We start from the raw sequence: 288,358 nt of genomic DNA on the forward strand, positions 1-288,358 counted from the left end.
GACATAGAGTGGGACTAATGCCCTTTAGATCATCAAGAGTATATCCAATAGCAACACGGCGCTTTCTCAGAGTTTTAGTAACCTCTTTTCTTCATGCTCTGAGAGGCTAGCACTAATAATAACATGATATATCTCCTTTTCATCAATATAAGCATACTTAAGAGTATCATGCAACTGTTTAAGCTCGAACACAGGATCACCCTTTAGTGGGGGTGGATCCCCAAGCAGTTCAATAGGCAGATTATTGCTAAGGATAGGATATTGTTCTAAGACAACTCTATCTATTTCATCCCTTTCATCCATATGCATATCATTTTCATGCTCAAGCAAGTATTGCTCTAAGGGATCAGTAGGAGGCACGGAAATAGAAGCTAAGGCAATATTTTCATCCCTACTAGGCAACTCTTTTTCATGAGGTTGTCTACCAAACTTGGAGAAATTGAACTCATGTGACACACCTTCAAAGCCAACAGTGACAGTTTGCTTCTCACAATCAATATGAGCATTGATGGTACTGAGGAAGGGTCTGCCAAATATGATGGGACAAAAGCTACATTGAGCGGTAGCAAGAACGAGGAAATCAGCAGGATACTTCGTTTTACCACACAAGACTTCAACATCCCTAACAATTCCCAGAGGGAAGATAGTATCTCTATTGGCAAGCTGAATAGTGACATCAATAGGCTCTATCTCGACAGGTGCAATCTCATCTTTAATTTCATTATATAAGGATTGAGGTATTGCACTAACACTAGCACCCACGTCACATAAACCATGATAACAATGATCTCATATCTTAACAGAAACCACAGGCGTGCCAACAACAGGCCTATGTTTGTCTCTAACGTGAGGTTTAGCAATTCTAGCAGCATCTTCAGAGAAGTGAATATTATGTCCCTCAACATCGTCGGACAGAAGATCTTTGATGATAGCAATGCTAGGTTCAACTCTAATTTGCTCAGGGGGTATAGGTGTTCAACATAGCCTCTACGTATGACAGATGAAGCTTTAGAATGATCCTTTATCCTAACAGGGAAAGGTGGTTTCTCAATGTAAGCACTGGGAACCACAGGATCATTATAGGCAATGACTTTCTCTTCAACTGGAGTGGGTTTAACTACATTGACTTCCAAAGGAGGATGATATTTGAACCACTTCTCTTTGGGGAGATCAATATGAGCAGCAAAAGATTCACACAATGAAGCTACTATCTCAGAGTCAAGTCCATACTTAGCACTAAAGTCACAAAAAGTATTTGTCTCAACAAAGGATTTAACGCAATCAAACATGAAACTCATACCTGACTCCTTACCTTCTTCAAGCTACCAATCTTTAGAGTTGCGTTTAATTCTCTCCAATAAATTCCATTTGAAGTCAATATATCTCTTCATAAAAGAACCGGTACAAGAAGTGTCAAGCATGGTGCGATCATCATGAGAAAGCCGAGCATAGAAGTTCTGAATGATAATTTCTCTCGAGAGCTCATGATTGGGGCATGAATATAGCATTCATTTAAGCCTCCCCCAAGCTTGAGCGATACTTTATCTGTCACGAGGCCAAAATTATAAATATAATTCCGATCACGATATACTAAATGCATAGGATAAAACTTTTGATGAAATTCCAATTTCAACCGATTGTAGTCCCATGATCCAGTATCATCACATAGCCTATACCATGTCAATGCCTTATCCTTCAAAGATAAAGGAAAGACCTTCATCTTGACCACATCCTCGGGCAAACCTGCAAGCTTAAATAAACCACAAACTTCATCTACATAGATTAGATGCAAGTCTGGATGTGATGTTCCATCTCCTGTAAAAGGATTAGCTAGCAGTTTCTCAAGCATACCCGAAGGAAATTCAAAGCAAATATTTTCAGTAGGTGCAGCAGGTTGAGGAGCAACTCTTTGTGCTTCCGTTCGAGGTGAAGATACCCCGTACAAGCCCCTTAAAGGATTAGTATCCATAGTGACAAGTGACAATAAATTTCAGCACACTATATGAATGTTCCTTTACCAAGTTCCACTTACCAAAGGCGCTTCACTCCCCGGCAACGGCGCCAGAAAAGAGTCTTGATGACCCACAAGTATAGGGGATCAATCATAGTCCTTTCGATAACTAAGAGTGTCGAACCCAACGAGGAGCAGAAGGATCTCACAAGTGGTTTTCAGCAAGGTAAAATCTGCAGGCACTGAAATTGTCGGTAACAAGTGATTGTGTGGTGACATGATTCGTAGCAAGCAACAAGTAACAAAAGTAGCAACGGTGCAGCAAAGTGTCCCAATCCCTTTTGTAGCAAGGGACAAGCCTGGAAAAAGTCTTATAGGAGGAAAAACGCTCCGGAGTACACACGGGAATTTCTGTCATGCTAGTTTTCATCATGTTCATATGATTCGCGTTTGTTACTTTGATAGTTTGATATGTGGGTCGACCGGCGCTTGGGTACTACCCTTACTTGGAAAAGCATCCCACTTATGATTAACCCCTCTCGCAAGCATCCGCAACTACGAAAGAAGAGTTAAGACAAAGTCTAACCATAGCATTAAACTAGTGGATCCGAATTAGCCCCTTCCGGAGCAACGCATAAACTAGGGTTTAAGCTTCTGTCACTCTAGCAACCCATCATCTACTTACTACTTCCCAATGCCTTCCTCTAGGCCAAAATAATGGTGAAGTGTTACGTAGTCGACGTTCACATAAAATCACTAGAGTAAAAACAACATACAACACATCAAATTACCGAATGAATACCAAATTCACATGACTACTGTTAGCATGACTTATCCCATGTCCTCAGGAACAAAAGTAACTTCTCACAAAGCATAATCATATCCATGACCAGAGAGGTAATGAGTAGCATCAAGGATCTGAACATAAACTCTTCCACCAAGTAATCCAACTAGCATCAACTACAAAGAGTAATTAACACTCCTAGCAACCTTACAAGTACCAATCGGGGTCGCGAGATGGAGATTGGTTACAAGTCATGAACTAGGGTTTGGAGATAAGATGGTGCTAATGAATATGTTGATGGTGACGAGTCCGCTCCGATGAGAGGAGTGTTGGTGATGACGACGACGATGATTTCCCCCTCCGGGAGGGAAGTTTCCCCGGCAGGATCGTCCTGCCGGAGCTCTAGATTGGTTCTACTCAAGTTCCGCCTCGTGGCGGCGGCGAATCCACTAAAAAGCTCCTCCTTGATTTTTTTTCGGGATGAAACCCTTCATATAGCAGAGGGGGGCCAGTGGGCCAGCAGGCTTCCCACAAGCCCCCTTAGCACGGCTAGGGGGTGGCCACGCCAAGCAGGCTTGTGGCCACCTATTGGCGCCCCTCTGGCGCTTCTTCGGCCCAGTATTTTTTATAAATCCGGAAAAAAATCCTCGTTGATTTTTACGACGTTTGGAGTTGCGCGGAATAGGTATCTCAACTTTGCTCCACTTTCAGGCGAGAATTCCAGCTGTCGGCATTCTCCCTCTTCATGTAAACCTTGCAAAATAAGAGAGAAAAGGCATAATAATTGTACCGTGAAGTGAAATAACAGCCCAAGAAGCGATAAATATCAACATGAAAACATGATGCAATATGGACGTATCAGTTACCCTAGCACCAAGACCACCCTAAGTTCAACCGGTAGTGAGCCCAATAGATTTGACCCGTCTCTGGGATCCGACATGGCCACTATTGATCAATAGGCGACGCGATCGGAATGGACGTGTCCCTACATAGTTGTCCGCCCACCCAGCAACTCTTGATTGGACCATGACCCTACCTAGTTGTCGGTCGTGCCGGCGTATCTTCTACCCGGCACGAGAAGGATCCACACCATGTTGGTGTGTTCCAGCCCGACTACCTATTTAAACCCCTCCCACTTGTGAGCTGTAGCTCTCTCCATGTAGTAAGCCACATCCCTACAAGAGAACCCAGGCTATTATCCCCAAACCAGCAGCCATGGCTAGTTCTTCCAAAACACCCACTTTCCATAGCCGAACTTTGGTTGATGGTTATCCTGGCTTTCCACCCATCCTTTCAAGTATGCTTACTCGAGCCTTGGCTGTAGTAATCCTCCAGTGTATCTGGTGTTCCAATCGGAACCCGTTCCCCATCTTTGTCGATTCTATGCAAAGGTGCATATCAACCCCGATCCAGCAGTGGATGGGAAGCCCATCAATTTTCGGGGCAAACCAAAGCCCACCCCCGCGTTGGCTGTCCAGATAGCTGCTGTGGAAGCCATCACCCGTCTTCGTTTCCAGTTTCCGCAAGTGGCAGAGATGCAGAAGTTTCGCTATTTTCCCTCTGCATCGCACGCAGGTTGCGATTTCTTCGGCACAGTCGAAGACGCAGAGCCAGGAATAGCTCGACTGGTCCAGTTTGTTCCTTCCCAGGCCACCCGCATCGACTGTTGCTCTCCCGCATTCCTAGAGAGTTCAAAGCCGTTGACCATGACACCGCACAGGTTGTTATGGGGACATACCGTGCAGCATGTCAAGTTGCATCCCAGGCCACCCGTTCCCTGTTGCCAAACCCAGTACCACCTTCGCAGCTAGTACCACTCTCGCAATCTGTGCACCCATATCGACCCGGGAACATCCACCCAAATTCCATTCTAGGAGCTATCCAATGACTTCGTCCTCGGGATGTGTTCCGTCAAGTTCTCACTGCAGCTCCAGCAGTTGAGCCCCAACCCAAAGAGGTGTCCAACGATGGAGACGGAAGTTGGCTCAGCCTTCGTCCCCCAGGAGAGCCCCAACAAGAGTAGGTCCAGTTGTGGCTTCGACAGTGAGCGAAGCCAGGAGATGCTGCAAGTATGTGTGTTGTGAAGACTGTTTCTTCGCCCGCGTCTAGGATTAGGACGCTGTAGTTTGGAGTGACTTGTTGTTATTAGCCGCCAAGTAGGGCTGCGTGTTGTTGTACTACTTGCATTGCTTGTGTATGTGTGCTGTTGTAATGTCATGTATGCTTGTTTGCTCTGTGTGCTTGGTTCATCTGTCACCCTGATAAGCAGAAATTTTTAACAGAGCTGGCACTGGATTCTTCACAAGATTCTAGTCAGTAGAGCACTTACACCTAATAACCATGGACATGCCCAGAGTACCTAATGAAACGTGAGCTGGTGTAGGTGTATATATACACCAGGAGTACATACACCCACTAGCATTAAAATACCTTAGTGTAATCTGCTTGATATGATTCTTTCTTCTGCCTGCATTTTGCCACCATGTGCATTCTGCATCTGCTTGCATATTAGTCTGAATAGGTTGTATGTGAATCGTGTCAGCAATGTATGCATGCTGCTTTCAATCTCGGAGAAATTCTGAGAAATTTTATTGCAAGACAGGCCTTTACAAGCTTTCCAAACCAAGACCTAAACCTTGATTCTACCTCAGCACCCACTCGTTGTGGATGTCGTTCAGCGAGGAGCAACCAACATCGTGATCTCCACACTGGTAGAGCTTCGCTGACCACACCACACTAACCACAGACCCGGGGGCACCTCTGTCACCGTCTTGTGTGATGTTGACAGACCGCCACCGCACACGCCTATTCCGCTGGCCTGAGACGGCGTAGTTGACCCCCAGCCACCCCTCGAGCAGCGCCATCACGACGATCATCAAGGATCATCGCGCACAGTAGCAGTGAGCCACCAACCAATGCCGCCAGTAGACCAGCCAGGAGGACCGTGATCAGCTCCGAGACCACGTCCGCCATTAGTGCCTTGCCTCACACTCCTGCAACCAGAAGGAGAAGGAGAAGAGAAGGGAGAAGTGAAATAGGGTGCCAGGTGGAAGAGAGAGGAAACTGCGGTCGTTTTATAGCCCCAGCCCGGTGTACGGTGAGCGAGGTCTAGGAGACCGCACGCTGCTCGATCACCGGCGTCCAGGACTCGAATCCGCGAGCAGTGCTAATAGGCGTTGGCCCGCGATGGGAATGCTCTCCGCGTTGGCCTCGTGCACGCTGCGCACTACCGTTGTAGGATGCTTACACCCTAGGATCTAGGCTTGCACAGTGCCTAGCCGCACTACGGACAGCGCAAGAGCAAGTGAGAGTCGTTGGCCGGAGAAAGAAGAAGAAGGTTGCCAGCGAGCCCTGGTCCCACCTGATAGCAAGAGAAGCCACTGTTTATTGTGGTGCCCCAAGCATTTTCAGAAAAAGTTAATTCTGCTTTTTCTAAAATGACAAGGCTACCGAGTGACTCCTACCTGTGGAGTAGATCCCGCGATATTCGTATCTCGATTTGGGTGTACCAGTTTTCGGTACCCTTAACTCGGTTGTTTTCAACCACACGGTTAATACCAAGCCCAGAGGTTTTCATAGGAGGCGTAGTAATATTTGTTCTACGCTAACCGAGGGAATCTCGAGGACGAGATTCTTCTAAGGGGGGAAGGTTTTAATACCCCAAAAATCGGGTTATCAATTTTTGTGTTGTTATTCCTTCCTACCTTTTCTCTCCCAAATTTTTCCTCTAGAATTTGGCAAATGACCAGGTGAATCAAGTCTATCCTCAACCTCTTAGTGCTTTTCCCATGTCCTTATGCCAGCCTACCCTTGTTGAGTAAACCCCGAAAATCATTCAAACCCTAGTTCCGAAATATTTGAACTGGGAATCCTGCCTTTGTGTTTACAAAGGAGCTACCATTTCCTTGCTCTCTTAATCATCCCAAAATTTCCAGAGCTCCTCCTTCCCTCATAAACTCTAGATGTGCAAAAATACTGCCAAGACATATGCAATATTTCTCATCTAGATTTAATTCCTTTTTCTACCTTTCTGAGGAATTAAATCGAGGAAAATACCTATCCATCTTCCAAGGTCATGAAAACTTGTGGAGATATTCTTTGTGATCATCTTGAGCTCCCATAAAATATTAGCCATTATTAAATGAGGGAAATTTTCCTTTTTCCTATTTAAAGCCAATATTGCATTTTGGGCAGTTTCTAGAGGAACTACAGTTTTGGTAGCTAGGAAAGAAACCCCAAATAATTTGTGCAGCTTCTCATATCCATATATTCACCATTTCCAACCAAATATCAAGTTCCACAATTCAAAAGTTGAGCACAACATCCCTTTGCAAATTCTGCCCAAATTTCCTATTTGCAAAGGAAGTGCTTGATTCCTTGATCCCCTTGGGCTGAAATTTTGCATAGTTGATTATGATAAACTACCCTTGTCCATCAAAATTTATCCCATCCCATCCAGCCATTCTCCCTCAGCAAATTACCCAAGTTTCTATCCAGATTGGACCACTATGAAGGGAGTACTATTTCCACTTATGAATTTTTTATGAAATTTTTATAGTGGCTCCATATGCCTAAATCATTGGTATCCACCAAATTTGAGCCATTTTCATCCATCCATTTCAGCCCAGCATCTCCATTTCCAATTCTGGTTAGACTTCCAAGTTACAAAGGAAGTAGCCTCTAGACTTATTTGTTGGTGCTGCATTCTGGCCAAGACACTCACTCTAGTGACTGGTCAACCTCACCCAAAGATCAGGCCAAGACGTGCACTATGATGGCTATTGAACAGCACAAACACCTTGCTGTTGGAAAGTGTTTGCCCTGGTTCGATCACACCAGAGCTAAACTTTCTGGCTTGAGGGGTCAAGTCACCTCAGTGAAGCTTGGAGGACACCCCAGACATGGTTTGGCATCGACCAGGGCATGGCAACGCCATGGTCACGCCGTGACCACGTGTAGAGCACGCCAAAACCGCGCCATGTACCTTGGAGTCGTTGGGAGCGCGCCTCCATCGAGTTCTAGCTTGTCTCGGAGCGCCGACAAGCTCCCCACCGCACTCACGCACCCTCTAGAGCCCTCTCCCCCTTGTTCCCTAGCCGTGGAAGCCTTTGCCGGCATCCCGAAGCTCCGGCCATCGTCATGGAGCATCGGCCATCGCCGTGAAGCTTCCTCACCGGGCTATTTAAGCGTGCCCTAAGCCCCTCCCGACAACCAGCAAGCCCTCCAACCCCTTCCCCATCGAGCGCGGAGCCCCTCTCCTCGCCCACGACTAAGGCCCTGCTGCCGATTCCCCTCCCCTTGAGCCAGCCAGCGCCCTGGCTCCAGCCCATCCTCTCCAACCCCGCCCTAGGACTTCCCTAGGTGCCCGCACACTACTCCCGTATTCTGCTCGACCAAGGGGCCCTGCCCGCATGGCCTTACTAGAGTTCTTCAGTCGTCGGACCCGAGCCACAGCCGCGGCACTGCAGGCCGCTTCGGGCGACCCCGAGGCCACCCGCGGACGTGGCCTGGGGCGGCGGAGCTTGTGCACCCTCCGGCCGGCCCTCCCTCACGGCGAAGCAACGGCAGCGGTGACGGTCGAAGCCTCCCTGCTTCCATCGGGCGCGAGGAAGGAGATGAGCGAGGGGAAGAGAGAGAGGATGGGGCGAGCCCCGCTCGTGAGCTGGAGAGAGGATAGTCAACCCGGGCCATGGCGTTTTTAAGTGGAAACGTATTTTTATAATACGCTTTCCAGTTGGAAAGCGTACTCTAGCCGGAGGCGCTTTCTGTTTTAGCCCGAGGGACCTTTTTGTAGCAATTCTTTTTACATATTGGTCCCTGGTGCTCTAACACTCATAACTTCGCGACCATAACCCCGATTGAGGTAAAACCAACGCCCACACCTTCGTATCTAAGAGCTGGTCATGTTGGTACCATTTCCATACTGTTTTCACAGAGTGGAAATTGACCATTTTGCCCTTGCCATCCGATTGAGCCCTCTGAGAAGGAAACTTCTCCGGCAAATCTTTTCGGCGTTTCATCGCGCTTCCTCCCGGCGTATTCATCGAGCTCCAGGCAAGCCTACCTTTTATCATTAGCTTCAGACTTGCATGATGACTTTGCTTGCACCATGTGTGTTTATCCGTATCACCTCCTAGTGTGCACTTGCATACACTTGTTATGACCTCCGTATTAGATGCTAGCATTCCTTTTCATCTAATGCCATGTCTTGTTTACATATTACCATACTAATAATATTGTTGTTAATAATATTGACATGTTAGTACTATGGTTTGATCTCATGCCATGATTATCAGCACTATGATTTTGCTATGCTGTTGTTTAGCACTTATACTTGTCGAGTTAATGGATGGATAGGTTGAGTTGAGTTAACAAATGCAACCTAGTTGGTTGATCTTAAGTCACCTGTCCGAGCTTACCCGTGCAACCACATTGGCCGGTATGGGACAGCCTTGACTTGGTCTGATTGCGTTCTCTTCCACCGGTACCTCCAAAGAGGGAGGGTTATGCACGCGCGCCACCCTGATCAGGTAGGCGGTGATAACTCTGTGAGCCAGTAGAGTATTGTGTCGGCGTCCCCGTTTAGGACAGTTTAGTTTGGCCATGACGGTGGCAGGTGTCATGAGGACACATGGGCCACCCAGGGCAAGACTCCGGGGGAGGATGAACACCGGTGGTACGATGGGAGAGTCACGGGTCAGGCAGGTTTCGTTGGAGAAACACTTGTCCACCCGAATGGGATCACGAGTTCAGTGCTCCATGGTGTGGGTCAATAGCGCTCTGCAAAGTGTAAAAATCTATTCGAATAGCCGTGTCCACGGTATTGGAAAGCCCATCCAGACCTCACTAGGTGGTCAGCCATAACAATGATAATAATGATGGAAGAACTCATCTTGTGTGGACATCAGAGGATGTCGGGAACATGATATGTTAGCCAGGAGATGGTTATATGATGAGTTGTTGGATGACCATATGATTTATATGGGATTTGGATCCGTTCAGGTTGGATTACGAATATGTCGAGGGTTGTGGGATAACCCAAAATAGAGTAAGTTCACATTCGGTAACCGTAAATAATTTAAGCACTGTTTGTGTTCTTTGTCATGTTATGCAGATTATATGCTTGATCCATGTTATGCTATGCTTTATCCCTATTTTCCTGTTAATTCCATGCCATGCTTAGAATAAATAGTTATAAGCATAGGGCTAGCTTTGTCATCTGCTTGTTTGGATTCTATGTATTTGGTTGTCTTGCGAGTACATTCAAAGTACTAACTTGGCCTTTCACGTGGCCAGTTGCAGGAGAAGATTCATCGTGCTAGATTGTAACCCAGCCAGTCCTGCGAGTTATGGAGCCTAGCCAGAGATGTCGTTGCCGCTGAACCAAGACCTTTGCTGCCATTTAGTTAGCTTTGGAGTTATGTAATATTGTTGTAAGCAACAGTATTGTAATACCCTCTATCGGGGTGCCATAACCTTAAGTGCGTAATCCAGATGCACTTTCCGCAAGAGACATCAACCAACAACACAGCTGAGTATGTAGGATTGCTTGACGGACTATGGATAGAAGTCGACCTTGGTATCAAGAAGTTGATAGTCCGAGAGGTTTACCAGCTGGTTGCGCGCCATGTTAACAAAGATTACCAGATTCCTCTGATGGAAGCGTACGTCAATCAAGTGGGGAAGTTGGAGGAGCATTCTGATGGTCTACAAATGGAGCACGTCCCTCGTGTAGATAATGGCATTGCCGATGACCTATGAAAACAAGTAGCTCAGAAGTCGCGTGTGGAACTAGGCACTTTTGTACTCCGACTTACTCAACCATCCATCGCAACATCAGATCGACGAGCCAAGAAAAGGAAGGTCAACTCTGGCGACTATTTCTCGGAAGAGCCACCAGTGGTCGCCAAGAAAGTTGTCGGGACGATGGTACACCTGCTAGTGAGCAACTGGCTCCGTCGGGCTCAACAACCCTTGTCTTATAAGATTGTGCTCCCGGGACAAAAGAAACGCTTTTAGTCCTTGTCATCGAGCCCCTAGCTACGGCATGGGCGCAACAGATCATCCGATTCCTCCAAAGCGGGGACCTCCCGATGATCAAGATCAAGCCAAAATAGTAGCCTCACACTCGAGTATGTACCAGTTCGTGGACAACGTTTTGTACAGAAGAAGACCAGACGGCGTGAAATTGATGTGCATCTACTCGGAGGAACAACAATAGCTGTTGGCTGACATACATGGAGGGGTATGTGGCTCCCACATCGGGTCACGGGCCCTTGTTAGAAAGGCGTTCTGATAAGGTTTGTATTGGCCGACTGCCCTCCAAGACACCTTGGCGGTGGTAACAACATGTGAAGCATGCTAATACCATGTTAAGCAAACACATCATCCCGCACAAGCCCTGCAAACCATACCGCTCTCCTAGCCATTCTCAGTCCAGGGGATCGATATAGCTGGGCCCTTCCCCCATGCTACCGAGGGCTTCGAGTTCTTGTTCATGCAGTCGACAAGTTCACGGAGTGGACTAAGGTGGAGTCAGTGAGAAAGGTAATGCCACTAGCAGCAGTCGAGTTTCTCAGAGGAATAGTCTGTCGTTTCAGTGTGCCCAACAGGGTCATCATCGACAATGACACACAATTCACCAGCAACACCTTCATGCAATATTGTAGGGATGTCACCGCCAAGCTCTGTTTTGCGTCAGTTGCTCACCAAAGGAGCAACGGCCAAGCAGAGAGGGCAAACATTGATGTGTTGTGGGGCCTCAAGATGAAAACTTTTGACAAGATGCACAAGCGTGGAAGGCACTGGGTTGACGAGCTCCCGACAGTTCTTTGCTCAATCAAAAGGACACAAAATCGAGCTACCGGCAGGAAACCCTTCTCCCTCGTCTAGGGTGCAAAAGCTATGCTCCTCATGGAACTCATATACGGGTGACCTCGAGTGTAGGAATTTTACAAGGACCAGAAGAGCTATATAGCAAGACGATGCCACACTCCTCGAGGAAGATCGTCTCCAGGCTGCACTATGTGCCACTTGATACTAGCAGGCCCTACGCCGATATCATAGCTGAAATGTGTGTGCCAGGAGTGTTAAGGAAGTCGACCTTGTTCTTCGACGGATTCAGTCGACGAAGGGATCCAAAAAGTTGATACCAAAGTGGGAAGGCCCTTACCGGGTAGTACAAGTCACCAGGCCCGATGTTGTCCACCTCGAGACCGAATATAGCACCCTGATGCTGAACTCATGGAATATCGAGCATCTTCGCAAGTTCTACCCGTGAGGCGCAGTTGTTGGTCCTTCCAGCAACCAATTTTTGTACTTGTCTCGTGTCAAAGTGTATAATCCTTTGTACAAAGCCAGGTGATGACCTTATGTGTTGTAAATGAAGCTAAGTATTCCCCCAACTATATATTCAAAGTACATATTTATATTATGAATTCCTGCATAAATAGTTGTTCTTACTCGTCACCTATCCAAGGTGGACACAAGACCGTCAAGGTTCCTAGCCTCCTCTATCTTATCTCCTTCCTTTTTCTCAAAGGTTGCGGGTCCAGGAACCTACTCAATATAATCAGTTGCACGACCTTTCCCGCAACTATCAACACATATCCGAGAAGTTCCGCAAACTCATCTACCTCACACCTTAGAAAAAACAACCATACCAGACCTGCTAGATCATCTGAGCTATCTCCACCAGTACCCGGGAAAAGTCACGGCACTATTTTCCACCAAGCAAAGTATTGAAGCGTTTCGATGTCCGCGTCTTGAGATACTAAGGAAGTTGAACAATAGCGATGTGTCGAAAACCCCTTGGAGCTCTACTCCTCGAAAACAGGAGGCACATGTTGGGACCCCGATCCTAAGCCATAAGATTCTAGCATGTAACACATCACATCACTTTGCAGTTTCATGCACGGTTATTCCCACAGCTGCCACCTTACCTTGGTCGGGACCATTTCCGTCTTTTGCATCATGTATGTGAATATGCTGCTAGCATTCAAATGTCAAAGAACCTGGGTTGACATAACTAGTTATAAGCCCAAGTGGCACATCCAAACAAGGACATGCATACATAACCGAGCAATGCAAGTGTCGATCAGCAAGTGCGTGTAGACGATTCGTAGCAAGCTACATGAACTCCATTACACCGTGTGACATTTCCTCGAGGGGACACACATAGTAGAAAAGAAGGATATATGCCAGTCAATCAATGTGTCCAGAGCAGTAGCAATCTACCAAGGCTCAGTGGAAGCACAAAGAGGAATTTCCCTTTAAAGAGTACTACTAAAGGCACACAACTAGGTGTCGAATACTATACATATCGTTGCACGTCACACGTATGCATGACATGCCCGATATGCATAGATACTACAATGGCATCACAACTTAACCATACAACATCAAAAAAAAAAAATTTAGAAGGCTCAGAAGAGCCTTGCATAATATGTTCATACATGTATGGGTCTCATGACTCACCACACAAGTCATACATGAAAGTTTTATAAACCAAGCGGAAGCACAAGGCTATCTGAGTACAGATAGTGAAAGCATAAAATACACGCACAACCTGACTATATATAACCCTTCCCAAGGGTTCATGATCGTAGCTAGGATACCAGCTACTCTGCTTCGTTAATGTGTAGATAAAACCCACCTAAAGGATTGTGGGTGTTGTATGCAACAATGACTAAGCAAACATGAGTAGGGAAGTACTCATCAACACTTCAAATCAGATCTAACTACTCATGCACATGTATCAACAAGGGTAGTTGTGGGGTTTCATCCAGCAAGCCAGCTTGGACTCTTGGCTAACATGTATTACGACTACGAGTACTTTTTAACAAGTTTGAGAAAGCGTACACGAGTCCACTATCACCACAACAATACACTACCATGGATTCTTTGTCGTATTCCTACAAGAATTCCATCCACAGTACTCACACTAGTCTTGTTACTTTTATGAGTAACCATTAAAGTTATCTATGAACAACATATGTTTCCAAGTAGTCCATATCTGAGGATGCGGCTATTCGAATAGATTAAATCACCCTGTAGGGGTGTACTGCTTCACACACGCTCTCACCACTTATCGCCATGTGAAAATCATGCACCTCAGCAACCTTCAAGCGGAAGCCCGACGAGCGAGTCAACCATGACCGTTAAGCACACAAGCACCTAGTCCAGGTTTATCGCTTACCTGAGACTGAGCCCGCACGGAAGTCCAGTCAAAGTTTCCGCTACGGCCTCAAATGATGTGTGCCGAGTTCCCAAGCCCACCATTCGGGTGCCACATGGTACACTATGCCACATCCCTACCGCGTCATAGACCACCCCTAAGTTGAGTGATATGCACGACTCCCAATAGATGCTACAAACACTAGAAACTACTTGCAACTCCTGGACAAAGTACGAAGCGATTAATAAGCCAAGAGGGCTTGGAGCTCCCGGAGCCCAATGTGTGGTAGTAGTTAGTCTTGGAGCACATACGCGGAACTCAGTTCCTAAGAGCGGTTCCAATGAGAGAACCTGTCGTGTACTCCTACACAGCCTCTCATCGATAACTTTGCCAAATCAGGTTCAACATTTAACCTTTGTCACTAGAACACATTCATTTCACTCCGCTTCATCACCCAGATGAATCTGACGTGACACAACTCTAAGCATAGAAGCATAGCAATTAAGGTCACATCATGGTCATGCAGAGGATGCAACGTTGCTTGGTTTATATATTTACTGTGACAATGACAGGTCATGAAGAGGAATGGGTTCAACTACCAAGACAAGTAACACTTGAAATGTTGTGTCCTCATGGAATAAATGAGAGCAGGAGCGGGAGCATGGGATTGTATTGGAAAGTTCAAAAGTGGTGCTTGCCTTGTTAATCAATAGTGGGAAACTCTTCTTCGTTCGGATACTCGTAAGTATTGTGCGGAGCAGAGCCTACCGCAATATAAATAAGGTAAAAATCAATACACAACAAGTACAACAATATGATGCATGATCATGGCATGAAAACATGAATTGAATGATGTAATGCAACTAGCAATAGATTTAAATTAAGTTGGTTTGAACCTAGAGTTCAAATTCAAACTCCACATATGGTATTTTAAATACCTTTTAATTGATTTGACCTCATCAACAGCTATAACTTGTTCTAACATGTGTGATAAGAGCACCAATGAATTCCTTGGATTTTGTGATAATTTTTCATGTATAGTTTATTTCAATCCGAGTTACATATTATTTTCTATGAATTTTGAAAGTTTCAAACATTGTCCGGAATTTCCAGGATTGTTTCTAAAGAGGAAATATATTAAATGCGTCAGCATTGCATGATCAAGACCTCAATAGGTCAACTCGCCATTGCGAGGTCAAACCTGACAAGTGGGGACCACTGGTTAGTGACCCACGCACTAAACAGAGTTAATTTAACTCCTGAGTTTAATTAACAAGGATGGGGCCACTAGTCAGTGACCCATTAGGCTAATTAAATTGGTTAGTTTAGTTAGTGACTAAACCAAAGTTAACCCACGCTTGGCCTGGCCTGTAAATGACCCAGGGGAGTCAAACCCGTGATCAAACAGGGGAGGGCTCGTGGCATTGAGCCGCCGGCGACCACAAACATGGTGAAGGGCTCGGGTTTCTCCTATAAGCGGCCAAATCAGCCACGGAGGGCATCTACGGAACAAGCGCTCGTGCGCGCATCGAATGGAACAAACCCCAGGGGCTGAGGTGGCCAGAAACATCGCCGGCGATGACCTTGGCAAATTCTTGAGCTCAGGCGTCGTCGGTATCGACCACACGTGGCACAAAAAACTGAAACTAAGCACCTACGACATCTACACGGCCTCATGAGCTCACTGGTGGCCTCAGGTGGACCGGAGGAGCACCGGAGGATCGCCAGCAATGATCTCCCACAACGGAGCTGTTAGGGGATCGATGAAATCGACTGCTACACCTAGTAATCGACGGCAAGAGGAGGGGGAACAGACCCAGGGTCTTAGAGGGTCTTGTAGCCATTCAGATCTTGCTTGGTGACAGCCTAAATACGGCGAATGACGGTGGTGATCTGCGGCGGCCGGAGTTGGAGAAGAGCTCCGGGTCGATGTTATGGAGCTCGTCTGGTCACGTGGCTTGGTGGAGAGGACGAGGAAGACGAGGCAGAGCTCGTGGTCTGGTCAGTGAGGCGAAGTAGCGGCTGAGGCTACGCAGGCGACGACGGCAAGGTTGTGGGTGCGGCAGACATGGCGAGCAGGGGAAAAGGATAGAGTAGGGGGCAAATGGCGAGCGGAACGGATCAGGACGGCAATGGGGTCTTATCCACGTTGTCGTGCTGGCTTGGGGAGGTAGACAAGCAACCTGGTGCCGGCGTGTCGCATGGCGGTGGCGCGGCGGCCTCGCTATCCTATACCTACTGGCAGAGGAAGAAGACGATAGGAGGAGAGCCGGTGGTGGGCTAGGACACCAATTAGCACGTAAATGCCGAGGTAATATCTTCCATTTTCTATTCCTTTTAATTAATATTCTTTTCTATTTAATTGCCCTCTCACGGGTGGATTAAATTTTCATGACAATTTCGTTGTTTTAAATAAAACACAGAAATTGCTGCAAAACACAAAATAATTTTTGAAAATTATTTTAGTTGTTTCAAAAATGCTGAAAATTTTTGTGGAACATGGAAATATTCCAATTATACTCCATAATTAATTCCGTGATTTTTGTGCTTACGATTTTTGTCCTCCGTGTCCGAGGTTTCTTCTTTTTCAGAATGATTTGACCACTGAACTTTAAGAAACTTGATGTTTCGATGTCAAGTGGTACACTCGGCTTGATTAAGAATATGAATAGGGTATTCTCGATATGAAAGGTTATCCTCGAGACCAAACATTTCATGGTCCACTTCACGGATACAATCCGAGAAGCAACGCCTAAGTTACGAGACATAAAAGACATCATGAATGTTGGAAAGATGCAAAGGAAGTTCCAATAGGTAGGCAACCTCTCCTCGTTTGGCAAGAATGTGAAAGGGACAAATGTAAAGAGGGCCCAATTTTCCCTTGATATCGAATCGATGGGTACCCTTCAGAGGTGTAATCCGAAGGTAAGCCTTCTCGTCAACTTCAAAGGTCACGTCCATATCATGGCGATCATATTGGCTCTTTTGATGACATCGGGCTGTTTTGAACTTTTCACAAACAATGCTAACTTGCTCTTCTGTCTCCTTAATCATATCCGGACAAAACAGTTGCCTCTCTCCAGTTTTTGTTGAGTTAAGAGGTATTCAACACCTTCTTCCATAGAGAAATTCAAAAGGAGCATTGCCCAGGCTTGATTCACAACTATTGTTATAAGCAAATGCAGCAAACGGAAGGCATTTCTCCCAATTCATGCCGAAAGATAAAACACAAGCTCTAAGCATATCTTCCAAGATTTAATTGACTCGTTCTACTTGACCACTTGACTTGGGATGGAAAGCAGTGCTAGTGGAGAGATGACTCCCCATAGCATTTTGGAAGCTATCCTAGGAATGAGAAATAAAGATACGTCCATGGTCTAAGTTAATCTCCAAAGGAATACCACAAAGAGACTCTATTCAGGAAATATATAACTCCGCTAGCTGGCTAGTAGTTATACTCCCTCGACCAAGAAGAAAATGAGACACTTTGGAAAGAAGGTCAATGACCACAAAGGTAGCATTATTCCCTTTCTTGGTCCATGGAAATCTGGCAATGAAAACCATACCGTCTTCATCCCATTTCCATTCAGGAATAGCTAAAGGTTGAAGGTTGCCAACATGCCATTGATGTTCTCCTTTAATGTGATGACAAACATCGCAGATTGCAACGAACTCAACAATTTCTCTCTTCATCCTAGTCCACCAGAACCTCTAGCGTAGGTCCTGATACATCTTGGTACTACCAGGATGAATCATGAGAGGAAAATCATGAGCCTCCTTAAGGATCAACCGCCATAAATGTTGATTCTCGAAGAAAACAACGCCTTGATCATTCATTGAAAAACAACCAGCAAATATGTGCTTGATGTTTTTCTTAATTCGGAAAATTCTCGTATCTTGCTTCTGTGCGGCTATAGTTTGATCTGATTGGGTAGATTTCAACACCAAGGTGGAAAGAAATCCTTGAGGAACAATGTGAAGGTTTAGTTTCCGAAATTCCTCATGGCGAAGTGGTTGGATTTGTTGTAACATCAGGTTGTTACAATAAGACTTACGACTTAGTGTATCACTCATGACATCGGCTTTCCCCGGTGTGTATGTTATCCCTAAGTCATAATCTGTAATCAACTCAACCCATCGTCTTTGCCTGATACTCAAATCTGGTTGGGTGAAGATATACTTAAGACTTTGGTGTTCAGTGTAAACTTCACAACGACTACTCAAAAGGTAATGTCGCGAGGTTTTCAGTGCATGGACTACAGCTGCAAGCTCTAGATCATGTGTTCGATAATTATCCTCATGTGGACGCAACTGTCGAGATGTGTATGTAATCACCTGATGTTAATGCATGAGAATGCAACCTAATCCTTGTCGCGAGGTGTCACAATAGATAACAAATTCCTTAGAAAAATCTGGTGGTACAAATACGGGTGCAGAAGTGTCACACCCTGTTTTTACCTTACTTCAAATGTAGCCTTTTCAAAAATATGTGTTTATTAAAAATAATTAAGCAAGTGCTATGAGTGACATGATTGCCATTGTTTGAATGTATGCTTGAGTGAGTGCATCCAAAAACAACATTTTTATAACATGATATTTCCAAAAAGATCCTTTTCTCATTTTTGACTATTTCAAAACCTTGCTTTGGGTTTGCACTACAAGTCCCTGATTTCAAGGGAGTGCCTTCACCCAAAGATTATATTTTGGTTTTAGCACTATTATAACTCTCCAATATCATAAAATAATTATTTTATAAAATATTTTTCTGTTTTATTTGCATGTCCTTTTGTCAAGGCAGAAATGATATTTCCGAATGGAAAATTATTTTTCCGCCTTAGAAAAATCTGAGAAACTTTGGGGATACTTAGAGGACATATATTTTCCATACATAAGATTTTCAACCCCTATTTATGTTCAATTTACTTGAGCAAATACTTGAAAACCTATTCTGTCTGTTTTGACCTTTTGAAATATTTCCAATAAATTCCAAGAAAATTCTAGCATGCTTTCGAAGCTATATTTGGTGGCCATGCCAAATTGCACCTCATTCCAACGTGGTTTGGTTCACCAAATAATCCTAAAACCTTCTCTGTCCAGAATCAAGTTGAGGCAACTCGACATAGAAAAGTTTGTCCAAATGGCTTGAAACTTTGTAGGAGCGCTCAACACGCCATATGAGGAGACCCTGCCAAAAATTGGTTTTGTGGGGATTAATTTGCCCACATTCCCTTTTGAAAGGACATAAATGCCCATTTGGGGGTGAATTCAAGTTTGTGCTGCCAAACTTGTCCAATGGAGCTCAAATTTGGTGGAGGATCCTATTTTTACATCAGGCGCAATCATGTTAACTTTCGACAGCAGTGGTGAAGGTTAGCTACCCCAAACACTTGTCGAACACCTTCTGCGAGCATGGTCAAACAACACTTATCACCCTCTACACCCACTCCCTTTCCATTAAACTCTTAGAGTAAGGTGCCAACACCACTCATCAACTGCAGACGAGTGGCCCCTCCTAAGTTCCAAGCAGGTAAGCCAAAATCTTCATTTTAGTCTCTGGTTCAAGGCTGACAGCTCCTTTTTAATTACCTCCTTTGACCAGCAGTGAAATCCTCGGCTCTCAAACGGCTAAGGAGCATCTAACCCAACCCTCGGACACGCCAGACATAGCCAAAGCACCCAGAGCGCGCCAGCATGCCGTGGCCTGCCAAAACTGCGCTCTGGCATGCTACAGGGCGCACCCGAGGCAAAGGAGGCCAGCCCCGGCCGATTCTCACCTCCCCTAGATGACTCTCTGTGTCTCCGACAACCCTCCTGAATATGGGCAGCCTCAGGGCCCCTTCTCCCCCTCTCTGCTAACCAGGGCGACGCGTGTCCGCGCATGCCAGATTCGGTCAGAAGAGTGCGGCCCCGCAGCACGCGTGCACTGAGTCTCCTCCATATCTCATTGAGTCACTGGGGTCCTAAACCACGTCCGCGAAACTGTGGTATCGGCCCCGAGCTCTCTCTCCCTCTCCTACAAGCCACGCTAAAACCACCGGCTCTCCCCACTCAGTGCATCATTGCTGGCCTATAAATAGGCCTTCCCCTTTGCTCCAGCTCCTCACACTACTCCTCCAAACCCTCAATCAAGTACCTAGCCACCCCATTCGAGCACAAAGAGCTCCGGTGCTCGAGATCAACCGAGGCCCCGTCGCTTCAGAGCTTCATCGATCTCGGGCTATAGGCCAGCTCTCGTGCTCCTCTGACCTCCTCCATGACTGTAGTGAGCTCAGGGAGCTTCTTCACCTCTTCCCCGAGCATTTCCCTCTCTATAGCACCCTTCTCCTCCATCTCTCGAATCGGCTCCGCCGTGGCCTCGTCGTCGCCGGTGACCCACGGCATCCCCGTCGTTCCTTCGACCAACAGCACGTGGGCGGCGATGTGCCGGTTCCATTCCTACCATCGTTGGGACATGAGGGCATCGTTATCGCCGCTGACGTGCCTCCCCTCCCCTCCGTCCCCAGGAAGAAGACGACCCCGACACACATGCCCCACCTGTCTGTGGCCAGTCTCTCCCCTCTCTCCTCTGTCTGTCGCTGACCGCAGGAGACCGCACGTCAGGTTTGAACCCAACGGCGCGTGCGCCTGGCTGCTCGCCGGCTAACTGGTCGGTTGGCGAGTTGGTCCGGCCCAGCCACTGGCCGAGCCACGCCAGGCTGAGCCCCCCTTTTCTTTTTGTTTTTAATCTGTTTTTAAAAGCTTTTTGTAGAGTTTATTATTTAATCAAATTTAATTATTGTTTCCACCACAATTCTTCTAAAAATGTGTAGAATTTAATAGAGCTATTATACTAATTTTTATGAAAACTTTTCTGCATAGTTATAATTAAAAGGCTCATTTTTATTATTTTAGCTCGTGTTAATTGGCTTAAAAATTAAAGTGAGTTTGTGCTCTGTTTGTGCTGTGTTTTTTGAGTGAGCTACTTATTTTATTACTATTATTATGAGAATAGATTCCACGTTCGATGAAGGAGTTGGACCCGAAGACCCTGAAGACACCGGATACCTAGCTGATCAAGGCAAGTAGTCTTTTAACCATGTTTGAGCAAAATATTTATTGCATGACAAGTAGATAAATTATTTTCGTTGCGTATGATCATGAGTATTCGGTAAACCATCGATATGGTGTTACGATGGCTCCTCTGGAGCACTTGCATTTGAGCATGATCCTACCACCTATGAGGGTCACAGTTTTATTATGTTGACAAGTAGGTAGTAGTGCTACACATAGTAGAAGCATATGCATGATGATGGTAAAGTTGATATATAAGGTTTACGAAAACCCCCTCGGTTACCACTAATGCCCGAGGGTGATGATGAGTTAGGTGGACACTTATGAAGAAGTGGTGCACCGGCTATATTTGGTGTGAGTGGTTTCGGAAAGAGGATTAGATTTATGATGTGTCGACCATTCCCAACCTTACATGTGCGACCACGTTACCCCTTTATGGGACGGGGCTTTGTTGATTACTTTGGTTGGTGCTAGCAAAGAGCCACATTACTAGTGGTGGGGGTGATATGTGGTCACTATCGTGACGGGGTCGTACCAGGTAGGTTGACTATGTCGTTTTTACGTGTTCCGGGCACACTGTTGGTCCCCGCGTGTATGATACAGTCCAGTGTTGGTGCTCGTAAGATGTACATCATGTGGGCTGGGTACCAATGGAGTGGAACTCTTTGTCTAGTATCGACAGGGGAAAGGCAATGATCGGGTACTTACCTCGGGTATGTTATATACCGCGAGTCGTGGATGACACAGAATTTTCCATCATACAACCTCTGCAGAGTGTAAAACTATTCGAATAGTCGTGTCCACGTTCAAGGACATTTGAGTAATCCTGCTTAAACTACGTCTAGTCGTTTCCGCATAAACCAAGTGTGTGTGTGTGTGTGTGTGTGTGTGTGTGTGTGTGTGTGTGTGTGTGTGTGTGTTCATAGTGTGATATGAAAGAGTTGATATGAACAAGTTTGGTGACTTGGCATATCGGGTGAACCTGAAGTGTTCAGCCCTCAGCAGATATCTTGATATCTGTAACCTGTTCTTCTAAATACCATCTAGCTTATGATGTATATCCATACCCGTCTATGATCATGTTTATTTACATTCAAAGCTTGCTTTCTGCTAACACTGCATATCACTTATTATCATACCAACTGCATTATCCATATCATGGGCTGTTTGCGAGTACATTCAAAGTACTCACTGGCTTGCCAATGGTTATGTTATTGACCAGACATGGAAGAACTAGAGTTCGGAGAAGAATTCTTCATCGGAGATGGACACGCGAACAAGGACGCTTCCCAGTTAGAATGCCTCTTGGTGAAGGGTGAAGGCATGGGCTCCCGTTTATTTCCAAGATTTCCGCTAGTTGTTGTATCGGTGTGATTGCCTTATGGTCCCTACCTATGTGAGACTTGACCATGATGGTCATTTGTTCTATCAAACAATATGTTGGATGTAAGACTCTTATTATTCAGTATATGTGTGTTCGGTGAGTATTGATCTCTGGTATCACTGAGCACGTTCATTCGGTGATCTCGACTCGTAAGTCGGGGTCCCCACAAGAAGTCAGGCGTCTTTTCAGTTCCTGAAAATCATGCTCGAATTGTGGGGTCCACTAGAACTTTTTATCTTTCTTATGGAGTTCATTTAGAGGCTTTGCAACCATGGAGAAGTTCTTGACAAAGCAGCGACAATACCTCGCTAGACCAAGAAAACTCCTTACTTGCTTAACCGATTTAGGTTGAGTCCAATCAAGGACAACTTGAACTCTCTCGGGATTTATAGCAATAGCCTTACCAAGGATTATGTGGCCTAGATAGGTAACTTCTGGTAACTAGAATTCACATTTGGAGAACTTTGCATAAAGGCGGTGCTCTCAAAGTTTCATCGATACCAGCCTTAGATGCACAACATGTTCCTGTTTGTTCTTCTAGTAAATGAGTATATCATCGAGGTAAACCACGACGAATTTACCCAAGTACTCCATGAAGATTGAATTTGTCAAGCGAGAGAAGGTGGTTGGGGCATTTGTTAAACCGAAGGACATGACGGTGTACTCGTATTGGCCATAACGAGTGACAAAGGCCGTTTTTAGAATGTCCCCGTTCTTGATTTTGATTTGATGGTAGCCCAACCTCAAATCCATTTTCGAAAATATTGAGGATCCAGCGAGTTGATCATACAGATTGTTGATCCTGGGGAGTGGATACTTGCTCTTTATGGTGACTAGGTTCACTGGTCGATAATCTACAACCATCTGATATGTTCCACCCTTCTTCTTGACGAAGAGGAGAGGACAAGCCCAAGGAGAAGAGCTAGGACAAATGAAACCCTTATTCAAGGCATCATCTAGTTGTTTCTTAAGTTCTGCTAGCTCTATGGGTGCCATCTTGAAGGGTCTTATGGCTATTGGGTCAGTTCCTCGGACAAGATATATCACAAACTCTACATGTCTATCGGGTGGAATACCTGGCAGTTCTTCTGGAAAGACAACCAACAAATCACGGACTACCTAAATATCTTCATGCTCTCGGAGAGGCCTGGCATTGAGAGAATAGAGTTGGCGATTGGCAACTCGAGTTGAGACATTAACTATCTCACCCGATGGATGTGTAAGCTAAACATTCCTAGTGTGCATATCAATCTTGGCATAATGAGGTGACATCTACTCCATACTCATGATGATATTGATATCTGAATATTTAAGGGATATCAAAGAAGCTAGGAAGGATAGCCTATCCACAAGAATTCCATTGTCATGGCTCACTCTAGAAGTTTGTCATTTGGATCTAGAACTCTGAACTACTAATGGAGTGGGCATATCATGAAATAACATGTTATGCCACTATGCATACCTTTCAGAAATGAATGAATAAGATGCCCCGGTATCAAAAAGAACAGATGTTGGATGACAATTGACAACAAGCGTATCCAGAATGACGTTAGGACCATCAGAAGCTTCTTCAACTGAGATGTGATTCACACGTCCACGTGCTGCGGTCGGCTTCACATGAAATGCCTTGTCTGGTTTGCCATGGAGAGTAGTCTTACTAGGTTGGTTGGAAGCATTGTTCTTCGGGTAGTCAAGAGTGTAGTGACCTAGCTCTCCACATTTATAGCAAATCACTAGGTTGGTCATGGTGCAGAAGTGGCAGCTGGACCACCATATGTCTTGGCTATAGGGTTGGTCTGATTTGCACGAGGCGCGTTATAGGATAACCTCGTTGTATACCTTGATGGCAGCGAACTGTTTGGGGCCCACAACTGGCACTTTTGATATCCAGAGCCGTATGAGGAAGCGAAGTCACGAGAGTGCTTCTTGGTTCCTTCATAATATGTCTATCCAGTTTTAGCATTGATATCTTTGTTGACCAGAGCTTGGAAACTAGCATATTCATGTAAGGTCAAGTCACTACAAAGCTCAGGGATTAGTCCCTTGCGGAAACTTGCCTGCTTCTTGGTGTCAGTTGATACCTCTTCTGGCACAGAGAGGGCGAGGTCTCCAAACTCACGGTAGTAAGCGTCCATAGTTAACTTTTCCTGGGACGACACGTGCTAACTGTGCCAAAGATGTGCACAGACGGGTGCGAGTAGCATAAAGCTCCAAGCAAAGAGCACGGGCATCACGGTCCCTGTTCTCTAACATTTGTGTGGTAACCTCCAGCAACGGATTCTCCAGAGAAGAATCATAGTTGGCTCCACTAAGATATCCCTCTTCTCGTGGCTAAGAGGCTCGAATATAGCAAAACTCCGTGTTTTGTATCAATGCATGATTGACTCTCATAATGGTAATCATCGAATAAGAGGCATCCTAGACGACAACATCGATGGTAACCGCCAATCCATAAGACAAACGAATCAGCTGAGCACTTCTAGGGTATGATGGATATACCCTAACAATACAGAAGTACTGACTCTCATTAAAATCCTGGTACTGCTCCTCCAGTGTGTACTCGGGGTACAAGCGGTAACCGGTCACTAACATCACTCTAACCAACATGGCCGTGTGACACGATACATCAATGCACCTTGTCAAACGGACCATCTAGAGGGAGGGATGAGGAAGCATATGAAACAGAGAATAATGCAAATGCGTTAGAGCTCCTAGCAAAAGTCGAGCAGCATTACGGCTGATAATGCTCAAAAACAATTTTGAGACATCCTATAAAAGATTGGATAGCATAACCATTCAACTTTCAAGGTCAAGGTTCCATAGTCAACTATTTTTTACACACACAGATACTTGAAAACAATTTTCCCTACAAGTCTACGAAGTAGTAACACATGATCCTAAGAGCTAGATAAGAAGCCTAGTTCTTAATCCACATAGAAAATATGAGGGTGTCTCAGAATTGGATGACTTGAGAAGAGAAGTAAAAAGAGCCTTATGTTCCCATGCACAATCAATTCCCTTGCATAAGTAAAGCATTTCTAGACTCGACTTCGACCAGTTTGGGTTGGTAATCCTAGAGTCAGTCAAGTTGTAATACCAATGTTGTCGGGCCCCCGATCCAAAGTCATAAGAATCTAACATGTAACCCATCACATCACTTTGCGGTCTCAGGCATGGTTATCCCCACGACTGCCACCTTACCTTGGTCAGGACCATTTGCGTCTTTTGACTCACGTTTGTGAATATGTTGCTAGCATTCAAATATCAAAGAACCTGGGTCGACATAAATAGTTACAAAATCCAAGTGGCACATCTGTACAGGGACAAACATACATAACCCAGCAATGCAGGTCTCGGTGAGCAACTGCGTGTAGATGAGTCGTAGCAAGCTACACGGACTCTGTTACACATGTGATATTTTCTCAAGGGGGTAGACACAACAACAAAGAAGGATACATGTCAGTCAATCAATGTGTCCGGAGCAGTAGCAAGCTACCAAGGCTTAGTGGAAGCACAAAGAGGCATTTACCTGTAAAGAGTACTACTCAAAGCACAGAACTAGGATTTGAATCCCATAGATACCGTTGCACGTCACACGTACGCATGACATGCCCGATATGCATAGATACAACAATGGCATCAAGACATACCTATACAACATCACAACATTTATTTAAAAGGCTCAGAAGAGCCTTGCATAATATGTTCATACAGGTAGGGGTCTCATGACCCAGCACACAAGTCATACAAGCAAGTTTTACAAACCAAGCGGAAGCATAAGGCTGTCTGAGTAAACACAGTGAAAGCATAAAAGAGGCGCACAACCTGACCACATATAACCCTTCCCAAGGGTTCAGGATCATAGCTCGGATACCAGCTGCTCTGCTTCGTCAACGTCTTGATAAAACCCACCTGAATGATCATGGGTGTCATCTGCAACAGTAATTAAGCAAACACGAGTACAAAACTACATAGGAAGACTTTAAATCAGATCTAACTAGTCATCCATATGTATCAACAAGGGGAGTTGTGGAGTTTCCTGTAGCAAGCCATCTTTGACTCTCGGCTAACCTGTACAATGACTACGAGTACTTTTGAACAAGTTTGAGAAGGCATACACGAGTCCACTATCACCACAACAATACACTACCATGGATTCTTTCCCGTCTTCCTACGAGAATATCATCCATGGTGCTCACACTTGGCTTGATACTTTTATGAGTAATCATTAAATTAATCTATGAATAACTTATGTTTTGAAGTAGTCCATATCCGAGAACGCGACTATTCAAACTGATTAAATCATCCTGTTGGGGTGTACTTCTTCGCAAATGCTCTCGCCACTAATCACCAAGTCCACATTATGCACCTCGGCAACCTTCAAGCAGAACCACAGTGAGGGAGTAGGCCACAACCGTTAACCACACAAGCACCTAGGTTTATCGCCTATTTGAGACTGAACCCGCACGAAAATCTGGACGAAGTTTCCGGTACAGCCTCAAACGATGTGCGCATGGTTCCCAAGCCCACCATTCGGGTGCCACTTGGTACATCGTGCCACGTGCCTACCGCGTCATAGGCCACCCCTAAGGCCAGCGCTATTCATGGCCCCCGGCATAAGCTACAAACACCAGAAACTACTTGCAACTCCTAGACAGAGTACGAGGAGATTAATAAGCCGAGCGAGCTTGGACCGCCCGGAGCCCAATGTGTGGTAGTAGCTAGTCTTGGATCACATACACGAAACTTAGTTCCTAAGAGAGGTTCCAGTGAGACAACCCGCCATGTACTCCTACACAACCTCTCATCGATACCTTTACAAAATCAGGTTTGACACTTAACCTTTGTCACTAGAACACATTCATTTCACTCCGGCTCATCACCTAGATGAATCCGACCTGACACAACTCTAAGCATAGCAAGTAAAGGCATATCATTGCTCAAGCATCTACCAGGTATGCTAGGTTGCATGGTTTAGCTATTTACTGTGACAATGACAGGTCATGTAGAGGAATGGGTTCAACGATCGATACAAATAACAGTTGCCATGTTGTTTCCTAATGCAATAAATGAGAGTAGGAGCAGGAGCATGGGATTGTATCAGAATGTTCCAAAGGAGTGCTTGCCTTGTTGATCAACATTAAGAAACTCTTCTTTGTTCGGATACTCATAAGTATCGTGCGGAGCAGAGCCTACCGCAATACAAATAAGGTAACAATCAATACAAAACAAGTGCAACAATATAATGCATGATCATGGCATGATAAAATGAATTGAATGATGTAATGCAACTAGCACTAGATTTAAAGGAAGTTGGTTTGAACCTAGAGTTCAAATTCAAACTCCACATATGGTATTTCAAATACCTTTTAATTGATTTGACCTGACCAACAGGTATAACTTGGTCTAGAATGGATGATAATAGTAGCCATGGATTCCATGGATTGTTTTGATAATTTTTCATATATAATTAATTCCGAGGTGAGTGACAAATTATTTTCTATGAATTTTCAAAGTTTTAAGGATTTCCTAGAATTTCCAGGATTATTTCTAAATAGGAAATAGATTAAATGCGTGAGCATTGCATCAGCATGACCTCAGCAGGTCAGCTGGTCGTTGCGAGGTCAAACCTGATGAGTGGGGTCCACTCGCTAGTGACCCAATTACTAAAACTAGTTAATTTAACTCCTAATTTCCATTAGAAGGGTTGGGGCCACTAGTCAGTGACCCATTATGCTAATTAATTAGGTTAGATTAGTTAGTGACTAAACTAAAGTTAGACCAAGCTTGGCCCCACCTGTAAGTCACCCACGGGGGTAAAGCCCATCATCAAACAGGGGATAGCTCATCGGCGTTAAGCCGCCGACGACCACAAACATGATGGAGGACTTAGGTTTCTAATACAGGCGACCAAATCGGAGGAGGTGGGCATCTAAAAAATGGGCTCTCGTGCACACATCCATTGGGACAAACCCCAAGGGGTGAGGTTGCCGGAAACGTCGCTGGTGACAACCTTGGCAGATGCTGGAGATCGAGCATCATCTGGGTCGATGACACAAGGCGCAAACAAGCAAAAACTAAGCACCTACGGCATCCACGAGGCCTCACGATCTCATAGGTGGCCGCAGGTGGACCTGAGGAGCACCGGAGCATCGTCGGTGATGAGATCCCGCGGCGGAGCTCCTTGGGCATCGACGAAATCGACGTCTATAACTAGTCATCGACACCGATAGGAGGGTGAATGGACCCAGGGGCTCATGAGGATCTCGTAGCCATTGAGATATTGCTCGGTATATCGAGAAGGGTAAAAAAATTCAGGAAGACCACCGAATGTGTTAACGAACCCAATAAGAGCCACGTATCTCGTTCTGAGAACACGGGAGGTTTGTTCAAACTTCCGGCAGGATAATCGCAAAGTTACACTCGCGGCCACGAGCGGTTGACAGTTGGACCAACACTTATGAGGAGCACTCGCCTAGAGATTGATTAATTATCCAAGGGGTAGGTATGCCCTATGCATTTTTATTAAGTTGTTTAGCAAATGGAATACCAATGTTTGGTCTTGCAAGACGAGTTTACACCAAAATTATTTATCAAGGGGGTCCCCATAACAACCTGAAGCGTGTTAGGAGCGCTAAATATGGAACATAACACCGGTGACCGAAACAAGGGCGGCAAAAGCAGAAGAAAACACCGAGCAAAAGCCCAAGCCTTCCGTCTTTTACCGAGTATATATGTGCATTAAATTATATACTAATAACAAGATGATATCCCATATATCCATGTCAGCACATGGATCACCCTACACCTGCAACTAGCAACGCTATAAGAAGGGTTGAGCAAGCGTTAACTTCTCCAAAGAACGTTTGCTAGGAAGTGGAGGGGTCAAATTCTAATCAGCGCATTTTGGGAGGCTTAACATTTAGTTCGTAGGGAGAGATAATTAACAATAGAAACGAGTCAGCTAAGCATAACCAAATTAGAAACGATATCCAGGTTAACGATCATCTTGTTTGACACTTCTTCTGGGGAATATAACTCTCCCTCTCCAGGAACATTCTCAACGGGATCATCGTACTCGTACTCGGCACCCGTCGCCACCCAAAAGAAAATACAACATCCTATGAACACACATCCAAGGCATAATGTTGAAACATCACGATGCTTAAGTCTGGTGTGGATGAAACATGGCAATGCTACACTAGTCATCTTTCTCATGGAATTATTTAGTTTTTATCATTCTTGACAGAAACTCAAGATTAATTATTTGGACATGCATGAACATGGAAAAATGCATCACGAGAAAATGATACAAATGCTTATAAAGAACGTCACAAACCGAGTTCCGGATTTCTCGGGACTCTCACGAGAAAGTACAGAAGGCAACGATGATAAAACATAATTTAAGAGAGGCCATGGGAAATTCCTTGGCATCCCAAGTATGCCACTAGATTTGTCACAAAATTCTAGGTGAAATGGACCTCAAGATCATGCAAAACAAAGGGGTACAACTCTCACAAAGTGCAAAACAATTCTACAAGGAATCTGTCCAAAAATAGCAACATGCCACATTGCACACATAAAAACTAACAGCTACAGCAAGCTAACAACTCAAGCAAGACATGGAGATGAAGTAAACATTATGCACAACAACTCATTCAAGCATCAACATAGATAGTAGCATGGATCAATGGCGATCAAGCTCACAAGATGGCATAAAACATAATAGTTTATGACTTAGTGAAAATATCAGGGTTTCACATGCAGAGTTATCATGATGGCATATTGACCGCCATGAAACACTATGCTGCAGGGACTTTCATGGCATGAAATTTAACAAGGTGATATAGTGCAACAAGTACTACAATTAACACCAACTAACAATGAACACATATTGCACAGATTCATTGATAGCATCCTCTCAACATGGCATGGGCAACTAAGCACAATCACACGTAGCAAAATTTCACAAGATGAAATGCACAACAATTTACATCAGTATGGCATATTTGATAGGGTGAATAACTATGATGCAAAACCTATTTTGCAAATTATTGTCACAATTAAATAGAGGGCAACATGCTATATCATTCACTCCTTTGCACCAGCACAAAGAACCTATAGATACTTTGCAATCCATATGGAAACACAACTACTTAATAACAGATTTCAGACTTAGTCATATTTCACACTACCAAATTAGCAACAATGACATAGCATGTCAACAGCAAGAATACCACATGTAGACAATGTTTTTCATGGCAAGCAAAATACCAGGGCCTAGTACACCAAACATACCACAATTTCATGTAGACAAGTTTACAAAAGGTTGCAAGGATTGCTTCATACAAAATTAACAAAAGGCCATCATGGTGAAAATATCATACTTGCAACAAGAAAATATCATAGTGAAAGGCCATCATGGTGTCTTAAATGGCATACTTGCAACAACGAGAAAATAAAATAAAATATTCAGTGGTCCACTCATAGTCACACAAGTCCGCTCAGAACTTGAGAAGTGGGACTAGGGCCAACTCTCCGCACACAGGATTCAATCACACACATCACACAAGTCCGCTCAGAACTTGAGAAGTGGGACTAGGGCCAACTCTCCGCACACACGATTCAATCACACACATCACACAAGTCCGCTCAGAACTTGAGAAGTGGGACTAGGGCCAACTCTCCGCACACACGAATACACGATTCAATCACACACAAGGCAAAAGGGGGCTCGGGGGGATCGAACCGGAGATCTCTCGGTCAGGCAATGGCGGCGCTACCACTATGCTATGAGTGGGGATCTGATAGAGAGGGGCTTCTGCTCCTCTTAAACAAACAAGATCGTGGGTTCTACCTCTTTGAACTAGAGAACGCGACGAGGATATCGGCAAGCCCTGAGGCGACCATCGGGGCTACGAGACTATAGTGGGGTCATGGAATCCAAGGGGGGTTGCGCTCCCGCACCGAGGGGAGACTACGGGGCGAGTAGGGCTTATTTTTTAGATCGAGCAGAAGCTTGGCTTGAGCTATGGAGCAGCGAGGCAAAGCATGTTGGGCTAGCATGCTCGTGCATTGTGAGGGAGCGGGGCAACTACACGCGACTAAGAGCACAGCTAGGCACGCGCTAGAAGGCACCCTACACGAAGTAGGGGGCACACGCGCTTCTCTAAAGGAAAATTCGGAGATGCCCACAGAGCATAGGGAGAATGGTGAAGACACGATAACGGTGAGGCCTACGATGCGCTTCCAAGGGGGAAAGTCAGGGACGGAGGTGCTGCTCACCGAGGGCCCTCCTGGACACGAAGATTGGTCCACAACGGGAAAAGTCGACTACAACGACGCGAGGATCTCCGGCGCACTCCTGATCTAGCTGCAGTTTACGAAGGGGAAGAAGAGTACGTCGGGGATCAAGACCTAGAGCTTACCCTTGATGCCAAAACATGACCGGGGCGAGGACATGGAGCACGAGGGTGAGGTTGGTGATGCCTGCATGGCTCCTCGCACCAACGACGAGCTGAACACTGAACCAACTATGGATCTGGTCGAAGCTAGCAGGGGCAGGGCGAGACGGTGAGAGGTGTCGGTGACACGAAGGAGGAATAGAGGGAGAGGGGGAACCCTAGGGCGTGATTGGCTGCTTCGTTATAGGCCGGGACATGCACGAGGCTCGCCATCGTGGCCATGTGCAGCAACGGTGGTGCTTTTTATTGTGAGAGAGAGTGTCTAAGAGGGAGAAAGCAGGGGGGTCTTCCGCTGCTAGTGGGGCCAGGACCGGAGCCCACGTGGAAAGGCAGCGGCGAGGAGGCTGTGGGCTGGCTGTTCACACTCGGCTGGGCCGCTCACCGCTGGCTGGGCCACTCGTTGGTGGCTCACTAGGTGGTGGGTGGTTTGCTGGTTGGTTGGTCAGTTTTTTAAAATGAAAGCTAGAGATAATAAAATGGCCAGGAAAAAGAGGTTTCGAAAATAAGAAATAGCCTATATTAAACTCAAAATAATAAGCCATGTTTTATAAAACAAATTGAACATTTTTGAGAAGCAAAATCTTAAATGGCACTTAATTAAACCTAGCAAGACATTGGGTTTTAACACAATGGACAAAGAGGTGAACAAGGCCAAGATTTTTATTTTTAAGCCCATCTATAATATTTGCAAGCAGAGCAACATTTTGAAAGAAGGTGTTCGGCAAACAAAAAATCACCACAATGCATAATTTTGCATAAAAGAGAGAGGAAGTTATTTTTCAAGGAGTTTGAAGGGGAGAGTTCACACAAGAACATACCACTTGTTGCAAGCACAACATCAAAACATCAACTCCATTACATCACAACGTGAGCAACAATGAGAATAAAATAAAATTAATACCATGATGACATGATGCAAGTGAAAGCCATGAAGCACCAAAACTTATTAAGTGAAAGCAAAGTCGTCATTGCATACAGGGTTAATCATGCAAATGTTATATGGATGCACTTGGTTTGTTACAACTATCCCACACTACAAGAGGATCTCGCCCTGAGATCTAGGATTGAAAGAACTCACGATATTCGGAACGGACAAGGTCCTCACATTCCCAAGTGGCTTCTTTATTGGAATGGTGTGACCAATTGACTTTAAGGATTTTGATAGACTTGTTGCGAGTCTTGCGCTTAGTCTCTCCAAGAATAGCAACTAGATGCTCATGATAATAAAGGTGTGCTTGAAAATCAATATCTTCGAAATCAACGGTACGCTCGGGAAGCTTGAAACGCCTCTACAGCAGAGAGACATGAAATACATCATGCACATTGGAGATATTTGAAGGGAGCTCGGGTTGACAGGCAAGGTCGCCTCTTTTGCCAACAATCTTAAAACGACCCACAAAACGTGGTGCAAGCTTCACTTTGATGCTAAAACGCCGAGTACCCTTCATGGTAGATACCTGAAGATAGACAAAGTCATCGATTTGGAATGTCGAGTGATGATGTTTGCTACCTTGGTAACTCTTCTGACGATATTGAGCAACTTTGAGATTATCCCGAATGACACGGTACATTTCTTCTTCTTCACTGATCATGGCATTCCCAAGAATTTGGCGCTCACCGGTTACAGACCAATTGAGCAGGGTACGACACTTCCTTCCATAGAGAATCTCGAATGGGGCCTTGCCTGAACTTGCTTGAAAACTATTGTTGTTGGAGAATTCAGCAAAGGGAGGCAGTCTTCCCAATTTAGACCAAAAGGGATAACCCATGCTCTAAGAATTTGATTGACTCACTCCACTTGACCACTAATACGTCTCCAACGTATCTATAATTTGTGATTTTTCCATGCTATTATATTATATGTTTTGGATGTTCCATATGCATTTATATGATGTTTTATATTATTTTTGGGACTAACCTAGTAATCCATAGCCTAGTGCCAATTTCTGTTTTTTCCACGTTTTTGAGTATGGAGATAAGTAATATTAAACGGTGTCCAAATGGAAAAAATATCTCTGGAAAGATTTTTCTTGGACCAGAAGACACCTAAGAGACTTGGAGCAGGGGCAGGGCACCTGCCACAAGGCGCAAGCCTGCAGGGCAAGCCCTAGGGGGGTGGTCGCGCCCCCTGGCTTGTGGGTCCCCTGCAGGCCTCCTAACCTTATTCTTTGGCCTATAAATTCCCAAATATCCCTGTATCACCAAAAAGAGCCATGAAAATACTTTTAAGCCGTCGGGAGCCTCTGTTCCTTTGAGATCCAATCTAGGAGCTTTTCGGTAACTTGCCGGAGAGGGAATTGATCACGGAGGGCATCTACGCCAACTCCATTACCCCTCCGATGATGTGTGAGTAGTTCACCATAGACCTACATGTCCATAGCTAGTAGCTAGATGGCTTCTTCTCTCTCTTTGATCTTCAATACCATGTTCTTCATGATCTTCATGGAGATCTATCCGATGTAATACTCTTTTGCGGTGTGTTTGTCGAGATTCTATGAATTGTGAGTTTATGTTCAGATTATCTATGAATATTATTTGAGTCTCTTCCGAATTCTTATATGCAAGATTTCATATCTTTGCAAGTCTCTTCGAGTTTGATTTGGTTCGGCTAACTAGATAGGTAATTCTTGCAATGGGAGAAGTGCTTAGATTTGGGTTCAATTTTGCGGTGTCCTCACCCAATGACAAAGTAGGGGTAGCGAGGCACACATTGTATTGTTGCCATCAAAGATAAAAAGATGGGCTTTCATCATATTGCTTGAGTTTATCCCTCTACATCATGTCATCTTGCTTAATGTGTTACTCTGTTCTTCATGAACTTAATACTCTAGATATAGGCAGGGGTCGGTCTATGTGTGGAGTAATAGTAGTAGATTTAGAATCGTTTCGGTCTACTTGACACGAACGTGATACCTATATGCATAATCATTGCCTTAGATATCTTCATAATTATTCGCTTTTCTATCAATTGCTCGACAGTAATTTGTTCACCCACCGTATTATTACCTTTATGAGAAAAGCCTCTAGTGAAACCTATGGCCCTCGGGTCTATTTTCCATATTATATTTTCAGATCTATAAACCAAAATACGAAAAATACTTTGTTGCAATTTATTTACTTTTGTTTCTGCAATCTTTTATATCTATCACTATTAGATCTCATCCTTGCAAATAACTGTGAAGGGACTGACAACCCCTTTATAGCATTGGGTGCAAGTGTTTGATTGTTTGCGTAGGTACTACTATTGGGGCCTTGCTTGTTCCTCCTACTCGATTGATACCTTGGTTCTGAACAAACTAAAGGAAATACTTATCAAGAAGGATTTTTGGCGCCATTGCCCCGGAAGGCATCCCCTCTTTCGTCTTCAATCCATTGGTACATGTACTTGAGGCTATATTTTTATTCACCACATGATATGTGTTTTGCTTGGAGCGTCTTGTATGATATGAGTCTTTACTTTTTAGCTCGCCACAATCATCCTTGCTGCACACATATTTTGAGAGACACACGCTGAATCGTGAATTTATTAGAATACCCTTTGTGCTTCACTTATATCTTTTGAGCTAGGCAATGTTGCTCTAGTGCTTCACTTATATATTTTAGAGCACGACGGTGTTGTGTTTTATAGAAGTTGTGAAACTCTCGTACCTCACTTATATTATTTTGAGAGTTATTTAAACAACATGGTAATTGGTTTAGGTTATCAATTTAGTCCTAATATAATAGGCATCCAAGAGGGATATAATAAAAACTTTCATATTAAGTGCATTGAATATGATGAGAAGTTTGATTCCTTGCATATAGTTTTGAGATATGAAGATGGTAATATGAGAGTCATGCTAGTAAGTAATTATGAATTAGAAAAAATACTTGTCCTAAAGATTGTGATTCCCGTAGCATGCACGTATGGTGAACTGTTATGTGATGAAGTCGGAGCATGATTTGTTTAATGATTGTCATCCTTTGTGTGGAGGTCGGGATCGCGTGATAGTTAACTCCTACCAACCCTTCCCCTAGGAGCATGCGTCTAATACTTTGCTTCGATAACTAATAGGCATTTGCAATAAGTATGTGAGTTCTTTATGACTAATGTTGAGTTCATGGATTATACGCACTCTCACCCTTCCACCTTTGCTAATCTCTCTAGTACCGCGCAACTCTCGCCGGTACATTGAACCCACCTTCCTCACAACAGCCACATATATTTTCCTCAAAACAGCCACCATATCTACCTATTATGGCATTTTCATAGACATTCCGAGATATATTTCCATGCAACACCAATGTCTCATTTTTATAACACGCACCATCACTTCCATATTACTTATAGAAGTATATTTTGTTCTAGATTTCGAGTTGTAATCTTTGAGTTGTAAGTAAATAAAAGTGTGATGGTTTTGCATTATTAGATCATTATCATGTGTGATAAAAGGATGATGGAAGCTATGATTCCCTCACAAGTTGGGACGAGTCTCCGGACTTTACAAAAAATAAAAGAGGCAAGCGAAGCCCATAAAAAATAAAAGAGGCCAAAGAAGCCCACCAAAAAAATGAGAGAAAGAGAGAAGGGACAATGCTACTATCTCTTTCCATACTTGTGCTTCAAAGTAGCACCATGTTCTTCATAGAGACTCTCCTATTTTTTCACTTTCATATAACTAGTGGGATTACATCTTTTGCCCAACCGCTTAGTTTCTTTTTGAGCTTTCATACACTTATAGCTCTAGTGCATTTGTTGCATGGCAATCCCTACTCACTCACATTAATATCTATTGATGGGCATATCCATAGCTCGTTGATATGCCTAGTTGATGTGATACTATCTTCTCCTTTTTTTGCAACCTCCACCATACTCTATTCCACCTATAGTGCTATATCCATGGCTCAAGCTCATGTATTGCATGAGAGTTTAAAAGGTTTGAGAACATAACAAGTGTGAAACAATTTCTTGATTTTCATCGGGGTTGTGCATGATTTAGATACTTTGTGTGATGAAGATGGAGCATAGCAAGACCATATGATTTTGTAGGGATAACTTTCTAAGACCATGTTATTTCGAAAGGAAGCAATTACCTTATTAGTATGCTTGAATTATTATTGTTTTTGTGTCAATATTTGACTTTTGTTCTGAATGTTGTGGATCTAAATATTCATGCCACAATAGAGAATATTGCATGGATAAATATATTAGGTAGCATTCCACATCAAAAATTATGTTTTTATCATTTACCTACTCGAGGACGAGCAGGAATTAAGCTTTGGGATGCTTGATACGTCTCCAACGTATCTATAATTTTTGGTTGTTCCATGTTATTATATTATCTGTTTTGGATGTTTTATATGCATTTATATGTTTTTTATATTATTTTTGGGACTAAACCATTAATTTAGATCCTAGTGTGAGTTTCTGTTTTTTCCACGTTTTTGAGTATTGCAGATAAGGAATATTAAACGGAGTCCAAACGGAACAAAATCTTTGAAAAGATTTTTCTTGGACCAGAAGACACCTAAGAGACTTGGAGTAGGGGGCGGGCACCTGCTGGGAGGCCACAAGCCTACAGGGCGTGCCATAGGGGGATGACAGCGCCCCTTGTCTTGTGGGTCCCGTGCAGGCCACCTAACCCTATTATTTGGCCTATAAATTCCCAAATATTCCCGTATCGCCAAAAAGAGCCAAGAAAAATACTTTTACGCCGTCGGGAGCCTCTGTTCCCATGAGATCCAATCTGGGAGCCTTTTCGAGTAATCTGTCCGAGAGGGAATTGATCACGGAGGGCATGTACATCAACTCCATTGCCCCACCGGTGATGTGTGAGTAGTTCACCACAAACCTACGGGTCCATAGCTAGTGGCTAGATGGCTTCTTCTCTCTCTTTGATCTTCAATACCATGTTCTTCATGATCTTCATGGAGATCTATCTGATGTAATACTCTTTTGCGGTGTGTTTGTCAAGATCCGATCAATTGTGAGTTTAAGTTGAGATTATCTATGAATATTATTTGAGTCTCTTCTGAATTCTTATATGCATGATTTCATATCGTTGCCAGTCTCTTCGAGTTATTTGTTTGGTTTGGCCAACTATATTGGTAATTCTTGCAACGGGAGAAGTGCTTAGTTTTGGGTTCAATCTTGCGGTGTCCTCACCTAGTGACAATGTAGGGGTAGCGAGGCACGTATTGTATTGTTGCCATCAAGGATAAATAGATGGGGTATTCATCATATTTCTTGAGTTTATCCCTCCACATCATGTCATCACTACTCAAATTCAGTTTTTTGTTGTCTGCCAAATCTTTGTTGTCCGCTGGCTGATGGCAAAGAGTGTCTTTGCTGTCAGCTTCCACAAAGGGGATGGCAAAGAACTGGGTGACGGCATAGAATGTCTTTGCCATCAGTCTCTTCTTTGCCGTCAGCCGCAGACGGCAAAGATTAGGACAGCAGACGGCAAAGCTTTGTACTGGGCCCACCTGGCCGAGGGAATGTTAGGTCAAACTACGGTCACTTCTTTGTCGTCTGCTAGCGGACGGCAAAGAGTCCGGAGGCAGACGACAAAGAGTCTAGACACTTTGCTGTCCGCCAGTAGATGGCAAAGCTTAGGAATTATGTAACGGCCGTCCCTATCCACCCGGCGCTTTCTCTCTCTCTCAAACGGCCACTCTCTTCCACTCCTCTCCCACGACGCCCACCGCCGCCGCCACCGTCGCGCCGCCGCCCCCGGCGCCGCCCCGATGCCCCACAGCACCGCCACCGCCGCCCCACCGCCCCCGGTGCCGCCCGTGTGCCCCACAACCCCCTGGCGCTGCCACCCCATCGCCCCGCAACCCCATCACTGTCGACGCTGCCCCGCCACCCCAACACCCCCGGCCCCACCGCCCACAACGCCCCTTCCGGTGAGCCCCCACACCCCACCCGCCTCTGCCACTAGTTAGTTAGCTTAATAGAAAGAAGAGGAAGAAGAAGAAGAAGAAGAAAAAGAAGAAGAAGAAGAGGAGGAGGAGGAGGAGAAGAGGTGAAGAAGAGGAGGAGGAGGAAGAGGAGGAGGAGGAGGAGAAGGAGAAGGATAAGAAGAATAATAAGAAGAAGAGGAGGAGAAGAAAAATAAGAAGAAGAAGAAGAAGAAGAAGAAGAAGAAGAAGAAGAAGAAGAAGAAGAAGAAGAAGAAGAAGAAGAAGAAGAAGAAGAAGAGGAGGAGGAGGAGGAGAAAAAATAAGAAGGAGAAGAAGAAAATAAAAAGAGAAGAAGAAGAGAAGAAGAGAAGAAGAAAAAAATAAGAAGGATAAGAAGAGAAAAAAGAAGAAAAGAAGAATAAGTAGAAGAAGAGGAAAAAGAAAATTAGAAATAGAAATAAGAGGAAGAAGAAGAAGAAGAGAAGGAAGAAGAGGACAAGAGGAGGAGGAGGAGGAGAAGAAGAAGAAGACGAGGAGAAGAGGAGAAGAAAGAGGAAAAATGAAAAGGAGAAGAGAAGAAGAAGAGAAGAAGAAGGAGAAGGAGCCCTCCTTCTTCTTCTCCTTCTTCTTGTCCTTCTTCTTCTCCTTCTTCTTCTCCTTCTTCTTCTCCTTCTTCTCTCCTCCTTATCTCCTTCTTCTTCTCCTTCTTCTCACCTCCTTCTTCTCCTTCTTCTTGTCCTTCTTCTCTCCTCCTTCTTCTCCTTCCTCTAAAATGACATAATTAGCCCATTTAACTCCAAAAAGAAATAATTAGCATATTTCTGTTGATCGGGTGGATTTACATGTGACAATTGTCTCGTCACCGTGAGATCAGGTGTGCAAAGACCTCCCCGTGCGTTGTACGAGCTCCGCCCCTGCATTCGTTGGTCAGTACAACTATCATCTCCTCCTTGCCCCTTCATTTACTGTGGGTCGGTTTTCGGATGAAACTTGCTAGATTTAGATAATTAAATTAATTTATCAGTATGCGTGACCAGTATGCGTCTCCCGTTCGAAAGGGTTATAGTTATAAATATGCATGCATTTGCTTATATTTATAACCGTGATTCTTTCGAATTGTTGAATGTTATGCGTGGACAGCCCGAGTATGTGTAGATTGGGTTCGTTTTCCCATATGCTTTGTTCCGGATCCGACGCATAATTTCATCAGTGCCTCCCTGTTGTTCTCCGGATACACATCCTCTCTGTTTATTGCGGAGATGTGTATGAGGAGAACAACGGGGAGGTGCTGCCGAAATTTTGCGTTGGATCCAGAGCAGAGCATGGGAAAACGAACCCAATCTACACATACTCGGGTGGGATTAGGACCTATCTTTACCTATTAGCGTGTAGGTTGCATGGACATAATAAAAATGGCAAACTTGATTAACAGATGAATATATATGCTAAATTATATATAAATATATTTCTTGTGTCTTTAGTAGCTAGTCAAGATGAGTGATCGTGCGTGGATGTATACCGGTCACCCTAGTCAGAAAGAGATGACGAAAGAATGGTTTCTAAAAACCAAGGAATTTGTGAAAGCCGCATTTGCAAATGGCCAGGAAAGAAACTATTGCCCCTGTCCTGGATGCGACAACTATAAAAAGACGACAGAGGATGTAATGATTAAACACCTACAGAGGAGGGGTTTTAAGCCTAATTATAAGGTGTGGACATTTCATGGTGAGTCTATACAATGCACCAGAGCTGAGGTGGTCCATCGTCGTACCGACGAGCATGGTAGCGGGATCGAAGACATGGTGCAAGACTTTGATGATGCTCAGGATTCGGAAGATGAGATGAAGGAATCTGCAAATGCCTTCTATGAAATGTTGGAGTCTTCAAAACGTCCTCTCCATGAGCACACTGAGCTTTGTCGGCTGGATGCAATTGCACAAGTAATGGCTCTGAAGGCTTAGTTCAACTTGGGAAGAGAATGCTACGACGCGATGATGACACTATTTGGACGCTTCCTACCCAAAGGCCATGTCATGCTTGCAAAGCTGTACCAGTCGGACAAAATACTTCATGTACTTAAGATGCCCTATGAGAAGATAGATGCATGTGAGAAAGGATGTGTCTTATTTAGGAAGGATTATGCACACTTGGACTATTGTCCCAATTGCGAGTCTTGCAGGTATCTTGTGGTAGAAAACGGTTTGGGTGAGAAGAGGCAGACCAAAATTGCAGTTAGTGTCCTTTGGTATATGCCAATCGTACCAAGGCTTCAACGTGTTTTCACGGTCGAAGAGACAGCGAGACAGATGACATGGCACAAACTGGGCAAAATAACCGAACTAGATGTGGATGGGAATAAGATGGCGGTACACACTTCGGATGGGGAAGCGTGGAAACATTTCGATGGATTTCATCAAGATAAAGCGGCACATCCAAGGAATCCTCGAGTCTGCATCGCCACGGATGGTTTTAATCCATTCGGCATGACAACAACCCAATATAGTTGTTGGCCTGTATTTGTCATTCCACTCAATCTCCCCTTGGGCAGATTATGCAAGGAAGAACATATTTCTGACGTTGATAATTCCAGGGCCCAATTATCCGGAGAAGAATATGAATCTGTACTTGCGGCTGCTTAAGGATGATTGGTTGCAGGAGGGTCAGAAGTATTCTTTCTTTTCCTTGCATAGACAGTTCCTAGATCCTGACCATCAGTTCAAAAAAGACAAGATGAACTTTAACAAAGGTAAAGTTGTCAAAAACTTGGCACCACCAGCGTTGACAGGCCAACAGATCCTGGATCAGTTAAACACCCTCGAGCCTGATCGAGAGCATCCAGGGTATTTCAAGGGGTATAATTCAAAACACGCCTCGACTCACAAGCCATGCTTCTGGGATCTGCCTTACTTCAAAGACCTCCTTCTTCCACACGATATCGACATGATGCACACTGAGATGAATATCGTACATGCTATTTTTGGTACATTGTTTGACATAGATGGGAAGAAAAAGGATAATACTAAGGCTAGAGTCAATCAAGAGACACTATGTCATAGACCGTTGCAAAACATGCGAGAAGGAAAATGAAAGCAGAAGTGGTCGAAGCCAAAGGCCTGGTTCAATCTTGGAAGGCCAGCTATGAGGGAAATTATCTTGTGGGTCAAAATGCACTTGATGTTCCCCGATGAGTATGCAGCGAATCTAAAGAGGGGAGCGAGTCTTGAAAAATTAAAAATCTTTGGTCTCAAGAGTCATGATTGGCACATATGGCTAGAGCCGGTAATGTCGGTGATGTTATGTGGCTTTATTCCTGAGAATGAATGGCTAGTACTGGCGGAGATGAGTTATTTCTTCCATGTTCTTTGTGCGAAAGAATTGTCGCCTGGCGTGGTAGATGACATGGAGGAGTTTGCACCGGAGTTGTTGTGCAAGTTAGAGAAGATCTTTCGGCCGGGCTTGTTTAATCCAATGTAGCATTTGATTTTATATCTACCGACCAAGGCAAGATTGGGTGGGCCCGTGCAAAATCATTGGTGCTATGCAACTGAGAGGATGCAGAAGACGCTTCGAACTAAATGTAAAAATAACCGTAGAATTGAAGCATCGATGGCTGAGGCATTCATTACAGAGGAGGTGGCAAACTTTGTGACAGCACACTACGAAGCCAAAAATCATCATTTGCATAATCCGAAGCCTTGGCACAATGACGCAGACCCTAAAAAAGGTGGGTCCAACCTCAGCATATTGAAAGGTAAGCTCGCACTAGTCGGTGCTTCAAAACCAATAACGTTGGATGTCGAAGAATGGCGGAACATTTTGTTGTATATCTTCAACAACCTAACAGAATTGTGGTCGTACATCGAGTAAGTTCTCGGCACATTTTCTCGTAACTTCTAATTCCTTTGAACTCCTCTTGTTCCGGGATATTTCATACAGCCGATACGTCGCCAAATTCTCGGATGGAGCAGTGATCGAAAATGATTCCGTCGAAGAGTATGAGCTTCTGGCAAAGACAGGAGGCGGCTATCCCGGTTTCATCTCTTGCTTCAAACAAACGGTAATTATCAATAATGGACCATTTCATTTCTTTGTCTAACTTGTGGCTAATGCAACAATCATTTCGTATTAAACTTGTAGGCTAATTCAGAGTCTATGAACACCGAATTGAGACAAGCTGCTAATGGTTTTGACTATAATGTCCGTTCATTTGAGAAATACAACATCAACGGGTATCTCTTTTGTACCTTTGGCAAAGAGCTATCTATGGCCGACCGGAAATCTACAAATTGTGGTGTCTCTGCTATCGGCGAAGGTGTTATCGAGTATTATGGAAAAGTTGAAGCAATTTATGAACTTCAATTCTATGGTGAAAACCCATCGAATGTCGTAGTCTTCAAATGTTATTGGTTTTAGTCGAAGGAGACTAGAAGGACTCATGAACATATAGGACTAGTAGAAATCAATCCAAACAACCATTTAGATGTTCCCGTTGTCTATATTACGTCTCAACAGGCGACCCAAGTCTTCTATCTACCATGGGCATGCCAAACTGATAAGAATCTGGAACGTTCGTATGTTGTTTATGAAGTGCCGCCACATGTTAGACCGCCTCTCCCAAATGAACATGATTATGAATCTCACATTAACCCACACACATATGATGGTGAATTCTTCCAAGAAACACGTCTTTCCAAGAAACGTTTCAAGAACAGTCGTGCTTCACCCCAGAACATGGAAGTAGACAGCGACAATGAATCCGACTTCACCCCCGAGCCGGAACCAGCACACCTGGAACTAGAAGAGGTTACTGATGCGGATGACATGTCAATGCTTGATCGATTACAGAAAGGCCTTCCACAACTTCATGCCGTTGAACCCGATGAGCACGTCATTCATGAATACATGCTTGATAGTGATGATGATGATGCATTTATTGATGGTGATTATTAGTTTGTAAGATTCACAACTTAAAATATATATGTACATATTATTATTCATGATAGTGATTATGTTGTACTAATTTCTTTTAATCTTTATCATGGCAGGTCAAGTCCCTCCGCCGATGCTCGTCTTCTCTGCGATTGGCACGGTGAGTTTCATTTCAATGGTCATTATAAACTAGTATTAACAAGAGGAGAAGAAATAGGAAAAAACCTTGGTTAGCTCATGAATATTATATTCTTAGCTTGTTTTCCTCAAAAATGACATAATTAGCCCATTTAGCTCCAAAAATACATAATTAGATAATTTAAATCCATCAAGAGGAGAAGAGGAGAAGAAATAGGAAAAATGAAAAGAAGGAAGAAGAAGAAGAAGAAGAAGAAGAAGAAGAGAAGAAGAAGGAGAAGGAGGAGTAGGAGAAGAAGGAGGAGGAGGAGCCTTCTCCTTCTCCTCCTTCTCCTCCTTCTCCTTCTTCTTCTTCTTCTCCTTCTTCTTGATTTCTTCTTCTTCTTCTCCTTCTCCTCTTTCTTATCCTCTTTCTTATTCTCCTTACATTACTTTCCCCAACAATGACATAATTAGCCCATTTAGCTCCAAAATGACATAATAAGCTCAAAATGGCATAAAAACCTTGGTTAGCTCATGAATATTATATTCTTAGCTTGTTTTCCTCTAAAATGACATAATTAGCCCATATAGATCCAAAAAGACATAATTAGATAATTTAGCTGCAAGCAGAGGAGAAGAGGAGAAAAAATAGGAAAAATGAGAAGAAGGAAGAAGAAGAAGAAGAGAAGAAGAAGGAGAAGGAGGAGGAGAAGAAGAAGGAGAAGGAGGAGAAGAAAGAAATAGATCACCTTCTCCTCCTTCTCCTCCTTCTCCTCCTTCTTCTTATCCTTCTTCTTGATTTCTTCTTCTTCTTCTCCTCCTCCTCTAGAATGACATATTTAACCCAAGTTAGCTCCAAAACGACATATAGTTAGCTTGGCTTCCACCTAAATGACATTATTAGCTTAGTTAGTTCCAAAATGACCTACTTAATAAAAAATGACCTATACTTAGCTAAGTTCTCTCCTAAAGGACATAATAAGGCTTACGTAGATCCAAGATGACCTATTCCCCTAACTTAGGTATTAAATGGCCTATAATTAGCTTAGCTAGCTCCAAAATGGCTTAATAAGCATAGTTTGCTCCGAAATGACCTATTTTACCCAAGTTAGCTCCGAAAGGACCTATAGTTAGCTAGGCTTCCACCTAAATGATATAATTAGCTTAGTTAGCTCCAAAATGGCTGATTTAATAAAAATGACCTATAATTAGCTAAGTTCTCTCCTAAATGACATAATAAGGCTTACGTAGCTCCAAGATGACCTATTCCCCCTAACTTAGGTATTTAATGGCCTATAATTAGCTTAGCTAGCTCCAAAATGGCTTAATAAGCATAGTTTGTTCTGAAATGACCTATTTAACCCAAGTTAGCTCCGAAAGGACCTATAGTTACTAGGCTTCCACCTAAATGACATAATTAGCTTAGTTACATCCAAAATGGCCTATTTAATAAAAATAACCTATACTTAGCTAAGTTCTCTCCTAAATGACATAATAAGGCTTACGTAGCTCCAAGCTGACCTATTCCCCCTAACTTAGGTATTGAATGGCCTATAATTAGCTTAACTAGCTCCACAATGGCTTAATAAGCATAGTTTGCTCCGAAATGACCTATTTTATCCAAGTTAGCTCCAAAAGGACCTATAGTTAGCTAGGCTTCCACCAAAATGACATAATTAGGTTAGTTAGCTCCAAAATGGTTTGTTTCATAAAAAATGACCAATACTTAGCTAAGTTCTCTCCTATTTTACCCAAGTTTGCTCCGAAAGGACCTATACTTAGATAATTTATCTCCAAGAAGAGGAGAAGAGGAGAAGAAATAGGAAAACTGAAAAGAAGGAATAAGAAGAAGAAGAAGAAGAAGAGAAGAAGAAGGTGAAGGAGGAGTAGGAGAAGAAGGAGGAGAAGAAGGAGAAGGAGGAGAAGACCTTCTCCTCCTTCTTCTCCTGCTCCTTCTTCTTCTCCTTCTTCTTGATTTATTCTTCTTCTCCTCCTCATCCTCTTTCTTCTCCTCTTTCTTATTCTCCTTACCTTATTTTCCACGACAATGACATATTTAGCCCATTTAGCTCCAAAAAGACATTATAAGCTCAGAATGGCATAAGAACCTTGGTTAGCTCATTAATATTATATACTTAGCTTGTTTTCCTCTATAATGGCATAATTAGCCCATTTAGCTCCAAAAAGACATAGTTAGCTAATTTAGCTCCAAGAAGAGGAGAAGAGGAGAAATGAAAAGGAATAAGAAAAAGAAGAAGGGAAAAAGAAGAGAAGGAGAAGGAGAAGATGGAGGAGGAGGAGAAGAAGAGAAGAAGGAGGAGGAGAAGAAGGAGAAGGAGCCCTCCTTCTTCTCCTTCTTCTTCTCTCCTCCTTCTTCTCCTCCTTTTTCTTCTTCTTCTTCTCTTCTTCTCCTCTTCTCGTCCTCCTTCTCCTTCTCCTTCTCCTCCTCCTCCTCCTCGTCCTTAGTCTTGTTTTTCTTCTCCTTCTTCTCTTCTTGCTTCTTCTCTTTCTTCTTAAATTTAGCTTTTTTGTCATATATATGTTGTTGTTCTTCTTCTTCTGACTTTCTTATTCCCATTTTGCAAATTGGATGTACTACATGCATGGAAGCTGGCATTGGAGTGCTTTAGTTCTAGTTTTCATTTGAGTTGATGAACAATGTGGGACTATATGTTTATGTATATATGGATGAACAATATATGTGGAACTATATGTATATGTATATATGTATGAAACTTTGTATGTGTTGGTTTTTTCTATATATGGGATGTACATTGATGAACAAATGGCATTGATGAACTTTATATGTATATCATATATGTGTTGTGACCTATAGATCATATATGTGCTATGAATTATATATATGTGTGATGTGAAATAGAAAAAATAAACAAAAATGTGACAATATTGGCTCTTTGCCGTCTGCCAGCTGATGGCAAAGGCCTTTCCCATCAGGGATCAGACGGCAAAGAGGCCATGTGGCACTGAGCTGTGCAACCTGGGCAGCAGCAGCTGGCCATATGGGCTCTTTGCCTCCGCTGCATCGGGAGGCTAACGACACAGCGGTAGTGAGGCAGACGGCAAAGAGGTTGATTCCTGCGCTGGCCCAACTCTGTGCTGGCCCACATAAGCAGACGGCAAAGAGGGGAGGGAATCACACGGCAAAGCCTCTGTTAGCCCTAACGGAGGCGTCGCCTGTTGGCTGCCGTCTCAAATTCTTTGCCGACTGCTCGGTGCTAGATACTGACGGCAAAGCTCTTTGTCGTCCGCTTAGGGAAGGCTGATGGCAGAGAAGCTACAATGTTATCGTAAGCTGACGCAGAATCTTTGCCGACATGAGTTTTCTTTGTCGTCTGTGTATTACTCAATGCCGTCGGTGGAGTCCTCTTTGTTGTATGTTATGGCAGACGGCAAAGAAGTCGATTCCTGTAGTGCATCTTGCTTAATGCGTTACTCTGTTCTTCATGAACTTAATACTCTAGATGCACCCAGAAGTCGGTTGATGTGTGGAGTAATAGTAGTAGATGCAGAATCGTTTCAGTCTACTTGACACGGATGTGATGCCTATATGCATAATCATTGCCTTAGATATTTTTCATAATTATTCGCTTTTCTATCAAAGTCTCGACAGTAAGTTGTTGATCCACCATATTATTTTCCTTTTTGAGAGAAGCCTCTAGTGAAACCTATGGCCCTCGGGTCTATTTTCCATATTATATTTTCAGATCTATAAACCAAAAATACCAAATATACTTTGTGCAATTTATTTACTTTTGTTTCCGCAATCTTTTATATCTATCTCTATCAGATCTCATCCTTGCAAATAACTCTGAAGGGATTGACAACCCTTTTATAGTATTAGGTGCAAGTGTTTGATTGTTTGTGTAGGTACTACTATTGGGGCCTTGCTTGTTCCTCCTACTGGATTGATACCTTGGTTCTCAACAAACTAAGGGAAATACTTATCTACTTCGCTACATCACCCTTTCCTCTTCTAGGGAAAACCAACGCAAGCTCAAGAGGTAGCAACCACTTGTCCAAGGATGGAAGGTTGTACTGAAATAGATGTTGGTTCCCATTGCAATTTGGAAGGAATCCCAGAACTTGGAAATGAAGATGCTTCCACGGTCTGAAGATATATGCTTAAGAACACCATATAAAGAAACTATCCTTTAAGTGTACACCTCTGCCAGCTGAGCTACCGAAATAGATTCTTTGACCGGACGTAAGTGGGAAACTTTAGTGAGCTTGTCGATGACCACAAATATGGCAGCGATATCTCTCTTGGACTTTGGAAACCCAGTGAAAAAATCCATCTCAACAGGATTGAATTTCCACTCGGGTATAGGCAAAGGATGAAGAAGACCTGTTTGACATTGATGGTTCTCCTTCACTCTGCGTCACACATCACACTTGTTAAGAAACTGAGCAATCTCACGTTTCATGCGAGTCCACTAGAAGGTATGTTTGAGATATTGATACATCTTAGAACTGCGTGGATGTATCGATAGGAGAGAATTGTGGGCTTCATCCATGATAACCTTTCTGAGCTCTCCTTTTGGAACCACAAGACGGTCCTCGAAGAACAAAGTCTTTTTGTCATCAACACGGAAGCACTTATACTTTGGAATGCTCTTTGCCAAGACTATCCTCACTTTATTCACCATAGCATCAAGAAGTTGACTTGGCAGACATGGCCTTCTAAGGTTGGATAAATTTGAAGGTTGGCAAGAAATCCATGAGGAACTACTTGATGTTTGAGATTCCTAAATGACTCACAAAGATCAGGCTGGAATGGGTTGAGAATGAGAATATTGCAGAAATCCTTTCTGCGCAATGCATCTGCAATCACATTTTGTTTGCCTGGAGTATAGTCAATTCTTGGATTGTAATCTTGGATCATCTCCACCCAACGTGTTTGACGAAGATTGAGATTTGGTTGAGTGAAGATATATTTCAAACTCTTGTGGTTGGTGTAGTATTCAACTTGCCTTCTTAACAAGAGGTGTCTGCATGTAACCAAAGCATGGACAAGTGCCTCCAACTCAAAATCGTGAGTGGGGTAGTTCTTCCCACTCGGCTTCAAGTGACGAGAGGTATAAGCTACCAGTTTCTTGTCTTGCCTAAGAACACCACCAAGACCTAGCATAGATGCATCATAGAAAACATGGAATGGCTTGGAATCATGAGGAGGAGTTAGAACCGGAGCTGAGGTGAGCTTCGCCTTGAGTGTATTAAAAGCCAAATCACACTCGGGAGTCCTGGCATATTTTATGCTCTTCCGAAGAAAGTTGGACAAAGGCTTAGTAATCTTGGAGCGATTCTCTACGAATCTTCAGCAATAGCATGCAAGCCTGAGAAAGCTTCGAAGCTGCTTGACATTCAAAGGAGGCTCCCACTTGACAATGGCTTGAACCTTCTCACTATCAACCTTGATGCCCTCAGCAGAGATGATATGCCCAAGGTACACCACTTCATTGAGCCGAAATTCACATTTGGAGAACTTTGCATAGAACTGATGCTCTCTTAGCTTGTCAAGCACAAGTCAGAGATGTTCTGCATGTTCTTCCTTAGTCTCAGAGAAGACTAGAATGTAATCAAGATACACCAAGATGAACTCATTCTTGAATGGAGAGAAGACATAGTTCATCATGCGAGAGAAAATTGGAGGAGCATTTACAAGATCAAAAGACATCACTTTGTACTCATAAGAGCCAAAGTTTGTTCTGAAAGCAGCCTTGGGGATATCTTCTTCACGAATACATATTTGATGATAGCCCATTCCAATATCAAGCATAGAGAAAACCATGGCCCCTTTCAATTGCTCAAACCACTCATTCATGTTGGGAAGTGGATACTTGTTCCTGATTGTCTTCTTGTTCAATGGATGGTAATCGACACAAAGTCAGTCTGCCCATCTTTCTTCTTGAAAAAAATAACACCACAACCCCAAGGTCACGAACTTGGTGTGATCAAACCAAGACGTTCCTGTTCATCTAGCTACTTCTGAACTCTTTCAACTCTTTAGGGCCAAGTTTATAAGGACTTTTGCAAACCAGTTCAGTTCCAGGCTCGAGTTCAATCACAAACTCAACTGGCCGGTGAGGAGGCATTCCAGGCAATTCTTCTGGAAAGACATCTTCATACTCACAGATGACAGGAACATGAGATATGGTTGATATCCCTTCTCATTGAGAGAAAATAGACGAATCGTGTCATCGCGAGAAGCGAATATGATCACGTCTTCACAAGGATAAGTCAATTTGACTTCTTGGCTGCACAATCGAGATAAGCCTTGTTCATCCCAAGAAAATACATGCCAACAATTAGATCAATATCAGAATTGTCGAGAACAATTGGAGAGGATAGAAAAGAATAGTTGCCCAACTTGAAAAAGACATCTAGAACCTCAAAGTGAGAACTCATTTGTAATCCCGGTGAAACCACATTAACGATCTAGGCAATTCTTGACAACACAATTCATGCTTTGAAACAAATGGCCTAGAAATGAATGAACGCGATGCACCTGTATCGAACAAGACTTCTGTAGGAATTGAGTTAACTAAGAGGTTAGCCATGATTAGTTTTCAGGACCATTCTGCTTGAGCTGCATTCACATTTTTCACCCTTACATACTTGGGATTATGCTTCACCATAGCATTTCTTGGGGGCTTGACTGGATGAGGAGGCGGAAGACGCCGCTTGTTGGTAAAAAATGTTGGAGCAGTGATCCTTCTGATCACACTTGTGACAAGTCACCTCTGAGAGCGGGCGGAAGTGAGATGGAGGGCTCCTGACTTAGGCGCTTGAGGCTTCTGCTAGAATCCTATGTTGGGTGGGTGGGAAGATCCACGACCACCGTTGTGCTTTCGCTACTGAGGAGGACGAGGTGGAGCACGAGGAGAAACCAAATACTTATGCTATTTAGTAACAATTTGAGATGAGGATGAAGACAGATGAGAGTCTCTGAACCGTTTCCTTGAATTCTCGACCCTAAGGCGACCTGATTCAGCCTTAGGAAACAAGTTCTAGGACTGATCAAACTCAGGGGGATCGTGTAGGGCAAGAGGAAGGGGAAGATATTCCTTGAGACCACCTTTGAACTGTTAAATCTTCCACTTCTCATCAGGAACATCCAGCTTAGCATAGCGGACAAGGTTCTGGAAGTCGATGTTATACTAATAGATAGACGAGCTTCCTTGCTTGAGGTTTCCGAACTTCTCACGCATGCCCTCAACAAAGCTTGAAGGAATATGATGATCTCTGAAGTAATGACAAAAGTCATGCCAACTGATTAAACGGACACCTCTGGAATCCTTGAGCTGCTTTCATCACTCTACTGACTGGCCTTTCAGCTAGAAAGTAGCAAACTTGACATTGTCCTAAAGCCTGGAATTGCTGCACTCAGAATGCTTGTTCATGCCCCGGAGCCAATCATCCGCATCAAATGGCTTATCCCAACAGGTGAATGACTTGAGTTGATTTGCTAGAACTGATTGAGAGAAGCAAACTGCGACTGGTTGTTGAAATTCCCTTGCTGACCTAGATTCCTTTCTTGCATCATGCGAAGGAGCATCTGAGTATTCACATTGGTCGCAGCGATCAAAGCTTGCTACGCCTCCTGAGGAGGAGGAGGGGCTAGTGGAGGGTCTGAATGCTCCCCGTCACGACCCGTATTTTGGCGAGTTGCTGGAGCTATCCTGGAGATGGACATGAATATTAGATCACAGATGAAAAGATGAAGCTGATAAGCTGAATCAAAGGCTTGAAATATTGCAACATGTAGTATTAGCAGTTTCCATTCTAACTAGAATTAGTAAGAACGCTTCCACAAATTAGTGAAGACATCATTAAATTCGAAAGCCACTTGCAATTGACAAGTTTTGAGCTAAGAATTGCTCAAAACAATTGTATATCCCTACATACATCCGATAATAGAATTTCCCTAGGTGATTACTTGCATTCCCACTTGAGAATTTCCGAAATCTTTCTTGCTTATGCTATCAGATTGCGGGTCGAGGAACCTACTCAATGTTATCAGTTGCATGACCTTTCCCACAACTGTCAGCACATATCCAAAAAGTTATGCAAAATCATCTACCTCAGACCTTCAAAAAAACATTGATACCAGACCTCTTAGATCATCCCAGCTATCTCCACTAGTAGTGAGGAAAATTCACAACACTATTTGCCACCAAGCAAAGTATTGAAGCGTTTTGATGTTCGCGTCCTCATATACTAAGGAAGTTGAATGATAGATATGTGTCTAAAACCCCTTGGAGTTCTACTCCTGAAAAACAGGAGTCACCAAGTAGAAAACTCTGTCACATCAGCATAATATAGATTCCAAAATAACCACGTGATCTTAAAAAAAATGAGCGAGCTGATGGGTAGAATTATAATTCCTAAGTCCTAATTCCTTACCGGGGCAGGGAACAGGAGTAAAAACAATCATATTCTCTGATATAACTAAACTCAGAATAGTTTTTCACTAGACTCAACTTGGCCAAGTTCGATCAAGCAAAGGCTCCTATGATTGTATGGCTTTGGTTACCAACTTGTAACAACCAAGATGCGGCTCTATCCGTATTTGGGGGGTGAGGCCTTAATAAGGATAGAGATGCATCTCGGTGTTTCACAAGTATAGAAATCATTCGAGATACATTTAAAGAGGAGATGAGTATATGAGTTGGCTTACATGCACCACATGCTAAATCACAAGTCATAGAACATTTATTAAAACATCCAGAAGACAGGGTCCGACTACGAATGAAATCAAACATTAAAAGCAATGAAGTCTTTCTCCCTATCCCAGGAGACGACCAAGGCCCTTCTACTCGTCCAGGTAAGTAACGTACATGCGTCAGCTCTCCTCGTCATACTCCCGCTCGAGTTGTGGAGCATCATCTGCATCAAGATATGTGGTACCTGAACCTATGGTGTTGTAGTAATTTGTGAGCCACGGGGACTCAACAATCTCGTGACCAGGATATCAGGACTAATTAAGTTATTTGGGTAAGGCATAGTTAAGTGGTGAGGTTGCAGAAACGGTAAGCATTATTTCGTGGCTAACTTACGATTCAAGATCGAGATGAGAATGTAGGATTGAAAGTATGTCTAGAGGGGGGTGCTTGGACTACTTGACAAGATAAAAACTTAGCATTTTCCCAATTTTAGTTGTCGGTCATTTTTAGCAATTATGATTAGTCAAGTTCACCGTACATATGCACATCTAAAGGTATGGTAGCGGAAAGTAAGACATGCAAATGTGATGTAGATGGTAAAGTAGGAAGATCAAACGCAAATGTTTACATGGTGATTTTTGGCATATTCCGATAGGTGGTGCTATCGTATGTCCATGATAGTGGAGACTTCAACCGAGGGAGGGTAATGGATGCAAGAGTCCATGGAGGGATCCATCCACAAGGGGTCCATGAAGAAGCATCCTTGTCTATTCCACCACGGCTTCCGTCCACACACGACTAGCCTCACTCATGGTAGATCTTCACGAAGTAGGTGATCTCCTTGCCCTTACAAACTTCTTGGTTCAACTCCACAACATGAAGTAGGAGGCTCCCAAGCAACACCTAACAAATCTAGTAGGCACCACCCTCAAAGAGGTAATATATGTGGTTGAACGATGAACTCCTTGCACTATAAGAAATATGCTAACTTGCGACCTTCAATATGGGTCACCGAATGATTGTTGATTTCCATTTGCGACCATTTTATGACCAAAAACAGACGATCAAAAGCTGAGGGTCTCTAATGAACTATAACGACCTTTTTTCTGGAATGGTCGAAGACATTTACGACCAAACGAAAGCATTGAAATTATTTTGGTCCTTAGTTGTCTGCCCAAGCCACATCGGATCCAATGTGGCAAGTTGACGTGGCAAAATGCCCGGTCCAATTCAGCGTTTAAGATGGGCCGAGCCCATTAATTCAGCGTTTTTAATATATATTTTTTCTATTGATTTTGGTTAGCTACATGGGCCTAGCCCAAATTTTCAGCCTTTTTTGTTTTTGGGGTGGTGGGCTTTTAACATTGTTTGGGCCATCATATCTAGTCCCACCAACAAGATAGGTCCCACTTGTCATAATCTCACATATTGGACCCACATGATAGAAATTTTAAAACTGCTCAAATTAGTTTCATAAATGTGTCCCATCAGCCAAGTTCCAATTCACACGTTTCCAAATCACATAATCAATATTTTAAACAGAACAAGAATGGTAAAAAAGTCTACTACAAGCTGTACATGTTTAATCCAACCCAGATATGCCTACCATTACAATATTACAATCTTTACATTCTATTTAGTACGCCTCGAGCTACTGTAAAGGAGTGTGCACAATGTATATTCTCGCAGTGGCGAAGGGCTGGTGACACTTCCGCTCGAATGATTCCTGATGTTGGTGTCAAGATTGATCAAGTTGACCTGTAGGTGGTTAAAATATTAGATTGGCAAGAATGTCCAGAAGTTCAAACGCATGCATGAAGAAATTTCTGTATGAAATGAAATGTTAATCTTATTTCTAAGAGTCTGATTTGATATCAGTGGCACATGGGCCTACAGGGGAAAATAATGGACTTGTGTTTTGAAAAACATGAACTGAAATAATTATAAATTTAACAAAAATATGTTTCTTGTATAAGATTTTTCACTCAGGTTAGATGCAATTCATATCAATTACTTGTTGGACAATGAAGCAAATCCATTTCTTAATGTAAGTTAAAGAAAATTATATATCACTGCCTCGAAAAACTACAGTGCTACTATCACTGTAACTAAATAGACAGAACTCATATGGTGCAACATTTAGTGAAATACACTAATAAATAGCAACGAGATCTCACCGGTCCAACAATGTCAAAGATATGAGACATAGTTGTTCCGGGGGCGGCTCCAAGATACAACATACAATGTTAAAAGCATCTTTTATTTAGGATGAAATTAAGCTCCACAGTGATGTATAAATACAATATATACAGGACTATAAACCATGGCTGAGACTGAGACCAGATTTAGAAACTAGCAGTAACACAGAAGACGGAAAGTGTGCAAGATACCAAAGCCATAACATAGGGACAAACAAATCCACATGACAAATAGAAATGTACACCAAACAGTGCACGATACATTATCCAGTTGACCTTTGATACATACGATTCAAGAACAAAAGTTTGTTTCCTTAGATAATTCCAGTATCTGCACGAAAAACATGGCATGCCAATAAAATGCGATGTAAACTGAATGTAGATGAGGTGAATATGTTTCTAATGCAAGCTAGAAGTTGAGATACACTTGCAAGAGGGTGTGGAAACACAACAACAGGTGGTGAAGTTTCAGCCGCTTATGTTGCGCTATATAAAGGATGCATTCAAGTTACTTGCAAAAAATGTTATATTATAATACATCCGCAATTTAATAGAGGCAAAAGCCAAAATCTCAAAGAGAAAAAGGATAAATGGCTGTTATATAGCGACTTTGAGCATGTAATGTAAGGTTAACATTGCATACATTATCAAAATTAGTTTCCATTACTAATGCAGACTTTATAGCTACGCATCAGAAAAGATGTGATTCCATGCTCAAAATATTACCAGCGATTGCAGCAAGGGTCATATCATCTGAGTAACCACCATTTTTTAGTGCTGTGACTAAACCATACAGGTCTTGCCGGAAATCATCAGCGTGCATCTAAAATAAACTTGTCTTAGCACCAGTACATAATCAAATCGAAGTTTATACAGAGCAAGAACTGAGAGTATATATTTTATTGGATCGAACTAACTGCCCTTGTTACTCATATTTTGTTGCAAATCCTACATATATTCACCTTAGACAAGCCATGACCACGCACAATGTAAGCCAAGAAAAAAAAAACAGAGGGCAACTTCGAGAACGGTGATAGAGCACACGAGCTCGCATGCTCCCGCTCGTGTACGAATGGGACAGCGGCGCGTGGAGACGTGCATTGAATGCAATCGTATATGGTAGGGACGCATACACCACGTCCAAACAGTGGTGTACGGTTACACTGCCGTGACGACATGATGAGAGTACCTCGTGTCATGTTCCCTTGGTACATGAAGACGTACAGATCAAAAAAACTCATTACAAAATCCAAAGTATTTATTTTCAGATTCTGTTTTTCTTTTGAGGTAAATTTAATTTCAGATTCTGTTTTCAAAAGGTGTTTACTATATGAAAACATAGATGTGCATTTATAAGCTTTTTTAAAAAGACTCTTTTATGGTTTGTTTAAAATTCCACCTCACTAGTGTGGCCATGCCGAAAATTTCAAATCTCATTTCTAGGTACAAGTATATCATATTATTCCGCATATCAAGATGTGATTAGCCCCAACAATCATACCAGACAAACTATCTAGAACTACAAACGATTCACACACTACACAAGTAAACTTAAGCGGGACCATCATTCTTCAGGCTCCTCAAGAGCAGCCCGTAACACATCATCAGCCACACTACTCCCATGCTCGTCCACACACCAAAAGAAAAAGAAAAAACTCCCATGCTCGTCATGCAAAGGAAAGATCTCGTTGCGCAAACGAAAGATCTTGAAAGCCCTTGCTGTCAGCGATGAACAAGGACACCGTTTTCACCATGTGAGCTCTGAATTTCATGTTCAGCATGTGAGCTCTGAAGTTGATGCAGGTAGCGGCAGTGATCCAAGGGATGTCGGCTGGGTGTGCGAGCGTTCGCTCCCGGATGTACGTACGTGCGGCCGTCTGTAACTCTAGTACATTACATGTTGCTATAGGATGAAGACACCGTCGCTACTACTTGGACGGCCGTCAACGGCCCCGTATGCTTCCCGTCCGCGTCTCACATTAAATAAGCCGGCGTCTATGCTCTGGGATACCATGTGTGTTCCACATCCCCATGCAAGCGGACGACTAAGGATACCGTGAGCAGGCGAGCTCGACCACACCAACGAATTTCCGGGACAACTTCATGTTACATTTGTGTCAACACGGCTGAAGGTAGATTGATGTTCCAAATACAAAAACTAGCACTAGCACACATGCATAACATTGCTCACTCTCTGGGACAACTTCCACTACAGAAACTGCAAACATCAGAAATTTAGCAGCCATGTGACAACCCCATCCAGCACAATTGATAGAAATAGTAGCAATCAGGAAAACTCCGCTCCTATTATATCAGGACCAAGAAAGGCGCTTGTACTCATCCAAGTCCAATCATTCACGACCCCCAATCGTAACGAAATTCCACCACGGTATAGCTACGCACGCTCGCAAAAACCATATCCCCCAACGGAGCATCCGCGATTACCAACCAAGCACGGAGCGATCTACGCCAGAGCAGCCTAAACACCACCAAGGCTAGAATTACAGGGGCAGATCGCTGATCCGGGCGACGAATCGAGAGCGCGAGCAAAGGTAGAAGGACGACAGCATACCTCGTTGTAGTCCTTCTCGGCGACCTTGGCCTGCTTGAGCGGCTTCGCCTTCCCTCCTGCAAAACAGCCCCGAAACCGGAAGACAACATTAGGACGACCCCAGGGGACAAAATCGGTCGGCAAAAAACAACGACGGCATCGATCTCGTGTCGATCGGCGGGAGCGCGCGGACAAACCGTGGTGGAGATGGAGGTGATGAGCACGAGGGTTTCGCCTCGAACTGCTGGTGGTTTGGATCTGGGGCGCGAGGGCGATGGAGAGCTACTGGAGAGGGCGGAGCGGAGGAGAGGAGGGGATCCAATGGTGGCCTTGTTGCGGAGGACCCCCAACGGAGCATCCGCGATTACCAACCAAGCACGGAGCGATCTACGCCAGAGCAGCCTAAACACCACCAAGGCTAGAATTACAGGGGCAGATCGCTGATCCGGGCGACGAATCGAGAGCGCGAGCAAAGGTAGAAGGACGACAGCATACCTCGTTGTAGTCCTTCTCGGCGACCTTGGCCTGCTTGAGCGGCTTCGCCTTCCCTCCTGCAAAACAGCCCCGAAACCGGAAGACAACATTAGGACGACCCCAGGGGACAAAATCGGTCGGCAAAAAACAACGACGGCATCGATCTCGTGTCGATCGGCGGGAGCGCGCGGACAAACCGTGGTGGAGATGGAGGTGATGAGCACGAGGGTTTCGCCTCGAACTGCTGGTGGTTTGGATCTGGGGCGCGAGGGCGATGGAGAGCTACTGGAGAGGGCGGAGCGGAGGAGAGGAGGGGATCCAATGGTGGCCTTGTTGCGGAGGACCCGATCCAGCTGTGGCCTTGTCGGAGAGGAGCGGATTCATCAGATCCAGCGATCTGGCAACAAGGTCCACCACGGGTGAGGGTTGCGGGCACGAGAGATGGATCCGGAGGTGTGCTGCGCAAGACGGCGACACAGGATTCGCGGGAGGGGGACAGAGAGAGGGATTTTGTGGGGGGGGGGGGGGGGGGGGTTTCTTTAGATTAAGTCAAACGAGAGACGTTGGATCCTTAGGGTGTGGATGGCCTAGATCGGCTACAATGGGGTGATCCGTAGGAGGGTGCTTTCTACCTCCTCATTGGTTCAAAATATGTGTCATTGAAAATAATTTTTAGTGTTATAAACAAAGAAATTTCATGAAGCAGTGACCAAAAATAATTTACAAAATGACAACATTAAAATTTTCACTAAAGTAAGACCATGTTTTATGGATGATCACCAATCGTGTATGCACTTGTGATATTTCTAGCTATTTTCACTCATCCAAAGGGTTTTCTATCAAACCACATGGAACCGGGGCAAATTTGAAATACAGCTGCCTCATAGTTTACTCATTATTTTCTCCAAAACATATTTTCACGAATATAGGTATCTATTTCATCAGAGATACATCAAGAGTTTTGCAAGGTTCCACCCTTATCTACGAACGGTCGTGCCCGCCATTTTAACCCCCTTTTTGAAAGCGGCATAAAGAATTTAAAAAAAAATCAAAAAAATAGAAACTTTGCATTGTGTCATTATATGTGACCAAGTTAGCAGGAAAATTAATAAACTTGAACTACGGTAATTATTTTTTAAAAGTGTTCTCATAAATGAGCTATCTTGTGTGAAGATTCATGGCTTTCAAGCCAAATAATCAATCTTATGGCCACATTCATGGCATATTTGTTCAAATGATCTTATACAGTGCACAAGGGTGCGTATTGGAATGGAAAATAATGTTGCCTAAGGAAGTTTTATTTTCTTTGGACGGAAAATTCATTTTCCATTTTTCAAATACCCAAAATGAGTTTTTTGTGAAGGACCTACCATAAATTTGTTGCCACATTGAACCAAATCATTTTTATAAAAATACTAATACATATTTAATTCACAAATGACCAAATGTATGGATGTTAAAAGCTTTTATCCACCTCTCATGAAAAGACAAAATTCTACCAATTTAGTTGGAAGCAGGTCAAATTTGAACTGCACCTCCCTCATAGTTTGCTCCTCATTTTTTCCAAAAATAATTTCTAGGTAGATAGGTATATATTTAATCACAGAAACACCAAAAAAATTCCATGATTCAACAACTAGCTAGGAACGGTCATGTCCACCGTTTTCACCGCATTTTGAAACGGGCATGACAAATTAAAAAAAAATTGGAAAACCTTCGCATTGTGTCATTATATGTGACCAAGTTACCAGGAAAAATAATAAACTTGTAATACGATAATTATATTTAAAAAGTGTTCTTATAAATGAGCTATCATGTGTGAAGATTCGTTGCTTTCAAGCCAAATGATCAATCTTATGACCACATTCATGGCATAGTTTTTTCAAATGATCTAATATTGTGCACAAGGGTGCATACTGGAATGGCAAACAATGTTGCTTAATGAAGTTTTCTATTTCCTTGTATGAAAAATTCATTTTCCATTTTTCGAGTGTCCAAAATGAGTTTTTTTGTGAAGAACCTACCATATATTTGTTGCCACATTGAACCAAATCATTTTTATAAAATACTATGAAAGGATCGATATGGTTGACTAGAGGGGGGGTGAATAGGCAACGACCACTTTTTAATTAATCTTAGCAAGTTAGGGTAATCAACATACGGGTTCACAAATATTACAGCAATGGGGTGAACCTTAATGAAGCTAACAACGAGAGTTACTAAGACAAGTAAGAGATAGACAACAACATAAGCATACACAAAGTAAAGGTTAGAGATAACCACAAGTAGAACCAATGGAAATGAGGATGTGTTACCGAACTTCCTTCCCTTTGACAGGAAGTACGTCTCCGTTGGAGCGGTGTGGAGGCACAATGCTCCCCAATAAGCCACTAAGGCCACCGTATTATCCTCACGCTCTCGCACGATGCAAGGTGCCGTGATTCCACTATAGGTGCCCTTGAAGGCGGCGACCGAACCTTTACAAACGAGGTTGGGGCAAACTCCACGCAAAGCTTGGAGGCTCCCAACAAGACCACGAAGCTTCACCACAATGGAATGTGGCTTCGAGGTGACCTCAACCGTCTAGGATGCTCAAACACCCAAAAGTAACAAGATCCGCAAGGGATTGGTGGGGGAATCAACTTTTCTCTTGGTGGAAGTGTGGATCTAGGCCTTCTCAACCAATCCCTAAAGAATCAACAAGTTTGATTGGCCAGGGAGAGAGATCGGACACTTTTGAGCTTAGGGAGCAACAATGGAGCTTGGGAGGGTAAGAGATAAGGTTCTACAGCTAGAAGAACCCTTTATATAGTGGGGGGAAATCCAACCGTTTTCCCACTCATAGCCCGTGCCTAGCGGTACTACCGCTACGCCCCTGGTAGTGCATAAGCACTACCACCGCAAGAAAGTCTTCGCAAAAAGGTTCGTCCATGTACAACCGCTAGGCAGGCGGTATTAAGCTCCTGGAGCGGTACTACCGCTGACCAGGGGCGGTACTACCGCCAGCTAGCGGTACTACCGCTGGCTGCAGCGGTACTACCGCTCGCACTCCACCGGTACTACCGCTAGGCCCAGCGGTACTACCGCTGGGCGACCATTTGCAAAGAAGAAAGAAACACCAAGGCGGGAGCCACTCCAAATTTGCCGGCAAGGGGGAAAATAGGTGAAGTGAGCGCGTGCAAGATTGATTCCACCCAAACCTTTCCACTACGGTTCCCCTCTTAATAGTACGGCTTTCCTATGACTCAAATAAAGAGAATCGTAGAGAGCACCGTGCTTCTGTTCCACATAAGAGGGGGCGAGTCGTCTTGTGCCGTTGACGTGTGTTATCTGAAATCTTAACACACACGGTTAGTCCTTTGCGGTACTGTCATCAATCACCAAAATTGCTTAGGCATAAACTATGCCCCAACAATCTCCCCCTTTTTGGTGGATTGATGACAATACCAGATTTGCACAGAGAATAATATGAGAACAAAAAGATAGAGATATATGAAAATAAGGAGCATATGACTCACAGCATATGATGGAAATAAATCTCACAAAAGTTCATGTCTCACGAAAGATAGCAAAATAGAAACAAACCAAGTTCGAAGCAAAACACGAAAGATAAGCAAAGCTAAGCAAAGTTCAACTCTCAAAGCAAATCCAGCTCCTAGATTCTCTCCCCCTTTGGCACAAGACACCAAAAAGGGGCTCACCTAACGCCACAGGTGGTTACTCCTCATCCTCAGCATCGCCAGACTCGTCCGTAGCCTCCGGATCGTCCTGCTCCTCTTCATTGTCCTCTTTCTCCTCAGCGCCAGACCACTGGTAACCTTGAGTCCGCATCCAAGCAGCCTCTAGAGTGATGTCGTCCTCTGATCCGCTGGAGATGTCAACATCAAGTGTCCCCGGGACATGCTTGTGCCTCTGACGGTCCTCCTTCTGAGCCACGTGCGTATGATACTGGCCCTTAGCCTGCATACAGAAGAGAGTCTTCATCTTATCCTGCAGTTTCATGGCCCAAGATGGCATGGCAGAAGAGCGGGACTGAGAGGCGGTTCCTCTGTCAGCAGCAGTCTCTGTGTCAGTGTCCATGTGCTGAGATGAAGTTTATGGGTTGGCCCATTTTTCCTTGACGCGAAGCTTGACAGGATCGTGCACAATGTAGTCAGCCTGAATGTATAACTCCTCCTGCGGATAGGTGTCTTGCCACTTCTGACGGATATAAGCAAACAAGTAGGGCCCGTAGATGGGAACCTTGCGCATCATGATGCAGTTCCAGAGCTCAGTGAACATCACATCAGAAATATCAAGAGGGGCAGACTCCTTAGTCATAGCCTCCTCACAGAGCAGTAGCATCTCAGCCAGAGAGCCATGTACCTCGTCGAAGTTGCCAATGCGAGGAAAGAGGGTGTTGCGGAAGATCCGATGCATGATGTCCAGATGCCTGGGGAGCACACCTTTCTTCACATAGAGTTGCTGCAATCTGTCCTTGGTGGAGGCCCTCTGGAGCCTCTGGATTGCGATAATGCTTGGATTGTGTGTCTCGTGGGGGGTTCGAGCGGCGAGCACCACCTGTGACACACAACACACACCGAAAAAGAGCGACAAAAAGGAGTCAAGGCAATGAACAAGAAAAGGCAAAAAAGTAAACACTCATTGCCAAGCACATGAAAAGAGTACACAAAGAATCCTCTTGGCGGTAGTACCACTACCCCTGGCGGTAGTAACGCCGGGGTCCTGGGGGTAGTACCGCTACCCCTGGCGGTAGTACCGCCGGGGTCCTGGAGGTTGTACCGTTACCCCTGGCGGTAGTACCGCTGGGGTCCTAGCGGTAGTACCGCTACCCCTGGTGGTAGTACCGCTGTTGTTTGATTTTTCAGATCTGAAATATGAATAGAACCCACAGAGATGACTACATGGATTTACGAGGGCCATGGGCTGTGTACTATCACTAAGAACTCCACCATAGCCCTAACCACATGAGGATCACAAGTACCATCTAAATAAGCACATGCCTAGTCAAGAGAGTGCAAGTTTTAGATCTAATCCAAACATAGTTCAAGTGCTTGATCTAAAAAATGTAAATCCTAGGGCATGGAAAAAATAAAAGCAAAGATTCATAGGACCTACACTCCCCTCGAATATCTCCTTCATGCCATCCAAGAACAAGGCACAATATCAAAGACATGGATCCAAACCACCAATGCTCCTAACCCTAGAACAAGAACATCAACCAAGAGAAGAAGGGGAGGAGATTTACCGGGGTCCATGGCACTTGGAGGAGGAAGGAGAAGTGGAGCAAATCCTCCAACTCAACGGAGAGAAGAGGCTCCATGAATAGAGATCGAAATAGGGGGAGTTCGGGTTGGGGAGGGAGGAGCCGCGAGGAAGAAGAAAGAGGCAGAAAAAAAACGGTCTCCCCCTCCTTTATATAGCCCAAGGGGTATGGGCCAGCGGTAGTACCGCTGTGGTCCTGGCGGTAGTACCGCTGGCTGCAGCGGTAGTATCGTTGGGGTCATGGCGGTAGTACCGCTCCCCCTGGCGGTAGAACCGCTCCCCCTGAGACAACCCTCAAAATGTCCTAGTTAGGTCGTGATAGATTGGGATCCTGGCGATAGTACCGCTATCACTAGCGGTAGTACCGCTGGGGTCCTGGCGGTAGTACCGCTACCCCTAGCAGTAGTACCGCTGGGGTCCTGGCGGTAGTACCGCTACCCCTAGCGGTAGTACCGCTGGGGGTCCTGGCGGTAGTACCGCTGCAAATGTCACAACGGGACCTAGGAGAAGAGAAGAACGTGGGAAAATGACAAGTTAGTGAAAAAATAAGATAGCATCAGCAAGATATACTGACTTGTCATTTTATATCCTTTCTTCTATATGAGAGAAAGGTGGGGGGGCGGTGGCCGAGGCCACCTATGTTTGAGATAAAGGTATGACACCACGAAGAATTATCCTTGGGTTCATGACCAATGCTCGTCTTTGAAGCACAAGTGCCATTTTGAGAATGGCTAAAGTGAAAGACTAGATCGATTTATGCATAATGGGGGGATGAAAAGTTCATTGAGAGAACAACACTCCCCCTATGTCCATGCCTACATCTAGAACAAGATAGAATGCATAGTGAGGTGCAACGTGCCTAGCTTCAATCCACATTACTTGAATCAATGATATTTAGCTCATGCCTTAACTCCCGGAACCTTGCTTCATCTAGGGGCTTAGTGAAAATATCTGCAAGTTGCTCTTCGGTGTGGATGAAGTGAACCTCAATATCACGTAGCTTGATATGTTCACGAATGAAGTGATGGCGAATATCAATATGCTTGGTTTTGCTATGTTGCACTGGGACGAGGGAAATCTTGATAGCACTTTGATTGTCACATAGAAGAGGCATTTTGTCACAAGTGACACCGTAATCCTTTAAAGTTTGCCTCATCCATAGCAATTGTGCACAACAACTTGCAGCTGCCACATACTCAGCTTCGGTGGATGATAGAGAGACGCAATTCTGCTTCTTTGAAGACCAACTTACCAGTGAGCGACCAAGGAATTGGCATCCTCCAGAAGTTGACTTCCTCTCCACACAATCTCCTGCCCAATCTGAGTCAGAATAGCCAACTAGACTGAAGTTTGCTCCTTGGGGATACCAAAGGCCAAAGTTTGGGGTATGAGCCAAATATTGAAAGATTCGCTTAACAGCCATATAATGATTTTCTTTTGGTGCGGATTGAAACCGTGCACATATCCCTACACTCAACATAATATCCGGTCTAGATGCAAAAAGGTAAAGGAGGGATCCAATCATGGAGCGATATACCTTTTGATCCACTGCTTTACCGTTGGATCACTGTCAAGCTTGCATCTTGTTGGCATGGGGAACTTGACCGGTTTGACATATTCAAGCTCGAACCATTTGAGCATGTCTTGAGTGTACTTGGCTTGTTTGATGAAGGTCCCTTCTAGGCCTTGTTTAATCTCGAACCCGAGGAAGAACTTCAACTCTCCCATCATGGACATCTCAGATTTCTCAGTCATTAGTGCAGCAAATTCTTCATTGAAGGAAATGTTGGAGAGCCAAAGATAATATCATCAACATATAGTTGGCATATGAACAAATCCCCTTTAACCCTCTTAGTAAAAAGAGTGGGATCTATCTTCCCAATTTCAAACCCACGATCTTGTAACAACTCAGTAAGATACTCATACCACGCACGTGGGGCTTGTTTAAGGCCATAGAGTGCCTTATTAAGTTTGTACACATGATTGGGGAGCTTGGGATGTTCGAATCCCGGGGGTTGTTTGACATAGACCAACTCATTTAAAGGACCATTAAGAAAGGCACTTTTCACATCCATTTGTTGTAATTTGAAGTTATGATGAGAAGCAAATGCAAGCAACATGCGAATAGATTCTAGACGAGCAACAGGGGCAAAGGTTTCACCGTAGTCGATACCCTCGACTTGGGAGTAGCCTTGAGCCACCAATCTTGCCTTGTTTCGAATCACAATCCCATTTGCATCTTGCTTGTTCTTGAATATCCATTTGGTCCCGATGACATTATGTTCCTCTGTTGGCCTTGGCACTAAATCCCACACTTGGTTGCGCTCGAAGTTGTTAAGTTCTTCATGCATGGCCATAAGCCAATCCTCATCATCGAGCGCTTCCTGTACCTGTTGAGGTTCACAATACGAAACAAACGCGTGATGCTCACAATAATTCCAAATCTGTTGACGGGTGGATACTCCCCTTTTTAAACTGCCAAGTACATTCTTCATAAGATGTGACTTGACTCTCAGCTTGTTCGCAATCTTGGCTGCTCGACGCTCCAAGAGTTCTTCATTGGATAGCGGGGGAGCATCGACTTGTTTACTTTGCTTGCCCTTGCGTCTTGAGCCTCCCTTGGCACCGGCTGTTGGTGCCGCAGAAGGGAATTGTGAGACAGTATCCTGATCATCTTGACTTTCGACTTGAGCAGGATCACTAGTTTGTTCTTGTATTTGTGGTTGCTCTTGATCTTGATCTTGTGCTTCTACTTGGTCTGGATCTCGTGGTTGCACTTGATCTTGATCATGAGCAGATTCGGAGTCTTGGGTGAGTGCTTGAATATCATGAGACACATCATCATTGGTGGGCAATTTATCTTGACCTTGAGCTTGTTCATTTTGTTGAGAGTCTTCTCTTTGTTCATCGGAAGCGTGTGGGGCTTGTGGAGGTGATGGCTCCATTTGAGTAGAGCATTGTCCATCTCCTTCGGCCACAAGGGGTTCCTCAATGGGGAGTATTTGACCAATCCCCATTCTTCTTATGGCTTGGGGAGGAATTTCATCACCTACATCACAAAGACCACTTTGCTCCACTTGGGAGCCATTATTTTCATCAGACTCCACGTTACACGTCTCCTCAATGAGTCCGGTGGACTTGTTGAGGACACGGTAAGCATGAGAGTTTGTAGCATAACCAACAAACATGCCCTCATGTGCTCTAGAATCAAATTTAGCTAAACGTGCACCTTTCTTGAGAATGAAACACTTACAACCGAATACCCGGAAGTACTTGAGATTGGGTTTGTTTCCAGTTAGAATCTCATACAAAGTCTTGTTCAAGCCTTTGCGGATATAGAGCCGATTGGACGCATACCATGTTGTGTTGATGGCCTCTGCCCAGAAGTTATATGGAGATTTGAATTCTGCCATCATTGTCCTTGCAACGTCTATCAAGGTCCGGTTCTTCCTTTCTGCCACGCCGTTTTGTTGAGGGGTATATGGTGCTCAATATTGGTATTTTATCCCCTCATCACCTAGAAACTCATCCAAGGTGTAGTTCTTGAACTCGGTGCCGTTGTCACTTCTAATCATCAAGATCTTTGCTTCATGTTGACGTTGAGCTTCATTAGCAAAGTTGATGACAGTTTGTTGAGTTTCACTCTTCTTTTTGAAGAAATATACCCAGGTGTATCTTGAGTAGTCGTCAACGATCACCAAGCAATACTTTCTGCCTCCAAGACTATCAAATGATGAAGGGACAAACAGATCCATATGGAGAAGCTCCAATGGCCTCTTAGTGTAGATGAGAGTCGTTGGACGATGAGCAGTTTCATGAATCTTTCCTTCAATGCAGGCACTGTAAACACGATCTTTAGCAAAACTCACATTTGTTAGTCCACAAATATGGTCCCCTGTCAGAAGACTTTGCAAAGATCTCATATTGACATGAGCTAAACGGCGATGCCAAAGCCAGCCCACATCAACTTTAGCCATTAAACACGTCGCGGTCTTAGTGGGTCGCTTTGAGAAGTTCACCACATAAAGACCATTTTCGACATATCCAACATAGGCTACTTTAAGAGTCTTGCTCCTTAAGAGGACCATAGTATCAAGATTAAAGAATGTGGAAAAACCCATAATTGCAAGTTGACGAACCGAAAGTAAATTGTAGGCAAGTGACTCAACAAGCATGACCTTCTCAATAGATAACTCTTGAGAGACGACCACCTTACCAAATCCCAATACCTTTGACGAGGATGCATCGGCGTATTGGACATGGGTGGGCATAGATGGAGAAGGATGCACATCCACCACTAAGTCCTTGCTTCCGGTCATATGATTTGTTGCTCCACTATCGAGCAACCATGACACCCCACCGGAAGCAAACTCCTGCAATAGATCAAGGCTTGGTTTTAGGTACCCATTTTTAATGGGTCCTTTCATGTTAGAGACAAGGGTCTTAGGAACCCAGATAGCCCATTCAATATACTCATCGTAGGAACCAACAAATCTGGCATAAACATGCCCATCACTAGCACGACATAAAACATAAGAAGAATTGAGTTTGTCGGTTGTGTTAGTAGGAATGGTTTTGCCCTTCTTGAGGTTTCCATAGTCCACCTTGTTCGTGTTCACCTTATTAGTCCTCTCACCCTCTTTGACAAAGATGTCCATGAGGGTAGGAGATCGTTTGTTCCTGTTCCTACTTTTACCTTTTGACTTGGAGGTAAGTCCAAGTCCCTCCTTTCCTACAACACCTTTTTGAGTGCTCAAGAGGTCGTTCAGGCTCTTCTCACCTTGTATGCATGCCACAAGGCCCTTCTCAAGTTTCTCCTTTAACTTGGCATTTTCCTCCACAAGATGTACATGCTCACAACAGGGATTAGTTGCACTAGCATTATCAATTAACACAAAGGGAGGACAAGTAGAGATCTCCTTGGTAAGCTTTGCTTGGAGTTGATCATGAGACTCTTTCATAGAGAAATGAACACCTTTCAAGACCTTGTGGGCCTTGTCAAGTGTGTCAAACTCCTCTTTGAGTCTGTCATGGCCAACCCCAAGAGCATACTTTTCAGACTTAAGCATACGAGTAAGAACAACATCATGATCTAGTTTCTTTTGCATTTTAGCGCAGTCATCGTTATATGACTCCTCAAGAACCAAACAAAGAGTGTGCTCCTTTTCTAGAGCAATAGATAATTCAGCAATTTCATCGGCATAGTCACGACTGTGTCCCTGAAGCTCGGAGATGGTCTCCTCATGAGACTCAATGAGGTCAGTGGCCTCACCCAGTTGTTCCAAGAGAGCAACAAAGTGCTTCTTGGATTCTCCCTTAATAGTGCATAGAAACTTGTCAAGACCATGCTCATTAAGTTCCCCAACATCACTATCATCAACATCAATTTAACAATGAAGGAGCAGTAGCGATGTTGGTCTTAATGATGGGGGTTACCTGATTGATACCTTTTGCCATGAGGCACTTGGTGATGTGGTTCTCGTTGGGGGCATTGAAGAGGGACACCTTCTGGGGAGAGGTAGTGGCAATAGCAACAGTTGCCGTTGCCACTGTATCATCATCATCATCATCATCATCGGAAGGGTACTCTTCAAGGGCCACCATCCCTTTTGGGTGGGGTTTCTTCACAAAGTTGTTCTTGATTGGAAATGATTTGGTTTTGTCTTTGCGAATGAGTTTGCCCCCGTTGTCTTCCCTTTTCTCATAGGGACATTCGGCCACGAAGTGGCTCACGTTACCACAGTTATAACATGTCCTCACTCGTTGTTTGGGTTTGAATCCACTCGAGTTGTTCTTGGTGAAGGTGGGTCTTGAGTTCCTCTTGTTGTCCCAGAATTGCCTTGATGCAAGAGCCATGTGCTCATGATGGGCATACTTTGTGTCTTCAGGGCAGCTCTCCTCTTCCTCATCCTCTTCTTCTTCTTCAAACATTGCTTTTGCTTTTAACGCAAGGTTGGGTGAAGTTGTCTTTGAGCGAACACGATCAAGTGCTTTGTCGGCTGTTTCGTTCATGATCGACATTGCAATGAATTCATCCAACACCTCACTGGAAGACAAGGAGTGGAAGTCTGGCCGCTGACGAATGACAGATGACATGGCTTTGTTGAAAGGCATGATGGCTTTGAGAAACTTGCGCTTGACCCATGTATCATCCACATCCTTGCTCCCATGATCCTTGAGTGCCACAACAATAGGAGTCACCCTCCGATAGAGATCACGAGGGTCCTCGTCTTCCTTCATCACAAACTCATCGGCCTTATCAAGTATCACTTCATAGTTGGATCGTTGAATGCTTGAGCTTCCCTTGTACAACACCATAATATGCTCCCAACAATCCTTGGCCAAAGTGAAGGGACGCAAGTGAGGAAGATCTTCAGGTGGCACTGCGGACTGGAGAATAAACAAGGCGGGGTGATTGTATTGATTGTCTGCATCTTCTCTTGGAGTGAGGTTGCTTGGATCATGGGGATAATATCCTTGCTCGATGATTCTCCACAAGTTTGTTGAGATGTGATTCAAATGAAACTTAATAGAAAATACCCAGTTAGCAAAGTCACCTTTCACAAGCTTAGGAGGAGGACCAACAGGATTAAGACGCGGTGCGGGAATGGATCCTCCATAGACCATGGGGGGGGGGGTGGAACTGAGGCATATGTTCCAGTCCCATCCTTTTCGTGAGATGAGGAAGGTCGCATACCTTTAGCCGCTTCCTTAGAGGAATTGGCCTCCGAATCACTGATGGTGGGTTTAACCACTAACGCCGGTTCGGGTGGACTTTTAAATCCCTCAATTAACTCTTTAAGCATGGTCTTGACTTCGTTCGTCAAGGACGTCTTGAGGGCGGCCATAGCCGTATTCAAGTCGTCCCTTGTGACCGAAGTCAAGTCCATGGCCTCGGGTTGCCCATGGTTAATTCCCTCTTCGCCTTCCATACTCTTCGGGTGGTGAAACCCTTAATAAAGAGACGTGGCTCTGATACCAATTGAAAGGATCGATATGGTTGACTAGAGGGGGGGGGGGTGAATAGGCAATGACCACTTTTTAATTAATCTTAGCAAGTTAGGGTAATCAACATACGGGTTCACAAATATTACAACAATGGGGTGAACCTTAATGAAGCTAACAACGAGAGTTACTAAGACAAGTAAGAGATAGACAACAACATAAGCATACACAAAGTAAAGGTTAGAGATAACCACAAGTGGAACCAATGGAGACGAGGATGTGTTACCGAAGTTCCTTCCCTTTGACAGGAAGTACGTCTCCGTTGGAGCGGTGTGGAGGCACAATGCTCCCCAATAAGCCACTAAGGCCACCGTATTCTCCTCACGTCCTTGCACGATGCAAGGTACCGTGATTCCACTATAGGTGCCCTTGAAGGCGGCGACCGAACCTTTACAAACGAGGTTGGGGCAAACTCCACACAAAGCTTGGAGGCTCCCAACAAGACCACGAAGCTTCACCACAATGGAATGTGGCTTCGAGGTGACCTCAACCGTCTAGGATGCTCAAACACCCAAGAGTAACAAGATCTGCAAGGGATTGGTGGGGGAATCAACTTTTCTCTTGGTGGAAGTGTGGATCTAGGCCTTCTCAACCAATCCCTAAAGAATCAACAAGTTTGATTGGCTAGGGAGAGAGATCGGGCACTTTTGAGCTTAGGGAGCAACAATGGAGCTTGGGAGGGTAAGAATAGGGTTCCACAACTAGAAGAACCCTTTATATAGTGGGGGGGGGGGAATCCAACCATTTTCCCACTCACAGCCCGTGCCTAGCGGTACTACCGCTGGATGCAGCGGTACTACCGCTGGCACTCCAGCGGTACTACCGCCGGGCCCGTGGTAGTGCATAAGCACTACCACCGCCAAGAAAGTCTTCGCAAAAAGGTCCGTCCACGTACAACCGCTAGGCAGGCGGTACTAAGCTCCTGGAGCGGTACTACCGCTGACCAGGGGCGGTACTACCGCTAGCACTCCAGCGGTACTACCGCTAGGGCCAGCGGTACTACCGCTGGGGGACCATTTGCAAAGAAGAAAGAAACACCAAGGTGGGAGCCACTTCAAAGTTGCCGGCAAGGGGGAAAATAGGTGAAGTGTGCGCGTGCAAGATTGATTCCACCCAAACCTTTCCACTACGGTTCCCCTCTTAATAGTACGACTTTCCTATGACTCAAATAAAGAGAATCGTAGAGAGCACCGTGCTTCTGTTCCACAAAAGAGGGGGGCGAGTCGTCTTGTGCCGTTGACGTGTGTTATCTGAAATCTTAACACACACGGTTAGTCCTTTGCGGTACTGTCATCAATCACCAAAATTACTTAGGCATAAACTATGCCCCAACATAATATGTCATATTTAATTCACAATCGACCAAATGGTTGGGTATTAAGAGCTTTTATCCATCTCTCATGGAAAAGACAAATTTCTACCGATTCAGCTTGAAGCGAGTCAAATTTGAAGTGCAGCTCCCTCATAGTTTGCTCCTGATTTTTTCCAAAAATAATTTCTAGGTAGATAGGTATCTATTTAGTCACATAAATAGAAAAAAAGTCCAAGATTCAACCACTAGCTAGGAATGGTCACGCCCATCGTTTTGACCGCATTTTGAAAGAGGCATGAAAAATTGAACAAAAAACAAAAGATTGGAAAACCTTCGCATTGTGTCATTATATGTGACCAAGTTACGAGGAAAAATAATAAACTTGCAATACGGTAATTATATTTAAAAAGTGTTTTGAGATATGAGTTATAATGTGTGAAGATTCATGACTTTCAAGCCAAATGATCAATCTTATGGCCACATTCATGGCATAGTTTGTTCATGATCTAATTATGTGCACAAGGTGCATATTGGAATGGCAAACAATGTTTCTTACTGTAGTTTTCTTTTTCCTTGTTTGAAATATTCATTTTCCATTTTTCAAGTGCCCAAAATGAGTTTCTTGTGAAGGACCTACCATATATTTGTTGCCAAATTGAACCAAATCATTTTTATAAAATACTAGGCCATATTTAATGTACAATTGACAAAATGGTTGGGTGTTAAAAGTCTTTATCCACCTCTCGTGAAAAAGACAAATTTATGTCGATTCATGTGGAAGCGGGTTAAATTTGAACTGCAGCTGCATTATAGTTTGCTCTTTATTTTCGAAAAAATCATTTATAGGTACATAAGTATCTATTTAATCATAAATACATGGTTTGGTGGCCTGACGTCAAGGTTTGCATGGTCGTCGAGGGCCCCAATTCCAGAGCGCGTAAACTTGCATGCCAGCCGCATGGTCACCGCCTGACCGTGGCATTGCCACGTGTTCGGGGTGGAATAGGCATGTCTGGTGGGATAGACAATCCGTCGGTAGTTGTTAGGAAGAAGAATACAATAGAACAATCTCACGAGGATACCGAACTAAGCTCAAACATGAATTAGCAGCCAAATGTTTGATTAGTGGTGCGGGTAATGCACATAGACAATGGGCCTCAATTTTGGGTGAGGATGATCATCTACTAAGGAGACTCTCTTGGCAACTTTTTAGCTCAAATGGATGAACCTAGGTGGCACTTGCTTTGTAAAGTACCACACTGTGCAGACATATGGATGTTGAAGCTGGGATCAAATTAATGAATGGATTGAGCTGAAATTTGTTGTATGATGTTAATTTGGGCATATGAAGGCAGTGTAAAATAATTATACCATTTGGACATGCCAAAGTTACACTTCCTTCATAATGTGCCAATCTGGACAGAAAATGGTAATTGAAACTGGGCTCACATAGATGATTTGATTGAGCTGAAATTTGGAGGAGCATTATAATTTGGGCACATTAAGGCACTATAAAAATTTCATAAAATTTGGATAAACAAAAATTGTACTTCCTTCACAATGCTCTCTAGTGAACAGAATATTGGGAAAAATATTGAGGGAAACTCGCTGAATTAAATGAGCTAAAATTTGGTGGAGTGAGGTTATATGGTCAATTCCATTCCGTGGTAAATTTTCATCAACTATAAAGCAATATAAAATGTAGTGTCTCCACAAATTGAAAATATTACCAGAAACAAAGATTGGATGATGAGCTCACATGGATTGTTAGATGGGGCTGAAATTTTGTGGAGAGCTATGGTTTGGGCATATAGAAGATGTGGAAAACATTCAACTCATGAGGATATTCCTAGCTAGTACTTCCTTCACAAAACTGTTAGCTGAACACAAACTTTGGAAATTTGCTGAGAAAGATTTACAAGGCAAATGGATACGAATGTTTTTATGAGGCAATGATTTGGATAGTCAAGAGTGCACAAAATTTTTGAGGGCAATGAAAAAAAATAGAAATAACACTTCCTTCACAATGTGCTATTCTGAATAGAATAGGAAAATGAATATTTATGAATTATTTTTGAACTAATGGAAGGAAGGGTTTTCACATATTTGAGGAATATATGATCCAAACTATTTATGAGAATTTTTCGAGAATTTTGGGAATGACAGAATAGTAGGTTGCTTCACAAACTAGGGTAAAAATTGATACATGGACATGGCACGAAAACAAAACTGATGATGTGGCACATAGTCATAGTGATGACCATCTATATTGGTTGTAATCAGCTACAAATTAGGCAGCGGAACAGGGCTACCCGCTTTATGACCATTTCCAGTATGGAAGTTACGACCTTTCTGATGAAAATGGTCCTTAGTTTTTAGGGATAGGACCCCTCCGGGCATCTTACGACCAATTGGTCTGAAATGGTCGTAGATTTACGACTATTTGTGAGAGTGTCACTGCCATAAGGTCGTTAGTTGACATATTTCTTGTAGTGTTGCTCTTGTGTTTCAAAAAAACGTTTCCTCAACACTGAGTCACTCTCTCACAGATTTGGCATGGGTAGGAGAGATTGATCTGGTGGAAAGAAACTTGGGGAGGCTAGAAATCAAGGTTCAAATGGTTGGATAGGAATCTCTTGATCTCAACACATGAGTAGGTGGCTTTCTCTCAGAAAAATGGATCTGGCAAGTATAAGTGTGTTCTGAGTGCTTCCTCAACAAATGAGAGGACGTGGATGGGGTATATATAGGCATCTCCCAAAGTCCAACCGTTACAACATTATTTCCCAACTCGGTCAAAATGAAATGAATCTCGGTGGTACCGAGTTGCACTAAATGTGGAACTTTTGAATTCTTGGTGAGACCGATATATGAATCTCTGTGGTACCAATACGATGACCTAGACCAGTTACCAAACCTTGGTGAGACCGATTTCAAAGTCGGAAATTCCGTTTCTTGAAATCTTGTCAACAGAAACTTGGTCACTGAATCTCACTTGCACCAACATGAAAGTTGGTGGTACCGAGATAGTAGGGTTTGGCATAGGATTTTTCAAGTGGAAAATCGGTAGGGCCGAGTGGAAATAGTTGGTGGCACCGATTTTGCTGATGTGGCTTTGGACAGAGATATTTTGTGGGGTAATGGGTGAGTCTTTTTGGTGGCGACCTCTTAGCACTTGAGCAACTAATTCATCATAATACCTCACCCCCTTTTAATAGTATTGACTTTCCTATGGACTCAAAGTGATTTATCACAAATGTAAAATGTAGAGTTTTCTTTCTTGAAGCTTGAGCCAATCCTATTCCTTTCCTTGCATCAAGGGGATTCTCCTCACAATCCTATAGCCAAGTCATTTTGAACTTTTCGGAAATATACTTGAATAATATCATTAGTCCAATGATGCATATGTTGTGATCAATTATCAAAACAACCTTAGGGGCTATTGTGCTTTCAATCTCCCCATTTTTGTTAATTGATGACAACATATAGATCAACACTTCAACAAAAGATATAATCAATGAATAGCATCGATGCTTTGAGAAGTATGTGAAAAGCAAGATCTCTCCATAAATGTGTGCATTATTTTAAATTTGCGTTTGAATGTAGATGCACAATCGATTAGGATCATGGGTGACTCTTCCATGTCACATACAACTTGGTGGTGCACATAGATGATATGAATGAGTAGTAAAACACATAACACCAAACAAGCAAGTGAATGATCATCATGTGGATAGCTGAAAGGTAATAACGTGGTTGCATCAAAGAGTCAAAGCGTATGATCAAACACTCCTCCTAAACGGACAAGGCATCCAAAATACCAAAACTTTGGAAAACCAAATGGGAGCAAATAAAGTGCAAAGCTGTCCCTCTTGAAGCCCTGTTTGATCTATATACGTCTCCCACTTTGGCAACAAGTTACCAAAAAGTTCAAAGGTCTAGAACTAATCATCTATGTTAGCTGGAAATCCTCCGGTAGCTGATGATGGAGTGGACAAAAGAGCAACGACGAAGGCTTCTACACATGTCCTTGGAGCTGGAGGGGTAGACACTGGAGGTGCAGGAGTAGGAGCTGAAGCTTGAGCTGATGAAGATGGTCTTTCTTCCGGAACTGGCACAGCCGCTGACCTAGTCTGGGTCATGAACCGAGTAGTAGTAGGAAGAGGCGAATCTTCATAATCACTTCTGGAGCGGGGAATCTTCACACAGTCAACTTCATGCTAGAGCTTCTCGATAGTGGTAGTCAACTCCGTTACCTTAATATCCAGGTCATGGAATTTTATCTCCATGATCCTCTGGAGCCACTTCTAGTTCAACAAGATCTCATAAATTTTATTCTCCATCCCTTGGATGGTGCTGACCAAGAATGACATTTCCTCATCTCTGGTTCTGAGCTGTGGGGTTGGAGGTGGAGCATTCTTAGCAGCCTGTGCATGTGCTGCCTCTCGAGCATGCCAATTTTGGCATTGATGAGCATCTGAATATATGAAGCATATCCATAGGATCTCTTCTAATGTGTAGCAGTCGTCCTGACAGTCTCAACTATCAAGTCCATCACTCTTAACTGGGTATGGGTTTCTAAATGATGCATCATATTCATGGAATAACCTCTAATCATCTTATCACCTCCTGATTTGGGCATGCAGGTGTATCTCATAATGGTGATCATAGTAGGTATCCCTCCTTACAAGAAATAGACACAACCAAACTTGTGCGTCTGCACATACTTTTGGGGCACTGGCTTGTACGTGTTGGCCATGGAGTTATGATTCATCTTGGGTTCTTGTCACACCCTATGTTTTGACTCTCCTGACTAAACTAACTTATCTGAAAAATTAGGACCAATGAAAATCTTTATGAGTGCTTTTGATGCTTGAAGTGATTGTTGATTGCTTGCTTGCTTGTATGCCTGTGTTTGACTCTCAATGTTCGTGCTGCTCTCCAAACTCACCTCCTTGACCTAAAACATTGCCTAATGATAATGCCATGTGTATAGGACCAGAAACTATTTTACTATATATTATTTTCACCAAAGAGCATTTCCTTGTTTTAGGCTTTCAAAAAACCCCGAGTTGGGATTTGTACTACAAGTCCTCAAATTAGGGAGGTTATTTTGCACCAAATATTTTATTTAAATCCCATTATCAAAATGTATTTCCAGAACCACAATATAATTATTTTATAAGTTATTTTACTATTCTATTTAAATACCTTTCTCTGAGGCCAGACATGGTCCCCTATGAAAAAAAGTTATTTTATTGCTTTTAGAATATTTGAGAAAATTTAGGGAAAATCAGTGGACATACATATTCCATATATAAGAGTTTCAACACATGGTCATGTTCAAAATAATAGGCAGAACCCTTCAAAACCCTTCCTGCCTATTTCAGGATTTTCGAATATTTCTATAAGAAATATTCTCAACAAAACCGAGTAAAATTCTAGCATGTCACCCATGATATAAGTGATGATCTTGACTACTTTCATCTCAATCCAAGTTGGTTTGGTTCAGCTAAATATTCCAAACCCTATCGGTCCACATCCAAGTTTGAGAAACTCTACATTGCCAAGTGTCTCCAATTGTGCTCAAATTTGGTGGACATGTTCTGATACTCTAATAATGCATACACACCAAGTGGTGCATCAAGGAGAATAGAATAACTCATCCCAAACCCCTCAAAACCTTCTTTGTTGATTTCTAGCTTTGGGAAACTTTACATTATAAAGTTTCTCCAATTGATCCCAAACTTTTTGGGCATGCCTTAATGCTCAAATAATGCCACTAAACCAAGTTGTTGATTTGTGAGAATTATTTGCATGGTTTTATATATAGAAAGCCATTTCTGCCCATTTCATGGGGTTTTCAAGTCTACATTGGAAACTTTCTCCACCAAATCCCAAATGGTGTCCAAGCCTATTTTCACATCCTATTAAGTTTCATAGCAAATGGAGTCCATTTGCCAGCCCTGACATCCATCAAGCACCTTCTGTCTATTTACAAAAGTTGCTGCTTTGGCCCCTTCCACTATTTTCCTTGTGCTTAAATCTTTACCACAACTCTCTCTAGTCCCCTTTTACCTCGAGTAACCTTGCCATGGCTACTGGTCAATTATTGGAGGGTGACCCCATGTATCTATCTCTCATTTTCACCTTGGCAACACTATTTTACCCCTCTTGCTATGATTCTGCTTAAGAAAATGCACCCACCTCTTTCCAGAGAGCCTCTAGCATGCCAATGCATCATTTCAAACCAATATATGGCATGCTCATGTGGGAAATATGTGGGGACCCCGACTTATGAGTCGAGACCGCCGAATGAACGTGCTTAGTGATCCCAGAGATCAATGCTCACCGAACACATAGATACTGAATAATAAGAGTCTTACATCCAAGTACTGAAGTATTACATCACGTGACCGAATGGTCAAGTTCACAAGGTAGCCTAAAAGGCCAAATCACAGTGATACAACAAGTATCAGAATTCATAGGCTAAGCGGGTGCCCATGCCATCAGCCTACACCAACAGGCATTCTGACTGGGAAGCGTCCTAGTTCGCAGGGGCGTCTCCGAAGACGTACTCATCTCCAAACTCCGGTCCTTCCATGTCTGGTCAATAATATAACCAGTGGCTAGCCAATGAGTACTTTTGAATGTACTCGCAAACAGCCCATGATATGAACAATGCAAGTGAAGGATAACAATAACATGCTTCTTTGGAGGATATCTCTTGGTGGTAATAAACATGATCACAGGTATGCATTGGAAGTTAAGAACTACTTTTGAACAACAGGTTATAGATATCAGTATATCTGCCCAAGGCTGAACCATCTGGGTTCACCCTATATGCCAAGTCACCAAACTTGACCATATCCTTACTTTCATAATAACTCCTTTTTATCACAATTCACACACACTAGGTTTATGCGGAAACAACTGTACGTAGTTTAAGCAGGATTACCCAATTGTCCTTGACCGTGGACACGGCTATTCGAATAGTTTTACACTCTGCAGAGGTGGTACGCTGGACCCACGAGATCCAGGAAACTTTCGTGTCATCCACGACTCCCGGTATATAACATACCCGAGGTAAGTACCCGACCAATGCCTTTCCCCTAACAATACTAGACAAGAGGTCCACTCGATTGGTACCCATCCCACATGTTGTACGTCTTATGAGCACAAACTCTGGACAGTATCAACCATGCGGGGACCAGCGGTGTGCTTGGAACACGTAAAAACGGCATAGTCGCCCTACCTGGCACGACCCCATCACGAGAGTGACCACACATCACTCCCGCCACTAGTAATGTGGATCTTTGCTAGCACCGACAAGAGTAATCGACACAGCCCTGTCCCATAAGGGGTAATGTGGTCGTACATGTAAGGGTGGGTTGGTCGACACATCATAAATCTAATCCCATTTCCGAAACCATACTCACTCAAAATACCCGGTGCAACACTTCTCCGAAAGTGGCCACCTAACTCATCATCACCCTCGGGCATTAGTGGCACCCGACGGGGTTTTCATAAACCTTTGATTTATACCATCAACAAGATCATGCTAATATTCTTCTAACTTTACTTGACAACATGATATTAGCATGACCCTCATAGGTGGTAGGATCAAGCTCAATGCATGTGCTCTAAAGGAGCCATCGGTAACATCACTTCAATTACCGGGACTTATGATCATATGCAACGGAAATACTTGCGATACTAACATGCAATATATCATATGTTCAGTCCTGGTCAAAGGGATGCTTGCCTTGGTCAGTTAGGTATCCGGGGTCTTCGAGGTTTTCCGCTCTGATTCCCTCGTCACACGGATTTTCTATCGTCATCAAAAGATAAAATAAGAAATAGCTCACTCCAAAACAGATCACAAAGTCACTTTAAAAATATTGGTTATTTCTGACAAATTTTGTTGTTATTTTAAATATATTTGCCTCTGATTCCAATGAAGGAATATTTTTAAAATCAACTAAACAGAAGCAAAACTCTTCCAATTTAATCCTTTTTATTATTATAAAATAGAATAATTCTGCAAAAATTCAACCAATGGTTTTATTAAATAATACATATTTTTAGAAGAATAACAGTGGAAAAAATATATTTTTACAATGGTTAAATCTTTTCATAAAAATCTTTCAAATCCAGTTTTTAAAATAAAGAAAAAGGGCTACAACCCCTGGTCTGGCTCGGCCTGGGACTGGGCCGGCCCAAAGGCCAGCCAGCTAGCTTGCCCAGACGCGCGCCGTCAGGTTTGAACCTGACACGTGGGCCCCTGCGGTCAGCGGCTGCGGGCAGCGAGGGAGAGAGAGATGGGCCATCGAGAGGTGGGGCACACCTGTCGGGGTCGTCTCCTACCTCTGGTCAGAGAGGAGGAGGAGCACGCCGGCGTGGCTACCGACATCCTCGGGCCCTAACGATGAGGGAAATGATTCCGGCTCGTCGTCGCCTACCTGCTCGTGGTCGGAACAACGACGGAGAGGCTCAGATTCACCGGCGACGAGGAGGCCGCGACGGAGGAATTTCGGGCGAAGGTCGAGGGGGTAACTAGGGGCACGGATTAGCTTGGGAAAGTTGGGGGAAAGCTCCCTGAGGTCAAGGGGAGTGGTTTCGTGGGCAGAGGGACGCAGGAGCCATCGTGTAGCGAGAGATCGACCGGAGCTCCGAGGCGGAGGGGCCTCGGTCGATCTCGAGCACCGGGGCTCCGCTGGCTTGCTGAGGTGGCTAGGGAGGTGCTAGAGGTCACTGCGATGCTGTCTCAAGGGTGCTGGAGCAAGGGGAAAGGCTATTCATAGGCCTGCGATGGTGAGCCGACTCGGGAGCGCTGGTGACTAACCGTGGCACGCATGGGTGTGCAGAGATGAGCTGGGGTCGAAACCACGATCTTAGGACGTGGTTTTGGACTGCCAGGGCTCACAGCAAGGAAGGGAGAGAGAGGAGAGGCGAGCATTCGTGGCCGCGCAACCCTGGCGGTTCTGGTGCGCATGGGCACACATCGCACCAGCTCTTAGCACGGGAGAGGAGGGGCCCTAATGGTCTCCTGATGTAGAGGGGTTGTCGGGGAAGAAGTTGGACACCTCGGGGGAGACTGGAACTGGCCGAGGGCGTCGCCTCCACCTTGGAGCTCTCTTTAGCACACCTAGAGCGCGGTTTTGGCATGACACATCATGCGGGTGTGCTCTGAGGTGCTTTGGACGTGTCTAGCATGTCATGGGCACTGGCTGGGAGATGCCTAGCCGTTAGAGACCCGTGGGAGCTTCGGCTGGTCAAGGGAGACAAGAGAAACAGGTGATGTCAGCTTTGAGCTGAAGCTTAGAATGGAGATTTTGGCATTTCTACTTTGAACCAGAGAGGGGCCAGTTGACTGGGGCAGGGCATTGGTAATGGCCACCTAATCTGAGAGTTTGGGGCAAAGGGATTGGGTTTAGCTATGGTTAGAGAGGCTTTTACCCATCTGTCAGAAGGTGCTCGATAGTGCTTTGGGGTGGTTGCACCCTACCACTGGTTCTGCAAATTAACAGGATTGGGTTTGGTGCTAAAACATGGGGTTTTCCCAAGTTTGAGCTCCATTGGACAAGTTTAGCTTTGTAAACTTTAAAACTTCACCATTTGACAATATCCGTTCCTTCCAAAGAGAGTGTGGGCAAACTAAGTCCCACAAATCCCATTTTTGGTGTGGAACCCTCATTTGAGGTATTAGGCACTCCTACAAAGTTTCAACATGATTGGACAAACTTTGCTATGTAGAGTTGATGTAACTTCAATCTGGACAAAAGGGGTTTTGCAGTTATTTGGGGTCCTTAATCACCTTGTATCAAGGAGAAACTTTATGTGGACACCAAATATGGCTTAGGGATACCACTGGATTTTCGAGGAATTTATTAAGAATATTTCCTTCGGAAATATTTCAAAAGGTCAAAACAGACATAAATGGTTTTCATGGTTTTACTCAAATAATAATAATATAAATAGGGGTTAAAATCTTATGTATGGAAAATGAGTCCTTCTGATTATCTCCAAATTTAATCAGATTTTTATAAGGCAGAAAAGTATTTTCCTATATAGGAATACCATTTCTGGCCTCAGAAAGGGACATGCAAATAAATTAGGAAAATAATTCATAAAACAATTATTTTGTGGTTTTGGAGTACCAAAATAGTACTAGAATCAAATTACCAACTTTGGGTAAGAACACTCCTTGCCATCAAGGGCATGTAGTGCAACTCAAAGTAGGGTTTTACTTTAACCAGAAATAAGAAAAGGGTTTTGAAAATAATTTGATCTTGAGAAATTTGGTTTTTCATCACATGATCAAGCATACAATGACAATCATGGCACTCACAACATTAGTTTTGAAAATGTTTTAATAAAGTCAAACTTTTGCGTTACACAGAAAGATGGATGTGAAAACAGGGTGTGACAAAATATGAGCAGCCCATCTGAAACTTGATTTCTGGCTGAAATGTTGCTTTGAATGGCAAGTACTTGCTACCCTCCTCTGCGTGAGCTCAAACTTGGCACTATTGTAGTCCTTGCATAGCCAGGTATGCTAGACAAAGTATCATCCCCAGATCCCTCCATTAAGCACCCTCAATTCCAACCCTAAGTTTGTTGTGGCAAACTAAACTGCATTCAAAACCAATTCAAATAAGCCCCTTATGCAATCAAACTCGTGACTCACCTTCCTGCATGCATGCCTTGCGTGTAGGACATGTTTCACTGGTCGTAAGGCCACTGTAGGCATGAGTCGCCATGGTCACCACACCACTGGCATGCAGAAACAGTGCTCTACATCTTGGCCTCTTGCTGCAGCTCGGGTCCAGCGAGGGCAGCGTGTCCCTGAGTGCCGTAGAGCCTCCCTTGACCAGCCACGCCCCTCCCCGACACCAGCTTGCATCCAATCCACCTCTGGCACGCGTGCACCCCGTGCCTAGAGCATCCCTCTCAGTGCCCGCTCCACCTTAGCCTCCCTCTCGAGCCCGTGCTACCTCCCATATCCTTCTCTCCATCCAGCAGGAACCCCCGAAGCTCCGCCTTCGCTCTCTTCTTCCCTGTCATCACGACAATGTCCGTGAGTTGCCGCTATGGCCTCGCTCGGATTCGGCTCTCCCGAGCCCCCTCTCGCCCTTCAAAGACTTGACTAGGCTCTCCTATGCCTCCACCATCCTTCCCGGCACTCGAGGGCTTAGTCTCCCCTGCCATATCAACCTCGCCAGCGAGGGCCGTCGTCGCCCACCACCCACCTGTCGGGCTCCTCCCTTCCGGTCACCCCTGTGGCCAACGGGATCTCCCCCAAGCGTGGAGTGAGACGGGGCACACGCCCAGGGGCCCCGCTAGTCTGTGGTATAGTGGAGGTAGCTAGGACTACGACACCCATCGTCCTCCTCGGCTCCTCCCTGCCCGAGCAGGAGGAAGAAGAAAGGTCCGACACGCAGGGCCCCATGTCAGCCTCAATGGTCGGGTCCGCCAGGTTTTAAGTGGATGCGGGTTTTGTGGAAACCGTGTCCCTACGCGTGAAGCGTAAGCGATGGATTACGCCTTCGGCGTGGCCACTCCGCTGGCCAGCCCGAGCCAATGGGCCGGCCCACCTCCTCCCCAGCGCTAGTGGGCGCAGGATAGCCCCTCTAGTAAAACCCCTTCTCATTTTTCTTCTACCAAAAAATTCAAAAATCCATAGTTAAATCATTTTAACTCCAAAATTGATGATTCAAATTCCTATAGGTTTCGAAAATCATGATCTATCCAAGGAGGTGCCTTGCACATTTTTCCAAATATCTTTTATGTAGTGTTAATATTCAAATGCAGATTTGAATGGTTCTAGTCCACCTTGCAAAACTCCTAGGAGACTCAAATCTGCTCCAAATGGAGTTATTCCAATTTCAAGAGACATATTAAATCATTCTCAAATTTCCCAGCCTAGGTGAACATTGTTATCTGCAATGTTTTTGTTGCATAAAATGAATAGCCCCTTTTGCTGTTTATTCCATATTAGAAAATCCATCGGAAATTCATACCAATTCCAATTCCAGTGAAACCACTTCCTAAATGTTTGTAAATTCATGCTCGATTAAGTGAGTGATTCCACTCATTTTTAGAAGAATATTTTGTGTAGACTTCTTATAGGATCACTTATTACTCCTTTCCTACATTCAAAAATCTCTGATGATCCAGATCTCCTAGAACAAGCTTGAGGTATTTTTCCAAAGACCACAGAGGTCCAAGAAAAATAGAATTCCTATTTGTAGAGCACTTTCATTTCTGCTTGCTGTGTGGCGTACTTTGGTTGTTTCCAATTATAGTTGACGGAATAGATGGAGTGCTCGGAGTTGGACCGGAAGACCTCAAAGACCCGGAGGCCTTTTAGAGCAAGGCAAGCAGCCCTTTGACCATGCCTGAGAAAATGTTTATGCATGTCATGTTGGTTATTTTATTATGATGCGTATAGTAAAGATTAATCTGTACACCCCGGCATGGTGTTACCGATGGATCCTCCGGAGCACTTGCATTGAGCATGACCTTACCATCTATGAGGGTCACGCTGATAAAATGTTGACAAGTAGACAGTTGTGCTACACATAGGATGAGCATATGCATGGTGATGGTAAAACAAAGGTAATTACAAAGGTTTTACGAAAACCCCGTCGCTTGCCACTAATGCCCGAGGGTGATAGTATTGAGTTGGATGACCACTTGAGAAAGAAGTGGTGTACCGGAATTTTTTTGTGTGGGTGGTTTCAGAAATGGGATTAGATTTAAGATTTGTCAACCACCCCAACCTTACATTTGCGACCATAATACCCCTTTATCAGATGGGGCTGTGTTGATTACTCTGGCCGTGCTAGAAAGGAGTCCGCATTACTAGTGGCGGGAGTGATATGGTCACTCTCGTCACGGGGTCGTGCCAGGTAGGACGACTATGCCATTTTTATGTGTTCCGGGCACACCGTTGGTCCCTGCATGGATGATACGGTCTAGAGTTGGTGCTGGTAAGATGTACATCATGTGGGCTGGGTACCAATCAAGCAGAGTGTTTGTCTAGTGTCGTCAGGGGAAAGGCATTGATCGGGTACTTACCTTGGGTATGTTATATACCATGAGTCATGGATGACACGGATGTTTCCCGGATCTCGTGGATACAGCATACAATCTCTGTAGAGTGGCAAACTATTCAAATAGCCGTCTCCACGGTCAAGGATTGTTGGGTGGTGCTGCTTAAACTACGTCTAGTATTTTCCGCATAAACCAAGTGTGCGTGTGTATAAAGGTGTCACCTAAGAAAGTGATTACTTGGTCAAGTTTGGTGACTTGACATGGAGGGTGAACATGAGGTGTTTAGCCCTTAGAATATTTACGTTGATATGTGTAACATGTTCTTACATTTACTATTTACCTAGTGATGCATGACCATCTAAATACTTGACCATGTTTATGCACTTATAAAACCTGCTTTCCGCAAAGGCTTCATTATACTTCATATTTCACTGAAATACATAATCCGCATCACGGGCTGTTTGGGAGTACATTCAAAGTACTCATTGGCTTGCCACTTGTCATTTCATTGATCGGGTAAGAGAGAACATGAGATGGTGAATAGTACCTTGGTGACGTTCCTGCGAGCTAGGATGCTTCGTAGTCAGAATGCGTGTAGGTTAAGGTTGATGGCATGGGTTCACGCTTTCGACCAATACATCCGCTATTGGTCAAGTTTGGTGTGTTGGCCTTCAAGGCCCTATCTATGTAAGACTTGACTGAAATGATCATCATGTGTATCAAACGGTGTGTATGGATGTAAGACTCCTGTTATTTAGTTTTTGTGTGTTAAGTGAGCATTGATCTCACGGATCACTAAGCACGTTCATTCGGTGATCATGACTCGTAAGTCGGCGTAACCACAAAGCTGGTATCAGAGCTATCCTGACTGTAGGAAGCCCTTAGTTAGCACATATGTTAGTTAGGACAAAACTATTTCCACACCCTTCAAAAATACTTGCAAAACCTCTATGTTTCTTATGTGTCCTAAATCTTCAAAGAAAGTGAATGTTATACCTTAGCACTTCCACCCTTATTATCTCGACTTTCCTCATCTTCTTTTTCAAAACCTGCAAATAATCACTAGCACCCTTATGCTCTCTGATCACCGGATTACTAAAAATCCTCGTGGGTAACTTGGAAGGAAGCAACCTTTCCGAGCAATCACCCACATACTTGGAAGACAAGGATGGCAACCCTATGACCAGACGACGCCAACGAAAGCTACCTCCATGAGGAATGAGGACATTGAGGCCAAAGATGGTGACACCCTCGACACTGTTCTGGAGTGATGCCAGCTTCACCTACGATGATCAGGACGTAACATGTGCAGGACCATGATTTGCATCGCTAATAGAGCGACACTGTCAATATCAAGGTTGTGTCGACCACCACGGGTGGATGAGAACCTCGCCATTGGTCCGCCTCACTCTAGTGGGCAGGAAAATGGTTCTCTTCATCCCCCACTCTAGGTGTTGATATTTGTGATCAACATCACTGATAGGACGAAACTCTATCATGCTTTGCCAATGTCATTGCATAAAAGTTGTCCACCTGGAACTCTTGATGCCTTGGAAGCCAAGAAGACATTGACGGGATTACGAGGCCGATAGAAGACCGTGTCAACGACAACCATGAAGTACCACCTTTATCGATAGCTCACTAGACAAGAAGTCGCCAAGGACTCTTTCGGGTCAACCCGACTAGTCTGGCACACAACAACAAGAGACATGGCAACACCATGAGAAGACCTAGAAGACTGAGCGGACCCTCTCGAGACACGAAGCAAGCACGACCATTGAGTCCAAGGACCCCTAGGGTAGGATGAGTCGTGAATCCCCTATGTGAAGTCGAGTCTGTGAAATGGTTCGGATGGAATCATATTGTGTGTTGCTTGTTTTTGTTTGTTTGTGCTTTGATATAAGTCTTGTTTTTGGCGTAGGCAACAAGCATGCGGTTATATCACCTGCATCATGTGGAAGTTTGAGTTGACTTTTTGACACTTGTTTGATTGCACTTCCACAATAACACCCCTTGGACACTCCCCTCTCTGCTACTACTCTCTCTCACCATTTTCAACAACTGGAGACCAACAAGACAAGTTACACCCAGGGTCCACTTCGACGGATGGATGACACTGAAGACTCCGACTGCAAAATATTCCACCAGACGCAACCTCATAGCATTATGTTTCTCCTTCAAGATTGGAAGACCCTCCCTAGACCCACCTAAACCCTCACAAGTTTTCCCAGCTCAAGATTTCAGGTCACGTGTTTAGAGAACGGATTTGCCAGAGCACCCATTGAGCTCCGATAAACGTGCTTAGCACTTGGTTATTTATGGAACGAGTGATCACGGTGAACAAGTATCCTTCATTCTTAGGCCAGCACCATAACCCTGATGCCATAGGAAGGATCGTCCTCGGAGATATGAAATGTTGACAATGAGATGTTGTGATGATAATATGTATCTTGAGGATATAGCTAAACTAACTGGGTGGATCGTAAGGCCCTTATAAAGGTAGGTGAACTTGGTGGAACAAGTTGATATAGTAGCATAACCAACATGATCCTGGAGTAAGTTTGGATTTAGTAGGACAATTACGAACTTGAGCTAAAATCTAGGTGGTATAACAAATTGGCTCTATCAATTAGCAGTCCTGGTTTGATGATGCACCATAATAACTTCGAGTAGAGAGTAAGAGTTCTTATTGGACTTGAGTTTTGGATTTAAATAGGTAATCTCAATAGAGTATCGATGATGACAGAGACCACATGGTTCGGTGTAAATCGGACTTAGTCCGACGATATCGACCATGGTACCATGTTTCTCTGTGGATATCAAGTAGTAGTACTTGGAGTTATGGAGTCAAATTACGAACCTATATAAGTTTGGCCTTGGAGATTTGTTGGCCATGATAATGGAAGCTGGTGGACATACTATGATTTAGTCCTTGCAACAATATGTGGATTATGTTGGACTCTAGGTAATCATATAGAACCCCATCAATATTGGATTGTAGGAGTGATGGGTCCAGTGGCTATCAATAGGATTGGTGGATCACTTGATCGGATTCATAGGGAGGAAACATGTCCTTGGATTGGTATACTATGTGTTTCCTTAATATAGGAATGCAGTACCCTGTCCATTGGATGATCTAGCTGAGCACTTGGAATTGTGGTGTCCTGATTCAAGCTTAGAAGCTTGTATGCTCTCCCAAAGAATTTTACATAGGGATGCATGTGTAACTTAGTCACAATATACCTTTGAGATTTAGGTCAAGATCCTTCTGTCGGCATTCTGGGAATGGGAGTACCCAGACCTGCCTATCTGCGGCCTAGGGCTGGCCTACTTCACCAACTAAACGCCCGCCGGCTCGGCGTCACTCATGGAAAGGCTCTCGCGAGGGGCCAAGCCTCGCGAGGAGGAATGACATCAAGACTCGCAGGGGCCCCCTCAGGACCCCTCCGGAGCGGCGGATATTCCGAGGCCAGGCTCAAACTCAGGATTCAAGGATAACACATGAGAAGGACAGGCGAGCAGCATGCAGCAGGATGGCGCAGTTTCCCCTTTAGTGCAAAGGGGGCAAGGGCGTAGCTGGGTCCCCAAGGCATATTCCAAAGGTTTCCTTTCTGGTGCAACAAAGCGGTCGCCGCCTGCTAGTAGGGTGGACGTCATTCCCGGGCCCATCCCTACAGCGCGGGCAACAACTTTGCACGCGAAGACCACCTTTGGGCAGCGGGGCATGTTCCCCTGTCCCCCTTTGAAATTGGATGTTGTGGGATCCCTTCCCACAGAAACTATGAGGGAAGAGGACCGGGGCCGCCACTATAAATAGGGCGTAGGTTGCTTCATAGAGCGTGGCAAGACCATTCATTCTCCCACCAGCACGACCCTAGGTGATCGGGCATCCAGAGGCTCAAAAGCACTGTACTAGTTCATCCACCAACCTCCTCGCGGGGCAATCCACCAATGCAGGAGTAGGGTATTACACTTCCCACCGGCCCGAACCTGGGTAAACTGCCGTGTCCTTTGTCTTCCTCACCATCGAGTGAGTTCTTTGCTTTGTTCATTGAGTAGGAAGTCAGGTGAACCAAATCTGCTAACTGGACTCCGCGCGGGACCGTGATACGTCCATTTTGCATCATGTTTTCATGTTGATATTTATCGCTTCTTGGGCTGTTATTTCACTTCACGGTACTATTCTTATGCCTTTTCTCTCTTGTTTTGAAAGGTTTACATGAAGAGGGAGAATGCCGGCAACTGGAATTCTGGCCTGAAAGTGGAGCAAAGTTGAGATACCTATTCTGCGCAACTCCAAACGCCGTAAAAACCAACGAGGATTTTTTTCCTGATTTATGAAAAATAATGGTCCGAGGAAGTGCCAGAGGGGCGCCAGGGGGTGGCCCCAAGCCTGCACGGCGTGACCACCCACCAGGCCGCGCCATGGGGGCTTGTGGGCACCCTGCTGGCCCACTTGCCCCCCTCTTTTGCTATATGAAGGGTTTCATCCAGGAAAAAATCAAGGAGGAGTTTTTTCGTGGATTCACCGCAGCCACGAGAAGGAACTTGAGCAGAACCAATCTAGAAATCCGGCAGGACGATCCTGCCGGGGAAACTTCCCTCCTGGAGGGGAAAATCGTCGCCATCGTCATCACGAAAACTCCTCTCATCGGAGGGGACTCGTCACCATCAACATCTTCATCAGCACCATCTCATCTCCAAACCCTAGTTCATCACTTGTAACCAATATCCGTCTCGCGACTCCGATTGGTACTTGTAAGGTTGCTAGTAGTGTTGATTACTCTTTGTAGTTGATGCTAGTTGGATTACTTGGTGGAAGAGTTTATGTTCAGATCCTTGATGCTACTCATTACCTCTCTGGTCATGAATATGATTATGCTTTGTGAGTAGTTACTTTTGTTCCTGAGGACATGGGATAAGTCATGCTAATAGCAGTCATGTGAATTTGGTATTCGTTCGGTAATTTGATATGTTGTATGTTGTTTTTCCTCTAGTGGTGTTATGTGAACGTCGACTACATACCACTTCACCATTATTTGGGCCTAGAGGAAGGCATTGGGAAGTAGTAAGTAGATGATGGTTTGCTAGAGTGACAGAAGCTTAAACCCTAGTTTATGCGTTGCTTCGTAAGGGGCTGATTTGGATCCACTGGTTTAATGTTGTGGTTAGACTTTGTCTTAATTCTTCTTTCGTAGTTGCGGATGCTTGCGAGAGGGGTTAATCATAAGTGGGATGCTTGTCCAAGTGAGGGCAGTACCCAAGTGCCGGTCCACCCACATATCAAACTATCAAAGTAACGAACGCGAATCATATGAACATGATGAAACTATCATGACAGAAATTCCCATGTGTCCTCGGGAGCGTTTTTCCTCCTATAAGACTTTGTCCAGGCTTGTCCCTTGCTACAAAAGGGATTGGGCCACTTTGTTGCACCGTTGCTACTTTTGTTACTTGTTGGTTGCTACGAATCATCTGACTACACAATCACTTGTTACCGACAATTTCAGTGCCTGCAGATTTTACCTTGCTGAAAACCACTCGTCAGATCCTTCCGCTCCTCGTTGGGTTCGACACTCTTACTTATCGAAAGGACTACGATTGATCCCCTATACTTGTGGGTAATCAGACCCTGAGTTCGAATCCTTAGGGTTTTGCGGAGCCCGAAATCCAACATCTGGCACGCCACGTAGGTGGCGCATGTCGGAGCCTCCACGCCAGTAGCAAGAGCCAGATCTCGACTCGTCGACACCATGGCAAGTGCAACCACCAACAGCCGCTGGTCCACGGCGGTGGACGACGTCCGAGGGAGCAGGGCCGCCCCTGCGGTCGCCTGGATTCTCGGCGGATCGCAAGCGCCACCTTTCGGCCAACACGTCAAGCGTTTCTTGCAGCACGAGGGGCGGCTCACCCAAGGCCCATGTCCTTGGAACGCCGCGTATGGCCAGAGATCAACATCACCTTTGGCCCTGATGATCACCCCAAGGACACTACGGCCAACGGGACGCATCCCATGATGTGCACGCCGACCATATTCGGCGTGGCCGTCTCCAAAACCCTCATTGACGGTGGTGCGGGCCTCAACGTCATCTCCGTGGAGGCCCTCGACGCGCTGCGGTTACCTCGAGAGCGGCTTGCACCCTCAAAGCCCTTCTCTAGGGTGGTGGCAGGATCTGTCACCCCCGTGGGACGGATTCGCTTCCCCGTCACATTCGACACCCACTCCAACTTCTGTACCGAGCAGATCGACTTCGACGTCGCCCACATCCACCTACCGTAGAACGCAATACTTGGCTACCCCGCCCTCGCGTAGTTCATGGCAGCGACGCACCCGGGCTACAACGTCGTTAAGATGCCCGAGAGCGGCGGCGTGCTCACCATCATGGGGGTCTTCAAGGACACCTCACGGGTGCTCGATCTCTCACACAAAGCCACGAACGTGGCGCGTGCCAACCTCAGGGGCAAGACGCGCGCCACGTAGGACCCAAGAAACGACCACGACATCGCGCCCGCGAAGAAGAAGCAGTTGTTCTCCCAGGACCGGGTGGAGACGAAGCAGGTTCCGTTGAATGCAGGAAGCTCGGCTCCCACCTTCACCATCGGCACGAACCTCCCTCAAGATCAAGAGAAGGTGTTGGTGGGATTTCTCAGGCTGAACAAGGATGCGTTCGCCTGGAGTGCCTCCGGCCTGGTGGGGGTACCGAGGGACTTCATCGAGCACCACCTCAAGATGTGCCCGAACGCGCGTCTAGTGAAGCAGAAAGCAAGGAGGCAAGCCGCGGAGAAGCAGGCTTTCATCGCTCAGGAGGTACGCAAGGTGAAGGAGGCAGGGGTCATTCGAGAGGTGCGCTACCCAGAATGGGTGGCCAACCCGGTGGTTGTCCCGAAGAAGTGCGGGAAGGAGCGCATGTGCATCGACTTCACCAACCTCAACAAGGCCTACCCTCAGGACCCGTTCCCGTTACCACAAATCGAGAAGATCGTGGACTCCACTGTGGAGTGTGATCTCTTGTGCTTCCTGGACACATTCTCGGGCTACCACTAGATCAAGATGGCGGTGGAGGACGTCGAGAAGACAACTTTCCTCTCTTCGTGTGGGGTATACTGCTACGAGTGCATGCCTTTAGGGTCGCGGAACGCCGGGGCAACCTTCCAGCAGCTAATGCATATCGCCCTAGGACCGCAGCTCGGGAGGAATGCAGAGACTTACATCGACGACATCGTGGTCAAGTCAAGACATGCAAGAACCCTGGTGGAGGACCTGGAGGAGACCTTCGCCAGCCTTCGGGAGGTGAACCTCAAGCTCAACCCCGAGAAGTGCGTCTTCGAGGTCCCGTCGGGCAAGCTGCTCGGTTTCCTGGTATCGCACCGGGGGATCGAGGCAAACCCAGTGAACGTCAATACCATAAACAAGATGAGCGCGCCCACAACCCTCAAGGAGATGTAGAAGTTGGCGGGGTGTGTTACCTCTTTGGGTCGTTTCATCGCCAAGCTTGGCGAGCGGGCCCTGCCCTTCTTCAAGATCATGAAAAGAAAGGGGCCCTTCAAGTGGACTCCGGAGGCCGACGCCGCCTTCGGTGAGCTCAAGCGTTACCTAACGAGCCCGCCGGTGATGGTGGCGCCTCGCCCTCGGGAGCCTCTGCTTCTGTACCTCGCTCCCACCCCCACTCTGTGAGCGCCGCATTGGTGGCAGCAAGGGAGGAACGAACCAGCAAGGGCGCTGATCCGGGGAGCCCCGGCGGACCCCCACCCGTAGCGTCTGGGGGCTCACACGACGCACGAGCTCCAATTCCCCCGCAAGCAGAGAAACCTTAGGCCCAGACTGGAGGATCGTGCCACGAGGAGCCAGGCCCTACCGTGGCCCCGGTTCCTTCTCCGGACGAAGAAACACCCCAACCTCCTGAAGTCGTTGAGGAGCATGACGCCCCAGACGGACGCACCCTCATCGAGCACCCAGTGTACTTCGTCAGCACGGTACTGCGAGACTCCCGCTCGCGCTACCCCATGCAGCAGAAGCTCCTTCTAGCGCTACTCGTCGCCTCGCGCAAGCTGCATCACTACTTTCACGGACACCTGATCGAGATCGACTCCGCCTACCCCTTAGAGAAGATCCTGCACAATCCAAACGCACTGGGAAGGGTCACCAAATGGAACATCGAACTTCAGGCCTTCAACATCGAATTCAGCACGACCAGGGTCATCAAGGGAGCGGCCCTGACTGAGTTCGTGGCGGTGTGGACGGACGCACCAGACCGAGGGCTGGAAGGGAGCCAATCCCTTGCCCCTGGTGTGGAGGCACCCAAGTGATGGATCATGCACGTCGACAGAGCCTCCACGCAAAGAGGAGCAGGATCTGGTGTCCTGCTCACTTCCCTGATGGGAGACAAGCTTCGCTACGCTGTACAGCTCTACTTCTAGCATGGGGAGAAGTTCTCCAACAACATAGCAGAGTACGAGGGCCTCATCGCTGGCATCAAGGCGGCGGTGGCCTTGGGGGTTCGTCGCCTCACCGTGATGGGCGACTCTTAGCTCCTCGTCAACTTCTCCAACAAATAGTACACAACCAAGGTCGAACACATGGAGGCATATCTACAAGAGGTACGTAAGATTGAGAAACGTTTTCAGGGCCTAGAGCTGCAGCACGTCCCGCTTGGCAAAAACAAGGAAGAGGATGACATCGCCAAGAGAGCTTCGTGTCGTGAGGCTCAAGAGCGAGGCATCTTCGAGGAGAGTCTCTTCAAGCCTTCCGCGATGGCGTCGCATGAGGACCCGGTGCCACGCGGAGATGAAATCCCCCCAGCACCACCTTCGAGGGCTTCGGACTACGGCGAGGCTTCGGGGGCTCGACTGCTCCTGGCCCTGGAGGCTCAGACCGACGATTGGATGTAGGAACTTTGGGTGTACTTGCTCGACGTCACATTGCCGAAGAAGGAGGAAGATACAGAGTGCATGGTACGACAAGCCTCGACCTACTGCCTACGAGACGGCGCCTTGTACCGCAGACACCGGAACGACGTCGCGCAACGGTGCATTTCCAGGCAGCAAGGGCGCGAGCTACTAGCCGTCATCCACGGAGGGGATTGAGGGTGCCACTCCTCTTCGCATACGCTCACAGGTAAGGCGTTCAGGTCAGGTTTCTACTGGCCCACGGCGTTGGACGACGCCACTGAGCTGGTCCGGTCTTGCGAGGCTTGCCAGTTCCATGCCAAGCAGATCCACCAGCCTGCCCAAGGCCTCCAAACCATCCCGATTTCCTAGCCCTTTGCGGTCCGGGGGCTGGACATACCGTGGCCCTTCCTGCGGGCGGGGGGGGGGGGGGGGGAGGGGGGGTTCTGCTACCTCTACGTCTCCATCGACAAATTCACCAAGTGGGCGGAAGTGGAGCCCATGCGCACCATCCCGACCTGGTCGGCTGTCAATTTCATCAAGGGCCGCGTGAGCCGCTTCGGCGTCCCCAACCGCATCATCACTGATAACGGTTCATAGTTCACCAGTTAGCTCTTCGAGATTTATAGTGTTAGCCTCGGTACGTAGATATGCTATGCATTGGTGGCCCATCCACGGAGCAATGGCCAGGCGGAGCGCTCCAACGCGGAGGTCCTGCGGGGTCTCAAAGTGAGGAGCTTCAAGAAGAAGCTCAAGGCTTGCAGCCGGGGTTGGGTTGACGAGCTCGCGTCGCTGCTGTGGTCCAGCTACACCTCCTTAACTAAACCCACCGGCAAAACCCCGTTCTTCCTTGTCTACGGAGCCGAGGCGATCCTTCCCTATGACATCAAGCACCACTTCCGCGGGTCATGGCGTTCGATGAGGAGCACCAGGAGGCTGCGCGGGGGACGAACCTAGTGCTCGGAGAGGAGGCGCGCCGCCGGGCCTCCCTCCGAGCCGCAAGGTACCAACTGGCCTTGTGGTGCTACCACTGCCGCAACATCCTGCTCCAGGACCATCGAAGTTGGCGACCTCGTCCTGAGGCGGGTCCAGTCCAAGGAGGGCTTGCATAAGCTCTCGCCCATGTGGGAGGGCCCATTCAAGGTCGTCCACGTCTCTAGTCCACGCTCCATGCATCTCGAGACTCAAGAAGGAGTCCCCATCCAAAACGCGTGGAACATCCAACACCTCCGCAAGTTCTACCCGTAACGACTCTGCACTGCCCCTGCATCGCCTCTGTATCACCCGTGCATCGACCCTGCATCATCCTTCATTTTTATTGGAACCTACTTCATCCCGTGACACTCTCACGTAATAAAGAGCCGAGGCTGTATACGCCCAGCCCCCCCCGAGGAGGCGGAAGGGGTCCATCCCACGCCTAGTGGGGAAGACGGAGAAAATTAACACATTCCACCAATGAGTCGAGAAGCTCATGCCCCAATGCCTTGGGGGTAGGGACACTCGCGAGGCCAAAGCGTCCTCGCGACCTCCCATATACACCCCCACCGTGACACTCTCACGTAATAACGAGCCAAGGTTGTATACACCTAGGCCCCCGAGGACGCGGAAGGGGTCCACCCCACGCCTAGTGGAAGCCCTATGCTCAGCGCTGGGGGCGACGGAGGCAGAGAATAGATTAGGCGCTAGATGAAGCTTGCATTCGCATTTTTCTGGTTTGGATTTGCTGATGTTTATGAAATCTAACTCAGGGCCTTTCCAAATGAAGCCTTTGCGAAAACTCGTTTTCTTCGTCGCTCTTCGTAGCATGCCCTCTTTCGCTGAGTCGAGCATTCGCCTGTCCCCACCCACTCGTACCCCACGAGCGGGGGTTGGGGGGCACGGTGCCGACACCTCGCCAAGGCCTTGGCGCCCGGACCTCGCATGGCACTCACGGACGAGTGGGAAGACTCATGCCATCTGATACTCGCTCAAGAGTCCCATTCACGGCTCGGCGCACCATCCTGGAGCGGAAACACATTTGGTATTTTCTTACAATATTTGTTTCTCTTCGGATAGCCTGAGCGCCTAAGGGGCCTCTTGAGCACCTCGCCTTAGGAGCCTTACCGGTCACAAGCCACTTGGCACCCTGGTGCCAGGGCCTCTCCCCGTGAGGAACCACCTTGGTAACGGGTCGCGCCACATGATGCCAAGGAAATGAGCGGGACTGGGACCTGCCGACGCAGAGCTTCCTGAATGCAGACTAGGGATCTCTTGAAAACAGAATTCGCAAGGGCCTCTCGGACGTCTAAGGGGTCTCCTGAGCATCTCGCCTCAGGAACCTTACCGGTCACAAAGCCACCTGGTACCCGGGTGCCAGGGCCTTGTTCCGCGAGGGACGACCTTGACGGGTCATGCCTCACGGTAGGGAAAAGTGCGGGATTTGGACCTGTCGTTGTAGAACCGCTTGAATGTCTAACGGGGCTCCTGAGCATCGCGCCTCAGGATCCTCACCGGTCGCAAAGCTCCTTGACCACCCTGGTGCCGACCACGCGTATCCGGTCGGCATTAGGAAGGTCAGGGTCACGCCTCATGGCGGCAGGAAAATGTGCGGGACCGGGGCATGCTAACATAGAGCATCAACCCACTTCACCCGCAGCAAGGAGAACCCAACCGATCAACAAGCCCCTCGAGCGTCATAGTCATGTGTCACAACAAAGAAGTTCAATGCAAGTGTACCAAGTTAAGTATCCGAACCAACAGAGAAGCAACGACACTAACAAAAGGGACGGCCGCCAGAATCCATTACATGCCCAAAGGGCCTATCCTAGTTTTCATGGACGCAGGACCAAAAGCAAGGAGGAGACAACTAGCGATGGAGATCCCGGAGGAGGGCTGTCGCCGCAGACGTCAGACACCCGCATGACGACCCTCAGTATGTGTCCTCCTCCTCCTAAACAGGCGCCGCACTTGGGGGCTCGTCCCCGAGGTCCGGGCACGGCGGTGAGGTGGCTCGTCGTAGCTGATGTCTCTGCTGTAGCTCGGGCTCCTCCCGGAGGGGGTGTCGCTGCTGCTCGAGGCGCGGTGCCCACCGCCAGAGACGGGCTCATCCAAGGGATCACCGCGGCCGGCGTGTTTCGGGCAGCAACCCACACGCTTTCCCTCATCCCGAAGATCTTCACGAAGAGCGTAGCCTCCCCGTTGTACTTGAAGTGGAGGTAGCGCCTCCCCTTCAAGCATCGGGCATGGGCGAACGCTTGCCACCCAGGGTTCAGATACACGTAGCCGCGGGGGGTGACTTCGACCTCCACACAGGACGCCCTGCCGCAGCAGCCGTTGGCCTGCAGCCAGAGGCCCGAGAGCCCGCCGGTCAGTAGCGCCTTCACGAAAAAGCTTGGGAGTTGGAACCAGGTGATCTCCGGCATATCCACCCATGTCATGAACTCCGTCGCCGTGTCATGTGAATAGAGTCGCGGGCGCTGGGGGTGGGTGGCCACCACCGACCTTCCACCTCGGCCGCAGCGCACGCTCGCGCTCATTGGCGCACCACCGGCGCCACCGATGGTGATTCTGGGAAGGGCGGAGCCACGCGCGCCCGCTAGAGGCCTGCACTGACACCGCCGCATACTGCCAAGGGCGGCCTCGGCCCCTCTTGGTAGGTGGGCCAACAAGACGCTCACCGGAAGCCTTCCCTTTCTCGACGACAGAGTATCTCCTCACCAGCGCCATGCTCAGGGAATGGAGGGTTCAAGGTGGAATACGAAGAAGACGGAAGCAATGTGAGCCTTATTGCCCTCGTTAGGTTAAATAGGTCACCGAGAACGGGCTGGAACCCTCTCGCGTTCTCGGGCCCACACAATTCATGAGGGGGCACGCCCGCACGACGTGTCCACAAGCGTCGCCTCCAAGAAGCAATGATGGCTCGCGCGGCATCCAGGCGTTGCATGAGTTTGACCAGGCGCATCTCCGGGCGCCTCGGGAACTCGGGGTGTTGCCACTTGGCTACGCAGCACGTGTGGAGCCTGGTCCGCAGACATTTAGGGCCCGCGACGCTTCAGGCTGCCCCCAAGGCTTCGCCAGGAAGCCAACCCGGGCGCGCCTTGGGCCCGAGGGCTACTGTCGGCGTTCGAGGAATGGTGGTACCCGGACGTGCCTATCTGCGGCCCAGGGCTGGCCCACTTCACCAACTAAACACCCGCAGGCTCGACGTCACTCAAGGCAAGGCCCTCCCGAGGGGCCAAGCCTCGCGAGGAGGAACAACATCAAGACCCGCAAGGGGGCCTTCATGACCCCTCCAGAGCGGCGGACATTCCGAGGCAAGGCTCGGCCTCAGGAGTCAAGGATGATGCATGGGAAGGACACGCGAGCAGCATGCAGCAGGACGGTGCAGTTTCCCCTTTAGTGCAAAGGGGGCAAGGGCGTACCAGGGTCCCCAAGGCATCTTCCAAGGGTTTCATTTCTGGTGCAACAAAGCGATCACCGCCCGCCAGTAGGGCCGACCTCATTCCCATACCCGTCCCTGCAGCGCGAGTAGCTACTTTGCACGCGAAGACCACCTTTGGGTAGGGGGGCATGTTCCCTTGCCCCCCTTTGAAATTGGCCGCTGTGGGATCCCTTCCCACCGAAACTATAAGGGAAGAGGACCGGGGCCACCAGTGTAAATAGGGCGTAGGTTGCTTTATAGAGGAGGGAAGACCATTCATCCTCCCGCCAGCACGGCTAAAAGCGACCGGGCCTCCAGTGGCTCACAAGCATTGTACTAGTTCATCCACCAACCTCCTCGCAGGGCAATAAACCAAAGCAGGAGTAGGGTATTACGCTTCCCAATGGCCCGAACCTGGGTAAACTGACGTGTCCTTTGTCTTTCTCAACATCAAGTGAGTTCTTTGCTTTGTTTATTGAGTAGCAAGTCTGGTGAACCGAAGCTGCTAACTGGACTCCGCACGCGCCCGTGAGTTCGAATCCTTAGGGTTTTGCGGAGCCCGAAATCCGACACCTCCCTCACACCCTCGAGTTGACTTATGTGAGTTGGTACTGTCGATGATATAGGGTGATTTTGTCTAGACCGAGAGGTTAGACTATTGGCTTCTAAGGAATGTGCTTAGGGATAAGAGGATACACGTTCACTCACATCCTTTGAATTCTAGACTCCACCGAGCTCCATGCCTCTTGAGCATGAGCCATTACCTTGATAAAATGGGCTCCTCGAAGCAACTTCCAAACAGCAGAAGAAAATCCCACACAAACAAGGTGAAGCATCGACACATTTGAGAAGCCACCACGATGGAGAAGAGACAACAAGGTTCATTGCAACTATTCTACGGGCTACGTCGACTATGGCATGAAGATACACATAGGCTAGAAGACTTGACATGTGAAGACACACCGGAAACAAACATCCACCGGACCACAACCACATTCACTACACCACGTGCACTAAGTGTAGAACCACACAAACATTTAGTAGCTAACCGACTACCTCTGCGGCACACCACAATTTGTTCTTGGGCAGGAAATATGTGGGTATTTATTTCGATGAGTTGCTGCTAACACACTAGCACCACTCGCACACAGCGTGGTTTCCTAGTCGTCATGGACCCTGCCACCGCGAAGAGCCACCACGAAGAGCAGCAGCATCATGAAGATCATCATGAATGATCGCGCAGTACAACGTCGAGACCCCGATCAGCATCGCCGCCGCTCCAGATAGGAGGATTATAAGCCACCCCGGGAGCTTGTCTGCCATTTGAGCCTCGCTTCGAGCACCTTCAAGCAGAAGAGTAGGCGGGAGCAGAAGTAGGGAGCAAAGCCGGCTGTGAGGAACAAGAAAGGGACTCCATGGCCATTTGATAGATCGAGCTCGATGCGCCGCTAGAAAAGCCACTAGCCATGCCCGTTGCTCGGTCGTCGGTGCTCGTAGGGAATTTACGAGCAGCGCCGACAAGCACTAGCCCGCGAGGTGAGTGTGCGCTGCGCTGGCAGCTTGCTCGCCGGGCACCACCGCAGGGCGGCCTTGGTCACCCTACGCCCTTAGGTACCGCAAGTGGCGAAAGCGCCAGGAACACGTTAGGAGGAGAAGGATCGGAGGAGGAAGAAGAGGCTGATAGTGGGCCCTAGGCCCACCTGTGAGCGACAGTAGGCACCAAGCACCTGGTACGACTAGCACAATCGGTAGTTTCAAAAAAATTACTTTTTTCCAAAAATCATCGTAAACCTCAGACGCACTAATTATTGTCATTTTTGTGGTGACCTCGTCGAAGCGGGTGTTTTAAAATAAATCGTTATTGCTGTGTTCAGCGGCAAAGCAGGAACAAGCTCTTGCAACCACCTTAACAAATCTCGAGGACGAGATTTTCTTAAGGGGGTACGGTCTGTCACACCCTGTGTTTTGACTCTCCTGACTAAATTAACTTATCTCAAACATTAGGACCAATTAAAAATTTTATGAGTGCTTGTGATGCTTGAAGTGATTGTTGTTTGCTTGCTTGCTTGTATGCCTGTGTTTGACTCTCGTTCCTTCTACTCTCCACACTCACCTCCTTGCCCAAAGCCTTGCCTAATGATCATGCCATGTGTATAGGACTAGAAACTATTTTACCAAATATTATTTTCACCAAAAAGCATATCCTTGATTTAGGCTTTCAAAAAACCCTTAGTTGGGATTTGTACTACAAATCCTCAAATTAGGGAGGTTATTTTGCACCAAATATTTTATTTAAATCCCATTATGAGAATGTATTTCCAAAACCACAATAAAATTATTTTAAAAGTTATTTTACTATTTTATTTAAATACCTTTCTCTGAGGCCAGAAATGGTCCCTTATGAAGAAAAGTTATTTTTATTGCTTTCAGAATATTTGAGAAAGTTTAGGGAAACTCAGTTGACATATATATTCCATATATAAGAGTTTCAACACATGGTCAAGTTCAAAATACTAGGCAGAACACTTCAAAACCCTGCCTGCCTATTTCAAGATTTTGGAATATTTCTATAAGAAATATTGTCAATAAATTTGATTAAAATTCTAGCATGTCACCCATGATATACGTGATGATCTTGACAAGTTTCATCTCAATCCAAGTTGATTTGGTTGAGCTAAATATTCCAAACCCTATCTGTCCACATCCAAATTTGAGAAACTCTACATTGCCAAGTGTCTCCAATTGTGCTCAAATTTGGTGGACATGTTCTGATATTCTAATAATGCATCCACACCAAGTGGTGCATCAAGGAGAATAGAAGAACTTGTCCCAAACCCCTCGAAACCTTCTTTGTTGATTTCTAGCTTTGGGAAACTTTGCATTATAAAGTTTCTCCAATTGATCCCAAACTTTTTGGGCATGCCCTAATGCTCAAATAATGCCACTAAACCAAGATGTGGATTTGTGAGAATTGATTTGCACGGTTTTATATATAGAAAGCCATTTCTTCCCATTTCATGCGTTTTTCATGGTGTCCAAACCTATTTTCACCTATTATGTGATCCTGTTAAGTTTCATAGCAAATGGAGTCCATTTGCTAGCCCTGACATCCATCAAACACCTTATGTCTATTTACGAAAGTTGGTGCTTAGGCCCATTCCACTATTTCCCTTGTGCTAAAATCTTTACCACAATTCTCTCTAGTCCCCTTTTACCTCGAGTAACCTTGCCATGGCCATTGATCAATTATTGGAGGGTGACCCCATGTATCTACCTCTCATTTTCACCTTGGCAGCACTATTTTACCCCTCTTGCTATGATTCTGCTTAATAAAATGCACCCACCTCTTTCCATAGAGTCTCTAGCATGCCAATGCATCATTTCAAACCAATATATGGCATGGTCATGTGGGAAATATGAGCAGCCCATCTGAAACTTGATTTCTGGCTGAAATGTTGCTTTGAATGGCAAGTACTAGCTACCATGCTCTACCTCAGCTCAAACTTGGCATTATTGTAGTCCTTGCATAGACATGTATACTCCACAAAGTTTCATCCCAAGATCCCTAAATTTGTTGGTGTAAACTAAACTACAGTCAAAACCAATTCGAATAAGCCATGCAACACTACAAGAAATATGTCAACTAACGGCCTTCAATATTGGTCACCGAATGGTCATTGATTTCCATTTGCGACCTTTTTACGACCAAAAAACAAACGGTCAAAAGCTGAGGGTCTCTAATGAACTATAACGACCTTTTTGCTGGATTGGTAGTAGGATTTTATGACCAAATGAAAGCATTGAAATTATTTTGGTCACTAGCAATCTGCCCATGCCACGTCGGATCTAACAGGGCAAGCTGACGTGGCATAGAATCAACCCTGTCCAATTTGATGTTTTAAATGGGCCGAGCCCATTAATCCAGCCCATTTAATGTTTTTTCTCTTTATTTTGCTTAGCTGCATGGACCTAGCCCAGTAATTCGGGCTTCTTTATTTTCTTTGCGTCATCCACTTATTTGGGCCTTGCCCTTATTAGATTTACTTTTGTTTTTGTTCTAGAATTTGGTTTCATTTTATTTGGTTGGACTTTTCAACCCAATTATTTGTCCAGTATTAAATCCAACACTATTTCATATTCAAATCAAGAAAACTCCAAGTCGAATTAAAATCATCCATCATATAACACCACATAATACATCTTCCAGGTTTACATAACATAATAAGTTATTGTACAAGTCCATCATGTTGTTCTACAGTACTATGACATTACATCCATGATAGCCAATTGTACAAAAGAGTGAATGAAATGAACTACGAAAATCCAGCATCATAGTTTTGCAGACGAGCTTCTTAGAAGTGAGTCAAGTTGTATACTAGTCCATGAAAGCTACAAGCCGAGAGAAGAATCTGTTAGTAATTGATGACGCCCAATTTATTCAATGTGCGAACAGAAAAACACAAGAACTTAAAGGAGTTCATTTAATGTTACAAGCTTGTGTTTTTTGTTTGACAGCTCCTACTGAAAAAGTAGAATCACGTGACAGTGCTAGTTTTATGTGCGTGTAGCGGTTTCTAGTTAGGAGGCAAGATGACAACATGTGAAAATAAATCACTAGTAAGATGAGCAATCACGCAATTTCACTGCTCACAACACAATTTTGCCCCAGAATTATCCCATGCTGAAGGGAGCATATAAATATACTCTCATGAACTGAAGAAAAAGTACAACTCATATGTAAATGTCAAAGTTTGCATTTTGTTTGAGATCGTTAATTTTACCAAGGAACTCTAGCAAGGTGAACAGAACCGGCCAATCATACATCAGCAGCGCTTTACATCTAGCAGAGGAGAGCAGAGCAGCAAACCTTGTTTCTTGTGGTCGGTGGTGGACGATCACGTGCTCAGGACGCCTTCCTTGAGACTCAACTGCCGCCGGTGCTGCTTCTGGCTCCACTTTCTGCCTGCCAAACGCGTGCCACGCATCACAAAGTAGCCATGCGTTAGCCATCAGGTTCCATCATAATATTCAGATGCATCAGAAAAACAACAACAAATTGGCTATAAGAATTGGGAAATTAGAACTGAATCCATAACTAAAGCCTGTCTGAATTAGGAGAGAAAATAAACATAGTATACCAAGAAACTTGACTCAATTCAGATCAGATGCATTAGAAAACAGTAGCAGATTGGCTATCAAAATTTAGAAGTTCAAGACAGAATCTATCACAGAAGCTTACCTCAATTCTTAATGAACAAAGAAATGAAGAAGCATAGCAGGAAACTACAATAGATGGCCTCAATAGTAACCCATAAGATTCAGAAATCATATGCAGCAGCAGGAGCCACTATAAGAACACAATCCAACAATGAATGGCTGAAGTCTGAATGGATCCCTATCATTTAGAACAAGATTACTACTACAGGAACATAGCATCAAATCACGAAATGTGGATTACTGTAAGAAGCATATGACGGCAAAAAAAGCTAGGTTCCAAGAGTAAATTTCTGAACGCAGGACAAAATATTGCAAAAGATAATCTCTCACAAAAAGTTCTGAACATTCGACGTTAGGATTCAGAACAAAAACATAGCTTGATGAAGAATTGTTGGTAGGATATTTGTCGCTTACTCTCGAGCATTGGGAGGCTGTTGGTGCTGGTGCTGGCGTGGAAGAGCATGACGGTGGGGGGGGGGGGGTCGGCCTCCAGGCGGTTCACCCGCTGCTCGAACACTGTGCTATCTCCTTCAGTGAAGTGTGCATTGCCTGCCTGATTAAGGTCACCAGCATGTTCGTGTGTGCCATGTACCAAAAAAGCACTGGTTAGATATATAGATGACATCGATGGCAGAATGATGCACTTTCTTTTTGTGGAGCAAAATGTTGCATTTGAGAAATCATATTGGAGGTGACACACGCTAGGGGATTTGAGAACCACACACATTCACAAAGTGATCCCAGAAATAAGATGGCCATTTGAAGATAACATGGTACCCCAACTGTTATGTGTACTCTGAGTTAAACTTTGGAAATATTCAAGTCTAGCACAAGTGCACAACCAGATGAGACCAAACATAGTCAACAGGGTCATTAGAAAATTACAATGTAGTACCTGCTTGTGAAATTCCTATTTCAGTTATGAACCTAGACTAACAACTACATGGGGGAATCCACCAAATCAACAAGCCTTAGCATCGAGACGAACCAAGCAATTATGTTCATTTTTTAGATTAGTGAACCCCACAAATTAGGCAAGCGATCTAGTCACAAGTAGAGCTGCTGCACTATCTGAACCATGTTTTTTCATGGCTGATAGATAGGTTTCAAGTTCGGTCAGGGACAAAGCTGCAACAAACAAACTGCTATGAATTAGATATATGCATCCATGCACGCCAATCATCAGATATATGCATGATCCAGTTCCAATCATCTTGCATGCAGATCTTAGTACTTGTGTTTGTGTATAAACTTAGTCTAAGTGCACACTTACTGCCTGAAGTACTGGACGATATCCTCGCGGTGGAGGGCATTTCCCTTGGAGAAGGTGATGAACATGGAGCGGCAGTCCTCCGGCACGGCCACTGGCTGGGAGGTGTAGGGCGCCATGAGCTTCGGCGTGTTGACCATTAGCCCAGTCTCGGACCTCCGGAGCAGGACGTGCAGGCGGTCGTCGAATACCAACTTGCCGGCAACATCGAGGAAGTGGGCGACGCCACAAACGACGAAGTCCTGGTGGACGGCGAAGAAGCCCGGCTCGATGCAGACACCACCTTGCATGTAGAGACCGGAGATTAGCGGGATGACGGGAGTGCATGCACCTGGTGGCGGAGGCACTCGAGGACGGCGTTGGCCTCTTCTGCACGACACCAACGTTGTACATGTACAACACCTCACGCACAGAAGGGGGGAGGAGAGAAGGTCCGCGCCCTCCATGCCAGCACCGAGGAGGTGGGAAGAGAGCACTGCGAGGCGGCCCCGCGCATGGTCGATGCGATCCATCGAGTCGGTCGGTGCGAGCATCTGCATCGAGCGAGAGTTGGGATTTGGGAGGTAGGCGGAGGGGAGATGGGGAGAAGAGGGTGGGGCGAACAAGGACGAGAGGGACCAACTTGGGCCACGCTAGTGCCAGATCTGGCGCCCGCATGCCTCGCCGACGCTGAATGTGGCGGATCCCGGCTAAGTTAATTGTGGCGGCCGAAACCCTAGCTAGCCATGGGGGGGGGGGGGGTGGACAGCTTGAGCGCCGATTCTGGTCGGAGGGGAAGGAGGTGCGGACCTATGGGCACCTGGGGGCGTGATGCGCGCCACCGGAGATCACTGGAACTAGCCGGCATGGGTGGTGGATGGCAGCGAGGGAGAGAGGTAGCGGCGGCAAGTGAGTCGAACAGGAGAAAGAGGAGGGGATGAGTGGGTGGGTGGGTGGGATTCGCACGAGAGAGAGAGGGGGTGGGGTTGGACGGATTTGTGTTGCGGTGGGTTGGACGGATGGATGGGGTGTATCTGTGTATGAATGGATGGATGTTTGCCATGTCATTGATCCAGGGCACACCTGATTCCACCAATCAAAATTAGGCTTTTTTGTTTTGTTCCAATAATACTTTTTACCTTCTTATTCCGGGTACATTCGTCATATTACCCTCTTATATTTTTTCAAGGGAAATTCTAATTAGAAGTGTGCGCACCCTTGCGTTCCTTTGCGGCGGAAAGCTATGGACGTTGCCCTCCATCATGTGGCTACAGGGTGACGCGATGTATAGTGATTTTACTACATGATTTTTCCTATATGCTAGTACACTTACAGGCTATATACTACACAATCTTGATCATAAATACTATGCTATAGTGTTTGACTAATTTTTTTATTTTATTTCTGATAGTCGAGGTTAAGTACTTTTATGGCTTTGTACTAAACTTTGTGATTTTTATTTTGAGATGAATGGATTAGTAATTTGTAATATACTCCCTTCATTCCTAAATATCTGGTCAAATATATGACAAGTAAACATGCTTAAATATCTGGCAACAATGTATAATATAATCTGGTGATAAACATGATTAATATGACAACTAAACATGTTCAAATATATGGCAACTAAGTATAATATAATTTGGTTATAAACATGGTTAATATGACAACTCAATATGCTTAAATATGTGGCAACTAAGTATAATATAATCTGGTGATTAAGCATGCTTATATGATAATAAAGTACTTGTAATCTGACAACTAAGTAACTTTAATGTGATGATTAAGCAACTGCCAGAAAAAATACGGTGACTAAACATGTTTAGTATGCAATTAAATGCTAGCAATTCTCGAACTAATTATTATAATTTCGCAACTAAACACTTTAAATCGGACAATGATAACCAGTTCATGAAGTTGGAGTTGGACTATGTGGTGAATAGTGCCTACCACAGTACCTAGTGGCTACTACTCTGCCTAGCATACTATATTTTTTAAGTTTTGTGCTCCTTGTCGTTCCTTTTTGAATGCATACACTACTTTTCAGTTTCCTGTTACGAGCAGGGAGCACGATCCTTCGATAGCGGTCGCCGCACCGGAAGGCAGACGTGCGGCGCCACTTTGTAGCAGCGTCCTTTTTTCAAGTGACTCAATATTATGCACAAGGGTGCATATTAGAATGGCAAACAATGTTGATTAAGGAAGTTTTCATTTTCCATGTATGTAAAAATCATTTTTCATTTTTCAAGTGCCCAAAATGAGTTTTTTATGAAGGACCTACCATATATTTGTTTCAAAATTTTACCAAATCATTTTTCTAAAATACTAGCCCATATTTAATGTACAATTGACAAAATGGTTGGGTGTTAAAAGCTTTTATCCACCTCTAGTGAAAAAGACAAATTGCCGCCGATTTAGTAGGAAGCGGGTCAAATTTGAACTAGAGGTGCCTCATAGTTTTCTCATTATTTTTTCCTAAAATCATTTTTAGGTAAAGAAGTATGTATTTAATCAGAGATCCAACAAAAGTTTGGCAAGATTCAACCACTAGCTATGAACGGTCATGCCCGCCGTTTCGACCGCATTTTGAAATGGGCATAACAAATAAAAAAATCAAAAAAATGGAAAACCTTCGCCTTGTGTCATAATATGTGACCAAGTTACCAGGAAAATAATAAACTTGTAATACGGTGATTATTTTAAAAAAAATGTTCTTAGAAATGGGCTATCGTGTGTGAAGATTCATGGCTTTAAAGCCAAATGATCAATCTTATGGCCACATCCATGGCATAGTTTTTTCAAATGATCCCATATTGTGCACAAGGGTGCATATTGGAATGGCAAACAATGTTGATTAAGGAAGTTTTCATTTTCCTTGTATGAAAAATTCATTTTCCATTTTTCAAGTGTCCGAAATGAGTTTTTTTGTGAAGGACCTACCATATATTTGTTTCAAAATTGTACCAAATCATTTTTAAAAATACTAGGCCATATTTAATGTACAATTGACAAAATGGTTGGGTGTTAAAAGCTTTTATCCACCTCTACTAAAAAAGACAAATTGTCGCCGATTCAGCACGAAGCGGGTCAAATTTGAACTAGAGGTGCCACATAGTTTTATCATGATTTTTTTCCTAAAATCATTTTTAGGTAAAGAAGTATCTATTTAATCAGAGATCCAACAAAATTTTGGCAAAATTCAACCCCTAGCTATGAACGGTGATGCCGAGCATTTTGTCCGCATTTTGAAACGGGCATAGCAAATTAAAAAAAAATCAAAAAAATTAAAAACCTTCGCGTTGTGTCATAATATGTGACCAAGTTACCAGGAAAAATAATAAACTTATAATACAGTGATTATTTTAAAAAAGTGTGCTCAGAAATTGGCTATCATGTGAAGATTCATGACTTTTATGCCAAATGATCAATCTTATGGCCACATTCGTGGCATAGTTTGTTGAAACGATCCCATATTCTGCACAAGGGTGCATATTGGAATGGCAAACAATGTTGATTAAGGAAGTTTTTATTTTCCTTGTATGAAAAATTCATTTTCCATTTTTCAAGTGCCCGAAATGAGTTTTTTTGTGAAGGACCTACCATATATTTGTTTCAAAATAGTACCAAATCATTTTTTTAAAATACTAGGCCATATTTAATGTACAATTGACAAAATGGTTGGGTGTTAAAAGTTTTATCCACCTCTAGTGAAAAAAGACAAATTGCCGCCGATTCAGCAAGAAGCGGGTCAAATTTGAACTGCAGCTGCATTATAATTTGCTATTTATTTTTCTTGAAAATCTTTTATAGGTACATAAGTATCTATTTAATAAGAATTACATGGTGTGGTGACTTGGCGCCGAGGTTTGGATGGTGGTCGAGGGCCCCAACTCCAGAGCGCGTGAACTTGCATACGAGCCGCGTGGTCACCGCGTTACCGTTGTGTTGCCACACTTTCTGGGTGGAATAGGCATGTCTGGTGGGTTAGACACTCCCTTGGTAGGTGTCAGGAAGAAGAATACAATAGAAGAATCTCACGAGGAGACCGAACTAATCTCAAACATGAATTAGCAACCAAGTGTTTGATTAGCGGTGCGGGTAATGCACATAGACAGTGGGCCTAAATTTTGGCTGAGGATGATCATCTACTAAGGAGACTCTCTTGCCAAAATTTTAGCTCAAATGGATGAACCTAGGTTACACTTGCTTTGCAAAGTACCACACTGTGCAGAAATATGGATGTTGAAGCTAGGATCAAATGAATCAATGGATTGAGCTGAAATTTGGTGTATGATGTTAATTAGGGCATATGAAGGCAGTGTAAAAAAATTATACCATTTGGATATGCCAAAGTGATACTTCCTTCACAAAGTGCTATTCTGAACAGAATAGGAAAATGAATATTGCTGAATTATTTTTGAACTATGGAAGGAAGGGTTTTCACATATTTGAGGAATATATGATCCAAAGTATTTATGAGAAATTTTCAAGAATTTTTGGAATGACAGAATAGTAGGTTGCTTCACAAACTAGGCAAAAAATAACACATGGACATGACACGTAGGCAAAACTGATGATGTGGCACCTAGTCATAGCTATGACAGAATAGTAGGTTGCTTCACAAACTAGGCAAAAAATAACACATGGACATGACACGTAGGCAAAACTGATGATGTGGCACCTAGTCATAGCTATGACCATCTATATTGGTCGTAATTAGCTACAAATTAGGGAGCGAAACAGGGCTATCTGCTCTACGACCTTTTCCAGTAAGGAAGTTACGACCTTTCTGATGAAAAAGGTCGTTAGTTTTTGGGGTTAGGACCCCTCCGGACAGATTACAACCAATTGGTCTCAAATGGTCATAGATTTACGACCAATTCTACAAGTGTCACTGACAGAAGGTCGTTAGTTGACATATTTCTTGTAGTGCAACCAAAGTCCTAAGTCACCTTCCTGCATGCGTGCCTTGCATGTAGGACATATTTGACTGGTTGTAAGGCCACTGTAGGCATGAGTCCCGTGGTGACCACACCACTGGCATGCAGAAACGGTGCTCTGCACCTTGTCTTCTTGCTGCAATTCGGCTCCAGTGAGGATAGCGTGTCCCTGAGCATTGTAGAGCCTCCCTTGACCAGCCACACCCCTCCCCGATGCCAGCTTGCATCCAAACCACCTATGGCATGCGTGCACCCCATGCCCAGAGCGTCTGATGTGTGCCGGGGGTCCTTCTCGGTGCCCTCTCCACCTTAGCCTCCATCTCGAGCCCCTGCTACCTCCCATATCCTTATCTCCCTCCAGCAAGAACCCTCGGAACTCCCCCTTCACCCTCTCCTTCCCTACCATCATGGCAATGGCCGCGAGTTATCGCCATAGCCTCCTCAAATTTGGATATCCCGAGCCCCCTCTCCCCCTGAGAGCCTCGCGTAGGCTCTCCTATGCCTCCACCATACTTCCCAGCGCTCTAGGGCTTAGTATCCACCGCCATATCGAGGTCGCAAGCTAGGGTCGTCGGCGCCCACCATCTACCCGTCGGGCTCCTCCCTTCCGGTCGCTCCTGTGGCCAATGGGGCCTCCCCCGAGCACGAAGTGGGATGAGGCACACGCCCAGGGCTCCGACTACGGCTCTGGTATGTCGGGAGTGGCTAGGACCATGACACATGTCGTCCTCCTATGCTCCTCCCTACCCGAGCGGGAGGCGGAAGAAAGGTCCGACGGGCGGGGCCCCATGTCAACCCCAATGGCCGGGCATGCCAGGTTTTAAATGGAGGAAGCTTTCGTGGAAACCGTGTCCCTACACGTGAAGCATAAGAGACGGAATACACCTTCGGCGTGGCCACTCCGCTGGCTAGCCTGAGCTAATGGGCCAGCCCACCTCCTCCCTAGCGCTAGTGGGCGCACGATAGCCCCTCTGGTAGAAACCCCTTCTCATTTTTCTTCTACCAAATAAAATTCAAAAATACATAGTTAAATAATTTTAACTGCAAAATTGATGATTCAAATTCCTACAGGTTCCAAAAATCAAGATCTAGCCAAGGAGGTGCCTTGCACATTTTTCAAAATAATTTTTATGTAGTGTTAGTATTCAAATGCAGATTTGAATGTTTCTAGCCCCACCTTGCAAAAATCCTAGGATACTCAAATTAGCTCCAAATGGAGTGATTCCAATTTCCAAAGACATATTAAATCATTCTTCAATTTCCCAGCCTAGGTGAACACTTTTATCTACAATGTTTCTGTTGCATCAAATAAATAGCCCTTTTTGTTGTTTATTCCATATTAGAAAATCCATAGGAAATTCATACCAACTCCAATTCGAGTGAAACCAGTTCCTAAATGTTTCTAAATTAATGCTCTATTAAATGAGTGACTCCACTCATTTTTAGCAGAATGTTTTCTGTAGACTTCTTATAGGATCACCTATTCCTCCTTTCCTACATTCAAAAATCTCCGAGGATCCAGATCTCCTAGAACAAGCTTGACGTATTTTTCCTAAGACCACAGAGGTCCAAGAAAAATAGAATTCCTATTTTTAGAGCACTTTTTGTTTCTGCTTGTTGTTTGGTTACTGTGGTTGTTCCCGACGATAGTTGACGGAATAGACGGAGTCCTCGGAGTTGGACCGGAAGACCCTGAAGACTCGGAGACCTTTTAGAGCAATGCAAGCAACCCTTTGACCATGTCTGAGAAAATGTTTATGCATGACATGTTGGTTATTTTATGCATATAGTCAAGATTATTTGGTACACCCCAGCATGGTATTACCGATGGCTCCTCCGGAGCATTTGCATTGAGCATGACCTTACTATCTATGAGGGTCACGCTGATAAAATGTTAACAGGTAGACAATAGTGCTACACATAGGATGATAATATGCATGGTGATGGTAAAACAAAGGTAATTACAAAGGTTTTACGAAAACCCCATCGGGTGCCACTAATGCCCGAGGGTGATGGTGTTGAGATGGTGACCACTTGAGAAAGAAGTGGTGTACCAGAAATGTTTTGTGTGAGTAGTTGCCGAAGTGGGATTAGATTTAAGATTTGCTGACCGTCCCAACCTTACATGTGCGACCACGATACCCTTTTTGGGATGGAGATGGGTTGATTACTCTGCTCGTGCTAGCAAGGAGCCCGCGTTACTAGTGGCGGGATTGATATGGTCACTCTCGTGACGGGGTCGTGCTAGGTAGGACGACTATGCCATTTTTACGTGTTCTGAGCACACCGTTGGTCCCTGCATGGATGATATGGTCTAGAGTTAGTGATCGTAAGACGTACATCATGTGGGTTGGGTACCAATCGAGCAGACTCTTTGTCTAGTGTCTCTAGGGTAAAGGCATTGTTCCGGTACTTACCTCGGGTATGTTATATACCGCGAGTCGTGGATCACACGGAAGTTTCCCGGATCTCGTGGGTATAGCATACAACCTGTGCAGAGTGTCAAACTATTCGAATAGCCGTGTCCACGGTCAAGGACAGTTGGGTGGTGCTGCTTAAACTACGTCTAGTATTTTCTACACAAACCAAGTGTGCGTGTGTATAAATGTGTCACCTCAAAAAGTGATTACTTGGTCAAGTTTGGTGACTTGACATGGAGGGTGAACATGAGGTGTTCAACCCTTAGAATATTTATGTTGATATTTGCAACCTGTTCTTACAATTAGTACTTACCTAGTGATGCATGACCATCTAAATACTTGACCATGTTTATGCACTTATAAAACCTGCTTTCCCCAATGGTTGCTCTATAATTCATATTTCACTCAAATCCATAATCCGCACCATGGGCTATTTGCGAGTACATTCAAAGTACTCATTGGATTGCCACTGGTTATTTGATTTACCAGGTAAGAGAGAACATGAGATGGTGAAGAGTACCTTGGTGACGTTCTTGCGAGCTAGGACGCTCCCCTATCAGAATACATGTAGGTTAAGGCTGATAGCATGGGTTCACGCTTTCGACCAATATTTCCGCTATTGGTCAACTTTGGTGTGTTGGCCTTCAAGGCCGTATCTATGTAAGACTTGACCGAAATGGTCATCATTTGTATCAAACGGTATGGATGGATGTAGGACTCTTGTTATCAGTTTTTGTGTGTTCAGTGAGCATTGATCTCTGGAATCACTGAGCACGTTCATTCGTTGATCACGACTCGTCCCGACAGTTCTGAATACACATCCAAATCTCCTTCTAATGCCTTTGGAGCACCAATGATAGTGGCCCACTCATCAATTGTAGACACTTATCGGTGACCTTGAGTCATTCATACAATTCTTCCATGTGTATAGAAATGAGCGGTGGAATAGAATTGCATGATCATCTCATCATTCCGAGTAGTCATCTCTCTGCCAACAAAATCTCCAATATTAACCATCCTCAAGTTTTCTCTCACATGGGAAAAATAATGTTCATTGGCCTTGATGTATTCCCAATCGACATATCTCATGTAGCTAACTATTGGACTCTTATCAAGCAACACACCCTCATAGAAATATTATTGCTCCTTTGTGTGAAAACATGGATCAATATTAGTTATCCTTTCCATAGCATATGGATCAACTGATCTCCACTTCCTGAGTCCTTCATCTCACCTTTTCTTCATGTCCTCAGCAGTTGGGTGAGCATCATTGTGTAGTTGCAAATGAACTCTCAGATTCATAAACATAGGGGCATCCTCTTCTTCCTCTTGAGCAAATTCTCTGGATGCAGAGCCTTTGTTCTTCTCAGCTGTAGGAATATCCTCTACAGTCCTCTTGGGAGCTATAGACTTCTTAGCCTTAGATGCTGAATGCTTGGGGACAGTCTTCTTAGGCATATCATCAGCCATCATCTTTTTCTTCTTTGGAGGAGGAACCTCAGCTGGAATTTCTTCCTCCTCCTAATCAGCATCTTCTGTTGGATCTTCATACATAGAGGTTTGCTTACCAACAACATGAACAATTCTCTTCCTCGCTCTATTTTGACCTGGCTTCTTTGCAAGCCTAGCATGTGGAGCTTTAAAATGAGTAGGTCTGGCATAATCCTTCCTCACAGTCTTCCTGACTCTGGTCTTCTCCTTTTGGGGGACAGATTCCTTAGGGATAAAGTCAACATCTTCTTCACCTTAGTTGATCTTCCTCGTGGACCTTCTAGCTCCCTTGGGCAAGCCTTGGGATCTTGGAGTACGTGGGTCAGATGGTGTCCTCTCATGACTAGTGCCTGAGTCCATCTCAGCACTAGGCTCACTGAAGTTGTTTTCTTTATACTCTGATCCTAACATATTGACAAATAGCCACAAGCTAACGAGCAAACAAGCAAACCCTGTGAGGAGATATATAAGAGCTGGAATGGATGAGCATCACAAAAATCAAAAGTTTCAATTTTTTTGAACTTTGAACAATTAGGTTTAATATTCAGCAAAAGGGGATTTCAGTACCACCGAGTCAAAAATTTCAGAGCCACCGAGACTGGCGTTCTCATTAACAAAAACATGGCACCCTTTTCGGTTTCACCGAAAAGGAGAACTCGGTTCCAGCGAGAACATTCTGAGTAACCCTAAAACCAAATCTGTACGTCCGACTTATAAATCGGTGACACCGAGATTTAATCTTGCCAACCACTAATTCTAATATTTCAATTGTGCGTTAATCAATGGGAACTTTCTTTTGTATAGAATTAGTGCAGGAGTGGGCAGAAGTCGTCAAGACCTATTTGCGTAAGAATCAGCATTGGGAGCGCAAAGTGGGGCCGGATTCATACCCTAACTTGGTGGTCAATCTGCTACAACGATGACGGTTGTGGAGATTCCCGTTGATGGCGAAGACTCCGGTAGCGAGGGCTCACAAGAGAGTTAATGAGAAGTCCACGAGAATAGGATGTGGCAGCGAGGAGGTGCGGGAGGCTATGTTTGAAGAGTTTTTCAACCGTCGGGTCCGTGCAATATGTATATATTTCCTAGCCGTTGGTGACACCGAGATGGTGTTTTCGGTACCACAGAGTTCCTAAACTCTCAGCTGACAGAGAAACACGGTGAGGCTCAAAATAACAAGTCGGTGGTACCGAGAAGGGAAAATCGGGTCAACCCTAGGCTTTGGTGGGACCGAGATTTTGAGGATGGTCGGACCGAGATTTTGAGGAGATGGTGTTTTCGGTACCACGGAGTTCCTAAACTCTCAGCTGACAGAGAAACACGGTGAGGCTCAAAATAACAACTCGGTGGTACCGAGAAGGGAAAATCTGATCAACCCTAGGCTTTGGTGCGACCGAGATTTCAAGGTTGGTCACACCGAGATGCACTTTTGGAGGTTTTCGAACTCAACCCTTGTCGAGATGGATCTCCGAGTGCTCCTCAGATAGATTATCCCTGAAGTGTTTGCTAAAGTTTTGTGATGTAGCATGAATAGAATTTGACACGAGAAAGCATAGATAGCTAGAGAAAGGTACTCAAGAATTGTTGTATACCCAATTGTCCAAAATAAATAGAAAGCCAAATAAAAACAATTGGATACCCTCGAATGAGCAAAACATGCATTGCCGATGACCTGTCAAAACAAGCAGCTCAGAAGTCGCCTGTGGAACCACGCACTTTTGTACTCCGACTTACTCAGCCATTTTTCATGACATCAGATCGATGAGCCAAGAAAAGGAAGGTCAACTCTGGCGACTATTTCTCGGCAAAGCCACCAGTGGTCGCCAAGAAAGTTGTCGTGCGCGATGGAACAACAGCTATTAAGCAACACACTCTAGAGGGCTCAACATCACTTGCAATAGAAGAATGTGCTCCCGCGGCAGAAGAAACGTCTTTAGTCCTTGTCATCAAGCCACTAGCTACATCATGGGCGTAGCAGATCATCCGATTCCTCCAAGCCGGAGACCACCCCAAAGTTGAAGAATAAGACAAAAGAGAAGCCCGGCTGTCGAGTATGTACCAGTTCATGGACAACAATCTGTACAGAAGGAGACCAAACATCATGAAATTAAGGTGCATCTGCGGGGAGGAAGGTCAACAGTTGTTGGCAGACATACATGGAGGGGTATGTGCATCCCACATCGGGTCACAGGCCCTTGTCAAAAAGGCGTTCCAACAAGGTTTCTATTGGTCGACCGCCATCAAAGACGCCTCGGCGATGGTAACAACATGTGAAGCTGGCCAATACCATGTTAAGCAATCACATCAGCCCACACAAGCCCTTGAAACCATACCGCTCTCCTGGCCATTCTCAGTCTGGGGGCTCGATATAGTCGGTCCCTTGCCTCGTGCTACTGAGGGATTCGAGTTCTTGTTCGTCGCACTCGACAATTTCACGGAGTGGACTGAGGTGGAGTCAATGAGAAAGGTAACACCACTAGCAGAAGTCAAGTTTCTCAAAGGAATAGTCTGCCATTTTAGTGTGCCCAACAAGGTCATCACCGACAAGGACAAACAATTCACTAGCAACACCTTCATGGAATATTTCCGAGACCTCACCGCCAAGCTCTTTTTAGCGTCAGTTGCTCACCCAAGTAGCAACGACCAAGCAGAGAGGGAAAATGCTGAAGTGTTGTGGGTTGATGAGCTCCCGACAGTTCTTTGCTCAATCAAAACGACACCAAATTGATCTACCGGCAAGACACCCTTCTCCCTAATCTAGTGGGCAAGAGCTATGCTCCCCATGAAACTCACATACGGGTCAGCTCGAGTGTAGGCATTTGACGAGGACCAGAAGAGCAGTACAGCAAGACGATGCCACACTCCTTGAGGAAGATCGTCTCCAGGCTGCACGCCGTGCCGCTTGATACTAGCAGGCCCTACGCCGCTATCATAGCTGCAATGTGCATGCTAGGAGCATTAAGGAAGTCGACCTTATTCTTCAACAGATCCGCGAAGGAATCCAACAAGTTGACACCAAAGTGGGAAGGCCCTAACCAGGTAGTACAAGTCACCAGGCCCGATGTTGTGTGCCTCGAGACCGAATATGGCACCCCAGTACTGAACTCATGGAATATCGAGCATCTTAGCAAGTTTTACCCATGAGACGCAATTGTTGGTCCTCCAGGCAACCAATTTTTGTACGAGTCTCGTGTCAAAGTCTATAATCCTCTGTACAAAGCTAGGTGAAGACCTTATGCTTTGTAAATGAGCCAAGTATTCCCCCAACTATATGTGAAAGTACATATTTATGTTATGTATTCTTGCATAAACTGTTGTTCTCACTCATCACCTATCCAAGGTGGATACAAGACCGTCAAGGTTCCTAGCCTCCTATATCTTCTCTCCTTTCTTTTTCTCAAAGGTTGCAGGTCCAGGAACTTACACAATGTAATCAGCTGCGCCTTTCCCGCAACTATCAACACATATCTGAGAAGTTCCGCAAACTAATCAACCTTAGGCCTTAGAAAAAAACAACTATACCAGACCTGGTAGATCATCCTAGCTATCTCCACCAGTACTGGGGAAAAGTCACATAACTATTTTCCACTAAGCAAAGTATTGAAGCGTTTCGATGTCCGCGCCCTGAGATACTAAGCAATTTGAACAATAGCGATGTGTCGAAAACCCCTTGTAGCTCCAGTCCTCGAAAACAGGAGGCACCTATCGGGACCCCGATCCTAAGCCATAAGAATCTAAAATATAACATATCACATCACATTGCGGTCTCACACACGATTATCCCCACAGCTGCCACCTTACCTTGGTTGGGACCATTCGCGTCTTTTTACTCACGTATGTGAATATGTCGCTTGCATTTAAATGTTAAAGAACCTTGGTCGACATAACTAGTTATAAACCCAAGTGGCACATCCGAACAGGGACATGCATACATAACGCATCAATGCAGGTGTCGGTGAGCAACTGTGTGTAGACGAGTCGTAGCAACCTACATGGACTCCATTATACCATGTGACATTTCCTCTAGGGGACAGACACATCAGCGAAAAAGGATACATGTCGGTCAAAAAATGTGTCTGGAGTAGTAGCCAGCTACTAAGGTTTAGTGGAAGCACAAAGATGCATTTCCTTCTAAAGGGTGCTACTAAAGGCACACAACTATGTGTCGAATCCTATACATACCGTTACATGTCACATGTACGCATGACATGCCCGATATGCATAGATACAACAATGGCATCACAACTTAACCATACAACATCAAAACATTTATTTAGAAGTCTCAAAACAGCCTTGAATAATATGTTCATACAGGTAGGGGTCTCATGACCCAGCACACAAGTCATATAGGAAAGTTTTATAAACCAAGTGGAAGCACAAGGCTGTGTGAGTACAGACATTGAAAGCATAAAATAGGCGCACAACCTGACTATATATACCCCTTCCCAAGGGTTCATGATCGCAGCTGGGATACCAGCTACTCTGATTCGTAATCGTCTAGATAAAACCCACCTAAAGGATCATGGGCGTCGTCTGCAACAATTATTAAGCAAATATGAGTATGAAAGTACTCAACAAGACTTTAAATCAGATCTAACTACTCATGCACATGTATCAACAAGGGGAGTTGTGGGGTTTCATCCAGCAAGCCAACTTTGTCTCTTGGCTAACCTATACTACGACTACGAGTACTTTTGAACAACTTCAAAAAAGCGTACACGAGTACACTATCATCACAACAATGCACTACCATGGATTCTTTGTCGTCTTCCTATGAGAATGCCATCCATGGTACTCACACTAGTCTTGATACTTTTGTGAGTAACCATTAAATTTATCTATAAACAAGATGTTTCCAAGTAGTCCGTATCCCAGGACCCGGCTATTCGAACAACTTAAATCACCCTGCAGGGTTATAATTCTTCACACACGCTCTTGCCACTTATCGCCATGTGCACATCAAGCACCCATGCAGGCTTCAAGCGGAAGCCCAGTGAGGGAGTCTACCACAACCGTTAGCTACACAAGCACCTAGTTTAGGTTTATCGCCTATTTGAGACTGAACCCGCACGGAAGTCCGGCGGAAGTTTCCGCTACGACCTCTAATGATGTGCGCAGGGTTCCCAAGCCCACCGTTCGGGAGCCACTTGGTGCACTGTGCCACGTGCCTACGGCGTCATAGCCCACCCCTAAGGTAGGTGCTATGCACGACTCCCAATATAAGCTACAAACACGAGAAACTACTGGCAACTCCTGGACACACTACGAGGCGATTAATAAGTCGAGAGGGCTTGGAGCACCGGGAGCCCAATGTCTAGTAGTAGCTAGTCTTGGATCACATACACAGAACTCAGTTCCTAAGGGCGGAACCAATGAGACAACCAGCCATGTACTCCTACACAACCTCTCATTAATACCTTAACCAAAACAGGTTCAGGATTTAACCTTTGTCACTAGAACACATTCATTTCACTCCGCTTCATCACTCACATGAATCCGACCTCAGAACTCTAAGCATAGCAAGCATAGCAATTAAGGGCACATCAAGGCTCAAGCATCTACCAGGTATGCTAGGTTGCTTGGTTTAGATATTTGCTGTGACAATGACAGGTCATACAGAGGAATGGGTTCAACTACCGAGACAAGTAATAGTTGCAATGTTGTGTCCTAATGCAATAAATGAGAGCAGGAGTGGGAGCATGGGATTGTATTGGAATGTTCAAAAGGGGTGCTTTCATTATTGATCAATAGTGGGAAACTTTTATTCGTTCGGATACTCGTAAGTATCGTGCAGAGTAGAGCCTACCGCAATACAAATAAGGTAAAAACAATACACAACAAGTACAAAAGTATGATGCATGATCATGACATGACAACATGAATTGAATGATGTAATGCAACTAGCAACATATTTAAATTAAGTTGGTTTGAACCTAGAGCAACGTGAATTAAAATCCACATTTGGTATTTCAAATACCTCTTAATTTATTTGACCTCATCAGAAGGTATAACTTCTTCTAACATGCATCATAATAGCACCAATGGCTTCCTTCGATTTTTTTGATAATTTTTCATATATAATTTATTTCAATCTGAGTTACAGATTATTTTCTATGAATTTGCAAAGTTTTAAACATTTTGTGGAATTTCGAGGATTATTTCTAAATAGGAAATACACTAAAAGCGTCTGCATGACCTGAGTAGGTCAACTCGTCGTTGCTAGGTCAAACCTGACCAGTGGGGTCCATTGGTGAGTGACCGAGGCACTAAACAGAGTTAATTTAACTCATAGGTTTAATTAGGAGGGTTGGGCCCACTAGTGGGTAACCCATTAGGCTAATTAATTAGGTTAGTTTAATTAGTGACTAAACTAAAGTTAACCCAAGCTTAGCCCGACCTGTAAGTGACCCGGGGGGTCAAACACGGGCTGGCTCGCCGACGTTGAGCTGCCGATGACCACATGCACGATGAAGGGATCGGGTTTCTCCTACAAGCGACCAAAACGGCAATGAAGGGCATCTATGGAATGGGCTCTCGCGCGCGCATCAGATGGGACAAACCCTAGGGGTTGAGGTGGCTGGAAACATCACCGACGATAACCTTGGCGGACGCCTGAGCTCAGGCGTCGTCGAGATTGATGACACATGGTGCAAACAAACTGAAACTAAGCACCTACGGCATTTAAGGGGCCTCACAAGCTCACTGGTGGGTTCAGGTGGACCTGAGGAGCACCTGAGCATCACCAACGATGATCTCCCGCGTCGGAGCTCTTCGGGCATCGATGAAATCGACTACTACAGCTAGTAATCGACGGTGAGAGGAGGGGAACGGACCCATGGGCTCACAAGGCTTGTAGTCGTTGAGATTTTGCTCAGGGACGGCCTAAAGACGGCGAACAACGGCGGTGATCTCCGGCAGCCGTAGTTGGAGAAGAGCTCAGGGTCAATGCTATGGAGCTCGTTAGGTCGCGTGGCTTGGTTGTGAGGATGAGGGAGACAAGGTGGATCTTGTGGGATGGTCGGCGAGGCGAAATAGCGGTTGAGGCTATGAAGGTGACGACGGCGAGCTTGCGGGTGTGGTGGACATGGCGAGCAGGAGGAGAAGTAGAGAGCAGGAGGCGAATGGCGAGTGCAATGGATCAGGACGACAGCGGGGGTCTTATCCGTGTTGTTGCACTGGCCTGGGGAGGCAGGCAAGCAGCCTGGTACTGGCGTATTGCACGGCGGTGGCGCGGCGACTTCGCTCTCCTCTACCTACTCGCACAGGAAGAAGACGATAGGAGGGGAGCGGGTGGTGGGCTGGGCCATCACTTAGCTGGTAAGGGCCCATGTAATCTCTCCCCTTTTCTATTCCTTTTAATTAATATTGTTTTTTACTTAATTTCCCTCTATTTTATTTTTGTTTGGGCTAAATTCTTAGCACAAAAATCGTGGAATTAATTATGAAGTATAATTGGAGCATTTCCAAGATCCACAAAAAGTTTCACCATTTTTGAAACAACTAAAATAATTATAGTCATTTAGTTTGTGTTTTGCAACAATTTCTCTGGTTTATTTAAAATAGAAAAATTGTCAGGAAAATCTAATCCACCCATGATATGTTGTTGCTAATATTTATGAGACATGGTTAACATTTTTTAAAGCCATTTTGGATTCATTGAAAACCTCAATTATTTGAATTGTTTTATTCAAATGAAATGCTAGGGTTTGTTATCCCCATTTCAAGTTTAGCAAAATTTTAAACATGACGCAACACTCATATGTCCATTTTGCATCATGTTTTCATGTTGATATTTATCGCTTCTTTGGCTGTTATTTCACTTCACGGTACTATTCTTATGCCTTTTCTCTCTTATTTTGCAAGGTTTACATGAAGAGGGAGAATACCGGCAACTGGAATTCCGGCCTAAAACTGGAGCAAAGTTGAGATACCTATTCTGCGCAACTCCAAACGCCATGAAAATCAATGGAGATTTTTTACCCAATTTATAAAAAATACCGGGCCGAAGAAGTGTCGCAGGGGCACCAGGGGGTGCCCACAAGCCTGCATGGCGCGACCACCCCCCGAGGCTGCGCCATGGGGGCTTGTGGGTAGCCCACTGGCCCAATGGCCCCCTCTTTTTCTATATGGAGGGTTTCGTCCAGGAAAAAATCACGGAGGAGATTTTTCGTGGTTTCTCCGCCGCCACGAGGCGGAACTTGAGCAGAACCAATCTAGAGCTCCGCAGGAGCATCCTCCCGGGGAAACTTCCTTCCCGGAGGGGGAAATCGTCGCCATCGTCATCACCAACACTCCTCTCATTAGAGGGGAATCGTCACCATCAACATCTTCATCAACACCATTATCATCTCCAAACCCTAGTTCATCTCTTGTAACCAATCTCTGTCTCGCGACTCCGATTGGTACTTGTAAGGTTGCTAGTAGTGTTGATTACTCTTTGTAGTTGATGCTAGTTGGATTATTTGGTGGATGAGTTTATGTTCAGATCCTTGATTCTACTCATTACCCCTCTGGTCATGAATATGGTTATGCTTTGTGAGTAGTTACTTTTGTTCCTGAGGACATGGGACAAGTCATGCTAATAGTACTCATGTGAATTTGGTATTCGTTCGGTAATTTGATATGTTGTATGTTGTTTTTCCTCTAGTGGTGTTATGTGAACGTCGACTACATAACACTTCACCATTATTTGGGCCTAGAGGAAGGCATTGGGAATTAGTAATTAGATGATGTGTTGCTAGAGTGACAGAAGCTTAAACCCTAGTTTATGTGTTGCTTCGTAAGGGGCTGATTTGGATCCACTAGTTTAATGCTATGGTTAGACTTTGTCTTAATTCTTATTTCGTAGTTGCAGATGCTTGCGAGAGGGGTTAATCATAAGTGGGATGCTTGTCCAAGTAAGGGCAGTACCCAAGCGCCAGTCCACCCACATATCAAAATATCAAAGTAACGAACGCGAATCATATGAACATGATGAAAACTAGCATGACAGAAATTTCCCGTGTGTCCTCGGGAGCGTTTTTCCTCCTATAAGACTTTGTCTAGGCTTGTCCCTTGCTAGAAAAGGGATTGGGCCACTTTTCTGCACCGTTGCTACTTTTGTTACTTGTTGCTCGCTACGAATTTTCTCACCACACAATCACTTGTTACCGACAATTTCAGTGCTTGTAGATATTTCCTTGCTGAAAACCACTTGTCGGATCCTTCTGCTCCTCGTTGGGTTCGACACTCTTACTTATCGAAAGGACTACGATTGATCCCCTATACTTGTGGGTCATCAAGACTCTTTTCTGGCGCCGTTGCCGGGGAGTGAAGCGCCTTTGGTAAGTGGAACTTGGTAAGGAAACATTCATATAGTGTGCTGAGATTTATTGTCACTTGTCACTATGGATACTAATCCTTTGAGGGGCTTGTTCGGGGTATCTGCACCTCGAATGGAAGCACAAATAGTTTCTCCTCAATGTGCTGCACCTACTGAAAATATTTTCTTTGAATTTCCTTTGGGTATGCTTGAGAAACTGCTGGCTAATCCTTTTACAGGAGATGGAACATCACATCCAGACTTGCATATGATCCATGTAGATGAGGTTTGTGGCTTATTTAAGCTTGTAGGTGTGCCCAAGGGTGAGGTCAATAAGAAGGTCTTTCCTTTATCTTTGAAGGATAAGGCGTTGAGATGGTATAGGCTATGTGATGATACTGGATCATGGGACTACAATCGGTTGAAATTGGAATTTCATCAAAAGTTTTATCCTATGCATTTAGTACATCGTGATCGGAATTATATTTACAATTTTTGGCCTCGTGACAGAGAAAGCACCGCTCAATCTTGGGGGAGGCTTAAATCAATGCTATATTCATGCCCCAATCATGAGCTCTCGAGAGAAATTATCATTCAGAACTTCTATGCTCGTCTTTCTCATGATGATCGCACCATGCTTGACACTTCTTGCACCGGCTCTTTTATGAAGAGAGATATTGACTTCAAATGGAATTTATTGGAGATAATTAAACGAAACTCTGAAGATTGGGAGCTTGAAGAAGGTAAGGAGTCAGGTATGAATTTCATGTTTGATTGCGTTAAATCCTTTGTTGAGACAAATACTTTTTGTGACTTTAGCGCTAAGTATGGACTTGACTCTGAGATAGTAGCTTCATTGTGTGAATCCTTTGCTGCTCATATTGATCTCCCCAAAGAGAAGTGGTTTAAATTTCATCCTCCTTTAGAAGTCAATGTAGTTAAACCCACTCCAGTTGAAGAGAAAGTCATTGCCTATAATGATCCTGTGGTACCCAGTGCTTACATTGAGAAACCACCTTTCCCTGTTAGGATAAAGGATCATTCTAAAGCTTCAACTGTGATACGTAGAGGCTATATTAGAACACCTACACCCTCTGAGAAAATTAGAGTTGAACCTAGCATTGCTATTATCAAAGATCTTCTGTCTGAAGAAGTTGAAGGACATAATATTCACTTCTGTGAAGATGCTGCTAGAATTGCTAAACCTCACGTTAGAGACAAACATAGGCCTGTTCTTGGCATGCCTGTGGTTTTTGTTAAGATAGGAGATCATTGTTATCATGGTTTATGTGACGTGGGTGCTAGTGTTAGTGCAATACCTCAATCCTCATACGATGAAATCAAAGATGAGATTGCACCTGTAGAAATAGAGCCTATTGATGTCACTATTCAGCTTGCCAATAGAGATACTATCTGGGAGGTGGGAATTGTTAGGGATGTTGAAGTCCTGTGTGGTAAAACGATGTATCCTGCTGATTTCCTCGTTCTTGCTACCGCACAAGATAGCTTCTGTCCCATCATATTTGGCAAACCCTTCCTCAATACTGTCAATGCTCATATTGATTGTGAGAAGCAAACTGTCACTGTTGGCTTTGAAGGTGTGTCACGTGAGTTCAATTTCTCTAAGTTTGGCAGACAACCTCATGAAAAGGAGTTGCCTAGTAGGGACGAAATTATTGCCTTAGGTTCTATTGCCGTGCCTCCTACTGAGCCCTTAGAGCAATACTTGCTTGAGCATGAAAATGATAAGCATATGGATGAAAGGGATGAAATAGATAGAGTTGTCTTAGAACAATATCCTACCCTTAAGAATAACTTGCCTGTTGAACTGCTTGGGGATCCAGCCCCACCAAAGGGTGATCCTGTGTTCGAGCTTAAATAGTTTCCTGATACTCTTAAGTATGCCTATCTTGACGAAAAAGAGATATATCCTGTCATTATTAGTGCTAGCCTCTCGGAGCATGAAGAAAATAAGTTGCTAAAAACTCTAAGGAAGCACTGTGCTCCTATAGGATATACTCTTGATGATCTTAAGGGCATTAGTCCCACTCTATGCCAGCACAACATCAAAACTGATCCTGAATTCAAACCAGTTGCTGATCATCAAAGGAGACTGAATCCTAAGATGAAAGAAGTAGTAAGAAAATAAATACTAAAGCTCCTGGAAGCGGGTATTATCTATCCTGTTGCTCATAGAGATTGGGTGAGTCCGTTCCTAAGAAGGGAGGCATTACCGTTGTCCTTAATGGTAAGGATGAATTGATCCCACAGAGGATTATTACTGGCTATAGGATGGTGATTGATTAGGAAGTTGAATAAGGCCACTAGGAAAGATCATTGCCCTTGCCTTTTATCGACCAAATGCTAGAAAGGCTATCCAAACACACACACTTCTGCTTTCTAGACGGTTATTCTGGTTTCACCCAAATACCAGTTGCACAATCTGATCAGGAGAAAACCACTTTCACCTGCCCTTTCGGTACCTTTGCTTATAGACGTATGCCTTTTGGCTTATGTAATGCACCTGCCACCTTTCAAAGATGTATGATGGCTATATTCTCTGACTTTTGTGAAAAGATTGTTGAGGTTTTCATGGATGACTTCTCCGTTTACGGGTCTTCCTTTGATGATTGACTCAGCAACCTTCATCGAGTCTTACAGAGATGTAAAGACACCAATCTTGTCTTGAATTGGGAGAAGTGACACTTTATGGTTAATGAAGGCATCGTCTTAGGACATAAAATTTCCGAAAGAGGTATTGAAGTCGATAAGGCTAAGGTTGGTGCAATCGAGAAAATGCCATACCCCACAGATATCAGAGGTATAAGAAGTTTCCTTGGTCATGCTGGTTTCTATAGAAGGTTCATTAAAGACTTCTTTAAGATTTCTAGGCCTCTTACCAATCTCTTGCAAAAGGATATTTCTTTTGTCTTTGACGAAGATTGTGAGGAAGCCTTCGACATACTTAAGAGGGCTTTGATAACTGCACCTATTGTTCAACCGCCTGATTGGAACTTGTCTTTTGAGATCATGTGTGACGCTAGTGATTATGTTGTTGGTGTTGTCCTAGGGCAAAGAGTTGATAAGAAGTTCAATGTTATTCACTACGCTAGTAAAACTCTAGACAGTGCCCAAAGAAACTATGCTACTACGGAGAAGGAATTTTTAGCAGTCGTGTTGGCGTGTGAAAAGTTCCAGACTTAAATAGTTGATTCCAAAGTCATTATTCACACTGATCATGCTGCTACTAAGTACCTCATGGAGAAGAAGGACACTAAACCTAGACTTATCAGATGGGTTCTCTTGCTACAAGAATTTGATTTGCACGTTGTCGATAGAAAAGGTGCTGATAACCTAGTAGAAGATAACTTGTCTAGGTTGGAGAACGTTCTTGATGACCCACAACCTATTGATGATAGCTTTCCCGATGAGAAATTGAATGTCATCAATGCTTCACGTAGTGCACCGTGGTATGCTGATTATGCAAACTATATCATTGCCAAATACATACCACCTAGTTTCATGTACCAGCAAAAGAAGAAATTCTTCTTTGACTTCAGACATTACTTCTGGGATGATCCTCACCTTTATAAGGAAGGAGTAGCTGGTGTTATTAGACGTTGTGTACCTCAACATGAACAGGGACAGATCCTACAGAAGTGTCACTCCGAGGCCTACGGAGGACACCATGCGGGAGATAGAACTGCACACAAGGTATTGCAATCAGGTTTCTATTGGCCCACTCTCTTCAAGGATGCCCGTAAGTTTGTCTTGTCATGTGACGAATGTCAAAGAATAGGTAATATTAGCAAACGTCAAGAAATGCCTATGAACTATTCACTTTTCATTGAACCATTTGATGTTTGGGGCTTTGATTATATGGGACCTTTTCCAAAATCCAGTGGGTATACTCACATCTTAGTTGTTGTTGATTACGTCACTAAGTGGGTAGAAGCTATCCCCACTAGTAGTGCTGATCACAACACCTCTATCAAGATCCTGAAAGAAGTTATCTTCCCTAGATTTGGAGTCCCTAGATATCTAATGACCGATGGTGGTTCACACTTCATTCATGGTGCTTTCCGTAAAACGCTTGCTAAGTATGATGTCAACCATAGAATTGCGTCCCCTATCACCCTCAGTCCACTGGTCAAGTAGAGCTAAGTAACAGAGAGATTAAACTAATTCTGCAAAAGACTGTCAACAGGTCTAGAAAGAATTGGTCTAAGAAGCTCGATGATGCACTGTGGGCTTATAGAACTTCCTATAAGAATCCCATGGGCATGTCTACGTAAAAAATGGTGTACGGTAAAGCATGCCATTTACCTCTTGAGCTAGAGCATAAAGCTTATTGGGCAATCAAATAGCTCAACCTTGATTTCAAACTTGCCGGTGAGAAGAGGTTATTTGACATTAGCTCGCTTGATGAGTGGAGAACTCAAACATATGAGAATGCCAAGCTTTTCAAAGAGAAGGTTAAGAGGTGGCATGATAAGAGGATACAAAAGCGTGAGTTCAATGTAGGTGATTATGCCTTGCTATATAACTCTCATTTAAGATTCTTTGCATGCAAGCTTCTCTCTAAATGGGAAGGTCCCTATGTTGTTGAGGAAGTATACCATTCCGGTGCTATCAAGATCAACAACACGGAAGGTAGTTGTCCGAGAGTGCTAAATGGGCAGAGAATCAAGCATTATATCTCAGGTACTCCCATAAATGTTGAAAGCAATATCATCAATACCATAACTCCGGAAGAATACCTAAGGGACATTTATCAGCCTGTTTCAGACTCCGAAAACGAAGAGGTATGTGATTCGGTTAGAAAACAGAGTCCAAAACTTTTCCAATAGGAAATTTTCTCCGTTTTGGAATATTTGAAAAAATAAAAAAATTGGAAGTAGTCCAAAAAGTGCGCGAGGAGGCGACAAGCCTGCACTGCGCGGGCCCACCCCCTAGCTGCACAGTGAGGGCTTGTGGCCACCTCGTGCGGCTCCCGGACTCCGTTTTTGTGCACGAGACTCCTTCTGGTCTGAAAAAACTCATTATATATTCTTCCGTTTGGTCTGACCTCTGCATCATGCAGATTTCCTCTATTTTTCGTTTCGAGCCTGTTTCTGTTGCAGATCTAGATCGCCATGACTTCCCCAAAAGCTCCTAAGGACAAGATCTTCGAGAAGGTCATCAATCCCTACCTTACGGAAGTGCTGCAACACCCTCAAATATCGAGATGCGTTAGGGGATGTTGCGCATTCGTGATGTTGAGGGGCCTAAGAAGACCGGAAGCATGGAGACGAGGCTTGAAGCAATGGAGCAACAAGTCTTCAAGTGCCAAGGGAGGGTGGAGCGTGGACTCAACACCAACCACATGATGATCACGGAGTTCACCAACAAGCACAGGATTGATGCCAATTACATTGGAAAGCATCTCTCCAGGCTCTATGACAGGGTTGATCAACTCCAGGGCCAGATCTATGGCCTACAGAACCAAAACTGTGAGTATGAGTATAGATTTAAATCAATAAGGCTGGCTGCAGATTTGAGGATTCTGGAGACTCGTTCATCTTTCCATGGTGGAGCACCTATGCCTTGGAAGACGGAGGATCAAACTCATGTTGCAACAACTCCACCATCACCACTAGAGGAAGACAACTCAGCATTGGTATGGGCAATCCCCTTGGCTTGTGCCAAGTTTGGGGGAGTTGCCCCGGTATCGTATCACCATCACATCTTTTGCCTTTACCTTTGTTTTAGTTTTCCTTTTCAGTTTTCTTTTTCTCTAGTAGTTTAAAAGTCTTAGTGTTTTAGTCTTGAGTTTTGTTTTGTGTCACCCCCGATGTATTCTTGCTCGTGAGCCATATAATAAAGAGTGTCTTAGTTGAAGGGCTTTGCCTCTTGCCATGATCAAAAGAGTGAGAATAGAACAAAAGCATGAAAGATCATGTAATGATCCTATGGGAAGTGATGGCGTCACATATAAATAGAATGAGGATTGAAACTTGTTGAGGGTAGGCAAACGTAGACTTTGGTCATTATTGCAATTAATAGTAAGTGATAAAGAAGGAGAGGTTCACATATAAATATATCATCTCTGACACCATCTATGATTGTGAACACTCACCAAACTATTGCATGCCTAGAAGTAGATGTTGGACAAGGAAGACAATGTAATGAATTGTGTTTGCTTCGCTCAGAACAATGTTATATGATTAGGGATCCCTTAGCATGTGACGATTGCTTCCACCTCATATTAGCCAAACCTCCCGCACCAAGTAGAGATACTACTTGTGCATCCATAAACCTTCAAACCAGTTTTGCCATGAGTGTCCACCATATCTACCTATGGATTGAATAAGATCCCTCAAGTAAGTTTTCATCGGTGCAAGCAATAAAAATTGCTCTCTAATATGTATGATCTATTAGTGTGTGGAAAATAAGCTTTATACGAACCTGTGATGAGGAAGACATAAAAGCGACAGACTGCATAATAAAGTTCTTTATCACAGGGGGCAATATAAAGTGACATTCCTCCGCACTAAGAGGACACGCATCCAAACCTCAAAAGCGCATGACAACCTCTGCTTCCCCTGCGAAGGGCCTATCTTTTACCTTTACTTTTTGCCCTTGAAAGAGTCATGGTGATATTCATCAATTCCTTATTTTGCCTTTGTCTTGGCTACCGTCACATGCTTGGGAAAGATCTATATTCATATGTCAACTTGGAGGTAGGCACTCATGAATTATTATTGTTGACTTTACCCTTGAGGTAAGCAGTTGGGAGGCAAAACTATAAGCCCCTATCTTTCTCTGTGTCCAGCTGAAACTTTGATCTCATGGGTACCACGTGAGTTGTAGCAATTGTAGAGAACGAAAGAATGATTGAGTATGTGTATTTGCTTTACAAGCTCTTATTTGACTCTTTCTGATGTTGTGATAAATTGCAATTCCTTCAATGACTAAAGGCTATCGGTTCTTACTTCTCGGTAAGATTCTTCATCCATGCTTTACTTTGTGAAGGAATTATCACTTTAGCATGAGAGATTATATGTGGTATTGCTATTCTGATCATGATCATGATGCATGCATGTTCGTATCTTGTTTTTTTGATACCTCTCTCCCTGAACATGTGGACATATTTATTGAGCGCGACATTCGCTTGAGGACAAGCGAGGTCTAAGCTTGGGGGAGTTGATACGTCCATTTTACATCATGTTTTCATGTTGATATTTATCGCTTCTTTGGCTGTTATTTCACTTCACGGTACTATTGTTATGCCTTTTCTCTCTTATTTTGCCAGGTTTACATGAAGAGGGAGAATACCGGCAACTGGAATTCTGGCCTGAAAGTGGAGCAAAGTTGAGATACCTATTCTGCGCAACTCCAAACGCCGTGAAAATCAACGGAGATTTTTTTCCCAATTTATAAAAAATACTGGGCCGAAGAAGTGCCGGAGGGGCACCAGGGGTGCCCACAAGCCTGCATGGCGCGGCCACCCCCCAGGCCACGCCATGGGGGCTTGTAGGCAGCCCACTGGCCCACCTCTTTTGCTATATGGAGGGTTTCGTCCAGCAAAAAAAATCACGGAGGAGCTTTTTCGTGGTTTCGCTGCCGCCACGAGGCGGAACTTGAGCAGAACCAATCTAGAGCTCCGGCAGGACCATCCTGCCGGGGAAACTTCCTTTCCGGAGGGGGAAATCGTCGCCATCATCATCACCGACACTCCTCTCATCGGAGGGGACTCGTCACCATCAACATCTTCATCAGCACCATCTCATATCCAAACCCTAGTTCATCTCTTGTAACCAATCTCCGTCTCGCGACTCCGATTGGTACTTGTAAGGTTGCTAGTAGTGTTGATTACTCTTTGTAGTTGATGCTAGTTGGATTATTTGGTGGAAGAGTTTATGTTCAGATCCTTGATGCTACTCATTACCCCTCTGGTCATGAATATGGTTATGCTTTGTGAGTAGTTACTTTTGTTCCTGTGGACATGGGATAAGTCATGCTAATAGTAGTCATGTGAGTTTGGTATTCGTTCGGTAATTTGGTATGTTCACTACTGAAATTCAGAAATTTTCTGTCTGCCATGGGAGACGACAAAGGGGGCAACCACGGACGGCAAAGGCTTTGCCGTCGGTCAGCAGACGACAAACTAGACGGTAAAAAAAATCCGGTGAAGAGGTTCTTTGCCGTCTGCTTTTGTAAAGTGGACGGTAAAGAATCTTTGCCATGAGGGGGCAGACGGCAAATTAACTGGGACGACATATACTGCAATGGCCCCGTTAAGTGTTAACGACAGGCGTCTTCTCTTTGCCGTCTGCCGCCCCCCCTTTGCCATGTGGGGGTAGACGACAAAGAGGGGAGAGAGGGGGGGCGGGGCTGATTCACCCCTTTGCCGTCTGCCCACCCCCCTTTGCCATGTGGGGGCAGACGGCAAAGAGGGGAAACAGAGGGGGCAGATTCCCCCCTTTGCCGTCTGCCTACCCCTCTTTGCCATGTGGGGGCACACGGCAAAGAGGGGAAACAAAGGGGGCAGATTCCCCCCTTTGCCGTCTGCCCACCCCCCTTTGCCATGTGGGGGCAGACGGCAAAGAGGGGAACCTGCCCCATTTTAATTTATTTTTTATTATATCCAGCATTTTAACAATAATCAGGATATATATATATATTTTACATAAAATAAATTTCTTTCCGTACTCATAACCATATTAAAATAACTCTCATCCATAGTGCATACATATTATGCAAGTTGCATCCGTACCAAACCATATATTACACCAGTTTCATCCACATGCATACAAAGTTTCATATATATCCATATACTACAATAGTTTCAATACAAGACATGGTACATGAAATCATCTTCAAGCATTCCATCAATATAATCCAAGCTTCCCGTGAAGTGAAGGTAATCTGCAAAATGACAAATAAGAAAGTTAGAAGAATAATACTAGATTAAGAAGTGTATATATAGGTTATTTCAGAGAGAAATTAGCTAAGTATAGACCATTTAGGAGCTAACTAAGCTAATTATGTCATTTAGGTGGAACCCTTGCTAACTATAGGTTGTTTCGGAGCTAACTTGGGTAAAATAGGTCATTCACGAGCAAACTATGCTTATTAAGCCATTATGGATCTAGCTAGGCTAATTATAGGCCATTTAATACATAAATTAGGGGGAACAGGTCATCTTGTAGCTACGTAAGCCTTATTATGTCATTTAGGAGAGAACTTAGCTAACTGTAGGTCATTTTTTATTAAATAGATCATTTTCGAGCTAGCTAAGCTGATTATGTCATTTCATAGGATAATTAGCCAATTTAGCCTTTCTTCGATGAGTCTAAGCTACGTAGAAGAAGAGAAAGAGAAGAAGAAGTAAAAGAAGGAGGAGGAGGAGAAGGAAGAGGAGAAGAAGAAGAAAACAAGAAGGAGAAGGAGAAGGAGGAAGAAGGAGGAAGAAGAAGGAGAAGGAGGAGCTCCTTCTCCTTCTTCTCCTTCTCCTTATCCTCCTCCTTCTCCTTCTTCTTCTTCTTCTCTTCTTCTTCTTCTTCTTCTTCTTCCTTCCTTTCATTTTTCCTCTTTCTTCTCCTCTTGTCATCTTCTTCGGGCTAAATTGGCTAAGAATGCCTTTTTGGAGCTAATTATGTCATTTCGAGGATAATTAGCTAAGTATAGGTCATGTTTTATTAAATAGACCATTTAGGAGCTAACTAAGCTAATTATGTCATCTAGGTGGAACCCTAGCTAACTATAGGTTGTTTCGGAGCTAACTTGGGTAAAACAGGTCATTCCGGAGCAAACTATGCTTATTAAGCCATTTTGGATCTAGCTAGGCTAATTATAGGCCATTTAATACCTAAGTTAAGGGGAATAGGTCATCTTGCAGCCACGTAAGCCTTATTATGTCATTTAGGAGAGAACTTAGCTAACTGTAGGTCATTTTTTATTAAATAGGTCATTTTGGAGCTAACTAAGCTAATTATGTCATATCGTAGGATAATTAGCCAATTTTGCTTTTCTTGGATGAGTCTAAGCTACGTAGAAGAAGAGAAAGAGAAGAAGAAGTAAAATAAGGAGGAGGAGGAGGAGGAGGAGAAGGAAGAGGAGAAGAAGAAGAAAAGAAGAAGGAGAAGGAGAAGGAGGAAGAAGAAGGAGAAGGAGCACCTCCTTCTCCTTATTCTTCCTCCTTCTCCTTCTCCTTCTTCTCTTCTTCTTCTTCTTCCTTCCTTTCATTTTTCCTCTTTCTTCTCCTCTTGTCCCCTTCTTCGGGCTAAATTGGCTAAGAATGCCTTTTTGAAGCTAATTATGTCATTTCGAGGATAATTAGCTAAGTATAGGTCATGTTTTATTAAATAGACCATTTAGGAGCTAATTAAGCTAATTATGTCATCTAGGTGGAACCCTAGCTAACTATACGTTGTTTCGGAGCAAACTTGGTTAAAATAGGTCATTCCAGTGCAAACTATGCTTATTAAGCCATTTTGGATCTAGCTAGGCTAATTATAGGCCATTTAATACCAAAGTTAGGGGGAATAGGTCATCTTGCAGCTACGTAAGCCTTATTATGTCATTTAGGAGAGAACTTAGCTAACTGTAGGTCATTTCGGAGCTAACTAAGCTAATTATGTCATTTCATAGGATAATTAGCCAATTTAGCCTTTCTTGGATGAGTCTAAGCTACGTAGAAGAAGATAAAGAGAAGAAGAAGAAGTAAAAGAAGGAGGAGGAGGAGGAGGAGGAGAAGGAGAAGGAAGAGGAGAAGAAGAAGAAAAGAAGAAGGAGAAGGAGAAGGAGAAGGAGGAAGAAGGAGGAACAAGAAGGAGAAGGACGAGCTCCTTGTCCTTCTTCTCCTCCTTCTTCTCCTTCGTCATATCCTCCTCCCTCTCCTTCTTCTTCTCCTCTTCTTCTTCTTCCTTCCTTTCATTTTTCCTCTTTCTTCTCCTCTTGTCCCCTTCTTTGGGCTAAATTGGCTAAGAATGCCTTTTTGGAGCTAATTATGTCATTTCGAGAATAATTAGCTAAGTATAGGTCATGTTTTATTAAATAGACCATTTAGGATCTAAGTAAGCTAATTATGTCATCTAGGTGGAACCCTAGCTAACTATACGTCGTTTCGGAGCTAACTTGGGTAAAATAGGTCATTCCGGAGCAAACTATGCTTATTAAGCCATTTTGGATCTAGGTAGGCTTATTATAAGCCATTTAATACCTAAGTTAGGGGGAATAGGTCATCTTGCAGCTACGTAAGCCTTATTATGTCATTTAGGAGAGAACTTAGCTAATTGTAGGTCATTTTTTATTAAATAGGTCATTTTGGAGCTAACTAAGCTAATTATGTCATTTCATAGGATAATAAGCCAATTTAGCCTTTCTTGGATGAGTCTAAGCTACGTAGAAGAAGATAATGAGAAGAAGAAGTAAAAGAAGGAGGAGGAGGAGGAGGTGGAGGAGAAGAAGGAGAAGGAAGAGGAGAAGAAGAAGAAAAGGAGAAGGAGAAGGAGAAGGAGGAAGAAGGAGGAAGAAGAAGGAGAAGGAGGAGCTCCTTCTCCTTCTTCTTCTCCTTCTTCTTATCCTCCTCCCTCTCCTTCTTCTTCTTCTCCTCTTCTTCTTCTTCCTTCCTTTCATTTTTCCTCTTTCTTCTCCTCTTGTCCCCTTCTTCGGGCTAAATTGGCTAAGAATGCCTTTTTGGAGCTAATTATGTCATTTCGAGGATAATTAGCTAAGTATAGGTCATGTTTTATTAAATAGACCATTTAGGAGCTAACTAAGCTAATTATGTCATCTAGGTGGCACCCTAGCTAACTGTAGGTTGTTTCAGAGCTTACTTAGGTAAAATAGGTCATTCGGAGCAAACTATGCTAATTAAGCCATTTTGGATCTAACTAGGCTAATTATAGGCCATTTAATACCTAACTTAGGGGGAATAGGTCATCTTGCAGCTACGTAAGCCTTACTATGTCATTTTGGAGAAAACTTAGCTAACTGTAGGTCATTTTCTTTATTAAGTACGTCATTTCGGAGCTAACGAAGCTAATGATGTCATTTCGTAGGATAATTAGCCAATTTAGCCTTTCTTGGATGAGTCTAAGCTACGTAGAAGAAGAGAAAGAGAAGAAGAAGTAAAAGAAGGAGGAGGAGGAGGTGGAGGAGGATAAGGAGAAGGAAGCGGAGAAGAAGAAGAAAAGAAGAAGGAGAAGGAGAAGGAGGAAGAAGGAGGAAGAAGAAGGAGAAGGAGGAGCTCCTTCTCCTTCTTCTCCTCTTTCTTCTCTTTCTTCTTATCCTCCTCCCTCTCCTTCTTCTTCTTCTCCTCTTCTTCTTCTTCCTTCCTTTCATTTTTTCTCTTTCTTCTCCTCTTGTCCCCTTCTTCGGGCTAAATTGGCTAAGAATGCCTTTGTGGAGCTAATTATGTCATTTCGAGGATAATTAGCTAAGTATAGGTCATGTTTTATTAAATAGACCATTTAGGAGCTAACTAAGCTAATTATGTCATCTAGGTGGAACCCTAGCTAACTATACGTCGTTTCGGAGCCAACTTGAGTAAAATAGGTCATTCCGGAGCAAACTATGCTTATTAAGTCATTTGGATCTAGATAGGCTAATTATAGGCCATTTAATACCTAAATTAGGGGGAATAGGTCATCTTGCAGCTACGTAAGCCTTATTATGTCATTTAGGAGAGAACTTAGCTAATTGTAGGTCATTTTTTATTAAATAGGTCATTTTGGAGCTAACTAAGCTAATTATGTCATTTCATAGGATAATTAGCCAATTTAGCCTTTCTTGGATGAGTGTAAGCTACATAGAAGAAGAGAAAGAGAAGAAGAAGTAAAAGAAGGAGGAGGAGGAGGAGGAGAAGGAAGAGGAGAAGAAGAAGAAAAGAAGGAGGAGAAGGAGAAGGAGGAAGAAGGAGGAAGAAGAAGGAGAAGGAGGAGCTCCTTCTCCTTCTTCTCCTCCTTCTTCTCCTTCTTCTTATCCTCCTCCCTCTCCTTCTTCTTCTCCTCTTCTTATTCTTCCTTCCTATCAATTTTCCTCTTTCTTCTCCTCTTGTCCCCTTCTTTGGGCTAAATTGGCTTAGAATGCCTTTTTGGAGCTAATTATGTCATTTCGAGGATAATTAGCTAAGTATAGGTCATGTTTTATTAAATAGACCATCTAGGAGCTAACTAAGCTAATTATGTCATCTAGGTGGAACCCTAGCTAACTATACGTCGTTTCGGAGCTATCTTGGGTAAAATAGGTCATTCCGGAGCAAACTATGCTTATTAAGCCATTTTGGATCTAGCTAGGCTAATTATAGGCCATTTAATACCTAAGTTAGGGGGAATAGGTCATCTTGCAGCTACGTAAGCCTTATTATGTCATTTAGGAGAGAACTTAGCTAACTGTAGGTCATTTTTTATTAAATAGGTCATTTTGGAGCTAACTAAGCTAATTATGTCATTTCGTAGGATAATTAGCCAATTTAGCCTTTCTTGGATGAGTCTAAGCTACATAGAAGAAGAGAAAGAGAAGAAGAAGTAAAAGAAGGAGGAGGAGGAGAAGGAGAAGGAAGAGGAGAATAAGAAGAAAAGAAGAAGGAGAAGGAGAAGGAGGTCCTTCTCCTTCTTCTCCTCCTTCTCCTTCTTCTTATCCTCCTACCTCTCCTTCTTCTTATTCTCCTCCTCTTCTTCTTCCTTCCTTTCATTTTTCCTCTTTCTTCTGCTCTTGTCCCCTTCTTCGGGCTAAATTGCCTTAGAATGCCTTTTTGGAGCTAATTATGTCATTTCGAGGATTATTAGCTAAGAATAGGTCATGTTTTATTAAATAGACCATTTAGGAGCTAACTAAGCTAATTATGTCATCTAGGTGGAACCCTAGCTAACTATACGTCGTTTCGGAGCTAACTTGGGTAAAATAGGTCATTCCGGAGCAAACTATGCTTATTAAGCCATTTTGGATATAGCTAGGCTAATTATAGGCCATTTAATACCTAAGTTAGGGGGAATAGGTCATCTTGCAGCTACATAAGCCTTATTATGTCATTTAGGAGAGAACTTAGCTAACTGTAGGTCATTTTTTATTAAATACGTCATTTTGGAGCTAACTAAGCTAATTATGTCATTTCGTAGGATAATTAGCCAATTTAGCCTTTCTTGGAGCTAACTAAGCTAATTATGTCATTTAGATGGAAGTCTAGCTATTTTTTATTAAAACACTAGAAATAACATAACATTATTGTCATCACAGCGGTGAAGCACGGTGGCTCTGGCTTGTTTCACCTCGAGAAGGCTGCCCTGGAGAAGGCTCGACTCTAGAAGGGTCGTGCGATGCGTTTCGGGAGATATTCTGCACCAAACATCGTTTGCAATGTGTAGTTAGCATGAGGACACTCTTAAGATCACTGCACTGAAATGAAACTCACCGTCCGCGCCACGTTAATGACTGGCATCGGCGGAGGGACTTGGCCGTTCTTCTCGCACATAGACTATACATTTGGTTTCGACAAGTCAAACTTTTTATTTATTAATGAATCGGACATTCAAATGCAAGATTTGAAATAACATGAAGAAGAAACTTACCACGAAGAGCTCGTATATGGCCCTGTTATACGCATCATTCCGTGCCCTCTCCGCCTCCACCAATGAAGTCGTCCTCTCCTCCAGCTCCCTAATTTCCTTATCCTTCTCCGCCATAGCCGCCTGCATTGCCTCTCTCTCTTTCTGAATAGCAGCCTGCAACACAACTCATTGTTAGCAATGTAATCATATTGGTTCCAACGCACAATATAATGCGGAAAGATAGTTGAGTCCATTAAACTAACCTCGATGGCGAGCTCGACTGGCCGTGGACGACGTGTTATCTCCGAACAAGAGCTCGTTTGGTGTGCCTTTATCTACCGGAGAGTGTTATCTCCGATCGAGCCATGGGGCCTCCCGTTGCCAGCTATCATCACCAGCTCTGGATCAATAGGCCCCTCGCTCAGGTTAAAGTCCTCCCCTTTCCTCGCCTTCCCATAGTCTCTGTACTTCACGAGCTTGTGGTGGGAGGAGATGTTGGTGAAGTTTTCTGGATGCTCGAGGTCAGACTCAGAGAATGCCTTGACCTTCTTGTACGAGGCAGTATGGGCCATCGCATACAGGTCGTACATCTGTGGCGCCTCCGTCTTATTGTGACGCGCCTAAAAGAGAGAGAGAGGAAAATTGTATTAGTAAAGGGCTCAAGATAGCATTAAGAATGAATTGCATGAGGCATGAAGCAAACCACATACCCTATTCTCGTCAAATTGGATTAAGTTGACGCTCCCTTGATGGTGTGGCACGCCAACCATTTTCCCACGCCTCTCCTTGGCGTTCTTGTGGCTGGCCTCCCACGTTTCGGAGCACCACTGATCCACCAAGGCCTCCCAACAATCCATCTTATCCACACACCATCTCGGGGGCACCTAAGTTAATAAAGAGAAATTTGAGCGCGTAAGAACCAAATCAAGGAAACTAACTACAAAGCCTTAATAATATGTAATTACCTTCATGTAATGCTCCTTCTCCATCTTAGCATCACGACACTTTGCCTTGTCAAGCCTAATACGCCGCGTGTCATAGTAGTCTCGAACAACCTGCACCCGAGCCTCGTGCCGAAAGTTTTGAAGTAGGCGGCGACATTCGGTTTCGATAACCTTTGTCGCGTCCTCCTCGTATCCCTCCTCACACCTGTAGTAGGTCTGCAAACGATACAACACCAATTAGTACAATAAATAGCTATGGTTGATTTATAATTGTGTGAAGGAGAAATTACCCAGAACTTTCGGATCACCATGTCCGCCCTCGTGTCGCACAAAACACCGTCGATCTCCACCTCCGGCGGGGCCGGGGCACCCAAGTAGTGCTCCCAGGTCATTCCTACCTCTCGCTCCCGACCGGGCAACGTAACAAACCCTGGGAAGTTTTTATGGCAAAGAACACCAAGGACGCTGTTGGGCTTGCGGACACCCTTGGCAACAATCCAACCCCAACAGTATGACAAATTAAAGCCAAAACATTAGATATTTGAGAAAATGCGAAGGCAAAAGGTTAAATAAGAGTAAATTAACTTACTTGTCCCCATTTGGCCTAATCGACCACCTCTGCTCGGGGGTCGCTGGCACGAGCGGGAGCCCCGAACTACCACGCTGGTAGACGGTAGCCCCCTCACCCAGCTCCTCGTCGCTACCAGCATGGCCACTTGGCTCAGTCCAGGTATCCCACTGGGTCTCTTTGGACATACCCTCATCCCTGCTTTGCTCCGGAGTCGCCTGGAATGAAGCCTCTAGGACATGAGTCTCGTGGGTCGAAGGCTCGTCGACCTGAGGCTCGTGAACCGGAGACCGTGTAGCCTCCACCTCAGACGAATCCACCCTAGAAGTCATGTGCTCAGGTGAATCAGCTTGGGGTGGTGGTGGAGACCGTGTAGCCGCCACCTCAGAAGGCGTGGCAGCCACCACCCTACCTCTCCCGCGGCTACGTGTACCTTTAGTACAACATAAATACCAACATGAGTACTAAAATGTATATAAATACCAATATGCATACAACATGAGTACAACATAAATACCAACATGAATACAACGTGTACCTTTAGTGCCTCTCGGCTTCGCGGGGGGTCGACCTCCTCTCACGGGGGGGGGGGGGTGGCGCTCCTTGCATAGTAGAGAGCAGCACTCTCCGAAGAGGCGAGGCAGGAATGGAAGTACCCATCCCATCACCCGCCGACGAAGGAGCCGCGGAATGCTTTCGACCCTTTTCCACCATCTTTCAACACCTGTCCTGACAAAGAGTAAATGAAATTAGGACAACATAAATACCAAGAGGACTAATAAAATGTATATAATTTAAGTGTATCATCGTCATAAATACCAACATGACTAATAAAAATTGAATACCTAACATGAACTCAAAATTTATATATAGTATAATAGTTGAATACCTGACATGAACTAATAACAATCGTGCTCGTCTATATATGCTTCGGGGTCAATAAATGCATCATGATCATCACTATCATCAGTAAATGCATCATCATCATCACTATCACGAAGAACATGTGGAAGGCCACCATTATGTAATCGGTCAAGAAGTGACAGGTCATCCACAGAAGTAACCTCTTCTTTTTCCAGGTCTTCCTGTTCGGGCTCAGGGGTTAAGGCGGATTCACTGTCGCTGTCTACTTCAATGTTCTGGGGTGAAGTAGAGCGGTTCTTGAAATGTTTCTTGGACATACGTGTTTCTTGGAAGAATTCTCCTTCATATGTGTCTGGGTTAATGTGAGGTTCGTAATCCTCTTCTTTGAGGGTAGGTGGTCTAAAATGTGGTGGCACTTCATAAACGACATCCCAACCTTTGAGATTTGGATCAGTTTGGCAGGCCCACGGTAGATAGAAAATTTGTGTCGCCTGTTGAGCCGTAATATAGACATCGGGAACATCTAAGTGGGTGTTTTGGTTGATTTCGACTAGTCCTATATGTTCATGAGTCCTTCTAGTCTCCCTCGGCTCAAACCAATAACATTTGAAGACTACGACGATCGGTGGATTTTCACCATAGAATAGAAGTTCATAAGTTGCTTCAACTCTTCCATAATACTCGGTGTCTCCTTCGCCGATAGCAGAGACAGAACAATTTGTAGACTTTAGGTCGGGCATAGATAGCTCTTTGCCAAAGGTACGAAAGTGATACCCGTTGATGTTGTATTTGTCAAATGAACGAACCTTATAGTCAAAACCATTAGCGACTTCTCTCAACTCGGCGTCCATAGACTCTGCATCAGCCTACAAGTTTAATATGAATGAATGGATGCATTAGACGCAAATTAGACCAAGAAATCAAATGGGTCCTTAATGGTAATTAATTACCCTTTGTTTGAACCAAGAGATGAAACCGGGACAGTCGCCTCCATGCTTTGCGAGAAGCTCATACTGTTCGACGGAATCCTTTTCGATGACCGCTCCATCCGAGAATTCGGCGACGTATCTACTATATCAAATATCCAGGAATAAGAGTAGTTCAAAGCAATTAGAAGTTGCGGAACAATAAATTACCGAGAACTTACTTGATGTACAACCGCACTTGTGTTAGGTTGGTGAAGATATACAATGAAATGGTCTGCCATTCTTCGACATCCAACGATTTCCCTTTCGAAGCACTGGATGGTGCGAGCTTACCTTTGAATAGGCTGAGGTTGGATCGAACTTTTTTCGATCGCCATCATTGTACCGAGGCTTCGGGTTATGCAAATGATGATTTTTGGCTTCGTAGTGTGCTGTCACAAAGTTTGCCGCCTCCTCAGTAATGAATGCCTCGGCCATCGATGCTTCAATTCTACGTTTATTTTTACACTTAGCTCGAAGCGTCTTCTGCATCCTCTCACTTGAGTAGCACCATCGATTTTGAACGGGCCCCCCATTCTTGCCTCGGTCGGGAGATGCAAAATCAAATGTTGCATTGGATTAAAGAAGCCCGATGGAAAGATCTTTTCTAATTTGCAGATCAACTCTGGCGCCAACTCTTCCATTTCATCTAGCACGCCAGGCGATAGTTCTTTCGCACAAAGAGAACGGAAGAAATAGCTCAGCTCTGCCAGTACTAGCCATTCATCCTCACGGATAAAGCCACGCAACATCACCAGCATTACCCTCTCAATCCATATGTGCCAATCATGACTCTTGAGCCCAAATATTTTCAATTTCTCAAGACTCGCTCCCCTCTTTAGATTCGCAGCATACCCATCGGGGAACATCAACCGCATTTTCACCCACAATAGCATTTCCCTCATAGCTGGCCTTTCAAGATTGAACCATGCCTTTGGCTTCGCTATGCTTTGCTTTCCTTTCCGTTGTCGCAAGTTTTGCAACGGTCTATCACATAGAGCCTCCAGGTCGATTCGAGCCTTAGGATTATCTTTTGACTTCCCCTCTATGCCGAACAATGTACCAAAAATGGCCTCCGCAATATTCTTTTCAGTGTGCATCACGTCAATGTTGTATGGGCAAAGGAGGTCTTTGAAGTAAGGCAGATCCCATAAGCATGACTTGTGAGTCCATGCGTGTTCCGTATTATACCCTTTGAAGTATCCTAGAAGCAAAGGATCAGGCTCGAGAGCATTTAACTGATCAAGGGTCTGTTGGCCTGTCAACGCAGCTGGTGCAGTGTTTTTGACAACTCTACCTTTGATGAAATTCTTCTTGTCTTTTCTGAACTTATGGTCAGGATCCAGGAATTGTCTATGCATGTCGAAGCAAGAATACTTGCGACCAGCCTGCATCAAACGGAACTGAAGATCTGCCTTGCATGTGGTGCACGGGAACCTTCCATGCACACACTAGCCAGCGAATAGTGCAAACGCCGGATAATCATGCGTCGAGTACATGTACCACACATGCATTTTGAAATTTGTTTTGGTAGCCGCGTCGTAGGTCTTGATCCCATTATCCCAGGCTTCTTGCAACTCATCCTTAAGCGGCTGCATGTACACATTCATATTCTTCCCCGGATAGTTCGGCCCTGGAATTATCAACGTCAGGAAAATGTTTTGTCTTTTCATAATCTCTCCGGGTGGCAAATTTAGTGGAATGACAAATATAGGCCAACAACTGTATTGTGCTGTCGTCATACCATACACATTGAACCCATCCGTGCTGATGGCAACTCTACGTTGCCTTATCTTCCGATTTATCCTTATGTAATGCATCGAAGTGCCTCCACGCAAAACCATCTGAAGTGTGTACCAGCATCTTGTTCCCATCCGCATCTAGTTCGGTTCTTTTGCCCAATTTGTGCCATGTCATCTGTCTAGCCATCTCTTCGACCATGAAAAGACATTGAAGTCTTGGTACGATTGGCAGATACCGAAGAACACTAATGGGGATTTTGGTTAGATTCTTCTCACCCATGCTGTTGTCTACCACAATATACCTGGAAGAATTGCAAATGGGGCAATAGTTCTAGGACGCATACTCAAGCCTAAATAAGGCACATCCATTCTCACAGGCATGTATCTTCTCATAGGGCATCTTAAGTACACGGAGGACTTTCTCTGACAGGTACAGGTTTGCAGGCAGTACATGCCCTTTGGGTAGAAAGCGTCCAAATATCGTCAGCATCGCGTCGTAGCATTCTCTGCCTAGGTTGAATTGAGCCTTCAGAGCCATTACTTGCGCGATGGCATCTAGCTGACAAAGCTCAGTCTGCTCATGGAGAGGACGTTTTGAAGACTCCAACATTTCATAGAAGGTCTTTGCAGATTCCTCCATCTCATCGTCCGAATCCCGAGCATCATCAAAGTCTTGCACCATGTCTTCAATCCCGGTACCATGCTCGTCGGTGCGACGAAGAATCACCTCAGCTCTGGCACGTTGGTCAGACTCACCATGAAAAGTCCACACCGTATAATTAGGGGTAAAACCCCACTTCTGTAGGTGTTTACCCATTTCAAACTCTGTCTGCTTTTTCGAGTTGTCGCAGTTGGGACAGGGGCACCATGTTTTTTGCTGGCCATTTGCAAATGCGGCTCTCACAAACCCCCTGGTTTTTGTTAACCATTCATGGGTCATGTCTTTCTGACTAGGGTGACCAGTGTACATCCAAGCATGATCACTCATGTTGCCTAGCTACCTATGGGGGCACAAGAAATAAATATATAATTCATCATCTCTATTCACACGCTAATCAAGTTTGTTAGTTTTATTACGTCCATGCAACCTACACGCTAATAGGTAAAGATAGGTCCTAATCCCACCCGAGTATGTGTAGATTGGGTTCGTTTTCCCATGCTCTGCTCCAGATGCGACGCAGAATTTTGGCAGCACCTCCCCGCTATTCTCCTGATACACGTCTCCGCAATAAGGAGAGAGGATGTGTACCCGGAGAACAAAAGGGGAGGCACTGACGAAATTCCGCATCGGATCCGGAGCACAACATACGGGAAAACAAACCCAATCTACACATACTCGGGCTGTCCATGGATAATGTTGGACAATTCGAAAGGATGGCGGTAATAAATACGCAAAGAAATGCATATTTATAGATTACGCCCTTTCGAACGGGAGACGCATACTGGTCACGCATACTCATGATTGAAGAAACCTATAGCTAGCAAGTTTCACTGGCACGAAGACCGGGACAGAGCAAATTAAGGGGTAGGAGGAGAGGTCATTTGTGCTCACCAACAAACGCAAGGGCGGAGCTCGTCCAACGCACGTGGAGGTCGTTGAACAACTGCACATTGAAATTCACACGATCAACACAAATACGATGTTTTTATAATTAACATAATCGGAAAATATGTGGCCTAACTCATAATTTACAAAACTATGACCTCGTGGGCCTCTGGAAGGCCGAAAAGCACCTTCTCGTTCAAAAGAAGGCAAAAGAGGTGTCGGGGGTCGGGTCTTAGTGGCGTCGGGAGTCAGTGCCGTCGAGGGTCGGTGGTGTCGGGTGTCGGTGGCATCGGGGGTCGGGGGGTTAGTGGCGTCGGTTGTGGGGGGTCAGTGGCGTTGGGGGTCCAGGGTCAGTGACATCGGGTGTCAGTGGCGTCAGGGGTCCGGGGTTGGTGGCGTCGAGCGTCGGGGGTCGGGAGTCGTGGGCCGAGGGTCTGGGTCGGGGGTCAGTGGCATCGGGGGTCGAGGGTTAGTGGCGTCGGGGGTTAGTGGCGTTGGGGGTCGGGGGTCAGTGGCGTCGGGGGTCGATGGTCGAGGGTCAGTGGCGTCGGGCGTCAGGGGTCGGGGGTCGAGGGTCAGTTTTGGGGTGCCGGGGTTCCCTTTTCCTCTTCTTTCTTCTTCTCCTCTCTCCTCCTTTTCTTCTTCTTCTTCTTCTTCTTCTTCTTCTTCGTTTTTCTCCTCCTACTCCCCCTCCTCTTTTTCTCCTCCTATTCTTTTTCTTCTTCTTCTTCTTCTTCTTCTTCTTCTTCTTCTTCTTCTTTCTCCTCCTATTCTTTTTCTTCTTTTTCTTCTTATTCTTCTTCTTCTTCTTTCTCCTCCTGTTCCTCCTCCTCCTCCTCCTCCTCCTCTTCTTCTTCTTCTTCTTCTTCTTCTTCTTCTTCTTCTTCTTTTTTCTCCTCCTCCTCCTCCTCCTCTTCTTCTTCTTCTTCTTCTTCAACTTCTTCTTTTCGTTATTCTTCTAATTATTTTCTTCTTTTCCTTTTTGCTTTTTCATTTTTTCCTTCTTCTTTTCCTCTTTTTTTCTTCTAACCTAACTAACTAACCTAATTAGCCTAATAATCTACCCAAATAAACTAACTAAATGACCCTATATATAATAAAAAACTAACCTAATAAATTAACTAAAGTAATTAACTTTTTTGAAAAGAAAAAGAAGAGGCAAAACTCACCTCGGTGGACGATGGCAGGAGGCGGCGACGGCGGCGGTGGACGACGGCAGGGGGCTCGCCGCGATGGATGACGACAGGGGGCAGCGGCGGTGGCGGTGGACGACGGTAGGGGGAGCAGGGGGCGCGCGGCAGGGGGCTCGCCGCAGGGTGGCTCGCCGTGGGGGGGGGGCTCTCCGTGGGGAGGGGCTCGCCGCAAGGAGGGGCTCACCGCGCGGGGGGGGGGGGGGCTCCGTGGAGAGAGACGTACAGTGAGCGAGTGGCCGGGGGGAGAGAGAGATAGTGAGGACGAGGGGGTTAACGGCCGTTATAGGGCGGCCCCTTTGCCATCCGCCCCCCGACGGCAAAGGGCCCCACGGCAGACGGCAAAGGACCCCGGATTTCGGACATGGCAGGCATGGGACCCACCCGTCCTCTTTGCCGTCTGCCCTGGGTCTCTTTGCCGTTCGTTGGCAAACGGCAAAAAGCCGACACATGGCAAATAGTATTTTTTCCATGTGCCAATCCTTTGCCGTCTGCCTTGTGTCAACTGATGGCAAAGAGGTTCCTTGCCGTCAGCCAGCCGGCGACAAAGAACTGGATTCCAGTAGTGGTTGTATGTTGTTTTTCCTCTAGTGGTGTTATGTGAATGTCGACTATATAACACTTCACCATTATTTGGGCCTAGAGGAAGGCATTGGGAAGTAATAAGTAGATGACGGGTTGCTAGAGTGACACAGGCTTAAACCCTAGTTTATGCGTTGCTTCGTAAGGGGCTGATTTGGATCCACTAGTTTAATGCTATGGTTTGACTTTGTCTTAATTCTTCTTTCGTAGTTGCGGATGCTTGCGAGAGGGGTTAATCATAAGTGGGATGCTTGTCCATGTAAGGGCAGTACCCAAGCGCCGGTCCACCCACATATCAAACTATCAAAGTAACGAACGCGAATCATATGAACATGATGAAACTAGCATGACAGAATTTCCCGTGTGTCCTCGGGAGCATTTTTCCTCCTATAAGACTTTGTCCAGGCTTGTCCCTTGCAACAAAAGGGATTGGGCTACTTTGCTGCACCATTTCTACTTTTGTTACTTGTTGCTCGCTACGAATCATCTCACCACACAATCACTTGTTACCGACAATTTTAGTGCTTGCAGAGATTTCCTTGCTGAAAACCACTTGTCAGATCCTTCTGCTCCTCGTTGGGTTTGACACTCTTACTTATCGAAGAACTACGATTGAACCCCTATACTTGTGGGTCATCAAACACTCAAGCTAGCACAACACAAGAGGGAAACTAGGGATGTGACAACTCACCCCCACTAAAACTAATCTCGTTCCAAGACTTAGAAGTCGTCGGGAAGAGCGTGGGGTACTCTAATCAGAGACAGTCCTCCCTTTCCCGGGTTGCTTCTTTTTTAGAATGATTTTACCTGTGAACTTTGAGAAACTTGATGTTTCGACATCGAGTGGTACGCCCATCTTGATAAAGAATACGAACAGGGTATTATTGACATGAAAGGTTATCCTAGAGATCAAGCGTCTCGTGGTCCACTTCATGGATAGAATTCGAGAAGCAACGCCTTAGTTGCGAGACATAAAAGACATCATGAACCTTAGTAAGATGCAAAGGAAGTTCCAATTGGTAGGCAAACTCTCCTCATTTGACAAGAATGCGAAAGGGACCAATGTAACGAGGTGCCAATTTTCCCTTGATACCGAATCGATGGGTACTGTCGGTGATGTTAGGTCGACACCTATGGGAATCAACGTGAAACCCTTGTTATCGTAGGGCGGGGAAAGACGGCATCAAGACCAGAGCTAACGATCAACACCCAGCAAGCCTTTTTACCCAGGTTCGGGTCGCTTACGCGTAAAACCCTACGTCCTTATCGTCTGGTTGTATTAAGAATTTCATTGATCGTTACAGTGACTGATGATAACCGTTTTCTGGCCGATGTCCAAAGAGTCTAACACCTTGAGAATGAGCTAAGGGCCTCCTTTTATAGGCAAAGGGGTAACCTACAGTCCTTGGTGGTAGGTTCACGAGAGGTTACAGTGAACCTAGAGCGGTGCTAATGCATCTACCGCTGTGAGGTGCATTAAATGCATGTCTTGTCCTTGTCAGCAATGTGCTGGTGAAGACACGTGTCCAGGCGTTTCGACACCTCGACCCGTGTGCTGGCCCATGCGGAATGCGCTGGAACTTGGGGGCGGTGGCACTGTGGCAAGGGCGGTTGCCCTCCAGTGACTAGCCTGTCATTCCGTCAAGGGAGCTTGCCGGGGGTGGCCTTTGTTATCCTCCCAGCAAGGTAGGCTTGCCAGGGCCTTGGTAATCTTGGGGGTGCACCTTGTCTGGATCCTGCCATGCCCTATCGTCAGGGGAGCTTTGCGCTCGTGCACAAGTTTGGGGCACTAGGGACCCCATTCTTTAGTGCACCGACAGGAGCCCCCGGACCTGGGCCACACACACGTGCAGAGCATTGTTGGGCCAGTCCCAAAGAGGTTCACGGGACTTCATGGCTGGATTTGCTGGCGGTTGCTTTTCCCTACGTCGCGCATTGGATGCGCGGAGTGGGAGGTCGTGCGCGGAGTGGCCTCACCGCCTCCTGAAACGCCTCTGCCACGTGCGTGGCATGCACAATTATGAACGGAGAGGTGGTAGACCTGGCCTTGAAAGGCGTGGTAGTGGCTGGGCCTGCCCGTGCATGCATTGGTGGAGCAGGGCGATTCTCTGTTCGCCCGTGAGCTCGGGCGATTGGGCGAGAAGGGTGGTGGCTTCCGGAGTAAGGAAGGCTAGCCCCTGCGCCCTGTCCAATAGATTGGGAGGGTTTGCAAGGGGTTTGCCTCACCCAACTCCTCCTGAGTCCACCAAATCCTCAACCTTGCTCTTCAGAATCTTCTTTTGTCTACTGGTGGCACTCGCCCTTAACCATTGTTAGGGGACAGGGTCGGCCACCGTCGGTCGCCAGGGCGGCTCGGGGATCCCGTTCGGATCATGTCACAGCTTCTGGGGGCGCTGCGGCGAAATACGACCCGAGCGCCCTAATGACCCACAAGTATAGGGGATCTATCGTAGTACTTTCGATAAGTGAAAGTGTCGAACCCAACGAGGAGCAGAAGGAAATGACAAGTGGTTTTTAGCAAGGTATTCTCTACAAGCACGGAAATTATCGGTAACAGATAGTTGCGGGATAAGATAATTCGTAACGGGTAACAAGTAACAATAGTAACAAAGGTGCAGCAAGATGGCCCAATCCCTTTTGTAGCAAGGGACAAGCCTGGACGAACTCTTATATAAGGTAAAGCGCTCCCGAGGACAAATGGGAATTTCTGTCAAGCTAGTTTTCATCATGTTCATATGATTCGCGTTCGCTACTTTGATAGTTTGATTTGTGGGTGGACCGGTGCTTGGGTGTTGTCCTTACTTGGACAAACATCTCACTTATGATTAACCCCTCTCGCAAGCATCCGCAACTACGAAAGAAGAATTAAGACAAAGTCTAACGATAGCATTAAACTAGTGGATCCAAATCAGCCCCTTGCGAAGCAACGCATAAACTAGGGTTTAAGCTTCTGTCACTCTAGCAACCCATCATATACTTATTAATCCCCAATGCCGTCCTCTAGGCCCAAATAATTGTGAAGTGTCATGTAGTCGACGTTCACATAACACCACTAAAGGAAAGACAACATACAACGCATCAAAATATCAAACGAATACCAAATTCACATGACTACTTATAGCAAGACTTATCTCATGTCCTCAGGAACAAATGTAACTACTCACAAAGCATAATTATGTTCATGATCAGAGAGGTATTGAATATCATTAAGGATCTGAACATATGATCTTCCACCAAGTAATCCAACTAGCATCAACTACAAGGAGTAATTAACACTATTGGCAACCTTACAAGTACCAATCGGAGTCGCGAGACGGAGATTGGGTACAAGAGATGCACTAGGGTCTGGAGATGAGATGTTGTTGATGAAGATGTTGATGGAGATGAGTCCCCTCTGATGAGAGGAGTGTTGGTGATGACTATGAAGACGATTTCCCCCTCCGGGAGGGAAGTTTCCCTGGCAGGACGGCCCTGCCAGAGCTCTAGATTGGTTCTTCTCAAGTTCCGCCTCGTGGCGGCGGCGTTTCTTCCCAAAAGCTCTCTCTTGATTTTTTCCAGGACGAAACCCACCTTCTAGCAGAAGATGGGAGCCGGAGGGGTAACAGGGGGCCCACGAGCCCCCAGGCGCGCCCAGGGGGGTGGGGCGAGCCTGGCAGGCTCGTGACCTCCTGGTGGCTCCCCTCTAGTATTTCTTCCGCCCAGTATTTTTATATATTCCAAAATAATTCCTCGCTGATTTTCACGCCTTTTGGACTTGTGCAGAATAGGTAGCTCAAACTTTCTCCATTTCCAGCCCAGAATTCCAGCTGCCGACATTCTCCCTCTTCACGTAAACCTTATAAAATAAGAGAGCAAAGGCATAAGTATTGTACCATAATGTGTAATAACAACCCATAATGCGATAAATATCAATATAAAAGAATGATGCGAAATGGACGTATCAACTCCTCGATGCTTAGACCATGCTTGTCCTCAAGCGGAAGCCGACATCAATAAATATGCCCACATGTTTAGAGATAGAGGTGTCGATAAAATAAAATACAGACATGCAGGCATCATGATCATATTTAGAACAACAATATCGTCATATAATCTCTTATGCTAAAGTGACAATTCCTTCACAATGTAAAGTATGGATCAAGAACCTTATTGAGAATTAACAACCAATAGTATTTAGTCATTGAAGCAATTGCAATTTATCATAACATCGGAAAGAGTCAAATAAGAGATTGTAAAGCAAATCCACATACTCATTCATCTTTTAGTCTTCTACAATTGCTAAAACTCGCGCGGTACTCAGGAGATCGAAGTTTCAGTTGGACACAGAGAAAGATAGGGGCTTATATTTTCGCCTCCCAACTATTTACCTCAAGGGTAATGTCAACAATAATAATTCATGATTACTTACTTCCAAGTTGATATATGAATATAGATCTTTACCTAGCACATGACTCTTGCCAAGATAATGGTGAAATAAGGAATTGGTGTCGATCAGCATGACTCTTTTAAAGATAAAAAGTAAAGGTACAAGATAGGCCCTTCGCGGAGGGAAGCAGAGGTTGTCATGCGCTTTTGAGGTTTGGATGTGTGATCTCTTAGTGTGAAGGAACATCACTTTATATTGCCTCCTGTGATAAAGAACTTTATTATGTAGTCTGTCGCTTTTATGTCTTCCTCATCACAGGTTCGTACAAAGCTTATTTTCCACACACTAATAGATCATACATATTTAGGGAGCAATTTTATTGCTTGATCCGATGACAACTTACTTGAGGGATCTTATTAAATCCATAGGTAGGTATGGTGGACTCTCATGGCAAAACTGGGTTGAGGGTTTACAGATGCACAAGTAGTATCTCTACTTAGTGCGGAAGTTTTGGCTGATATGGGGTGGAAGCAAGCGTCACATGCTAAGGGATCTCTAGTCATATAACATTGTTCAGAACCAAGCAAACATAATTCATTATGTTGTCTTCCTTGTCCAACATCTACTTCTTAGCATGTAATAGTTTAATGAGTGTTCACAATCATAGACGGTGTCAAACATGATATATTTATATGTGAACCTCTCTTTCTTTATTACTTCCTATTAAATGCAACAATGACCACGGTCTATGTTTGTCCCCCCACAACAAGTTTCAATCAACATTCTTTTTATATGTGAAGCCACCACTTCCCATAGGATCATCACATGATCTTTCATTCTTTTGTTCTATTATTATTCTTTTCTTTGGATCATTGCATGAATCAAAGCCCGTAACTAAAACACTCTTTATTATATAACTCACAAACTCGATTACATTGGGGGTAACACAAAGCAAAACTCAAGCCTAGATCATACTAAGAACTTTATTCTACTAGATGAAGATATTACCAAAAAGGATCGAAGTAAGATAAAGGTAAAGGCAAAAGATGTGATGGTGATACGATACCGGGGCAACTCCCCCAAGCTTGGCACAAGCCAAGGGGAGTGCCCATACCCATGTGTTTAATTGTCTTCCTTCAGAGGTGATGGTGATGAAGCAATCCTGTCTTTTAGTTCCAAGAGGGCCATCAATCTTCGATTTATACTTTGGAGCTCTGTGATTCGTTTCTCCAGCAAAATAACGTCACAGGTGAGATAAGTATTGCGAAAACGAGTTCTTTCACATAACCTGAAGAGTTCGATCAAGGCTGGGGATAGCAGGTGGAGGTAGGGTTGGAGAAAATCCTGTTCCTCAGCTTCTTCCTTGTTGAGCACAGATTACCCTTCGTCCGACGCCGGATTCTCCTCCTTAGTTTCGCCCTTGGTTTCTTCCAACAGCTCTTCCTTAGCCTCCATGACTTCCACCCTTTTCAAATCAGCATTTACTTCTTCATAGACTTGAGGGAAAATCGTTCTCCCTGACAGATTCCTGAGACGACATCCTTGCCCTAAATCCGCTGCTGAAACAGGCTCGAAACAGAAACGGAGGATATTTGCATGATACGAGGGTCAGACCTTTCGGGAGATTATATAATGAAATTTTACCAACCATAAGGAGTATTCCACAACAAAACGGAGTCCGGGAGACACACGAGGAGCCCACGAGCCCCCCAGGCGTGCCCAGATGGGTGGGGCACGCCTGGCAGGCTTGTCACCTCCTCGTGCGCTTTCCGGACTACTTTAAATTTTTCTATTTTTATAAATATTCCAAAACTGAGAAAAATTGCTATTGGAAAAGTTTTGGAGTCGATATACTTACCGTATCACATACCTCTTCGTTTTTGGAGTCTGAAACAAGATGGTAAATATCCCTTATGTACTCCTCTGGAGTTATGGTATTAATAATATTGCTTTCAACATTTATGGGAGTACCTGAGATATAATTCTTGATTCTTTGCCCATTTACAACTCTTGGAAAATTACCTTCTGCGTTGTTGATTTTTATGGCACCGGAACGATATTCTTCCTCAACAATGTAAGGTCCTTCCCATTTAGAGAGAAGTTTGCCTGCAAAAAATCTTAAACGAGAATTGTATAGCAAGACATAATCACCTACATTGAACTCACATTTTTGTATCCTTTTATCATGCCACCTCTTAACTTTTTCTTTAAACAACTTGGCATTTTCATATGCCTCAAATAACCTCTTCTCACCAGCAAGTTTGAAATCAAAGTTGAGCTCTTTGATTGCCCAATAAGCCTTATGCTCTAGCTCAAGAGGTAAATGACATGCTTTACCATAAACCATTTTATACGGAGACATGCCCATGGGATTCTTATAAGCAGTTCTATAAGCCCACAGTGCATCATCAAGTTTCTTAGTCCAATTCTTTCTAGACCTATTAATAGTATTTTGCAAAATTAATTTAATTTCTCTATTAATTAAGTCTACTTGACCACTAGACTGAGGATGATAAGGAGATGCAATTCTATGGTTGACATCATACTTAGCAAGCATTTTACGGAAAGCACCTTGAATAAAATGTGAACCACCATCAGTCATTAAATATCTAGGGACTCCAAATATAGGAAAAATAACTTATTTAAGCATCTTAATAGAGGTGTTATGATCAGCACTACCAGTTGGAATAGCTTCTACCCACTTAGTAACGTAATCAACAATAACTAGAATATGAGTATACCCGTTGGACTTTGGAAAAGGTCCCTTATAATCAAAACCTCAAACATCAAATGGTTCAATAACAAGTGAATAATTCATTGGCATTTCCTGACGTTTACTGATATTACCTATTCTTTGACATTCATCACAAGACAAGACAAACTTACGAGCATCCTTGAAGAGAGTAGGCCAATAAAAACCGGATTGCAATACCTTGTGTGCAGTTCTATCTCCCGCATGGTGTCCTCCATAAGCCTTGGAGTGACACTTCTGTAGGATCTGTCCATGTTCATGCTCAGGTACACAACGTCTAATAACACCGTCTACTCCTTTATAACGGTGAGGATCATCCCAAAAGTAATGTCTCAAATCATAAAAGAACTTTTTCTTTTGTTGGTATGTGAAACTAGGTGGTATATATTTAGCAACAATATAATTAGCATAATTAGCATACCATGGTGTACTGCATGAAGCATTGATGACATTCAATTGTTCATCAGGAAAGCTATCATCAATAGGTTGTGGGTCATCAAGAACATTCTCTAACCTAGACAAGTGATCTGCTACGGGGTTCTCAGCACCCTTCCTATCAACAATATGCAAATCAAATTCTTGTAGCAAGAGAGCCCATCTAATAAGTCTAGGTTTAGCATCTTTATTTTCCATGAGATATTTAATAGCAGCATGATCCGTGTGAATAGTAACTTTGGAATCAACAATATAAGATCTGAACTTATCACATGCAAACACAACTGCTAAAAATTCTTTTTCAGTAGTAGTATAGTTTCTTTGGGCACTGTCTAGAGTTCTACTAGCATAATGAATAACATTTAATTTCTTACCAACTCTTTGTCCTAGAACAACACCAACAGCATAATCACTAGCATCACACATAATTTCAAAAGGTAGGTTCCAATCAGGTGGTTGAACAATAGGTGCAGTTATCAAGGCCTTCTTAAGTATTTCAAATGCTTCTTCACAATCATCATAAAAAACAAATGGAATATCTTTTTGCAAGAGATTGGTGAGAGGCCTAGAAATCTTAGAGAAGTCTTTAATAAACCTTCTATAGAAACCAGCATGACCAAGGAAACTTCTTATACCTTTAATGTCTGTAGGGCATGGCATTTTCTGGATCGCATCAACTTTAGCCTTATCGACTTCAATACCTCTTTCAGAAATTTTATGTCCCAAGACAATGCCTTCATTAACCATAAAGTGGCACTTCTCCCAATTCAAGACACGGTTAGTATCTTTACATCTCTATAAAACTCGATCAAGGTTGCTCAAGCAATCATCAAAAGAAGATCCGTAAACGGAGAAATCATCCATGAAAACCTCAACAATCTATTCACAAAAGTCAGAGAACATAGCCATCATACATCCTTGAAAGGTAGCAGGTGCATTACATAAACCAAAAGGCATACGTCTATAAGCAAAGGTACCGAAAGGGCAAGTAAAAGTGGTTTTATCCTGATTAGAGTGTGCAACAGATATTTGGGAGAAACCAAAATAACCATCTAGAAAGAAAAAGGGTGTGTGTTTAGACAATCTTTCTAGCAATTGATCAATAAAAGGTAAAGGGTAATGATCTTTCTTAGTAGCTTTATTGAATTTCCTAAAATCAATTACCATCCTATAGCCAGTAACAATCCTTTGTGGGATCAATTCAGCTTTATCATTAGGGACAACGGTAATACCTCCCTTCTTAGGGACACAATTCACCGGACTTACCCAATCACTATGAGCAACATGATAAATAATACCTGCTTCCACGAGCTTTAGTATTTGTTTTCTTACCACCTCTTTCATCTTAGGATTTAATATTCTTGGTGATCGGATCAGTTTTAATTTTATGTTGGCATAGAGTGCGACTAATGCCCTTCAGATCATCAAGAGTATATCCAATAGCAGCATGGTGCTTCCTCAAGGTTTTCAATAATTTCTTTTCTTCATGCTTTGAAAGGTTAGCACTAATAATAATAGGGTATATCTCTTTTTCATCAAGATAAGCATACTTAAGAGTATCAGGTAATTGTTTAAGCTCAAACACAGGATCACCCTTTGGTGGAGGTGGATCTCCAAGTAATTCAACAGGCAAATTATTCTTAAGGATAGGACGTTGTTCAAAGATAACTCTATCTATCTCATTCCTTTCAACCATATGCATATCATTTTCATGTTCAAGCAAGTATTGCTCTAAAGGATCAGTAGGAGGCACAACAATAGAAGCAAGAGCAATAATTTCATCCTTCCTAGACAATTCTTTTTCATGAGATTGTCTACCAAACTTAGAAAAATTGAATTCATGTGACACACCTCCAAAGCCAATAGTAACAATTTGTTTCTCACAATCAATTTGAGAATTAACAGTATTGAGCAAGAACGAGAAAATCAGTAGGATACTTAGTTTTACCACACAAGACTTCAACATCTCTAACAATCCCCACACGGCAGATAGTATCTCTGTTAGCAAGTTTAATAGTAACATCAATAAATTCCATCTCGACAGGTGCAATTTCATCTTTAATTTCATTATATAAAGATTGAGGTATTGCACTAACACTAGCACCCATGTCACAAAAACCATGATAACAATGATCTCATATCTTAACAAAAACAACAGGCATGCCAACAACAGGTTTATGTTTGTCTCTAGCATGAGGTTTAGCAATTCTAGCAGCAGCTTCACAAAATTTAATAACATGCCCATCAACATTATCGGCCAAGAGATCTTTAATAATAACAATACTAGGTTCAACTTTAATTTGCTCAGGGGGTGTGGGTGTTCTAATGTAGCCCTTACGTATCACAGTTGAAGCTTTAGCATGATCCTTTATTCTAACAGGGAAATGTGATTTCTCAATATAAGCACTAGGAACAATAGCATCATTATAAGCAATAAATTTCTCTTCAACTGGATTGGGTTTTACTACATTAAGTTCTATGGGAGGATGATATTTAAACCACTTCTCCTCAGGGAGATTAATATGAGCAGCAAATGATTCACATAAAGAAGCTACTATCTCACAGTCAAGTCCATGTTTAGCGCTAAAATCACGAAAAGTATTTGTTTCAACCAAGGATTTAACGCAATCGAACTTAAGATTCACACCTGACTCCTTACCTTCATCAAACTCCCAATTTTCAGAGTTGCATTTAATTATTTCCAATAAATCCCATTTGAAATCAATATCTCTCTTCATAAAAGAACAGGTATAAGAAGTGTCAAGCATGGTGTGATTGTCATGAGAAAGCCGAGCATAAAAGTTCATAATAATAATTTCTCTAGGGAGCTCATGGTTGGGGCATGAATATAACATTGACTTAAGCCTCCCCCAAGCTTGAGCGATACTTTCTCTATCACGAGGCCAAATATGATAGATATAATTCTGATCACGATGTACCAAATGCATAGGATAAAACTTGAAAGTGCGTTATATCGACTAGAGGGGGGTGAATAGGAGATTTTTAGAATTTCATCGCTGAGGAAATTCCTTTTGAGGAAATTCCTCACTGATGACTAACTTACAGCAGAAACAGTTACGGATCAGACGTGCAAACTTTCACAATAGCAGTATTACAGAGTGAAGAATGTGAAAAACAGATTGCACAGTAAGCAGGCACGCAGAATACAGATGATGATTAACTTAAGTGAAGAATTTGGGGTTGAGGAAATCCAGAGAAAGTCTTCAGCAAATTCTTCAAACAGTCACAGTGAAAGTCATCAACACATAATACAAAGAGAGTAAAGAGTTGAGGAATTAGAACCCGATTCTTGGTGAAGACTGTTGTTGATGACCCAGTTCCAACTGCTGTGACAGTTGTACATCTGGTTTGGAGCGGCTTGGTATTGAAACCAAAGGACACCCAGTCCCGGGACACACAGTCCCTACCGTATTCTCCTTGAGCTAAGGACACACAGTCCTCGCCCAACACTCGTGGTAAGTCTTCAGGGCAGACTTCCAAACCCTCACAAACTCGGTCACCCGGCGATCCACAATTGACTGCTGGATTGCTCTAGACCATGACGCCTAACCGTCTGGTGGATGCACAATCCTCAAAGGTAAAAGGCTTCAGTCCCACACAGGAACAACTTCTTCAGTGATGCTCAATCACTAGGTTTGGTTTGTGGTTTCGGTGGGTGGTGTATTTCCTCACTGATGATTTACTCTCGAAGGCTCTGAGGAATTTGGGTTGCTCTTATGACAAGGGTCAGTTTCTAACGGAGCAGCCAACCAGCTAGTGGTTGTGGGGGCTGGCTATTTATAGCCTGAGAGCATCCCGACATGATTTGACACTAATGCCCTTAACTAATATGACCGTTGGAGTGGATAAGACCAATGACTTGGCGTGGTTATCGAAACGGTCGGGACCCTCAACTTTGAGAGTCCTCATGTCACTCATATTCCTCACTTGAGGATTTTGGTAGGATTAGGCTTGGGTTGAGCATCATGAGGAAATCCATTCCATAGTGTTACTTTGACCCCCTTTAACAGTACGGTGTTCCTATTCATCAAATGCGAAGAAAGTAAAATAGAAAACGTAAATCTTCACGCTTCAATTTCTTCATAACGATTTTCTTCAGGAACCACTGATCTTCTTAATATCAGTATCTTCATGAGGAATATAAATTTCATCGCAGATTCCTCGCGATTCATTTCTTCAGCTTCAGACCAAATTCTTCAACTGAAGACATATTTTTAGGGGTAGATATTCTTCAAATATCTCAAACTCCTCAATGACTTATAGATCCTGTGTACACTTATAAACACATTAGATACTTAACCTATAAGTCTTCAAACCACCAAAATCACTAAGGGGCACTAGATGCACTTACAATCTCCCCCTTTTTGGTGGTTGATGACAATTAGGTTAAGTCTTCAACAGGGATCAAAAAATATGAAGTGTAAATACTCATTTGAGGAATTTGAAGACGAGATTCACAGAGACTCCCCCTGAAGATGTGCATACCTTGAGGATTCTGCTTTTATAGCAGATACACATTGATGATTTATATCATGGAGATCTCCCCCTGAATCTTGTAAATCATGCATACATATAACATATTATATGAAGAAAATGAAGATGCATGATGGCGAATGGTATCTGACGAATTCCAGCATGCGTGCATTAAAACTTGAGGAATAAGCATGCGAAGAAAAACGTTCAAAAGCGTCAGAGTACCATCGGGCTTAAGTTACAACTCATTACATAAAAACTTCAGAAGAGCCAAGAGTTTGTAACTTAAATATAGTTCATAGGCCCCAAAAATATCCCGCTTGAAGACTAACTCTCGAGTTTCTCCCCCTTTGTCATCAAGTGACAAAAAGGGACAAACTGAGGACTAACGCCCGCGAAGACTTCATTTCTTGGCGGTTGATGAAGATCCTTGACGCTTCTTGGGTGTAGTCTTCTTCCTTGGGCCGGTTGCTGTGTCGAGTTGTTCCTCATCAGATTCGGTGGTGCGGAATGAAGAGAAGGAGCTGTCTTCAAGATCTGGCACTGGAATGGGCCTAAACTTCTTCTTGGGAGGCCCTGACCAGTCAAAGTCCTGCTCAAAGTTTATTTCTTCAAGCTCAGTCTGGGTCTTCAGATGTGCAAGGGTAGCCCAGGTGCGATCAAAAACCTCATGCAGATAGTGATGATTAATCTTCACAGAGCTCTGGGTTTCAGTGAGGGTTTTCAAAATGGCACCAAACTGGCGTTTGACCCATTTGTGATTGTGATCCACCTTCTGATGAAGACTGAGGAGAAGCTCTCTGGTGGTTAGCACTCGAGGAGGAACAGGGCTTGGTGGACGAGTCTCAGTATCGTCCCATGAAGAATATGCGTCTGGCTCTTTGAACTGACCATCAAGGGGCCTGCTGCCTTCGTCAGTCACAGACTTTCTTTTTCCCTCAATGGGCTCGAAAGTCTTCTTGTTGACCCGGATAGGAGGCATATAACCAACATGGTTTTGGAAATCAGCGTGGAAGTTGATGCCTGTCCTTGTCCTGATGAATCGCATGATCCATGGGGCATAAATTTTGTGATCAAAGGGGCACATGGCATTGTCGGCCAAAGTCCTCAAGAAGAAATCATGGATATTCATAGGAATACCGTGAATGATGTTGAAGAGGATATTCTTCATGAGGCCGACAACATCTTCTTCATCGTCATGGCCTTTGATTGGCGCGAGCACACTGCAGAGAATGCGGTAGACAGACCGGGGTGTGTACTTGAGCTCATGGACAAGGAATGTAGTTCTTGAGGGTTTTCCTGTAGCCAAAGGCTTCATGAGGACTTCCATCATTCCATTTGGCAGCTCACGCTCACCATAAAGCTTCACTGCCCCATCTGAAGGAATTGGTCCGGGCAGTTCTCTGAGGAGTTCAGAAGCAGGAGCCTTGTAGTGAGTGTTTTGGGTCATCCAATCAAACACCCAAGTGTTGATGTCATCAGCATTGCCAGAGATGTGCAGAGTTGCATAGAACTGAAGAATGAGCTCACTGTTCCAATCTGATATGTCGGAGCACATAGGAAGCAAACCTGCATCATGGAGTACACTGAGGACTGGTTCCATGAAAGGTATTGCTTCAAGCTCAACATGAGGAATGTGGCGGTGCTGGAATATCTTGTTGCGTCCACAGAGCACACAGGCGTAGTAGTTCATCTGAGTCCTTGTCCAAAACTTCAGATGCCTCATTTGAGGCTTGTCATATGGGTTCTCTCCGATGAAATACATGCGTTCCTGAAAGAAATTTTCTTTCTGAAACTTTGGACGCTTGGAGAACGGCTGGCGCTAAACTGGCTTGATATTGTGCTGAGGAATGGGAGGGGAAACAACCAGGGCAGTCTCTGGGTTGAGTACAATGAAGTCATTGTTAGGGGCGGGAACATTTTCTTCAGCAGTTTCCTCAGGTTGAGGAATTTCATCAGCTGGTACTTCTTGCTCTGGCTGAGCTTCAGGCTGAGGAATTTCTGCTTCTTTCTCAGCATGAGGAGTTTGGTCAGCCTGTTTAGAATGAGGAGTCTGCTCAGAATGTGCATTTTCCTCAGCTTGTTTTTCTTCAGCTGGCGTTGTGGCAGAAGCAGATTCATCAGCTGCTGTAGCTGAAGCTTGAGCAGTTTCTGTCTGAGGAACAAGAGGTTTAGGACTATCATCAATCTGGATCTCCTCATCAGTATGTTCCTCGGAGGCAAAATCCTTCATTTCCTCATCTGCCCTTGTAGTTGGGTCACTAATGACGACCATTTCAATGAAGGTGCAACATTTAGAGGCACCGGATCCAGAGGGGCAGATTCTTCAGTTTCTTTGAGGCGCTTTGCCTCTATCTTTTCTTCTACTGAGGAAGCTTTTCTCTTCTTTGCTTCCTTCTCAGCAGCTCTTGTCTTCTTTCGTCTGATGCAGACGGGATTAACTTCTTCACCTTTGAAGCTTTTGGTGAAGGTGTTCTTTTTGCAGATTCTTCAGCTGGTAGTGAGGAACCAGCTGGAACAGAGTCATCAGCCTGCTTTGATGAAGCAGCTGGATCAGGAGCAGTTTCTTCAGTGGTTGCAATTTCATCAGTTGCAGTCTTAGTGATGATTTCTTCAATGGTCGGTTCATCAGCAGGGCGCTCCTGGTGTTCTTCCTCAGCTTGAGGAGTTCCCTCCTCATCAGGAGATGTATCTGCTGGCTGCTCAACCAGGGGCTGAGGAGTTGGTGCTGGGGTTGGGTGTCGTTTGTTGTAGTCATCAACAGCACTAGTGGCTAGCTTGATGAAATTGCGTTTGATGCTTTTGCGGTCTGACAGTTTGTCACACTTGTCAATCAAGACTTGCAGCTCTGCCTGGGTTGACACCAGTGCTTCAGGAGTCAGCTTGAGGAGATTTTGCCTGAGGAATTTCTCCTTTTTGGCCTTTGCAATCTTTGCCTGCTTGGCCTTCTGTTCCTTCCACTTGGCTTCGTTTATGAAGGTGTCCACCATGTGGCTGATGCGAGGAGGAAGTTTCAAATCATCAATGGGTGTGTTTGGGTCCTCATACCATACATTGATGTAGTCGAGAAGGACCTTGGGGGTCCATGGCCAGAGGAATAGCACTGCCTGATGCTTGTGCTACCCATTCTTGCTTGTTTCTGATGATGGCTTGCAGGGTTTCATCATCATACTCATCACTTCCCTCTGATGCAGACGGGACTGCGATGATTTTGCTGGGGCTGGGCAGAGGTGCACGTTCAGTAGTTGCCAAAGTCTTCACAAGTGGTGTTCAAGACTTTGTCTCCAAGCTTGTTGCAGCTGGGAGTGAGGAGCTGGAGCTGGCGGTCGTAGGCTTCACGACATTTTTCTGTACCGGTTTTTCTTGAGACTTTGGAGGTGGAGCTCAGGATTTTGGTGCAGAGGAGATTGGTGCTGAGGGTTTTGGCGCTGATGGTTTTGGTGTTGAAGGTTTTGGAACCGTGGGTTTTAGAGCTGAGGGTTTTGTGACAGAGGGTTTTGTAGCTGAGGGTTTTGTGACAGGAGCCTGTGCAGACTTCTCTTGAGGCTTTGGAGCCTTTGGCTTTGTTGGCACAGACTGCGTGTAAGGAATCTCTGAGCCTGAAGTTTCGGCCGCTGAGGAATTTGCAGCACCGGAGGCAGCAACTGAGGATTCATTAAATTTCTTCACTGCAGCTTCAGCTTGCTTCTTGAGCTTGGCCAGATGCCTTTCTTTCTCATCTGGGTAGTCATCAATTGTCATAAGACTTGAGGGATGTGCTACTTGATGATCCTCAAGTGGGGCCCTTCTGCCAGGAGGCTTCAAAGCGAATTTCTTCGCATATTTTGGAGTCACAAACCTGTACTCCTTCCATTCCTTCGCCCATCTACGTTCAATCTTCTGCAGCCTAATCTTTCTCTTGGCCATTGTCTCAGGTTCTTCTTCAGGCGTACAATAGTCCAAGTATATGTCCTCAGGAATATCAGCAGCTGTGTTCTGCTCCAGTTTCTTTCCTCCCTTCTGTTTCCTTTCTTCCTCCATTTTCTTCAGACGAGGAATTTGCTGATGATTTTGAACTCTTGAGGATTCTGATGAGCCTTGAAGAGTTTCTTCCAGAAACGCTGCAGATGAGTTAATGTGATGAGAACCGAGAGATTCATCAGCTGACATGTGTGTACCTGTGAAAAGAGTATAGTTGCGAGGAATTTGGAGAGGTCATATGCGTTCTCAGATTTGAAGAAAATAAAAAAGTTTGACAGTTTGAGGAATATAACCAGTGGTTGAGGAATTTGCCTAAGCATACTGTTCTTGGGTTCCAGAGTTGTACATATCCGAAAATTTGCACAATTGAGGAATCTCGTGAAAATCTTAGATGCTTAGCTAGTTCATCAATGATTGTGCTGATAGATAGTGTTTGAGGAATCACGTGCACATCATATCTTGAGGAAAAACAGATTTCTCATAGAAGGGGTAAAATTTCAGATCTAATCTGCTGTAAAAATGGGATATATTTACCCTGGAAGGTGCGAACGAAGAACACAGAAAGTAGTGTTGGAGAGGCTCTTCGGTCGAGTGTCCAATGCACCCTAACTTGGTGGCAGAGGACGTCTACGGCAGCGGTGGATGTAGATGTTCCGACTTCGGCGTGATCCTGGTGACGAAAAGGTCGAGGCAGTGAAGCTCTTCCTTACCGGCGACAAGACTACCAGCGGTGGCGCTAGGGTTCGGTGGAGAGTGCAATGACAGGAGAGCGATGAGGCGAAGAAGAGGATACCGAGGGGGATAAGGACCTATTTATAGCCCGAAAGTTACTGTTTGGCGCGAAAGTTTCGGACCAAATAGCCCCTGCCTCTACGTCTCCGCAGGACACGTGTAGTTCCCGTACGATGCGGTGGAGATAGTGGAGATCGTGGTTATCCAATCGTGGGAAGTGGGGGTTCAGTTACTGTGCCTTTAAACAAAACAATTTTTTGAAGATTTGAGGATTTTCGTTACAAAATCATCAGCTGACAAGGATGCAGTGAGGATTTGGAACAAAGTTTCAAATAGAACGCATATGAAGAATTGAATAGACTAGATAAGTATAGCATAGAGGGAAAGTAGGGTCCGATCACATTCACTTAGCAGAAACATCAACTTGAAGGAATAGCAATAAGTGAATGTTGTTGAGGACTAGAAATCACAATCTACCTAGGCAAATGAAAGTCATCAAGTGTTTTTGAAGATTTTGTAATAGATCATCACAATGATGAACAACTGTTTTGAAGAAAAATGCATTGTGAGGAAATTGATCATTTGAAGAAAATCAACTTGAGTAATTTCACATTGGGCGGTGGCGTTACCCACCATATAAGAATGTTGATTACAGGCGCTGCGTACAATTGTCGTAGGGCCCTGACAATCAATTTCTTCATTAATTTCTTCACATTCAGAGTTACTTTCTTCATCAGTTGAAGAAAATCGTTTCATCATGTGTTTCACATCTAAGTCATCAACTTTGCATAAGCGTTAGGATGTGTGCATGTTTTTACAAAACATTTGAAGATTCTAAGATATTTAGATCACACCGCAACTTGCAAAATCTTTTCTCATCCAAGGGCTTAGTGAAGATATCGGCCAGTTGATCATTAGTCTTCACATGGTCGATGAGGATATTGCCCTTGAGGACATGGTCCCGAAGAAAATGATGAGGAATCTGGATGTGCTTGGTCTTCGAGTGCTGTACTGGATTATATGCAATCTTGATAGCACTCTCATTGTCACAGTAGAGAGGTACATTCTTCATGTTGATGCCGTAATCCTTGAGGGTTTGCTTCATCCATAGCAATTGAGCACAGCAAGAACCAGCAGCAATGTACTCAGCTTCGGCAGTGGAGAGTGATACGCAGTTCTGCTTCTTTGAGGACCAGCAAACTAGTGATCTTTTGAGGAAATGGCATGTGCCAGATGTTGACTTGCGATCCACACGGTCACCAGCATAGTCTGAATCAGAATACCCTACCAGATGAAGATTGGAGCCCTTGGGATACCATAATCCTAGTGTTGGTGTGTGAGCTAAGTATCGAAGAATATGTTTCACAACCTTATGGTGTGATTCCTTCGGTTTTGCTTGAAAACGTGCACACATGCAAACACTAAGCATTATATCTGGCCTAGATGCACATAGATACAATAAAGAGCCAATCATAGAACGGTATACCTGTTGATCGAAATCTTTACCATTTTCATCAGTGCCGAGGTGGCCGTTGGTAGGCATCGGAGTCTTGGCACCTTTGCATTCGTGCATGTCGAATTTCCTCAGAACATCCTTGAGGTATTTCTCCTGTGATATGAAGATTCCATTGCTTTGTTGACGAATTTGAAGACCTAAGAAGAATTTCAGCTCCCCCATCATGGACATCTGATATTCTTCACTCATCATGTAGGCAAATTCATCACTGTATCTTTTGTCAGTACAGCCAAATATGATATCATCAACATATATTTGACATACAAACAGCTCATTATCATAAGATTTTGTGAAAAGAGTTGGATCGAGTGAACCAGGTTTGAAGCCTTTCTTCATGAGGAATTCCTTCAATGTGTCATACCATGCCCGAGGGGCTTGCTTGAGGCCATACAGAGCCTTTTTGAGTCTGATGACTTTGTCTGGATTCTTTGGATCCTCAAAACCTGGGGGCTGAGCAACATATACTTCTTCCTCAAGCTTACCATTGAGGAATGCACTTTTCACATCCATTTGATATAAGGTGATGTTATGATGATTAGCATAAGCAAGTAGTATTCGAATAGCTTCAAGTCTAGCAACAGGTGCAAAAGTTTCATCGAAATATATTCCTTCAACCTGGGTGTAGCCTTGGGCTACTAGTCGTGCCTTGTTCCTCACCACTTGACTGTCCTCATCTTGCTTGTTTCGGAAAATCCACTTGGTGCCGATAATGTTATGCTTGCAAGGATCTAGTCGTTTGACAAGCTCTCATACGTCATTCAGCTTGAATTGAAGAAGTTCGTCTTACATGGCTTGGATCCACTCCGGCACGTTGATGTCGTTGAGGATTTTGTCAAGTTCAACTTCGTTTGCAATCCTTGGATGAGCTGGTTGAGGATTTTGTCTGGGCTGAGGAAGTGGTGCTGTTGCAATTTCCTCAGGAGCATCTTCTTGGTTTTTATCAGCGATGGGGATCGTTTCTTCACCAATTTCCTCAGTGGGGACAATGTCTTCAGTAGGCTTAAGCTTTATTGCTTCCTCACGAGACAACTTATCTGGATCAGAAGGCAATTGCTCTCTTTGCGAGCCATTAGTTTCATCAAACCGCACATCTACAGTTTCAACAACTTTGTTGTGATAGTTGTTGAAGACTCTGTAGGTGTGCGAGTCCTTTCCATAACCGAGCATAAAACCTTCATGTGCCTTAGGTGCAAATTTTGAGCTATGATGAGGATCTCTAATCAAGCATTTTGCACCGAAGACTTTGAAATAACTTACATTGGGTTTCTTGTCAGTGAGGAGTTCATATGAGGTTTTCTTGAGGAATTTGTGAAGATATACCCTGTTGATGATATGGCATGCAGTGTTGATTGCTTCAGGCCAGAAGCGACGAGGAGTCTGATATTCTTCAAGCATAGTTCTTGCCATTTCAACCAGAGTCCTGTTCTTTCTTTCGACGACACCATTCTGCTGAGGAGTATAAGGAGCAGACAATTCGTGAGTAATACCAAGTTCATCAAGATAATCATCAAGACCAGTGTTTTTGAACTCGGTTCCATTATCACTCGTGATATGTTTGATCTTGATGCCGAAGTTCGTCGAGGCCCTTGAAGAAAATCATTTGAAGATTTCCTGCACTTCAGTTTTATACACTATAATATGCACCCAAGTGTATCTGGAATAATCATCAACTATGACAAAGCCATATAGGGATGCTGCATTGGTTAGTGTGTCATAGTGAGTAGGTCCAAATAAATCCATATGAAGCAATTCAAATGGACGTGTAGTGGTCATTATGGTTTTGGAGGGATGCTTGGATCTGGTCATTTTCCCAGATTCACAAGCACCGCAGAGATGATCCTTGAGGAATTTGACTGATTTGATGCCAATGACATGCTTCTTCTTTGAAAGCGTGTGCAAATTCCTCATGCCTGCATGACCTAGTCTTCGGTGCCACAGCCATCCTTCTGAGGTTTTTGCTAGTAAGCAAGTGGTTGGTTGAGGACCTATAGAGAAATCAACAATGTACAAATCCCCTCTTCTTACACCTTCGAAGACTTTGGATCTGTCAGATTCCATGATGACTACACATCTATATCTACCAAAGATAACAATCATATCAAGATCACAAAGCATCGAGACTGACATGAGGTTAAAACCAAGGGATTCAACAAGCATCACTTTGTCCATATGCCTATCCTTGGAAATAGCTACTTTGCCAAGTCCCAATACCTTGCTTTTACCTTTGTCAGCATATGTGATTTGCTTCAGAGGTGATGGAGTTAGTGGCATATTCATCAGTAGGATTTTATCACCAGTCATGTGATGTGTGCAACCACTGTCGAGAACCCACTCAGTATTTTTGGGTTGGTCATCCTGCAGATGAATTAGTATAGCTTACCATCTCTTATGCTTCAGATTTGAAGAATATGATACTAATTTCATCAGTTCAGTGATTTCATCATAACAGAAATGTAAGGACGTGTGAAATATTTCTATTTCATCAATCATTAGCTTGCGTCCTATCAAGCATTTCTCAGGTCTCCAGCAAATTCTTCGGATGATGATTTTCATCTGGAGACCTGGCCTGCAGAGATGATTAGTTTGATTTCTTCACCACCCACATCTGAAGGGGTGGTAAAGCATTCATCATCCTGCGAGCACCATATGAGAAAGGTGGCATTGAAGCTAATGCACTTCTCTTAACAGTAGGGGGATTAAAGTACTCGTATGTATATGCAGAGAACTGGTTTGAGGATTTATGAACATAATGATTTGAGGAGTAACGCTCATATTCATATTCCTTGTGGTTTCCCTGCATGTTAGACGCATAAGCACGGCTACGAGCATAGTTTTGACCGGTTGAGGATTTTGATCCTCTTGAATACTTTGGTCCTCCTGAGGAATTTGATCTGGGGTTCAGATTCTTCAGTGGTGGTGTCATGAGGACATTCACCTGAAGATTTTCAAGACAACTTTTGGGAACCCAGATTTTCCTCAGAGGAGGCCCATTCCTGCAGTTAGTTCCAACATATCGAGCAAATACTTCACCAGATTGATTTTTGAACAGTTTATAGTTGGAATCAAATGACTCATCCGAGGAATAGGATAATTCACATGAGAAGCCAGTTAGATTAGATGAATCGAAAGGAGGCCCAGTAGCAGCAACCCATGATGTTTTGGGATACTGCTCGGGTTTCCAATAAGATCCATCAGCATTTAATTTCCTCTCAAAGGCAATTCCTTCTTTCCTCGGGTTCCTGTTCAAAATCTGCTTTTTGAGCACATCACAAAGGGTTTGATGTCCTTTGAGGCTTTTGTACATGCCAGTCACGTACAATTCCTTCAACCCTGCATTTTCATCAGTAACATTTGTGTTTTCCTCAAGTGAGGAAATAGACACAACAGGTGCAGTTGAAGAATTTGTAGCAATTGATGATTCTGGTGAGGAATTAGCAGTTTCACGTTCAATGCATTTAAGACATGGAGGGATAAATTCAACTTGACTAGCGCAAATCTGTTGAGCTAGTAATGAATTATTTTCCATACGAAGATCATCATGAGACATCCTCAGCTTCTCAAGATCAAGCTTCCTTTGAAGAAATTCGTAGGAAAGCTTCTCATGATCAGTGAGGAGTGTATCATGACGATCCTGAAGATTATCAAATCTAGACTGAAGATTTTTCATGTCATCAGCGAGGATTTGATTAAGATTCATTTCATCATTCAACGGATCATCACTTTTGTCTACCAGTTTTTGAAGCTTTTCCAGAGCAGTTTGTTGTTTAGTGGAAATTATAGCAAGTTTACTGTAACTCGGTTTCTTATAATCATTATGTTCACAGTCACTTGAATCAGAGGTGGAGGCATTATTTGATACCTTTGAACCTTTTGCCATGAAGCAATAGGTTGGAGCGATGTCATCAGCATAGTCATCAGTATGGATGGTGCACTCATTTTCTTCCATATTGAAGATTGACTTGCTGACGAAAGTGGTAGCTAGTGCAAGACTAGCCTGTCCGGATTCTGAGTCTTCTCCGGAGCCTTCTTCTTCATCACATTCCTCTGATTCTGCCTCGGAATCCATTTCCTTGCCAATAAGTGCCCGAGCCTTTCTGAAGCTAGTCTTCTTGTGTGAAGAGGACTTTGAAGATGAGGATTTTGAAGATTTCTTCTTCTTCTTCGAGTCATCAAAACTGTCATCCTTGTATTTCTTCTTCTTTGATTCCTTTCCCCAGCGGGGACAATCAGCAATGTAATGACCTAATTTCTTGCACTTGTGACAGGTCCGTTTCTTGTAGTCCTCAGATGCAGATTCTGATTTCCTCATGTCTCTTCTTGATGATTTACCGAACTGGCCTCGTCGTGTAAATCTCTGGAATTTCCTCACAAGCATTGCAAGCTCCTGACCAAATTCTTCAGGGTCACAACTGCTGTCATCTGTGTCTTCTTCTTCAGATGAGGAAATTGCTCTTGCCTTCAGTGCACGTGGTCTGGAATAGCTTTGTCCATATAGATCTCTCTTTTCTTCTAGCTGGAATTCATGAGTATTTAGCCTTTCGAGGATATCAGCTGGATCTAGCATCTTGTAGTCTGGTCTTTCTTGAATCATCAGAACTAGAGTGTCAAATGAAGAATCCAAAGATCTCAACAGTTTCTTCACAACTTCGTGATCAGTGATGTCTCGAGCTCCCAGTGCTTGCAGTTCATTTGATATATCAGTGAGGCGATCAAAGGTGTCTTGGCAGCTTTCATTGTCATGTCTCTTGAAGCGATTGAAGAGATTGCAAAGAATATCAACACGAGAGTCACGTTGGGTTGATACTCCTTCATTTACCTTGCACAGTCTCTCCCAGATCAGTGTTGCAGAGCCCAAGGCACTTACTCTTCCAAACTGGCCAGGGCTCAGATGACCACAGATGATGTTCTTCGCTTGAGAATCGAGTTGCTTGAATTTCTTCACATCAGCTGCAGTGACACTGGCAGAGATGATGGGGACTCCATTTTCCACAATATACCAGAGATCATTATCAATAGCTTGTAAATGCATTTGCATTTTGTTCTTCCAGAAGGGAAAGTTCTTTCCTTCGTAGGTAGGACATGTTGCAGTCACTTTAAACATGCCTGCAGTCGACATAACTAAAACTCCAGGTGGTTAAACCAAAATCAAACAGAACAAGGGAGTACCTTGCTCTGATACCAATTGAAAGTGCGTTATATCGACTAGAGGGGGGTGAATAGGAGATTTTTAGAATTTCATCGCTGAGGAAATTCCTTTTGAGGAAATTTTTCACTGATGACTAACTTACAGCGGAAACAGTTACGGATCAGACGTGCAAACTTTCACAATAGCAGTATTACAGAGTGAAGAATGTGAAAAACAGATTGCACAGTAAGCAGGCACGCAGAATACAGATGATGATTAACTTAAGTGAAGAATTTGGGGTTGAGGAAATTCAGAGAAAGTCTTCAGCAAATTCTTCAAATAGTCACAGTGAAAGTCATCAACACATAATACAAAGAGAGTAAAGAGTTGAGGAATTAGAACCCGATTCTTGGTGAAGACTGTTGTTGATGACCGAGTTCCAACTGTTGTGACAGTTGTACATCTGGTTTGGAGCGGCTTGGTATTGAAACCAAAGGACACCAAGTCCCGGGACACACAGTCCCTACCGTATTCTCCTTGAGCTAAGGACACACAGTCCTCGCCCAACACTCGTGGTAAGTCTTCAGGGAAGACTTCCAAACCCTCACAAACTCGGTCACCCGGTGATCCACAATTGACTGCTGGATTGCTCTAGACCATGACGCCTAACCGTCTGGAGGATGCACAGTCCTCAAAGGTAAAAGGCTTCAGTCCCACACAGGAACAACTTCTTCAGTGATGCTCAATCACTAGGTTTGGTTTGTGGTTTCGGTGGGTGGTGTATTTCCTCACTGTTGATTTACTCTCAAAGGCTCTGAGGAATTTGGGTTGCTCTTATGACAAGGGTCAGTTTCTAACGGAGCAGCCAACCAGCTAGTGGTTGTGGGGGCTGGCTATTTATAGCCTGAGAGCATCCCGACATGATTTGACACTAATGCCCTTAACTAATATGACCGTTGGAGTGGATAAGACCAATGACTTGGCGTGGTTATCGAAACGGTCGGGACCCTCAACTTTGAGAGTCCTCATGTCACTCATATTCCTCACTTTAGGATTTTGGTAGGATTAGGCTTGGGTTGAGCATCATGAGGAAATCCATTCCATAGTGTTACTTTGACCCCCTTTAACAGTACGGTGTTCCTATTCATCAAATGCGAAGAAAGTAAAACAGAAAACGTAAATCTTCACGCTTCAATTTCTTCAGAACGATTTTCTTCAGGAACCACCGATCTTCCTAATATCAATATCTTCATGAGGAATATCAATTTCATCGTAGATTCCTCGCGATTCATTTCTTCAGCTTCAGACCAAATTCTTCAACTGAAGACATATATTTTTAGGGGTCGATATTCTTCAAATATCTCAAACTCCTCAATGACTTATAGATCCTGTGTACACTTATAAACACATTAGATACTTAACCTATAAGTCTTCAAACCACCAAAATCACTAAGGGGCACTAGATGCACTTACAAAACTTTTGATGAAATTCCAATTTCAATCGGTTGTAGTTCGATGATGTAGTATCATCACATAGGCTATACCATGTCAATGCTTTATCCCTCAAATATAAGGGAAAGACCTTCTTCTTGACCTCATCCTCGGGCAAACCTCCAAGCTTAAATAAACCACAAACTTCATCTACATAGATTAGATGCAAGTCGGGATGTGATGTTCCATCTCCTGTAAAAGGATTAGCAGTAGGTGCAGTAGGCTGAGGAGCAACTCTTTGTGCTTCCGGTCGAGGTGAAGATACCCCAAACAAGCCCCTCAAAGGATTAGTTTCCATAGTGACAAGTGACAATAAATTTCAGCACACTATATAAATGGTTCCTTACCAAATTCCACTCACCAAAGGCGCTTCACTCCCCCACAACGGCACCAGAAAAGAGTCTTGATGACCCACAAGTATAGGGGATCTATCATAGTACTTTCAATAAGTAAGAGTGTTGAACCCAATGAGGAGCAGAAGGAAATGACAAGTGGTTTTCAGCAAGGTATTCTTTACAAGCACTGAAATTATCGGTAATAGATATTTGCGGGATAAGATAATTCATAACGGGTAACAATTAACAATAGTAACAAAGGTGCAACAAGATGGCCCAATCCCTTTTGTAGAAAGGGACAAGCCTGGACGAATTCTTATATAAGGTACAGCGCTCCCGAGGACACATGGGAATTTTTGTCAAGCTAGTTTTCATCATGTTCATATGATTCGCGTTCGCTACATTGATAGTTTGATGTGTGGGTGGACCGGTGCTTGGGTGCTGTCCTTAGTTCGACAAACATCCCACTTATGATTAACCCCTCTTGCCAGCATCCGCAACTACGAAAGAAGAATTAAGACAAAGTCTAACCATAGCATTAAACTGGTGGATCCAAATCAGCCCCTTGCCAAGGAACGCATAAACTAGGGTTTAAGCTTCTGTCACTCTAGCAACCCATCATCTACTTCTTACTTCCCAATGCCTTCCTCTAGTCCCAAATAATGGTGAAGTGTCATGCAGTCGACGTTCACATAACACCACTAGAGGAAAGACAAGATACAACACATCAAAATATCGAACGAATCCCAAATTCACATGACTACTTATAGCAAGACTTATCCCATGTCCTCAGGAACAAACGTAACTACTCACAAAGCATAATTATGTTCATGATCAGAGAGGTATTGAATAGCATGAAGGATCTGAACATATGATCTTCCACCAAGTAATCCAACTAGCATCAACTACAAGGAGTAATTAACACTACTAGCAACCTTACAAGTACCAATCGGAGTCGCGAGACGGAGATTGGGTACAAAAGATGAACTAGGGTTTGGAGATGAGATGGTGCTGAAGAAGATGTAGATGGAGATGAGTCCCCTCCGATGAGAGGAGTGTTGGTGATGACGATGGCGACGATTTCCCCCACCGTGAGCGAAGTTTCCCCGGCAGGACGGCCCTGCCGGAGCTCTAGATTGGTTCTTCTCAAGTTCCGCCTAGTGGCGGCGGTGTTTTTTCCCAAAAGCTCTATCTTGATTTTTTGTAGGACGAAACCCTCCTTATAGCAGAAGATGGGAGCTGGAGGGGTAACAGGGGGCCCACGAGCCCCCTAGGCGCGCCTAGGGGGGTGGGGCGCGCCTGGCAGGCTCGTGACCTCCTGGTGGCTCGCCTCTAATATTTCTTCCACCCAGTATTTTTTTATATTCCCAAATAATTCCTCGCTGGTTTTCACGGCTTTTGGAGTTGTGCAGAATAGGTATCTCAAACTTGCTCCTTTTCCAGCCCAGAATTCGAGCTGTCGGCATTCTCCCTCGTCATGTAAACCTTATAAAATAAGAGAGAAAAGGCATAAGTATTGTACCATAATGTGTAATAACAGCCCATAATGCGATAAATATCAATATAAAAGCATGATGCAAAATAGACGTATCACGGCCGTGGCGGAGGAAGGACGATGGGTCGCGGCCGTCGTGGAGGCCGAGGCCGGGTGAGGCGGAGCGCTACTCCAACGCCTTCGCCTTCCCCGGGGCTTCCTTGAGGCGGCCCTCCATGTTGCTTTAGGGGCCCTCACGTGTGCTTCTTGGCTGCTACGAAGGTCCCTCGAGCGGCATTGAGGACTCCACTTCGAGCGACGGTGATGAGGGGGGCGGCGGCGGTGACGGTGCCGGGCCTAGTCACAAGCCCGGGGGAATTGAATCGGATGGCGATTCCCGTGGCTAGGACTGAGTGCTTCCTGCACTGACGCAGCCCGGTCACGCCCCTCCCCCGCCCTGAAGGGGTGGATCTCAACCGGATCCATCGCCCCCTTCTCCCAGCTTGACGAGGTTGAACCTGCTTCTGTCGGTGCAGCCCTGGGGGAGTCAGCGTGGATGTACCGTGGGCCTTGACGTGCCTTGTATTCATGAACTCCAATTCCTCCGCGTAGGTCGATCCTCGTCAAAATACAGGGTATTTAGGTTAGGATAACACACTTTGGAAGTGAAGCCATATGTATCCATTCGAATGAATGAAAAGAATGTTTTCCCTTTTTCCGATTCCATTCTTTGTATGATTCGCCCTTGCATAACCTGGGAGCTTGCCGGCAACTACCAGCAAGGCTCCTTGCCGCGTTCAGTGCAACAATGGAAATTGCCAAGCGCAACTTGAGACGAAATTGGGTGCTATGTAGCCGCTTGCTCTGTTGATCAGGTTCGCAACTGTTTGAAGGCGCTCTATGGCCGTTCAGGTCATTTGAATGAGTTCGTAACAAAGACAAGGTGCACCGAACTTTGGGAAGGCCCCAATATGCGCAAACTCCACACACAAAGATTGGAAACTTTAGAAGGGATAAAGCAGAGACTCTATCTACCTCAGATCTGAATCTTAAACTTAAAAACATATCTGTTCATGCCGTGGTTGCATGGCGCTTGAATCTTCCGTGGAGCGTCGGAGCCCTCGGCGAGCAGGAAATCACCGCTCCTAGCGGCCTTTTCTCCGTCAAAGACTTCTTGCCGACGGACTGTGACCGTCGTTTGGAGAAAAAGCCGGCCAGGGTGTAATCCCTTTGCCTTTATCTTTCTAGGCCATGCTCGCGGAGCCCTCGAGCGCGTCTTTGGGCGATGATGCGATGCTCTTAGGGGCGCAACACTCGCGTTGGAGTGCGCGCCGGGGCTTCGGGACCATGTGGAGAATCCTCAACGACTATGCATCGATCCACGGAGGTGCGTTCGGCCGAGGCCTCTGTGAAGCGCCCGGGCACGCCCTCGACAGCTGCGCGTCGGCCCCGAGCGACGCATCGGCCTGACGATGCTGCTCTTTGAACCTCCGCCTCCCTGCCCTGCGCGCGCGTGTAGCAAGACGCTCGCTCAGGCCTTGGGAAGCCGTAGCACAATAGGGCATCCGCCGCCGTACCCCGCTTCTGGGGGAACACGGCGCAACTCCCAAACTTCGAAGAATCCAGTGCTGAGCTTTCTCTGATTCACGCACAACTCCGCAGCCCCTACCTGGCGCGCTGAAGATGTGGGCGATGCTAGGTCGACACCTATAGGAATCAACGTGAAACCCTTGTGATTGTAGAATGGGAAAGACGACGTCAAGAACAAAGCTAATGATCAACACCCGGCAAGCCTTTTTACCCAGGTTCGGGACGCTTACGCGTAAAACTGTACGTCATGCTCGTCTGGTTGTATTAAGCGTTTCATTGTTCGTTACAGTGACTGATGATAACCATCTTCTCGCCGATGTCCAAAGAGTCTAACCCCTTGAGAATGAGCTAAGGGCCTCCTTTTATAGGGAAAGGGGTCACCTACAGTGCTCGGTGGTAGGTTCACAAGAGGTTACAGTGAACCTAGAGCGGTGCTTATCCATCTACCGCTGTGAGGTGCATTAAATGCATGTCTTGTCATTGTCAGCAATGTGCTGGTGAAGACACGTGTCCAAGCGTTTTGACACCTAGACCCCTGCACTGGCGCATGCGGAATGCGCTAGAACTTGGGGGGCGGTGGCACTGTGGCAAGGGCGGTTTCCCTCCAGTGCCTAGCCCGTCATCCCGATAAGGCCTTGGGTCTTCATCCCTGCAAGGAAGCTTGCCGGGGGGCTTGGCGAGTTCATCACGCTCACTAAACGGGTGTGGCCTTGGTTATCCTCCCGGCAAGGCAGGTTTGCCGGGGCCTTGGTAATCTTGGGGGTGCACCTTGTCTGGATCTTGCCATGCCCTGTCGTCAGGGGCTCTTTGCGCCCGTGCACAAGTCTGGGGCACTAGGCACCCTAGTCTTTAGTGCACCGACAGGTACCCTTCAGAGGTGTAACCCGAAGGTAAGCCTTCTCGTCAACTTCAAAGGTCACAGCATTATGATGGTGATCATATTGGCTCTTTTGATGAGATTAGGTTATTTTCTACTTCTCACGAACAATGCGAACTTGCTCTTCTGTCTCCTGAATCATATCCGGACCAAAGAGTTTCCTCTCTCCGGTTTCTGACCAGTTAAGAGATTTTCGACACCTTCCATAGAGAACTTCAAAAGGAGCCCTGCCCAGGCTTGATTGATAACTATATTTATTAGAAAATTCAGCAAACGGAAGGCATTTCTCCCAATGCATGCCGAAAGATATAACACAAGCTCTAAGCATATCTTCCAAGATTTGATTGACTCGTTCTACTTGACCACTTGACTAGGGATGGAAAGCAGTGCTAGAGGAGAGATTAGTCCCCAAAGCATTTTGGAAGCTCTCCCACAAACGAGAAGTAAAGATACTTCCATGGTATGAGTTAATCTCCAAAGGAATACCATGAAGAGACACTATTCAGGAAGTAGATAACTTTGGTACTTGGCTAGAAGTTATACTCTCTCGGACAGGAAGAAAATTAGACAATTTCCAAAGACGGACAATGACAACAAAGATAGCATTATTCCCTTTCTTGGTCCTAGGAAATCTGGTGATGAAATCCATACTGACTTTATCCCATTTCCATTCAGGAATAGCTAAAGACTGAAGGCTAGGAGCAGGCCTTTGATGTTCTACTTTAACGCGATGACAAACATCGCAGTTTGCAATGAACTCAACAATTTCTCTCTTCATCTTGTCCACCAGAACCTCTGGCGTAGGTCCTGATACATCTTGGTACTACCAGGATGAACCGTGAGAGGAGAATCATGAGCGTCCTTAAGGATCTACGGCCATATATGTTGATTCTGGGGAACCACCAAGCTATTCTCAAACAAAACAACACCTTGATCATTCATTGAAAAACAACGAGCAGATCCGCGCTTGATGTTTTTCTTGATATAGGAAATTCCCATATCTTGCTTTTGTGTGGCTATGATTTGATCCGAAAGGGTAGGTTTCGCCACCAAGGTGGAAAGAAATCTTTGAGGAACAATGTGAAGGTTTAGCTTCCTAAATTCCTCATGGATAAGTGGTTGACTTTGTTGTAACATCAGACTGTTACAATAAGACTTACGACTTAGTGCATCAACCATGGCATTGGCTTTCCCCGAGGTGTAAGTTATCCGTAAGTCGTAATCTGTAATCAACTCAACCCATCGTATTTTCCTGATATTGAAATCCGGTTGGGTGAAGATATATTTCAGACTTTGGTGATAAGTGTAAATTTCACAACGATTACATCGAAGGTAATGTTGCCAGGTTTTCAGTGCATGGACTACAGCTACAAGCTCCAAATCATGTGTTGGATAATTATCCTCATGTGGATGCAACTGTTGAGATGCGTATGCAATCACATGATGATACTGCATGAGAATGCAACCTAAGTCTTGTCGCGAGGCGTCGCACTAGATAACAAAGTCCTTAGAAAAATCTGGTGCTACCAATACGGCTGCAGAAGTCAAGCGTCTTTTCAGTTCCTCAAAATTGTGCTCGCATTGTGGGGTCCACTCGAACTTTTTATCTTTCTTCTAGAGTTCAGTTAGACGCCTTGAAACCTTGGAGAATTTCTCGACAAAGCAGCGACAATAACTCGCTAGACCAGTAAAACTCCTAACTTGCTTACCCGATTCAGGTTGAGTCCAATCAAGGACAACTTGGACTCTCTCAGTATTGACAACAATAGCCTAACCAAAGATTATGTGGCCTAGATAGGTCACCTTTCGAACCATAATTCACATTTGGAGAACTTGGCATAAAGGCAGTATTCTCAAAGTTTCATCATACCAGCCTAAGTGACATATAGTTCATACAATAGATGATATTGATATCTGAAGATTTAAGGGCTATCAAAGAATCTAGGAAGCCTAGCCTATCCACAAGAATTCCATTATCATGGCTCACTGTATAAGTTTTCCATTTGGATCTAGGAGTCTGAACTACTAATCGAGTGGGCATATCACGAAATAACATGTTATGCAACTATGCATAACTTTTAGAAATGAATGAATGAGATGCCCCGATATCAAAAAGAACAGATGCTAGATGACAATTGACAATAAGCGTACCGAGAATGGCATCAAGATCATCAGAAGCTTCTTCAGCTGAGACGTGATTCACACGTACACGTGCAGGGGTTGGCTTCACATAAAATGCCTTGCCTGGTTTGCCATGGCCAGCAGACTTGCCAGGTTGGTTGGAAGCATTGTTCTTCGGGCACTCACGAGAGTAGTGACATAGCTCTCCATATTTGTGGCAAATCACTAGGTTGGTGCATGGTGTAGCAGTGGCAGCTGGACCACCATATGTCTTGGCTGTAGGGTTGGTCTGATTTGCAAGAGGCGCCTGATAGGATGGCCTCACGGTATACCTTGATGGCGGAGAAGCGTTCGGGACCCACACCTGGCGCTTTTGAGATCCAGAGCCGGATAAGGAACCAAAGTCACGAGAGTGCTTCTTGGTTCCTTCATTATCTGTCTGTCCAATTTCAGCATTGATATATTTCTTGACCAGAGCATGGAAACTAGAACACTCATGTAAGGTCAAGTCAGTACAGAGCTAAGGGCTTAGTCCCTTAGGGAACCTTGCCTGCTTCTTGGCGTCAGCTGACACCTCTTATGGCGCACAACGGGCGAGGTTTCCAGAATCACGGCAGTAAGCGTCCATAGTTAACTTTCCCTGTGTGAAAGCACAGAATTCCACTCTTTTGTGGTGGCTTCACTGAAGTCAGCCCAAGTGGTTTGTGGACCAGTAGGACGCATGGCCTCATAATTCTCCCACCACATGTTGACGGGGGCTATAAGAAAATATGCAGTGAACGTCACCTTATCAGCTTCGGCTACATTAGGAGAACGAATCTTGTGTGCCATGCTAGATAACCAGTCATCTACGTCGAGAGGGTCAACGGAGTGGTGGAACTTGGGTGGATACAACTTCACAAAGTCATTGAGGGACACCGCATCATTGCGCTGCTGACGGGCCATATTTTTACTCCATATTCTCGAACAGACAGTTGGTCTCTCTTTTATTTCTTTCCGCCTCAAGCATTACTTCTGCCAAAGATAGCAGGTGAGGCAGGTTCTCTTGTCCTGCTTAACTGCCCTCACCCTCTCATGAGAAGGAGTAGGGTTGTTCCTAGTGAACAACATCCCGACAAACAAAACTCTTAGCTTAGACAAGGAGGACAACAACTCTAACAAATGAGTTATGGAATGACTGAAGAATATGGAATGCAGGAATAAACATCCAAACAGAATGGTAACAAGAAAACTTCCATATACACACCATGGTTTATACACAACATAATATAATTCACTACAAGCACAAGCTGAAAACCGAACTACAAGCACAACTCATTAGAGGCATTCCAAGCTTCCTATACATTATTTATCTATGCACACGGAACTCAACTCACACCTCAGTTATATCCCACAACACACACATGACTCTGGATAAATATCGCTGCTACAATACTACTACAACCACTCACTAACTCAAGAATCTGTGTAGAACATCTCATACAGGTTTATCCTGTGACCTGGGAGCTGAACCTGCGTGTCTAGAAACACCCTGCCTTAGATCCTTGGGAACCATAAGGACACGGATGTGGCTAGGTCCCTTGACTAGTGGCAACAGAGGTCCACAAAGATGGGTGATACCTCCAACATTGGGTCAGTCTACGTGAGCTCGGAGATGGGTCCGTAATGGGTTCAACATCTCCATTCCTCCATAACATGTGTGGACGATGGGTGCTAAATGTGTCAAAGATGTTCACAGATGGGCGCGATTATCATAAAGCTCGAAGCGAAGAGAACATACATCATGGTCCCTGTTCTCTAACATTTCTGGGGTAACCTGCAACAACGGATCCTCCAAAGAAGAATCATGGTAGGATCCAATAAGATATCCCTCTTCTCGTGGCTGAGAGGATGGAATATAGAAAAACTCCGTGTTTTGCAGCAATGCATGATTGGCTCTCATAATGGTAAGCATTGAATAAGCGGCATCCTGGACCACCATATCGATGGTAACCCCCAATCCATAAGACAAATGAATTGGCTTCGTAGCTTCAAGTATGTTGGATATACCCTAACAGTACAGAGGTACTAACTCTAGTTAAAATTCTGGTACTGCTGCTCCAGTGTGTACTCGGGGTACCAATGGTAACCGGTCACTGACATCACTCTAACAAACATGGTTGTGTGACCCGGTACATGAATGCACCTGGTCAGATAGACCACCTGGAGGGAGGGATGAGGAGGCATATGAAAGAGAGAATAATGAAAATGCATTAGAGCTCCTAGCAAAAATCAAGCAGCATAACGGCTGAAAATGCTCAAAAACAATTTTGAGACATCCTACAAAAGATTGGATAGCATAACCATTCAACTTTCAAGGTCAAGGTTCCATAGTCTACAATTTTTTTACACAAAGAGGAACTTGGAAACTGGAGTGGACTCTCAAACAATTTCCCCTACAAGTCTATGGAATAGTGACACATGCTCGTGAGAGATAGATACGAAGCCTAGTTCTTATTCCCCGTAAAAAGATGAGGGTGACTCAGAATTGAATGACTTGAGAAGAGAATTAAAACGAGCCTTATGTTCCCTTGCACAATCAATTCCCTTACATAACTAAAGAATTTCTAGACTTGACTTTGACCAGTTTGGCTTGGTAATCCTACAGTCAGTCAGGCTCTAATACCAATGCTGTTGGGGCCATGGTCCTAAGCCATAAGAATCTAGCATGTAACACATCACATCACTTTACGCTCTCAAGCACGGTTATCCCCATGGCTGCCACCTTACCTTGGTCGGGACCGTTTGCGTATTTCGACTCAAGTATGTGAATATGTCGCTAGCATTCAAGTGTCAAATAACCTAGGTCAACATAACTAGTTATAAACCCAAGTGGCACATCCATACAGGGACATACATACATAACCCAACAATGCAGGTGTCGGTCAGCAACTACGTGTAGACGATTCGTAGCAAGCAACATGGATTCCATTGCACCGTGTGACATTTCCTCGAGGGGACAAACACAACTGCAAAGAAGGATACATGCCAGTCAATCAATGTGTCTGGAGCAGTAGCAAGCTACCAAGGCTCAGTGGAAGCACAAAGGCATTTCCCTATAAAGAGTACTACTAAAGGCACACAACTATGTTTCGAATTCCATAAATACCGTTGCACGTCACACGTACGCATGACATGCCTGATATGCATACATACAACAATTGCATCACAACATAGCCATACAACATCACAACATTTATTTAGAACTCTAAGAAGATCCTTGCATAATATGTTCATACAGGTAGGGGTCTCTTGACCCAGCACACAAGTCATGCAGCAAGCCAGCTTTGACTCTTGGCTAACCTGTACTATGACTATGAGTAATTTTGAACAAGTTTGAGAAAGCGTACACGAGTCCACTATCACCACAACAATACACTACCATGGATTCTTTCCCGTCTTCCTACGGGAATGCCATCCATGGTACTCACACTTGTCTTGATAATTTTATGAATAACAATTAAAGTTATCTATGAATAACATATGTTTCCAAGTAATCCATATCCGAGAACGCGACTATTCGAACTGATTAAATCACCCTGTAGGGGTGTACTTCTTCACACAAGCTCTCGCCACTTATCACCAAGTGCACATCATGCACCTCGGCAACCTTCAAGCGGAAGACCAGTGAGGGAGTCGGCCATGACCGTTAACCACACAAGCACCTAGGCCAGGTTTATCGCCAATTTGAGACTGAACCCGCACGGAAGTCGGCCGAAGTTTCTCCTACGCCTAAACTGACGTGTGCAGGGTTCCCAAGCCCGCCGTTCTTGTGCCACTTGGTACACTGTGCCACGTTCCTACCACGTCATAGCCCACCCCTAAGGTCAAGGCTTTGCACGACCCCAGCATAAGCTACATACACTAGAAACTACTTACAACTTGTGGACAGAGTACGAGGCGATTAATATGTCGAGAGGGCTTGGAGCACTCGAAGCCCAATGCGTGGTAGTAGCTAGTCTTGAATCACATACAACCTCTCATCGATACCTTTGCCAAATCAGGTTCAACATTTAACCGTTGTCACCAGAACGAATTCATTTTACTCCGGTTCATCACCCCGATGAATCAGAACTGACACAACTCTAAGCATAGCAAGTAAAGGCACATCATGGCTCAAGCATCTACCATGTATGCTAGGTTGCTTGGTTTATCTATTTACTCTAACGATGATAGGTCATGCAGAGGAATGGGTTCAACTATCAAAACAAGTAAGAGTTGCAATGTTGTGTCCTAATTTAATAAATGAGAGCAGGAGCGGGAGCATGGGATTGTATCAGAATGTTCAAAATGGGTGCTTGCCTTTGTTGGGATACTCATAAGTATCGTGAGGAGCCGAGCCTACCACAATAGAAATATGGTAACAATCAATATACAACAAGTGCAACAATATAATGCATGATCATTGCATGATAACATGAATCGAATGATGTAATGCAACTAGCACTAGATTTAAATGAAGTTGATTTGAACCTAGAGTTCAAATTCAAACTCTAGATATGGTATTTAAAATACCTTTTAATTGATTTGACCTGATCACCAGGTATAACTTGTTCTAACCTGCATGACAGTAGCACCAATGGATTCCATGGATTTTTCTGATAATTTTTCATATATAATTTATTTCGATGTGAGTAACATATTATTTTCTAGGGATTTTCAAAGTTTTAAAGATTTTCTAAAATTTCCAGGATTATTTCTAAATAGGAAATCGTTAAATGTGTGAGCATTGCGTCAGCATGACCTGAGCAGGTCAGCTCGCCGTTGCGAGGTCAAACCTGACTAGTGGATCCACTGCTCAATGACTCAGGCACTAAGCAGAGTTACTTTGACTCCTAATTTTCATTAGAAGGGCTGGGCCCACTAGTTAGTGACCCATTAGTCTAATTAACTAGGTTAGTTTAATTAGTGATTAAACTAAAGTTAGCCCAAGCTTGGCCCCACCTGTAAGTGACCGAGGGGGTGAAACCCGTGTTCGAACATGGGCTTGCTCGTTGGCGTTACGCCGCCGACGACCACAAACACGGAATGGACCCTCGCACATGCATCCAATGGAACAAACCCAGGGGCTGAGGTGGCCGGAAACATTGCAGGCGATGACCTTGGCGGCCGCCGGAGCTCGGGTATCGTCGGGATCAATGATACAGGGCGCAAACAAGCTGAAACTAAGAACCTACGACATCCACGGGGCCTCATGGGTTCACTGGTGGCCTCATGTGTTCTTGAGGAGAACTGGAACATCGTTGGTGATGAGCTCCCGCAACGGAGCTCTTAGGGCGTCGATGAAATTAACGAATACAGCTAGTAATCGAGATCTCGTAGGGGCTCACACGGATCTTGTAGGCATTGAGATCTTGCTCGGGGATGACCTAAAGACGACAAATGATGGCGGCGGCCGGAGTTGGAGAAGAGCTCGGGGTCGATGTTGTGGAGCTCGTCTGGTCGCGTGGCTTGGCAGAGAGGACGATGGAAACAAGGCGGAGCTCGTGGGCTAGTCATCAAGGCAAGGCAGCGGCTGAGGCTATGCAGGCGACGACGGCGAGCTTGCGGGTTCGGCGGCCATGGCGAGCAGGGGGAGAAGGAGAGAGCAGGGCTAAACGGTGAGCAGAATGGATTGGGATGGCAGCGGGGGTCTTATCAGCGTTGTCATTCTAGCCTGGGGAGGCACGCAAGCATCCTGGTGCTGGCGTGTCATGCGGCGGGGCGGTGGCCTTGCTCTCCTTTCCCTACTTGCAAAGGATGAAGACGACACGAGGGGAGCCGGTGGCGGGATGGGCCACCACTTAGCAGGTAAGGGCCTAGGTAATCTCTTCCCATTTCTATTCCTTTTAATTAATAATGATTTTTATTTAATTTTCCTTCGTTTTATTTTTGTTTGGGCAAACTCCTTAGCACAAAAATCCTGAAAATTATGGACTATAATTGGAATATTTCCAAGCTCCACAAAACTTTCAACATTTTTGAAACAACTAAAATAATTATAGTCATTTATTTTGTGTTTTGCACCTAATTCTATGGTTTATTTAAAACGCCAAAATTGTCATGAAAATTTAATCCACGACTAATATGTTGTTGCCGACATTTATGAGACATGGTGAACATTTTTTAAAGACATTTTGGATTCATTGAGAACCAAAATTATTTGAATTGTTTTATTCAAATGAGGTTCTAGGGTTTGTTAGTCCCCTTTTCAAATTTAACAAAAAATTGAACATGATGCAACACTCATGCTAGCGCAACATGAGACAGAAACTATGGATGTGACAGCACCAACTATGAAACTCCGTCACATCGGCATAACATATATTCCAAAATACCTGCGTGATCCTAAAGAAATTTGAGCGAGAAGAGGGGTTGAACTAAAACTCAATGGATAGGGATCCTATGGTCGTATGGCTCTGATTACCAACTTGTAACGTCCAAGATACGACTCTATCCGTATTTGGGGATGAGGCCTTAATATGGATAGAGAGGCATCTCGGCATGTCCCAGGTATTGAAATCATTGCAGATACATTTAAAGAGGAGATGAGTATATGAGTTGGCTTACACTCACCACATGCTAAATTACAAGTCATACAACATTTATTCAAACATCTAGAAGATAGGGCCTGACTATGGATGAAATAAAAAATAAAAGCAATGAAGTTTATCTTGCTATCCCACGATACGACCAAGGCCCTTCTTCTCGTCCGGGTAGGTAACATACATACGCTGGCTCTCATCGTCATACTCCCACCGGAGTTGTGGAGAATTATCTTTGTCAAGATCCGTGGTACCTGAACTTGTGGTTTTGTCATAATATGTGAGCCACGCGGACTCAGCAATCTCGTGACCAAGATATCGGGATTAATTAAGTAGTTTGGGTAAGGCATGGTTAAGTGGTGAGGTTGGAGCATTACTAAGCATTATTTGGTGGCTAACTTATGACTCAAGATTGAGATGAGAATCTACGCAAGTCGGTTGCAAATTAATTATGATCAAGAAGTGATCTTGAACACCTACTTACGTAAAACATAACCCATTGTGTTCTCCTTCCGAACTACCTCGAGAAGAGACGGTCATGGTTACGCACACAGTTGATGCAGTTTTAATTTTCAAGTTTTCTATAACCGGATTTTAAACAATTTACCAAGTTGCCACATATCTGCTAGCACAACTTTCCGAAAGATTTAACCCTGCAGTGGTACTCCAACTAGTCCATCGCAAACTATCAGAAGCTGCCCTCGAGAGAAAACTTCAACCTCGAGGTACCCCGAGGGTATCCTCCTTATCCTAGTGCACATGATATATCGAGAAGGGTAAAACAAATCTAGGAAGACTGTCCGACGTGTCGACAAACCCGATAAGAGCCATGTATCACCTTCTCAGAACACGACCAGTTTGTCCAAACTTCTGGTAGGCTAATCGCAGAGTTGCCCCTGGCGACCACCAGCGGTTGACAGTTGGACCAACACTCATGAGGAGCACTGGCCTGGAGGTTGATTAATTATAAATGGGGTAGCTATGCCCTATGCACTTTTATTAAGTTGGTTAGCAAATGGAATACCTAAGTTGGGTCTTGCGAGACGATTTTTACACCAAAATGATTTCTCGAGGGGATCCCCATAAGAACCTCAAGCGTATTAGGAGTGCTCGGTATGGAACATAACACCGGTGACCGAAACAAGGGCGGCAAAAGCGGAACAAAACACCAAGCAAAAGGCCAAGCCTTCCGCCTTTTACCAAGTATGTATGTGCATTAAATTCTATAGCAATAATAAGATGGTATCCCAAATATCCATGTCAGTAGATGGATGACCGTACACCTACAACTAGCAATGCTATAAGAACGGTGGAGCAAGCGCTAACTTAGGCGAACATCATTTGCTAGGAAGTGGAGGGGTCAAAGGCTTATCAGGGCATTTTTGGAGGCTTAACATTCAGGTGGTAGGGAGAAATAATTAACAATAGAAACGAGGCAGCTAAGCATAACCAAATTAGAAACGATATCCAGGTCAACAATCATCTTGTCTCACACTTCACCTCGGGAATATAACTATTGATCTTCAGGAACGTTCTCAAACAGAACATCGCACTTGTACTCGGCACCTGGTGCTACCCAAAATAAAATAAAACATCCAATGAAGACAAAACCGAGGCACAACGCTCAAACAACATGATACATGAGTATGGTGTGGACAAAACATGGCAATGCTACACTAGTCATCTTTCTCAAGGAATTATTTAGTTTTTTGTCATTCTGGACAGAAACTCAAGATTAATTATTTGGACATGCATGAACATGGAAAAAATTAATGCAACACGAGAAAATGATACAAATGCATATAAAGAACATCGCAAACCAGGTTACGGATCTCTCGGGACTATCACGACAAGGTACGGACGACAACGATGATAAAACAGAATTTGAGAGAGTACATAGGCAATTCCTTGGCATCCCAAGTATGCCACTGGATTGGCCACGAAATTCTAGGTGAAATGAACCTAAAGATAATGCAAAATAAAGGGGTACAACTCTCACAAAGTGCAAAACAATTCTACAAGGAATCTGTCCAAAAACAGCAACATGCCACTTGCAGGCACAAAAACTAACAACTACATCAGGCTAACAAACTCAACCAAGACATGTATATGAAGTAAACATGATGTACAGCAACTCATTCAAGCATCAACATGGATAGTAGCATGGATGAATGGCAATCAAGCTCACAAGATGGCATAAAACATAACAGATTATGACTTAGTGAAAATATGAGGGTTTCACAAGCAGAGTTATCATGATGCTACAGGGACTTTCTTGGCATGAAATTTAGCAAGGTGATAGAGTGCAACAAGTAGTACAACTATCACCAACTAAAAAGGAACACATATTGCACAGATTCATTGATAGCATCCTCTCAACATGGCATGGTGAACTAAGCACACTCTCACACTTAGCAAAAATTCACAAGACGAATACACAACAATTTACACGAGCATGTCATACTTGGTAGGGAGAATAACTACGATGCGAAACTTATTTTGCAAATTATTGGCCCAATTTAATAGAGGGAAACATGCTCTATCAATTACTCCTTTGCACTAGCACAAAGAACCTATAGATACTTTGCAATCCACATGGAAACACAACTACTTAATAACAGATTTCAGACTTAGTCATATTTCACCCTACCAAATCAGCAATAATGATATAGCATGTTGACAACAAGAATACCACATGTAGACAAGATTTTTCATGGCAAGCAAAATACCAGGGCCTAGTACACCAAACATACCACAACTTTCATGTAGATAAGTTTACGAGAGGTTGCATGGATGGCTTCATACAAAATTAACAAAAGGTCGTCATGGTGAAAATATCATGCACATCAACTTGTTCAAAACACAACATTAAAGCCAAAAATGAATTCCCTGGATTTTTGTACCCAAAATTCATATATCATAAGCCTATATTACAAAAGAAAATCATGCCACAAACTCACACAAATTGCTACTCAACTTATAACCTAGGACATGCCAGATTTGGCATATGCCCAAACAGGAGATTTCCAAATTCGGCAACCTGCCTTAAACGACATAATTGCAACAAACAGGAAATAAAATAAAATAACACAAAACAAAATTAAATACTCAGTGGCCCACTCGCAGTCACACGGGTCCGTTAAGAGCTTGACAAGTGGGACCAGGGCCCACTCTCCGCACACACGATTCAATCACACAAACGGGAAAAGGGGGCTCGGGGGGATTGAACCGGATTCCTCTCGGTTGGGCAACAAGGGCGGTACCACTGTGATACACGTGGGGATATGACACAGAGGGGCTTCCGCTCCTCTTAAACAGACAAGCTCGTGGGTTCTTCCTCTTTGAACTAGACAACACGGCGAGGACGCCGGCAAGCCCTCCGGCGACCATCGGGGCAATGGGACTACGGCAGGGTCTCGAAATCCAAGGGGGGTTCTGCTTCCGCAACGAGGGGAGAGTGTAGGGTGAGTAGGGCTTATTTTACAGCTCGAGCAGAAGCTCGGATCGAGCCATGGCGCGGCAAGGAAAAGCATGCAGGGCTAGCGTGCGCTCGCGTTGCGAGGGAGCGGGGCAACTGCGGGCGACTAAAAGCATGGATAGGCACGCGCTAGAAGGCACCCTACACGGGGGAGGGGCACACGCTCTTCTCAAAAGAAACATTCAGAGATGGCCGCAGAGCACGGGGAGCACGCTGAAGACACAACGACAGTGACGCCTATGGTGCATTTCCCATGGGGGAAAGGCACAGACGGAGGTGCTACTCATGGAGGGCCCTCTTGGACACGAAGATTAGGTCGAGGACAATGCGAGTCGATGGCAAGGACGCGAGGATCTCCAGTGCACTCCTAATTCGGCTGTAACTGATGAAGGGGAAGAAGAGGACGTTGGGGAAGAAAACCTAGAGCTTACCCTTGATGCCAAAACGGGACCGGGGCGATAACACACAGCTTGGGGGCGAGGTTGGCGACTCCTTATGGCTCCTCACGCCAACGACGAGGTGAACACCGAACCAACCATGGATTTGGGCGAGGCTAGCAGGGGCAGGGCGAGGCAATGAGAGGTGGCGGCAACGTGGAGGAGGAAGAGAGGGAGAGGGGGAACCCTAGGGCGCGGCTGCCTACTTATTTATAGGTCGCAGCGTGCACGAGGCTGGCCATCGTGGCCATGTGCAATGCTGGTAGTGCTTTTTACTATGAGAGAGAGCACCGAGGAGGGAGTAAGCAGCGGGGTTGTCAGTGTCAATGGGGCCAGGACCGGTCCCAACGTGGAAAGGCAGTGGCGAGGAGGCTGCGGGCTGGCTACGCACGGTTGGTTGGGTCGCTCGCTGCTAGCTGGCTCACTGGGTGGTGGCTGGTTTGCTGGTTGGTTGGTTGTTTTTTTAAATACAAGCTAGTGTTCATAAAATGGTCCGGCAAAAGAGGGTTTAAAAATAAGAAATAGCCTATATTAAACTAAGAAAACCATGTTTTATAAAACACATTTGACATTTGTGAGAAGCAAAATCTTAAATGGCACTTAATTAAACCTAGCAAGGCATTGGGGTTTAACACAATGGACAGGGAGATACACAAGGCCAAGATTCTTTTAAAACCCATTCATAATATTTGCAAGTAGAACAACAAATTTAAAGAAGGTGTTTGGCAAGCAAAAAATCACCAAAATGCATAATTTTGCATCGAAGAGAGAGGAAGTTATTTTTCAAGGAGTTTCAAGGGGAGAGTTCACACAAGAACGTACCACTTGGGTGCAAGAACAACATCACACAACATCAACTCCATTGCATGATAACGTAAGCAACAAGGAGAATAAAATAAAATGAATGCCATGATGATATGATGATGTGATGCAAGTGAAAGTCATGAAGCACCAAAACTTATTAAGTGAAAGCAAAGTTGTCATGGCATACAAGGTTAATCATGCAAATGTTATAGGGATGCACTTAGTCTGTTACAACTCTCCCACACTAGAAGAGAATCTCGCCCCGAGATCTAGGTTTGAAAGAACTTACGATATACAGAACGGAGAAGGTCCTCACGTTCCCAAGTGGCTTGTTTATTGGAATGATGTGACCACTTAACATTGAGGAATTTGATAGACTTGTTGCGAGTCTTGTGTTTAGTCTCTTTAAGAATAGCAACTGTATACTCATCATAATAAAGGTGTGCTTGAAGATCAATGTCTTGAAAATAAACAATGCACTCAGGAGTCTTGAAACACCTCCAGAGCTGAGAGAGATGACAGACACCATGCATAGTGGAGAAATTTGAAGGGAGCTCGAGTTGATAGGGAAGGTCGCCTCTTTTGCCAACAATCTGAAAAGGACCGACAAAACATGGTGCAAGCATCTCTTTGGTGCCGAAATGCTGAGTACCCTTCAAGGGAGATACACGAAGATAGACAAAGTCATCGATTTGGAATGTCGAGTCATGATGCTTGCTAAACTGGTAGCTCTTCTGACGTATTAGAGCAACTTTGAGATTATCCCGGATGACACGGTACATTTATTCTTCCTCATTGATCGTGGCATTCCCAAGAATTTGACGCTCACTGGTTTCACACCAATTGAGCGGGGTACGACACTTCCTGCCATAGAGAATCTTGAATGGGGCCTTGCGTGAACTTGTTTAAAAACTATTGTTGTAGGAGAATTTAGCAAATGGAGGCAATCTTCCCAATTCATGCTGAAAGGGATAACACATGCTCTGAGCATTTGATTGACTCTCTCCACTTGACCACTTGTGTGAGCATGGAAGGTTGTACTGAAACAGACATTGGTTCCCATTACAATTTGGCAGGAATCCCAAAACTTGGAAGTGAAGATGCTTCCTCGATCTAAAGATATAAGCTTAAGAACACCGTATAAAGAAACTATCATTTAAGTGTACACCTCTGCCAACTGAGGTACCAAAATAAATTCTTTGACTGGACGGAAGTGGGAAATTTAGTTAGCTTGTCGATGACCACAAAGATGGCATCGTTACCTCTCTTCGACCTAGGAAACCCAATGACAAAATCCATCTTAACATGATTGAATTTCCACTCGGGTATAGGAAAAGGATGAATAAGACCTTCTGGATGTTCATGTTTCGCCTTCACTCTGCGACAAACATAACTCTTCTTGAGAAATTGAGCGATCTCATGTTTCATGCGAGTCCACCAGAAGGTATATGTTTGAGATCCTGATACATCTTAGAACTGTGTGGATGTATCGATAGGATAGAATTGTGGGCTTCATCCATGATAACCTTTCTGAGCTCTCCTTTTCAAACCACAAGACAGTCCTTGAAGAAGAAAGTCTCTTTGTCATCAACATGGAAGCACTTATACTTTGGAATGCTCTTTGCCAAGCCTATCCTCACTTTATTCACCATAGCATCAAGAATTTGAGCTTGGTGGACTTGGTCTTGAAGGGTTGAAGAAATTTGAAGGTTGGCAAGAAATCCTTCAGGAACTACTTGAAGTTTGAGCTTCTTGAATGTCTCACAAAGATCAGGATGGAATGGCTTGAGAGTGAGATTACTGAAGTAACCCTTTTTGCTCAATGCATGTGCAATCACATTTTCTTTGTGTGGAGTATAGTCAATTCTTGGATTGTAATCTACAATCATCTCCACCCAACATGTTTGACGAAGAATGAGATTCGTTTGAGTGAAAATATATTTCAAAATCTTGTGGTCGGTGTAGACTTAAACTTGCCTTCCCAACAAGAGGTGTCTCCAAGTAACCAAAGCATGGACAACTCCCGCCAACTCAAGATCGTGAGTGGGGTAGTTCTTCCCATTTGGCTTCAACTGACGAGAGGTATAAGCTACCACTTTATTGTCTTGCATAAGAACACCACCAAGACCTTGCCAATATGCATCACCGAAAACTTGGAATGGCTAGGAATCATCAGGAGGAGTTAGAACCAGAGCTGAGGTGATCTTGTCCTTGAGTGTATAGAAAGCCAAATCACACTCGGAAGTCCAGACATATTTGAAGCTCTTCTGAAGAAGGTTGGAGAGAGGCTTAGCAATCTTGGAGAAGTTCTCTATGAATCTTCTGCAATAGCATGCAAGCCCGAGAAAGCTTCAAAGCTGCTTAACATTCTAAGGAGGCTCCCACTTGACAATGGCTTGAACCTTTTCAAGATCCACCTTGATGCCCTCGGAAGAGATGATATACCCAAGGTACACCACTTCATTGAGTCACATTTGGAGAACTTTGCATAGAATTTATGCTCTCTTAGCTTTTAAAGCACAAGTCAGAGATGTTCTACATGTTCTTCCTCACCCTCGGAGAAGACTAGAATGTCATCAAGATACACCGTGACGAACTCTTTCTTGAATGAAGAGAAGACATAGTTCATCATCCGAGAGAAATTCGGAGGAGCATTTGTGAGACCCAAAGACATAATTGTGTACTCATAAGAGCCGAAGCTTGTTCTGAAAGTAGTCTTGGGAATATCTTCTTCATGAATACAGATTTTATGATAGCCCATTCGAATATCGAGCATAGAGAAAACCTTGGCACCTTTCAATTGCTCAAACCACTCATTGATGTTGTGAAGTGGATACTTGTTCATGACTGTCTTCTTGTTCAATGTACGGTAATCGACACAAAGTCGGTCTGCCCATCTTTCTTCTTGACAAAAAGAACACCACAACTCCAAGGTGAAGAACTTGTTGTAATCAAACCCAGATGTTCCTGTTCATCTAGCTACTTCTTCCACTCTTTTAGCTCTTTAGGGCCAAGTGTATAAGGAAGCTTGCAAACCAGTTTAGTTCCAGGATCGAGTTCAATCACAAACTCAACTTGCTGCTGAGGAGGCACTCCGGGAAATTCTTCTAGAAAGACATATTCATACTCAGAGATGATAGGAACATGAGATATGTCTGATTTTTCACCCTTCTCATTGAGAGAAAATGGATGAATCATGTCATCGGGAGCAGCGAAAATGATCACGTCTTCAGAAGGATGAGTCAATTTGACTTCTTTGGCTGCACAATCGACATAAGCCTTGTTCATCCCAAGAAAATACATGCCAAGAATTATATCAATATCAAAATTGCCGAGAACAATTGGAGATTCTTGAATAGAATAGTTGCCCAACTTGACAAAGACATCTGGAACCATGAAGCGAGAACTCATTTGTAACCCAGGTGAAACCACAGTTAATAATCTAGGCAATTCTTGACAACACAATTCATGCTTTCAAACAAATGGCCTAGAAATGAATGAATGTGATGCACCTGTATCGAACAAGACTTTTGCATGAATTGAGTTAACTAAGAGGTTACCCATGATCACTTCTCAGGACTCTTCTGCTTGAGTTAAATTCGCATTGTTCACCCTTACATACTTGGGATTATGCTTCACCATAGCATTTCTTGGGGGCTTGATTGGACGAGGATGCGGAAGACGCTGCTGGTTGGTACACTTGTTGGAGCAGTGACCCTTCTGACCACACTTGTGACAAGTCACCTCTCAGAGTGAGTGGAAGTGAGATGGAGGGGCTCCTGACTTAGGCTCCCGAGGCTTCTGCTAGAATCCTAGGTTGGGTGGATGGGAAGATCCACGAGCACCGTTGTGCTTTTGCTGCTGAGGAGGACGAGATGGAGGAGGAGCAGAAAACCAATACTTCTGCTGCTTAGGCTCAATCTCAGATCAGGATGATGACGGATGAGAGTCTTTGAACCGCTTACTTGAATTCTCGACCTCGAGGAGAGATAATTCAGCCTTAGGAGCCAAGTTATAGAACTGATCAAACTCAGGGGCTCGTGCAGGGCAAGAGGAAGGTAAAGATCTTCCTTGAGACCACCTCTGAACTGATAAATCTTGCACTTCTCAACAGGAACATCCTGCTTAGCATAGGGGAAAAGGTTCTGGAAGTCGATGTTATACTAACAAATAGACGAGCTTCCTTGCTTGAGCTTCCTGAACATGTCACGCATGCCCTCAACAAAGCTTGAAGGAATATGATGACCTCTGAAGTGACGACAAAAGTCATCCCAACTGATCAAAGGGCTACCTATGGAATCATTGATCTTCTGCCATCACTCTGCTGACTGGCCTTTCAGCTAGAAAGTAGCAAACTTGACATTGTCCTCGGGCGTGAAATTGTTGCACTCAGTATGCTTGTTCATGCCATGGAGCCAATCATCCACATCAAAAGTCTTATCAAAACTGGTGAAGGACTTGGGTTGATTTGCAAGAACTGATTGAGAGAAGCCAAACTGAGTATTCCCTTGCTGACCTAGTTTCCTTTCTTGCATCATCTAAAGAACCATCTGAGTATTTGCATTGGTCGCAGCGATCAAAGCTTGCCTTGCCTCCTGAGGAGGAGGATGGGGTGGTGGAAGGTCTGAATGCTCCCCATCACGACCGGGATTCTGGTGAGTTGCTGGAGCCATCCTGGAGATGGACATGAATATTAGATCACAGATGAAAAGATCAAGCTAATAAGCTGAATCAAAGTCTTGAAATATTGCAATATGTTGTCTTAGCAATTTGCATTCAAACTAGAATTAGTAAGATCTCTTCCACATATTAGTGACGGCATCATTAAATTCGGAAGCCAGTTGCAATTGACAAGTTTTGAGCCAAGAATTGCTCGGAACAATTGTATATCCCTACATACATCCGCATCCGGTAAAAGAATTTCTCTAGGTGACTACTTGAATTCCCACGTGAGAATTTCCGAAATCTTTCCCATCTTATGCTATCAGGTTGCGGGTCTAGGAACCTACTCAATGTAATCAGCTGCATGACCTTTCCCGGACTGTCAACACATATTCGAGAAGTTACACAAACTCATCTACCTCAGACCTTCGAAAAACGACGATACTATACCTCGTAGATCATCCGGGCTATCTCCACGAGTACTTGGGAAAATTCACGTCACTATTTTCCACCAAGCAAAGTATTGAAGTGTCTCGATGTCCGCATCCTGAGATACTAAGGAAGTTGAACGATAGCGATGTGTCTAAAACCCCTTGGAGCTCTACTCCTCGAAAACAGGAGGCACCAAGTACAAAACTCTGTCACATCGGCATAATATAGATTCCAAAATACCCACGTGATCCTAAAACAATTTGAGCGAGAAGATGGGTAGAATTATAATTCCTAAGTCATAATGTCTCACTAGAACAGGGAACATGAGTAAGAAGAATCCTCTTCTCTGATCTAACTAGACTCAAAATAGTTTTTACTAGACTCGACTTGGCCAAGTTCGATCGAGCAAAGGCTCCTATGGTCGTATGGCTGTGATAACCAACTTGTAACATCCAAGATGCAGCTCTCCCCTTATTTGGGGGCGAGGCCTTAATATGGGTAGAGATGCATCTCGGTGTTTCACAAGTATAGAAATCAGTACAGATACATTTAAAGACGCGATGAGTATATGAGTTGTCTTACATGCACCACATGCTAAATTACAAGTCATACAACATTTATTCAAACATCTAGAAGACACAGTCTGACTACGGATGAAATCAAAAGATAAAAGCTATGAAGTCTATCATGCTATCCCACGAGATGACCAGGGCCCTTCTACTCGTTCGGGTAAGTAACGTACATGCGTAGACTCTCCTCATCATACTCCCACTGGAGTTGTGGAGCATCATCTGTGTCAAGATCTGTGGTCCCTGAACCAATGATGTTGTAGTAATTTGTGAGCCAAAGGGACTCAACAATCTCGTGACGAGGATATCGGGATTAATTAAGTTATTTGGGTAAGGCATGGTTAAGTGATGAGGTTGCAGCAACGGTAAGCATTATTTGGTGGCTAACTTATGATTCAAGATTGAGATGAGAATGTAGGATCAAAAGTATGTCTAGAGGGGGGTGATTAGACTACTTGACAAGATAAAAACTTAGCCTTTTCCCAATTTTATTTGTGGGCCATTTTTAGCAATTATGACCAGTCGAGTTCACCCTACACAAGCACACCTAAGAGTATAGCAGCGGAAAGTAAGACATGCAAATGTAATGTAGAGGGTAAGGTAGGAAGATCAAACGCAAAGGCTGACACAACGACTTTTGGCATAGTTCTGATAGGTGCTGCTATCGTACTTCCATGTTACTAGAGACTTGAACCCACGGAAGGTAATAGCTACAAGAGTACACGGAGGGATCCACCCACAAGGGGTCCATGAAGAAGTGACCTCGTCTATTCCACCACGGCTTCAGTCCACACAGGACTAGCCTCACTCACGGTAGATCTTCACAAATAGGCGATATCCTTGCCCTTGCAACTTCTTGGTTCAACTCTCCAACACGAAGTAGGAGGCTCCCAAGCGACACCTAACCAATCTAGGAGGCACCGCCCTCCAAAATGTAATAGATGCATTAGAATGATGACCTCCTTGCTCTTGTGCTTCAAAACATAGTCTCCTCAACACTCAATCACTCTCTCCCAGATTTTGCATGGGTAGGAGAGATTGATCTTGTGGAAAGCAACTTGGGGAGGCTAGAAATCAAGGTTCAAATGGTTGGATTGGAATCTCTTGATCTCAACACATGAGTAGGTGGCTCCCTCTCAGAAAAATGGATCTGGCAAGTGTAAGCGTGTTCTGAGTGCTTCCTCTACAAATGAAGGAAGGTGTTTGGGGTATATATATAGGCATCTCCAAAAATCCAACCTTTACAACATCATTGCCCAACTCGGTGACACCGAAATGAATCTCGGTGGTACCGAGTTGCACTAAATGTGGCAACTTTTGAATTCTCGGTGAGACCGATATATGAATCTCAGTGGTACCAATACGATGACCTAGACCAGTTTCCAAATATCGGTGAGACTGATTTCAAACTCAGAAATTATGATTCTTGAAATCTTCTCAACAGAAAGTTGGTCACTTTATCTCACTAGCATCGATGTGAAAGTTGGTGGTACCAATATAGTAGGGTTTGGCATAGGATCTGTCAAGTGGGAAATCAGTAGGGCCGAGTGGAAATAGTTGGTGGCACCGATTTTGTTGATGTGGCTTTGGTTCGAGATATTTTGTGGGAGAATGGCTGAGTATTTTTGGTGGCGACCTATAAGCACTTGTGAAACCAATTCATTATAATACCTCACCCCCTTTTAATAGTATTGAATTTCCTATGGACTCAAAGTGATTTCTCACAAATGTAAAATGTATAGTTTTCTTGCTTGAAGCTTGAGCCAATCCTATTCCTCCCCTTGCATCAAGGGGCTTCTCCTCACAATCATATAGCCAAGGCATCTTTGAACTTCTCTGAAATATACTTCAATAAGATCATTAGTCCAATGATGCATATGTTGTGATCAATTATCAAAACAACCTTAGGGGGCGACTGTGATTTCAATCCCCCCTTTTTGGTAATTCATGACAACATATGGATTAGAGCTTCAACAAAAGATAAAATCAATGAATAGCTTTGATGCTTTTCTAAGTATGTGAAAAGCAAGAGCTCCCCCTAAATTTGTTCATTATTTTAAATTTGCGTTTGAATACAGATGCACAATCGATTAGGATTATGGGTCACTCTTCCATGTCACATACAACTTGGTGGTGCACATAGATGATGTGAATGAATAGTAAAACACATAACACCAAACAAGCAAGTGAATGATCATCATGTAGATAGCTCAAAGGTAATAACATGGTAGGATCAAACAATTAAAGCATATGGTCAAACACTCCTCCTAAACAGATAAAGTCATCCAAAAGACCAAAAGTTTTGAAATCCAAATGAGAGCACATAAAATGCAAAGCTCTCCCTCTCAAAGCCCTATTTGATCTATACACTTCTCCTGCTTTGGCAACAAGTTACCAAAAATTTCAAATGTCTAGAACTAATTGTCTCTGTTGGCTCGATCTCCTCTCGTTGCTGATGATGGAGTGAAAAGAAGAGCGACGGCGAAGGCTTCTTCAGATGTCCTTGGAGCTAGAGGGGTAGACATTAGAGGTGCAGGAGCAGGACCTGAAGCTTGAGCTAATGAAGATGGTGTTGCTTCCAGAACTGGCACATCTGCTGACCTAGTCTGGGTCTTAGACTGAGTAGTAGTAGGAAGAGGTAACTCTTCAACATCATTGCTGGAGCGGGGAATATTCAAAGAATCAACTTCATGCTCGAGCTTCTCAATGGTGATCGTAAACTCCGATACCTTAATATCCATGTCATGGAAGTTTGTCTCCATGATACTCTCAAGGCTCTTCTAGTTCAGCAAGATCTCAGAAATTTTCTTATCCATCCCTTGGATGGTGCTGACCATGAATGACATCTTCTCATCTCTGGTTCTAAGCTTTGGGTTTGCAGCTGAAGCATTCTTAGCAGCCTTTGCCTCTGCTGCCTCTCGAGCAGTAGGTGAGATGGGATGGCTTGAGTCCATCACAACATCATTGTCTTCAAACTCTCGCTGAAGTGGCAGGTGGGGACGATCAAGAAGATATGCATGCCTAAATTTTTTGGCATTGATGAGCATCTGAATATATGGAGCATATCCATGGGATCTCTTCTAATATGTAGCAGTCCTCCTGACAGTCTCAACTATCAAGTCCATCACTCTGAACCGGGTGTGGGTGTCTAAATGATGCAACATATTCATGGAATAACCTCTAATCATCTTATTATCTCTTGACCTGGGCATCAGGGTGTATCTCATAATGGTGTTCGTAGTAGGTATCCCTGGTTGCGAGAAATAGACAGAGCCAAACTTTTGCATCTGCACATACTTATGGGGCACTAGCTTGTACATGTTGGCCATGTTGTTGTGATTCATCTTGGATTTTGAATACACATCCAAATCTCCTTCTAGTGCCTTTGGAGCACGAATGATAGTGGCCCACTCATCAATTGTAGACTCATACCGGTGACCTTCAGTCATCCATACAATTCTTCCATGAGTATAGAAATGAGCGATGGAATAGAATTGCATGCTCATCTCATCATTACACGCAGTCATCTCTGTGCCAACGAAATCTTTAATATTAACCATCCTGAAGTTTTCTCTCACATGGGAAAAATAATGTTCATTGGCCTTGATGTATTGCCAATCGACATATCTCATGTCGCTCACTGTTGGACTCTTATCAAGAAACACAATCTCATAGAAATCTTGTTGCTCCTTTGTGTGTAAACGTGGATCAACATCAGTTCTCCTTCTCATAGCATATGGATCAACTGATCTCCACTTACTCAGTCCTTGATCTCTCCTTTTCTTCATGTCCTCGGCAGTTGGGTGAGCATCATTGTGCAATAGCAAATGAGCTCTCAACTTCATAAGCAGAGGGGCATCCCCTTCTTCCTCTGAAGCAAATTCTTTGCATGCAGAGGCTTTGTTCTTCGTAGCTGCAGGAATATCCTTTGCAGTCCTCTTGGGAGCTATAGACTTCTTAGCCTTTGGGGTTGAAGGCTTGCTGGAAGTCTTCTTAGGCATAGCATTAGCCATCAAATTTTAATTCTTTGGAGGAGGAACCTCAACTGGAATTTCTTCCTCCTCCTCATCAGCAGCTTCTGCTGGATCTTCGTACATAAAGGTTTTCCTACCAACAGCATGAACAATTCTCTTCCTGGCTCTCTTTTGACCTGGCTTCTTTGCAAGCCTAGCTTCTGGAGCTTTTATATCAGCAGGTCAGGCATAATCCTTCCTCACAGTCTTCCTGACTCTCATCTTCTCCTTTTGGGGAACAGATTCCTCACGGATAAATTCAACATCTCCTTCATCTGAGTTGATCTTCCTCGTGGACCTCGTAGCTACCTTGGGAAGTGTAACATCCCAAAATTATAAATTTTGGAATGTTAATATAATTATTAGATTGATTGTTTGTTTGTTTGCTGAGTGACTGAAACTTGTGTGAAATTTGCAACTTTTCGAAATTTTTGAATGAGAGGGAATAAAATGACTTTCCCCTTCCCCGGTGAATTCAAATTCAAGCTTTTAAAAGCAAAGAGAGAAGATGACATGACTTCTTCAACTATAAAGAATTTGAACGGAGATATTTGCATTAAATTCTTTTGCATTTCCATTCGTTTTCTTCGTGCAAGAAATGCCGGGAAATACATTCCAAAGAGCGGAGGAACATGACCCTCAAATACCCGGGCATTTTGAATGTTATTTGCACCCTCAAACTTAGAGGATCATTTGAAAATTATTTGCAAAAAGAAATAATGCTTTTAGGGATTTTTGGAAAAACATTTTTTCTGAAGTTTTTATTTTTGCCGTGGAAAAATGCCCATCATTTATATTTTATTTTTCTGATAATTTTAGTATATAAAAACTCCTTATTCCGAATTGATTTGATTTCCTTTTTATCGTTTTAGTTTCCTAGTTTTGAAAATAGGAAAGAAATCGTTTCTATTAGGAAATACTTGCTGGCCCATTAAGACACATTCCTATTTCAGCCCAAGAAGATCATCTTCTTCCTCCTCTCTCCCTCACGTCACAGAAAACCTTCCATCCATGGAGAGAAGAATCCCCACCTCCGGGATTCGCGACGCACATACCTTCCCGGCGCCTCCCGGCGCCTCTATAAGAAGCCCCTACCTCTCCTCGTTCCATTCCCCTCAAGAAACGCCCCGTTCCCATGCTCGTAGCCACGACGCCACCATCCTCATCTTCCTGTCAAGAACGGAGTACAGTAGGTCTCGTGGCGCTTCCCCATCACCCCTGCCGAGCCTCTCCAGCGCCCCACCCCCTGCCGTGCTACTCCTCCGCCGATTCCCCACCCCGCCGGCGACCTCCCCACCTCGCCGGAGCAGCTACCTCGCCCGAGTTCTTCCTCTCTGTCACCCATGGTGAGATTCACGAAATCCCGTATTGCAGTTTTTTCAGAAAATTGCAATCTTAGAAAATTCATATCTATTAGTCCATAACTCCGAATTAGGTGATTCTTTTTGCGTTGGATCACAAATTTTATGTAGTTTCTGTAGATATATAATATGTCTATGTTTGGATTTATAAAAATTGAGTTAGATCAGATTTGAATTAAAGCTTGTTTTGCTTATTCCGGGAGTTTAAAAATAGCTTTTAATTTGATTCTTTTTGCTGCTGCTTCCTGTTGATCATATCTTTCAGTAGTTTCAGTTTCAGTTTTTTTTAAATATTTTTACTTGGGGTTTTTACCAAAACAGATTCTGTTTTAGTTCTTTTAGGATTATGGCTATTTCTTTTTCTATAATTGTTTTTAAATTAATTTCTTTTATATTTCAGAAAGTTTATGTTTAGTTTCTGTTAGTTAAACAGTAGGTTCTCAACAAGTTTTTATTTTTATTTTATTTGTTATCATGAAATCAATTCTAGTTCTCTAATAACTTGAATTGATTTCTCTACTGTTTCAACTCCCATTTGAAAATACTTCCAAAATAGTTTTATGTAAAATACTTTATTTTATCTTGGTTAAATTTATATCTTAGTTCTCTGTTATTTAATGTTTTATTTTCAGTTAGAACAAAAAAACTATTTAGTGTTTGATGTAGTAGAAGACTCCTAGTTTTAGTTGAAGTTTCTTTCGGATTCTTATTCGCTCTCTCTTTTGTTTTGATTGCTAGAATGATTGCTAGTATGAGTGCTTATGTGAATGATATGTTTGTTATATAGATTTAATCGGAGAGTGACGAATAGTCTATCAAGTTATTTTCTCGAAAAATTCTTCTTCGTCAACATCACGGGAAAGTCACTTTGATCATGTTATTTTACCTATGTTTTCGATGCATAGTAGATCACCTTCTTTGCCCAATTTGCATGCTGCCTAGGTACTTGGAAACTTTGGTGTAAGAATAGTATCATGTGGTAGGAACACAACACCCCGACACTTGGCCCCGGGACGACAATTTCTTAATGCTATGCTTGAGTAGACGGGTTATCGGTTGAGTGTATACCACGAGTGATGCGAGGTTGATATAATAATCAAGACCGGACTAAGACAAGATTTTCAAGACGTCGGACGCAATGCAACACTGGGTGAAGGACGGTTGATCGGCTCCCTGGAAAACCCAGTGGATGCCCGGGATGCTGGAGAGGCCATGTCATCCTACGGAAAGCTTCACCCAGGCTCAAAGAGACGGACGGATATTTTCAAGACCCAAGGCTTACCTGCACAGCCACAAGTCATTATGGGCTCTGGCTTGGTTGGACAACGCGGCGACTCTGGACAGGCGGTGCTAGCAGATGTAGACGAATGGTAGGAATGGATGGGCACCGACAGGGATTCAGAGGGACCCGTTGAAAGACCATGTTTTGATCATCCGGTCTTCAAACACCCTGAAGTGCGAGGACAAACCCGGAGGCGATCAAATCTTGTGGGGAACGTGTGCAAAACTCTACAGAGTACTCAAACCTAATCGATTAGCCGTGTCCACGGTCATGGACGACTTGAGCCAAAGGAACTGAAGTTATCTGGATTTCTCAACACCATTAAATATATTTGATGTGGGAATTATTGACAACTCGGGTACGAGAACCAGTTGGCGGAACAATCTCGTTAACAACAAACCTTGTAGTAACATTTTGCTTTCAACCCCTCTTATTGTAGGATAAAACTGGCTTTATGCAAAACTTAGCTCCACCGACCAAATATGCATGTAGAGATAGTTGATTACATTTTACCCCTCTCTTATGTGACTTGCCGGCATATTCAATATGCTGACCTACACGGCTGCAACGTCTTATGTTGCAGATCTTTTTCTTCGACGAGTAAGAGTACGATTCAGGGTTACGGTCTACACTCAACTTGCCGTTGGTGTTTATTGGGACTCCACTCCCTTGACCGCTTCCGCTGAGATATTTAAGGTATATATCAGTTTTACGCTATTTACATGTGATTGCACTTTGATATATACATTGATGTACTATGTGTGCCAGCATACTGATCCAAGGATGGCACAGATACACAGAGGCTTGACTCGTCTTGAGTCGGGTCGCTACAGGAAGGCATGGGAGCTAGGAGTACCTGGTTAGATGGTGTCCTCTCAGGACTAGTGCCTGAGTCCATCTCAGCACTGGGATCACTGAAGTTGTTTTAACTATCCTCTAATCCTGACATACCGACTGTCGGATTTCGGGTTCCGCAAAACCCTAAGGATTTGAACTCGGGGGCACGCACGGAGGCCACTCAACAGATACGACTTACCAGACTCGTCACTCGATGTGTAAGGCTAAGATCTCACGCGATGGTGAGGGATGCTAGAGACGCGGTAGTTTACCCAAGTTCAGGCCGCTGCGAAGCATAAAACCATACTCCTGCTTTTGGTGGATTACCTCTCGCGGAGGTGGTGGATGAACTAGTACAATGCTCTCGGGCCACCGGAGGCCAAGTCGCTACGTGTCTTGTTCTGCTATTCCAATGAACTCCCCCTCTCAAGTATCCTACACTCTCCATTTATAGCGGAGGCCCGGGTCCTCTTCCCTCATAGCTTCGGCGGGAACATGCTCCTCTGCCCAAAGGTGGTCTTCGCCTGCATAGTAACTGTCCGCGCTTTAGAGGCGGGCCCGAGGATGACGTTTGCCCTACTAGCGGGCGGCGGCGACTTCGTTGCACCAGAAGGGGAACCTTCGGAAGATGCCATTGGAACCCCTGTATGCTCGTGCCACCTTTGCGCCAAAGGGGAAACTGCCCCGCTCCGCCATTTGATGCTTGCATGTCCTTTCCTGGCGTCATCCTTAACACCTGAGGCTGGGCCTTGCCTCAAAATGTTCGCCGCCCCGGAGGGGTCCTGAGGAGACCTCCTGCGGGTCTTGATGGCGTTCCTCCTCGTGAGGCCTGGCCCCTCACAAGGGCCTTGTCGAGCCTGCCGATGCTTGGTCGATGGAGTTGGCCAGCCATGGGCCACAGACAGGCGAGTCTGGGTACCCCCGTTCCCAGAACGCCGAAACTGACAAACATCCACAAGCACACGAGCAAACAAGCAAACCGTGTGAAGAGATATAGAAGAGCTGGAAGGGATGAGCATCACAAAAATCAGAAGTTTCAAAAAATTTGAATTCTGAACAATTAGGTTTAATATCCAGCAAAAGGGGATTTCAGTTCCATAGAGTAAAAAAATTTGGAGCCGCCAAGACTGACATTCTCATTAACAAAAACTTGGCACTGAGATCGAATTTTGCGGACTACTAACCCTAAAATTTCAATTGTTCTCTCATCAAAGGGAACTTTCTTCTGGATAGAAATCATCAAGACCTATTTGTGTAAGAATCAGCATTAGGAGTGCAAAGAGGGGTTAGATTCATACCCAAACTACGGTGAATCCTCTACGGCTATGACAGTGGTGGAGATTCCCGTCGGCGGTGAAGACTCTAGTGGTGAGGGCGCATAGAAGAGTCAATGCGAAGTCCATGGGAGTAGGGTGTTGGAGCGAGGAGGTGCGGGAGGCTATGTTTGAAGATTTGTTCAACTATCAGGTATGTGCTATATATATATATACTAGCTGTCGGTGATACCGAGATGGTGTTTTCGGTGCCACGGAGTTCCTAAACTATCAGTTGACAAAGAAACTCAGTGAGGCCGAAAATAACAACTCGGTGGTACCGAGAAAGGTAAACCTGATCAACCCTAGGCTTCGGTGGGACCGAGATTTTGAGGTTGATCACATCGAGATGCACTTTGGGAGGTTTTGGAATTCAGCCCTTGTCGAGACGGATCTACAATTTCTCCTCAGACTGAGTTTACCTAAAGTGCATGCTCAAATTTTGTGATCTAGTATGAATAGAATTTGAGACGAGAAAGCATAGATAGCTAGAGAAAGGTACTTAGGAACAAAGTTGTCAAAATCGTGATTCTGAATCAGATCGGAGCTCTGTTTCTAGGATCGTGAATCGTAGAATCTTAACTACCAGGATCGTAGAAAGTTCGATTCTATGAGCAAAATCGTAGAATCGGAGGGGCTAGTTTGGATGGTAAGATCGTAAGATTTTAAGACTTTAGTCACGATTCTGACAACTTTTCTTAGGAATTCTTTTATATCCAATAGGCCTAAAGAAATAGAAAGCTACATAACAACAATTTTATACCCTCGAATGAGCAAAACGTGCATTGCGGCTGACTAGACAAAACAAGAACCTCAGAAGTCGCCTATGGAACGAGGCACTTTTGTACTCCGATGTCACACCCTCTGTTTGACTCTCCTAACTAAATTAACTTATTTCAAAAATTAGGACCAATTAAATTCTTTTATGACTGATTGTGATGCTTGATGAGATTGTTGCTTGCTTGTTTGCTTAAGTTTAATCCCTATGTGTCTACTGCTCTCTAGGCTCACCTCCTTGACCCAAAATCCATGCCTAATGATCATGCCATGTGTAGGGGACCAGAAACTATTTTACCAAATATTATTTTCACAAAAAAGCATTTCCTTGATTTAAGCTTTCAAAACCCGTGAGTTGGGATTTGTACTACAAGTCCTCAAATTAGGGAAGTTATTTTGCACCAAATATATTTTTTAAATCCCATTATCAAAATTACTCCCCAAAACCACAATATTTATATTATAGAAGTTATTTTACTATTTTATTTAAATACCTTTCTTTGAGGCCACAAATGGTCCCTTATGAAGGAAAGTTATTTTTATTGCTTTCAAAATATTTGAGAAAATTTAGGGAAACTGAGTGGACATATATATTCCATATATAAGAGTTTCAACACATGATCATGTTCAAAATAATAGGCAAAACCGTTCAAAACCCTTCCTCCCTATTTCAAGCTTTTGAAATATTTCTGTAAGAAATATTCTCAATAAATTCCAGTAAAATTCTAGCATGTCACACATGTCATATGTGCTGCTCTTGCCAAGTTTCATCTCAATCCAAGTTGATTTGGTTCAGCATAATATTCCAAAACCCTATTTGTTGAGATCCAAATTTGAGGAACTCTACATTGTCAAGTGTCTCCAATTGTGCTCAAATTTGGTGGACATGTTCCGATACTCTAATAATGCATCCACACCAGGTGGTGCATTAGGGAGAATAGAAGAACTTGTCCCAAACCCGTCAAAACCTTCTCTGTTGATTTCTAGCTTCGCGAAACTTCACATTATATAGTTTCTCCATTTGGTCCCAAACTTTTTGGGCATGCCTTAATCTAAAATAATGGTACTAAACCAAGTTGTGGATTTGTGGGAATTATTTTGCATGGTTTTATATGTAGAAAGGCTTTTCTGCCCATTTCATGGGTTTTCAAGTCTACATTGGAAACTTTCTCCACCAAATCCCAAATTTGGTGTCCAAGCCTATTTTCACCTATTATGTGATCGTGTTAAGTTTCATAGCAAATGGATTCCATTTGCTAGCCTTAACATCCATCAAACACCTTCTGTCTATTTACAAAAGTTGCTGCTTTGGCCCCTTCCACTATTTCCCTTGAGCTTAAATTATTACTACAACTTTACCTACTCCCCTTTTACCTCCAGTAACCTTACCATGGCGTCTGGAAAATTATTGGAGGGTGACTCCATGTATCTACCTCTCATTTTTACCTTGGCAGCACTACTTTACCCCTCTTTCTATGCTTATGCTTAAGAAAATGCCTCCACCTCTTTCTAGAGAGTCTCTAGCATGCTAATGCATCATTTCAAACCAATATATGCATGCTCATGTGAGAAATATGAGCAGCCCATCAGAAACTTGATTTCTGGCAGAAATGTAACCTTGAACTACAACTGCTAGCTAGTCTCATTCCCGTGAGCTGAAATTTTGCAGTCTTGTAGTGCTTCCATAAACAAGACTTCTAGACAAGATCTCATCTCAATTTCCTCTCAGTGCAAACACTTTTTGCTAGCACCAAACTTAAGCAGAGCTGAAACCGTGCCTAATCTGCTCCATTCAAGTTCAAACTCCACCATTGCTCTCTCCCACTCATGCCTTGCATGCTTTACACCTTGGTCTAGCCAAGGCGTGGCCATGGACAGTTAGTGGGGTGGTGAGCACCTCTCTCGCCTGCAAAACTGGCGCTCTGCGCCTTATTCTTATCCTTCAGCCTGTGTGCCGCAGCTGTAGGGAGCCCCAGCGCACCATGGATTCCCCCTTGACCATCCACGCACCTCCCCGACGCCAGGATGTAGCCAAGGGAGCCAGGCACGGCAATCTCCCCATGCCCAAGAGCACCCGAGGCTCATATGAGCTTCCCTCGGTTTCCCTCCACTACGTGATCTCTCCCTCGAGCCACTCCTGCTCTGGCTAGCTCCCTCTATCCTCTTTGTACCTCCTAGACCTCCCCAAACCTCTATCTAGTGCTCTCTCCTCCTCCAATGGCCGCCCTTGCCATGATCGGCTTTGCTCGAGTTCGAGGGCCCCCAGGCCCCTTCTCTCCTTTGGGACTGGCCAGGGCCTCCCTAGAATGGCTCTCGCCTCTAACCCACGTTGTTTTCTCCTTCCAAGTAGCAGGTGCACGTCCTCCCTGGCCGCCAGCATCCGCTCCTCCGCGACCGAGATCTCGTGTGCCTCGGAACTCCCCGGCGGGATGAGATCAACCACGCGGGTGTGCCTCCTCGCCTAGCATGCGCCGGTGGCCAGAGCGACGTCAGGGACGGTCGGAGCCGCTGAGGCATGCGCAGGGTGCTGCTCTGCCCCACCCCCTGTCTCGCCCGTCGAGTGGGTGGTTAGGGACGGTACTGATAGGCGGGACCGGCCGATGAGGCCCATGCACGGTAAGTTGAGATGGAGCCTCCCGTGCCGCCTCCCCCGCGCCGCAGACGTAATCCGCGTAATATGCCTCCGACGTGGCCCTCACGCGCACAACCATGCGCTTGGGCCGGCCCAACTGCTATGTGACGCCTAGAGCGCCACATAATCTCCGGTATAGCCCTTTCTGCTTTTTGTTTTTTTGGGGAACTTCTAAAATCCACAATAAATACATTTTATTCCAATTTTCATGACTCAAATTTCTATAGGTTCCTGAATTCCTATACTATCCAGATATGTGCAATGCACATTGTTTTTCAAAGGAGTTTTCTCTGGGGTTAATATTCAAATACAATTTTGAATACTTTAAACACCACCTTGCAAAAATCCTAGAGGATTCAAATCAACTCTAAATGAAGTTATTCCAATTTCCAGAGGCTTATACAATCTTGATCTAATTTTATAGCCTTAGCCAACATTTTTCTCTACCTTATTTCTGTTGAGTCAATAAATAAGACCTATTCCTAATTATCACATATTGTAAAACCCCTAGAATATTTATATCACCTCCAAATCCAGTGAAACCACTTCCTAAGTGTTTTTAAATTCATGCTGTGTTAAATGAGTGCCTCCACTCTTTTTTAGCAGAATGTTTTCTGTAGACTTCTTAAAGGATCACCTATTCATCCTTTCCTCCATTCAAAAATATTTGATGATCCAAATCTCCTAGAACAAGCTTCAGGTATTTTTCTTATGAACATAGAGGTCCAAGAAAAATTAAATTCCTATTTTTAGAGTACTTTTGTTTCTTCTTGTTGTGTGGCTTACTATGGTTGTTTCTGACGATAGTTGACGGAATAGATGGAGTACTCGGAGTTGGACCGGAAGACCACGAAGACCCCGGCGACCTATTAGAGCAAGAGAAGCAGCCTTTGACCATGTCTGAGAAAATGTGTATGCATGACATGTTGACTATTTTATTCCGATGCATACAGTCAAGATTAATCGGTAGACCCCGGCATGGTGTTACCGATGGCTCCTCCGGAGCACTTGCATTGAGCATGACCTTACCATCTATGAGGGTCACGCTGATAAAATGTTGACAAGTAGACAGTAGTGCTACGCATAGGATGAGCATATGCTTGGTGATGGTAAAAGAAAGGTAATTACAAAGGTTTTACGAAAACCCCGTCGAGTGCCACTAATGCCCAAGGGTGATGGTGTTGAGCTGGATGACCCCTTGAGAAAGAAGTGGTGTACCAGAAATGTTTTGTGTGAGTGGTTTCGGAAATGGGATTAGATTTAAGATTTGTCCACCGTCCCAACCTTACATGTGCGACCACGATACCCCTTTATCGGACGGGGTTGTGTTGATTACTCTCGTCGTGCTAGCAAGGAGACCGTATTACTAATGGCGGGAGTGATATGTTCACTCTCGTGATGGGGTCGTGCCAGGTAGGACGACTATGCTGTTTTTACGTGTTCCAGGCACACCGTTTGTCCCTGTGTGGATGATACGGTCTAGAGTTGGTGCTCGTAAGACGTACATCATGTGGGATGGGTACCAATCGAGTGGACTCTTTGTCTAGCGTCGCCAGGGGAAAGGTATTGATCGGGTACTTACCTCGGGTATGTTATATACCGCGAGACATGGATGACACTAGAGTTCCCGGATCTCGTGGGTACAGCGTACAACCTTTGCGGAGTGTAAAACTATTCGAATAGTCGTGTCCACGGTCAAGGACAGCTGGGAGGTGCTTCTTAAACTACGTCTAGAGTTTTCCGCATAAGCCAAGTGTGCGTGTGTATAAAGGTGTTAAATGAGAAAGTGATTACTCGGTCAAGTTTGGTGACTTGACATGGAGGATTAACATGAAGTGTTCAGTCCTCAGGATATTTATGTTGATATTTGTAACCTATTCTTAGGGTTACTATTTACTTGTTGATGCATGACTATCTAAATTCATGACCATGTGTATACACTTATAAAACCTGCTTTCCGCAAAGGCTGCATTATACTTCATATAATATTCAATTACATTAGCCACATCATTGGTTGTTTGCGAGTACATTCAAAGTACTCATTGGCTTGCCACTGGTTATTTCATTGACGAGGTAAGAGAGTATAGAGGATGGTGAAGAATACCTTGGTGACGTTCCTGCGAGCTAGGACGCTTCCTAGTCAGAATGCATGTAGGTTAAGGCTGATGGAATGGGTTCACGCTTTCGATCAGTAATTCCGCTACTGGTCAAGTTTGGTGTGTCGGCCTTCAAGGCCCTATATATGTAAGACTTGACCGCAATGGTCATTATTTGTATCAAACGGTATGTATGGATGTAAGACTCTTTTTATTCGCTTTTTGTGTGTTTAGTGAGCATTGATCTCTGGGCCCACTGAGCACGTTCATTCCGCAATCTTGACTTGTAAGTCTGGGTCCCCACAGAGCTGGTATCAGAGCCATCCTGACTGTAGGAAGCCCTTACTTAGCACAGACGTTAGTTAGGACAAACTGTTTTCCAGACCTTTCAAAAGTACTTGCAAAACATGTATCTTTCTCACCTCTCCTAAAATTTCAAAGGAAGCAAGGTTTTTGCCTTAACACTTCCACTCTTATTCTCTTAACACTCCTCGTGTGTTTGTTCAAAACTTGCAAATGGTCGCTAGCACCCTTATGCCTGAACACGGGATTACTATAATCCTCATGGGTAACTACGAAGGAAGCAACCCTTCCAAGCGACCACCCACGTACTTGGAGGACAAGTTAGGCAGCGCTATGACCAGACGACACTAACAGAAGTACCTCCATGAGGAACAAGGACATCGGGGCCCAGAATATGGCGACAACATTGACACTGTTCTAGAGGGATGCCACCTTCACCTACGATAAAGAGGACGTAATATGTGCAAGACCATGATCTGCATCGCTAATAGAGTGACCCTGTCAATATCAAGGTTGGCTCGACCACCACCGGTGGATGAGAACCTTGCCATTGGTCCGCCTGACCTTAGTGAGCAGAAAAACAGTTCTCTTCATCCCCCGCTCTAGGTGTCGATATTTTGATCAACATGACTAACGGGTCAAAACTCTATCATGCCTTGCGGATGTCGTTGCATAAAAGTCGTCCACTTGGAACTCTTGAAGCCTTGTAAGACAATAAGACAATGACAAGATTGCAGAGATAACAGGACACCCTGTCAACAACATCCATGAGGAACCACCCTCGTCGACAACTCACAAGGTGAGAAGTCGTCAAGAATTCTTTTCAGCTCGACCTGAGTTGTTTGGGCAAACAACAACGAGAGACATGGCAACACCATGAGAAGGCCGTGAAGACCGAGCGGACTCATCTCCGAAGCACGAAGCAATCATGACTATTGAGTACGATAAACCTTAGGGTAGGATGAGTCGTAAATCCCTTATAAGAAATCGAGTCCATGAAATGGTTCGGATGGGGCCATGTTGTGTGTTGCTTGTTTTTGTTTGTTTGTGCTTTGATAAAAGTCTCGTTTTTTGCCTCAGGTGACGAGTACGTGACTATGTCCCCTCCCTTATCTTGATATTTGTGTTGGCCTTGCCTCACTTGTTTGAATGCACTGCACTAAACCACCCCCTTAGGCACTTCTCTCCGTGCTGCTATCCTCTCTCTCACCTTTCTCCACAACTAGAGACCAGCAAGACAAGATGCACCAAGGATCTAGTTCGACATGCGAATGACACTCAAGACACTGGCTACACCATGCTCAACCAAGCGCGACCTGTAGAAGTTATGCTTCCCTAAATATTGGAAACCCCTCTCTAGACAAACTAACCCTCACAAGCTTCTCAGCTCAAATTTCTGGTCACGTGTCTAATACACGGATTTTCCAGAACTCCCGTTGAGCACCGGTAACCCTTGCTTAGCACTAGGTTCCTTATGGAACAAGCGATCACAGTGAACAAGTATCCATCATTCTTAATGCAAGCACCAGAACCCGGATGCCATAGGAGTGACCTATATCGGATATGTGATTTGTAAACCATGGTTTGTTGTGATGATGATAGGTGTCTCGGGGATACAACTAGACTATCTTGGTGGATCATAAGACCCTAGGATGGTAGGTGAACTTGGTGGAACAAGTTAATATAACCGCATAACCTACATATTCCTGGAGTAAGCTTGGATTTAGTTGGACGATCATGATCATGATCTGAAATTCTTGGTGGTATAATAAATTGACTTTATCAATAGTTGACTTGGTTTGATAATATTACCATGATGACTTGGAGTATAGATGATGAATTAGGTCACATGGTTCGGAGTGGATTGTATTTAGCCAGATGATCTCGACCATGATACCAAGTTTATCGGTGGGTAACAAGTAGAAGTACTTGGAGTTGTCGAATTTAATTATGAATCTATATAAGATTGGCCTTGGAGGATAGTTGGTCATGATAGTAGAAGTTGGTGGATAAACTATGACATAGTCCTTGCAATAATATGTAGATATGAAGACTCTAGATGATCATGTAGAACCCCATCCACATCGGATTGTAGGAGTGATGGGTCCAATGGTGGTCAATAGGAATGATGAACCACTTGATTGTATTTGTAGGAAGGAAACAAGACCTTGTATTGGTATACTACGTGTTTCTTAATATTGGAATGCAGTACCCTGTTCATCGGGTGATCTAGCTGAGCACTTGGATTTGTGGTGTCTTAATTCAAGCATAGAAGCTTGTATGCTCTCCCGAGGATTTTACGTAGGGGTCCATGTGTAACATAGTTATAGTATACCTATGAGATTTAGGTTATGGTCGTCCCTCAGACTCCGAAGTTGACTAGCATGAGTGATGTGGAGATAACTTGTGTGAGTTGGCACTTTTGATGATATAGGGTGATATTGTCTGGAGTAGAGGTTAGACTATTGGCATCTAAGGAATATGCTTAGGGATAAGATGATAGACATTCACTCACATCCGAAGTTCCTTGAATCCCCAAAGCTTCACCGAGCCATAAGATGGTCGGATTATGACTATAGGAAACGATGCTAAGTCATTGTAATATGGCTAGTACTCCACCCTGACCACCACTCATCATGTCTATGACGTACATGGGGATGATGAACTAGGTCATGTTGAACCATAAACCCCTCGTCCAGTGACCGCCCATAGCAAGTTCCCGCTCTCCTCACCTGTCTCATGAGCACTGTGCTCATGTGATGCTTGGGGAACTATGTTATTGTCCTCAGGGATGACATACTTATTCACCCAACAAGAGGAGAAGCACTTTAGTCCTGTTTGGACAAGCCCCAAGAACGCCGGTCGCCATGCCCCTCGAGAGTAAGGTGTTTCTTGAGAAGGTAGGATTCTCGAAGCAACCTCAAAGCAGCAGAATTCTTTCCTACCCAAGACAAGAGAAAGAACCGCCATGGTTGGGAAACCACGACGAATAAGAAGCAGTAGAAGTCAACCACTACTCCTGCGCCGGCTACATCAACGATGTCATGAAGCCTCGACGATTCAAGCCGACGAATCCTTTGGACAGCGAGAGAAATTAGAGAGCCCCTTCTTGGTCCAAATCAAGGACGAGAGTCCTAATTGGATCATGGTAAAAACCTGCTAAATGTGATTCACCCGCCTGCTGAGCACCAAACCTTAGGTACTGGGTGATTGGCCTATACTCTCGGGTAGCCAGCTCATCCAGAACCCCTCATGAACCTTCCCAGATGGTAGAACCCGTTCCGAACACCGAGTCTCCGAGCTTAGACTCATGGGCGAGACCCAACCCATACCCTTTCACGAGAAGCCTTCGAAGATCCACTGCAGCACCCTCGTGGATGAAGACCTCATGCGACCATAGCTCGCCTGCCTTAAGGGAGTTAAGGACTTCCCCGTCCGCAGGGAGCTACGTGAAGACCTTGACCCTTATGTTCTAACACGAGACATCTATATGCCACTAACCGGCATAAGCATCCCAGGACCAGCACCCACACACGCTACTTTTCCACGTATTCCGACCTCGAAGTACACGCGCAAGCCAGGGCCCTGCAGGAGCTTAGTCCACCAAGCCCTTGACCCTCAGTCAAGCCTATCTTATTGCGAGAACCCGCTCAAAGTAGGCAAGGACATGCGAAGCATTTGAAGCTGTATCATCAAGCACCTCAAGGCCCACAATAGCAACATGGGGACGTGAAGACTGCCTCCAACTTAAAATTCTGTATCTCTCCAACGCCTAGCCTAGAAATCTCGAGGACAAGATTTTCTTAAAGGGGTAAGGTATGTCACACCCTGTGTTTGACTCTCCTCACTAAATTAACTTATTTCAAAAATTAGGACCAATTAAATTTTTTATGACTCATTGTGATGCTTGATGTGATTGTTGCTTGCTTGTTTGCTTATGTTTAATCCCAATGTTGCTGCTGCTCTCTAGGATGACCTCCTTGACCCAAAATCCTTGCCTAATGATCATGCCATGTGTATAGGACCAGAAACGATTTTACTAAATATTATTTTCACAAAAAGTCATTTCCTTGATTTAAGCTTTGAAAAACCCGTGAGTTGGGATTTGTACTACAAGTCCTCAAACTAGGGAAGTTATTTTGCACCAAATATAGTATTTAAATCCTATTATCAAAATTACATCCCAAAACCACAATATTATTATTTTATAAGTTATTTTACAATTTTATTTAAATACCTTTCTCTGAGGCCAGAAATGGTCCCTTATGAAGGAAAATTATTTTTATTGCTTTCAAAATATTTAAGAAAATTTAGGGAAACTCAGTGGACATATATATTCCATATATAAGAGTTTCATCACATGGTCATGTTCAAAATAATAGGCAAAACCCTTCAAAACCCTTCCTGTCCATTTCATGCTTTTGGAATATTTTTGTAAGAAATATTCTCAATAAATTCCAGTAAAATTCTAGCATGTCACACATGTAATATGTGATAATCTTGCACAGTTTCATCTCAATACAAGTTGATTTTGTTCAGCATAATATTCCAAAAAACCCTATATGTCTAGATCCAAATTTGAGCAACTTTACATTGCCAAGTGTCTCCAATTGTGCTCAAATTTGGTGGACATGTTATGATACTCTAATAATGCATCCACACCAAGTGGTGCACTAGGGAGAATAGAAGAACTTGTCCCAAACCCCTCAAAACCTTCTGTGTGGATTTCTAGCTTTGGGAAACTTTACATTATAAAGTTTCTCCAATTGATCACAAAGTTTTAGGACATGCCTTAATGCTCAAATAACGCCACTAAACCAAGTCGTGGATTTGTGGGAATTGATTTGCATGATTTTATATGCAGAAAGCCATTTCTGCCCATTTCATGGGTTTTCAAGTCTACATTGGAAACTTTCTCCACCAAATCCCAAATTTGGTGTCCAAGCCTATTTTCACCTAATATGTGATCCCGTTAAGTTTCATAGCAAATGGAGTCCATTTGCTAGCCCTAACATCCATCAAACACCATCTGTCCATTTACAAAAGTTGTTGCTTTTGCCCCTTCCACTAGTTCCCTTGAACTTATATTTTTACGACAACTTTACCTAGTCCCCTATTACCTCCAATAACCTTTCCATGGCATATTGACAATTATTGGAGGGTGACTCCATGTATCCACCTCTCATTTTTACCTTGGCAGCACTATTTTACCCCTCTTGCTATGCTTGTCCTTAAGAAAATGCCCCTAACTCGTTCCGGAGAGTCTCTAGCATGCTAATGCATCATCTCAAACCAATATATGGCATTCTCATGTGAGAAATATGAGCAGCTCATCGGAAACTTGATTTCTCACAGAAATGTAGCCTTTGAACTAAAGTGCTAGCTAGTCTCATTCCACTCAGGTGAAATTTGGCAGTCTTGTAGTCCTTCCATAAACAAGACTGCTAGACAAGGTCTCATCTCAATTTTCTCTCTGTGCAAACACTTCTTGCTAGCACCAAGTTTGTTGTTGCAAACTTAAGCAGAGCCAAAATCCTGCCTAATCTGCTCCATTCAAGTTCAAACTCCACCAGTGCCCTCTCTCATACATGCCTTGCATGCTTGACTCCTTGGTCTGGCCAAGGGGTGGCCATTGACACGTAGTGGGGTGGTGACCACCTCCCTGACATGCAAAACTGGCGCTCTGCGCCATGTTCTTGCCCTGCAGCCCATGTCCCACAGCTACAGGGTGCCCCAGCGCACCAGGGATTCCTCCTTGACTGTCCACGCACCTCCCCGACGCCAGGATGTAGCCAAGGGAGCCAGGCACGCGCGAGCTCCCCATGCCCCAGAGCACCTGAGGCGCATCCGAGCTTCCCTCGGTTTCCGTCCCCTGCTTGAACTCTCCATCGAGGCACACTTGCACTCTCTAGAGCCCTCCTCCCTTTGTGTACCTCCAAGACCTCCCCAAACCTCTACCCCATGCTTTCTCCTCCTCCCATGGCCTCCCTTGCCATGTTCGGCCTCGCTCGAGTTCAAGCGCCCCCAGGCCCCTTCTCTCCTTTGGGAATCGCCAGGGCCTCCCTAGAATGACTCTGGCCTCTCCCCCGCGTCATTTTCTCCTTCGAAGTGGCCGGTGCGCTGTCCTCCTCGGCCGCCAACATCCGCTCCTCCGCGGTCGAGATCTCACGTGCGTCGGAACTCCCCGGCAGGAGCAGATCAACCAGGCGGGTGTGCCTCCTCGCCCCGCACCCACCGGTGGCCGGAGCGACGTTAGGGACGGCCGGAGTCGCCGAGGCATGCGCCGGGTGCTGCTGTGCCCGCCTTCCGTGTCTCACCCGTTGAGCGGGAGGTTAGGGATGGTCCTGACAGGCGGGCCCCGCTTGTCGGTAACCGGTTGACGAGGCCCATGCACGGTAAGTGGAGACAGAGCCTCCCTGGCCGCCTCCCACGCGCAGGAGGTGTAATCCACGTAATACGCCTCCGGTGTGGCCCTCGCGCGCGTAGGCGTGCGGTTGGGCCAACCCAACCGCTATGTGAAGCCTTGAGCACCACATTGCCTCCTTTATAGCCCTTTCTGCCTTTCTATTTTTTAGGGAACTTCTAAAATCCAGAGTAAATTCATTTGTATTCCAATTTTGATGATTTAAATTTCTGCAGGTTCCTTAAATCTTGTACTATCCACATATGTGCAATGCACATTTTTTCAATGGAGTTTTTTGTGGGGTTAATATTCAAATACCAATTTGAATACTTTAAACACCACCTTGCAAAAATCCTAGAGGATTCAAATCAACTCTTAGTGGAGTTATTCCAATTTCTAGAGGCTTATACAATCTTGATCTAATTTTATAGCCTTAGCCAACATTTTCTCTACCTTATTTCTGTTGCATCAAATAAATAACACCTATTCCTAATTATCCCATATTGTAAAACCCCTAGAATATTCATATCAACTGCAAATCCAGTGAAACCACTTCCTAAATGTTTCTAAATTCATGCTCTATTAAATGAGTGCCTCCACTCATTTTTAGTAGAATGTTTTTTGTAGACTTCTTAAAGGATCACCTTTTCCTCCTTTCACCCATTCAAAAATCTCTAAATATCCAAATCTCCTAGAACAAGCTTCAGATATTTTTCTTATGACCAGAGAGGTCCAAGAAAAACAAAATTCCTATTTTTAGAGTATTTTTGTTTCTGCTTGTTGTGTGGCTTACTATGGTTGTTTCGAACGATAATTGATAGAATAGAAGGAGTAAACGGAGTTGGACCGGAAGACCCCGGAGACCTATTAGAGCAAGGCAAGTAGCCCTTTGACCATGTCTAGGAAAATGTTTATGGATTACATGTTGATTATTTTATTCCGATGCTTATAGTCAAGATCAATCGGTGCACCCCGCCATGGTGTTACCGATGCTTCCTCTAGAGCACTTGCATAGAGCATGACCTTACCATCTATGAGGGTCACGCTAATAAAATGTTGATAAGTAGATAGTAGTGCTACGCATCGAATGAGCATATGCATGGTGATGGTAAAACAAAGGAAATTACAAAGGTTTTGTGAAAACCCCGTCGGGTGCTGATACGTCTCCGTCGTATCTACTTTTCCGAACTCTTTTGCCCTTGTTTTGGACTCTAATTTGCATGATTTGAATGGAACTAACCCGGACTAACGCTGTTTTCAGTAGAATTGCCATGGTGTTCTTTTTGTGCAGAAATAAAAGTTCTCGGAATGACCTGAAAATTTACGGAGATTTTTTCTGGAATTAATGAAAATTACATGCGCAAAGATCCACCGGAGGGGGTGAGCCAGTGGGCCACAAGCCCACGGGACGCGGCCACCCCCCTAGCCACGCCGTGAGGGCTTGTGGGGAGGGCTTAGTCATTGCGTTTAGCCCGAAAAAAAATCATGGAGAAGATTCATCGCATTTTACGATACGGAGGCGCCGCCACCTCCTGTTCTTCATCTGGAGGGCAGATCCGGAGTCCGTTCTAGGCTCCGGAGAGGGGAAATCGTCGCCATCATCATCATCAACCTTCCTCCATCGCCCATTCCATGATGCTCTTCACCTTTTGTGATTAATCTCCTCGTAGGCTTGCTGTACGGTGATGGGTTGGATGAGATCTATCATGTAATCGAGTTAGTTTTGACGGGGATTGATCCCTGGTATCCACTATGTTCTGAGATTGATGTTGCTACTACTTTGCCATGCTTAATGCTTGTCAATAGGGCCCGAGTGCCATGATTTCAGATCTGAACCTATTATGTTGTCGCCAATATATGTGTGTTTTAGATCCTATCTTGCAAGTTGTAGTCACGTACTATGTGTTATGACCTGGCAACCCCGGAGTGACAATAGCCGGAACCACTCCAGAGATGATCATAGTATGAGGAGTTCATGTATTCACCACGTGTTAATGCGTTGGTCCGGTTCTTTATTAAAAGGAGAACCTTAATATCCCGTAGTTTCCATTAGGACCCCGCTGCCACGGGAGGGATGGACAATAGATGTCAAGCAAGTTCTTTTCCCTAAGCACGTATGACTACATACGGAATACATGCCTACATTACATTGACGAACGACAGCTAGTTACTTATCTTTCCGTGTTATAGCTGTTACATGATGAATCACATCCGGAATAATCATCCATCACCGATCCAATGCCTACGAGTCCTTTACTACTGGTCCTTGCTATGTTACTTTGCTGCTACTGCTGTCACTGCTGCTGCTGTTACTTTGGTGCTACTGGTTACTGTTGCTACTGCTGCTATCATACTACCTTGCTACTGATACTTTGCTGCAGACACTAAATCTATCAGGTGTGGTTGAATTGATTACTCAGCTACTAATACTTGAGAATATTCTTTCGCTTCCCCTTGAGTCGAATCAATAAATTTGGGTTGAATACTTTACCCTCGAACGTATGCTGGTCACTTTGAGGAATCCGATAGATCCAAGAACTAAAGTCTTGCCCTCAACTACGAGGACAGGTAAGGAACTGCCATCTAGCTCTGCACTTGATTCACCTTCAGTTATGAGTAAGTTTGCGACATCACCTCCTGCTAGAAATCTTGATATGTCGCCTGTGCTTGATGATGCTACTTCTGCTGCCCATGATGCTTATGATGATGCTATGCCTGATACTGCTTGGCCTGATGATGCTATGCTTGATACTGCTTTGTCTGATGATGCTATGCATGATACTGCTTTGCCACTAGGTGCATTCCTTGATGCACAAATTGCTAGAGTTGCTGCTAGACGTGATGATACTTCTGAAACTGCTGATACTATTGAAGTAGAACCTGCTACTATGCCTGAATTGCCTGATATGCCTAAGCGTTATGTTATGGAGGGAGAGATAGCCGAGGATTTTTCTTGCGTGTAAGGATAGCTATGATGTTCAGAAATTACTGCTCAAGTGGAAATAAAGATCTGTGAACGCTAGGATGAAATACGACCCGAAGTTTGCAACTCCGCCTATCTTTGTGACCGATAAGGATTATGAATTCTCTGTCGACCCTGAGCTAATCACTCTGGTCGAATCTGATCCTTTTCACGGTTATGAGTCTGAAACGGTTGTAGCCTATCTTACCAAACTGCACGATATAGCCACCCTATTCACTAGTGAGGAAAAGATCCACCACTACTATATCCTCAAGCTGTTTCCTTTCTCGCTAAAGGATGATGCTAAGACCTGGTTCACTTCTCTTGCTCCTGGTTGTGTGCGTAGCCCCCAGGATATGGTCTACTACTTCTCTGAAAAATATATCCCTGCCCATAAGAAGCAAGCTGCCTTGCAGGAAATATACAACTTTGCTCAAGCTGGAGAAGAGAGTCTCCCACAAGCTTGGGGGAGGCTCATCCAGCTACTGAATGCTTTGCCTGATCACCCTCTTGAGAATAATGAAATACTTGATATCTTCTATAATGGACTTACCGATGCTTCCAAAGACCACCTAGATAGTTGTGTTGGTTGTGTTTTTAGGGAACGAACTGTAGAACAAGCTGAGATTCTACTGAATAACATCTTGTGCAATGATAATGCTTGGACTATTCTGGAACCACCTCCTAAGCCAACTCCAAAGAAAAGAGGTATTCTATTCCTCAGTCCTGAAGATATGCAAGAAGCTAAGAAATCTATGCGAGAGAAAGGCATTAAATCTAAAGATGTCAAAAATCTACCACCTATCGAAGAGATCCATGGTCTCGATAACCTGATACAGGTAGTAGAAGTAAATTCTCTGCGTAGGTTTGATGAGAGTGATATTCCTTTTGATAAACCTGCTAGCCTATGCCTGGATGAATTTGATAACTTTGTTGCCAAACAACAAAGTTTCAATGATTATGTTAGCAGACAATTGGAACAGAATGCTCGTATGCTTAGTCATTTAAGTGCTTGTGTAGACAGAAATGTCAATGATCTTAAGCTCCTGAGTAAACATGCCTCTATGGTTACTACTCAAGTAGAACAAGTACTTCAAGCTCATAATGACTTGCTCAATGAGTTGAATGAAAATTCTGTCAGAGTCGTCACTAGAGGCGGTAGAATGACCCATGAACCTTTGTATCCTGAGGGTCATCCTAAGGGAATTGAAAAAGATTCTCAAGGAGTTAGCACTGATCCACCTAGTCATCCTAGAAAGAAGAAGAACGATGATAGGGATTTGCACGCTAGCAACCCTGTTGCTGCTACACCTGAGAGTCCAAACGATGTCTCTGTCTCTGATGCTGAAACACAATCTCGTGATGAACATGAGCCTAATGATGATATCAATAGTGATGTTCATGTTGATGCTCAACCTAGCAATGATAAGGATGTGGAGATTGAACCTGTTGATCTTGATAACACACAGCCTAAGAACAAGAGATACGATAAGAATGACTTCGCTGCTAGGAAGCATGGTAAAGAAAGGGAACCATGGGTTCAGAAACCCATGCCCTTTCCTCCCAAACCATCCAAGAAAAAGGACGATGAGGATTTTGAGCGCTTTGTTGAAATGATCAGACCTGTCTTTCTGCAAATGCGTTTGACAAATATGCTCAAAATGTCTCCGTATGCTAAGTACATGAAGGATATTGTGACTAATAAGAGGAGGATAACTGAGGTTGAGATTTCCACCATGCTGGCTAACTATACCTTCCAGGGTGGAACACCTAAGAAACTAGGTGATCCCGGTGTGCCAACTATACCTTGCTCCATTAAAGGTAACTAAGTTAGAACTGCTTTATGCGACCTTGGAGCCGGTGTTAGTGTTATGCCTCTCTCTCTTTATCGTAGACTTGAACTGGATAAGTTGACGCCCACTGAAATCTCTCTGCAAATGGCCGAGAAATCAACTGCTTTCCCTAGAGGCATTTGCCAAGATGTGCCTGTTGTGGTTGCCAATGTCACTTTCTTAACAGACTTTGTTATCTTGGATATTCCCAAGGACGATGCCATGGCGGTCATCCTCGGAAGACCCTTTTTAAACACTGCAGGGGCTGTTATATATTGCAACAAAGGCAATGTCACTTTCCATGTCAACGGTAATGAGCGTACAGTGCACTTTCCGAAGAAACAATATCGAGTACATTGCATCAATGCTATCGAAAAAACTTCATCGATTCTTATTGGGAGCTTCGAATGCCCTATTCCTACTATCAAGATGAAGTATGATTTGCTTGTTGGGGAAATACACATCCCCATTGAGGTGACCTAGTGACTATTCGAAAATTCTCCTTCTTCTTTTGCGATTTGAAAAAGTTTGTCAAAGACTTGATCAACCTCAGTGACGGATTTCTTTCGATGACCATGAGATGGATGAATCAAGGAGTCACGAACCTCTGTTCCAAGCTTTCACCTTCGGTTGCTTAGAAGAAAAATGATAGGTTTAGTTTAGTTTTCCCTGTTTTCTGTTTTAGCGTCCGGTAGAAAAGTACCCCGAAAATAAAAGTTCTCCGAACGTCCTGAAAATCAAGTATGATTTTTTCTGGAATTTCTGAAAAAATTCTAAGACAAAGAGATTGTCTAGGGGCTGCACCAGTGGGCCACAAGCCCTTGGGGCGCGGGCACCCTCCTGGCCGCGTCACCCAGGCATGTGGGGCCCACAAGCACCCCTCCACTCATTCTTGCTCTCATCTTTTTTCCTACCTCCAGAAAAAAATCGTTTCGCAGCTCAAACCCGTGTTCTTGCTCCTCTTGCTGGGATTTTCGATCTCTTTGCTCAAAGCACCATTCTCCGAACTGTTTTGGGGAAATTACTCCTTGGTAATTGACTCCTCCATTGGTCCAATTGGTTTTTGCTCTAGTGCCTTATACTCCGCGTATTTTTGCTGCCTTGGTGACCATGTTCTTGAGCTTTGCATGCTGAAATTAGCTGGTCCCAAGTAGTTTTGATGCATAATATGGCCTCTTGCTACGAGTTTAGTTAATCCTTGTTCATCTTTCCTTAGAATCAGTGAAAATTTCAGAAAAGCAAGATGTTCAGGAGAAACTATCATGGTGGTTCCTCAAGCAAGAGAGGTCCCCGTCTTGCGATTCGGGAGCCCGATCCTTACCAACCAAGGGACGCATAGGTACAACCATGTGAATGGCCTTATGATGAATTCATGATTGAGGCAGGTTTCAAAGACGAGTTTGATGCACTTGTTCACAACGTCGGACTCGAAGAATTCATCTCCGATAAATGTGAACAATATGTTGCTCTCACTTCCTCTTTTGTTCGTAGATTCAAATTTTCAGTTGGCCGTGACACATCGGTACTTTTTGATCTCTATGACAAATCGTATACCATGGATTTAGAGGATTTCAATAGAATTTGCAAGATACCTATTTGGGGTAGTCTCGATGATCCTCCTAAATCTTTGGTTAGAGATTTTTTCTCTGGTATAACTGTTGGAGAAACTAGAGATATTACGCAAGCTACCATGGGGAGTATTCATTTTCCTGCCTTGCATTACTTTACCCTCTTCATAGGCAGATGCATTAATGGCAAGATTTAGCATTGTCACCTCTGCGCATCAAACCTTAGTATCCTTAAGAGCACAGCAACGGGTGACAAAAGTTTCAACATGGGAGCTATAATAGCAAGGAGGCTGAATAAGAATGCTAATGAAGGGGATTTCTTTGGTGGGATCTATGCCACTCGCATAGCAAATTTTCTTGGAGTACCCATCCGCGAAGGAGATCCCCCACTCCATACAACTTTCCTTGACCGCGTTGCTTTGACACGCTACCAGTTCCTTGAGAGGGATGACAAATCCCTCCTATACCGTTTGATATTTAACCGGCAACGTGTTTTCCATATTACCCTTCCTGCTCCTGCCTTCTTTGACTTTCAGGTAAAATGAAGATATTACATAACCAAAGGAGAGGCAGAGGAGTATGAGAGGGAGGCAAAGGATGCTAGTCTCCCTAAGGCAGCTATTCAGGCAGTTGCTGCAGCGCTCCCGTATAACCCCCATTATGATTTTGGGTTTCGCCAGGACCATCCTCGGGAGTAGACCAACTTAGGCCAAAAGCCTAAGCTTGGGGGAGTACGTGTTCTCACCAACTTTACATTCATGCTTATGCTTTCACTTTGTTTGTCAGTGTTCACACTTTGCCACTATATCATCCATGCTAGTTTATTTCTTTTTCTCGTTTTATTTTCGTGTGTCTGTCTAGTTTGAGAAAACCCAAAAAGATTTTCTTTTTCTTCTTTTGCTTGTTTGGAGCTTTCCCGTGTAAATAGTTTTCTTTTTCTTCGGGTCAAAGTAGAAGACCATGGTTACAATGTTTAGTGGCTCTCGCATGCATACCTGTTTAGCTGTTAAAGAAACATATTACTTTGTCTTCTCCTTTGTGTTTACCTGCAGATTCCAGCTTCAGTCCAATGCATGAGCACGCTTATTATTGTTCACATCGTTCGGTCGTGCAAGTGAAAGGCAATAATGACGATATATGATGAAGTGACTAAGCCTGGAAAAGATGGTATAAACTCAATCTATTTTGTTTTTGTAAATATGACTAGCTCATCATGCCCGATTCAACTTTGTTGTAAGGGAAACATGTTCTCAATGACAACTTAGAGATCATAGTTGCTTATGCCATGCTTACTTAGGTAGGTTCTTATAATGGTTTGTCTTGGATGCCCACATGAATTTTGAGATGACTGTGTTGTAGTATGATAGGATGGTATCCTCCTTTGAATGATTCAAGTGGCTTGACTTGGCGCATGTTTACGCATGTAGTTGAAACAAAATCAACATAGCCTCTATGATGTTCATGTTCATGGTGATTTATGTCCTACTCATGATTGCACTCAATGTTAGTTAATCTCAATGCATTTTGATGACTGTTGTCGCTCTCTAGTTGGTCGCTTCCCAGTCTTTTGCTAGCCTTCACTTGTACTAAGCGGGAATACTGCTTGTGCATCCACTTCCATAAACCCAAAGTTGTTCCATGTGATTCCACCATACCTACCTATATGTGGTATCTACCTGCCGTTCCAAGTAAATTTGCATGTGCCAGTTTCTAAACCTTCAAGAAATAATCTGTTTTGTGTGCCCGAACCGCCCATGTGGTGACAGGGGCTATCAGTATCTTCCATGCTAGGCGTGTTATCCTCGATATGTGTTTATTCACTATCATTCACGAGAAAGGGGCCGGTAATTGGAATTCCCGGTTCCATGCTTAAATCGAAAAGATAATTGCAAACAAATCTCCCCCAGGATTGATGTTGGTATGGACGGTACCCGAGGATTCGGCTAGCCGTGGACTGTGATTGATTGGTGGTGGGGGAGTCAAAACTTTACTTTTCTGTGTGGGAACCACCTATAGCATGTGTGGCGTGGAAGATGTTGAGAACTCTTAGTCATTGCGTTGACAATGAAAGCATGCCACCCAAAATTATTATCTCTGTTTTCAAAGCTTGAGCTCTGGCACCTCTACAAATCAATGCTTCCCTCTGCAAAGGGCTTGTCTATTTATGTTCCTGTTGAGTCATCCTCCTCTTATAAAAGCACCAATTAGAGAGCACCTATGTCGTTTTTATGCTTTGCTTTCAATTGTGTTGAGTATGACTGTGACTGGATCATCTTTGCCCTGAGTTACAATGGTTAGTCAGCCCTTGGTCTTTGAAGGTGCTCTCATTTATGTTTTGCGGTCTCAGAAAGAGCTGGCGAGATACCATCTGTTCGTGTTGCTTCATATTGTTTTGATTGAAGTGTTGACATTTGAGGCTTATTATTATTTGCTCGCTAGTTGATTATGCCATTGATACGAGTTTACCGTGAGACCTAGATGTCATTTGCTTATGTGGTTTGCTTGTGATCATGCTGAAATTCTGGTTATGAGTTAGACATAGTTGCAACAACAAGATCAAACAGAGTTCGTCATAGTTTTTCTTTTGTCTCTTTCAGTTTGTCAATTGAATTGCTTGAGGACAAGCAAGGCTTTAAGCTTGGGGGAGTTGATACGTGTCCGTCGTATCTAATTTTCCGAACTCTTTTGCCCTTGTTTTGGACTCTAATTTGTATGATTCGAATGGAACTAACCCGGACTAACGTTGTTTTTAGGAGAATTGCCATGGTGTTGTTTTTGTGCAGAAATAAAAGTTCTCGGAATGACCTGAAAATTTACGGAGAATTTTTCTGGAATTAATGAAAAATACCTGCGCAAAGATCCACCGTAGGGGGTGAGCCAGTGGGCCACAAGCCCAGAGGACGCGGCCACCCCCCTGACCGCGCCGTGAGGGCTTGTGGGGCCCACGAGGATCCACCGCCTCCAATCTCAGCTCTATATATTCCGTTTCGCCCGGAAAAAAATCAGGCAGAAGGATTCATTGCGTTTTACGACACGGAGGCGCCACCACCTCCTATTCTTCATCTGGAGGTAGAGCTGGAGTCTGTTCTGGGCTCCAGAGATGGGAAATCATCGCCATCGTCATCATCAACCTTCCTCCATCGCCCATTCCATGATGTTCTTCACCGTTCGTGAGTAATCTTATGTCACACCCTGTTTTTCATCACAAGTATTTTATGTTGCAAAAATCAGAGCTTGTTAAAACTTTTTCAAATAATGTTGTGAGTGCAATGTCAGCCCTTGTATGAGTGAATGCTTGCTTGCTTGATGACTCAAACCCATGAAAAACTTATTAATTTGCTCTCTTCAAAAACCCTTTTTCTTTTATATCAAGATCACCTTCATCATGTTGGGATACACTGCTAGCTCATGAAGCCAAGTGGCACTTCCAACCAAAGTTGGTGATCTGATCCAAATATTATTTTCATTCATTAAAAATATTAATTGGTGATTTAAAATATTATTTTCCTATTTTATATTTATGTCTGTTTCTAAGGCGAGGAAAGATATTCCCACAAGGAAAATTGCTTTCCTGCCTTAGAAAATTCTGAGGAAATTCATGGAAGCTCAGAAGGACATATATTTTCCATATATAATATTTTCAACCCTATTTTATATTAATATTATTTGAGTAAAACCCTGAAAACCATTTATGTCTGTTTTAGCTTTTTCAGATGTTTCCAAAGGAAATGATCTCAATAAATTCCCATAAAATTACAGGAGCCCTCCCAAGACATAGTAGGTGCTCACATAAAATCTCACCTTGATCCAAGGTGGGGAAGTGCACCTAATGAGCCCAAAACCCTCTCTGTCCAGAGAAGAGTTGGAACAACTCTACATTGCAAAGTTTCTCCAATGCAGCTCAAACTTTGCAGAGGTGTTTGACACCCCAAATGAGGACTCCACACCAAAGATGGGATTTGTGAGACTCTGATTGGCCACACTTCCTTTGTATGCGGCATCTGCAATGAAGCAGCGACGTCTGACAGCTCGCATATGTTTGCGCCACCCACTTGTCCTATCAAACCGTGGGCATCAATTTCCTCGTGGACTGACGTCGGAAAAAAATTTATGGATCAAATTTAAAAATGCCCTTATGAATTGTAATGACTAGTGTTATAAAATTGTTGAGTTTTCAGTTTATGATGCTCCTACATGTTTAATCTAGTTGTTTCTATTTAATTTTTAAAAAATATTTAAACTTGCTAACATGTTTAAAAAAATTTTGTACAATATGGAGAGCCCTTAATGCATAATTTCCGTTGCGTGTAAAAAATACTACTAGTATCAACCAGTTTTTATTTTTGGATTGTTGCTTGCGGGATTGTCTCCATGCTAAAATTACTAACGGCCTGCTTGGATTGGGTGTAAGTTTATACACCTGTATTAGTTTTAACGGAAACGCTAATCCAAACGGGGCCTAAGTGCTGTGTTTTTACATTTTGTTTGCTGCTGTCCGTTGGATGGGCAACTAATGCTAGATGGAAAGGCACATATTACGCCGTGACTGTCAGAAGGCATGTCACTTGATCCCGGCCCGTCTATCTAGGGGGGCTGTTTCTACCACTGCGTCTGCATGTAACACGAGGTGATGTGACATGCCTCTCTGTCGCCCTGTCGCCGATCAGCCTTCACAGCATTCAAGTGTACAAATAATGCCAGCATAGAACTAAAAATACATATAAAAAACAAATATCTGTATAAAAATGCGGCTGGGGTCACCCTATTGATTCGATCATCAAATAAAATAAAGTAGTATTTAAAAAATGAAATAAAAGAAGATGAATTAGCAAATCGTGAAACAGAACAAAATGTGATTATGAGTTGGTGATCACTTTTGGTGAAGTGATGCACCGGTGTTTTTGTGTGAGTATGGTTTCGGAAATGGGATTAGATTTATGATGTGTCGACCGTCCCCAACCTTACCAGTACGACCACGATACCCCTTTATGGGACGGGGCTTTGTTGATTACTCTAGTCGGTGCTAGCAAAGAGCCACATTACTAGTGGCGGGAGTGATTGTCGTCACTCTCTTGATGGGGTCGTGCCAGGTAGGACGACTATGCCATTATTATGAGTTCCAGGCACACCGTTGGTCCCCGCATGATTGATACTGTCCAGAGTCGGTGCTCGTAAGACATACAACATGTGGGCTGGGTACCAATCGAGTGGACCTCTTTGTCTAGTATCGTTAGGGGAAAGATGATGATCGGGAACTTACCTCGGGTATATGTGATATACCGCGAGTCGTGGATGACACGGAAGTTTCCCGTTTCTCATGGGTCCAGCGTACTACCTTTGCAGAGTGTCAAACTATTCGAATAGCTGTGTCCACGGTCAAGGACAGTTGGGTGGTGCTACTTAAACTACGTCCAGCGTTTCCGCATAAACCAGGTGTGTGTGGTGTTAAAAAGGTGTTGTTATGAGAGTAATAAAATGACCAAGTTTGGTGACTTGGCATATAGGGTAAACCCGGATGGTTTAGCCCTCATTAATACATTGAGGTTATGACAAGTCCGATGACTTGGCATATAGGGTGAACCCAGATGGTTCAACCCTTAGCAGATATGTTGATATATGTAACCTGTTCTTCAAGAGTAAATCTTTAACTTGTGGCATATACCTGATCATTCCACCAAATTGCATTCCACCAAAGATACATGTTACTGTTATTCTTCACTATCAATGTTCATATCATGGGCTGTTTGCGAGTACATTCAAAGTACTCATTGGCTTGCCACTGGTTATATTATTGACCAGACATGGAAGGACCGGAGTTTGGCGACGAGTACGCCGTCGGAGACAGACCTGCGATCTAGGACGCTTCCAAGTCAGAATGCCTGTCGGTGTAGGCTTGATGGCATGGGCACCCCTTAGCCCTTACGAGTTTCCGCTACTCGATGTATCTGTTTAATTTGGCTTTAGGCCTCGCTCTTGAACCCGACCTTCTGGTCGTTTGATGTAATAATTTCGGTACTTGGATGTAAGACTCTATTATTCAGTATCTGTGTTCAGTGAACCTTGATCCATGGGGTCACTGGGCACGGCGAACTCGACTTGCTAGTCGGGGTCCCCACATCTCATCGTAGGCTTGCTGCACGGTGATGGGTTGGATGAGATCTATCATGTAATCGAGTTAGTTTTGACGGGGATTGATCCATAGTATCCACTATGTTCTGAGATTGATGTTGCTACTACTTTTCCATGCTTAATGCTTGTCACTTGGGCCCGAGTACCATGATTTGAGATCTGAACCTATTATATTGTCGCCAATTTATGTGTGTTTTAGATCCTATCTTGCAAGTTGTAGTCACGTACTATGTGTTATGATCCGGCAACCCCGGAGTGACAATAGCCGGAACCACTCCCGGAGATGACCATAGTATGAGGAGTTCATGTATTCACCACGTGTTAATGCATTTGTCCGGTTGTTTATTAAAAGGAGAACCTTAATATCCCATAGTTTCCATTAGGACCCCGCTGCCACGGGAGGGATGGACAATAGATGTCATGCAAGTTCTTTTCCCTAAGCACGTATGACTACATACGGAATACATGCCTACATTAGATTGACGAACGGGAGCTAGTTACTTATCTCTCCATGTTATAGTTGTTACATGATGAATCACATCCGGCATAATCATCCATCACCGATCCAATGCCTACGAGTCTTTTACTACTGGTCCTTGCTATGTTACTTTGCTGCTACTCCTGTCACTATTGCTGTTGTTACTTTGCTGCTACTGGTTACTGTTGCTACTGTTGCTATCATACTACCTTGCTACTGATACTTTGCTGCACACACTAAATCTTTGAGGTGTGGTTGAATTGACAACTCAGCTGCTACTACTTTAGAATATTCTTTCGCTTCCCCTTGAGTCGAATCAATAAATTTGGGTTGAATACTCTACCCTCGAAAACTGTTGCGATCCCCTATACTTGTGGGTCATCAGGTGCCACTAATGCCCGAGGGTGATGGTGTTGAGATGGATGACCACTTGAGAAAGAAGTCACTACAAGAAAAACGCTCAATTATGACCAAAAATAATGAGGTGGTTTAATTGGTCATTGATCCATGACCAAAATTCTGAAATTAGTCATGGCAAGTCTAAGAGGGTCCAAAGCCCATAACGTTATGACCTTTTACGTCCATTAGGTCATGATCCCATTGCACAAAATGATCATTAAGATGTGTAGAATTATTTATGATCACATTTCAATGCTTCCGTGACCAAATATAAGATCATAAACATATGTGTGGAGGTGACTCGACGACACATCATCAATTTTTCCTATGTGTCATGTATAGAGAGCAAAAAATTATTTTATACGTATATGGATGAAGTAAATGATATTAGATAAATAACAATAAATTATAATTATTCATTTTAATATCTTGAATATTTTATAAAATACAATATAATTACCAAAATGAAATATATGAGCCCATGCTAATCTCATAATTTGGAGACCTTATTTAGATACATATTTTTGAAAGGTGGTATAGGGTACCTTAACTTGGTGTTTGAGACAATAAAAACATAAACATGAACTCATGGCTCATTTTAACAACTATTGTAAAAGTTCACGTAAGAAGTATGGAGATATAATTTTTTTTCAACACATTATGTTGAATGTTTTCCAATGGCGACCCACATGCAATTTGTATAGAAGTAGAGAGGTGGGAGCCCTTTCGATATACATATCTTCTTTTCTTATTTTTAAAGTCAAATATGTTTGCCTTGTTAAATATATGTTCGTTCAGTGATACAAGGTGACGCACCTTGCCGATTGGCTGCACAAGTGCTCTTTTGCACCGCATGTTCATAAAAAAATACACCTAAACTTATAGTACGTGTGCCTGAAAATACAACGAAACCACGTCCCATCGACAAGTACAATGATGTAGATATACGGTTGAACCACCTCTTTTTTGCAATCAAAATATACAACTAGAGACAACAATATGGATCTATATTTCCTAAATGCAATATCTGTACGGACTTGAGTAGACCCATTAATTGAATACGATCTAAAGTCCCTTCCCCACACACGTAACCCTAACCCTATCTCCAGAGTCCAGACCCATCCCCTCGACTCCCCTCCCACCTCTCCCGCCGTCAGCCTTCCTTCCCCTCACCAGACCCCCTGTGCTCCCGTTCGCCACGACAGGCCCCTGCGCTCACTTCTCCACCTCTCCCATCAACCTCCCAGGCACGATACCCTGTGCCCCAAGGAGAACGGCGACAAGGCAGTGGCAGTCGTCACCATGGAAGAAGTTGCAAGAAGATCTACCACGCCGTCTCCATTCAGGGATCTGTCGCCGCGTCGCCGCCTCCCTGCCCTCTTTGCCGCCGCCGTCGTCCATTGCTGAAGACGCCTCCTCCTCGCTGGCGAGATGGTACAGCCTCCTCTTACTCCTATCTATGATGGCTCTAATCCGTGCTCCTCCGGATGCCAAGTTTCAGCTTTCGTTCCTGCTTGTGGGGTGTAGGAAGCATTTCGCTTTGCGATTGTGTGGGTGGCTTGCACAGGGAGATCTAGAAATAAGTTTTCCGGCACAGAGAGACTAACAAAAAGCTTTTTGACACTACATGCTTTCGTATTATGGGGGAGAGAGTAGAAAGGTAGTTTAGGTCCATGGGTCGGGAAGGGAATTAGAATATGTTGGCTGCTCATGAAAACGGGACAAAGGCAAGAATTTATTGGGATTCGAATATTCTATGGTAGTAAATAGGACAAAATCTTAGTTAATCCCAAGAAGTTTCTTGCCAGAATTTCAGATCATGAAAAAGGGAGAATGCATGATATGCGGTTACAACGACAGTATACATCTATTGACTAGCGTTACCCCATAGCAGAGAAGAAGCCTCCGAGCTCGTGCTTGTCAACTCCATGTCGGCTGTTCGAAGCATCCCTGTTTTCTTCTTTCTACTTATGAATTGTAGTACTGCATATAAGTGATGTATTACATCAAGGTGACATATATCTTATTTTCCATATTCTACATGAGATGGCTTCTGTATGTTCTAACGGATGCTGCCTTATTTTGTGCAGGCTTATTGCATGCTACACTGGTCCAACAAGTAGTGTATTGGTTCCATATCAGCATAGCTTCCCAATTCATATATGGACTTCAGCATATCAGGAAATAAGTGACCTTTCGCAAATAATGCAGTTGAGGGGACTTCTGAATGTTACTGTTCAAAAAGCGAGAAGGAGGATTATTGATATATGCTCCAGACCATGGAATGATTCATGTCGTTCATCAAGCAATGCTAGGCTGTGTATTATCCAAGATATTAGTACTTGGATGTGTTCTATTTTCATGGATGTCTTGCCCATCCTAATAGAGACCAATAAACAAAGTACGTAGTTATTACCAGAACATGTTTCCATTTTAATCCTCATAATTGATCTTATGAATAAACTCAGATTCTTATGATTGTAGTCTGCAGTCTAATATTTCCAGCACTGCTATACTTTATACCTTCTCAAGCATACTATGATTTTTCTTTTGAGCTTATTTTATTTTGCAAATAGAAACATTAGCTTATAATCTGCTATAATATATTTTCTTCAATGTTTAATGCTTCAAAATGTTTATACAAATTTCTCTCATTTTATTTAACCAATGGATTGGTGCAGCAACCAACATCTTTTTGTGGCTCTTTCAGAACAGTAGACAATGCCATAAAATATGTGATTCCATAATGACACACAATTTATTATTCCTTAGTTACCTATACTCAGCCCAAGTACTTTATGCTAGAGTTGATGTATAGCCTGTGAATTGATATTCTATAACTCATTTTCACCAGTTTTGAGAAATTTTGCTTAACAATATAGGCATGGATAAGTAGTGGCCTGCAATGTTTATCAAGCAACTGGATGTAATCTTTCCAAGAAGGAAATACAAAGTATTGGATTACCTGTCTATAATCGAGGTATATATGCATGAACCTATTATCGGTTATTATCTCCTACCCTTTTTTTATTATATGTGGCTCATTGTATATAGCCTTATCTATGCATTAGTATTTGATGCTCTATCATGTTAGTTTCCTTGGTCTGCTTTTTAAGCCTTATCATCATTTTTTTCTTGCAGGCGGCGATGGCGGGAGTTCCGTATTGGGAAGAGGAAGAGGGCGAGAAGAAAGAAGGCTTGGGTGGTTGTTCCGTATGCTGAGAAGGTTATGGGCAAAGAAACTCCACTCTTATTTACTTATAGGAAATCATTTACTTACATGTGGTTGGAAACTTTCTCGTGGCTGTAGCTCCGGTGGTAGTTCTTTTCCCATCTCCTTTAAAATGGTCTATGAAAAAATTATGCAACATTACAATAGTTAGTTTCTGAACCACTAATTTCAAATATGTAAACAAATTTTTTTGTAAGTACCAATAAGAGTCGTTCATGCATATCGACTTTTTGACCATAATGTCAACCACTATACATCCATGCACGATCTGCCATCTAACAAATTATGTGTTGAAAGTGAAATATATCAGCTATTTGATTATTTAACCTCACATCATACTTAGGATGAGTTATTTAGTAGCAGCTATACATGTATAGCAATTGTAAGCAAATAAATGTACACATAAGATAAAAGTTTAACGTTTAATACTTACCGAAGGCCTGCTGAAATACTGAAAAATTGTGGAGTCACCAAGCTGGCTAGCAAACTCCCAAAGTCCACTAGCAGATCCAAGATTTAATCCTATTGCACACAACATAACAATTAAGAAAATTAGCATGGGTAGGATGTGCTCAAACAACAATGGTAACAGAAAAATAATGGAACATTCGCTAAGCATTACATTACAAAAAAGAAGGTATACAATACCATCCAATACCCATAACCAGAAAACAAGACATGCATATGCTATATTTGAGAAACCAGTTAATTGTTAAATGATAGCAAGCATGCAGTAACTAAATACACAGCGGCAAGGAAGAAAAAGTAAAGTAATGTCACAACATGTCGTCCTATCAACAAATCGAAATAACAGTGTTAAAGTTGTACCAGTGCTAAAGTTGGAACCTTGTGATGTCAATCCGGTGTGTTCCTTCATAACAGTACATATACTTTTTACATACATGTACCAAGCTAAGGCTATTTTGCAAAATCTGCGACGTCACTTGACACCATAAAGATGTATGTAGCCTCACCAATGCTACTGATTTTTGTCCTGAACAAATTGATTGTTGATTTCTAGTAGTATCTATGTAATAGAATATGAGAGAAATTATATTTACATAGCGTTGACACCTTAATCTTGCATCTATGTAACAGAAGATGAGAGAATTATATAACTTTTACGCTTAATACACTACCACTGTTAGAGATGAAATAGTTCTAATTTATTTATTACTTGTACATTATAATATTTGATTATTTTGTATGCTTTCTTATGTTTGATTATTTGAATTACCAGGATGATCTGAAGAACCTAGAAGAAGTAGAGGACAGGACACGAGGAGGGAACAAGAAGCTTCGTTTATCATTAATGTTATGTGCGATCAACAAAAACTTGTGCTTCTCATCCAATCTTTGTCGAACTATGTTGATGTGTGATTATGCACTTGTTGGGCCCTATTGCTGTACACCTGCATTTCTAGAACTATTTCGTTGTGCACTTGTTGGGCCTTGAACCTTGATGTGTAGAGGAGTCGATGGATGATGTATTGTAATTCATGTGATGTGCTACTGAAATGAAATATATACAACTAATGTGTAGTATTGTACTTGTTTTTTAATGGGTCTATCCTGAGATATACATGTTTTTGGCAAAATAATGTATCAGCCTAAACAATTTAGACATTTTTAATAATAAAATAGTATTGGTGGAGGCCCATGTAGACTAGATTATTGAATTGGGCTGTGTAATTTATGATGATTCCATTTGGTCACTAGCAATGCCATGTTAGCACAGCCACATCAGATCCTATGTGGCTCACGCAAATGGTAATGACCAAACTAAAATTTTGGTCAATAGAGATCTACGACCAAAATTTTAGAAATGTCAAGTTTGTTCATTCTTGACGGCCAACTCTCGACCTTGTAAATTTGGTCAAAAAAGGTCAATAAACAACAACAATGACGAATCAATGACCAATATAGGGAGTCATATTTGACATTATTTATTGTAGTGAGTGGTGTACCCGGAAATGTTTTGTGTGAGTGGTTTTGGAAATGGAATTATATTTAAGATCTGTCGACCGTCCCAACCTTACATGTGCGACTATGATACCCCTTTATGGGATGGGGTTGTGTTGATTACTCTCGTCATGCTAGCAAGGAGCCCGCATTACTTGTGGCGGGAGTGATATGTTCACTCTCGTGATGGGGGCGTGCCAGGTAGGACGACTATGCCATTTTTACGTGTTCCGGGCACACCGTTGGTCCCTGCATCGATGATACGGTCTAGAGTTGGTGCTCATAAAACGTACATCATGTGGGTTGGATACCAATCAAGTGGAATCTTTGTCTAGTGTCGTCAGGGGAAAGGCATTGATCGAGGACTTACCTCAAATTGTAAAACTATTCGAATAGACGTGTCCACGGTCAAGGACAGTTGGGTGGTGCTACTTAAACTACGTCTAGAGTTTTCCACATAAGTCAAGTGTGCGTGTGTATAAAGGTGATACATTAGAAAGTGATTACTCGGTCAAGTTTGGTGACTTGACATGGAGGATGAACATGAAGTGTTCAGTCCTCGGGATATTTATGTTGATACTTGTAACCTGTTCTTATGATAACTATTTACTTGTTGATGCATGACTATCTAAATTCATGACCATGTTTATACACTTATAAAACCTTCTTTCCACAAAGGTTGCATTATACTTCATATAGGATTCAATTACCTTATCCACATCATGGCTTGTTTGCGAGTACATTCAAAGTACTCATTGGCTTGCCACTAGTTATTTCATTGACCACGTAAGAGAGTATAGAGGATGGTGAAGAATACCTTGGTGATGTTCCTGTGAGCTAGGACGCTTCCCAGTCAGAATGCCTATTGGTTAAGGCTAATGGCATGGTTTCACGCTTTCAACCCGTAGTTCCGCTACTGGTCAAGTTTGGTGTGTCGTCCTTCAAGGCCCTATATATGTTAGACTTAACCGCAATAGTCATTATTTGTATCAAACAATATGTATGGATGTAAGACTCTTGTTATTTAGTTTCTGTGTGTTCAGTGAGCATTGATCTCTGGGATCACTGAGCACGTTCATTCCGCGATCTTGACTCGTAAGTCGGGGTCCCCACATCTTACTTACGCAATATCAGATCGACGAGCCAAGGAAAGGAAGGTCAACTCTGGCGACTATTTCCCGGGAGAGCCACCAGTGGTCGCCAAGAAAGCTGTCGGGCGCGATGGAACAATTGCTAGTGAGCAACACGCTTTGGTGGGCTCAACAGCCCTTGCCGTAGAAGATTGTGCTCCCGCGACAGAAGAAACTCCTTTAGTCCTTGTCATCGAGCCCTTGGTTACGTCATGGGCGCAATAGATTATCCGATTCCTCCAAATCCGGAGACCTCCCCAAATATCAAGAACAAGCCAAAAGAGTATCCCGGTAGTCGAGTATGTACGAGTTCATGGACAACATTCTTTACAAAAGGAGACCAAACGGCGTGAAATTGAGGTGCATCTACTGGAAGGAAGGACAATAGCTGTTGGCAGACATACATGAAGGGGTATGTGGCTCACACATCATGTCACGGGAGTTTGTCAGAAAGGCGTTCCAACAAGGTTTCTATTGGCCGACTGCCCTCCAAGATGCCTCGACAGTGGTAAAATTATGTGAAGCTGGCCAATACCATGTTAATCAAACACATCAGCCCACACAAGCCCTTCAAACCATAACGCTCTCCTGGCCATTCTTAGTCTGGGGGCTCGATATTGTTGGGCCCTTCAGCCGTGCTACCGAGGGCTTTGAGTTCTTGTTTCTCGTAGTCGACAAGTTCACGGAGTGGACTGACAATGAGTGAGCGAGAAAGTTAACGCCACTAGAAGCACTCAAGTTTCTCAGAGGAATAGTCTGCCATTTTAGTGTGCCCAACAGGGTCATCACCGATAACGACACACAATTCACCAGCAACACCTTCATGCAAAATTGCTGAGACGTCAGCGCCAAGGTCTGTTTGCGTCAATTGCTCACCCAATGAGCAACGACCATGTAGAGAGGGAAAATGCTGAAGTGTTGCGGGCCTAAGATGAGAACTTTTGACAAGATGCACAAGCATGGAAGGCACTTGGTTGATGAGCTCCCGATAGTTCTTTGCTCAATCAAAACAACAACAAATCGAGCTATCGGCAAGACACCTTTCTCCCTCATCTAGGGTGGAGAAATTATGCTCCCCATGGAACTCACATATGGGTCACCTCGATTGCAGGCATTTGACGAGGACCAAAAGAGCGGTACAACAATACGATGCCACACTCCTCGATAACGATCGTCACTAGGTTGCACTTTGTGTCGCTTGATACTAGCAGGCCCTATGCTCCTATCATAGATGCAATGTGCACGCCAGGAGCGTTAAGGAAGTCGACCTTGTTATTCAATGGATTCAGTCCGTGAAGGGATCCAATAAGTTCACACCAAAGTGGGCTTGCCCTTAACGGGTAGTACAAGTCACGAGGCCCGATGGTGTCCGCCTCGATACCGAATATGGCACCCTCGTGCTGAACTCGTGGAATATCAAGCATCTTCGCAAGTTCTACCCATGAGGCGCAGTTGTTGGTCCTCCCGGCAACCATTTTTTGTAAGGGTCTCACATCAAAGTGTATAACCTTTGTTCAAAGCCAGGTGATGAACTTATGCATTGCAAACGAAGCTAAGTATTCCCCCAACTATATGTCGAAGTACATATTTATGTTATGTATTCTTGCATAAACTGTTGTTCTCACTCATCACCTATCCAAGTTGGATGCAATACCGTCAAGGTACCTAGCCTCCTCTATCCTCTCTCCTTTATTTTTCTCAAAGGTTGTGCGTCTAGGAACCTACTCAATGTAATCAGCTGCACGACCTTTCCCGCAACTGTCAACACATATCCGAGAAGTTATGCAAACTCATCTAGTAGATCAACCATACTGGACCTAGTAGATCATCCGAGATATCTCCACCAGTACTGGGGAAAAGTCACGACACTATTTTCCACCAAGCAAAGTATTGAAGTGTTTCGATGTCCACGTCCTAAGATACTAAGGAAGTTGAATGATAGCGATGTGTCAAAAAGCCCTTGGATCTCTACTCCTTGAAAACAAGAGGCACCTGTCGGCACCCCGATCCTAAGCCATAAGAAACTAGCATGTAACACATCACATCACTTTGCCGACTCACACACGGTTATCCCCACAACTGCCACCTTACCTTGGTTGGGACCATTTGCGTCTTTTGACTCACGTTTGTGAATATGTTGCTTGCATTCAAATGTCAAAGAACTTGGTGCTATGGCAAAAAAAAGTCCTTCCCTGGCGCTTAGGAATTCTTCTTGTTACTTGTCTGGTTTGCGTCGGTTTTTCCCTTGAAGAGGAAAGGGTGATGCAGCACGGGAGCAGTAATTATTTCCCTCAGTTTGAGAGCCAAGGTATCGATCCAGAAGAAGGGCCTCGCCAAGTCCAAAGTACCTGCGCAAACACAAACAAACTTGCACCCAACGCTTCAAAGGGGTTGTCAATCCCTTCAAGATTGTTTGCAAAGTGAGATCTGAAGGCAAAAAGTGCAACAAAGTAAAAAGTGTAAGGCTGAAAATATGGTGTGGAGTAGACCCTGGGGCTATAGTGTTTACTAGAGGCTTCCCTCATAATAGCAAATATCACGGTGGGTGAACAACTTACTATCGAGCAATTGATAGAACCGCGCAAAGTGATGACGATATCTAAGGCAATGATCATGCATATAGGCATCACGTCCGAGACAAGTAGACCGATACTTTCTTCATCTACTACTATTACTCCAGACATCGACCACTATCTAGCATGCATCTAGTGTATTGAGTTCATGACGAACAGAGTAACGCTTTAAGCAAGATGACATGATGTAGAGGGATAATCTCAAACCAATGATGAAACCCCCATCTTTTTATCCTTGATGGCAACAACACAATGCGTGCCTCGCTACCCCTTCTGTCACTGGGTGAGGTCACCGCATGGTATGAACCCAAAACCAAGCACTTCTCCCATTGCAAGAATCATAGATCTAGTTGGCCAGACAAAACCCACAACTCGAAGAGAATTACAAGGATATGAAATCATGCATAAGAGAGATGAGAAGAAACTCAAATAAGATTCATAGATAATCTGATCATAAATCCACAATTCATCGGATCTCGACAACCACACTGCAAAAGAAGATTACATCGGATATATCTCCATGAAGATCATGGAGAACTTTGTATTGAAGATGCAAGAGAGAGAAGAAGCCATCTAGTTACTAGCTATGGACCCGTAGGTCTATGGTGAACTACTCGCGCATCATCGGAGAGGTCATGGTGTTGATGAAGAAGCTCTCCGTATCCGAATCCCCCCTCCGACAGGGCACCAGGACGTCCCCAGATGGGATCTTACGGAGACAGAATCTTGCGGTGGCGGAAAAGCAATTGTGATGATCTCATGATTTTTTCTGGAATTTATGGGATTATATAGGCGAAAGTTCTAGGTCAGGGGACCTCCAGGGGGCCCACAAGCCTGGATGACGCGCCCCCTGGCCACGGGGTGGGGGCTTGTGGGGCCCCTGGAGCTCCTGTGGCTTGGCTCCCAAGTTCTCCGATCTTCTTTCGTTCCAAAAAAAATCTTTTCGGGGATTTTCTTCCGTTTGGACTGCGTTTCAAAATCTCCACTAAAAGGGGTCAAAAACATGGAAAAAACAGGAACTGACACTTGGCACTGAGTTAATAAGTTAGTCCCAGAAAATAAATAAAAAGCATCAAAACATCCAAAGTTTGATAAGATAATAGCATGAAACCATCAAAACTTATAGATAAGTTGGAGACGTATCAAGCATCCCCAAGCTTAACTCCTGCTCGTCCTCGAGTAGGGAAGTGATAAAGAATGAATTTTTGATGTGGAATGTTACCTAGCATAGTTGTCATTTGCAACTTCTTTCACGGGGCATGAATGTTCAGATCCGTAAGATTCAAAACAATAGTTTGCTATTGACATGAAAATAGTAATACTTCAAGCAAACTAGCAAAGTAATCATTAACTTTCAAAATAACAAGGCCAAATAAAGTTATCCCTACAAAATCATATAGTCTGGCTGTGCTCCATCATCCTCACACAACTAATGTAAATCATGCACAACCCCGGAATTGGCCAAGTAATTGTTTTCGCACTCTTTCTTTCTCAAACTTTTTATAACTATCACGCAATACATGAGCGCGAGCCATGGATATAGCACTATAGGTGGAATAGAGTGTGGTGGTGGTTGGGAGACAAAAAGGAGGAGATGGTCACACTGACTCGGCGTATCAATAGGCTATGAAGATGCCTATTAATAGAGATCAATGTGAATTGAGTAGGGATTGCCATACAAGAGATGCACTAGAGCTATAAGTATGTGAAAGTTCAAGAGAAAAACTAGTGGGTGTGCATCCAACTTGCTTGCTCACGAAGACCTAGGGCAATTTTGAGGAAGCCCATCATTGGAATATACAAGCCAAATTATAAAATAAATATTCCCACTAGCATATGGTAGTGACAAAGCAAGAAGCTCTCAATCATGAAGAACATGGTGCTAACATGAAGCACAAGTGTGGAGAAAGATAGTAGCATTGTCCCTTCTCTCTTTTTCTCTCATTTCTCATTTTTTTATTTGGGCTCTTAGGCCTCTTTTTTTTTTTTTTCTCTTTCTCTTTTTTTGTTTTTGGGCTCTTTGGCCTATTTTTTTATTTCCTCAGATGGGACAATCCTCTAATAATGATGATCATCACACTTTTATTTACTCACAACTCAAAGATCACAATGATGATGACTCCATAGGAAATATGAGAGTGACAACACAAGTCATGGGACGGAACGGTGGGAGTTGCATGGCAATATATTTTGGAATGGCTATGAAGATGCCATAGTAGGTAGGTATGGTGGCTGTTTTGAGGAAGGAATTTGGTGGGTTTGTGCACCGGCGAGAATTGCACGGCACTAGAGAGGCTAGCAATGGTGGAAGGTGAAAGTGCATCTATAGCATGGGCTCACATTAGTCATGAAGAACTCAGATACTTATTGTGAAAGTTTTTATTAGTAATCGAAACAAAGTGCTAAACGCATACTCCAAGGGGAAGGTTGGTAGGTGTAAACCATCGCGCGATCCCAACCTCAACACAAAGGATGAAAATCAAAAGATCAATTATGCTCCGACTTCCTAACATAGAGGTTCACCATACGTGCATGCTACGGGAATCACTAACTCCAACACAAGTATCTCTATATTCACAACACCCTACTAACATAACTCTCAATATTACCGAATCCACGTCTCAAAACTAATTGAGAGGAATCGAAACTTCTCTTTCTACTCAATGCACATGAAGATGGAGGTTTTTGCATCCTCTTTGGGTACCTAGCACATTTGGGACTACTTTCATAGCATAAGCCAACTACCAAATCACGCACCGCCGTGCTCTAAAGATATAAGTGAAGCACAAGAGAAAAAGTATCTAGCTCAAAAGATATAAGTGAAGCACTAGAGAAAAAGTATCTAGCTCAAAAGATATAAGTGAAGCACTAGAGCAAAAGTATCTAGCTCAAAAGATATAAGTGAAGCACTATGAGCATTCTAGCAAAATCACGATGAGTGCATGTCTCTCTCTCAAAAAGGTGTCTAGCAAGGAGGATTGTGACACAACAAAAAGAAAAGACTCCTAAGATACAAGACGCTCCAAACAAAACACATATCATGTGGTGAACAAAAATATAGCTCCAAGTAATGTTACCGATGGATTGAAGACGAAAGAGGGGATGCCTTCCCGGGGCATCCCAAAGCTTAGGCTTTTTGGTGTCCATGAATTTGGCTTGGGATGCCTTGGGCATCCCCAATCTTGAGCTCTTTCCACTCCTTATCTCTTTGTCCATGAGAACATCACCCAAAACTTGAAAACTTCACAACACAAAACTTAAACAGAAACTTGTGATAACATTTGTACAAGAAAACAAACTACCACTTCTTTTTGGTACTGTAGCAAACTTGAATTCCATCTATATTGATGATGGGATACTGTATACTCACTTTTCCATGGATAGTACCCCCCGATACTAACCATAGTTTCATCAAACACAAGCAACCAACTCAACAAAAACAGAATCTGTCAAAAACAGACCAGTCTGTAGCAATCTGTATACTTCGTATACTTCTGGTACCTCAAAAAATCTAAAAACTTACGACGTCCTGGGGAAACATCATGTAAATCAGAAGCAAAAATAATCAACTCAAAATCTCTTTGTGAATAAAAATGAAGAATCATCTCGTGAGCAAAAAGTTTCTGTCTTTTTCCAGTAGGATCAAACAACCATTACCAAGACTAGTCATAAAGATTTTGCTTGGCTCAAACACAAAAAGAAACACAAAAACACAATAATAACAGAATTATGAAAGCGTGGACGCAACAAAACAGAAAGAAAAAGATAAATTCATTGGGTTGCCTCCCAACAAGCGCTATTGTTTAACGCCCTTAGCTAGGCATAGGAGCGATAGAATCACGTATCGTCGTCTTTGGTGCTCAAACCATAAGTGGCCCTCATCATGGATTCATAAGGCAATCTTATTTTCTTTCTAGGAAAGTGTTCCATGTCCTTCCTTAAAGAAATTTGAAATCTAATACTCCCATCCTTCATATCGATGATATCACCAATAGTCCTTAGGAAAGGTCTACCAAGAATAATAGGGCATGTAGGATTGCAATCAATGTCAAGCACAATGAAATCCACGGGTACATAGTTCCTATTTGCAATAATAAGAACATCATTGATCCTTCCCATGGGTTTTTAGATAGTAGAATCAGCAAGATGCAAATTAAGAGAACACTCTTCAATCTCATTAAAACCCAGAACATCACATAAAGACTTTGGAATCGCAGAAACACTAGCACCCAAATCACACAAAGCATTGCACTCATAGTTTTTGATTTTGATTTTGTTGGTAGGTTCCCACTTATCATGAACCTTTCTAGGGATAGAGACTTCCAATTCAAGTTTCTCTTCAAGAGCTTTCATCATAGCTTCGATGATATGATCGGTAAAGGCTTTGTTTTGGCTATAAGCGTGTGGGGAGTTCAACATGGATTGCATCAAAGAAATGCATTCAATCATGGAGAAACTATCATAATTGAATTCCTTGAAATCCACGGTAGTAATTTCATTACTACTCAAAGTTTTAACGTCTTCTACTCCACTTTTAATGCTTTTAGCATCAAGATAGATGGACTCCGAATCATTGGGGCACTTTTCAACCAAAGTGGATTCATATCCAGCCCCATAATCATTAGGTTTAACACAAGAAAACAAAGATTCAATGGGAGTCACACCAAGCACTTTAAGATCTTCGTGATTCTCATCACGAGAACACACCTTTTTAAGCCATTCATGTCTAGCACGAATTTGGGCGGTTCTTTCTTGGCTCTCAATCATGGAAAGACGCATAGCTTTGAAAGTTTCATGCATGTTTATTTTGGGAGGAGCACATCTAACTTTCAAAGCATCAACATCACAAGAAATCCTACCAACGCTCTTAGCCAAATTGTCAATTTTGAGTAGTTTTTCCTCTATGGACGCATTGAAAATCTTTTGAGAGTCCATGAACTCTTTGATATTACTCTCTAGATCAGAGGGTAATCTATTGTAATTTCCATGAGTATTGTTGTAGGAGTTGCCAAAGTTATTAGAGGAGTTACTAGGAAAAGGCCTAGGAACATAGTTTCCTCTAAAGGCATTGTTGTTGCCAAAGTTATTCCTACCAAAAAAATTAACGTCCAAGCTAGCGTTGCTACTCTCAATCAAAGAAGTCACAGGCATATCATTAGGATACAAAGGAGCACTTCTACTAGAAACCAAATTCATTAACTGATCCATCTTAGCACTCAACGAGTTAATTTCTTCTATAGCGTGTACCTTCTTACTAGTAGGTGACCTTTCAGTGTGCCACTAAGAGTAATTCGTCATGATGTTGTCTAAGAGCTTTGTGGCTTCTCCTAATGTGATTTCCATGAACGTTCCACCTGAGGCGGACTCGAAGATATTTCTAGAAGCGAAATTCAAGCCAACGTAAAAGATATGGATAATCATCCAAAGACTCAGGCCATGAGCGGGACAATTTCTAATCATTAATTTCATTCTCTCCCAAGCTTGTGCAACATGCTCATGATCAAGTTGCTTGAAATTCATGATATCATTACGGAGAGAGATGATCTTAGCCGGCGGAAAATACTTGGATATATAAGCATCTTTGCACTTATCCCAAGAATCGATACTATTTTTGGGCAAAGAGGAAAACCAAGTTTTTGCGCGATCTCGCAACGAGAAAGGAAAAAGCTTCAATTTAATCACGTAATTATCCACATATTTTTTCTTTCGCATATCGCAAAGCTCAATGAAGGTATTGAGATGGGATGCGGCATCTTCACTAGGAAGGCGAGAGAATTGCTCTTTCATAACAAGATTCAGCAAAGCGGCATTGATTCGTATGACTCCGCACTAGTGGCGGGAGCAATCGGAGTACTAATAAAATCATAATTATTAGTATTCGAGAAGTCACAAAGTTTGGTGTTTTCGTTCATGGTGACTTTAGCAAGCAATCAAGCACACAAGCAAACAAAAAGCAGGCGAGAAAAAGGGTGAACGAAAAGGCGAACGAAAAAGGAAAATTGGTGAAGTGGGGGATAGGAAAACGAGAGGCAACTGGCAAACAAAGTAAATGCAAGAGATGAGTTTGCGACACATACTTGGATGAGTCCTTGACTTGATCTTCCTCCCCGGCAACGGCGCCAGAAATTCTTCTGCTACGGCAACAAAAGTCCTTCACTGGCTCTTAGGAATTCTTCTTGTTACTTCTCTGGTTTGCGTCGGTTTTTCCCTTGAAGAGGAAAGGGTGATGCAGCAGAGTAACAGTAAGTATTTCCCTCAGTTTGAGAAGCAAGGTATTGATCCAGAAGGAGGGCCTCGTCAAGTCCAAAGTACTTGTGCAAACACAAACAAGCTTGCACCCAACGCTTCAAAGGGGTTGTCAATCCCTTCAAGATTGTTTGCAAAGTGAGATCTAAAGGCGGAAAGTGCAACGAAGTAAAAAGTGTAAGGCTGAAAATATGGTGTGGAGTAGACCCTGGGGGCCATAGTGTTCACTAGAGGCTTCTCTCATAATAGAAAATATCACAGTGGGTGAACAAATTACTATCGAGCAATTGATAGAACCGCGCAAAGTCATGACGATATCTAAGGCAATGATCATGCATATAGGCATCACGTCCGAGACAAGTAGACCGATACTTTCTACATCTACTACTATTACTCCACACATCGACCGCTATACATCATGCATCTAGTGTATTGAGTTCATGACAAACAGAGTAATGCTTTACGCAAGATGACATGATGTAGAGGGATAATCTCAAACCAATGATGAAAATCCCATCTTTTTACCCTTGATGGCAACAACACGATGCGTGCTTCGCTACCCCTTCTGTCACTGGGTGAGGTCACCGCACGGTATGAACCCAAAACCAAGCACTTCTCCCATTGCAAGAATCGTAGATCTAGTTGGCCAGACGAAACCCACAACTCGAAGAGAATTACAAGGATATGCAATCATGCATAAGAGAGATGAGAAGAAACTCAAATAAGATTCATAGATAATCTGATCATAAATCAACAATTCATCGGATCTCGACAAACACACCGCAAAAGAAGATTACATCGGATAGATCTCCATGAAGATCATGTAGAACTTTGTATTGAAGATCCAAGAGAGAGAAGAAGCCATCTAGTTACTAGCTATGGACCCATAGGTCTATGGTGAACTACTCACGCATCATCGGAGAGGTCATGGTGTTGATGAAGAGGCCCTCCGTATCCGAATCACCCCTCCGGCTGGGCACGAGGACGTGCCCCAGATGGGATCTTGCGGAGACAGAAGCTTGCGGCGGCGGAAAAGCGATTACGATGATCTCTTGATTTTTTCTGGAATTTATGGGATTATACAGGCGAAAGATCTAGGTCAGGGGACCTCCAGGGGGCCCACAAGCCTGGATGGCGCGCCCCTGGCCGCGGGGTGGGGGATTGTGGGCCCCCTGGAGCTCCTCTCGCTTGGCTCCCAAGTTCTCCGATCTTCTTCTGTTCCAAAAAAAATCTTTTTGGTGATTTTCTTCCGTTTGGACTCCGTTTCAAAATCTCCTCTGAAAGGGTCAAAAACATGGAAAAACAGGAACTGGCACTTGGCACTGAGTTAATAAGTTAGTCCGAGAAAATAAATAAGAAGCATGCAAAACATCCAAAGTATGACAAGATAATAGCATGAAACCATAAAAAAATATAGATATGTTGGAGACGTATCACCTGGCTCGACATAACTAGTTATAAACCCAAGTGTCACATCCGAACACGGACATGCATACATAACCCAGAAATGGAGGTGTGGGTTAGCAACTGCGTGTACACGAGTCCTAGCAAGCTACGTGGACTCCATTAGACCGTGTGGCATTTCCTCGAGGGGATAGACACAACATCAAAGAAGGATACATGACATTAAATCAATGTGTCCGGAGCAGTAGCAAGCTAACAAGGCTCAATGGAAGCAAAAAGATGCATTTCCCTTTAAATAGTACTACTAAAGGCACACAACTTGGTGTCGGATCCTATACATACCGTTGCAGGTCACACGTACGCATGACATGCCAGATCTGCATAGATATAACAATGGCATCACAACTTAACCATAAAACATCAATACACTTATTTAGAAGGCTCAGAAGAGCCTTGCATAATATGTTCATACAGGTAGGGGTCTCATGACCCAGCACACAAGCATACAAGAATGTTTTACAAACCAAGCGGAAGCACAAGCTTGTATGAGTATAGACAATGAAAGCATAAAATAGGTGCACAACCTGAATATATAACCCTTCCCAAGGGTTCATGGTCGTAGCTGGGATACCAACTACTCTGCTTCGTCAACGTCTAGATAAAACCCACCACAAGGATCGTGGGTGTCCTCAGTATGAAAGTACTCAGCAAAACTTTAAATCACATCTAATTACGCACGCACATGTATCAACACGGGGAGTTGTCACACCCTATGTTTAGCTTTCCTCACTAATTTTTCTTATTTAAAAAATAAGGACCAATTGTTTTTTTTGTGAATGCTTGTGATGCTTGAAGTGACTATTGCTTGCTTGTATGCGTGTGTTTGATTCTCAAAAATTCTTATTACTCTCCACACTCATCTACTTAGCCCAAGAATCCTGCCTAATGATCATGCCACGTGTTTAGGACTAGAAACTATTTTTACCAAATAATATTTTCACCAAAAGCACTTCTTTGAACTAAGCTTTCAAAACCCCTCAGATGAGATTTGTACTACAAGTCCTCAAATTAGGGAATTTATTTTGCATCAATTATTTTATTTAAAACCCTTTATCAAAATGACTTCCAAAATCCATATTATTATTATTTTATCAGTTATTTTACTATTTTATTTAAATGCCTTCCAGTGAGGCCAGAAATGGTCTCTTATGAAGGGAAGTTATTTTTATTGCTTTCAAAGTATTTGAGAAAATTTAGGGAAACTCAGTGGACATATATATTCCATATATATGAGTTTCAACACATGGTCATGTTCAAAATATTGGACAAACCCCTTCAAACCCTTCCTGCCTATTTCAAGCTTTTGGAATATTTCTATAAGAAATATTCTCTATAAATTCCTGTAAATTCCAGCATGTCACCTATGATATGTTTGATGATCTTGCCAAGTTTCATCTCAATCCAAGTTGATTTGACTGCCCTAATTATTCGAAAACCCTATCTGTCCAGATCCAAATTTGAGCAACTCTACATTGTCAAGTGTCTTCAGTTGTGCTCAAATTTGGTAGACATGTTCTTATACTCCAATAATGCATCCACACCAAGTGGTGCATCATGGATAATAGAAGAACTTGTCCCAAGCCCCTCAAAACCCCCTTTGTTGATTTCTGACTTTGGGAAACTTTACATTATAAAGTTTCTCCATTTGACCCCAAACTTTTTGGGCATGCCTTAATGCTCAAATAATGCCCCACACAAAATAATGGATTTGTGGGAATTGATTTGAATAGTTTTGTATGAAGAAAGCTACTTCTGCCCATTTCATGGGTTTTCCAAGTCTACATTGGAAACCTTCTCCACCAAATTCCAAATCTGGTTTCCAAGCTTATTTTTATCTGTTATTTGATCCTGTTAAGTTTCATATCCATTGAAGTCCGTCTGGTTGCTATGCCACTCATCAAGCACCTTGTGTGCATTCACTTTATTGGCTACTTTGGCACCTTCAACTTTAACCCTTGAGCTCAACTTTCTATCACAGCTTCATACAGTTACATTTACTTCCAGTAACATTTCCATGGCCATTGGTCAATTATTGGAAAGAGGCTTCATGTAACTATTCCTCATTTTACCCTTGGAATCACCATTTTTACCCCTCTTGCCCCACTTCGGTTTAAGCCAAAGCCCCCACCTCTTGCCAGAGGGTTCCTAGCATCCCAAAGCATTGTTTCAAGCCAAGAGATGGCATGCTCATTTGGATAAAATGAGCAGCACAACCTCAAGTTGAATTGTGGCTGAAATATAGCTTTGTACAGCAAGTACTAGCTACCCTTCTTTGCTTGAGCTGAATCTTTGCAGTGGTGTAGTCTTTCCATACTAGATGCTCCATGACATGGTTTCACCTCCATTCCCTTCCTATGAAAGCCACTTATGCCAGCCCCAAGTTTGCTCCTACAAACTTAATCAGAATCCAAACCCATTCAAACAAGCCCAAGATGCAACCAAATTCCTGAGTCTCTTTCCTGTGGACTCGAGTGGCCATGGTGACCGCGCTGGCAGCATGTAGTAACGGTGATCTGCACCATTTCTTCGTCCTGCAGCTCAGGTCCCTAAATCGACGCGTGTCCTAGCGTGCCTGGGCACTCCCCTTGACCAATCCAACCCATCCTGACGCCTAAAAGCGGCCAAATATCCCTTGGCACGCGTGCTCTCACCGTGGAGCGAAGCTCCAAGAGCTCCCGAGCTCTCTCTTCCTCTCCCCCTCGTATTCCCTCTTCCCCGAGCCCTCTCTGGCTCCCCCCAGATCCTCCTCTCTCCCCCAAATGCCCCTGTGCCCCCAGTCTCGCTCCCGTGCCCTTGTTGCGTCGCCATGAACGAAGGAGGTCCGGCGAACTTGGCTCGAATTCGGGCACGCTAGGCGTCCCCTCCCCTTTGAACCACTCCATGGGGTCCCCCTCGCTGTCTTGAACCTTCCCCCGGAGCTCCCAATCCGCCATGGCAGGAGCTGGCAGCGACCAGGTCCTCCGTGGAGCGCGTGGAGCCTTCCCCTCCAGGTTGCCGCCTCCCCGTGGGGCTCCGGGAAGCCGGGCCTCGCCGGACACAGCGCAAGACGCTAGATCGAGCGGCGCCGGCGCCCCTCTGCTCGTCTCCAGTCGACAGAGGCGGGAGGTTGAAGAAGGCCAGCGGGCCGTGCGCGTCAGCTGGCTGGTGAGGCAGCCAGGTGGGCCGCGCCACTTAAGTGGCAGCGCCTCCGCCTTTACCGCCTCCCTGTAGCGAACGCGCACTCAGGCGAATACGCCTATAGCATGGCCCTCGCACGCTCCAGCCGCTCGGGTGGGCCGGCCCGAAGGCCTATCTAACGCCCTGGGCGCAAGATAACCCCCGAGGCTGAGCTCCTTTTTCTCATTTTCCTCTTTTGCATAACTCCAAATATCCATATAAAAATCATTCTAACTCCAAATTACTTGATTCAAACTCGTGCAGGTTCCTAAAATTCAGGGCTATCCAAATATGTGCCTTGACCATTTTTCCAAGCAACATTTCTGTGGTGTTTTTATCTAAATCCAAATCTGAATGACTTAAACCCCACCATGTGAAATTCCTAGAGGATCCAAATCAACTCCAAATGGTTTGATTTCAATTTCCAGAGCCTTCAAATATCATACCCTATTTTTGAAGCATTGGTCAACTTTTTTATCAGGCTTTATTCTGTTGTATTAAATAAATAGCTTCCTATTGCTATTTATCCAGTATTGGAAAATTTCTAGTATAATCATTTCAACTCCAAATCTAGTGAAACAACTTCCTAAATATTTCTAAAATTGTTCTCTATTAAATGAGTGCCTCCACTCATTTTTATCATAATATTTTCAGTGGGATTCATTGTCGGGACCCCGATCCTAAGCCATAGGAATCCAGCATGTAACACATCACATCCCTTTGTGGTCTCATGCACGGTTAACCCCACGGTTGCTGCCTTACCTTAGCCGGGATCGTTTGCGCCTTTTGACTCGCGTATGCAATTGTGTCTCTAGCATTCCGATGTCAAAGAACCTGGGTCGACATGTCTAGTCATAAACCCAAGTGGCAGTACCGTACAGGGACATGCATAAATGACCTAGCAAAGCAGGTGTCGGTCATCAGCGAGTGTAGACGAGTCGTAGCAAGCTACAAGGACTCGATTACACCGTGTGGCATTTCCCCAAAGGGACAGACACAACAGTTAAGAAGGACACATGCCAGTCAACCAATGTGTCCGGAGCAGTAGCGAACTACCATGGCTCGGTGGAAACACAAAGGGGCATTTCCCCGTAAGGAGTGCTACTAAGGCATACGACTAGGTGTTCGAACCCCATACATATCAAGTACAACACACGTACGCATGGCATACCTGATATGCATAGATACATCGATGGCATCACAACATAACCATAAACATACAAACTTTATTTAGAAGGCTCGGAAGAGCCTCACACATAATATTACACAGATAGGGGTCTCACGACGCATCATCACAAGTCATTCAAACAAGTCTTACAAGCCAGTGGAAGATTAAAACTGTCTAAGTACAAACAAATGGAAAGGTAAAAGGCACATGGCTGACTATCTACAGATCCCTTCTGAAGGGTCAGGTCGTAGCTGGGACACCAGCTACTCATCATCATCGATATCTAGAAAGAACCCACATGTTGGCTCGTGGGTATCCTCTGCAACAATTATTAAGCAAACATGAGTACAAGAGTACTCAGCAAGACTTTAGAACAGATCTATCTACTCATGCTCAGGTATCAATAAAGGCGGTTGTGGTGTTTCATGCAGCAAGCCAGCTTTGACTCTTGGTTAGACAAAACTACGTTTTAAAATAGTTTTAACAGCTTTGATTTCTCGCACATGAGTCCACTAACTCCACAACAATACACCGTCATGGAATCATTCCCGTCTTCCTACGGAAATGCCATCCACGACACTCACACTTATCTTGATACTTGTATGAGTAGTTGTTAAAGTTTTCGATGAATAACATATGTTTCCAAGTAGTCCATATCCGCGGACGCGGCTATTCGAATAGTTCATAACCCTGCAGGGGTGTACTTCTTCACGCACGCTCTCGTCACTTATCGCCATGTGCACGTCATGCACCTCGGCAACCTTCAAGCGGAAGCCCAGCGAGGGAGTCAGATACAACCATTAACCATGCTAATACCTAGTCCAGGTTTATCGCCTATTTGAGAGTAACCCGCACGGAAGTCCGGCCGAGGTTTCTGCCAGGGCCCCAAACGATGTGCGCAGGGTTTCCAAGCCCACCATCCGGGTGCCACTTGGTACACCGTGCCACTGCCTACCGCATCATAGCCCACCTCTAAGGTCAACACTATGCACGGCCTCTAGCATGACTATAAACACCAGAAACTACTTGCAACTCCTGGACCGAGTACTAGGCGATTAATAAGTCGAGAGGGTCAATTAAGTATCCGAACGTGTGGCAGTATCTAGTCTTGGATTACATACACGGAACTCAGTTCCTAAGGACGGTTCCAATGAAACAACCTGCCATGTACTCCTACATAGCCTTTCACCGGTACCTTTACTAAATCAGGTTCAACACACAACCTTTATTAACAGAACACATTCTCACGATCCTGTTCATCACCCAGATGACAGAACAAACACAACTTTAAGCATATCATGCATAGAAGGATAAGGCACATCATGGCTCAAGCATCTACAGGTATGCTAGGTTGCAAGGTTTAGCTAATTACTGTGACAAGGACATGTCATGCAAAGAAATGGGTTCAACTAACATGGTAAAAGCATTTGAAGCATTTTGACCTAATGCAATAAATAAGAGCAGGAGCGAGAACATGGGATTTATCGGGATGATCAAAATTGTTGCTTGCCTTGTTGCTCAGCAGGGGGGTGATATCCGTCAGTCAGATATTCAGTCGTACCCAGAGGGGCGGGGCCTACCGAATAACAACATACAATTAATAACAATCATATGCAACAATCATGATGCATGAACATGGCATGAAATGAAGGGTGATATGATTCAATGTGGGTGGTGAAACCTTAGTTTGCATCTGGTTTGAAATCCAAATTAAAATATCATCTGAAATGGCATATTTATCTCAAGCATTTAATTGATTTGACGTGATGCTGTTTCATAACTTTGTTTTTCATGCATGAAAGTAGCACCATTGTGTTCATTGAATTTTTTTGATCAATTTGCATATATTATTTGTGTGATTTGGAGTTATATTCATATTTCTACGAATTTCCAAAGTTTTGCTATTATTCTGGAATTATTTGAAAAACCAGAATTGGACTTATTGCATCAGCATGACATCAGCAGGTCAGCTGGCCGTTTGCGAGTCAAACCTGACCAGTGGGACCCACTGTCAGTGACTCTGGACAGTTTTAAATTATGTTTTAAACTAAATTAGGTATTTAACAGATCTGGACCCACATGTCAGTGACTGATTAACTTTAATATATTTTTTACTTTTTTTATTTTGACTAAACTTAATTAGGAGGGGGCTGGCCCCACTTGTTAGAGACTCACGGGAGTCAACCCCACCGGTGATGGGGTCAAACCCACCGGCGGCGAGGCTCTGGCGACCACAGAGATGGCGGGGAGCTTCGGCTTTTCTATTCCGGTGACCAAAGGCAAGGCGGAGGGCACGAGACGATCGCCGTTTGATCGCAGATCCATGGCTAAGATGGCCGGAGATGATGCCGGCGACGATCTCAATGGCTGCCGGAATTCGGGCTATGACGAGGTCATCGAATCCGAGGGCAAATCACGCGGGGTTGGGATCCTAGAGCTTCTACGCGATGCACTAATGGTGCTGGTGGCCTCAGAATGACCAGCCGATCATCGGAGAGCTACCGACGACGAGGTCCCTCGGCGGATCTCGTTGGGCTTCGGTGGAATCAGGGCCTAGATCTCGGGATCGAGAGGGAAAATGAGGGGGCAAGCACGCTGAGCTCACAGGGAGTGCAGAGGCGACGAGAGCGAGCTCGGGGATGGTCTGAGGAGGGAGAACGACGACAGCGAGCTCCGGGGATCCGAGGTTGAAGACGATGGCGTCACGGCGTCTCAGGGGTTCTAGGCGTCGAGCAGCTAGCTTGAGAGCTTCAGTAGACCACGACAATGCTTTTGCACAGCTCAGGCAGGAGGGAGCGGGGCTGGAGTGACGGCGAGGTCGAGCTCGGCTCGGGCTCTAATGGCGACCGAGAGAGCAGAGAGCTGGGGGAGGAATGAAGCGAGGAGGAGCTCGGGGACAGCTGCGGGAGGCTTATCTCCTCCTTGCCAGCGTGAAGCGGCGGCCACGCAGGCACGTAGGTGCGTGGCCGCGCCGGGGGGAGCGGCGGCCACCTCCTGCAGCCGACTGGGAGGAGGAAGACGACGGGTAGGAGCCGGGCCAGGCCAGGGGTGAGCGACAGGTAAGTCTGTTTCTATTTTTTCCACTTCTGTTTTCTGTTAAGCATTTCTGACTTTGTTTCATTTTGTTTTTGGCTCCAAACTATTCCTAAAATAGTTTTAAAAATGCTGGGGTGTTATTTGGAAAATTTTCGAACACATATAAAGTTTTCAACATTTTTGGAAACTTTGGATTATTTGAAATCAATTATATAGTTGATTTCAGTAACTTTTAAATTTAAAATAAAATGCCAAAATCATTTTGAAAATATATTTCACCCCTGATATTTTGTTTTCCACATTTATCAGAAATGATGAACTTTTCTAATGGCCATTTTTGTTCATTAATTTGCCACCAAATTTGAATTGTTTTTGAAAATAGAGTTGCTATGGTTTGCTTTTGTTTTCTTTGCTTTGCGTTTGATTTCATTTCATTCACTTGGATGCAATGAAGAAGACATGAGCACAATCTTGCTAAACTCTATTAGGGATTCAGGGATGTGACATTCATAAAGAATCCCCTACTCCTGCTTTCCTCCATTCAGAAATCCCTGATGATCCAAACCTCCTATTCCAAGCTTCAGGTATTTTTCTTATGACCAGAGAGGTCCAAGAAAAAGATAACTTCCATTTTTAGAGCACTTTTATTTCTGCTTGTTGTCTGGCTTATTATGTTTGTTTTCGACGATAGTTGACGGAGTAGATGGAATACTCGGAGTTGGATCGGAAGACCTCGAAGACCCCGAGAACTTATGAGAGCAAAGGCAAGCAGCCCTTTGACAATGTCTGAGCATATGTTATGATGCATGCTAGTGTAGTAAATATTTTCGTTGCATATGATTGTAAGTGTCGGTAATATCATTGAAGTGATGTTACCGATGGCTCCTCCGGAGCACATGCATTGAGCTTGATCCTATTAGCTATAAGGGTCATGCTAATATCATGTTGACAAGTAAAGTTAGAAGTAGTATTAGCATGAGCATGTTGATGACATAAATCAAGGGTTTGTAAAAAACCCGTCGGGTGCCACTAATGTCCGAGGGTGATGATGAGTTAGGTGGTCGCTTTTGGTGAAGTGGTGCACCGGGTATTTGTGTGTGTATAGTTTTGGAAATGGGATTAGATTTATGATGTGTCGACCGTCCCAACTTTACATGTAAGACCACGTTACCCCTTTATGGGACGGGGCTGTGTTTATTACTCTGGTGGTGCTAGCAAAGAGCAACATTACTAGTGGCGGGAGTGATGTGTGGTCACTCCCATGATGGGGTCGTGCCAGGTAGGGCGACTATGTTGTGTTTACGTGTTCCACTCACACCGTTGGTACCCGCATGTTTGATACTGTCCAGAGTCGGTGGTCGTAAGACGTATAACATGTGGGCTGGGTACCAATCGAGTGGACCTCTTTGTCTAGTATCATCACGGGAAAGGCATTGATCGGGTACTTACGTTGGGTATGTTATATACCGCGAGTCATGGATAACACGGAAGTTTCCCGGATCTCGTGGGTCCAGCATACTACCTCTACAGAGTGTAAAACTATTCAAATAGTCGTGTCCACGGTCAAGGACAGTTGGGTGCTGCTGCTTAAACTACGTCCAGTTGTTTCTGCATAAACTAAGTGTGTGTGAGTGTGTGGTAAATGGTGTTAATATAAAAGAGTTGATATGACCAAGTTTGGTGACTTGGGATATAGGGTGAACCCGGAGTGTTCAGCCCTAGACATATATATTGATATCTGTAACATGTTCTCCAAAGTAACATTTAACTTATGTTGCATACCCATGATCAAATTTATTTACAACCAAGATGATATACACTAAAGAAGTATATTATTGTTATCCTTCACTTGCATTGTTCATATCATGGGCTGTTTGAGAGTACATTCAAACTACTCATTGGCTTACCACTGGTTATTTCATTGACCAGGTATGAGAGAACATGATTTGGTGAAGAGTAACTCGGTGACGTTCTTGCGAGCTAGGACGCTTCCCAGTTAGAATGCGTGTAGGTTAAGGTTGATGGCATGGGTTCACGCTTTCGACCAATATTTCCTCTATTGGTCTAGTTTGGTGTGTTTTCCCTCAAGGCCCTATATATGTAAGACCTGACCACAATGGTCATTTGTTGTATCAAACGGTATTTATGGAAGTAAGACTCTTAATATTCAGTATATATGTGTTCGGTGAGCATTGATCTCTGGGATCACTGAGCACGTTCATTCGTCGGTCTCGACTGGTAAGTCGGAGTCCCCATAGAGCTGGTATCAGAGCCATCCTGACTATAGGAAGCCCTTAGTTAGCACAGACGTTAATTAGGATAAAACTGCTTTCCAGACCTTTCAAAAGTATTTACGAAGCATGTACCTTTCTCACCTCTCCTAAATTTTCAAAGGAAGTAAGGATTTGCCTTATCACTTCCCCTCTTATTTTTCTTGACATCCATCGTGTGCATCTTCAAAACTTGCAAATAGCCGCTAGCACCCTTATGTGTAACCATGGGATTACTTAATATCCCCTCGGGCAACTAGAAGGAAGCAACCTTTTCAGACAACCACCCATGTACTAAAGGACAAGGATGACAAGTTGCGACCAGACAACACCAAAAGAAGTACCTCTATGAGGAACAAGGACATCTAGGCCAGAAGATAGCGACACCCTCGGCACTATTTCAGAGTAATGCCACGTTCACCTACAATGATGAGGACTTAATATGTGCAAGACCACGATCTGCATCGCTAATAGAGCGACCCTGTCAATATTAAGGTTGTGTCGACTACCACCGGTGGATGAGAACCTCGCCATTTGGTACGCCTCACCTTTGTGAGCAGAAAAACGGTTCTCTTCATCCCGGTCTAGGTGTCGATATCGCGATCAGTATGACTGACAGGTCAGAACTCTATTGTGCCTTGCTGACGTCATTGCATAATTTCGTCTACTTGAGACTCTCGAAGCCTCGGAAGACAAGAAGACAATGACAAGATTATGAAGACAAGGAAGACTCCGTCAAGGACAGCCATGAAGAACCACCTTCGTCAGCAACTTCCCAGACGAGAAGACATCAAGGGCTCTTTTCAACTCAACCGAGTTGTTTCGGCGAGCAACAACAAGAGATGTGGCAACACCATGAGAAGGTCCAGAAGACTTAGCGGACTCCTCTCCGGAGCATGCAGCAAGAACGAGTGTCGAGTCCGAGAACCCCTAGGGTAGGATGAGTCGTAAATCCCTTATGTGAAGTCGAGTCCGTGAAATGGTTCGGATGGAACCATGTTGTGTGTTGTTTGTTTATGTTGTTTGTGCTTTGATATAAGTTGCACTTTTGCTCTAGGCAGCAAGCATGCGGTTATATCACCTGCCTCATCTTGATGTTTGAGTTGACTTTTCCAACAATCGTTTGACTGCACTTGCACTATAGCACCTCTTAGGAACTCCCCTCTATGCTACTCTCTATCTCTCTCTCTCTCTCTCTCTCTCTCTCTCTCTCTCTCTCTCTCTCTCTCTCTTCCACCCCTCTCGACAACTGAAGACCAGCAAGACAAGATGCACCAAGGATCCACTTCGACGGATGGCTGACACTGAAGACACTGACTATGCCATGTTTAACCACACAACCCGTAGGAGTTATGCTTTCCTCGAGATTGGGAAACCCTCTCTAGACCAGGCTAACCTCCGCAAGCCTTTCCAGCTAAATTTTCTGGTCACGTGTCTAGTGCACGGACTTGCGAGAACACCCGTAGATCCCCGATAAACCCCCGCTTAGCACCGGGTTCCTTATGGAACAAGTGATCACAGTGAACAAGTATCCTTCCTTCTTAAGCTAGCACCATAACCCCGATGCCATAAGAAGGACCGTTCTCGGATATAGAGTATTAGACTAAAGATTGTTGTGATGATGATAGTGGTCTTGAGTATATAGCTAGGCTATCTTGCTAGGTCACAAGACCCTCATACAGGTAGGTAAACTTGGTGGAACAAGTTGATATAGTAGTAGAACCTGCATGTTCCAGGAGTAAGATTGGATTTTGTAGGACGATTATGATCACGAGCGATAATTCTGGTGGTATAATTGCCTTTATCAAGTAGTTGACATGATTTGATGCTTTTACCATAATGACTTGGAGTATCGAGTAAGAGTTCTATTAGACTTGAGTTGGATTTAAATAGGTAATCCCAATAGTGTATTAATGATATTCGAGGCCACATGGTTCAGAGTAAATTGGATTTAGCCCGATGATCTTAATCGTGATACCATGTTTCTCGGTGGATAATAAGTGCGTATGCTTGGAGTTGTCGAATTGATTTTCGAGCCTATGAGAATTGGTCTTGGAGATTACATGGCCATGATATTGAAGTTGGTGGATATACTATAACGTAATCCTTGCAATAATATGTGAATTATGAAGACTCTAGTGATCCTGTAGAACCCCATCATTATCGGATTTGTAGGAGTGATGGGTCCAGTGGTGATCGACTGGTTTGATGTGTCGCTTGATCGGATTCTAGAAAGGAAACAAGATATTGGATTAGTGTACTATGTTCTTCCTTAATATAGTAATGCAGTACCCTGTCAATTGGATGATCTGGCGGCACATATAGATTTGTGGTGTCTTAAATTGAATCTTAGGAGCTTGTATGCCTTCCTCTGGTACTTGCATAAGAATGCATGTGTATCGTAGCTACACCATACTTGTAGTGTTTGGGTTTAGTTCTTCCCTCAACCCCAGAGTTGACTAGCATGAGCAGTGTGGAGATGACCCATGTGAGAATGTATCTTTGATGAAATAGGATGATGTCGTCCCGAGTGAGAGGTCGAACTATTGGCATCTAAGAGAATGTGCTTAGAGATAAGATGATAACGGTTCACCCGCATCCTAAGTTCCGTGAGATCCTAAAAGCTTCACCCAGCCATAAGGTGGTCGGAATATGTTGGGGATATTATCTGCTGTGTAACTCACCCTAGCTGGGCCGGGTCACCAAGAGGGTGACTCATCCTTTGGCGATTCAAGATTTGGCCCTGTAGGCCCAGGAGCTGGATGGCGGTTCAAGATCCTCGTGGAGAATCAATCATCGGGGAGTTATCCAGTCTTGGAAAGCACGACGGCTTAGAGATAGAAAGAACCATGACTTGTATGATGGCAAGGACTCTTGTAAACCCTAAGGGCTCAACTTGTATATAAAGGCGAGTCCCATGGAAGGAGAGGGCAGGTTAGAAATCATCGAGAGCTAGGTCAGGCGAGTTATGCCCTCCTTGTAATCGAAACATCATCAATACAACACAAAGCAGGATGTAGGCTTTTACCTCCTCACGAGGGGCCGAACCTGGGTAAATCTCTGTCCCGCTCCCGTTCAACCCCTTTCAGTCGCCACCAAGGTGCGATGGCTCCAACACTAAGTCCTTTCACGAGGACATCTGCCGTGACAAAACCACGACAGTTGGTGCCCACCGTGGGGCCTACGCATGGTGGAGTTGAGTTCTCAAAGGGAGGCCTACCAGGGTCAGGGAGCTACGCGGCTGGGCTCATGACCCGAAGCCGCCGCGGAAAGTACTACATCGACAACTCGCTGTGGGGCCCGAGGCCGATTCAATCGAATCCGGCTACAGAGTCCCCTTCGGCAAGGTCAACATCTTCATTGACATGGTCAGAGTACCCGTGCCTGAGCCGGACACCTCCACTGACATCATCGAGCCGGCTAGGTATATCCGTCCCATTGTGATGCCAAACCTAACACGCCCGATCTTCGTTGGCTTCACACAGGACTCTGATGAACCAGAGCGATCGACGACTCAGGAGACCACACCGGTAGACACGGACGACGAGTCATCCTTGGGCGACACAGATTCAATTCAATCTCTGCACGGGGGCTGCCTGGGGGATCTATCGCTGGCAATGGATACCGAGGTCCTCGACCGAATCCGCCGTTAGATCGCCGTATACATGGCTGGGGCAACTCAGTCCCAGCAAAACCCTGCAGGTGACAACGGGGCTGGCAAAACATCCAAGAGCCCAGCTGCGATCTTGGTGGACTTGTCGGTGGAGATAACAAGGATCATGGCGACCCCTGTAACGACGGAGAACCAGGTCACGAAAAATGCCGAGTTAGCAAAACTTCGAGATGAGATGGAGAAGGCTCGGCGAGATGCTAAGGCAGAAGCCGCCAGGATTGAGACCCGGCAAGCTCAGATCACTGCTGAGACAGCCTGCTTGAACACCGAAAACTGGCGACTCGAAAGGCATCAGCGCGCGTCCGACGCCGTTCATCAGAGGATGCACGAGGGACATTTACCCCCTGATTTGAACCCTACCCGCCTTTTCGACACTCCGCGCACCCCCGGGGCAGGAACCATTCCAGTAGGAGGGCCGGCTCAGCCACCAAACCCACCGCTTCAGCGAGTAGTGGATCGCGTTCCCTGTTTCGAGACGCCTCAGGGCCACTTTTCCAACCCCGTGGACAACGTGCTCGCCGCAACTCGCCGCAACTCGTGGCAATACTCCGGCTGAAATAGAAGCAAGAAACGCCAATGAGATGTTGAAGACGGCGGTGGTTCAAAATGCGCAATTCTCGCACAGCCTCGACCGACTGCACTCCACCCCCAGGCGAGACGCACCAGAAGCCGGCCAGAGGACCAACCCGCCATAACCAGCGGACTGCGACACCTACCTTAGGTTAACGCACCTGACCATCGGGACCCGCCTGGCCGGGACCACCAGGACATTCAAACCAGCCCAGCGCCGCTTATCGGATGTGGAAGGCAAGTAGGGGTTCCATGCTTGGCCCCCGCCCTTCACAATGAGCGGATGCCGAAAGATTTTAAAGGACCAAGGAAGGTGCCCAATTACACCCCGGACCTTGAGCCGGCGTCATGGGTTGAGTTATGAAATCGCAATGGACATGCTCGATGTAAGTGAAGCGGTCTGTGCCAGGTATATTACAATGATGCTCGAAGGGACGGTGTGCACTTGGCTGAAAAACCTGCCACCCAACTCCATCCAGACTTGGGCTGAACTGAAAGAACGTTTCATCAAAAACTTTCGGGGAACTTGCAAACGCCCGATGACGATAGTCGACTTACAGCACTGCGTTCCGCGCTCCGATGAGTCGGACCACTGGACGCGGTGGGTTGCCGAAATCATACACTCATCAGATGGCATCACGGCGGCTCAGGCTGTGTTGATCTTGGAGCAAAACTGCCACTATGAGCCCTTGGTGCAGAAGCTGGGGCGACTCAAGCGAAAGGTCCAGGATATGGGCGAATTGATGGACACCCTCACTTGGTACGCCGAAGCGGACGATACTAAAGATCCAGGAGAGGATGGCAGCAAAGCCAACTCGCAGAGGAAAGGCGAGTCATCCAAAAATCACACCCGGTTTCAGGGACGCGCCCACCATAACCATGGCGAGAACGACAAGAGAAGGTCGCAGGAATGGTCCATGGACTTTGTCGCCAACACCAGTGCTAATAATGGCAACCAGCACCAAAAGAAGAGGGGGTACAGTGGCAAGAAGCCGCACAACTATAATGAGATACTTAAGGGCCCATGCCCACACCATGCCATGGCGGATGGACCGGCGACTCACTCTTGGGAAGATTGTTACGTGATGCAGGAATTTTGGGCAGAGGCAATCAAGAAGGGTCAAACCACTGACCAGGGCCAACAGCAGGAACAGTTCGGTGCGCCTAATCAACGCCAGAACCCGTTCGACGGCTTTCCCGAACCAGGGGCCCAGGGCGGCTCACAATGAAGCAGTGTCCAGTATCCAGTGCACAACCAACAACGATATAACCCGCCCGGAGTGTTTCAGCAGCCACCCCTGCAGGGGCCTCCGCAGGGGCAAGATGATCATGGCGGGTTCCGTTGTAATCCCAAACAATTAAGCAGCGTGTAATACCATGTGTTCACCACCAGTGCCTATAAGCGAGACAAGAAGGTGAAGCACCGAAAATATAGTGTATCTGAGCCGGCACTCCACAGGTACCTCCACTGGTCCGAGCAGACTATCTCGTGGAGTAGGGAGGATCACCCGCCCAAAATTGATAACCCCGGGACTTAGCATTGGTCGTGGGCCCCCCAAGTCAGAGGATATACCCTGTTGAAGGTGCTTATGGATGGCGGCAGCAGCATCAACATATTATATTTTGACACCTTTCGAAGGATGAACCTATTAGAGAAAGACCTAATGCCGTCAACCACAGTATTCCATGGTATCGTCCCAGGTAAGTCGGCATACCCAATTGGGCGGGTCAAACTCACTGTGGCTTTTGGTACAACATCCAACCACAGGAGCGAGTCACTTATATTTGAGGTGGTCAAGCTAAAAAGCCCTTATCATGCGTTGTTTGGGCGGCCGGCTTACGCCCGGTTCATGGCTCGCCCCTGTTATGTTTACCTTGAACTCAAGATGCCTAGCCCTAAGGGACCCGTCACGGTCGATGGTGACATGAGGATAGCAAAGGAGTGTGAGGAAGGAGATGCGGCTTACGCAGAAATCGCGTGTGCTGCAGAAGAACTCAAATATCACCAAGCCAATGTTGATCCGGCAGATATGTCGCCCCTCAAGAAGCCAACAATAGATGCTGAGCCGCCCCTCAAGTTCAAATTGACGGATGACTCTAAGATGGTGGACTTCGTTCGTGGCGACTCATCCAAGCAGTTTACTATCGGGACAGGTCTGGATCCCAAATAGGAAAGTGCGCTCATCGAATTCATTCGTGAGAATCGGGACATCTTCGCATGGAAACCTTGTGACATGCCCGGTGTACCGAGAGAATTCGTTGAGCACCACCTTAATGTTTACCATAAGGCAAAGCCGATTCAACAATATCTTTGCAGGTTCAATGAGGAGCGATGCAAGGCGATCGGGGAAGAAGTCGCCCGTCTTTTGGCCGCCGGATTCATCGTGGAGGTCTTCCACCCTAAGTGGTTGGCTAACCCGGTCCTGGTGCTAAAAAAGAACGGCACTTTCCGCATGTGCATTGACTACACCGACCTCAACAGAGCTTGTCCAAAGGATCCTTTCGCCCTTCCCCGCATTGATAAAATCATTGATTCGGCGGCGGGCTGCGAGCGTTTGTGTTTCTTGGACGCCTACTATGGATATCACCAAATCAAGATGGCTGCGGAAGACCAGGAGAAGACAGCTTTCATAACCCCGTTTGGGACTTTTTGCTATGTATCCATGCCATTCGGGCTCAAGAGCGCCGGGGCGACTTACCAGCGTTCTATCCAAAACTGTCTCCGTGGCCAAATCGGACGCAACGTCCACGCTTACGTTCATGACATTGTGGTTAAAACTCGTAAGAAGGAGACACTCTTGGAGGATCTCAAGGAAACTTTTGACAATCTGCGGGTGTATCAGATGAAGCTAAATCCCACCAAATGTGTTTTTGGCATTCCCCTGGAAAGTTGTTGGGTTACTTGGTGTCCGAACGCGGCATTGAGGTCAACCCGGACAAAATCGAAGCAATTACTTCGCTTGGGAAACCAGCAAATATCAATCAAGTTCAACGCATGGCGGGTCGTATCGCGGCTTTAAGTCGCTTTATAAGCCGCCTGAGGGAGAAGGCTATTCCCCTCTATCAGTTGCTTAAGAAAGCTGATTGTTTCATTTGGACGGACGAGGCCAATGAAGCCCTGAAGCAGCAGCTGGTTAACCCGCCAGTTTTGGACGCCCGACTGAAAAGAGCCAATGCTTCTATACATCGCGGCAAACTCCAAGGCGGTGAGCGTGGCAGTAGCTGTCGAACGAAAGGAAGAAGAAAAATAGTATCCGGTACAACGCCCGGTGTATTTCATCAGCGAGGTGCTAACCCTCTCCAAACAACGTTACCCGCACTGTCAGAAGTTGGTTTATGGGGTCTTTATGGCGAGTCGGAAGCTCAAACACTATTTCCAAGAACATCCTATCACGGTGGTTAGCTCTGCCCCTCCTGGGGATGTCATCCAGAACCGAGAAGCAATGGGACGAAACGCCAAATGGGCGATTGAGCTTGGGCCGCACCACGTGCGGTATACACCTCGCACGGCCATCAAGTCCCAGGCATTGGTCGACTTCATCAATGATTGGACCGAGTTGCAGATTTCGAAAGACATGCCTGATCTCACGTACTGGACTATTTATTTTGATGGGTCCAGACAATTGGAAGGCTCGGGGGCTGGCGTGGTGTTGATTTCACCCGAGGGAGACAAGTTCTGTTATGTTCTCCGACTCATGTTCCCGCGTACTAACAACGCTGCGGAGTATGAAGCCTTGCTTCATGGTTTGCGACTCGCCAAGGAGATGAACCTCACGCGCGTCAGATGTCTTGGCGATTATGATCTGGTGGCTCAACAAGTTTCAGGTACATGGGACTCTCGGGACTCCTTGATGGTGGCTTACAGAAGGGCCGTGTCTGATGTGGCAGGTCATTTCCATGGTTATCAAGTTGATCATATCGACCGGCGACTTAACGAAGCAGTTGATGCCCTTTCACGCCTCGGCTCGCAACGTAAGCCGGTTCCTCCTAATGTTTTTCTGGACATTTTGCATAATCCTTCCGTGAGGGTTCCCTCAGAAGAGGAGTTGGCGATACCAGATCCTGAGTCCCAGCTGGTGGCGGTTCTCCGTGTTACGCCGGATTGGGCCCTTCCTTATTTGGCATACCTTACATGAGGCGAGTTGCCATCGGATGAGGTGTTGGCTCGCCAAATCGTCCGTCGGAGCAAGTCCATGGTCATCATCAACGGCGAATTATATAAGCGAAGTACCTCTGGGGTATTTCAAAGATGCGTTTCTTCCGATGAAGGGTGCGTAATTCTGAATGAGATCCATGCCGGAGATTGTGGGCATCATTCCGGGTCACATTCCCTGGTCTCAAAGGCCTTCCGACATGGATTCTTTTGGATGACGGCTCATGCGGACGTAGAAGAGATAGTTCGTCGATGTGATGGCTATCAACATTATGGCCGACAGGCCCATGTGCCGGCTCAAGAGATGAGGATGATCCCTATCACCTGGCCCTTCGTGGTCTGGGGGTTAAATATGGTTGCCCCCTTTAAGATGTCATCCAACAAAAAAACTCATCTGCTGGTGGAGGTTGATAAATTCACCAAGTAGGTCGAAGCAGAACCTGTCGGCAGCTGTGATGCAGAAACGGCCGTCAAATTCTTGAAAAATTTGATCTTCCTGTTTGGATACCCACACAGTATTATCACTGGTAATGGTACCAACTTATCACAAGGAGCGATGCAGGAGTTTTGCCACCGTGAGCACATCTCGTTTGATGTATCTGCGGTCGCTCATCCACAATCTAATGGGCAGGCGGAACGGGCAAATCAGGAAGTACTGCGAGGAATCAAGCCCCGACTTATGATTCCCCTGTAGCGCACCCCAGGGTGTTGGGTTGAGGAGTTGTCTCCAGTATTATGGAGCATCCGAACCACCCTGAACCATTCTACGGGTTTTACTCCCTTTTTCCTGGTATACGGAGCAGAAGGCAGTCTTCCCAGTGACATTAGGCATGACTCGCCCAGAGTTGCTGCTTATGTGGAACATGACAACGAGTTGGCACGTTAGGACTCTTTGGATGCTTTGGAGGAAGCACGCGATCTGGCTGCCGCCCCATCGGCTATTTATCAGAAGGACTTGTGGAGTTATCATAGCCGCCGGGTCAAGACCCGAGCTTTTCAGGAGGGCGACTTAGTGCTCCGTTTGATCCAAGATCGCACTGGCATGCATAAGTTGTCACCACCATGGGAAGGGCCGTTCATCGTCAGCAAAAACCTTCGCAACGGGTCATACTATCTGGTGGATCTTCGGCCTGATCGGCCAACCACGGAGGCTGAGTCAACTCGCCCCTCGAACATAGCCCACTTGCGGCCTTATTACACTTGAGCTATTGGCTCCGTTTTTTTCTTATCTCATCTTTTGAAAAATTGCAAGTCTTTCATTTATATAAAGCAATAAAGTTGATGCCCACAAATTCTGGGTCTTTCCTGCCACTTCATGTTATTGAAAGCATGGATCTTTATTGCTCTTCGATAAGTCGCCCAAGCATGGGCGCTATCCATACCAGAGAGCATAAGTCGCCATGCTGCACTTATTACAACACTGGGTATCGATAAGCCAAAGAGGATCAACTCGCTGCAAGCGCGTGATTCAGACATGGGCGCCTTATATGATTTTGGGGATTATACCGGCTTACTTGGGGGCTATCAGCTCCCAGGTCGTTTTGTGGTAAGAGTGTATACGCTTCTACAATCCTATGACCGCTCTTTCCCCTAATCATAGGTCATTTGGGTCTTCCTCTCACTGATATCAGCCTTACTACCCATTTGGCTATCGAAAAATTACCGCATTACAAATGGTTATACTGGACTGTGTGTTGGCCGAATCGCCATATGAACCCATGAACTCTTGGCGAGTTAATCCTCTCTATGGACCCTGAACTCGCCTTAGTTAAAACATGCATGGTACCGGCTAGCGCCCCACATAGAGAATAGAGAAACCATTGGTTCATTGAACCTGCTTCACTGAAGCTTGACTCGTGCCTGATCAGTCGGTCTAAATACTTGAGCTTTTTTACACAAAAAAGTCTCCCTCGGGTAGCACTATAATTTATCTAACTCGTCCTATCCTGTCGCGACTTGAACGAGCCGACGAAATTCTTACTTTCACCTTCCTCGCACTGCCACAAGGTTTCACAAATTTTTACGACTCGCCGGATCTTTTTTGAACCAGGCTCTTCTGCATATAATTCGCCAGAACATGTTGAGTCGGTTATCATTTATTATCATCCATTACTCACTGAGGTGGTTTGATGTATGTTTGTAGCCCAACAGGTTGATGGTCAAAATCTCTACTGACATGGCGGGTCAAGCATCATAAGGCGCCTCGAGGGCGATACAAGGTTTTTTCAATATCGTAGCAAGGAATTGTTTTCTACACTAACCTATTACATGGCTCGGATGGCCGATTCAGTAAAGATCTATTCTGGTGGTGCCTCCGGGTCAGCTTGCCCTGAGCTCTGGCCGACTTCAAGTTGTAAGTCTCCCAACACCCAATTACATTTGGATAGAGAGGCAAATTCGTCTTCATCATTCAAGAATGCCGAGAGGTCCGCCTCCAAATCAAAAGGGTTTCTGGGCCGACGAGGAATCAAGCTGGTTGTCACAAAGGTTGGTGGGTTTACTTTATTGTTCTTCTCGTCATAAGCAGCTTGGTATTTTGACAAGTCCAAGCTTGCTGCTAGGTGAGTCGCCGCCAAGCGCGATTCCCTAACGACACGCTGATAATCATCTTGAGTAAATTCTCACTCGTCGTCCTTGAGCTGTGGGAAGCCGGCTGCTACTTCTTTGGGTTTCAGTTCTGGAGCATACGCCAAACACCGACTCAGCGTAGTCAGCACCCCTTTCCGGGCGGCTGATCGGATTAGCTCACCTATCTGAGGTGGAAGGGTGGATAAGAAGCCAAGCCTCTTTTTGATTGATGTGATTGGTTCCTTGGCGCCCATCACTGCTTTCACGGTCAGCACACTCCCAGTATACAGCTGCTCAGTCAATGTGTAAATCGCCTTTAGCCTCAAGATGTAGTCGTCCTGAAGGTTGGCGGCTCTCGGGCCTACATAAGGGACGATAATGGTCAGTTTTTTTTCACACTATTTTTTTTCTCTTGCAAAGTACAAAATCAAGGATTTCCTTCTTACCAAAGATGGCTTGTGTCATGTTGGAGATATGTTTCTTTAAGCCGGCCAGCTCTTGTTGCACGGCTTCTAGCTTTGTTTCAACCATTTCCGCTCGCTTTAGCGTGACGGCCTGGTCCGCTTGGGATTTCTTGTTGGCGGTTCTCAACTTTTCCATATCAGCTAAAATCAGCTAGTATTTTTCCTCTGCTTTAGCCCGCGCATCTTGCTGGTCGGCCAAACTTTTCTTTAAGTCGTCCAATGTCGACTCAGCTTGGGCCAGTGATTCCTGTCAACATATTATCAAGGGTCAAGTCTCAGAATTATTGCAAGCAACACCCCTGACACTTGGGGGCTAATGTATAATTTTTAGACAAAATTATACCAATCAAGACCCGGCTCATCTTTCAAAAGATGACCCGGCCCTTGGGGGTTATAGGTCGAAAGTTTTTTCTACAATCAAGACCCAACTCATGTTTCAAAAGATGACCCGGCCCTTGGGGGTTACAGGTCGAAAGTTTTTTCTACAATCAAGACCTGGCTCATTTTTCAAAAGATGACCCGGCCCTTGGGGGTTACAGGTCGAAAGTTTTTTTTCTACAAATCAAGACCCGACTCATCTTTCAAAAGATGACCCGACCCTTGGGGGCTAATGAGAAGGGTATGCATTAAGGCGTACCTCATGTTTATTCTTCATTATATGGAGCAGACTCTTCTCCAGTTCATAACTTGTTTCCAGGAGACTTACGAAGACGGAACAGAGCTCTTTAAACTCAAGATTTTCATATTGAGAGAGTTTTGCCTTGGAAACTTCATGTCCTGTAGAAGGATCAGACAATGTTGATACATGCTTCGGTAAGACTGCCGAAGCCGGCTTAGAAAAGCTACTACCAGTAATTATTACAGCGTCAGGATCTTCAGTCACGTTCAACGGATTTGGCGGGTTGGGCGTTTCCATGCCTTCTTGGAAGAACTTGGAAGGCCAACCTGATCATCAGGTATATCTTTCACTGGGTCAGCACGAGCCGGTGCTGGAATTTCTTTAAGTTCTGGAGCCGGGGTGGAAGTTGAGCCGCCAGTCTTTCTCTTCTTCGCTTGTGCTCTAAAGGAAAAGAGGGTCATGCTTAAAAGCAAGCATCATCAGTATCAGGAAGAACATAAGTATTATAAAGAACTTACCCTGGTACGTGAACCATTGGCGGAAGGGCTGACATCACTGAGTCGCCTGATGAAGGGGGAGAAGTGTGCAAAGAGTAATATCTCAAAATATGAGCGGGTTACAAGTATGATCCAAAAGAAAATGAAGGTGGACATCGATAAAGGACACCTCATGCTGCCGTTTCTTAGTGGGAGTCTTCACTGGTAACCCGGACACTAAATCTCCTGAGTGGCTCCGAGTCTTCCGATAGGAAGCGTGTTGCGATTTCTTCAAGAGAAAATTAGGATCCAGACAAGCATTCGGGTGAGACATGGGAACTTTCCCACAAACCCGCCTGGCCGGCTTAGGCGGAGGAGAAGGTGAGTCGGAAGAAATAGAAATTACTTCTACGCCGTCATCTTGGCTTTCGTTATCATCATTCTATACATAAGAGATGGAGAGATATAAGCACAAATTATAGCAAGGGATGTCAAGACAAAGAAGAGATAATTTTACCTCTGAAGAGACGTCACCGATTTGGGATTTGTCCACATCAGACGATTTGGTGATGGCGCCTTTGCTTTTACCCTTGGTTTTCTTTTTTGGAGGCGTCCTGGCTTGCTTCAGGGCCATCTTCTTCAGCCTCTTGGACCAGAATCGGTCGCCTTTCTGAAGTGGAATTTTTATTATGCGAATCAGAATCCAAGTAAGTCGGAAAGAATGAACCAAAGGCGGGTTAAATTATTTACCTTAGGAGCCAGGTTAATCTTGCAGAATGGCTTAAGCCCTATTTGGCTACACTTGGCCATGGGCTCACCGGTTAACTTCTTGATAATGGTCACAATATCATTCTCTGTGAGTGCTGTGCGGAAGTAGCATTGGGGGTGGTCCAAAGTGCCATCATACTCACACATCAAGCCGTCTCGGCGACTCAAGGGAAGGATGCGCCATTCCACCCAGCAGCAGATCAGATCAACCCCAGTAAGACCATTGTTTGTTAGAGATCGTAACTCGGATAGCACCGGAATAAAATCCGACTCCTCTTCTTCGGTGAGCTTGTCTGGAAGCTTAAAGTTTATAGGTAGGCGTTCCTTCCTATAGCCGAGGAGTTTGTTTTCACCCGGAGGAGAAGTTTCCTGGCAATAAAACCAAGACTCGCCCCAGCCTTTGGGATGGCTTGGCATGGCGAGTGATGGGAATGAGCTGTCCCTGCGACGTTGAACATTGACACCTCAAGTTCTAAGCTAGGGCCATTGGCAAACTCGGTCTGGCAATTCAAGTGAAAGAAGTACCAGAACAAAGGGACTGAAGGTTCCATCCGCAAGTAGGCTTCACAGAATACTTGGAACTGACATATGTTGCTAATCGAGTTGGGGCCCAGGTCTTGGAGGCGGACGTTCATGAAGGCCATAGCATCTCTGAGGAATTTTGACCCTGGCAGCTTAAACCCCCGTTCGAGGTGCTCAGCAAAAACAACTATCTCCCCTTCCTTCGGGTTGGGGATTTCTTCGCCTAACCCGGATGGCCATCCGATAACTTCTTTCGGGTCAAGATTCCCCGTCTTCATGCAGTCATTGAGGAAAGCATCGTCAACTTTAGTCGGGAGCCAATCGGCCTTGAAAACGGTATCCATAGCTACAAAGGAAAAGGTCACGGATAAATTAACTCGCCAAACGCTAGCTGAGTGGCTAAGAGGATCTATTAACTCGCCGAACATTTGTCAAGTGACTAAGGGAATCTGTTGACTCGCCAATAAGGGACCGGGTCTGGACACAAGGGTGACTTAGGAATTTCCTATTGTTTAGGGGAGACAACTCACAGCCTCAGAGATGTTCATTAAAATGGTAAAGTGCGGATCTATAAACAGGTTTTTACACGGCAGGCAGTAAAATATAGATCTACGAGCAGGTAAAAATGGATAGAAAAGAGCCTGGATAAGGTGAAACAGCCTATGGCTAGGGTAAAAACAGTGAGGTTGATTTGATAGAAGCCTTTCTTAGTTCCTTGACAGGAGCTAATCGATTGAGGATATGGTCAATATTACCGCGCCTATCACTACTGTGAATCAATCAACATATATGGAGGTATTCAAGGTGCTCTAAGGAACCGACGGACGATGAACATCGAAGAGCTAACATCTGTTTCTAATGGCGAAGGGCTGACCTGATGATGGCGTCCGGAGGCGACCGAGAGAGATCTGTGGCGAGTGTTGCGTCCTTGGTCGGCTTGGAGACGCGTCAAACGCGGTGGCCGGAGATGGAGTTTCCTCGGGCGGAGATGGAGTTCTTGGTGCGGTTGCGAGGAAGAAGAGGCCAACAAAATGGGTAGGTGGAGATGTTCTCTGCCCCCTTTCCCGAGCCTATTTATTGGGTCGGGCGCTGGAATCGAGGCGTCTGGCGCGGGAACTGAAGATAGGATAAAGATTCACCATAATAGCGCCAAGATTTTCGGGATATCGGTGCCGAGAGATCCGTTGGGTATTGCGTCGTCATTTTTTCCGAGATTAAAGGGATAATATGATGTCATCAAGAAATGGTTCAGCGACTTGGATATTTCCGCGAAGGGTGGCGGTTTAGACGTATGATATAAAAAAAGAGGAGAATGAGTCGCTCCTGCCTAGGTAAGAGTATTGGCGTGAACTGGTTCAAGTCAATCTTGGGCCTAATGTTGGGGATATTATCTGCTGTGTGACTCGCCCTAGCTGGACCGGGTCACCAAGCGGGCGACTCATCGTTTGGCGATTCAAGATTTGGCCCTGTAGGCCCAGGAGCTAGATGGCGGTTCAAGATCCTCGTGGAGAATCAATCATCGGGAAGTTATCCAGTCTTGGAAAGCACGACGGCTTAGAGATAGAAAGAATCATGACTTGTATGATGGCAAGGACTCTTGTAAACCCTAAGGGCTCGACCTGTATATAAAGGCGAGTCCCAGGGAAGGAGAGGGCAGGTTAGAAATCATCGAGAGCTAGGTCAGGTGAGTTACGCCATCCTTGTAATCGAAACATCATCAATACAACACAAAGCAGGACGTAGGATTTTACCTCCTCACGAGGGGCCGAACCTGCGTAAATCTCTGTCCCGCTCCCGTTCAACCCCTTTGAGTCGCCACCAAGGTGCGATGGCTCCAACACTAAGTCCTTTCACGAGGACATCTGCCGTGACAAAACCACGACAGAATACGACCATACAAAACGACTCTAAGTCGTTTTGTATATGGCCCGTATTCCGCCCGACCACCACCTATCGTGTCTATGATGAACATGGGCATGAAGGACTAGGTCATTTTGGACCACAAACCCCTTGGCCAGTGACTACCCATAGCAAGTCCCCGTTCTCCTCACCTGTCTCATGAGCACTGTGCTTATGTCATGGTTGGCGAAAATATGTCGTCATCCTCACTGATGACATACTTATTCACCCAATAAGAGGAAGAACACCTTAGTCATGTTTGGACGAGCCCCATTAAAGCTCATCGATATGCCTCTCGAGGGTACAGTGTTATCTCGAGAAGGTGGGCTTCTCGAAACAACCCCAAGACTGCGAAGATCAATCCTACTCAAGTCAAGACGAAGAACCGCCATGGTTGGGAGCCATGACAACGACGAAGAAGCAATAGAAGTCAACCACCGATCCCGCACCAGCTACATCAACAATGTCAAGAAGCCTCGACGATTCAAGATGGTGAAACCTTCAGACAATGAGAGAAATCAGAGGGCCTCTTCTTGGTCCAAACCAAGGATGAGAGTCCTAATTGGGTCATGGTGAAAACCTGCAAACGGTGATTCACCCGCTTGCCGATCCATAAACCTTGGGAGTGGATGACTGGTCTATACTCTTGGGTAGCCAGCCCCTCTAGAACCCCTCATGAACCCTCCGAGATGGTAGGGCCTGTTCTGTACTCTGAGTCTCCGAGCTTAGACTCCTGAGCAAGACCCAACCCAGACCCTTCTCGAGAAGCCTTCGAAGACCACCGCCACACCCTTGAGGATGTAGATCACTTGCGACCATAGCTTGCCTCCCTTAAGGGAGTCAAGGACTTCCTTGTTAGCAGGGAGCTACGCGAAGGCCCTAACCCTTATGTTCTAATGCGAGACATCTAGATGTCACTAACCTGCATACGAATCCCCGCGACCAGAACCCAGACACACTATCTTGCCACGTATTCTGACTTTGGAATGCACTTGCAAGACCAGGACCTTGCATGGACTTCATTCACCAAGCCCTTGACCTCGGTCAAGAATAACCTATTGCCAGACCCCGCTAAGTCAGGTGAGGACGGGCGGAGCATTGGAAGATGTATCATCAAGAACCTCCAGAACCACAACAACAACATGGGGACAAAAAGACTACCTGTGACTCAAGATTTTGTATCACTCCAACCCAAGCCTAGAAATCTTTGGGACAAGATTTTTTTAAGGGGGTAAGGACTGTCACACCGTGTGTTTAGCTTTCCTGACTCATTTTTTCTATTTCAAAAATTAGGAGCAAATTTTTTTTTTGTGATTGCTTATGATGCTTGAAGTGACTATTGCTTGCTTGCTACTATGCGTGTGTTTGATTCTAAAAAATTCTTATTACTCTTGAGACTCACCTCCTTAGCCCAAGACTCCTCCCTAATGATCATGCCATGTGTTTAGGACCAGAAATTATTTTCACCAAATATTATTTTCACTAAAAAGCACTTCTTTGAACTAAGCTTTCAAAACCCGTGAGATGGGATTTGTACTACAAGTCCTCAAATAAGGGAATTCATTTTGCATCAATTATTTTATTTAAAATCCATTATCAAAATGACTTCCAAAAACCACAATATTATTATTTTAACAGTTATTTTACTATTTTATTTAAATGCCATCCAGTGAGGCCAGAAATGGTCTCTTATGAAGGGAAGTTATTTTTATTGCTTTCAAAATATTTGAGAAAATTAAGGGAAACTCAGTGGACATATATATTCCATATATATGAGTTTAAACACATGGTCATGTTCAAAATATTGGGCAAACCCCTTCAAACCCTTCCTGCCTATTTCAAGCTTTTGGAATATTTTTATAAGAAATATTCTCCATAAATTCCTGTAAAATTCCAGCATGTCACCTATGATATGTTTGATGATCTTGCCAAGTTTCATATCAATCCAAGTTGATTTGACTCCCCTAATTATTATTAAACTCTATTCGTCCAGATCCAAATTTGAGCAACTCTACATTGTCAAGTGTCTTCAATTGTGCTCAAATTTGGTAGACATGTTCTTATACTCCAATAATGCATCCACACCAAGTGGTGCATCAAGGATAATAGAAGAACTTGTCCCAAACCCTCAAAACCCCCTCTGTTGATTTCTGACTTTGGGAAACTTTACATTCTAAAGTTTCTCCATTTGACCCCAAACTTTTTCAGCATGCCTTAATGCTCAAATAATGCCCCCACACCAAATATTGGATTTGTGGGAATTGATTTGAATAGTTTTGTAAGCAGAAAGCTACTTCTGCCCATTTCATGGGTTTTCCAAGTCTACATTGGAAACCTTCTCCACCAAATCCCAAATTTGGCGTCCAAGCTTATTTTTATCTATTATTAGATCATGTTAAGTTTCATATCCATTGAAGTTCATCTAGTTGCTCTGCCACTCATCAAGCACCTTGTGTGCATTCAGTTTCTTGGCTACTTTGGCCCCTTCCACTTCAACCCTTGAACTAAACTTTCTATCGCAGCTTCATATAGTTACATTTTACCTCGAGTAACATTTCCATGGCCACTGGTCAATTAGTGAAGAGAGGCTTCATGTAACTATTCCTCATTTTACCCTTGGAATCGCCATTTTTACCCCTCTTGCCCCACTTCTGTTTAAGACAAAGCGCCCACCTCTTGCCAGATGGTTCCTAGCATCCCAAAGCATTGTTTCAAGCCAAGAGATGGCATGCTCATGTGGAGAAAATGAGCAGGACATCCTCAAGTTGAACCGTGGATGAAATGTAGCTTTGTACAACAAGTACTAGCTACCCTTCTTTGCTTGAGCTGAATCCTTGCAGTGGTGTAGTATTTCCATACCAGATGCTCCAGGACATGGTTCACCTCCATTCCCTTCCTATGAAAGCCACTTATTCCAGCCCCAAGTTTGTTGTTGCAAACTTAATCAGAGTCCAAATGCATTCAAACCAGCCCGAGATGCAACCAAATTCCTGAGTCTCTTTCCTGCATGTGTGCCCTATGTGTTGGACATGTTTGACTGGTCTTAGAAGCCCTGTGGAGTCGACTGGCCATGGTGATCGCGCTGGGAGCATGCTGTAACAGTGCTCTGCACAATTTCTTTGTCCTGCAGCTCCATTCCCTAAATGGACGCGTGTCCCAGCGCACCATGGCACTCCCCTTGACCAGTCCAACCCATGTTGACGCCTAGAACCAGCCAAATATCCCGTGGCACGCATGCTCTCGCCGTGCACCGAAGCTCCAATAGCTCCCGAGCTCTCTCTTCCTCTCTCCTTTTTATTCCCTCTTCCCCAAGCCCTCTCGGGCTCCCCCCAGATCCTCCTCTCTCCCGCGAATGCCCATATGCCCCTAGTCTCTCTCTCGTGCCCTTGTTCCCCCGCCATGGCCGAAGGAACTCCGGCGACCTCGGCTTGAATTCGGGCAAGCTGGGCCTCCCCTCCCCCTTTGAACCACTCCATGGGGTCCCCCTCGCCGTCTTGAACCTTCCCTCGTAGCTCCCCATCCTCCTTGGTGGCCACGCCACCATGCCTCCATCGTCGCAGGCCGCATCTGCCATGGCAGGAGCTGGCCGCAACCAGGTCCTCCGTGGAGCGCGTGGAGCCTTCCTCTCTAGGTCGCCGCCTCCCCCTGGGGCTCTAGGAGGCCAGGCCTCGCCAGACACAGCGCAGGACGCTAGCTCGAGCGACGCAAGCGCCCCTCTGCTCGTCTCTAGTCGACAGAGGCAGGAGGTTGAAGAAGGCCAGCGGGCCCCGCGCGTCAGCTGGCTGGTGAGGCAGCCAGGTGGGGCGTGCCACTTAAGTGGCAGCGCCTCCGCCTTTACCACCTCCCCGCGGCGAACGCGCACTCGGGCGAATACGCCTACGGCGTGGCCCTCGCGTGCTCCAGGCGCTCGGTTGGGCCGACCCGAATGCCTATCTAACGCCCTGGGCGCAAGATAACCCCCGAGGTTGAGCTCCTTTTTCTCATTTTCCTATTTTGCATAACTCCAAAAATCAATATAAAAACCATTCTAACTCTAAATTGTTTGATTCAAACTCCTGCAGGTTCCTAAAATTCAGGGCTATCCAAATATGTGCCTTGCACATTTTTCCAAGCAACCTTTTTGTGGTGTTTTATTTAAATCCAAATCTGAATGACTTAAACCCCACCTTGTGAAATTCCTAGAGGGTCCAAATCAACTCCAAATGGAGTGATTTCAATTTCAGGAGCCTTCTAATATCATACCCTATTTTTGAAGCCTTGGTCAACATTTTTATCAGGCTTTATTCTGTTGTATTAAATAAATAGCTTCCTATTGCTATTTATCTAGTATTAGAAAATTCCTAGTATAATCATTTCAACTCCAAATCTAGTGAAACAACTTCCTAAATATTTCTCAAATTGTTCTCTGTTAAATGAGTGCCTCCACTCATTTTAATCATGATATTTTCTATGGGCTTCATAAATAATTCCCTACTCCTCCTTTCCTCCATTCAGAAATCCCTGATGATCCAAACCTCCTATGGCAAGCTTCAAGTATTTTTCTTTTGACCAAAGAGGTCCAAGAAAAATATAACTTCCATTTTTATATTACTTTTATTTCTCCTTGTCGTGTGGCTTATTATGTTCGTTTCCGACGATAGTTGACAGAGCAGATGGAATACTCGGAGTTGGATCGGAAGACCTCGAAGGCCCCGTGAACTTATGATAGCAAAGGCAAGCAACTCTTTGACCATGTCTGCGCATATTTTATGATGCATGCTTGTGTAGCAAATATTTTCGTTGCATATGATCATAAGTGCCGGTAAATCATTGAAGTGATGTTACCGATGGCTCCTCCGGAGCACATGCATTGAGCTTGATCCTACGACCTATGAGGGTCATGCTAATATCATGTTGACAAGTAAAGTTAGAAGTAGTATTAGCATAAGCATGTTGATGACATAAATCAAAGGTTTAGAAAAACCCCGTCGAGTGCCACTAATGCCCGAGGGTAATGATGAGTTAGGTGGCCACTTTTGGTGAAGTGGTGCACCGAGTATTTGTGTGTGTATGGTTTCGGAAATGGGATCACATTTATGATGTGTCGACCGTCCAAACCTTACATGTACGACCATGTTGCCCCTTTAAGGCACGGGGTTGTGTTCATTACTCTGGTGGTGCTAGCAAAGAGCCACATTACTAGTGGTGGGAGTGATGTGTGGTCACTCTCGTGATGGGGTCATGCCAGGTAGGGCGACTATGCCATTTTTACGTGTTCCAGGCACACCGTTGGTCCCCGCATGGTTGATACTGTCCAAAGTCGATGCTCGTAAGACGTACAACATTTGGGCTGGGTATCGATCGAGTGCACCTCTTTGTCTAGTATCGTCAGGGGAAAGGCATTGATCGGGTACTTACCTCGGGTATGTTATATACCGCGAGTCGTGGATAACACGAAAGTTTTTCGGATCTCATTGGTCCACCGTACTACCTCTACAGAGTGTAAAACTATTCGAATAGTCGTGTCCATGGTCAAGGACAGTTGGGTGGTGCTGCTTAAACTATGTCCAGTAGTTTCCGCATAAACCAAGTGTGTGTGACTGTGTGGTAAATGGTGTTAATATAAAAGAGCTGATATGACCAAGGTTGGTGACTTGGCATATAGGGTGAACGCGGAGTGTTCAGCCCTCGATAGATATATTGATATCTGTAACCTGTTCTTCAAAGTAACATTTAACTTATGTTGCATACCCATGATCATGTTTATTTACGACCAACAAGATATCCACCAAAGAAGCATATTATTGTTATCCTTCACTTCCATTGTTCATATCATGGGCTGTTTGCGAGTACATTCAAAGTACTCATTGGCTTGCCACCGGTTATTTCATTGACCAGGTATGAGAGAACATGATTTGGTGAAGAGTAACTCGGTGCCGTTCTTGCGAGCTAGGACGCTTCCCATTCAGAATGTCTGTAGGTTAAGGCTGATGGCATGGGTTCACGCTTTCGACCAATATTTCCGCTATTGGTCCAGTTTGGTGTGTTGGCCCTCAAGGCCCTATATATGTAAGACCTGACCACAATGATCATTTGTTGTATCAAACGGTATGTATGGATGTAAGACTCTTAATATTCAGTATATGTGTGTTCCGTGAGCATTGATCTCTCGGACCACTCAACACGTTCATATATAATTTATTTGAATGTGAGTTACAAATTATTTTCTATGAATTTGGAAAAAATACATTTTTCGGAATTTCCACGATTATGTCTAAATAGGAAATATATTAAATGCATCAACATTCCGTCAGCAGGTCAACTGGCCGTTGCCAGGTCAATCCTGACCAGTAGGGTCCACTGGTTAGTGACCCACGCACTAAAAAGAGTAAATTTAACTCCTCGGTTTCGTTACTAGGGCTGGGCCACTAGTTAGTGACCCATTAGGCTAATTAATATGTTAGTTTATTTAGTGACTAAACTAAAGTTAACCCAAGCTTTGCCCGACCTATAAGTGACCGAGGGGGTCAAACCCGTGGTCAAACAGGGGCTGGCTCACCGACGTTGAGTTACTGGCGACCACACACACGACGAAGGGCTCATGTTTCTCCTACAAGTGACCAAAATAGCGACGGCGGGCATCTACAGAATGGGCTCTCGCGCACACATCTATTGGGACAAACCAAGGGCTGAGTGGTTGGAAACATCGCCGACGATGATCTTGGTGGACGCCTGAGCTTGGGCATCGTCGGGATCGACGACACATGGCGCAAACAAACCGAAACTAAGCACCTACGGCATATATGGGGCCTCACGAGCTCACTGGTAGCCTCAGGTGGACCCGAGGAGCACCGGAGCTCTTCGGGCATCATTGAAATCGAGAACTACAGCTAGTAATCGATGGCGAGAGGAGGGGGAACGGAACCAGGGCTCACATGGTCTTGTAGACGTTGAGATCTTGCTCGGGGACGACCCGAAGAAGGGGAATGACGGTGGTGATCTGGGGCAGCCAGAGTTGGAGAAGAGCTTAGGGTCGATAATGTGGAGTTCGTCTGGTCGCGTGGCTTGGTGGAGAGGAAGAGGGAGACGAGGCGTATCTCGTGGGCTGGTCGGCGAGGCGAAGTAGCGTCTGAGGCTACGCAGGCGACGACGGCGAGCTTGCGGCTGTGGTGGCCATGGAGAGCAGAGGGCAATGAGAGAGCAGGGACGCGAATGGCGAGCGCAATGGTTCAGGACAGCAGCGGGGGTCTTATCCATGTTGTCGCGCTGGCCTGGGGAGGCACGCAAGCAGCCTGGTACCGGCGTGTTGCACGACGGTGGAGCGGCGGCCTCGCTCTCCTCTACCTACTGGCAAAGGAAGAAGACGATAGGAGGGGAGCCGGTGGTGGGCTCGGCCACCACTTAGCAGGTAAGGGCCGAGGTAATCTCTTTCCTTTTTCTATTCCTTTTAATTAATATTGTATTTTATTTAATTGCCCTCTATTTTATTTTTCTTTGGGCAAAATCCTTAACACAAAAATCGTGGAATTAATTATGGAGTATAATTGGAATATTTCCAAGCTCCACAAAAAGTTTTAGCATTTTTGAAACAACTAAAATAATTATAGTCATTCATTTTGTGTTTTGCAACAATTTCTTTGGTTTATTTAAAACACCAAAATTTTCATGAAAATTTAATCCACCCCTCGTATGTTGTTGCCAACATTTATGAGACATGGTGAACATTCTTGAAAGCCATTTTGGATTCATTGAAAAGCACAATTATTTGAATAGTTTTATTCAAATGAGGTACTAGAGTTTGTTAGTCCCCATTTCAAGTTTAGCAACATTTTAAACATGATGCAACACTCATGCTAGCACAACACAAGAGGGAAACCAGGGATGTGAAAACTCACCCCCACTAAAAAGAATATCATTACAATATTTAGATGTCATCGCGAAGAGTGTGGGGTACTTTAGTCGAAGACGGTCGTCCCTTTCCTAGGTTGCTTCTTTTTCCGAATGATTTGACCACGGAACCTTGAGGAACTTGATGTTTCGGTGTCGAGTGGCATGCTTAGCTTGATCAAGAATACGAACAGGGTATTCTTGATGTGAAAGGTTATCCTAGAGATCAAGCGTTTCGTGGTCAAGTTCACGGATAGAATGCGAGAAGCAACGCCTCAGTTGCAAGACATAAAAGACATCATGAACCTTGGAAAGATGGAAAGGAAGTTCCAATTGGTAGGCAACCTCTCCTTGTTTGGAAAGAATGCAAAAGGGACCAAGGTAATGAGGAGCCAATTTGCCCTTGATACCGAATTGATGGGTACCCTTCAGAGGTGTAACCCGAAGGTAAGCCTTCTCGTCAACTTCAAAGGTCACAACCTTATGATGGCGATCATATTGGCTCTTTTGGTGAGACTAGGTTGTTGTCAACTTCTCACGAACAATGTGAACTTGCTCTATTATCTGCTGAATCATATCCGGACCAAAGAGTTGCCTCTTTCGAGTTTTTGACCAGTTAAGAGGTGTTCCACACCTTCTTCCATAGAGAACTTCAAAAGGAGCCTCGTCCAGGCTTGATTGATAACTATTGTTATAAGAAAAATCATCAAATGGAAGGCATTTCTCCCGATTCATGCCGAAAGATATAACACAAGCTCTAAGCATATCTTCCAAGATTTGATTGACTCATTCTACTTGGCCACTTGACTGGGGATGGAAAGGAGTGCTAGAGGAGAGATGAGTCCCCATAGCATTTTGGAAGCTATCCCTGAAATGATAAGTAAAGATACTTCCACGGTCTAAGTTAATCTCCAACGGAATATCATGAAGAGACACTATTCAAGAAATATATAACCCCACTAGCTAGCTGCCAATTATACTCTCTCGAACAGGAAGAAAATGAGACACTTTGGAAAGATGGTCAATTACCACCAAGATAGCATTATTCCCTTTCTTGGTCCTGGGAAATCTGGTGATGAAATCGATAACGACTTTATCCCATTTCCATTTAGGAATAGCTAAAGGTTGAAGGCTGCGAGCAGGCCTTTGATGTTTTGCTTTAACACAACGAAAAATGTTGCAGTTTGCAACCAACTCAACAATTTCTCTCTTCATCCTAGTCCACTAGAACCTCTAGCGTAGGTCCGGATACATCTTGATACCAGCAGGATGAATCATGAGAGGACAATCATGAGCCTCCTTAAGGATCAACCTCCATAATTGTTCATTCTTGGGAACCACCATGCTATTCTCAAACAAAACAAAAACTTGATCATTCATTGAAAAACAACCAGCAGATCCGCGCTTGATGTTTTTCTTGATCCGAGAAATTCCCGTATCTTGCTTCTGTGCGGCTATGAATTGATCCGAAAGGGTAGGTTTCGCCACCATGGGGAACAATGTGAAGGTTTAGCTTCTAAAATTCCTCATGGAGAAGTGGTTGACTTATTTGTAACATAAGATTGTTACAATAAGACTTACAACTTAGTGCATCAACCATGACATTGGCTTTCCCCGAGGTGTAAGTTATCCCTAAGTCGTAATCTGTAATCCAGTCAACCCATTGTATTTTCCTAAGATTCACATCCAGTTGGGTGAAGATATATTTCAGACTTTGCTGATTAGTGTAAATTTCACAACGATTACCTAGAAGGTAACGTCGCTAGGTTTTCAGTGCATGGACTACAAATGCAAGCTTTAGATCATGTGTTGGATATTTATCCTCATGTGGATACAACTGTCGAGATGCGTATGCAATCACATGACGATACTTCATGATAATGCAACCTAATCCTTGTCACAAGGCGTCACAATAGGTATCAAAGTCCTTAGAAAAATATGGTGGTACCAATACGGGTCCAGAAGTCACGCGTCTTTTCAGTTCCTGAAAACCGTGCTCGAATTGTGGGGTCCACTTGAACTTTTTATCTTTCTTCTGGAATTGAGATAGAGGCTTGGCAACCTTGGAGAAGTTCTCGACAAAACAACGACAATAACTCGCTAGACCAAGAAAACTCCTAACTTGCTTACCCGATTCAGGTTGATTCCAATCAAGGACAATTTGAACTCTCTCAGGATTGACTGCAATAGCCTTACCAAAGATTATTTGGCCTAGATAGGTCACTTATGGTAACTAGAATTCACATTTGGAGAACTTGGCATAAAGGCGGTGCCCTCAAATTTGATCAATACAAGCCTAAGATTCTCAGCATGTTCCTGTTTGTTCTTCGAGTAAATGAGTATATCATCAAGGTAAACCACAAAGAATTTATCTAAGTACTCCATGAAGATCGAATTCATCAAGCAATAGAAGGTGTCTCGGGCATTTCATAAACCGAAGTACATGACGGTGTACTCATATTGGCCATAATGAGTGACAAAGGCCGTTTTTAGAATGTACTCGTTCTTTATTTTTATTTGATGGTAGACCAACCTCAAATCCATTTTGGAATATATTAAGGATCCAGCGAGTTGATCATATAGATTGTTGATCCTGGGGAGCAGATACTTGTTCTTTATGTTGACCAATTTGACTAGTCGATAATCTACAACAATCCGATGTGGTCCATGCTTCTTCTTGACAAAGAGGACATGACAATCCCAAGGAGAAGAGCTAGGACGAATGAAACCCTTATTTAAGGCCTCATCGAGTTATTTCTTAAGTTCGGCTAGCTCTAGGGGTGCCATCTTCTAAGGTCTCCTGGCTATTGGGATAGTACCTGGGACAAGATATATCACAAACTCAACATCTCTGTCAGGTGGAATACCTGCCAGTTCTTCTGGAAAGACATCCGAGAAGTCACGGACTACCGAAATATCTTCATGCTCTAGTAGAGAACTAGCATTGAGAGAATAGAGTTGGCAATTGGCAACTCGAGTTGAGACATTAACTATCTCACCTGATGGATGTGTAAGCTAAACATTCCTAGTGTGGGTATCAATCTTAGCATAATGAGCTAATATTGATATGTGAAGATTTAAGGCCTATCAAAGTAGCTAGGAAGACTAGCCTATCCACAAGAATTCCATTGTCATGGCTCCCTCTATAAGTTTGCCATTTGGATCTAGGAGTCTGAACTACTAATGGAGTGGGCATATCATGAAATAACATGTTATGCAACTGTGCATAACTTCCAGAAATGAATGAATGAGATGCCCCGGTATCAAAAATAATAGATGATGGATGACAATTGATAATAAGTGTACCCAGAATGACGTCACAATCAACAGAAGCTTCTTCAGCTGAGACGTGATTCACATGTCCACGTGCAGGGATGAGCTTCACATAAAATGCCTTGCGTGGTTTGCTATGGCCAACAGACTGCCCACGTTGGTTGGAAGCATTGTTCTTTGGACACTCACTAGAGTAGTGACTTGGCTCTCCACATTTGTAGCAGATCACTAGGTTGGTGCATGGTGCAACAGTGGCAGCTGGACCACCATATGTCTTGGCTGTAGGGTTGGTATTATTTGCACGAGGCGCCTCATAGGATGGCCTCGCGGTATACCTTAATGGCAAAGAAGTGTTCGGGACCCACACCCGACCCTTTTGAGATCCAGAGTCAGATAAGGAACCGAAGTCACGAGAGTGCTTCTTGGTTCCTTCGTAATCTGTATGTCTAGTTTCAGCATTGATATATTTCTTCACCAGAGCTTGGAAACTAGCAAACTAATGTAGGGCCAAGTTACAATACATGTCATGGCTTAGTCCCTTGCGGAAACTTGTGTGCTTATTGGCGTGAGTTGACACCTCTTCTGGTGCATAGCGGTCGAGGTTTCCAAACTCGCGGCAGTAAGCGTCCATAGTTAACTTTCCCTGGGTGAAAGCACAAAATTCCTCTCTTTGATGGTCCATCAAACCTTCTGGAATATGGTGCGCATGGAAGGCTTCACTGAAGTCAGCCCAGGTGGTTGCTGGACTAGTAGGATGCATGGCCTCATAATTCTCCCACCACATGTTGGCGGGGCCTTCAAGGAAATGTGCAGCGAACGTCACCTTATTAGCTTTAGCTAGATTAGCAGAATGAATGTTCTGTACCATGCTAGATAACTCTTTATCTATGTTGAGAGGGTCGACACAGTGGTGGAACTTGGGTGGATACAGCTTCACAAAGTCATTGAGGGACACTACATCGTTGCGCTGCTGAAGGGTCGCATTTTGCTCAATATGCTCCAACACACGGTTGGTCTGTCTTTTGTTTCTTTCTGCCTCAAGCATTACTTCCGCCAAAGAAGGCGGGTGAGGCAGGTTCTCTTGTCCTGCTTGACTGCCCTCACCCTGCCCATGAGCAGGAGCAGGGTTGTCCCTAGTGAACACCATCCTGACAAACAAAACTCATAACTTAGACAAGGAAGAAACCAACTCTAACAAAGGATTTACGGAATGCACTGAGCAATATGGAATGCAGGAATAAACATCCAAACAACATGGTAATGAGCAAACTGCCATATATGCACCATGGTTCATACATAACATAATACAGTTCAGTACAAGCACAAGCTGAAAACCAAACTACTGAAAAGATTATACAACTCATGAGAGGCCTTGCAAGCTTCCTATACATTATTTATCTATGCATACGGGAACTCAACTCACACCTCAGTTATATCCCACAAGAAAAGCAGGACTGTGGGTAATATAAGTGCTACAATACTACTACAACCACTCACTAACTCAAGCGTCGATATAGAACATCTCATAAAGGTTTATCCCGTGACCTAGAAGCTGAACCTGAGGGTCTAGAAACACCCTAGCCCGAGATCCTTGGAAACCATAAGGACACGGATGTGGCCTAGGTCTCCTGACTGGCGGCAATAGAGGTCCACAAAGATGGGTGATATCTCCAGCATCAGGCCAGTCTACGTGAGCTGGCAGATGGGTCCGTAATGGGTTCAGCAACTCCATGTCTCCATAACCTGTCAAGACGACAGGTGCTAACTACGTCAAAGCTGTCCACAGACGGGCGCGAGTAGCATAAAGTTCCAAGCGAAGAGCACGGACATCACGGTCCCTGTTCTCTAACATCTGTGTGGTAACCTGCAACAACGGATCCTCCAGAGAAGAATCATAGTAGGCTCCACTAAGATATCCCTCTTCTCATGGGTGAGAGGCTAGAATGTAACAAAACTATGTGTTTTGCAACAATGCATGATTGGCTCTCATAATGGTAAGCATCGAATAAGCGGCATCCTAGACCACCATATCGATGGTAACCCCCAATCCATAAGAGAAATGAATTGGCTCCGCTGCTCCACGGTATGATGGATATACCCTAACAGTACAGAGGTGTCGGTGCACTCAAGACTGGGGTCTCTTGTGCCCGAGACTAGTGCACGGGTGCCGGCAACCCCTTTGACAACAAGGAACGACGAAGGCTGGCAGGGGGACTAACCTCCAAATCCATCAAGGCCACACCCCTCCAAGGGTGTGAGGAGTAAGCCCAAGCTCCAAGGCCCCAACAAGCCCCTCTTGCCGGGAAGACATCCAAGGCCCCGACAAGCCCTTCTTACCGGGAAGACGTCCGACGCCCCAACAAGTCTTCCTTGCTGGGAAGAGCATTCAAGGCCCCGACAAGTCCTCCTTACCGGGAAGATAGACAAGGCCCCGGCAAGCTTTCCTTGTCTGGAAGGTAGACTAGGCCACTGGCGGGGACACCAATCCGGCAAGCCCCAATAGCTGCCAGGTGTTCCCTCCCGCCACAGTGCCACCAACTATCTTAGCGCCAGCGCATCCCTCATGCTCCAGCACAACACCCAGGTGTCAAAACACCTAGGTACGTGTCAATACCATAGAGATGCGGGCCAGGAGACTGGGGAGACATTTACTACCGCTGACACCACTGTAGATAGATAAGCAGTGAACCCTGTTCAATGTGCAGACCGTGAACCCTCTATTGAGCACTGTTGGTGACCCCTTCGCCTATAAAAGGAGGCCCAAGGCTCAGTTCTAAGGGGTTGTACACTTCTGGCATTGGCCAACGGGCAAACACTATAGCAAGTAAACCTACAGTAAGCACCTAATACAACAAACACAACACGAGTAGGGTTTTACGCACTAAGCGGCCCGAATCTGTGTAAAAACACCTCCAGTGTGTACTCAAGGTACCAACGGTAACCGGTCACTAACATCACTCTAACCAAAATGGTCGTGTGACCCGGTACATCAATGCACCTGGTCAGTCGGGCCACGTGGAGGGAGGTATGAGGAGGTGTCTGAAATAGAGAATAATGCAAATGCATTAGAGCTCCTAGCAAAAATCGGGCAGGATAATGGCTGAAAATACTCAAAAACAATTTTGAGACATCCTACAAAAGATTGGATATCATAACCATTCATTTTTCAAGTTCAAGGTTCCATAGTCAACTAATTTTTTGCACAAAGAGATACTTGAGAACTGGAGTTGACTCTCAAATAATTTTCCCTACAAGTCTACGGAGTAAAAATATGAGATCCTGAGAGATAGATAAGAAGCCTAGTTCTTAATCCCCGTACAAAATATAAGGGTGACTCATAATTAAATGACTAGAGAAGAGAAGTAAAAAGAGGCTTACGTTACCTTGCACAATCAATTCCCTTACATAACTAAAGCATTTCTAGACTCGACTTCAACCAGTTTGGCTTTGTAATCCTACAGTCAGTAAGGCTCTAATACCATTGTTGTCGGGGCCACGATCCTAAGCCATAAGTATCTAGCATGTAACATATCACATCACTTTGCGGTCTCATGCACGGTTATCCCCACGGTTGCCACATTACCTTGGCCGGGACCGTTTGCGTCTTTTGACTCACGTATGTGAATATGTCGCTAGCATTCAAATGTCAAAGAACCTGGGTCGACATAACTAGTTCTAAACTCAAGTGGCATCCGTACAGGGACAGACATACATAACCCAGCAATGTAGGTGTCGGTCAGCAACTAGGTGTAGATGAGTCGTAGCAAGCTAAATGGATTCTATTACACCATGTGACATTTCCTTGAGGGGACGAACACAACAACAAAGAAGGATACATGCCGGTCAATCAATTTGTATGGAGTAGTAGCAAGCTACCAATGCTCAGTTGAAGCACAAAGAGGCATTTCCCTGTAAAAAGTACAACTAAAGGCACACAACTATGTTTCGAATTCCATACATACAATTGCACGTCACACGTACGCATGATATGCCCGATATGCATAGATACAACAATGGCATCACAACATAACCATACAACATCACAACATTTATTTAGAAGGCTTATAAGAGCCTAGCATAATATGGTCATACAGGTACGGGTCTCATGATCCAGCACACAAGTCATAAAAGCAAGTTTTACAAACCAAGCGAAAGCATAAGGCTGTCTGAGTACACACAGTGAAAGCATAAAACACGTGTGCAACTTGATTATATATAACCCTTCCCAAGGGTTCTGGATCGCAGTAGGAATACCAGCTACTCTGCTTCGTCAACATCTAGATAAAACCGACCTGAAGGATCGTGGGTGTCGTCTGCAACAACTATTTAAGAAGACATGAGTACGAAACTACTCAGCAAGACTTTAAATGAGATCTAACTACTCATGCACATGTATCAACAAGGGGAGTTGTGGGGTTTGATGTACCAAGCTAGCTTTGACGCTTGGCTGGCCTATACTATGAGTACAAGTACTTTGAACAAGTTTGAGAAAGTGTACACGAGTCCACAATCACCACAACAACACACTACCATGGATTCTTTCCCATCTTCCTACGAGAATGCCATACATGGTATTCACACTTGTCTTGATACTTTTATGAGTAACAATTAAAGTTATCTATGAATAACATATGTTTCCAAGTAGTCCATATCCAAGGACGTGGGTATTCGAACTAATTAATTCACCCTGTAGGGTTGTACTTTTTCACACATGCTCTGGACACTTATCGCCAAGTGCACATCGTGCACCTCGGCAACCTTCAAGCGGAAGCCCAGTGAGGGAGTCAGCCACGACCGTTAACCATACAAGCACCTAGGTCAGGTTTATCGCCTATTTGAGACTGAATCCGCATGGAAATCCGGCTGAAATTTCTGCTATAGCCTCAAATGACGTGCGTAGGGTTCCCTAGCCCACCGTTTGGGTGCCACTTGGTACATCGTGCCACGTGCCTACCGTGTCATACCCCACCCCTAAGGTCAGCTCTATGCACGACCCCCAGCGTAAGCTACAAATACTCGAAATTACTTGCAACTCCTGGACAGAGTACGAGGCAATTAATATGCCGAGAGGGCTTGGACCGCCCGGAGCCCAATGCGTGGTAGTAGCTAGTATTGGATCACATACATGGAACTCAGTTCCTAAGAGTGGTTCCAATGAGACAACCCTCCATGTGCTCCTACACAACCTCTCCTCGACACCTTTACAAAATCAGGTTCCACATTTAACCTTTATCACCAAAACACATTCAATTTACTCCGGTTCATCACCCAAATAAATCTGACCTCACACAACTCTAAGCATAGCAAGTAAAGTCACATCATGGCTCAAGCATCTACCAAGTATGCTAGGTTGCTTGGTTTATCTATTTATTGTGACAATGACAGGTCATGCAGAGGAATGGGTTCAACTATCAAAACAAGTAACAGTTGCAATGTTGTGTCCTAATGCAAAATATGAGAGCATGAGTGGGGGCATGGGATTGTATCAGAATGGTCAAAATGAGTGATTGCCTTGTTAATCAAAACATGGAAACTCTTCTTTGTTGGGATACTCATAAGTATCATGCGGAGCAGAGCCTACCGCAATACAAATAAGGTAACAATCAATACGCAACAAGTGCAACAATATAATGCATGATCATGGCATGATACCATGAATTGAATGATGTAATGCAACTAGCAATAGATTTAAATGAAGTTGGTTTGAACCTAGAGTTCATATTAAAACTCCACATATGGTATTTCAAATACCTTTTAATTGATTTAATCTGATCAGCAGGTATAGCTTGTTCTAACATGCATGACAATAGCACCAATGGATTCTACGGATTTTTCTGATAATTTTTCATATATAATTTTTTCAATGTGAGTTAGAGATTATTTTCTATGAATTTTCAAAATTTTAAAGGTTGTTTGGGATTTCCAGGATTATTTATAAATAGGAAATAGATTAAATGGGTGAGCATTGCGTCACCATGACCTCAGCAGGTCAGCTGGCCGTTGCGAGGTCAAACCTGACTAGTGGGGTCCACTGGTCAGCGACCCAGGCACTAAACAAAGTTAATTTAACTCCTAATTTTCATTAGATGGGATGGCCCACTAGTCAGTGACCCATTAGGCTAATTAATTAGGTTAGTTTAATTAGTGACTAAACTAAAGTTAGCCCAAGCTTGGCCCCACCTGTAAGTGACCCAGGGGTGTGAAAACTAAGCACCTACGACATCCACGGGGTGTCCCGAGCTCACTTGTGGCCTCAGGTGCACCCGAGGAGCATCGCTGGTGATGAGCTCCCGCGGCGGAGCTCTTTGGGCATCGATGAAATCAATGGATGCAGCTAGTAATCGACACTGATAGGAGGGTGAATGGACCCAGGGGCTCACAGGGATCTCGTATCCATTAAGATCTTGCTCGGGGACGGCCTGAAGACGATGAACGACGACGGAGGTCCACGGCGGCTGGAGTTGGAGAAGAGCTCGTGGTCGACATTGTGGAGCTCGTATGGTCGCGTGCCTTTGCGGAGAGGATGACGGAGATGAGGCGGAGCTCGTGGGCTCGTCAGCAAGGCGAGGGAGCAGCTGAGGCTACGCAGGCGGCGATGGGGAGCTTGCGGGTGCGGCGGCCATGGCGAGGAGGGGGAGAAGGAGGGGGAGAAGGAGAGAGCAGGGGGGGGGGCGAATGGTGAGTACAATGGACCGAGACGCAGCGGGGGTCTTATTCGCGTTGTCGTGCTGACCATGGGAGGCAGGCAAGAAGCCTTGTGCTGGCGTGCCACGCGGCGGTGCGGCAACCTCACTCTCCTGTGCCTAGTCGTAGAGGAAGAAGACGATGGTGGGATGGGCCACCACTTAGCAGGTAAGGGTCCAGGTAATCTCTTCCCTTTTCTATTCCCTTTAATTAATAATGTTTTCTATTTGATTTTCCTTTGTTTTATTTTTGTTTGGGCAAAATCCTTAGCAAAAAAATCCTGGAAATTATGGAGTATAATTGGAATATTCCCAAGCTCCACAAAAAGTTTGAGCATTTTTGAATCAACTAATATAATTATAGTCATTTATTTTGTGTTTTGCATCTAATTCTCTGGTTTATTTGAAACACCAAAATTGTCATGAAAATTTAATCCACCACTAATATGTTGTTGCCAACATTTATGAGACATGGTGAACATTTTTTAAATCCATTTTGGATTCATTGAGAACCACAATTATTTGAATTATTTTATTCAAATGAGATGCTAGGGTTTGTTAGCCACCATTTCAAGTTTAGAAAAGATTTAAACATGATGCAACACTAATGCTAGGACAACACCAAATGGAAACTAGGGATGTGACAACACCAACTACAGAACTCTATCACATCGGCATAACATAGATTCCAAAATACCCGCGTAATCCTAAACAAATTTCAACGATAAGAGGGGCTGAATTAAAACTCCTAAGTTGTAATTCCTCACCAGAGCAGTGAAGGGGAGTAAAAATAATCCTACTCTCTGATAAAACAAAACTTAATATAATTTTTCACTAGACACGACTCAGCCAATCTCAAT

At 44.4% G+C, this 288,358-nt stretch overlaps 2 protein-coding genes and 1 long non-coding RNA gene across 6 annotated transcripts; 1 reads left to right on the plus strand and 2 right to left on the minus strand.

Annotated features, from left to right (window-relative positions):
• Window positions 1-53,871: 53,871 nt before the first annotated feature.
• Window positions 53,872-57,519, minus strand: LOC123395515. The gene is made up of 4 exons (XR_006609781.1): window positions 57,374-57,519; window positions 57,198-57,253; window positions 55,352-55,448; window positions 53,872-54,185 (listed from the first exon to the last, which is right to left on the minus strand). It is a non-coding gene; the product is annotated as an uncharacterized LOC123395515 (long non-coding RNA).
• Window positions 57,520-101,735: 44,216 nt separating this feature from the next.
• Window positions 101,736-104,700, minus strand: LOC123396131. 4 transcript variants are annotated; one of them, XR_006609896.1, is made up of 5 exons: window positions 104,686-104,700; window positions 104,067-104,596; window positions 103,208-103,935; window positions 102,444-102,539; window positions 101,736-101,965 (listed from the first exon to the last, which is right to left on the minus strand). XR_006609896.1 is itself a non-coding variant. In XM_045091180.1 (4 exons), the coding sequence occupies exons 1-2, from the start codon at window positions 104,600-104,602 to the stop codon at window positions 103,824-103,826; spliced, it is 648 nt and encodes a 215-aa protein (XP_044947115.1). In that variant the 5' UTR covers window positions 104,603-104,658; the 3' UTR covers window positions 101,736-101,965; window positions 102,444-102,539; window positions 103,208-103,823. The 4 variants fall into 4 exon arrangements, 3 of the variants coding, with proteins under 3 accessions (XP_044947115.1, XP_044947117.1, XP_044947116.1); XM_045091180.1 differs by lacking the exon at window positions 104,686-104,700 and having other exon boundaries at window positions 104,067-104,658; XM_045091182.1 differs by lacking the exon at window positions 104,686-104,700 and having other exon boundaries at window positions 103,208-103,921; window positions 104,067-104,657.
• Window positions 104,701-109,608: 4,908 nt separating this feature from the next.
• Window positions 109,609-232,521, plus strand: LOC123396520. Its single transcript, XM_045091437.1, has 5 exons — window positions 109,609-109,799; window positions 228,799-229,161; window positions 229,818-230,128; window positions 230,869-230,953; window positions 232,200-232,521. The coding sequence occupies exons 1-5, from the start codon at window positions 109,609-109,611 to the stop codon at window positions 232,207-232,209; spliced, it is 960 nt and encodes a 319-aa protein (XP_044947372.1). The 3' UTR covers window positions 232,210-232,521.
• Window positions 232,522-288,358: the final 55,837 nt, after the last annotated feature.

The sequence above is a fragment of the Hordeum vulgare genome, chromosome 5H, assembly GCF_904849725.1.
Source record: "Hordeum vulgare subsp. vulgare chromosome 5H, MorexV3_pseudomolecules_assembly, whole genome shotgun sequence".
In the NCBI taxonomy this organism is placed as follows: domain Eukaryota; kingdom Viridiplantae; phylum Streptophyta; class Magnoliopsida; order Poales; family Poaceae; genus Hordeum; species Hordeum vulgare.

Excerpts from the sequence above, each read along its gene's own strand:
- LOC123396520 (XM_045091437.1), top strand. The coding sequence starts at position 109,609 with ATGGGGCCTCCCCCGAGCACGAAGTGGGATGAGGCACACGCCCAGGGC. Across the intron at positions 229,162-229,817 it reads TCCTCCTCGCTGGCGAGATG|GCTTATTGCATGCTACACTG; the intron begins GTACAGCCTCCT and ends TATTTTGTGCAG. Across the intron at positions 230,129-230,868 it reads AATAGAGACCAATAAACAAA|GCGGCGATGGCGGGAGTTCC; the intron begins GTACGTAGTTAT and ends TTTTTCTTGCAG.
- LOC123396131 (XM_045091180.1), bottom strand. The coding sequence starts at position 104,602 with ATGCAGATGCTCGCACCGACCGACTCGATGGATCGCATCGACCATGCG. Across the intron at positions 103,936-104,066 it reads ATCGTCCAGTACTTCAGGCA|TTTGTTTGTTGCAGCTTTGT; the intron begins GTAAGTGTGCAC and ends AATTCATAGCAG.